Genomic DNA, 281538 nt, shown 5'->3' with positions numbered 1-281538 from the left:
AGGCTCAGCCCAGGGCAGCTCTGAGAAGGAGGCCTCATGGAGTCCACAGCTCTCTGCTCCTCTTCCTCCACGAATGGGCACTGCTCTTCAATCTGGGAGCTCCTGAGACCAGTCACGGAAGTGCCGTCTCCCAACACCTTGACTTAGAGGGACATTGGGGCTGCAGCCACCTCCAGGCCTGCTGCAGCAGGAAGGGTGTGGAGTGAATGATAAGACAGAGTGTGCGGCCCTGATCTCATTCGGTTTTAAAGAAAAGTTTTTTCCGGAGGAAATTAAAGCAACCAGGAATCTGTTTGTAAATCCCTTTCTCAGACACAGCATTAGCAACCTGCAAAAACACAACCACAGGAAGTCTGTGAGCTCAGGGCTCTCCAGTGATTCCAGAGTTCAAGAGAGCTGGGGTGTCTGCTAAATGGGCCCAGGAAGAACAGCTCCACCTGCAGGCTCTTCAAGTGGGTTACAGAGCAAGCACCTGGACTGCAGAGCTCAAGAACACAAAAATCACAGGATGGGGTGGTGCCTCCAGAAATCCCAGCACTCAGGAGGCTGAGCCAGGAGGATTACCTTGAATTTGAGGCCAACCTGGACTAAATAGCGAGACCCATGTCTCAAAAAACCAAAACAACAAAAAATACAAAAATCACAATGTCAAAACATAAAAGTTCACTAAGTTCCACTCACACTGAGAGGTTTCCGTGAAGAAAGGTTGAGGGAAGAGACGAGGATCTGGACCAGGAGCAGACTGAAAGGCTTTGCCCTGGCTGTCCTCCACCCCTGCCCTGCTGGGCCCTGGTGGCCTCTGTGGATCACAGGTCCAGGGTTGTGGCACCTGAGTTCCCTGCATTGCCTGTCTCCTGTCCTGGGCAAAGCTCAGGCCAGAAGGTCCCTCTGGAGCAAGGTGTGGTCCAGCAGCCCCTCCTGGTGCAGAACACAAGGCAGAGCAGGAGGGACCCACCTGCATTCCCTGGCAGCCAGGGGCTCTGATTAGCTGTTCATAGAGTGGGGCGGGGCCTCTCCCAGGAAGCGGGAGGATGCCCTAAAGGAGAGTTGGATGCTTCAGGGTCAACAGCAAAAGACAAAAGGTTCATGGGTGGGGCAGGGCACAGCTGGCCTCCAGGCACATTATGCTCTGACCTCTGAGCTGTCCCACCCCGGCACTGAGGACAGCCAGAAGGGGCATCCTAGAAGGCAGGGTAATGTGGCCCTTTGGAAAAAGGACAACTGTCACCACAGGTAGTCATGGGCCTCATTAAGAGAAGCCATACCCACCAACACAGGTGTGGTGCCTCATACCTGTAATCCCAGAACTCTGGGAGGCTGAGGCAGGGGGATCACAAGTTTAAGCCTAGCCTGAGCAATTGGGTGACTCAGCCAGACCTTACAAAGTAAAAAAGTGCAAAGGGGTTGGGGATATGGTTTAGTGTAAAGACCTAGGGTTCAGTCCCCAGCTTGCCAACTCTCACAGCCTCTCCATGGCTCCAGCACCAGACAAGGCCTGACAACATCATGCCTTGGGTGTCACCCCCTTTCTGCCCTGCAGAGGTCACACTGGGCCACCAGCAGCCCCACCCCTAGCCCAGGGAGGAAGGCGCCCTCACCCTGAGCAGCAGGTACTGCAGGTCTTCCGAGGGAGCCCAGCGCTCCAAGACGCCGTCCAGGGTCTCAATGTACCAGGAGCCGCGTGAGGTGTCCCTCCAGGAGACGAAACCTTTGGGAGGAGGAAGCCCCAAACTTTTGGGGAGCCACCCCCTTGTGGAACACGAGTGGTCCAGCCATCTCCAGACCATGACTCATTCACACAGGAGCAGCCAGGTCCCCGCAGCTGTGTACTACTCATGACCTTACTACACCCCGACTTCAGCTGGCTCCTGTCTTCCCAGCAGGGAAACCAAGGCCCCAAAAGTCACAGGACTCACTCGAGGGGGCAAAGACAGAAGCATGGTGCTCTTTCTGTCCTGTACCAGGTGCTGAGTCAGGCACCCACAACACCCGCTAAGGTACAACTACTTTCCCCATCTTACAGGTGAGACGACTGAGGCAGGGCTGGAGGGGGGAGGCACACAAACCCAAGGATGGAGACTCCTTAAACTGTGCCCCCAGTGCCGTGCCTCACCACCTGACCTGAGCTGGGGTCAGAGAGGTGAAGTCAATGCTCGGAGTCACCGGTGCCGTGGGACCCAATGGCTGGAGGACGAGCTCACCTGGGAAGGTGGAGTAGGACACGAGGATGTCACTGGGTGTGGGCAAACTCGACAGGGCGTCAGTCTGATCCCGGGGCCTCGGGCCTGCCTGGAATGGGACAGCATCTGACTCAGGGCTGCTGCCAGGGGCCTCGTCGTTGGGGGAAGTGCGGGCCACTTCAAACCCATGGTCTTTCTGTTCTGTGGGAAGCAGAAACCAGTGCCACTTGTCACTGAGACACACTCGTGCTTCTCTGACAAAGAAAAGCCCTTCTCAAACTTATAAAACCTCAGAGAAAGGAGCACTTCCATGCTTAGACTTCCAGAACTGTTAGTCAAATCAACCTCTTCTCTTTATAAAGCAACCAGCCTCAGCTATTTCATGATAGCAACAGAAAACTGATTAATGCATGGGGGATGCCATAAGGATGGTGGAAGGAGATGAGGATGAGCAGAGGCACTACGTGTAAAAAAGGCACAACAGAATGAGAGAGGGGTATGGGAAAGGGGCGTGGTGAGTCAGACAGGGACACCAGCTGCAGCTCCGTTCATGTCACCCTCCCTCTGTGCATCTGGTGTGAAGGCATAGCCTGGGGGTTCATGTTGTATGTGTGGCTTGGTCCTTAGAGAGCTTCATTAACTCCAAACTCCCTAGCAGGCAAAACAATCTCCCCCATAAGAATTCCCAGTGGGTGCAGCATGTTCCTTCAGCATGTAAAACACACAAGCCCTGCAGCACAGTGCTTTCTGCCTTCTTGGCATGATCTCTGAATTCTGAAGAGGGGTCACCCCCAGATTGACAACTTGGCCTGACGGCAGCAGCTGCTTGGCTTTGTCCAAGTGATCACACTGTCCAGCACCGTGTCTCACTGGCACTGCACCCCATGGTCCCCCATTTGGAGCCGCATTTTCCAGCCCTGGTCCTGCCTTATCTTGGTGAAGAGAAGGGATGATATACTGTAGGATTTGACAAATTGTTTCACCAGGACTGGTGGGGCACACCTGTAATCCTAGCTGCTCAGGAGGATGAGGCAGGAAGATTCCAAGTTCAAGGTCAGCCTGGGCAACTAAGTGATTTAACAAAGACTTGTCTGAAAATAAAATTTTAAAAACTGGGCTAGGGTGTAGCTCAGCGGCAGTGTTTGCCTAGCATGCGGGAGGCACCAGGATCCATCAGCGGTACTGCCAAGTAATTAATTATCTTTATATTATAATGGCAAATTTAAAAATAGCAATACAACAGTCACCAAAATCTAAGACAGGCAGTGACACTGCTGTACTTCCGTTCTTGGCTGATGTGGCAAAAGCCTTAAACACTGGTCACACAGCCTGATAGAGACAAAGCAGGACCTGGAGTTCCAGAGGGGGCATCTTAGTCCCAGCATCTTAGTCCATATTAATTACCTTAATTCAGCTTCGAAATCCTGCTGTTCCCAGTAGGTTTTGACTTATTTTGTTTCATGGCAGAAGTATACATTATTTCAAGTTTTGCTTAGCTTTATATGGTTCTATCCTAAATTCAAATAATGAGAGTCCATGTAAGATGCAACCAGAATGTGAGCTGTGTGCCGGGCCGGGGACCCATCTGTAGGCCCAAGCCTGACCGTGCCCTTGGAGCGCTACCTGAGTGGGGAGCAAGGCCATCCCAGGCCCAGGAGCAGGTGCCACAACAGGGGAAACACAGGGCTTCAGGGTACAAGGGCCTGCTATCCTCGACCTTGGGCAAGAAAGGGGATGTTTAGGGAAGACTTCCTGTAGGCAGTGATAATACTTGGTAGTAGGAACCAGGTCACCGGAGGCCTGTAGGAGTCTACAGAGTGACATCACAGATGTGCAGGTGACAAAGGTCCCCCTTGCTGCTGAGAATGGATGCGGGAGACACCAGCTGTCCCAGAAAGCTGGGATCCTCACTCAGCTTCATTCCTAGCTTACTTTGTGATTCCCAGGGGAAAAGAGGACCCCAGGCCTCCGAGTCAGAGCACCTCTGGATACAGAGAAAGGCGAAGTGAGAGCAGGGTTTCTACAACCCCAAGAGCGACAGCTTCCCCCTTCATGTTCCCACTCTTCTGAGGTAATAGCACTGGGACAGGAGGAAAGGGGCTCTAAGGTGGCCCTGGGTCCTTGCGGTGGGGTGTGTGGTCATTCAAAGCCAGGCCCCACACATGGTGACTGGCACATTTTCACAGCAACACCACCAGGTGGGACCCACTGTGAATCCCATTTGTGGGACACTAGAGATTAACCACCCGGGCCACTCAGTAGGGAGCCAGTCCAGGTCTTCTCCATCCTCAAAGCCAAATTATGGGCACGCCATGACAGTGACCTCTCATAGTTCATGTCAAAGAATAAACCCCAGGGGACAGAGACTGTCCCTTCCCTCTACCCTGGCACCTAGCAACCTAACAGGGCCTGGCAAACACAGCAGGTACTCAGTGAGCACCCACTGGGTGAATCACGTGGCCAGGGCCTGTTCCCCTAGAAAACTCCCAGTGCTGCATAACGCAGGACAAGGAGACACAGCACAGGTTCCATGTTACAGGCGCGGATGTGCATGGGCTCCTTGGGCAAGCTGAGCAGCTCTTGGTAAAATAATGCCCACCTCTCTGCCAGCTCAGGCTGTGGCACAAGCAGCAGACATGCCTTTCCAATGTCCCAGCCCCAGAGAGCCACAGTGAAGGGACCCCCTGGAACGGAACTTTTAGTGTTCCTTGCAATCACCACCATGATCCACAAGCCAGGAAACCAGGTAACGATGAAGTAGGGGTAAGATTAAAATCAGGGTGCTAGGTGGGCATGGTGACATAAGCCTATAGTTCCAGTTACTTGGGAGGCTGAGGCAGGAGGACTGCTTGAGTCCAGGAGTTTGGTTCAGCCTGGGCAACATAAAAGAGATCCTATCTCAAAAAAAACTAAAATAAGTCAATGATTAAATAAATAAAATCAGAGTACTGTGACTTAAATGTGTCCACAGAAGTTCATGTATTGGAAACTTAATCCCTAAATTCAGATTTTAGTGGTGTTCAGAGTGAGGATCTCAGGAAGTAATCGGAATTAGGTGAGATTGTAAGGGTGGGGTCCTCACGATGGCATTGGTGGCTTTACAAAGAGAAGGAAGCCTGGCATGGTGATGTGTAATGACATTCCGAGCTACTTAGGAGACTGATGTGGGAGGATGCCTTGAGTGCAGGAGTTTAAAGTCAGGCAAGTGAGACCCTGTGGAGCCAATGATGATGATGATGACCATGATGATGATGATGAAGGAGGAGGACAAGGAGAAAGGTCAAGAAGGAGAGGAGGGGAAAATGGAGGAGGAGAGGGAGGAAAAAAGAAGAAGGTGGGGGGAGAGGAAGCAGAAGAGGAAAATGACAACAAAAACAATGGCAGAAACCCAAGCTGGCATACTTCCTCTATCTCCCTATGATGCCTTCTGCCATGTTTAGGTACAGCAAAAGGCTCCCACCAGAGGCTGGCACCATGCTCCTGACTGCCCAGCCTTCAGGACTGTGAGCTAACTAAACCTCCATTCTTCATCCATCACCCAGTCTGTGGTACTTGATTATAGCAACAGAAAGTGGACTAAGATACAAGGCATAAAGCAAAACTGTAAATAATCCAAATAATGTTTAAAATTTTCCCCAATTCACAAAGACTTGGGCTCTTAGGAATTCCAATAATTAAATTCTTTAGTTTCCCCTTGCAGCTTGGCTGTGACCTCCCTTTCTCTAGGTCAGTGGAAAGAGATTCTATCCAGGCAGTGGAGGTTGGAGAATCATGATAATGAGGAAAATAAAAAGGTACCACCACTCTGTCCTCCACTTAATTTTTGCCCAAGCCTCTGAAGCTATAGTTGCCACAGTCACATGAGCCCGACACTGCTGCACCTGGAAATGAAAACTAGTCTCCTTGGAGCAGATGAGGCCTAGCCTACTCTAGCTGGTGCAGGTGTCACCCCATGGCGACAGTGACCTCTGACTGCCTGGAGCAATAGGTAGGGGGCTGGGTGGGGAAGGAAGCCACACTCAAAGGGACTGAGGAACTGCTTACCCCCACCACAGGCTTGGATGAAAAAGAGCTTGGGCTTCCCTCCTAGGGTGGGGCAGCTGGTCCCACTGAAGATGTTCACGATTTTCTCGACAGACACAGGACATCCATCTGTACCGTAGACAGCACCTGGGAACTGGAGGTGGCTGGCCTAGAGGACCAAGAACCCTGGTCACAAAACCAAGGCACAAGGGTAGGAATCAGGGCCTTCCCAGTGGCCTCATGGGGTCTAGGCTGACGGGGTCAGAGCAGGTTGGCTCTGGAAGGACCCTGGTCAGCATCTGCTGCAAGGGTCACAAACCCACACACCTGGAAGGTCCAGATGGCCTGACAGTGCCAGCCAACTGCTTCCACACCAGTGGGCCCAGAGGGTAGCCCCTGGATGAGCAACATCCACATCCGCCAGGTACTTGGAAGAAATGCAGATTCCAGAGCCACCTGGACCTCTGAAACCAACAATGTGGTCCTCTGGGCATCTCTGCGGAAGCTAAATGCTGAGAGTCGCTGCTCTAGCTCAAGCTTTTTGCTCAGGAGTCTCATGGGGCCTGGTCACAGTCCAGACTCTGAATGCAGAGCTCCGCAGTGGGGGCCTGAGGGCTGCATTTCTCACAGGCTCTCAGGAGATGCCCTGCACCGTGCTAGGAGGAGACGGATTGGAGGGCAGCCCCTGCCAGCGGCAGGCCAGAGTTGCACTGTAAGGATGCTGGGCCAGTCAGGCCAGACCTTGGGGTTTTTCATGAGAAGCTGAAAGAAATTTGCCAATTTTAAGAACACTGTGAAGCCAGGCATTGAGGCACACACCTGTAATCCCAGCTCTGTAGGAGGCTGGGGCAGCAGGATCAAGAGCTCAAGAGCCCAACCTGGGCAACTTAATGACTTAATGAGACCCGGTCCCAAAATAAAAAATAAAAAGAGAGCTGGGGATGTAGCTCAGTGTGAAGGTCCCAGGTTCAATCCCTAGTACTGAAAAAAATAAAATAAAAACACTGTCAAGCCCATAGAGGACCTCAGAGCCACCAGCTTGTGACTGCTAGTCTGTCCAACCCCCGAGGAAACCAAGGTCCAGGTAGGAGTAAGGGACTGGCCACCAATGCGCCAGCACATGAGTGGGTCCTGGGTCCTGAGTCCCACCCACAGCCAAGGGCCTTGAAGGACAGGGCAGAGCAGAGGCTGGGAACAAAACCCAGAGGTACAGTTTTGAGAACAGACCTTGTCCCCTCCCTCCCACTCCCAGATGGCTCCTCTCAGGACTCCGCCCCACCTAGGAAGGTGCTTCCAACTCCTCAGAGGACCAGGTGGCGCTGGGAAACACCAGGGGCTGGGCAAGGCCCCACAGCTCTTTCCCAGGAAGCCACGGGCCTTGCAGATGTAGGAAGGAACAGGGTGCCTGTGGAGGCTCTGGGGACAGCAGCTATCCTGTCCTGCCAAAGGAGCAAGGCTGGGAGGGGGAGGCTCCTACCTGACAGCCATGAGAGAGGACAACCACCACGCAGCAGTCCAGAGCGTGGTGGTCCCGTCGTGCCAGCTCCACCAAAGTCCAGACCATTTCCTACAGGAAGGGAAGGCTGCAGGTGAGCCGGAGGCTCAGGCAGGTCAGCTGTCCCCAAACCCTGACTCCTGTTTCCTGCTGAAGGCCAGGGCAGGGCACTGTCTCTGCGTCCAGGGACCAAGACTGAAATCACAATCACCATTCTCAGGGAAAAGGTGCTGTGCTTAGGGACTGTTCACTTAATCCCCAAAACAGCCCAATGCAGGGGATTATTCTTGCTTTCTAGACCAGGAAGCTGAGGCACAGGAGCGCACTATCAGGCAGCCGAGAGAGCCACTCTTCATACCCTCCATCCCTGAATCTGATGCTTGAGCTGTAACCATGGAGCCTCATGGCCTCCTGTGGTTCTAGAGATGTAAGGGCTCATCTGGGGAGTCAGCTGGCTTTCGGGGTCCCTCACAGGACACTGCCCCACTCACCCCCGTCTCCATCCCCAGACAGTGGCTGTACCTTGGCAGTCAGGTCACCCCTAACCTCCACCTGGAAATGCAGCCGGGAGAAGCGGTGCTGCATCTTCACACAGTCGATGTTGGAGCCAGTGCGAGAGCTGAGCCCCGACGCTGGGCAGAAGTTCACGTTGTTGATGATGAGGCAGTGGCCACAAGGGTCCGCGTTCAGGACATATGCCTGCCCAGGCACAGGGACCAGTATAAACCCAGGGTGACCCCTACTTCCTGCACACGTGGTGACAATATGGAGGGGTGGCACGAGACCTGGGCTCTGCCCTCCCTCTGCAGGAGCGGCAGGGTCCCCACCTAGCATGCCAGGGCAGAGAAGCTGGCTCCCAGCTCAGGCCTCAGGGAGGGGGGCAGAGGAGCCCCAGACACAAACACCTGCCCCAGAGGACCTCTTACACACAGGCTCTTGCCTGGGGCTTCTGTCAGCACCTCAGGCCCCTACAATTCCCACCCACAACAGCCCGTTCTTGTCACTCTACCTTTGTACATTCCTTTGCCTAACTTCTCTGTCCCTTGCCACATGGCTCCACAGGACTGTGTGGTCTTGAACAGCACGGAGCCCACAAGAGCCACACAGTAATCACAGCAACAGGGATTTAGTGCTGATTCCCACCCCTCGTGAGCTATGTCCCCCAAGCTTGACAGAAGAAGTGCAGGCTGGGACAATCTGTTTCAGCAAGTGCTGGGCCTGGGGCTGTGGAGGATGGGGACCAAAACCTCACTCTCCAGCTAGGCCAGGGGCCCCAGGCTCTGGGGGCAGGGAAGGGCCTGGGGATAGGAGAGGGGCAGGCCACACCCACTGGCCCCTCGTGACTGAGAACTCACCAAATGTGTATTTCCCTTCAGCCTCTCCTGAGCACCTGGAGAGACAGAGAAGGGAAATGTGAATGCCAGGGTCCACAAGGAAAAGGCCAAGGGACCGTGTGAGGATGGCCCCACAAAGCAGAGGAGAGCAGGGACTCAGGGACCTCAGGCTCTGCCGGTGGGAGAGACAACCAGCTCAGCCACCTGAGAACTGGCTACAAGTCTCTCACGAAACCAACACACCTACCCCATGACCTCTCCCAGGTTCAAATCCATGAGGAGGGAACAGGAACAGGTGTGGAACAGTCCTGGAGGCCTCATTCATAAAGCCGCACACTGGAATCAACCACCAGCAAGTTCATGGACACACAAAGTACATGACTCGGCCACAGGGAACACCATGAAGCCTAAGGGGGACCCAGGTACTGAGTGCGTGACACCACAGGTAGCAGCAGAAACATGACGCTGTGTAAAAGAAAGCCAGATGACGTGGAGTATGGACTGAGAAATGCCAGGTCAGAAAGGGCAGGGTGGCCCAGGCAGCAGAGATTCCCATCTGTGGGGTCCATGGGGCCTGGCACACAGTAGGCAACCCTGGAAATATTTGCGGAATGAGACTAAATGTGTAGATATTCATTTTCCTTCCATATCAAAATCGTTTTTGTTTCAGTTAGCAAGAATCAACCAACCACCAGCCAACAAGATTGGGAGATCCGTTTTTCCTTTCTAAACAAGGAGAACATGGCAGGGCACTGCCCAGAGCCGAGTGGACCTGGCCCCTGCTGGGAACTGGGCTCTTGCCAACTTCAAAGCCACACCAGAAAAGAAGTCACATCCTGATTTTTAAATTACAAATGGTTTTACTTCACCCAAAGACTCCTGCAAGTCTACAGACCCAGTTCTGAGCATATTTACTCATTTCCAAAATTCTACTGCATCCCAAAAATATAACCATTACCCACTACCAAGGAACTCGCTCATTGTCCAATCAGCACTAACAATCCACAAAGCAAAACGGGTGTTCTCGGGGGCCCACAGGCTGGAGGGAACAGATCTACACAGGGCCACCAACAGAAAGAGGCAGGGAAGGCACTGGCAGACGGCACGCATGCACACACTGGGGTATCACAGCTAAAAGTGAAAAGGTTAATTCCATTCTGAAGGAAGGGGCGTTCTCCCTCCAGTGTATAAAGACAAATACTCTCTCTGGTGGCCCCAGTGCCTTGCGCCCCCAAAGCGCTATGCTCAACTTCTTCATAGCCCTAACCACAGCTGTAATTAAAGACCAATTGGAAGCCAGCTGTGGTGGCACACACCTGTAATCCCAACACTCTAGGAGGCTAAGCCCAGGAGGACTGCCAAGTTTGAGCCGAGGCTGGGTAACTTAGTGACTCAGCAAGATCCTAGCTCAAAATAAAAAATAAAATACTAGGGATACAGGTCTAGGTAAAGACATAGGGTTCAATCCCCAATACCAAAACAACAAAAAAAGACCTAACTACATAGGCATGAACCAGATGTCTGCCCCTCTGTGTGAACGCAAGGACTATACGTCCCATGCCAATGCTGCATCCCCAGCAGGTACTTGGCAAATATTTGAGTGACTAAGGAGAAAATGACACAAATATAGAGACCAGAAAGAGAATGAGCCATTAGTTAAGGCAGTTGATGGAGTTAGTCTGGACCTTGGGGTTCCAGAGTTGAAATCCCAACTCCACTGCTGACCAGCTGTGCGACCTTGTGTAAATTGCTTAGACCCTCTGAGCTTCTGTTCTTCCCTTCTGTATCATGGAACAACAGGAGTAACTACCAATCTCACAGGGCTGTGGTGAGGGTTCAACTGACAATTACAAGCCAGGCATGGTGGCACACGCCTATAATCCCAGCGCTCAGGAGGCTGAGGCAGGGAGATCATCAGGAAGTTTGAGGCCAGCCTGAACTATTTAGCAAGATCTTGCCTCAAAAAGAAAAAAGATGATTACATGTTCCACCCACAAAACAGTACCTCACACATCAGTAAACCTGAGCATGGTCATTTCAGTTACTCAGGAGGGCCAGGGATTTAGTGGTTCCGACGCCTGCCTCGCAAGCACAAGGTCCCGAGTTTGATCCCCAGTACCAAAAAAAAAAAAGAAGAAGAAGCACTCAGTTACTCAGGGACACTCACCTGGACCCAGATCACTCTTTACTATGGACAGCAGGCCTCTGCTATATGAGCACTCAGCCACTGAGCCCTAAGGCTGTCCTGGGCATCACAGGATATTTAGTGTAGAAGCATCCCTGGGCTCTATCCACTAGATGCCAGCAGCAGCAAAACTATCCCCGGCTGAGATGCAATGGTCTATGGCACCTTTTCCTCTTTGAGCTTTGTAAAGTTTCTGCCAAGTCCTGTCGGCAGCCTGCTCCTTCTCACCCAGAGCTTGCCCCAGCTACACACCTACAGCAGTCTTCTGCATGGTCCCCATGAACCTGCCTTGGGAAATATTCCTGGATGGTATTCAGGGGCTTCAAGCCCAGCACCTAAAGGGACACCTGTCAGCAGCATTGGAGTCAGTCCATCTGTGAAGCCACGGGGAGGCCCTGGTCCCAGCTCTGCATGGAACTCCCTCCATGACTGTCACTGTCAGACCCCAGCTTCCTCCCTGGTAAGTGGGGGATAAAATAACAGAGAGGCTTTCCTGGCCACCACTTTACAGTGTGGTTTTGATGACCTGAAAATGCACTGAGTGCACCATAAAGGGATACTCCCATTCAAACTGATCCTATTCTTGCTATTATTATTATTTACACTTAGAATGAGGCTCCTACTGGGAATAAATATTTACAACAAACAGGAAATAAAATACCTTATAAAAGAACAGGACGGTTCAAGTCCAAACAGCTGGTCAAAAACCACTCAAATTCACAGAACAGATAAGAAGAGATGAACTTTGTATTCTGCCTCCTTTCCAGCAAAATAACAGTGCCTATGAACAATTCCACAACTGGTCTTCTCCCTTCTACCTCATGTCTTCATCATGTTTGTTTTTCTGTTTTTTGTTTTGTTTTGTTTTTTGTGTTTTTTGGTACCAGGGATCAAACTAGGGTCCTTGAGCTTGCGAGGCAGGCGACAGAACCACTGAGAATCCCTGGCCCTGTTTTTCTGTTTTAACAAGTTATCCAAAATCAGTTATTCAGGACAGATACCACTTTTTACATCATAGGAAAAAATATTGATATTCGTCATTGGCAAGAGTACGGGAAAACGATTGCCTCGCTCACAGCCACTGAGATGATAACACGTTTTTGAAATTCAAGTTGGAAGTATCTGTCAGAAGAGAACAAGTACCCCATTAACCCACAGTTCCATCTGGAGAAACATGTCCCCCAGTCAGAGAGAGATGCACATCAAAGCTCAAACAGAAACAGCACAAATATCCATCAGGGGGTGGATAAATGACTCAGTGCAAGGAACAGGTGGGGTGATACAGTGGAAGAGAGAACAAGGAAGGCCAGACCACAGTCCTGTCCACTTCTCACTCATTCTGTACTTGGGAAAATTCACTTTCCAGTCTGTGGCTTCCTCTGCTCCACAGAAAAATGGGAAAATTGAGAGTTGGGAAGATTAAATTAGATGCTTTATGCAAAAATTCTGAAGAGTGCTCACCAGATAGTAAGTACTTGGTAACTTTAGCCATTACTGTTCTATTAACATTGCTACAGTGCAAGAGTCTACCAGGAAAACAGGAAACAGGAAGCGCAGCACTAGATCTCCAAGCGCTGGGCAGAAACATAGCCCTAACTAAAATCAACCCATGCAGCAAAATGGTTAAATAAACTGTGGATTCTCTGGAACAGAAGCCACTACCACCTGGCAAAGAAAAAGAATGAACTCTTATATGCCCAACAATTATGACTGAATTCCACAGATGTAATAATGGGTGAAAGAAGCCAATACAGTTTATACCAATAACAACAGAGTTTATACCACAGGATTTCATTTATATTGAGATTCAAGGAGAACCAATAGGGATCATGGTGACAGAGACTGGAATGGTGATTATCTCAGCTGGAGAGTGGGACACACTTGGAAGAGAAGAGCTTCCTGCCTCTTGGAATGTTCTGTATGGTGATGATCTGGGTGATGGCTACCTGTGTGTATCTGTGGGTAAAAACCATCTGTACCCTAGGAATTCATTTACTTTTTATACTTTACTGGATGAACCCGATGGTTTTGGATAAATTATTTGACATCACTGACAAGGCTTGCTTGCGTTGTGGGGCTGCTGTGATGGAAAGAGATAAGGTATGTGCTGGAGGGAAAGAGGGAGAGGGGGAAGGAGAGAGAGAGAGAGAGAGAGAGAGAGGGAGAGAGAGAGAAAAGACTCCAAGCAAACAGAGGCCTCCCGGGCTGGGGATTTAGCTCAGTGGTGCCGTTGCCTGCCTCAAAAGCAGAAGGTCCCGAGTTCGATCCCCAATACCAAAAAAAAAACAAACTCCCTCCAGCTGCCAGCCATGGGCTAGTCCAAGCGACTCACCAGGGCCCTGAACCACAGTTCAATCTAGAAACACTGATCGGGAACTTGAGTACCCAAAACAGACTTCAGCATCTGCTTTTCAGAGGACAGGTTGCCAAAATTACATCCCATGAAGAGCTACAGGAACATTCCACCCATCTCTATGAATACTCTGTAAGACAACACCATAATTAAACTCTGCATCTCAGCCCACCCAGCTGTACCATGGTCACTTCCAGTGACCACTCGCCACCCACCAAGCACTCTTGCAATACTCACGGACATCACTGAATCCTCCAGAGCCAATGTCCACTGGTCTGGGTGCTTCTGGTCTGAGAACCTCTGGCCTGAGCTGAGCTGGTGCAAGCTCCTCCGGCCCCAGCACCACTGGAGTGACATTTCCTGGGGCCAGGTTTGAAGGATCCGGCTTCATCACTTGCAGCTTCTCTGGTTTGAGCCCCATTGGTCCCACCACCATAGGCTCAAGGTCCAGGGGTCTGATGGCCTCTGGATCCCTCTTTGTTGCTTGCCAACTTGTGCGCAAGAATGAAGCCAGTGTGTCCTGGCCTGTGTCCTCTAAACAGGAGATGAACAAAGGAAGGGCCTGCCTCCCTCGGGTCTCAAGATCTGTGATCAGCTGCCTGGCCTGGTCCCGCCGAGATCCAGAGCCTGCCCGCTGTTGGGACACAAAGACCAGACACTCTTTAGCCAGGTACTTTCATATGGCCCTCATCTTGTCCCCAACTCCCCATGTAACATAAATCTGATCAGCCAAGCACATGGGCAGAAACTGAGCCTGCAGGTGCACTGGGCGTGTGCCCCTCTATGGCCTTTGCATAGCTACTTGTGTGGTGTTTCAGAGGCATCTCCTGTGCCTGGCACTGTGCTAAGTGCTGAAAACACAGCAGTACACAGGGCTGTCCTTGGGTGTAAATGTCCAGTGGGAGTGCAGACAGACAAGCCAGCAAGGACACAGAAAGGAGACAAATGCAGTTGGGAGAGCCCATGGGGTTGGCAGGGCACAGGAACCCCCAACTCAGCCCTGTGGGTCAGGAAAGGATAGCTTAGGGGAGACAAGGAAGTCAATCATGAATTCAAGCATGTAAGAGGAAGAAGCAGGTAGAGGTAAGGGTCAGGCCTTTGCTTGGCCAGGCCACGAAATTCATCCTGAGATCTACAAGGAGCCACTGAAGAGTTCAAGGGAGAAAGACAGGGTGCGATCTGCCTTTTAGAAAAACTATTCTGGGGACAGGGTGAACAGTGGGAAAGGGTGAGCCACCAGCAGGCCAGGAAGTGGCACACAGTGCAGCTGAACTGGAAGCAGAGAGGACAGAAGGGAGATGTGCAGGACGTGGGTCCTGACCGTGAAAATGGAGGAAAGGCAAGGACAACAGACAGGTGTCAAGATGATGGGGCTGCTCACTAAAGGGGCAGGAGTTTGAGCCTCATTCTCTGCTGCCCATCCTTAGACTCAGCACCAGATAAGTTCCTCAGGATCCAAAGGCCACCGTGGGGGGGGGGGGGGGATGACACATACCAGTAATCTCAGTTACTCAGTAGGCTGAGGTCGGAGGATAAGCAAGTTCAAGTCCAACACAGATAACGTGGCAAGATCCTGTCTCAAAATGGAAAATAAAACAGACTGGGGATGTAGCTTAGTGGGAGGTCCCAACACACCGGGCTTGCCTGACATTTTAAGTCCAGGAATTTGACAAGGAAGTCAAGATCTCCAGTCTTTCTTTAAAAGTGAGAAAGACGCAGGGAGAATGGGCCAGTGCACTGGTGTGACTACACTTCAGCCGGGGAATGGGGTAGGGCAGAAGCTGCCCCCTATAGTGTCCACCCGTGGGGACTCCAGGGCCTTGGGCTTGCGATCCCTGGGAATACGGCCTCAAACCTCTTCCACTACCACAGCGGCCATACAGTGGGTGCTCCTAGACATCCATTATCTCACTTACCCCTTAAAACAGGATTATTGTTGACCATTTCACAGTCCAGGAAACTGAGACTCAAAAAGAGTAAATGTCTTGGCCAAGGACCCAGTGCCAAGCAGTGCCCAGGTGAGTGCCTTAAGCCTCTACACTAGAAAATAAAAACACACACGCCTACTTCCTCTTAAGAAACACAGGTACTAACAGGGCTCGCTGATAGTGCAGGACGCGAAATCGCTGTAACAAACACTCAACAAAGAGGTATATGAGATTCTTTGGTTCCCCTGGAGGCTTGGGGGTCTCGATACAGGAAGGGAAAACGGGATTCCCACACCGTGGTTCTCCAAAGGGGGTGGATACCGGATGATGCAGCGAGAAGAGGCGGGAGGGGACCAGGCCATGAAGTCACGCTGCGACTTCAGCAACCCTCCTGGCGCAGCCCCGACGTCCCCACCAGCGACCTGGAAGCCCGCGCGCTGCCGAGAAGCGGGAATGCAGGCTGAGAGGGGTCAGGGGCACACCTGGATGTCCTCGATCATGTCGGGGGTGAAGAGCTCGCGATTCAGCAGAGCGTCCCACAGCGAGGCCACCTGCAGGTCACCCACCAGGCGCACGCGGCAACGCCGCAGGAGCTGCCGATGCTCTTCGTCCATAGTGGGAAGCCTGCTGGCCCTGGGTTCCGGCCGCTTCCGGGCCTCGGGGTCGTGCCCCGCCCCCTACCAGGCCCGCCCCTCCCCGCCCACCGAGCTCCGGCCGCCCACATCTCCGCCTACTCGACCCCGCCCCCGGCCCCGTGCCCCGCCCCCAAGACCGCCCCGCGTCGCTGCCCAGTCCCCGCTCTGCTCGTCCCGCCCTCTCCCGCCACCAGGATCCACCCCAGAGTCGCTTCCCTGCTCTGGCCTTCGTGTTTCATCCCCTCTCCGGCGTGTCCGTGCCGCCTACCGATTGTGACGCTTTTCTTCAATCTGTGAAGGGACCCTTGGCAGAACTCACGAGTTTGCACAAACTACAGTACTGGCTAGAGGAAAAGCCACCCCTAAAGCCACAGTCTGTCCGCCCCTTTCAGCCCCCTCGCGATATGGCTTCGCTTTCGTCCCCTCCCCACAGACTATAAAATTTTAAGTCTTCCTCCCCTTCCCTGAGCTCATACCTTGCCGCCTACTGTTCCATACCCAAGCTTGCTTTTCACAGTCTCTCATCGTCCTCTCCCTCCCACCCTCACACCTCCCACTAAGTAAAAACGCAGTTTAGTCCTCTGACTCTCATGGTTTTGTTTCACTCATTTCCACATTTCAGAATAATTGCTCCTATTGAGCGTTTCCTAAGTCGTTGTACGAGTGTCTTATATCCTTTAAAAGTCATGCCTGACTCCGCCCTGCCAGGGAAGTTATCTTCCCGGTGTGTTACAGAGGTGGTGTGTTACAGAGGTTGTCGTGGGCTGGAGGAAGTGAAGTCAAGGTCACACAGGAGGACAGGCAGGATGCAAACTGAACCTGACTACACACTCTTTACCTTATATTATGTCAGAAGACTTAAGTTACAACAAAATTATAGATCTCATTTTGCTTTGTGGCTCTAGAATTAGGAACTTTATTCCATAACATAGAATGAGCTTTTTCATGAGTTGAACACAGGGAGCTCATTTTATGGACAGAAAAGGGCTGAGGAAAGCAGAAACAGGAAACAAACCGGTTGGTTGTCTCAAAGTCACTTTCCCTGTAAAAGTTAGAGGAGACTTGCTCATCCTGTTGGCTAAAACTGTCCTGTTTTGAAATTTGATTATTCACTCTCCCCGATTTCTCAGAAGTTCAGATGAACAACCTAGTTTCAGCTCTGTGACAGAAATTTTAGCATGAGTGACTCCATTTTGGTCTGTTAGGTCCCAGTATATAAATTGATATACAGTCTGAGAAGAATTGGATCCTCACAGATGTCAGCACGAAAAAGTAGAGATATAGGGGCCGGAGATTTAGCTCAGTGGTTCCACCTGCCTCACAAGCAGAAGGACCCAAGTTCGATCCCGGGTAGCAAAAAAAAAAAGTAGAGATATCAGAATTGCGGCTGGAGGCAAATCTGAACAGAATCAGGCCTCAGGATGAAGAAGCAATAGCAAGTCCTGCAACCTCCCTAGAGATAAACAGAAATTTAAAATTATACTGTAATTAGCACTACCTGGTCCAGGAGGCCCAGATAGGCATCAGGCTCTTAGGTGGCTGACCAGAACATCTGGATCCATACTCCTCTCCCTTCCATAAAATACTTCTGTTCTTCCCATTGCTATGTGACTCATTTTCCTATTGGATCAATATTAGCTAAGTGGCTATACTTATAATCCTATAGGCTGATTGTTGTCTGACCCACATAGCACCCACTTTGCAGCATAAAATTACCCCTGACAGGGGCTGGGGATTTAGCTCAGTGGCACCACACCTACCTCGAAAGCACAAGGTCCTAAGTTTGATCCCCAGTACAAAAATAAATTATCCCTGACAAAGGGCCTCAGTGGCAATCTCTTTTGGGACCCCTCCTGTCTCGAAGGAGCTTTATCTTAATAAACCTTTCCTGCTCTTAATCTTAACCTCCTTTGTCCCTTGGAATTCATTCTTCAATATTTGGAGGACACAAGCTTGACACATTTGACATCTAGTAGGTTGGGAGTTTTATTTTTCCTATATCCCTAGTATAGGAGCTCAATCCAAAATAATGACTTCCTCTGGTTTTGGTTTAACAAATATAATCACTTGAGCAGCAAAACCTTAGCGTCAGGGCTGGGATATACCTCAGTACTAGAGTACTTGCCCTCAGTTCAGTCTCCAGTAGGGGGCCAGGGAGACACCTTATCTCCATTCTTTCGTTTATTTCACATTTACTAGAAGCCTGTACTTGTGAAGATCAAGGCAGACATGGGAAATATAGAGATGAACAATAGAAGTTAAAACCCTTGTCCTTTCCTGGTGTGGTGGAGCACGCCTGTAATCCCAGCACTCAGGAGGCTGAGGCAGGAAGATCGCTGCAAGTGCAAGGCCAGCCTGGGCTACATGGTGAGTTCAAAGCCAGCGTGAATTACATAGCGAGACCCTGTCTCAAAAAAACAAGAACAAACAAACAAAAAAAACCTGCCTTCAGGAGCTCACGGTCCAGTGGGAAGAGACAAGTGATAAACAATATAAATAAAGACTACGATAGTAATAAATACAAAAGAGAAAAAAACCTAAAAACACAGCAGGGAGTAATGAAATTGCTTTCCTTATATCCTCAAAGGATCTATCTCATTGGCTGAAAGAAAGTTTATTTCATTCACCTGTGTCTCCTTCTCTCCTCCTACCACTTCCCTTTCCTGCGCTTAAATCCAGGCTTGGCACATTCCGGGATGAAACTTCTTATTGATAAACAAGATCAGGCATCCTGGATTTTAGGCCTTGGGCAAGTCCCTGCTCCTCTCTGGGCCTCAGCATATGGAGAAAGTGGCCTAGAAAAGATCCCTAAGGTCTCTTCCATCTCTGACGCTCTAGGATTCTATGAATAGGGTTAAAGAGAACCGGGACTAGCGATTGCTTCCCCATCCTAGCAACCGTTGCTACAAGAGGGCCACCTCCTGGTAGGAGTGGCAACCCCTCCCTAGATCAGGAGGTCTTACTGGCATCCCGTGATGCATAGCGACATTGCCTCCCTAGGAAGCACGTTTTGGCCTCTTTGGTCACGATTTGGCTTTTGGAACCAGCCAAAGAACGCGCCTTGTTTCTGTAGCAACCGCTCCAGGTCCACGCGCTGACGGCAAGTGGCAAGGGTCAAGACAGATTCGCAAACTAAAAGCCCAAGACCTGTTCAGTTGTACCTTCGTTGTCAGGCCCTTTAAATGTCACGTGACTTCCCTAGGCTTGGTCCCCGCCTCTTTCCCCCTCCCAAATCCAGGCTAACGCTGGTGAGAACGGGAAGCTCCCGACCTGGCGGACTAACTGGAGCACCGACGCTGCAGCCGGTTGGGCCAGTGCCCTTTCCCGGTAATTCTTTCCCGGCGTGACGCGCGGAGCCGCGAACGCGGCGGGCCCGGGAAAGCTCAGGGATCTTCCGTCAGTTCCTTCTCGTTCCCAGTCCCCGATGGGCCCGGGGGGAACCGGGAGCCGACAGGGCCCAGCCCAGGTCTTTCAGGGGCGGCGGGGGAGGGAGTCGCCTCCTGGAACGTGGCGATCTACAGTGGGCGCTCGCGGCGGGCTCACACTCGGAGCGCGTCCCCGAGAGCCTCTGCCCGAGCCTGGGGGTGCTGCCTGAAGGCGGCAGCCTACCTGTTAGGCAGGTTGTCACCTGGCCTGAGGCCGGCACCGTGGAACTGGAAACTGTCAGCAAAAGAACTTCACACCCACCACCATCACCGCTAACTAGAAGGGACTACCACAGTATACGCACTGCATGGGAGAATACGACCACTGTTGACGGTGGACTCCCTGCTAGTAAATCTGTTACGTGCATTTAATCCCCCCTGACGACCCTTCAAGGTGGCTGTATTACTCATTCCCGTTTTATGACTAAGGACACAGACTTAGTACCTTTATTTTACCCAAGGTCTTAGAATTGTGGAGAATGGATTCCAATCCTAGCCTGATTCCAAAGTCCATGTGCTTGACCAGTAGCTACATAGCCTTCACTTTTTTGCACGACAGGGCAGTTGTCTTAAGGAAGAAACTGCTTTGCTTTAGGATTTTTTCAGTACATGTGCAGTTTTAACATTGGTCACCAGATCAGTCAGTTTTGTAAGGACACTGGCCAGCATTAGTCCTCCACCTGTCAAAATCCAGCGCTGTTGCAGCTTTGCCCCTCTTAAAGTGTCACATTACACACTTAACACTTTATTAATTTGTGAAAAGTCAAGATAATAGGTATGAAAAAGCGTATGGTATTACAAAGGTCATAATCCTGGAGTGTAAATATCTACAATAGCAGGACTGCCCACTACCTTGTTCATTAACCAGCCAGAATTCTTTCCCAAACCAGATAGAGCTTAAAACATTTTAAGGCCATACCAATTTTCAGCCTGAATAGTGAATTCTTCTTTACATGGAAAACTAAATTTTTTCTCACCACTTTTTCTCATCTAAAATTTCAATTTATAGTGACCATATTGCTAATGATTGGATTAAAGAGTGGCTTCTCATTTTCTTGTTTGAATGGATGTGGTGAGGAAGAATGTAATTGAAGCATATTAAGTCTTAGCTGTTTTTTTTAAAGTTCATATTTAAACTTATTTAATGCCAAAGAACTCCACAATGATCTCATTCTGTAGTTTAGCACATGATAAGTCTTATGATTTCATGAACTTATTTAACATGTATGCACTGCAGTGTTCTTAAACCATTTAAGTTGTCAAGGTACATGAAATTTGTTTTCACATATTCACTTACTATTTCTTCATCTCACTCATTTTGAGTCATAAGCTTTTCTAATCCAAGGGTCTTGGAGAGTTGCTATTAATTCTTATTACTCATCTTTTCGTCTGTAGTACTTCTTAATTTTGATATTCAACAGTAGTAGCAAGATGATTGACTTTAAAAGATGATCACAGAGCTTGACACATTTCCTGCAAAATATCTTTTTATTTGTTTTGTTTTTCATCTATATATCTTACACTTTCATCTAAGACAAGACTGTCCAGGTTTCTGCCACTAAAACTTACTGCCTCTTCAATCATTTCAGCTCTGGAAAGGAAGAGAAATGGAAGTGAAAAAGTTGACCCTTTCCTGGCAGTTCTTGATAGTTCTGGTTCTGATCCTGCAAATTCTGACTGCGTTGGATTTTGACCCATACAGAGTCCTAGGGGTCAGCCGAACAGCCAGTCAGGCTGATATTAAAAAGGCTTATAAGAAGCTCGCCCGGGAATGGTAGGTGAAATAAAGAAATGGAAATTTAATACAAGCTAAGCAGTCTAACCAGGAGAATGAAGCCTAAATTATAATTAGCTTATAATTATAATTTGTCTTTTCTCTCTGTTTCTATGTTCAATATATATATGTATGTCTAGACTATGTAGAACTTATGTTCATGTTCTATAATTTTGGAGGATAAGTTCCAAAGTATGTTTACTGTGAAACTTCCTTTTAGGAATACTGTGGCTTCAAGGATTGCTATAGATACTGTTAACATATTTAGTGTTAAACTGAAGTAAGAAACAGCTTTCATTTTTTTAAAACCATGTAACCAACAATGGATATGCTCCCCTTCCCAGGACATATTATTCACAAAGTCACAATGGATACGCTCCCCTTCCCAGGACACATTATTCACAGAATTCTTTATGAGTTTAATTGCTAAGGGGGACACTATTCAATCTTATTCTGAGTGGGTGAATGTGTGATGTGATGTGATGTATAAAGCCAAGCCCCTTTGTGCAAGCTAGGAAAGTGCCATACCACTGAGCTATATCCCAGTTCTAAATTACTGATTTTTAATTTTTAAGCTTTAAAAAACCTTGTTTAACCCCAGCACTCGGGTGACTGAGGCAGGAGGATTGCCACAAGTTTAAGGCCACCCTGGGCTACATAGCAAAACCATGTCTGAAAAAAAGCAAAAACAGTTTAAGCCAGGCATGGTGGCACACACTCATAATCCTGGCTACTCTAGAGCCTGAAGCAGTAGGATCACAGATTCAAAACCAGCCTGGGCAATTTAGCAGGACCGTATCCCAAAATACAAAGGGGTGGTAGTATACCTCAGTGGTAGAGCCTTTGCCTAGCATGAGGGAGGCCCTATGTTCTACCTCTTGTATGGCAAAGAAAAGAAGAAATTTAAAAAGAGAGCTTTTTGCCCTCAATTAAAAAAGAATACTCGGGGCCAGGATGAGCCCGGTGGCGCCGTGCCTGCCTGACAAGCCCAAAGTCCTGAGTTGGATTCCCGGTATGGGGAGGGGGAATACTCAGGAACCAAGTATATTATTTTTTAAGGAAATCTTGAAGTAAAATCATAATTTTATCTGTTAGTTGTTAGGATAGCAATTAGCAAGAAAGCAATAAATCTAGAACTTATTTTGGATACATGTCATTGGTTTCTCCCACCAAAGTTTTGGCCATGCCAAAGAAGCAGAAGTGTTAGATTATATAGCTGAGTGGGGTAGCAAGAGGAAAGAAGGGCTGTTGGCTAGCTTGCAGAACCACCCATAGGTAATGAAAGAAAGCTTGTGCTAGGTCCCATCGCTGAGCACCTACTGGATGCCAGCCTTCGAGTTCTGTGTGTGATCCCACTGAAACCTTGTCATTAGCCTATGAAAGGAGATTGCTGAAACTGTTCTACAGATGAGAAAGTTGAGACTCAGAGATGGTAAATCCACATTACCTCTGGGTTCCACAGTTTGACCTTCTGTATCAACGCTTCATTTTTTGTTTGGTTTTTAATTATTTGCCCATCTGGACAAGAGTAAAGGTGGTGGGCTAGCATTTGGGTGGGAGGGGGCTGAATGAGAGCAGGAAACAGCCACATGCAGATAATGTCATGGGCTATGGATGACTCTTCCTGGCCCCTTTCTTCTTCAGTAAGCAGATATATTTTAGGATTAAACTAATTGCAGTCCAGGCCAGGGATTTAGCTCAGTGGTTCCGCTGCCTGGCTCGCAAGGGCAAGGTCCCGAGTTTGATCCCCAGTACCAAAAAAAACACCTAATTGCGGTCAAGGTAAATAGTAGCTTAAAATATAATATTTTGAATAGATATTTTAGACCATATTCATATCACGAGAAATCTAGAATTGAAAGAAACAACAGCCTGGGCAAGTGTAAAAAGACAACCCCTGATTACGTGTGTCCTCTTTCCAGGGACTGTATGCCAAACTTGCTTTCAATAACATTTCAAACTCCTGCCTCTTTATGTTAGAAGTAAAAAAAAAAAAATCTGTAGTTAATCCATAAACAACAACATTCCTTTTTTTGAGACAAGGTCTCACTGTGTGTTTCAGACTGGACTTGAACTCCTGGGCGATCCTCCTGCCTCAGCCTCCCAAGTGCTGGAATTACAGGCGTGTGCCACCACAGCCAGGAAAAAACAGCATTCTTTTAGAGAGGAGATAGCCTTTGACAGTAGTTTCAGAGCAGAAATGATAGCTTGAGGTCATGGATTTGTTAAAATGTACTGCTTTGACTTTTCTGTCTTCCTGAGCTGAAAAGGGTGTTATTGATATTAATTAAATGAGTCATTCTCTTCCTTAATTAGATCCTCTCTACGAGTAATTCACCACCATAGAAATATAGAGTATCATCTAGCGAAAGTCTAAACTATTATTTTACCTTTATATTTCTGCGGTATTCTTGTTTTTGGGCGGGGTGGGTTGTGCATGTTCTTTGTTACTGGGGATGGAACTCGGGACCTTGTGCGGCAGGCAGCAGAACCACTGAGCTAAATCCCCGGCCCAGTACTATTGTTGGCTGTTGTTTTGGCCATGGAAATGTTTTATCATCTGGACTGGTTTCAGTTTCGTTTTGTGATGGTTTCATGTACATTGAAAAATAACCATTGTTTCCCATCTTGACTTTTCAGAATGAGCTGTAGCAGGGAGAAGTGGTTAATTGTTGGATTGTATTTTACTAAGGGTTTTACTAAGTGTTTCTTAGACTTCACAAGAATTTTCCCTTGCGTGGTGAAACCACTTGAAATTACTTTTTTCTCTTAGAAAAACTGTTTCTCTCCCTATAATTAAGTTTTATCATAAACACTTTTCATTTGTCATCCTTATTAGCAAAATAACTCCTACCCCAAGAAAAGCAAATTGATATTACATGGTTCAGTCAACCAAACAGTTAAGTTGTCATATTCTTTGCTATATTTCTTTTTCTGTCTTGTTTTTATTCCTTTAGAGGTCACCAGCAGCTAGTAGATACCATACACAATGTTTTCTTCACTCTGAAATGTAAAGGTTGCTGTTTGTGAAATAATTTCATAGTCACTGAGAATGCCATTTGGCGATACATTCCTAGGGCTGAACACACCCTGTTCTAAGTGTCTTCCGCCTTGCGATCTTCCCACGGCTAGGAGAGTGTTCCTAGAAGTCAAACCATCTTGTGCAATCCTTTGTTCTTGAGCCTTGGCCACCCCTGTTGCAGGACCCCTGTTTCCTACCCAGCTGCCTACAAGGTTCTTTCTACTCCAGTGTCCTAAAGAGCCCCTTCCCGTCCTTCTCTTCCACAGAGTTAGTTCTTTGTGTTAAATCATTTGTGCAGTTGTATCATTTTAGCCATTCAGCCATTAATCTAAGTTCAAATATTGAAGGCACCTTTTTTTCTTTCATTTTGTCATCCAGAAACATGCTTTGGAATCATCTTATTTCCTCAAATCATACTGTTTTCGTTACGCCTAGCCAGTATTTTTCCCCACTAATTATTCATAGCAAGGATTAAATGGTTAAGGAAACAATGTCCAAATTCAATAGTGAACCGTTTGAAGTTTCCTTGGTTTTAGAGCAATTGAAATATGTAGTGTAATTCATTCAAACATATTCCTGCTAGAATAAGTCAAATTGTAGATTTTTTTTTTCCTGTTCCAGTGTACTTGATGTGCTTTTAATGGTCATTTGCTTCCCTGAGAGTTGTTTTTCTTTCCAGAACCTGTGCTAGAGGAACTTGAGTAGACATAAGCAAAACCGATTACATGAAGAATAAACCCTGGGCTGGGATTTAGCTCGGTGGTGCTGTGCCTGCCTAGCAAGGGCAAGGTCCTGAGTTCAATCCCCATATACCAAAAGAATAAACCCTGTCACAGAGTCTTTTAACAAAGTGAATGTTGAAAAAAATCAGTCTATACAAAACACTTAGACCTTGAAACACTGCAAAGAAGTAAACTGAGTCCTTTCTCAGACTTTAAAATCCCCAAAACTGAAATAAGTATAAACACCAAAAATTACAAAATAATATGTGACCTCAAGACAGTTAATTGCCCGCTATAGATAATAGCCATTGTTGAAGATTAGTTCTACTGTTAAATAAATTAACTTTGCATAAACTTTTTTTTTTAACATCTTAAATATGTGGCCTTGAAGCCAGATGTGGTGGTACACTCCTGTAATCCCAGCATTCGGGAGGCTGAGGCAGCAGGAGTTTGAGGCCAGCCTGAACTAGTATCAAGACCCTGTTTCAAAAAAGCAAAACGAAACAAATGTGGCCTTGAAACCATTATCCATTTAGAGCTAAAAGGCACCATAGGTGGAGAAGTAATGAATACTGAAGTGTTTTGATTTGTTTTTTTGTTTCTTTTTTCTGGTACCTGGGATCGAACTCAAGACCTTGCACTTGCCAGGCAGGTGCAGCACCACTGAGCTACAGCCCTGGCCCAGGTTTACTCTAATATGGGGAGGATACACTGGTGTCTGAGAAAAGCCTTCATTGTGCACCTAAGGGACTGACTGAACAGAGCCCCTTTGCACAGCTGGGGAGTAGCGTAAAGATGGGTGAAATGCTCTCACATTGCACTCTGGTGCTTTGAAAATGTACCCAGCTGGAGTGTTCCAAGAGGAAAATGCCTATCGCAGAGTTTCATTTACTGTAGCCGGTGAAGCCATCAATCGCTTCTACTGTTTATGTTAGGCAGCTGTCCTAACACAATGGCCCATTTACCTCGGAAGTCATAAGCTGTGTGTATGACGATGTTACATGACCGTGTGTGGAAAATGAAATCCTCACTGGCTGCGCATCTGTTTCAGGCATCCTGACAAAAACAGAAATCCTGGGGCCGCAGACAAGTTCATCCAGATCAGCAAGGCTTACGAGGTATCGGGGCAAACCCTGGGGCGCGTCCCTTAGCTCTTAATAAAACTATACCTGTGGTGATCAGCTCTGTAAAGCCTGCTCAGGAAACGCATGTTCCCAGGCCCTGACCTGCTTTCCAAATGATGGTAGAAAGAATATATCTGGTCACATCAGTGTTGAAACAAGTGCCTGAACACTTGAACTTTTGAAAAATCTGGCCTTTTTTTTTTTTTGGTACCAGGCGTTGAACTCAGGACCTTGCGCTTGTGAGGCAGGTATAGTGCCACTGATCTCAATCCCCAGCCTGAAAATATGGCCTTTTTCTCCCCCAGTGCTGGGGATTAAATCCAGGGCTGCACTATCACTGAGCTACATCCCCAGCCCATTTTTTTCCCCAGCCCTTTTTGTTTTTGATTTTGAGACAAATCCTCACTAAGTTACCAAATGGGCCTTAAATTTGGAAGCCTCCTGCCTCACCTCCTGAGTAGCTGGGATTACAGTTGTGTGCCACACCTGGCTGGACTATCTCAAAGGCTTTAATTAGAATTGTAAGATTACTTGGAATAAGTTCTGTATTACCTTTTTAGAAACTTTTATTAAAGACTCACATGCCAGGGATTTAGCCAAGTGGCACTGTGCTTGCCTTGCAAGCACAAGGTCGTGAGTTCGATCCCCGGTAAACCCCCCCCCCCCAAAAAAAGACTCACATGCCAATTTGCCTATATTTATTAAAATGCCACAAAGTTACAAGTCCACTGAAACACAACTTTTTGATAATTTGCAGTATGTCAGCTTAAGTCGCTTGGTCTGGAATATGCATAACAGAGAAGTTGCTGGCTTCCTGATTTGTTAGGGGATGCTCTTCACCAAACAGTGCTTAGATAGTATTAACTCATCCTAATGGATTCTTGAACCTTGTACCTCAAAGTTATTTTTAAGTAAAGTAAAGTCAGCTAACGCACAAGGGACTGGACTCAAATCTGTGGCTGCTTTTTGGAATTCATATATTTCCAGTCCTTGGTCTGAATGATTCCAACTCATAAGGTATGACTAATTCAGCTTTCTTGTAATTGAGCCCATCAACAATGGGCCAGGGATTTAGCTCAGTGGTTCCACCACTTTCCTTGCAAGTGCAAGGACCCGAATTCAATCCCCGATACCAAAAAAAAATCAAAACAAAACCAGAATAGATCCTATGACTTATAAACTAGCAATCTAATGTATACAGTTATTTCTACACTGTAATCAACAATGTGTGGTATTTTATTTAATTTACTGAAGTGCCTACTGAGATAGTTTCAAATCTTTAATGCCAAGATGAATGGGTCTAGCTAAAGAACTGAAGTATTTTGATCCTGAGTTTTCTTTAATGTTTTTGATTAATGTTTTCTATTAAGAGTTTCCCAGTATCCTGAGCCACTGCATTTAGAATACCTAATCACAGCTGGGGATATTGGCACATGCTTGTAATCCCCACACTCTGGGAGGCTGAGGCAGGAGGATTGCACGTTCAAGCCCAGCCTGGGAAATTTAATGACTTAGCAAGATCCTTTCTCAAAATAGAAAATAGGGCCAGGGATTTAGCTCGACTGCCTCGAGTGTAAGGTCCCGAGTTCTTTTTATTTTTGGTACCGGGGATTGAACTCGGGACCTTGCGCTTGTACAGCAGGCAGCGAAACCACTGAGCTACATCTCCGGCCCAAAAATTAAAAAATTTTAAAACAGAAAATTAAAAAAAGGACTGGGGATGTAGCTCAGTGCAAAGGCCCTGAGTTCAATCCCTAGCACCACCAAAAAAAAAAAAGAAAAAAGAGTATCTAATCACATCACAATCTTTACATTTATTTTCTTTGTGTCTTTCAAGTTGCTGCCAGAAAATTCCTTTGCATGAAACTTTTCCTGTTTTTTAGATTTCTTATCCTTTTTCCTCCTAGATTCTTTCCAATGAAGAAAAGAGATCAAATTATGATCACTATGGCGATGCTGGTGAGAACCAGCGGCACCAGCAGCAGCAGCGAGAGTATCGCTTCCACCATTTCCACGAAAATTTCTATTTCGATGAATCTTTTTTTCACTTTCCTTTCAATTCGGAGCGGCGGGACTCAATTGATGAAAAGTACTTACTGCACTTTTCACACTACGTGAATGAAGTGGTTCCAGACAGCTTCAAGAAGCCCTACCTCATTAAGATCACCTCAGACTGGTGCTTCAGCTGCATCCACATCGAGCCCATTTGGAAAGAAGTGGTTCAAGAACTGGAAGGATTGGGTAAGATTGCTTTATTCTTTTGGAGACTGTTGACCTTCTGTTGCTGGGACAAGCTACCTGACATAGATGCTTGAAGGAGAAAAGGTTTACTTTTGGCTCACAGTTTCAGAGGTTTCAGTCCAAGGCCAGCTGGCTCCATTGCTTTAGGGCTGTAGAGAGGCAGAAACATCATGGCGGAAGGCCATGGTGGAGGAAAGCTGCTCACCTCACAGAAGTCAGGAAGCCGAGAGGAAGGAAGGGGCAAGGACAGGATATATCCTGCTAGGCAGCCCCCCATGACCTCCTTCCTCCAGCTGGGCCCCACCTCCTAAGAGCCTGTTCAGCTCTGAACTCATCCACAGATTTATCCCCTCACAAGTCAGTGCCCTCATGATCCAGTCACCTCTCCAGCCCCACCCTGAATGGTGCTGCACTGGGGATCAAGCTCTCAGTACCCAAGTCTTTGAGGACATTTCATTTTTAAGCTGTAAGAGATAATTTGTATAGGAGAGGGTGATTTTTCTCATTCTTGAATTTATGGAATATTGGGAGAAAAACGGCAGGTATTGTGATTTTTCTTCATGGATTCCTGGTGGTTGATGTTTTCCAGATATGTGTTTTTTTGGTTTTGTTTTTTGGTTATATTGGTTTTTGTTTTTTGGTTTTGGAACCAGGAATTGAACTCTGGCCCTTGCATGTACCAGGCAGGTGCTACACCACTGAGACATGAGACCCTGAGACGTGGTTTTAGGGAGGGAAAACATATAAGTCACTTTCATTTTGCATTACTGGCTTGAAGTTTTAACTACATCATAAATAGCAAAATACCTAGTTGGGGGCCTTCTTGCTGTTCTGGAGGCTACAAGTCTCAGAATGTGGTGTCATAGGTTCGCTGTCTTTTAAGGTCTCCCTCATGGCCTGCAGGTGGCGCTTCTCACTGTGTGGTCATGTGGTTGTCTCTGCATGTGCATCTCTGGTGTCTTCTATATCCTTGCCTCTTACAAGGACACCAGTCCTGTTGGGTGAGACCCCATCTTAACAACCCCATTTTAACTGCATTTCTTCCTTTCTTAGCGCAGGTTGCCATAATGAAATACCGTAGTTAAGGTGGCTTAAACATTGGAGGCTGAAGTCCGAGGCCAGGATGCAGCATGGTTGGGTTCTCAGGAACTCCATCTTCCTGGCTTGTGGGGGGCCACCTTGCTTTGTCCTTGTATGTCTTGTGTGTCTTCTTACAAGGTCACCAGTCACATCGTGAGATTCACTCTGGTAACCTAATTATCCCAAAGACCCTTGTACTATCATGTTGAGGGCAAGGGCTTCAGCATATGAATCTGGGGGACATGAACATCCAGCCCTGTAATGGCCATGGGGTTCCAGTCTGAATCACAGATCAGCCTTTCTTTCAGCCATATTTACCACTTCATCCCAGGAAATTTTTAGTGACCAAGGGTGAATATTTAACTTACTGACTCTTGAAAGTTGGAAGAGGTGAGTTCAGTTCCTATGTGTGTGTTTTCTAGGCCTTAGCAGACCTATTCTTGAGTAACTAGATGGGGAAAATCTCAACCCTAGGGGCTGAGGAGCCTGAATTTCTCTGGAGAGTGCAGATTCCTGGAAACCACTGGTTCATTTATTCTAAAGAGCTTTTGTCTTGTTATTCAGAAATGCTTAGGTACCCCAGTTTGGCAGAATGCTTTCCTGAGAGTGAATATCTGCTCAGGAAGAAGCTGAGGAAAGAAGTGTAGCAGCATCTCCCATGTGGCAGGCAATAGGTGTGTGATGAGTGAAGGAGAGCTGAGGTCAGGTGGAGGCCACTGAGTGGGTTGGCTTCTTGGTCACAAAGTGTCACTGCATCCCACACTGTGTCTAGGAGCTAACATTGGCCCATTAGGAGAGCCACAGCACTGCGTGTTCAGGTTGGGAATGTATTTACTCCATGTTCAGCACAGGGCCCGAATGACATGTTGAACACGGCAGGCAAACATACATGATGTGAGGCCACTCAGAACAGCGTCTGTGACCAAGCACTGTGGGGTCAGGTAGATAAACATTCAAACTCTGTCTTTGTGTCCTTTGAACAGATTACTTATCCTAAGTTTCTTCACATCCAAAATAGCCAGGCATGGTGACGCATGCCTAGAATCCCAACACTCAACACTCAGGAGGCTGAGGCAGGAGGATCGCCTTGAGTTCCAGGCCAGCCCAGCCTACATAGTTCTAGACCAGCATGAACTACATGGCAAGACCCTGTCTTAGGGGGAAAAACAATGGACAGTAATGTCAAGTCAACAGTATCATTATGAAGAATAAATGAGAAAATTTTAAGCTAAGGACCTAATATATATTATGCACTTAATTGAACCTTAGAGAATTTCTGATAAACTGGTTTTCCTAGTTTACCAAAGTAGTTTTTATTTTTTTCCCAGTACTGAGAATTGAACCCAAGGCTTTTTAAATTTGAGGCAGAGCCTCCCTAAATTGCTCAGGCTAGGCTTGAGCTTGTGATCTTCCTGTCTCAGCCTCCCAGAGTGCTAGCATCATAGGCATGTGCCACCACAACTGGCTCTGAAGTAAATGTTTTTTCAGTGGCTATTTTTTCTATGCAGTTCAGGCTGCCATTGAACTCACTATGTAGCCCAATCTGGCTTTGAACTTGCCACACTCTTCCTATCTCAGCTTCTCAAGCACTGGGATTACAGGCATGAGTCACCACGCTTGGCTAAGGACCTATTTAATAAACCCCTTTTGAAAATCTTTCCTAAACGTATCAGTCCATTTTCTTCAATTCACTGGCCACAATGTACTGCTTCAGGCTCATTTTGAGCAGAGCCTCTTCAAGACCTGGGCAGAGGTGAGAAGCAACACTGCAGGCTGAAGGGAGCAAGGTAGACAGAGAAGCAAGTGCCCACAGGTGGAGCTGCTGTGGGGCCAGGCAAGGCTGTGTGGTGACAGAGGAAGCAGGCAGAGCATGCGGGAGCCAGGAGAAAGGAGCTGCTATATGATGTTTAGGAAGGTGGTATGTAGGAGAGTGACCTGGCAGCCCTCCACTGCTGCCCAGTCGTGCTGAGGCCTGGGGGACCAGGTTCCCAAGCCCCTTTGAACGTGAGACATGAGAAAAGAGTCATAAGCTGACAGGGGAATAGTGATTTGAAAGAGCTACCTCAGCTCGACACTCAGTGTGAAGTGATGCATAATAGCTGAGAGTTATTGAGGGTTCGCCATGTGCCAAATGCCACTGCAGGTACCACGGGTTTTTTTTTGGTTTTTTTTGGTACCAGGGATTGAACTCAGGACCTTGCACTTGTGAGGCAAGCAGCGCCACCACTGAGCTACATCCCTGGCCCCCTGCAGATACCACTCTTATTAAGCAACAACCTTGGGGCCAAGTGCTACTGGTAGCCTCATGTAGATACTTAGCTCATTTTTGGTACCTTGTCCAGGGTCACATCTGGTATTTGGCAGTCCTGGGATCCAAACAGTCCCAGGACTGGGTAGAACCACAGTGCCATACTGCCTTCGGGTGGCCTTAAATCCTTGATGATTGAAAGATCTCACCATACTTTTAGGTTGTCATGCTATAGAATTCTAGTAAGTCAGGACTAAGCATGTGAAAAGCTGGAATTAGTGGCACATACCTATAATCCCAGCACTGGGGAGGCTGAGGCAGGAGGACACTGTGAGTTCAAGGTCATCCTGGGCTACATAGTGAGTTTCTAAACTATATAGTGAGACCTTGTCTCAAAAAAAAAAAAAATCCAGAGTTAGCATCCATAGAACTAACATTTACTGAATATCTTGTCAGTTCTCTGCTGTGCTCCACCAAATCCTATGGAAGGCAGGTTGTGACTGCACAGATTGGATTAATTTGGTTTGTAGACCATTTTTCCCTTTGCAGCATTCAGATTGCTTGAAGATTCTTGACAGCTGGTTCCCTTGGTTATAGTTGGTGACACTGAGATGAGATCAGGACAGGCGCCCTGGCTGTTCTCTGTCTAGTTCAGGTATCGCCACACTTTACACAATCACCAGAAATAAAGTTTCTATTTTGTGTTGACAGGAGGAATAGAGAGTCTCAGAGCTGAGCTAGGGAAGCTTGGATGTCATCTCAGAATGACATAAAATGCCTGAATTGCAGGATGTGGTAGAAGTAGGACAGTTATTTAGGTGGAACCAACAGTCGTGCAGTGTGGAAATAACTAGCATGTAAAGCATCTAGGGTGGACAGGCAGCCATGCTAGGGCCTAGGAACAGACAGCGCTGCCCCTGCCCTTGAGGAGCTCCCCGTTCAGCAGCAGAGAAGATCCATAGGTGGCGAATAACACCAGCCTAGCAGATGCAGACTGCTCAGTGCTGGAGAAGCAGAAGGTAACAAGGAAGTCATCCTATCCCACGTTTGCATTTAAAATTTTTACTTTCATGTGCCAATTTACCACATTAGACACTAAAGGACATAAAATAATTTTTATTGAGCATTTCACTTGCCTTTTGTTGTGCTAAGTGCCCTGTATGGGTCATCTTTTTTTTTTTTTTTGGTCAGCATAAATTTCCTTTATTTTTGCATTTATGGTAGGATTTTGTTTTGAGGTTTTCCTTATCAAGTAAGTATAAAGTTTTCAAGTCATTTAAGATGAAAATAGATATTTAGAAATTAACTTAAAATTAATTTTCTTCTTCTGTAAAGTCTACCTCTTCATCTTCATCATCTTCTGCATGTTGATCCTTTCTTAATCGACCAGTAGATACCTGTCCTGTTCAAGATACACCCTTAGCTGACAGTGATCTCTGAAGAGGTGATTTTGAATTTGCTTTTACAATATCTAAATGAGATGGATAATCTAGTGGATACAGAGAATTTCGGAAAACCTCCAAATCTTCATCCTCATCAATCTTTTGCATATTTTGGTAGGCAGCAGTGTAGACCTCTAAAGCTTTGCCATGAAATAACATTTCGATTGTGATAAATTCTGAAAATATATCCTTGATATCCTTATTTTCTGCTTTTCGAAATTGTCAATAGTTTCCTCCAGATGATGAGTTGTTCAGGTAACATCTGTTGAAGCTATGTGTAATTCACCTTCTGCCTGTGAAATTACATGTCGATCAGATGGGTTTCCTGGCCGGGTTCTTTCTAACTGAGTTAACTGCTTAGCTTCTCTATTCCTTGCTGTTAACACTGCTTTGAGATCATCCTGTTTCAGTTTTACAATTGCTCCATAAGCTTTCAAAGGTTCAACCACTTTGGCTTCAAGTCTTTCAACCTCTGCTTGTCGATAATCCTGAAGTTTGACAAACTCATCAGCAAAATTTTTTCAGGCCTTGCTTTAAATTTGGGGTCTCTGTGGAGGCATACATGTTAATTTCATTCACCAGGAGGTCTGCTTTGTCTCACAGTCTGACAGTTTTCCGCACATAAGCAGCAAAGATTTGGTACAGCTCCCCAGAATGCTTCTCCACATTTGTGACAGCATCTTGCAGTTGTCTGGTTTGAGCGTCCTGGCTTTCCAGGGTGCGCCTTAACATCTTGCCTTGCAAATGGCCAGGAGCCAGGGGTTGGAGCCCAGCAACTGGGGCTCCCAGACGGCTGACGTGCACTGGGCGCGAGGCACACACACACCCCTGTATGGGTCATCTTTATGCACCGAGCAATCCAGTCAGAGAGAGGCTATTGTCCCTATTTTACAGATGAGGAAACTGAGGCATAGCAAGGTGAAGGAATTAATCCAAAGTCGCACTTTCCCTGGGCAGCAGTGTTGGGGTCTGGACCTACAAGTGTCACCCTCTTCAGGGCTTCACTGCACTGCTTCAGAAGTAAATCAGTCCTGGCCATTGTAAGACCGAGGGCCTTACTAAACACTCCGAGGAGCTGACTGTAGCGAAGAACACCCGGAAAGGAACACACCGGACAAGTTGAAAAATAAAACAGACCTTTATTAGTCTGGCCAGACGGCAATCCCAAAGCAAAATAGCTTAGAGAGGCAACTGGCTCAGAGTCCAAGGCTGTTCTTATAGGGGGTTGAGGGGGAAGTTAACATATAGAATTAAAGAAAAGGGACAAAGGTTAGTGGTCGACTGTCACATATTGATGGTCAGCAGACATTTGTAGCTTGTTCTATAGATTGTGGTGTCCAGAACATCAGTTCTGGGCAAACAAGGAGTTGAGTAGTTTACTTTGAGACTTTAGGTCTGTTACAGATTTTTATCTAGTGTCCCAAAACTAACAAGCGTCTTTATCTATTAACTCACATTTAATCACAATGGGGCTGGAGAAAAGGAACAAAGGTTATGCAGTCCCACATTCCCCACTGATTTTTGGAACTTAAGTAATCTTACGCACAAATGTAGGCATCCATTGTATACAACAACATGACAATAATAAGCATGTACACACAACTATGATGACAAGAAAAAGTTGTTTTAACCATTGTAGGTTGGGCAACCACGAAGTTAACCATTTGAACAAGTCCCCGCCATCCTCATCATGTACTCTTTGAGCCAGATCTTCTAATTGTTTTACCTTTTTTTTTAATCTTTGGACCATTATCAGTAAGATTGAAACAACACATATTTTTTATTCTTTCACAGCCTTGGTGGTGGAGGAGCAACAAATAGTCTATTGTTGTTCTATTATTTAAGATTGCCTGTCTCTGTTCCTGTAACTCTTGGTTAATTAATGCCAAGGCTGATGAGGTAGCATTTAACCCTTTGACCACCTTGCAAGCTAATTTTTGTACTGTCTTTTCAGCATGGACTCCTGTAGAAGGCAGGGCAACAAAAGATGCTATCATGGTTATTACTTTAGCATCTGTTAACAGACCTACGTCATCATCGCATCCTGGTGCAGTGTAAGGTGACCAACGTTTAGTTCTGTTAGGCACAATCAAATCAGTTCTGTCTGGCAACACTACAGCTAGATGACTCAAACAGCAATGGGTCTTGGTTAAATTTGTTGGAATATAATTAAAGGTTATTCTTTCACAGGTATAAAACCATCTGATGGGCAGGGAGATATGGCAATTGTTATACACAATTTTTTTTGTTTTATATGGCAGGACATCCCTTTTGACCATTTTATCCTCAGACATTTGGTTGTGCAGTTTTTATACAAAGCACATTTAGTTTTGTTTGACATAATTACCTTGGGTGTATATAATTCGACAGCATTTTTAGGTTTACGGCAGGTGTCATGTCCCCAATTATAACTATCCATGTAAGTAAGATTTTTTCCTGGGATGTCCTTAAATAGGGTATAGGGTCATATTAATTTTAAAGAGGTGTATACCAGAATAAGACAGCTTTTCAGCACATAATGGAAATTTACATCAACATTTAAGCAGAATTTAGACAAGCGAGTTTGTCAATTGAATCCATACATTTTTTGTGTGATCTAGTCCTCTTGGGGGCAATACTGCTAGTGTCCCAGAGAATATTATCATTAAGGTGAAACATTTTTAACCCGTTCCAGTCTTAGCTTTTGGTCGCCTGGTTGGCTGATAACCTTCCATTTGTCCTTTTTGACGTCCGTGGGGGGTCCTGCTTTTAGATGGTTGCAATGTATCCAGGCAGAATGTCCAGCCACCTTCACCACCAAGGGAGTTGACAGGACAACAGGAACCGGTCCCTTTTAACGAGGTTCCAGGGTCTTGGAATCAAAGCTGTGACTAAAAACCAAATCTCCCAGCTTATAGGGTAAAGGTTGTAAAGGTTTTTTATTTGGACTAGTCATTTTTTTTTTTTCGTAATGTCTCATGTAGCTCTGACTGAAGCTGATGAACTGCTTTTAAGGATTTAAGGAGTCGAAGGTGGGAAAAATTTTTTTTTAATTCTACATCTATTAACGGAATGATTGGGGGAGATCGCCCATAAACAATCTGGAAGGGGGACAGATTGAGGGGAGGCTTGGGAGTGCACCTCGTTCGGAGGAGGGCAAAAGGGAGAAGCTCTACCCAACCTAGTTCAGTCTCCAAGCATAATTTAGTCAGAATCTCCTTTAAAGTTCAATTTGTTTTTTTTATCTGTCCTGAACTTTGAGGCCTATAGGCACAGTGTAGATTTCACTTTATTTTAAGGATATTACTAATTAATTTAGATATCTTAGCCGTAAAGGCTGGACCATTGTCAGACCCCAGAGCTAAAGGCAAACCAAAACGGGGAACTATTTCTGTCAGGAGTTTTTTAACTGTTACTTTTGCTGTCTCCCTCTTAGTGGGGTATGTTTTTACCCATCCTGAAAATGTATCCACAAAACTAGCAGGTATTTGTACCCATACATGCCAGGCTTTATTTCAGTAAAGTCCAACTCCCAGTGTTCTCCTGGAGTTAGTCCTCTGTGTTGGACCCCAGGGGGCCTGGTTACCCGATTAGCATTTACCTTGAGGCAGGTGGGGCATCATCTCACCATGTCCTGGGGCTTTTGGGCTAATCCCTCACTGACGAAATGGGGTTGTAAGGCAGCCATCATCTTTTTTTTACCGAGGTGGGTGGACTCATGTAGTTCTCGCAGGAACGTGTCTGCTGCAGCGGCTGGGAGCACCACCTTTCCCTCCTTAGTCATCCACCACCCATGTCTTTCTCGAGTCCAGCGTCTCCTGTTCATTTCCGTTATCTCCTTGTCTGTATATTCAGGTTTTTCTGGGAGTACCGGTGTGGGAAGCAGAACCATTTGCTTCCCCACTGATTTTTGGGTGGCTTGTCTTGCAGCCTGATCAGCAGCATTATTACCAGTCACCTTGGGGCTTGACCCCTTTTGGTGCCCATGGCAATGGATGATGGCAACCTCTTGGGGCAACCACATGGCTTGTAGCAGTGGCAATATCTCAGTCTTATTTTTAATTTTTTTTTTTCAGAGGTTAGCAGCCCTCTGTTCCGATAAATCTCCCCATGTACATGGGCGGTGGCAAAAGCATAATGGCTATCAGTGAATATATTTATCCTTTTTTCTTTTTTCAATTCCAGAGTCTTAGTTAAAGCAATCAGCTCAGCCCTCTGTACCGATGTCCCTTGAGGTAGCCCCTGCTCCCATTCCACCTGTTGGTCCTGGTTGACCACTGCCGCTCCAGCATACTGCACACCATCACGAACGAAACTGCACCCATCAGTATAGAACGTTATCTCTGCGCAGGGGAGGGCCTGGTCTGTCAAGTCCAGATGTCCTCCCCTCGAGTTTTCAAGAGTCTCGAGGCAATCATGGATGGGCATTTGTTTATCAGATTCTGGGAGTAGAGTAGCCGGATTGAGGCCAGCAGTGGTGGCAAACTTAATGCGTGGCTGTTCTAATAAAAGTCCTTGATATTGTAACAGTCTGGCATTAGACAGCCATTTGCTAGGTGAGCTATTCAATAAGGGCTCAATGGCATGGGGAGTGGTGAAAGTTAAATCCTATCCAAAGGTCAATTTATCAGCCTCTCGGGTTAAAGCAGCTGCCGCTGCTATTGTCCTCAAACAAGTAGGCCACCCTCAGGCCACTGGGTCGAGCTTCTTTGAGAGGTATGCCACAGGCCGCTTCCATGGCCCCAAAAGCTGAGTAATCACTCCCTTAGCTACCCCATTTTTCTCTGCCACATACAGGGTAAAGGGCTTGTTTAAGTCTGGCAATGCCAGGGCTGGTGCCGATGCAAGTGCAGTCTTAAGCAATTGAAATGCCTGCTGGCGAGCCTCAGTCCACTCAAGGGGTGTATTTCCTCCCGCAGTGGCCTTATGCAGGGGTTTGGCAATCTCAGCAAAGCCAGGAATCCAAATCCTGCAATAGCCAACCGCCCCTAGGAACTCTCGCACCTGTTTCTTTGAGCCTGGCTTCGGAATCTGGAGAATTGTGGATACTCTCGATTCTGTCAGCCTCCTCTTTCCCTTTTTAAGAATATAGCCCAAGTAGGTTACCTTGGTCCGGCAGAGTTGAGCTTTCTTCCAGGACACCCAATATCCCAGTTCCTGGAGGGCTTTCAGGAGGCCCTCGGTGGCTGCAATGCATTTTTTATCGGTTGAAGTCGCCACCGGGAGGTCATCGACATACTGAAGAATAGTCGCCTGGGGAAACACTTTTTTTACCTCTTGCAGATCTTTGCTGAGAGCTTCCCTGAACAGAGTGGGGGAGTTTTTGACTCCCTGCGGCAGCCGGGTCCATGTCAGCTGTCTGGTTGTTCCGGTGTCTGGGTCAGTCCATTCAAAGGCAAAGAGGGGCTGGCTCACAGGTGCTAGAGGCAGGCTGAAAAATGCATCTTTAAGGTCTAATACTGAGTACCACACATGACCGGGAGGGATGAGACTCAACAGAGTATAGGGATTTGGTACTGTTGGGTGAACGGTCTCGACCCGGCTGTTTACTTCCCGCAAATCCTGTACTGGTCTGAAGTCCGAGGTGCCGGGCTTCCTTACAGGAAGCAGGGGTGTATTCCAGGCGGACTGGCAAGGGACCAAGATGCCGGCTTCCTGGAGTTGGTGGATGTGTTTGGAGATCCCCACCTTGGCCTCATCAATCTCTCTCATCTACAAAGAGAACTCCATCTCCTTTTTTTAAAGTCTCTTTTTCTCTCTTTCTTTTTAACTTTTTACAATCCCTCTTGTAATGGCCCTTTTCTTTGTAATATCTACATTGATCCTTTTTTAACAAGGGCCATACTTTACTTTTATACTCTTTTTTATTTTTTCTGTATTTCTTTTGGATAAAACCTACATCTGTCAAGGCTGCAATGTTTGTCTTTTTTATCTTTTTAGACATTTTATCCTCAAAAGGATCTCTATTGTTAAACACCTTTATCGCCACATTTATCAACTTTTTAAAATTTTTTTCCTCAAATCCCTTCATCCGCTGCAATTTCTTTCTAATATCTGGAGCCAACTGAGTAACAAAAGCCAAATTAATTGTCTGTCGATTTGCAGGGGCATCTGGGTCAATTGGAGTATATGTACGGTATGCTTTCAACAGACACTCCAGAAAGGCAGAAGGGGATTCCTCAGGTCCTTGAAGGACCTCGCTTACCTTGCTCAAATTGGTAGGCTTTCGAGCCAGCTCCCCTCAAGCCGGCTAGGAGATGCTGACAGTAGTTTTGGAGAGCTTCTCTCCCACCCGAGGAATTAGCTTGCTACGGGGGATGGGTGGACGGAAGTTGTGCCTCAGTACGGGCCCGCTGTTGTTCATCGAGGGGCCCCTCTGTTTCCCCTAACACTGACTTTATGGCTTGCCCTCGGATCCTTTCTCTTTCCTCAGAGGTAAAAAGAGCTTGGAGAAGTTGTTGACAATCATCCCAGGTTGGGTCATGGGTATGAAAAAGATTCTAGGAGGGAGATCAAAGCCTGGGGCTTTTCTGAAAAGGGGGGATTTTGATGTTTCCAATTATACAAATCACTGGTAGAAAAAGGGATATAGACATAATGACCCTGTTCTATTTCCCTAAGAGACAGAAGAGGAACTGAACTAGTCCCTTCAGTGGGAGCCCCACTGGGACCATAAGCAGCCCCGTTCGCATGTGGGAGGGGGAGGTTACAGAATCCGGAAATTTTTCTTCTTCAGGAAAAGGAGGGTAGAAAGGGTTTCGAGATCTGGGGCCGGTTTTATCAGAGGAGGAGGATGGCTCCACACAGGGTGGAGGTCTTACAAAGGGGTCTAAGGGATCAGGATCTTGTGAGAGCACCGGCTTGGGAGCCCGGGCTTTGACCTCTCGGGGTTCCCTTGGGGCCATAACCAAAATGCGAGAGTTTATTCACAAGGAACAATGCTGCAACCAAGCCAGAGGCTCTTGACAAGGCTGAACCCAGATATTTATATATGGAAACTGATCAGGATGGCTAGGGTACCCGCTTATCCTTTTCCATACCACCCGGCAGAGGCTCGGCTCAAAGGAGCCCTCGGCTGGCCATCCAATCTCCAAAGGCCAGCCATTCCAGTTGACACAGGGAGCAAAGTTTTCCGTGAGAAAATTTAACCCCATATTCGTCCTCCTGCTCAGGGGGGAAAAAGCCAATTTAAAATTAGCGAGGAAACAGTCCAATGGAGTAGTCTTGGAGCAGGATCCTCCCATCTCTGTCCTTGATGGTTTGGAAAGAAATTCAAAATTAAACACACAACGGATGGAAAGAAATTCAACATTAAACACAAAATAGGTAGGACACTAATGTATAAATGACAAGACGAACAGGTGCCACAACAAAAGCAAAACTAAATCTTCCCTTGTTCCTCGTCAGGAACCTTGGGGTCAGGGGAGGCTTACCGGCCAGTCAGCCACCTCACTCCTGACAACAAATGGTTGCAACCGGCCAAAAACTTACCTCCAGAGGTTTTCTGAGGTCTGTGCCTGAGAGTCTTCTGCTGGATCCCGCCACAGAGTCTCGGCTGAACTGGGGTTCCTTACCTGGGGATCTCACTGGGACCTCCAAAATGTAAGACCGAGGGCCTTACCAAATGCTCCGAGGAACTGACTGCAGCGAAGAACACCCGGAAAGGAACACACTGGACAAGTTGAAAAATAAAACAAACCTTTATTAGTCTGGCCAGACGGCAATCCCAAAGCAAAATAGCTTAGAGAGGCAACTGGCTCAGAGTCCAAGGCTGTTCTTATAGGGAGTTGAGGGGGAAGTTAACATATAGAATTAAAGAAAAGGGACAAAGGTTAGTGGTCGACTGTCACGAATTGATGGTCAGCAGACATTTGTAGCTTGTTCTATAGATTGTGGCGTCCAGAACATCAGTTCTGGGCAAACAAGGAGTTGAGTAGTTTTACTTTGAGACTTTAGGTCTGTTACAGATTTTTATCTAGTGTCCCAAAACTAACAAGCGTCTTTATCTATTAATTCACATTTAATCACAATGGGGCTGGAGAAAAGGAACAAAGGTTATGCAATCCCACAGCCATCACACCCAGGAAACTGAAATGAGAGACCCTGAATCCTCCTGGCACTCGCAGTGCTTGCAGGAGATGCACATAGATGAAATGATATTTGATTCCAGGCACAAGCATCTTGAAATCAAGTCTTAGCTCAGGGAATCCCAATTTCAGTGACCAGGCAGTGATTATTCACTATGACTTCCTGTTTAAAAAGAAGGAATTGCCCCATTCACTGGGCATGGTGGCGTGTGTCTATGGTCTCAGCTACTGGGGAGGCTGAAGTGTTCTGGAAATCTCGGAAAGAAGTACATAGAGACACAGAATTCGGGTAAAATAATAAAAGTTCTGGTTGGTATCCGAGTGCCCCTTTGTTCAGCTGTTCCTTTTTTTTGGTACCAGGGATTGAACTGGGGTCATTGTGCTTGGGCGAAACCACTGAGCTAAATCCCCAGCCCCAGTGGTTCCTTTTTATATCCTTTTTAGCCATTATCTCATCCCTAGTGGTCTTTGATGTGTTAATACAATTCCAGTTCCTATTTACAGGTCACAGACACAAAATAAGCACATATACATTGTAAATTCACCTAGGCATTGCAACTTTGTTAGGTTAATGAAGTCACTGGTTAAAGAGTCAGATAACCTTCACCTTAAACAACAAGAGTTATGGGAAAAGCAAATCTTAAAGGAACACATTACTTATTTGGCTTCTACAACTACCTTAATATTCAATCTACTAAGTTCTCTAAAACTTTTCCCTATCAGAAGCAGGAGGATTGTTTGAGGACAGGAGCTTGGGCAACATGGCAAGACCTTCTCTCTTAAAAATAAAAAGTAAAATAAAATAATAATTCTTTTCTTTCCAGTATTTGCCAAATATGTAGCAATCTCATACAATCTAGAAGGGTTTTCCTATGTATTGGTAAAATACCTTTTTTTCCTGCTTCAGTTTTGGTCTCTTGGTTTTGTTTTATTTCAAATCATTTTTGCTTCTTTATTACCAGGTTGTTTTGAGCTAGATTTGATGGTGCAGTCTTCCACTTGGTGCTGGGCCAACACTTAAGGCATATTCAGAGGTGGAGGGGAAATAAATGTGTGTATGAGTGTACCAAAGGGGGCCAAGAAAGGATTTCCCTGGAAGATGCCCTGCATGTTTAGGATTGCACAATAATAATAAGTGTACTTCAGCACCTAAAAATACAGGCTTGACAGCAATGTTTAGAACTGCATGGAAAGAAGACCTCTTAGAGCCCCCAAAGAGGAGAAAATACAGTATTTTTAATTCCCCAGGGTTGATTCATTTAACAAGTAGCTTCTAAAAGAAGTCATATGCCTTTCTTTTAAAGGTGCTATTCAAGGGCTGGGGATGTGGCTCAGTGGCTGAGCTCTTGTCTGACATGCACAAGGTCCTGGGTTCAGCCATTAGCATGGCAGAAATAAAACATTGCTATTCAAGTTCATTTGGATCCTGGACACATCCATCTGTCATCCAGCCAGATCCTGCTGAATCAGGGTCCAAATTTGTGCATGGCTTCACCTGCTGTAGGCCGAGCAGGCAGGCTTTAAGAATCCTGCACTTGCCAGGAATTTAGCTTAGTGGTGCCACCGCCTGCACTTGCCAGGAATTTAGCTTAGTGGTGCCACCGCCTGCCTCGAAAGCGCAAGGTCCTGAATTCAATCCCCAGTACCCAAAAAAAAAAAAAAAAAGAATCCTGCACTTCGGAATGTGGAGAAAGAGCCAGTGGCAGGTGTGTTGTTTCCATGGCTTGGGGACCCTCAGTCACTACCAGTCATCATGGCCAACTCACCTGTTTTCCAGAGAAAACGGTGCAGCCGCTTTCAGAATCTGCATCTTTCCTCACTCATAAACAGTACTTCCTTCAGGGTGGCTATATTAAAAGGAAGGGTGTAGAGCTGGGGGATTTAGCTCAGTGGTTCTGCCACCTGCCTCATGAGCGCATGGTCCCAAGTTTGATCCCCGGTACCAAAAAAAAAGGAAGTGTGAATATAAACTTCCAGGTTGATCCCTAACTCAGAAGGGCTCGGAAGTGCTAATTCTACCCATCGGCCTTTGCCTTGTGGCCATGTGACTGCCCTTGGTGACTCTCTTCTGTCTTTCCATAATAAGCCTTGGTGTCTCACCACATGTGCTTATTCTATTCTTGTCCTGTCTTCTGCTCCAATGATTCCCCATCCACTTTCCATCCATTGTTCCATCATTATGTTTTTTGCCTGCAGTGTGATAAAATAGGGTATAAAACGTGACATACAACATCCACTTTGGATTCCTGTCCTGCTGTTTCATCAGCTCTGCAACCCTGGAACGGGCCACTAACCTCTCCAACTGGCTGCCTCTGTGTGTAAAGTGAAGATTTCTCCGGTCCCAAGCTGGGGACATCCAGGGGTCACAAATGCTTGCAGAGAGGTTTGCTCAGGCTTTCCAGCGATTTGAGAACATTCAACCTGGGATCCCTGCCATTTACTCAGCCATTCCATTCTAGGAATTTACTAATTTGGGAATAGTCACAGAAATGCACAAAGATGCGCCAAGGTGCCCATCAGAACCTGCCTTTTAATAGTGAAGGCTGAAACCGTGGGGAAGGGGCAGAACTGGGGACTGAACCCTCGGCCTTCACAATAAGCCACATCCCCAGCCCTTTTATTATAGTTTTTTTGTTGTTTTGTTTTTTGTTGTTTTGAGGTAGGGTCTCACTAAGGTGCCCAGGCTGGGCTTGAACTTGCAATTCTCCTGCGTTAGCCTCCCAGAATGCTGGGATTACAGGTGTGCACCACCATGCCCAGTTCAAAGGTGACTTTTATTATCATGATTCATAATAAATATATGTACATTTTGTTGTTCATTCCCAGTTCCTAGCACAGAGCTCCTAAGAGATCTTTTTGTTCTAACATTTGGTCTTTGACCCTGATTGCTGACATAGCTCCTAGCTTGGGATTTCCTGAGTGATGGGTACATCTTTGGTTCTAACGAGGCAGCTCTTGACAGCTTCTTGGGTAGGGAGTGGTCTCCAGGAAGACCACACCTTGATTAGAGGGTGAAAGTTTCAGCCCCACCTCCATCCTCCAGGAAGGGGAGAGAGGCTGGGGTTCTTTGTGTTGCATGAAAAGGCCTTCATGAAAACCCTGAACTCCTGGGCTCGAGAGTCGTGGGTTGCAGAACACAGAATGCTTGGAGGATGCCGTGCCCAGAGAGGGTCAGGGGTGTCAGAGGGAAAGGAGGGGAGACACGCAGTCAGTGCCCCCAGGGAACATCTTGGTGTCTGAGGGAAGCCCCTGCATACCTGGTGTCAGAAGTGAAGGGCTATGTTGAATGTGTGCATAGGAAAACCAGTTTGTTGTTCTCTTTCTCCACAATTTCAGTGTATAACAATAAAGAATTGGTTATTGCACACCAATGGGTCACTGACCAAAGCTATCTGCCTTCGGGAGGCTCCTTTCTAGGGGAGAAGATAGGCAATGACCAGTCAGGGAAAGAGGCAGTGTGTGGTGAGCAGGGTCTGGATCAGAGCACATGCTTAACATGCGAAAGGCCCTGGGTTCATCCCCAGCACCACAGAAGACAGGAAGCACTGTGGCAAGAGGCAAGTGAGCACTCTGGGAGGGACCCTGCCTGTGTTGAGGACAGCACTAAATACAGGGCAGGTCAGCCTCATGGAGAAGGACTCAAAGTTGGTGAAGGAGTCGGCTACACATACACCTGAGAGGTGCACACTTCAGGCAGGAGGGGCTGCCAGTGCCAGGGCCCTGGGGCAGGAGCACCCCAGTGTGTCCAGAGAATCACAAGGATGCTGGGGACTGAGCCAGCTGAGTGCAGGGACACCACATCCGGTGTGGGTCATGAGTTTTATTCGAAGAGAAATGATCAAGTTTTGCAGGGCTTTGGTAGAGAATCATTAAGATTCATTTTCACGTTTTAGAAGGAACCATCTGGCCCTTGTGTTAAGAATAAGCTGTCTGGCACATGCCTGAGAGGCAGAGACAGGATTGCAAATTCAAGGCCAGACTGGGCAACTGAGCAAGACCCTGTCTCAAAACAAAACAGGCTACGGGCCGGGGATTTAGCTCAGTGGTTTCGCTGCCTGCTGCGCAAGCGCGAGGACCCGAGTTCGATCCTCAGTACAAAAAAAAAACAAAACGAAACAAAACAGGCTAGGGATGTAGCTCGGTGATAGAACTGCACTGGGTTTGACTGCCCAGTGCTGCAAAAAAAAAAAAAAAAAAAAAGGAGGAGGAGGAGGGGGAGGAAGAACAGGCTGTCCTGGACCAAGGGGAAACAGGAAGAGCACTTGGGAAGTTACTGTGGCAGCCCAGGCAGGAGCAGTGGGGTGATTTAGGAGAGCAGCACAGGAAATGGCGAGAAGCCACTGAATTCCAGGTGTGTGGCAAAGGGAAACTGCAGCACCTACCGGCAGGTTGGATGTGGGGTGTGAGAGACAGAAGAGTCCGAGATGACTCCTCAGCTGTTTGGCCTGTGGACTGGGAAGGATGGAGCCACTGTCAACTGACCTGGCTTGGGCAGGGTAGAGCCAGCTGTGGGACTGGATCGGAACTTCAGTTTGGAAGCTCGAGCAGTCCCCTAGACATACCAAAGAAAATGGGCATTTATTAGCGGGTGGTCCCTCAGGTGTCTCCCAAAGTTAGCAGGGAAACCAACTCTCTGAATAAATTGGCCGAATGTGAACAAGAGAAGTTATTTAGGAGTGAAGTTGGTATCAGGTGACCTCACCTCGCCTTAGCTATCTATATGTGTGTGCACACCCAGAACAGGAAGTTAATGGTGGTCATGTGGGGTATGAGACTTCGAGGGATCTTCATTTCCGTCACTTTTTAAGAATATTTATTTTCTCATATCTCAATAATTTGTATTAAAGGAGGCATGTTCCCAAGAGAGAGGACTGTGACTTTCTTCTGTCCTATTAATTAATAAATCCTAGAGTTTTTATTTCTAACTATTGCTAGGGGGCCGGAGATTTAGCCCACTGGTTCTGTTGCCTGCCTCGCAAGCGCAAGGACCGGAGTTTGATCCCCGGTACCAAAAAACAAACAAACAAACAAAAAACTATTGCTAGGTTGCTGAACCCGTGGGTTGTTCATTCTTTTTTATTCTTTATGAGTAGGGACAGGATGCACCAAGTGTTCTTTTTTTCTTTTTCTTTTTTGGTACCAGGGATCAAACTCAGGTCCTTGCACTTGTGAGGCAGGGGGCAGAACCACTGAGCTAAATCCCCAGCCCAAGTGTTCTTTTTTCATTGAAGTATTTCCTCATCATGATCTACTCCCAAAATTAGAAATAAGAGGCTAAATGAGCAGCGTGGGACACCCCTATAATGCCAGCACTAGGGAGACTGAGGCAGGAGGATCGATGCAAGTTCAAGGCCAGCCTGAACTACATAGTGAGACCCTGTCCAGATAGATAGATAGATAGATAGACAGACATAAAGATTTGTAACTTTTCTTTTATTTTTAATCTGTACTGGGGATTGAACCCAGGGCTATGTCCCCAGCCATTTGGTTTCTGTTGTTGTTGGTTTTTTTGTTTTTGAGGCTGAGTCTTGCTAAGTTGCTCAGGCTGGGCTTGAACTTGTGATCTTCCTACCTCAGCCTCCTAGAGTGTTAGGATTACAGGCCTGTGCCACCACACCTGGCCTGTAACTCTTCTTAAATATTGCCAGATTGCTCCACAAAAAAACTGACCAAACTTGAATTCCAGCAAGTGAAAGAAGGCTATAGTCTATAGAAAGATACTCCCTCCTGTTAAGTCCATTTTAATTTCACACTAACATCAAAAAAGTACTTCCCAGCAATTCTTCCAGCTGCCATGGGGCACCACAGGGCTTCATGTGAATCTCGGATGCCTTTCAGGTGTGGGCATCGGCGTGGTCCACGCGGGGTACGAGCGGCGCCTGGCCCACCACCTGGGGGCACACAGCACGCCCTCCATCCTGGGCATCATAAACGGCAAGATCTCTTTCTTCCACAACGCTGTAGTCCAGGAGAATCTTCGGCAGTTTGTGGAAAGCCTGCTGCCAGGGAGCTTGGTGGAGAAGGTAAGTGAGTGTGCGCCTGGGATGACATGGCTCAGAAGTGCTTGGGAGGAGCCTGGACCCCAGGACTGTCTGTGCCCTCGGGCCTGAGACTCATATTTTTTTTTTTTGGTACTGGGGATCCAACTCGGGACCTTGCACTTTTGAGGCAGGCGGCAGAACCATTGAGCTAAATCCCCAGCCCCTCACAGGCATAAATTAATCACTTGCCAGGTCATTTAATTGAAGTCTGTAGAAGATTGAGCATTGAGACAGGTACAGTACAGAGACTGGAAGAGTTCATTCTTGTTAATAATCATCCCTTGGATTTTACCCTGTTCTAGGAATCTGAGCCCAAAGATACACTGAGCCTTTTTAAACAACAAAAGTTAGACCATATTGTAAGATAAGAGATTTATTCCATCTCATTAATTTGCTTATGTAAAGATTTTTATCTTATGAATTTGAAAATATTCAAATTAAATTACATTTGGGCCAGGGATTTAGCTCAGTGGTTTTACCGCCTGCTGCTCAAGCACAAGGACCCGAGTTCGATCCCCAGTACCAAAAAAAAAAACTGGAGGACAAATTAAATTACATTTATATGTTTAATGATCATCTCTGTAGAAAACACTATTATATCCTATGAAATCAAATATTATTTTTGGAACTTTAAAAATTTACAGTGATGGGACAATATGGATACATTTTACAAAGAAAAGCTTTAATAAAAGAAGCCAAATACAGTTTTTTAAATTTTTTAAAGCACTTTTTTTTCAAGTTTCTTAGGACAGGTATCAAAGTTACTAGGAATGGGTTCTTATTTTGCTTTAAATTCATCCTTTTAATATTACCAAAGAGAGAACTGGAAGAGCCAGGATTTAGCTCAGTGGTTTCGCCGCCTGCTATGCAGGCACAAGGACCCGAGTTCGATCCCCAGTACCAAAAAAAAAAAGAGAGAACTGGATATAGTGGTACACACTTCTAATCCCAACACTGGGGAGGCTGAGGCAGGAAGATTGCCAGTTCAAGGCCAGCCTGAACTACTTAGCAAGACCCTGTCTCACAAAGCAAAACAACCAAAAGAGTGAACATACAAAATTTTCCATCATATTTATACATGCACTATTCATAGACTAGCCTGCCAAGATCATTATTCATGTAAAAAATGTTGGAGCTAACTTAAAAGGTCAGAGAATACCATGTGCTCCTAAAATGCTAATAGTTGTGATGGGTCCTCCAACATTTGTAAAACACCTGTCATGTGCCAGGCACAGAATACCTACGTGTTGAGGACTCTTCAAGTAGCTTCTGGGGTTGTGGGTACTTCCATCCAGTGCCTTGGAGCCCTTGGAAAGGTGTCTTGGCAGAAATGACCCTGATATTGCTTTGCCAGTGAGGAGAGAAAAAGAAGGCAAGTCCTGCAGGCTGGCAGTGGTCCTGCTTATGTGCAGAAGTCGCTGGTGGTAGGACAGGGTGAGTTTAAATTCCTGCTGGTAGGGCCTCAGAGCACCGTGGCCTGCTGGTGACAGCACTGTTGTGGGAATTTGAGCAGAGGAGTGAAGCAGACTTGGATTTTTTATAGATTGATGCAGTGTAGAGGGAAACTGGTAAACTACTATGAAAAGTTTGTAACTGCATGCTTTTAATTTGTTCTCTCAAGAATATTTTTAAGAAATAAAAAAGTAGCAGCTTGGGGCCGGGGATTTAGCTCAGTGGTTTCACCGCCTGCACAGGCACCAAGGACCTGAGTTCAATTGGTACCAAAAAAAAATACAAACAAAACAAACAAACAAAAGTAGCAGCTTAGATAATAATGAATGAAAGCGTATAATGTACAGGCGGGATAGGCCACCTTATTCTACTTCGCACCACTTAAAAATGGCTGGTCATTCGGTCATTCCAGAGATGCACATGAAAACAACACTGAGATTCCACCTCACCCCAGAAAGAATGGCTGCTATCAAGAAATCAACCAATAACAAATGCTGGCAGGGGTGTGGAGAGAAAGGAACCCTTCTCCATTGTTGGTGGGAGTGCAGACTGATGCAACCACTGTGGAAATAAATATGGAGATACCTCAAAGAACTAGGACTAGAGGTCCCATTTGACCCAGCTATTCCCCTACTGGGTATCTTCCCCAAAGAATTAAAAGAATCATACCACAGCGATAGCGGCACAGTTTGTAATAGCTAAAGCTTGGAAACAGCCCAAGTGCCCATCAACTGGAAACTGGATAAAGAAGATGTGGTTTTTTTATAAAATGGAGTACTACTCAGCCATAAAGAATGAGAAACTTGGGCCAGGGATTTAGCTCAGTGGTTCTGGTGCCTGCCTTGCAAGCGCAAGGTCCCGAGTTCCATTCCCAGTACCAAAAAAAAAAAAAAAAGAACGAGAAACTAGAGTCATTTATAGCTAAATGGATGCATATTATGGCCATCCTCTTAAGTGAAATAAATAGGACTCACGTGTAAATACCGAATAGTTTCTCTAGTATGAGAAACTGAAAGTGTAAATAAGGATGAAAATGATTAAAACAAATAATTGATAATTTGAAATAGGAAAAGGTCCAAAGGGGTAGGGGTGGTGGGAGGGGAAGAGGAAAGGAAAGAAGGGAAAGGAAAAATTATGAGAAAAGAAAAAAATGGAATCAAAGTCTGTGTAAATAGGGAAGAGTGGAGGGGGTGAAGGGCACATAGGTAATGGGGGAAAAAATAAGAACCAAGATACATCATGTTCAGGTACAAGCACCCAATGATAAATGTAAATGTATTGTATACCTAAAATGTACCAATTAATATATAAATAACAAAAAAATGGCCAGTGTCAGTGGCACGGTGCCTGCCTCACAAGCACAAGATCCTGAGTTCGATCCCCGAGAACCCCCCAAAAAAATGGCCAGTGTCGGCTGGCGGCATGGCTCACAGGCAGAGTGGTTTCATGTCAAGAGCCAGGTTCAGTCCCCAGCATTACACACAGGGAGAAAGAGAAGTGCTGGGCTACCTGCCGTGGGTTAGCAGATGAGGACGTGTGCTCTGTGGTGTGGTGGTAGAGTGCACACATGCATGCACACACACGCACAAACACATGAGGTGTAGTCTATAATCAGCATCCGCCAACTTCAGAAGCTCACCTTTTATAATAGGGCAACAGTTGTTTAAGCAGAATTATTATTTCAGTCTGTAAGAGTTGAAGCAGATGGAAACATCAAATCTCCATTTCTTTTCAGTTTTTGTTAGTAGAGAATGATAACGTTCATCATGGAGAGTGTACATGTATGTAACACACCTAAATTCTTTTTGTTTGTTTGTTTGTTTGTTTGGTACTGGGGATCAAACTCGGGTCCCTGCTGCACTTGCAGCAGGCTGCGGAAACCACTGAGCTAAATCCCGGGCCCACACACCTAAATTCTTTTTATTCCCCTCCCCTTCCATCCTTTTCCCCCATCTCTTGGTCCCCTTCCCATCTGTGAAAGATCCAGCTCCAGGTTTCCTAGTATCTGTCTTTTTATTTTGCTCTTTATTTATACTTTTAATAGCTTCCATCAAACACATTAGTTGTCTTTTTCATTTTTTGTTTTGTTTTTGTTTTTTGGAACAGAGTCTCCCTTTGTAGTTCAGGCTGGCCTTGAACTTACTATGCAGCCCAGGCTGGCCTCTAATTTGAGGCAATCCTCCTGCCTCAGCCTCCCAAGTGCTGGGATTACAGGCGTGCACCACCACACCCAATGTTTTTTTTGTTTTTTTGTTTGTTTGGTTGGTTTTTTTGGTACCGATTGAACTCAGGACCTTTCACTTGTGAGGCAGGCTGTGGAACCACTGAGCTAAATCCCTGGCCCCCCCAATTTATATTTTTTAATTTTTTGCAAATAATCTTTTCCACATATTTATCTCCTGACTGGAGTATAATAAAGTTGTAAAGAATTTACTGTTGATTCTAACATTCTGTTTTCAATTTAAGGTTACAAGTAAAAACTATGTCCGATTCCTCTCTGGCTGGCAGAAAGAGAATAAGCCACACGTCCTTCTGTTTGACCAGGGGCCCTCTGTGCCGCTGCTGTATAAGGTAACCATCTGCCGGCAGGGTGCGTGCAGCTTTTAGGTGGAAAGTAATCTCTGGGCTGCAAATAGTAGCTTGTTGGTCTTTACTGAAAGTACAGGTAGAGCATCCCTGATCTGTCCATCTGAAATCTGAAATGTTCCAAAGTCTAAAATGTTTTGAGTACCATCATGAAAGAGAGAGAGAGAAATTCCACATCAGACCTAATGTGATGAGTCACAGGGAAAGTGCAGGCACTGATATAAAATTACCATCAGGCTATGTTTGAAGTGTATATGAAGCAATGAGTTTTGTGTTTAGAATTGCTCACATCCTCAGGATCTCTCACTGTGTCTCTCCTGCGCTAATGCTCCAGAACTGGAAGAAAATCTAGACCACTTCCAGTCCCAAGCATTTAGGGTAAAGGGTGCTCAGCCTGTAATTGTTGCTTGCATGAGAAATGTTTGGAGACCAGAAATTGTTCTTAGCCACCTCACCTTGAGCACTCACTGCTGCTGGTTACTGTGCCAATGCTGTCCACATACACAGCGTAGTTTAGTCCTCAGAAGATCCTAGTGACAGGGATGTCACCCATATTTCATAGACTGAGATACAGAGGCATATGAGCTCACATAGCCCACCAAGGGCTCACACAGCACAGTGGTTGTGCGGTGCCCCTGAAGCCCATGTGCCTCGGCACCTGCCTGCCTGTACTGTGGGCCCCGCATACCTCGCACTGTGACTGTCACGTGACATGGGAGGGAGGAGGTGCCAAACGTTGGCACAGTGAAACCACCTGGCATAATTTGGGTACAAGTAATTCCCAAACAGTCCATGCCTCACACCTAGGACAGATCTCAACAAGGTGATTATTTTATCTTTGAAAAAAAGAATTAATTGTGTTTGCCTTTTTGGTAGTTTTTGTGTGGGCACCACCGTAGAATTCCCAAAAGTGTAGCAATGACAGAAGACCAAGCGGGGCTGTCTAAGCTGAGGGAGGCAGGTCTCCTGGATCAGTTGTTCAGCTGCTGAGCTGTCCACTTCACTCTCTCTCTGTTCAACCCTCACAGCTGACTGCATTTGCGTACAAAGATTATCTGTCATTTGGCTACGTGTCCTTCGGGAGGAGAGGGGCGGAAGAGATGACAAGGCAGTACAACATCAATGTGTATGCAGCTGCCATCCTGGTCTTCAAGGAGCACATCACCAAGCCAGCTGACATGATCCAGGTACGTGAGAAGGACCACACTGCCTTCATGTAAACGGGCAGCGAGATCGACCAGAGCAGGTACAAGGGAGGAGAAACTAATTTTCCATTTCTTCTGCTAATGTACAAAATTTAAAAATAAGGGTTTTGTTAAATCTGACTTGTTGGTGCTTTGCTTAAAAAATATTTTATTCTTGGGGCCAGGGATTTAGCTCAGTGGTTCTGCCACCTGCCTCAAAAGTGCAAGGTCTCGAATTCAGTCCCCAGTACCAAAAAAAAAAATTTTATTCTTAAGTTCTCCTATTGGAAAATTAGTAATCTAAACTGGGTGCAGTATCACATGCCTGTGGTCTCATGACTTGGGAAGCTGAAGCAGGAGGATCATTTGTGTTCAGGAGTTTAGAGCCAGCCAGCCTGGACAACATAGCAAGATCCCATCAAAAAGAGGGAAGGGCCAGGGATGTAGCTCAGCAGCATAGCGCCTGCCTGGCACGCACAAGGTCTTGAGTTTGATTCCCAGTACCGAAAAAAAAAAGAGGGAAGGGGAGGAAAAAAAGAGAGAAAGAAAGAAAGAGACAAAAAGGAAGGGAGAAAAAGAAAAGAAAGAAAATTATCTTTTTCCAAAATGAATTACAAGAATGCATTGAAAAATTAAGTGTAAAACAATGAAAAAGAATGAAGAAGCCTCAAACTAACTGAAAGAACAGTATTGATCTTAAGGTGGGGAAGGACTAAAAGTGCCTACAGGGCAATCTTAATAATTTGACTGTGCAGTTTACATTTACGTAAATGATGTTAGCTCACCATCACTGTGACCAGTGCCTGAGAAAGTCAGCTGGGAGAAGGAGAGGTTATCTTGGCTCACAGTTTCCAAGGTTTAGGTCCATGGTCAGCTGGGTCCATTGCTTTAGGCCCGGGAGTAGAGCACTGAGGGCTGCTCAACTCATGGCCATCAGGAAGCAGACAGAGCAGGAAAGAGACCCCAAGGAAAGATAGACCCTTCCATGCACCCTCCACAGTGACCTCTGCTCCTCTCTCTCTCTCTCTCTCTCCCTCCCTCCCTCTCTCCCTCCCTCTCTCCCTCCCTCTCTCCCTCTCCCCCTCTCCCCCTCTCCCCCTCTCCCCCTCCCTCCCAGAGTACTAGGATTACAGGTATATGCCACCACACCCACCTCTTGGCAAATCTTATTCCAATCAAGTTGACAGTCAAGATTATCCCTCACATAAATATTTTAAATTTTAAAATCAGCTGATGAAGCATTTTTAACAAATATAAGCACATTGGTACCTATAATTTCTAAAGAGTTCCTTCTAACCAAGATCAACACAAAAATCTGAGAAGAGATTCAAATGACTTAATGAACATTTTTTTTTTTTGGTACCGGAGATCGAACTCAGGACCTTGCGCTTTCAAGGCAGGTGCTGGAACCGCTGAGCTAAATCCCCAGCCCAACAAAAATTTTAAAAAATTAAATCTCATTAGTACTCAGAGAAATGAAAATTTAACATTTTTTTCACCCATCAAATTGTCAAGATTTTCTCACTTAAAATAACCAGTGGGGCCGGGGATTTAGCTCAGTGGTTTCGCCGCCTGCTGCGCAAGCGCAAGGACCCAAGTTCGATCCCCAGGACCAAAAAATAACCAGTGATATTGAGGAGCTGAAGAAACAAGGCCCCTTTCTGCCTTGCTGGGGGCCCAGGCTCTCCAAGAGGTAGTCCTGGAGCGCTGCACTCAATGCCTAGAGGCAGCGTAACCCCAAGTACCTGTTACAACCCTGTTCTGGGTGCTGGAACTAAGGGGACAGCAGTGACCCAAGAAATGGGTTCCTCTGCCTTGTGTCCTACTGAGGAAGCAAAATGTAGAGTGGTGTGTCATATAGAGATGATCACCATGAGTTTCCAGGCCACACACTGAGTTCAAGTTCTGCCTGAACTACATAGTAAGAGCCTGTCTCAAAAATAAAAATACTAACAGAGGTCCCAGGTAAAATATGAGACTCCACCTACCTTCATCATGAAACAGGACATTAAAGAAATGTGTACACCTTCCTACATCTCTGTTCTACGTCATTAAATAATTTTAAAAGTGGATTCTTTAAAAACAGTGCAGCCCTGGGGCCGGGAATTTAGCTCAGTGGTTTCTCCGCCTGCCTCGCAAGCTCAAGGTCCTGAGTTTGATCCCCGTACCAAAAAAAAAAAACAGTGCAGCTGGGCATGGTGGTGCACACATGTATTCCCAGCACTCAGGAGGCTGAGCAGGAGAATGGCCATGAGTTCAAGGCCAGCCTAGGCTACATAGTGAGACCTTATCTCTAAGTAAATAGATGCATGCATACATACATACATGCATACATACATACATACATACATACTATGTTAGGCATGTGCTTTACCACTGAGCTCCATCCCAGCCCAATATTTTTCTTTCTTTAAATTTTTTTAGTTTTCTTTAAAAATATGTCATTTATGTTAACATGTACAGTTTTTGTTTTTCAATTTCTAAGACAGCTAATAAATATCAGTAATACAACTCACATGGGAACTGGGCACAGTGGTTCCTGCTGTCCCACCTACTCAGGAGGCAGAGGCAGAGGCAGGAGAATTGCTTGAGCCCAGGTATTCGGGGCCAGCCTGGGCAACATGGCAAAACCTGCATCTCTAAATGAATGAGTGAAATAATTCATCCAGCATAAACAAGAACTTTGGGATCCTCAGTATTTCTAGGAGTGTAGAAATGTCCTGAGATAAAGCAGTTTGAGAACTGCTCCTATGGGTACTCCTAGGGAAACTGCTGGTTCCTCAGATATGAATTTCCCACTCTGCTAGGTAGTGGGTTTTCCAGAGCCGCAGTAGCTGTTACATTTGCACAGTAGTGTGTGAGCTCCACCGCTCTGCAGCTCACCACACCAATCCAAGCTACTTTTTCTCAGCTGAATGACATGTAAGGGCATCACGTTGTGATTCTGCTCTGCTTCGTCCTTAATTCTAAGGAGCCGAGGTGTTTTCTCACTTATATGTGAGCCTTTAGGGCTTCCTCTTGGTGTCACGCCTGCCTGTTACATTTCTGACTCATTTTTTTCTCTACTGCATATTCATGAATCTTTGTTCTTGATTTGCAGTAGTTATGTATATCTTCTAATCTTTGGGTTTTTTTTTTCTCTAGTCTTTTGCTTTTATGTGTGGCAAATAGCTTCACCAATTCTGTGAGTTGTCTTTGTAGTATTTTTAGAGTATTCACTTTTTTAATTATTTTTAAGGGCTTACATAGAATACACTTGTAAAAACATGTACATATCAGGTCAATGAATTATCGCAAAATGAATACACCTGTGTTGGCATCACTTGGTCAGGAAACAAAATATTGTCATCATCCCTGTCTCCTCTTCTGCCCTCCCAGCCACTCCTTTCCTTCCCAGAGGAGAACAGATCCTGCTCTCTAACTCCATGTTTTGCCCATTTGAATGTCATACAAAAGTTCCCACATTGTGTACATCTGTGTCTGGATTCTCTCAACTTAAGTTGTTGGGATTCATACATGTTCTTAGGTGTAGCTTAATATTGAAATTGCAAGGGCTGGCTATTTAACTCAGTGACACCGCACCTGCCTTGAAAGTGCAAGGTCCCGAGTTCGATCCCCAGTACCAGGAAAAAAAAAAAAAAAGAAATTGCATAGAGTCCAGTGTATTTGTCTGTTCTATTGTCAGCATTCATTCGATTTTTCAATTTCTGGCTATTTGAATAACAATGCTGGGACTATATGGGGGCGGTATTCTGTTTTGTTTTATGGGCTGACACCCTGAGCTACATACCCAGCCCTTTTTTTTTGAGACAGGTTCTATGGAGTTCAGGCTGTCCTTGAACTCCCTCTGTAGCCCAGGTTAGCTTCAAACTCACAGATTCTCCTGCCTCACCCTCCTGAGTGCTAGGATTATAGATGTATGCCACCATGCCCAGCCCCAGTCCTTTTTATTTTTTTGTTTTGAGACAGGTTCTTTCTAAGTCACTAAGTTGCTCAGTCTGGGCTCCAACTTGTGATCCTCCTGCCTCAGCCTCCCAGAGTGCTGGGATCATAGTTGTGTACCTCCATACCCAGCATGACTATATCCTTGTATTTGGTATCTTTTAATAAATATAACTACTTGCTTTTAATAGAGTCAGTTGTATCAATACTTGTCTTTTTTTTATTGTTTCTATTTAAGGCATATGTCCCCTACATCAAGGTCATGAAAATATTCTCATAAAGCCTCCAAACATTTTATAGCTTTGCCTTTTTTTTTGGTACTGGGGATCAAACTCTAGTCCTTGCACTTGTGAGGCAGGCGACGTAACCACTGAGCTAAATCCCCAGCCCAACTTTGCCTTTTATATTTGTATGTTTAAATCATTTGGAAATAGTCTTGATATCTGATAGTCAGACCTCCTCATTTTGTTTTGGGGGAATGTTTTTGGTTTTGTTTTTTGTCTTCTTTGTTAACCTCAAAAGCATCTTGGCTATTTTTTTTTTTTTTTGCTATTTTTGATCCTTTGTATGTTTTGTATATATTTTGAATACTGTCAAATTACATCAAAACAAAGGAAAAACCTATGTTATTTGAATGGATTTGTAATGGTTCTTACATTCAGCTTGGGGAATTTGTACTGATTGTTTCATTCAATAGATGTCTTTACAAAAGTTCAGCCTTCCAGCCTATGAACATGATGGATCTGTTTCATTGGCTAGGTCTTTATAAAGTGTTATAATTTTTTCTTTAAAGATCATACTTTTTCCTCAGCTTGTTATGTACCTCATTTTTTTGTGCTGTTGAAAGGATGTCTTTTTTATTACAGTTTTTGCTTGCAGGTAAAAGTAATACAACTGATGTTTGAACACTATCTTCATAGCATCCAACAATCTTACCAGACTCTCTTACGGTTTAAATAATTTACTGTACCATTTTTGGATTTGCTAAGTGCACAATCCTGTCATCTGAGAATAATGACAATTTAGCTGCTTCTTCTCCCAACCCTTGTTTTATTTCATTTTTATGCCCTCTGCCGAGATCTGGGGTGCAATGGCAAGAAAGTGATGGGTCACCCTTGTGTCTGATCTCAGAGATAGGAAAGGCTTTCAGTGTTTCCACCAGATACTCTGTCAGGTTAAAGAAGTTGCTTCTATTCCTTGTTCTATTTTTGTTTTTATGTTTATTTTCCCCCAGTACTGGAGATTGAACCCAGGGCCTTCACACTAAGCTGCATCCCCAGCCCTTTTATTGTTTTAAGATGTGGCCTCCTCGGGGCTGGGGATTTAGCTCAGTGGTTCCGGTGCCTGCCTCGAAAGCGCAAGGTCATGAGTTCAATCCCTGGTACCCCCCCCCCAAAAAAAAAAGATGTGGCCTCCTAAGTTGCCCAGGTTGGAGTTGGAATTGAACTTGTGATCCTCTGCCCTCCATCTCCCAGAGTGCTGGGATTATAGGTGTGCCCCACACTCTCCACCAATTCCTTCAATCCCTTGTTGACTAAGAGTCTTTAACCATGAATGGTATAGATAGCAGGGCTTGCACCCTGAACTTCCCAAATGCTAAGAAAGTGTTCAAACACTACCACTAGCTGCATTCCCCAGCTATTTTTATTTTTGGCTTGGTTTGGTTTGGTTTTTGAGACTGGGTCCCTGGCCTTGGCCTTGAACTCGTGGCCCCAAGTGATCTTCCTGCCTCAGTTTCCCAAGTAGCTGGGACTGCAGGTGTGCACAGTGCACCCAGTTCAACATTACAGGTTTCAAGTTTACCCTCCAAGGGTGTACTACTTTGTTTCCCAAAATTTTGATAAATAGTATTTTCATTGATCATTTAAATTCGAAGTATTTTCTAATATGGATAGACTTTCTTCCTAGAACAGTTGCTTATTCAGGGTGTATTTTTTAATTTCTAAACATTGCATTTCAGGTTTATAGTTTACATTAAGTTGTAGAGGAAATACAGTGTGGTCAGAGAACCTGGTATCTGTATTCTATAAGGTAACAGCAAAGCAAATTTCATACAGTGTTACAGTCTGCCTTTTATACTTAGTAATACTGTTCCTTTGGAGTTTGTTTTTCATTGTCAAGTTGGCTATAGACCCTAAGTGAAAATGTGTTTGCTTAAAATTCGCAACAATTGACTTTTTCGATCTGTCTGTGGGACACAGCATCCAGAAGTCCCTCAGTGGAAAGAACCCTGCCTTCTTCCTCCTCTGACCTAAAATAGTTCTATCTTTATCACTGTGTGTTCGTTTGCTCAATCAGGCCTGCCTGACCTGGCTAAGGTATTGGAACCAGGGCCACCACATTTTTATTGGCTTGTAAATAAAGCCCATCTGCAGTGAGGAAACTGAGTCACAAGCCTCCACTTCTCGGTTTGTGTGCAGGCTCAAAGTCTGAAGAAGCAGGTGATGGATGACTTCATCACCCAGAACAAGTACCTGCTGGCGGCCAGGCTCACCAGCCAGAAGCTGTTCCACGAGCTCTGCCCCGTGAAGCGGTCTCACCGCCAGAGGAAGTAAGGACGGGAGGCTCGCCTCTGCTTGCCTTTGCCCACAGGGGGTAAACATCTCCTCTGGGACAGAGCTGGGCCTTACTTACTGATGTAGGGCCGGGGGACTGGGGCGGGGGGGGGGGGGGGGGGCATTAGTCCTGAGCACCTGGGGACCAGCCTGCCCTAATATGTGGCATTTCCGGAGTGGGAGAGAGAGTTGCTGTCCCTGCTGGAGCATTGCAGAGGGCCCAGGACAGTGATTACGCGGGCAGGCAGCAGCATGCCCAGATGTTAAGGGATTAGCTGGTGACTTGCTGAAGTAAGTGAAGAGTTACTATGCCATTTTTTAAAAGTTTGGAAATTCAGGGAAATCATTCATTATGCCTTTTTCAGATTACTAATCAGTAGCTTTCAATTTATTTTTATTGTTTTGTTTTTTTGGTACCAGGGATTGAACTCGGGACCTTGCGCTTACAAAGCAGGTGGCGGAATCACTGAGCTAAATCCCTGGCCCAATAGCTTTAAATTTATCACTATTTTATCTGTAAAAGATAATCTGGGTGGTTCTGCCACCTGCCTTGCAAGCACAAGGTCCCAAGTTCAATCCCCAGTACAAAAAAAAAAAAGATAATCTGGATTGGGAAGGAAAATAGATTTATATTACTTGAAAATACAGTTACGCATGTTTGAAATAACTTCCCTGGGGGCAAAGATTTAGCTCAGTGGTTCTGCCGCCTGCCTCGCAAGCATAAGTTCCTGAGATCGATCCCTGATACCCAGAAAAAAAAAGAAGAGAAATAACTTCCCTGTTTCCACACTTTTCCAGTTGCTTTTTACAGTCCAAGAAAGAACAAAGACAGACTTTCAGCTGGGCATGGTGGTGCACTCCTGTGATCCCAGCATTTGGGAGGCTGAGACAGGAGGATTCCTGCAAGTTCCAGGCCAGCCTGGGCTACACAGTGAGTTCAAGGCCAGCCTGAACTACATAGCAAGACCCTGTCTCAAAAGAACAGAAAAGAGGGCCAGGCATTTAGCTCAGTGGTACTGCCACCTGCCTCGAAAGCACAAGGTCCTGAGTTCATCCCCAATACCAGAAAGAAAAGGAAGGAAGAAAGGAAGGAAGGAAGAAAGGAAGGAATAAACCAAGGAACCAAGGAACCAGACTTTTGGGCCGGAGATTTAGCTCAGTGGTTTTGCCACCTGCTGCAAGTTCGATCCCCAGTACCAAAAGAAAGAAAGAAACCAGACTTTCATTGGATTAAAAAGAATATCCTAAAAAGAAAAAAAAAGAATATCCTAAATAAGGACTGAAATGTATAATGGATGTTGGGAAATGAAAAGAAAGTGTTTAAATGAAGGGGAACAAGGGAGGAGGGAGGGAGAAAGGAAGGAAGGGACAGGAAAAAAAGTGAAAATAGAAGGAAAAATGGAAACAAAGCTTTTGTACATAGGGAAGGGAGAGGGCTTGAGGGGGAAAAAGGATAAAATAAAATAAAATTTATTTTTAAAAATTGAACAATAGGGCTGGGGATTTAGCTCAGTGGTTTCGCCGCCTGCTGTGCAAGCACAAGGACCTGAGTTCAATCCCCGGTACCAAAAAAAAAAAAAAAATTGAACAAAGCCGGGGATTTAGCTCAGTGGTTCTGCTGCCTGCCTCGCAAGCACAAGGTCCCAAGTTCAATCCCTAGTACCAAAAAAAAAAAAAATTGAAGAAAAATACTACTGCCATCAACAACAACAACAAAAAGAATATCCTAGCTAGGCATGGTGGTGCACACCTGCAATTCTAACACTCAGCAAGCTGAGCCAGGAAGATTGGCATGAGTTCAGGGCCAGCCTAGGCTACATGATGAGTTTAAGGCCAGCCTGAACTACATAGTGAAACCCTGTCTCAAAAAATTAAAAAAAAATAGTCCTGGACTATAGGAACTTTTGTTTACACAGATACTATACTATACCTCAAAAACATTCAAATCTACCCATTTCTCACTTTTTTACCACTGCCACCTTAGACCAGGCCACCGTTGTCCCCCAGGGAGACACCAGGGCAGCCTTCTGCTAGTCTTTCCCCCCGCTGCCTTTCCACTCCTGTGCTGCCCAGTCCGCTGTGCCGGCACAGCCAGTGACCTTTAGCGTCCCAGCAGGCCAAGTTGCTCTCATCCTGGTCTTCACATTTGTGCTCTGACCCCACTTCCTCTCATAGCGCAGCTCACTCAGGTCTCTGCGCTGCTGTCACCCTCTCAGGTGACAGTTCCCTGACCAGCTTGTCGGTGGCTTGTGACTTCCACCCCACACTAGCCTGTCTGACCCTTTCTTGTCTTTTGTTCACAGCACTTGCTGTTACCTGTTACACTGTAGCTTCCTTATTTCTTATCTGTCTTCCCCATGGGAGCATAAGCTCCTGGAGGGCCAGAATGTTGCCTTTCTTCCCACACATTCAGTTAGTGTTCAGGGAATGGGCAGGAGAACAAGTGAATGAGCGAGGAAGCCACTTCAAAATGGGGCTCAGTGGCCTCTGGCCTGAGATAGATCCAGCTGGTCCCTGCTGTGGCAGAAGAGCTAGGACAGAGATGTCTGGGAGGCCCAATGACCACTGGCTTACAAGTAGCTGGCATATGTAATGGAGAAGTTGCTTGAGGAAAACTGGAAAGGGAGAGGGCACTGATTAATGACTTGGAAGTCTCCTCTCCTTGGAGACAGCAGCTTTCATCATCCAGACATGTGCAGCCCTATAAGTCAGGGACACCCTCCTCTTCCCTTTGCTGGCCATGGCAGGTTCTAGGCCCACCTAGGTAGGTCACAGAATCTCCTCTTGCTCTTGTGCAGGTACTGCGTGGTCTTACTGACCCCTGAGGCCACCAAGTTGAGCAAACCCTTTGAGGCTTTCCTGTCCTTTGCCCTGGCCAACACGAGGGACACGGTGAGGTTCGTGCACGTCTACAGCAGCCGGCAGCAGGAGTTCGCCAGCACCCTGCTACCACACAGTGAGGCATTTCAAGGGAAATCAGCGGTGAGCTCCAGGTTCTCTCCTGACCTTCCTTGGGGCTGGGGATGCAGCTCAGTGTAGAGCCCTTGCCTAGCATGGTGAGGCCCTAGGTTCCACCCCCGGGATGGGAAAAGTAATAAAGCTCAGCTTTTTTTTTTATAAAGCTCAGCTTTGATTTTGTCATCATCTTGGTAATGGAAAATCCCTCTAAAAACCAAAGCTTTGTTATTATAATTTTAAGTCAGAGGTTATAGAACAAAGTTTATTTTAATAAATAAATAAATAAATTTAACTTTTTCAAGAGCTTTGCAAAATCACCATAAAAACGATTTCTTTTGAGCCAGGTGTGGTGCTGCACACTTGTAATCCCAGGACTTGGGAGGCAGAAGCAGGAAGATCACTGCATGTCTGAGGCCAGCCTAGGCTACATAGGAGTTGAAGGCCAGGCTGGACTACATAGCAAGACCCTGTCTCCAAAAAAAATTCCTTTTGCCAGGGATTTAGCTCAGTGGCACCGCACCTGCCTCAAAAGCACAAGGTCCTGAGCTCAATCCCCAGTACAAAAAAAAAATTCTTTTTAGAAGGCTGAGCCAGGAGGATTGCTTGAACCTGGGAGATAAAGGCCAGCTTAGGCATCATAATGAGACCCTGTCTCATGAGTGGATGAATGAATGAACAAACGCATGCCAGAAGCAGTGGTACATACTTGTAACCCTAGTAACTCATGGGGCCGAAGCAGGAGAATCCCAAGTTCAAGGCAGCCTGGGAAACTTAGTGAGACCCTGTCTCAGAATAAAAATAAAAAAGACTGGGGATGTAGCTCAGTGTTTGAGCACTTGCGTAGCTTGTATAAGGCCCTGGGTTCCACCCCCAGTACTGCAAAATGATTTTGTCAGGAGGATTTCAATCTCTTCCAAGTACTTTAGACTCTTCAGATATTTGTGTTGGAGCTTATTACTGACTTCATGAGACCCTTTTGTCCATCCTCCCTGGAGAAAAAACAACTTCTGATGGCTCTCCCCCCTCCCCCAGGTGTCCGTCTTAGAAAGGCGCAACACAGCAGGAAGGGTGGTGTACAGAACCCTGGAGGAGCCTTGGACTGGCAGCGAGAGCAATAAGTTCATCCTCCTGGGCTTCCTCGACCAGCTTCGGAAGGACCCAGGCCTCCTGGCGTCTGAGGCCGTGCTCCCTGACCTGACGGATGAGCTTGCCCCTGTGAGCATTGGCCGGAAGCCTGGGCAGCTGGTGGAGCCCTCAGGCTCGCAGGGCTGGTGACAGTTCTGCTAAGAACCGAGGTTCCCAGCAGCTCTGTGTTGGGGGCAGAGAACCCTCCCTCCAAGTGTGGCTCTGACCACCCTCCATTTTCGGTCTCCACAGGTCTTTCTCCTCCGATGGCTCTACTCCGCCTCCGACTACCTCGCTGACTGCTGGGACATCATGTTTCACAGTAACTGGTAGGAACACACTGGGAGCTCGCTCGGGGGCTCTTTCTCCGTGAATACTGCGTCACTGTGTGTCTCTTGGAAAGAGCCCATTCTCCTCTTGTGCATGCCTTGTAGAGCTTTCCAACGACTGCTCCCCCTTCCTCCTTTCAAGGATTTTTTTTAAAGGGGCTTTTTTTTTTGGTCTTTTTTTTTTCATTTTTGGTACCAAGAATCAAACTCAGGGCCTTGTGCTGGCCAGGCAGGTGCTGCACCACTGAGCTACATCCCCGGCCCTCTTCCTCCTTTTAGTACCCAACTATTTTTCTGTTTGCCAACCGCCACTTCCCACTGGCTAGGAAGGGATTGCCCTGGCCTCCCATCCGCACAGCAGAGCTGGGCCTGCCAACCACTTCATCAGGGCCCTCAGTGCTCCACACAGGACCCACACACAGGGAGGCCTGTGTGCAGACGCACGGAGGAATCAGTGAATCAAGCAAAGGGAATACTTCCCACCCCATGCCCCAGTGAGAACATCTCCCCCTCAAATTCGTGCTGTGACTCCAGCACCCAGCACAGTGCCGGGAATCTGGCAGGCCCTGGACGGGTGTCAGTGGCTGAGCAAAGTCTTAGAGCACCAGTCCTGAAACAAGTCTTGAAAGCTCGATTTTCTCTCCTGCTCCACTCCTCTGGACCTCATCTGGATTATTCTGGCCCCTCCCAAAAAAATTAATAAAACTGAGATCATTCCACAGACATTTTAGTTGCTGATACTTCAACATCAGAAAATTGTCTCATGTTTACAGCTTTAAGCCCTTTATTATCCTTGTTATCAACTCAGTGCCTTCTATAGAATTTATTCAGCTTAGCCTGTTACATGCCAAGATAGAAAACCAGCCTTTGGAGTAAGCTACCTGAGAATTAGGCACCAAATAAACAAACTCACTCTCGCCCTCGCCCACACCAGCCCATTTGTACTGCAGTGTCTGTTGGGGTGAAAGCATCCTCGCCAGGGGTGGGTGTGTTGTTTCTCCTTTGCATCGGAGAGAAACCAGCAGTAGCTGGAGCTAACACAGCTGCACACTTGGTTCCAGGCGGGAAATGATGCCCTTCCTGTCCCTGATCTTCTCCGCCCTTTTCATCCTCTTCGGCACCGTCATCATCCAGGCTTTCAGGTGGGTGCCCAGGCTGCTCACAGGGAGCCCCAAATCACCATGGTCATTTATTTGTGCTCTTTTGAGGGGATGGCCGTGGTGGCACACACCTGTCATCCCCACTACTTGGGAGGCTGAAGCAGAAGGATGACTTGAGCCCAGGATTTCAAAGGCAACCTGGGCAGTAACCCTGTCTCAAAACCAGTCTTTTTTTTTTTTTTTTTTTTGGTAAAACTCTTTTTTTCATTCTTCAGTGACTCCAGCGATGAGCGAGAGTCACACCCTCCAGATAAAGAGGAGATTCCTGAGAAGGCTGGGAAGACTGAGCCGAGCTTCACCAAAGAAAGCAGCAGGTTTCTGTGACCCACTCCACACTCATTCATCCTCTGCACCCGCCCCGAGCAATCATGCAGCCTGCAGGGCAGCAAGGGATGAGTAGCAAGGAGAGGTTGAAGGGCTACACCTCACCTCCCTCATGCAGGACAAGAGCAAGGGTTAAGCATCCCTAACTTGAAAAGTGAAATGTCAGATGCTCCAGAATCTGAAACTTCGCACAAGCATAACCCACAAGTTGAGAGTTTCACACCTGACCTGATAGAACAGGTCATGCCAAAATGCAGGTGCACTAAAACTTCTCTATGAAATTATCTTCAGGCTAGCCCAGCGCACACCTGTAACTCAGCACAGGAGGCTGAGGCAAGGGGATTGTCAAAGTTCAAGGCCAACCTGAACTACATAGGGAGACCTGTCCAAAAAAAAGGAAAAGAAATTATCTTCAGGCCATGTGCATAGGTGTACATGAACCATAAATGAGCTTCATGTATAGACTTGGGTCCAATCCTCTAAGGTATCATTATGTATATGAAACACAGTAAAATGGTGGTTGTGAGCATGATTCATTCCAGAAACATGCTCATAATTCAAAGCACTTATATATCAAAGCAAATTTCTTCATAAATAATGGAAACTCATTTGACAACCCAAAAATATTCATATAAAAATGATGACGGGGGGCTGGGGATTTAGCTTAGTGGTTCCACCACCTGCCTTGCAAGCATAAGGACCCGAGTTCAATCCCCGGTACCAAAAAAAAAAAATGATTACAATATTAGCCAGGTGTAGTGACTCACTCCTATAATCCCAGCATTCAGGACGCTGAGACAGGTGGATTGTGTGAGTTCAAGGCCAACCTGCGCTCCATAGTGAGTTCAAGGTAAGCTTGAACTACATAGTAAGACCTTGTCTCAAGAAAAAAAAAAAAAAGATGAGCCAGAGATTTAGCTCAGTGATTCCACCGCCGCCTGCCTCGCAAGAACAAGGTCCCAAGTTCGATCCCTGGTACCAAAAAAAAAAAAAGATTACAATATTATAATACAAAAAAAAAATGTCTGCCCAGACCCTGTAGATGTTTAGACGGTCTGGTCATCATCCACCTGTGGCTTCAGTTTCTCAGTCTCAGATGAGGTAACGGAGGCAGGCAGCCCAGAAGCATCTCAGTGTCACCACCACTCATAAGTTTGCCCATGACTGATCAGAGCCAGGATCTCAGAGACAAGGGAAACAGATGGAGTGGCCACTGGCACCTTCATTCTGTCCTAAGGCAGCTTTCACAACAGCCAAAAAGCAGCAACAGAGGGCTGTTGTAGCCAGGGTTACCTGTGAGTTGGGGTGGCTCCGTTTCTCCAGAGTGGGAGTAGTAAACATCCTCATGGTCTGTTAAGAGCCCAGCGTGTGCTCCACCAGTGCCTTCCTAAAGTAGTGGCATCCACCTCTCCTGATGCCATCCTAAATCCTCCATATTTCCCCACAGCAAGATTCCTAAAAAAGGTTTTGTGGAGGTCACCGAGCTCACAGATGTGACGTACACCAGCAACTTGGTCCGCCTGAGGCCAGGCCACATGAACGTGGTCCTCATCCTGTCCAACTCCACCAGGTCCGTCCTGCTGCAGAAATTTGCTTTTGAGGTTTACACGTTCACTGGGTAAGTGTGTGTGTGTGTGTGTGTGTGTGTGTGTGTGTAAGAAAGGGAGAGAAGACATGCACTCTTGGGTCCCTTTGGGTGAGGGACCGTTGCACCCTTTCCTCCATGGCCATTCAGGGCTTTATCCATGCAGCCATCTAATTTTGGCTGTGTCCTTCCCAACCCCGACATCTGAGCCATCACAGGGACCTCTTTGCCCACGTTATTTTCATGTCCTGTTGGTTTGTGGACAGAAGAGCTTGACCTCAGTGTTACTCCCTAAGCCATGTCAGAACACTGCCTTTTCCAAACTCAGGCGTTCTCTTGAACCCAGACACCAAGGGTGACCAAGTCCTGCTGGCGAGAGGAGGCAAGTGGATGAGTAGAGTGATATGGCTGTCACAGAGGTCACCTGGCTCCCCTAGAAAGCCAGTGTGTTCAGCCTCCACCTGATGCAAAACCCTTTCCCGTCATCTTGTATCCGACTGGAGTATTTTTGTCCCCTATGGGTAATATGTCACAGCACTGAGTCCTGACTGTCCTGCACAGGAGCAGCTGCCTGCACTTCTCCTTCCTGAGCCTGGACAAGCACCGGGAGTGGCTGGAATACCTCCTCGAGTTTGCTCAGGATGCAGCCCTGATCCCAAACCAGTATGACAAGCATTTCATGGAGCGGGACTACACTGGCTACGTACTGGCTCTGAACGGCCACAAGAAGTACTTCTGCCTCTTCAAACCCCAAAAAACAGTGGAAGAGGAAGAGGCCATGGGATCCTGCGGTGATCTTGACTCCTCACTGCACCTGGGCGAAGCTCGGGGGAAGCCTTCTGGTGGCCCTGGCCCCAGGCCCATCAAAGGGAAGCTGAGCAAGCTGTCCCTGTGGATGGAGCGCCTGCTGGAAGGGTCCTTACAGAGGTTCTATATCCCGTCATGGCCGGAGCTGGACTGAGGATTTCCAAAGAGCTGTGAACTCTTCAGGTTTTTAACTGGTCCTCAGAACAGGTATTTTCAGGACTCAACTATCACCATGAACAGAGTATAGATTTTAGATCACTCTTCCAGCACAGTAGCAGGAAGAATCTCTCCTTTGTCCTGGGAGTGAACCACACCACAGGCTTGATGTCCTAGATCAAAATAATTTCTTTTCCCTGTGGAGTTTTTTGTCCTCATTTGAATGCTTCACTATTTAAATAGACCTCTCCATTCCCTCCTCTTTGTTACCTCTGTCATGTGCTCACACCTCCCTCCCAACCTGTCCATTATGTTGGAGAAGCTGTGCGGGATGGACCCCTGGGAGCCTGTCGCCAACATCACTTAACCCTTCCCTGCCTCCCACCCTCAGCCTTGCTGCACATGCTCCACACAGAACAGCCAGCGTTTCTCGAGAGCCTTTGCTCCAAGTAGTCTTCCTGGAATGGTCATTCTGGAAGTAAGCAGTGAGAAATGTATTTTGGGGGTATCCCCCATGACAGTTTGCCAGCGACAGTCTTGAAAGGGGAGAAGGGCACATATGAGTTTGGTTTTCCTCCCAAGCAAAGGGAAGGGAAACCTGGAGCCATGCAGCCCCAGGAAGCATTGGCCCTGCAAGAAGCACCATCGTGACTTTGAGCCATTGACCTGTACGTTTTCAGATGCCTTTCTGCCCCTATCAATTTAGGGTACAGATATTAGGAGCCATAACTTGTAACCTTGTTCTCTGAACGTAGATAAGCTGCTTTGGAGCCAGTAGAGGTTAAACTGAGGACTGGTGATTCCTGCCTGCCAGGGGTCAGGTGGAGGAACCTCTTATCCTATGGTATCTCGAGTCAAATACCAGACAACGTCTTTGTATCGAGGAATGTAAACTTTCTCAGCAGCCCCAAAAATGCTGTATCTTCAGGTCATCTTTTGTGACAAGTAAGCTGAGACTTGTCCTAGACTCCCATTTGCAGTGGCTTCCTTTCCACTTCTGGCCTCAATCCCAGTGTCTCAGCTTCATGGTTGCTCCCTTCCCATGGCACCTGTGCTCCCAGGCCCAGGGTCACACCAGTCACCAGTGCTTCGTGTGCCTGGGGCCGGGCCGGTCATGCCAGCCATGAGCAGGCATTCTCTTTGTTCTTAGGCCCAAATCACCAGTGAGGTCGGGACAGCTTCCAAGAGTGATCTGTTCTGCTGTCCAGGCAAATGCCCTTTTGTAAGGAAGGGTGAAAATCAGGGATGGAATGTGTACTAAGTTAGTATTTCTCTAACCAAAATTGCTTTTAACTAAGCCACTTGGATCATTGATCATTTCAACATTGAGCTATGGTGGTACATAATGAATTACTTGAGCCCAGGGATTCCTGTGGCTTTTCATGGAGTCTTACAGCTTTATTAAAAAATAAAGAACTCACTGCCAGCCATGGTTCTTCCACATGACCCTTCAGACTTGATGCTGGCTGTGGGCACTTTGTCTACAGCACCTGCCCAGTTAGAATTCACTTTACTGGCTCCTTGATATACTGGCTTCAGAATTATTTTCTAGGTTTCTTTGTGAGGTTTTTTTGAGTTGTTTTTTTTTGGTACCAGGGATCAAACTTGGGACCTTGTGCTTGCAAGGCAGCCAGCGGAACCACTCAGCTAAATCCCCGCCTATGTTTTTGTTTTTAATGGCCAAGTTGATCATAGGAGTAGTGTTTTGATTCAGTAGTAGGTTTTTATTTTTAATTTGTGATAATAATGAAATTCTTGGCTTTAATTTCTAAAAACCAAAAATTGCCCAGATGTGTTTTTTTTTCATTTATGTCATTAGGGCCGGGGATTTAGCTCAGTGGCACCGCACCTCCCTCAAAAGCACAAGATCCTTAGTTCAATCTCCAGTACAAAAAAAAATTTATCATTAAAAGCACCTACAGACAGCTGTACCTTCTGCTTGTAACAGGAAAGAAAATGGTGATGGAATTGACAAATACCCCTGGCAAATGATTGAGTCCAAAAATTCTCCTACGGGTCTGCCTAGGGGTTGGTGCCCACGCACCCCAAGAGGAGACTGTGGCTTTTATTTTCTATTGAACTTTACCCTTGACCGTTACAAGCCTTTCCTCCCTTACGAATGTTGTGTCCAAGAATTTGTTTACTTTTGTGTCAAACACATGAGCCCCTGTCCTGCTCAGCCAATGCTGCCATTTCTCATTGTGATATTTGTGGTCCTATAGGATCTGATTTGGGTCTTGACACCTGCGTCTTCAAATAGCAACATTGATGTTTTAAGAGGCGAGTGTCTCCAGTTGATACTGACATGCATTGTGTTTGGTAGATGAGCGAAAACTAGCCTAAAACAAGTGTTTGTGGGCTACAAAACCGTCTCAGAACTGCTTCTTTTCATTGCTCAGGTACTGGTCCCAGTTTGTCTGACACCTAATCAGCCCCCACTGAGCAACACTGCAGTGAGCAGGCCTGGCCTCCTTTCCAGAAAGCACCCTGGGGTCACAGCTGCTAGGTCATAGTTTTCTGAGGTTGATCTCTTTCTCATTCACACTCTTCATACTATAGACTTTTATTTATTATCATAATAATCAATTTGCAGCTGCCATCTGGACATAAGTGTTTTCTTGATGTAAAAAAAATGGGGCTGGGTGTGGGCCTGTAATCTCAGCACTCAGGAGGCTGAGGCAGAATGTTGGCTACAAGTTCAAGGCCAGCATGGGCTATGTAGCAAGACTGTCTCAAAAAGAACAAAATATAGAATCTGACTATGCTTTAAATGATTTGCTTTGTTTGGAAGTAGGAATTGGAAGCAAACGCTCAGCTTTTTTCTTTATAGTAGAATTCCTTAAAAGCCGGGGCCTGGCTCAAGGTGTAGCTCTGTGGTAAAGCACTTGCCTTGCATGTGCCAGGCACTGGATTTGATCTCCACCATCACCAAAACAAAAACAAACTGATGCAAAACATCTTTGCAGATGAAATTTAGTTCATGTCAAATATCTGACATCTTCCCAAGAAAACAAATGCAATGTGGCAGCTGCTAAATCTGTTCAAGAAAGATAATTATACTTGAGAAACCCATCAGAGAAGGTGAATATTTTGCACTTTTGATACTCTTTAGAACAAATAACTTATGTGGCAAGTTGTATCTTTTTTATGTTTTGGGATTTTTTTGTTTGTTTTCAGGGGAGTTTTTGGTTTTTTTGCTTTTTTGAGGTTTTTGGGTTTTGTTTTTTTGTTTTCTTGTATTGTGAACAGGCACTGAAGCTGATGTTATTTGTTTTAAGAATATTACAGACTGGAATCAAATAAACTATTTTAATGTGTGACTACTGTTGGGTAGCTCTTGCATTCTGAGATAAAGATTTGATCACAGATACATTATGAACAAAATCAAATTTACATGTAATTCACATGCTTGCTGTCAGCATAGTTTAATAGTTTAACTGCAGATTTCAGGAACTGTTGTCCTAGAGAGTGCCTCAGCTTAAAAAACAGATAATGTGCTAGTAATTATCCAGGAATCCCAGTACTGTGGGAGGCTGAGGCAAAAGGGTCACAAGTTCAAGCCCAAAACCAATCTGGGCAATTTAACGATTTATCAAGACCTTGTCTTAAAAAAGCGGGGGGGGGGGGGGGGGGGGGCAGGCCAGGGATATAGCTCAGAGGCACTGGGTACAATCACCAGTACCACAAAAAGAAAAGTAGCTCATGCAAACCTGAATCTTATAGGGAATGGGTTAGAGGTTTCATCGAGGGCTCAGCTGTGTGGTCCAGAGTAGAAGACGTTTTGGGCCCTTCCCAGGTACCTCCTAGGACTTGCATGCGTTTTCTTTCTAACTTTTCATTTATATTTACAGTGGTCCTGAAACCAAGATATAGCCCCTAAGCTCCTGGAGAAGGAGCTGTATTTTTTTTTTTTTTGGTACCAGGGATCGAACTCCGGTCCTTATGCTTGCAAGGCAGGCAGCAGAACCACTGAGCTAAATCCCCGGCCCAAGGAGCTGTATTTTAAAAGAAGATTCTGTAGAAATATGGAAAATCTACACAGCATTATTCCATAAGTTTGTTGTTGTGTTTTGTTTTGTTTTGGTTTTTGGTACCAGAGATCTAACTCGGGTCCTTGTGCTTGCTAGGCAAGCAGCGGGAACCACTGAGCTAAATCCCCGGCCCTATTCCATAAGTTTTTTTAATTTCAGTGCTTCAAGTTTTAGATAACCTTGAATGAATTCTCCATCCCCTCCCTGTGTCCTCCATCCTCATTCATCAAAAGAAAAACTCAAAAGCAGTATCAGAGCTTAACTTCCTAAGTCCACTCAAACTCCTCAGAAACGGTGGCTGTTTGGGTTAGAGTTCTGAATGTCTTTATTTTATAGCCACAGTGACACTTCCAGCAGACAGCTCTACTGGCATAAACTCTCATACTCAAGATTGTGGCTCATAAATTCCGGAGATTGTCCAGCAAGGCAGTCTCTAGAAAGCTCAGGCAGTTGTCACTTTGGGTAGTGTACACAGCATCTCGAACAGCAGGTTCGCTGCCAGGAGGGCTGTATTTCCTGGGAGGAGAACCCCAGCCCGAGTGAATGAGTACCACATACCCACCACCCTCCCCACCTGGAAGCTGAGTGTTAGGACCCCCAGCCTCTGCCCTCTGACCCCAACTCTGTGCCCTCCATGGGCTGCCCATCCAACCGTGAGCATGTGACCTGCTATTCCCCCTCTCTCATCTGGAAACAGTATGAGAATTCACAGGAGTCTTTGCTTCCACTTAAGACTCCCCCCACCACAAGAAACCCTCTAATAGGGCCAGGGATTTAGCTCAGTGGCACTGAGTCTGCCTCAAAAATGCAAGGTCCTGAGTTCGATCCCCAGTACCAAAAAACAAAACCTCTAATAATGCTGTGTACCGTATTTATTACCTGCCTCTGAAGCCAAAAGCCCTAACTCTGTAAGCATTTTTAAATTAAAATTTCCAGGACAACCTGGGCATACTGCATCCCAGCACTCTGGGAGGCTGAAGCAGGAGAATTGCAAGTTCAAGCCCAATCTGGGCAACTTAGTGACTTAGTGAGACCCTGTCTAAAATTTTTAAAAGGCTGGGGATGTAGCTCAGTGTGAAGGCCCTGGGTTCAATACCCAGTACAAAAAAAAAAAATCCAGATGGCAACTGCTTTTAAGATTTTTTTTTTTTTTTGGTACCAGGGATCAAACTCCACGCTTTTGAGGCAGGGGCAGGCTAAGCTAAGCTAAATCCCCAGCCCTCTTAAGATTTTTTTGTTGTTGTTTTCCTGCAGCACTGAGGATTGAACCCAGGGGGATTCCCACTGAGCTGCACCCGCACACTTTGTTGAGACAGGGTTTCACTTTGTAGCCCAGGCTGCCCTTGAATTTCTTCAGCCTCCAGATTACTGACATTACCACCATGCACCACCACACCCAGCTAAATATTCACTTTTCACTCAGATACCAAAGGAGGATGGAATTGCTCCACCTTGTCACTAAACCTCAAGCTGCTTTCTTTCTCTTCTGCTGACAGATTAATAATACCTGGCTAATCCCAGGGGTTTTGTTAAGGTTAATTAGCTACTGTTTGTAAGGGGTGCAGTAATAGGTTGATTTTCTTCACTGTTGGACATACCCAGCAGGGTTCCAAGGTTTTTAAGGGAACCTATCCATGTTCAATTTAGTAACTAGGTTAATAACAGTTTGAACTAGCAGCTGCTCAGGAATCACAGCTGTCTTCCTTACCAGAAACATCATACTGCGGAGAAACTTCCACGAGGTCACCACCCACCACATTCAGGCCTTGACAGCCGCGGATGATCTCGAGAGCCTGTCCAAGATGAAAACCAGGTTGTCCACAGAGTCAAGGGCTGCTCCGGACACACACCCACCCGTGGACCAGGAACCGTAAACCGCAGCCATGAGGGTGGGCCTCCTGGAGACACAAGCAGAGAGTACACACTGCCTGCCCCAGAAGTGCACTCTGCCAGGGTGTGACAGAGAAGAGCAAACCGATGGGTTCAGGGCCATTGATGAAGGGCGCCAGGCATGACATCCTGGAGAGGTGGAGGAGGCTTCTCCAGGGTGGGAAAGTTTCAAAGGAACAGCCAAGCTGAGGAAGAGAGTTCCAGGGAGACAAGAAGACAGGCAAGGGCACCATGATGGGAGAAGTCAGAGGTGGCCCAAGGTCAGGATGGGGAAGGGGGAGGAGGACATCGCCCAGTCTGTAAGGGTTTCCATCCTGCAGGCGAGCAGCAGAGGGCTGTTCCTGTTTCTGAATCTGACTGAGGGGGACAGGGGACTTAGGAGCACCCCCCTTTCACTTCTCACTACACCTTGCAGTATCCATGGCTCCTGTGCCAGACACTGTCTGGCTCCAGGAAGCGGGGGAGGGGGGTGAACCTCCAAAACCCCACCCCCCAGCTTACTTCTAGCCATTGCCACAGCCAACTGTGCACCCTGTGCCTACTCAGCACACCTTCTGGAAGCTTAATTCAGTGTAAACCTGGGGAGTCACCTTGGTAGGGAGGTAATCCCATTGTGTGTGCTTTTTAAGTTAACCCTAAACGGGTACATTTAATGTTTTCATTGGTTTCATTTGGGTGCTGGGGATTGAACACAGGGCCTGCACATCCAAAGCCTGTGCTTGACCACTGAACTACACCTCCACCCCCAAGGTTTAATGTTCATAGGACGGGCAGGGCCACTACAGCACTGTCCCTGAGCTGGCTACAGAGGGGCCAGAAGCAGGTGGACCACTCAAAGGACTCTGGTATCCCAGAGAAGACATGAGAGCCCTGCCAGTATCAGTGCCCCCTCCTTCAGTATTCCACCCCAAGGACAGCCCAAGAGCAGTTAAAACCTGGATGCTGAGCCCGGGATTTAGCTCAATGGTTCTGCTACCTACCTCGAAAGCGCAAGGTACAGAGTTCGATCCCTGGTACCAAAAAAAAAAACAAAACCTGAGTGCTCTGCTGATAAAATCATATCCTGGCTGGGCATGGTGGTGAACTTGGGATCCCAACACTTGAGAGCTGAGACAGGAGGATCACTGCAAGTTTGAGGCCAGCCTAGGCTACATAGTTCAAGGCCAGCCTGAACTGCATAGCAAAACCTTGTCTCAAAAAGCAAGCAAACAAGGGCCGGGGATTTAGCTGGGTGGTTCCACCGCCTGCCTTGCAAGTGCAAGGAACCAAGTTCAATCCCCCGTACCAAAAAAAAAAAAAAGCAAACAAAAACTAAAACAAAAAAAAATTCCTATTTCGATTCTTAAAGACTCACTACAAGTACTAAGAAAGCGAGGTGCTAGGTATCTCCACCCCAGGAATCCACTAGGGGAGCCTCCTTACCTGACTCGGGGTGAGACCAGCAATTTCAGGTGTCCCTGTCCCCGGTGCGTAGGCGGGGTCCAAGGCATCGATGTCAAAGCTGATGTACAGGGGCTTGCCTCCCATCTGCTGCCGGACTTCCGCCATCAGTGGCACCAGTGACTTCAACCAGCAGTCTTCAGCCAGGACCACCCGGAAGCCCTGGGTGGGAGGAATTGAAGAGCTGGAGGTCAAGGCCAATTCCACACAAGCTCTTCCACCGCTGACCCTCAGTCTCCCTGGGGAGGAACTGCTGCCCCTATTTTACAGGCAAGGTAGGGAAGTAGGGCCAAAGCTACTCTGTGAGCTAGGATCAGGGAGAAGCTTCGCTAAAGACAGGGAGAAACTGCGAGAGCCGGTTGGTTCTTCCCAGCGCAGCAACAGCCTCCTCTGTGACAAACTCGGCTTCCTGTCCCCACTTTCTGAACTTGGTTAGTAAAGTTCCGGTCTACCCCATCATGGCCACAGGTAGGCAATGCCGAGGAAGGCGCTCTGGGGACAGGCGCTCAGTGTGTCACCTGGCTCCGGTTGTAGCGGTAGGGATCTAAGGTGGCAGCAGAGCCCCGGATGCCGATCTGCACCACCCGCTCGCAGTCCAGGAGTCCCTCGTCCACGCAGCGGCGGAAGGGCGTCCCATGATAGAGCTTCTCCCCCAGGGCCTTGTCGGTCGTGTCCGTGTGGGCATCCACGTGCAGCAGCCCCACGGGGCCATGCCTGGTGACAACGAGGCAGCTCAGAGGCCAAGCGACCCCGTGGGCAGGAACACAGCCACCCTGGCCTCACCAAATCTGACAATGGTTCATAGCCACAGCGGGAGGCCTGGCCTCAACCACCTGCCTCACAAATCACTTCACTCTCAGAGGAGCCAGAAGAAAACAGAAGCTCCTTTAGCTGCCACCCTGAACTGCTTCACTTAGAGACAGGGCAGGGGGGACGTCAATGACAGTGAGGTGGTGGCTCAAAGATGAGGTTGGCCAAGGCTGCACCAATCAGCCATCCCTTCCCCAACTGTGGCACCAATAGGAAGGTTTTTTTTCCTCTTACAGTAGGGAACTGAACCCAGGGCCTTCACACTGAGTTATGTCCCCAACCTTCTTTTCTTTTTTGAGATAAGATCTTGCTAACTTGCCCAGGCTGAACTCTAACTTAGATCCTCTTGCCTCAGCCTCCCGGAGTCCTGGGATTGGAAGCATGTGTCACCACCCTTGGTTCCAGCAGCAAGCTTGGGGCGGGGGCGTTGTTTGTTTGGTTGGTTGGTTTTTTGAGACAGGGTCTCACTGTGTAGTTGAGGCTGGCCTTGAACTCACTATGTATCCCAGGTTAGCCTCAAACTCACAATGATCCTCCTCCCTCAGCTTCCCAAGTGCTAGGATTACAAATGTGTGCCACCACACCTGGCTTCCAACAGCAAGATTTGACCCAGCTCCTCTCCATCACCTCCATCAACCCCTGCCTGCCACCCTGGTACACAGTCAAACATATGGTCCCCATCAGTGGGAGGCAAGCACAGCTTGGAGATAAGACCTCTATCAGCCAGAAGACACATCCAGCCTGAATGCTACCCACATGCCCTTCCCAAAAATGAAATGTGGATCTGCCACCCCTGGCCTCAACCCTACTGTCTTTCTCTATGTAAGTTAGCCAAAGATGGTTATTGCCTGCTGGACTCTACTACTGAAAAAATCAGTCTTCCCATGGTCTGGGGAAGGGGTCCCATCGAGAAAACAGGATTTCTCCAGCTGAGTGTGGTGGTGCATGCCTGTGAACACAGCACTTGGGAGCCTGTGAGGCAGGAAGGTTGCAAGCTTGAGCCCAGCCTGGGCTACATAGTCAGACACCATCTCAAAAAAACAACAAAAACACATGCCGCCTGTGCCCTGCCTGTCAGTAATTTGTACTTAGCTTTTGAAGCCAAACAGAAACTGCAGCTAACCAGAAGGGGTTCTGAGTTTCACTAGGGCTTCCAGACAGCTTGAAAACACTGAGCACACGGACTAGCAGAGATCTGGGCAGCGGAAGCAGGGCTGATCACAATGGTTTTGGCTTCCAGCTGGTGACTGACAAACACCTGGAGCTCGGCCTTAATTTTGATCTGCAGAAGCGACTTCATTGGGAATTTCCTATCATCCCTGAATAACCAGGGAGGCGCAGCTGCCACCCAAAGCAGCCTAGCAACAGATAAAGTGTCCTGAGCTCCAGAATTCTGAAACCTCGCTTGGCCAAGCCATTTGAGACTTACTTTTCTGCCATGGCTTGCAATATGGGATATGTGATTGTGTGATCTCCACCTGCAAAGGTAAAAAGGAAAAAACATCTGAGATGTGGATAAGATTATCACATAGCAGCCAGGTGCAGTAGTGCATGTCTGTAGTCCCCGCTATTCAGGAGGCTGAGGCAGGAAGATCACTTCAGCCTAGGAGTTTGAGACCAACCTGGGTAACATAGTGAGCCACTGTTTCAACAAAAAAGAAAAGAAAAAAAAAAAAGGAAATTCAACAAATGAAAGCTTAACCATAAGTGCCCTGAACAGCTCTGTCCAACAGAACCTTCTGTGATGATGGAAATGTTCTATAGGAGCCAATATTGTGGCTGAGGAATTCACTTTTTTTTTTTAATTTTTTTTTTTTTTTTGGTACCAGGGATCCAACTTGGGACCTTGCACTTTCGAGGCAGGGAGCAGAACCACTGAGCTAAATCCCCACCCCCAACTATTTTATTTTGATTAATTTTAATTTAACATGCGGCTAGTGGCTATCCTGTTCAAAAGAGCAAGCCTAGAAAAGTATTACTATTGATATTTATTAATACCAATAGCTAGGGGCTGGGGCTTTAGCTCAGTGGTTCTGCTGCCTGCCTCGAAAGTGCAGGGACCCGAGTTCGATCCCCAGTACCAAAAAAAAAAAAAAAAAAACCAACAGCTAACATTTGTTGGAGTTTAAAATATACCAACCACAATTCTGGGCACTTCATATGCACATTATTTGGTTTATTTGTTTGTTTTTTGAGACAAGGTCTGGCTATGTAGCCCAGACTGGCCTCAGACTGGCCTCAGACTTGCTACAGTCCTCCTGCCTCAGCCTCCCAAGTGCTGCACTACCAAGCCTGGTTTGAATTTTCAATCCTCTTGCTTTAGCCTCCCTCAGTGCTGGGATTCCAGAAGTGCCCAAGGTGCCTGAAGACCCCTTACTTTTTGCACTAGGTAGATGCCTTTCTCCCTTACCCTAGTCCACCAGCCCTAACAGCGCTATCCCTGGGATTGAAGTGAATGAACTAGAACCTTCCCTTTACTACTTCTGCCTCTTCACGGTGGCCTGCCCTGAGGAAGCAGCTGCCTGCCTGACAAACCCATAGCTCGCCTCTTCGCCCTTTAAAACTCGGGTTACCCAAGGTCAGAGGAACACAGCCCGAGGCCACAATCTTCTGGTAGGCCTCTCGGATCCGCCCACAGCTGTCCTGAAGGTTGTAAAGATTGACGTTCACATCGCCAAGGTCGGCCACGGCAAGAGACTGGAAGGGGAGGGCACCCATGCTAGGGTTGGCCGCGCGTAGCATTGCTGATTCCTCCCGGATGCGGCGGGGTCCGAACCTGGGGAGCAGGAGGATGGTGCCGGCAGCCTGTCGCCTTCAGAGGGCAAAGGCGCTCTGCACCCAGGCTCCCTTTTCCAGACCTCGACTCCACAGGGGCATTTGGAGGACAGAGGCTTCCTGCCAAGGGCTCGCCTTCTGGGTGTTCAGCAGCACCCCTGGCCTGGACCTGCCAGCTGTGGGCAGTGCCTCCTCCCCAAAGCTGGGACAACCAAATACATCCCCAGTCCTTGCCAGATATCCCGATCCCCTGGGGTGCAGAGTCACCCCCTTGAGAACCATTGATCTTAACTATTTTTTTCTCAGTGCTGGCATGGAACCTGGGGCTTCCCCATGCTTCCCAAGTGCCCTGCCAAGTCCAAGGCTGTTATTGAGGAGCCTGAGATTTAGCTCAGTGGTTCCGCCACCTGCCCCACAAGCGCAAGGACCCGAGTTCAATCCCTGGTACCAAAAAAATAAAAAAATCCAAGGCAATTATTGAAAAGATCAGGGGTGAAGATTCAGGAGCCCATTCATCACCAATTAATTAATGGCATTACATAATCTCTTAATGTCCTTGAGTCTCAGTTTCCTAATCTGTAAAATATTAGTAACTTCACAGTGCTGTAATGAAATCAGGTAATTTATGCAAAGTGATGTGCATTTAGTGAATGATTCAGACCAGTACAGACAGATATGATAAGTTGAATCAGAAATTGCTAGTGCTCAGTAATTAGGAAAACAGATGTAACTTCCTCTGACTTGATCTCAGGAAAGGTTCCTTAATTTGAGCATGGCAGGGGCGCCTGGAACTCCCTGCAATCCTCCTGCCTCAGCCTCCGGAGTACTGGGATTAATTACTGGTGCGGCCGCCAGGCCTGAGCAGTTTGAGCATTTTCGGTCAGGTGATAGAAGTTTTGGGAAGGGGCACTGCCAGCGTCTGCTCTCAGATGCAATGTCCCATGCCGCCGTAAGACAGGGCGGGGAGTAGAGGACCCACAGATACCATCTGGGCAAAGCCCATGAGTTACACAAACCCCTCCGGACCCACAAGACCGGGGAAGAGGTGCGGCCCTCTAAATCCAGGCAGAGCCCCTGCAGCTGAAGGACCTTCCCCGCTGCAGGCAGTCACGGCCTTACCTCGCCCCCGGCCGGTTGGAGGTGCCGATGTCCAGGGGCACCCCGACGAAGGCGGCGTCCAGCCCCTCGGGGGAGGCCTGCACCGGCAGGCGCATCATGGAGCAGAGGCCCACCGGCCGGGCCACCCAATCGGGGCTGGGAGGCTGGTTCCGGGGAGCGTCCGAAGCCTGCCGGCAGGAGTGGCAGAGCCCCGAGCGCACGGGCCCCGCGCCCCAGGTCGCCAGCAGCCGCAGCATTGCGGCTCGCGTCCTGTCCCCTAGCCGGCAAGCTAGTGAGAGTCTTCAAAGTGCAGGGGCGCCTCGATGAAAGGCGCCGACGGCCTGAGGCCTGCACCTCTCCCCGCCCTCGGACTTCAGCCTCTGGCTCCTTGGGTAAACAGAGCCCAGAGGGGGCTCCGGCCCACGCCCACCAGCCCGGTCCCAGCTGCGACTTGGCCCTGTGTCCCCTAAACCTGGACTTTGGGGCCGGGGATTTAGCTCAGTGGCGCAGAGCCTGCCTCGAAAGAGCAAGGTCCTCAGTTCGATCCCCGGTACCAAAAAAAAAAAAGAAAAAAAAAACCCTAACAAACCTGGACTTTGGCAGCCCTCTCTCCTATTCAGAGTAACATTTTTGTTTTTGTAAAGGAAATAAGAAAAGTTTATTCTGAGCCGAATATGAGTGACCATGGCTGGGGAACACGGATTCATGTTACCCTGAATGACATATTCCCCCAAAGCTTAAAAGATTTGAAGGGAAGAGACCTTCCTCTAACCCAAAGGAATAGAATATCCTTTGGGGGGGGGGGGTACTGGGGATCAAACTCGGAACCTTGCGCTTGCGAGGCAGGTGGCGGAACCACTGAGCTAAATCCCTGGCCCAGAATATGCATTTTTTATTTATTTTATTTTATTTTTTTTGGTGCCTGGGATCAAACTTGTGACCTTGTGCTTTCGAGGCAGGCACCAGAACCACTGAGCTAGATCCCCAGCCCCAAGAATATGCATTTTTTAAAAATGATATATTAAGAAATTTCTGGCTGGATTTTTGTGGCACATGCCTGTAATCCTAGCACTCGGGAGACTCAGACAGGAGGGTCCCCATGAGTACCAGGCCAGCGTGAACTAGTGACAACCTGCCCCCCAACAAAAAAGAAAAGAAAAAGAAAAGAAATTTCTGGACCTGGCTTGGTGGTGAATACCTAGAGTCCCAGCTGCCCAGGAGGCTGAGGTAGGTGGATAACCAAGTTCCAGGTAAGCCTGGGCAACTTAGTGAGACCTTGGCTGAACATCAAAAATAAAAAAGGCTGGGGATGTAGCCAAGCCTGAGGCCCTAGGCTCAACCCCAACCCCCAGAAAAAGAAGGGAAAGGGAAGGGAAGAGGAGGAATGGGAAGGGAGGTGGGTGAAAAGATAACAGTGGGGAAGGAAAGAGATGATTCATCATGGAATTATGTGAGTTATTTGGTGGCATTGTTTTTACTCTCTGGCAGCTGAGTGGGAATGGAGAAGATCCATTGAATCATAATCTCTATCCAAAGAGACTAACACATTGCACTCCAGCACCCAGCCTCTGCTCACAGGGCAGGGCAAAGGTCTCCAGTGCTCCACACACACTGAGCATACTGAGCACTTGTGGTTGGAAGAGACTACTCAGTGAGTCCCAGCCTTTTTGCAGAACAATGCAACCATCTCAGCTTTTCTCAACACCCAGATTCTACTGTTTCTCACGTCGCTTGTCCTTGAAGATATTGTTTTCTTGTTCCTGCTTTTGTTGGGATTGTAGTTGTTGAGACAGGGTCTCACTGTGTAGTTCAGGCTGTCCTGAAACTCACTGTGTAACCCAGGATATCCTCGAACTCACTGTAATCCTCCTCCCTCAGCCTCCTGAGTGCTCGGATGACAGGTGTGCACCACCCTGCCTGGCTTCTTACTCCTGATTTTGCTTTTCTTCAATTCACTTCACAAGTATTTATTGAAAGCTGACTATGTGCCACGACTCCATTCTCTTTCCATCATCTCTACCCAGGACACACTGTCCCCAAAGCATTTCTCACGCGGCCCCCTGACTGGGGAGGGACTCCTCCATCCCTGTCTACCTTTCTGATGGCTCTTCCTCCAAAAGGAATCTCCTTTCATATGGAGGTGACAGTTTTCTTCTGCAGGCCGTTAATTCCCAGCAGGGAGCATCTGATGTCCTGCCCTAGGTCCCCACAAGGAGGAGCTAAAATCAGCAATTTAGCTGCTTGCCACATGTTACCATCTGATGTCACCCTGGAGGCCAGCTGCAGAGTGCACGATCATCCCTCATGGACAAGGGCCCAGGCCAAGGTGTTGGGTTCCAGGGATGCAAGGAGGTGAGCAGCAAGCCCAGGTGTGACTGGTGAGGGTGGGAGGACTGGGAGAGGGCTGGGCTTCCAGCCAGAGCGGCCCAGGCAGCTGACCCAGGACTGTCTTCAGTGATAGTATTGCAGATAGGTAAATTAATTAGATATCTTGCAGGCAGTTAGACTGGGCCAGCCCGGCAGAAGCCAACACGGAGGACAGTCAAGACACACTCACTGAAGGCCAGTATTGTAAAAGGAGAGAAACCACCACACCCATGTAGGATGAATAGCAGTGATTGGTATTCTAAATAGGTATCAATCACCTGGGTGGGGGACAAAGATCTTCCAAGAAAGATCCCTGACCCACCCCTTTCCACCAAAAATTCTTGCTCATTCCTTTTACCCTTGCTGTGTGACCTGCTTCCCCATTGAATCCCCATTGAATCAATATTACCTAGACTATATTTATCATAGTCTTATTGGTTGTTCATAGTGGGGTTTTTTTGCTTTGTAAACAATAGAGCTTTATACAAATATAAAGTTCTGCACTTTCCAAGTTACTACTCCAATAAACACTTATTCAATTTAAGAAAACATCTAAAATATTTTGACAATGTATTTTAATAATACAGTCACAACATAATCTGCCCCCATTAAAACTCCAATGAAGTTTATAGCACCTACAACAGAACTTACAGATGCCTACAGTTTGTAGATCAGTTCAGTTTAGTTACATATATTGCTTTAAGAAATATCATTAATACAAATGTATGATTTACAATATCCTCATTATAGCAGAAAAAAATAGATTCATAAAACAAAATGTCTTTTAGGCATTTATTATGCCAGGTATTCAAAAGATTATTCTCATTACCATAAGAATAATATTCTTTTAGTGGTAAAAGTAAGATTTATTAGTCAGTCCAAAGACCACTGAAAGGCTTCCAGGGATTTCCAAAGTAAAATCTCACTATCCTTTCCCTAAAATAAATAAAACAACAGCAATCCCTAGGTATACCTTAAACATAAACTATGAACATTCTGTTTATATATTATTGGCCTCAGGATAAAAATAGAGTTTTAGAAACTAGTCAACACTACTGACCTGAATTTTGTTTTTACCTACTTGTATTTCTTTTCTTTTTTTTGGTACCAGGGATCGAACTCGAGTCCTTGCACTTGTGCAGCAGGCAGCGAAACCACTGAGCTAAATCCCCGGCCCCAAATTTTTTGTGTGTGATTTTTTTTTTTTTTTTTTTTTTTTTTTTTTGGTACCAGGGATCGAACTCAGGTCTTTGCTCTTGTGAGGCAAGCAGCAGAACCACTAAGCCAAATCCCTGGGCCTACCTACTTGTATTTCTTAGATAAGAAATTTCACCATAAAGTACATATTAAAAATGAACAATTATTTCTAACTTTTCTAACTCATATATAAGCCAAAGTGCTCACTTTTACAAAGAATCAAAACTTACTTCTGGGCCAGGGAAGTAGCTCAGCAGCACAGCACCTGCCTGGCAAGTGTGAGGTCCTGAGTTCAATCCCCAGTGCTGTCCTCCCACCCCCCAAAAAAAGCCTTACTTCTGAAAATAATCTATAGAAATAATATGTAAACACACAGAACTATGAAACACACTAAGAACATGGTCTTATGTGCTATGGATCAAAATGTAAAGATCTGTTACATATGTAAATGAACACATTAACTTGGGATATACTGCTATTACATGGCTGTGCATACACATGTATACCATAAAACAAATTCTGACAATGTTTCTGATGATACTATACTCTCTAGCCCCAACCACTAGAAAGAAAATAAAAATAATATGAAATCTGTTTCCTTTTTTTAATAAAGTTTTTAAGCAGAAAAACAAACCCAACACTCTTCTTTGTAAAATGAATGGAGCTCTAAACACTTCAGAGTCAAGAATCTCTTCAGTTATTCCCCAAGGTAACAGAACACATAGCTTTCTCTCTACTCAGGAAGTCTGGTCATCTCCAGTGTTTTGTCTTAAAAACTGCTTCTCAAGATACGAGGTAGCCATGCTGGTTAAATTCTTCCTGCTACCCACCTTACACCTGATGTAACCATACAGGTTGGCACCTTGTAGCACCACACCCATGAAAACCACAGCCAACCACTTTACTCTGAAGGAGAAGAGAGCACTAAAGGCAAATATCACCCACAACACTGGACAGACAATAAGTCCTAACCAAAATTTTCTTGATTCGGCCTCTGAAACACTATTATTCTCTTGAGAAGTTGCCTTCCTGGACTCAAACACCCAGTGGCTCTTCCCATCCTCATCAAAATGATTCCACCAACATAGGCCAACCATTAATCTACCTGTGACATTCTTCACTGCCCAAAAGTCACATGACAACAACAAGATAATGGTCACCATATAGGCAATAAAGCTGCTGCTGAGCAATTCACACAAAGATAGACTATAATTGCACTGACTGACTTTGGATCTTTTTGGTCTACTAACTGTTTCTTCTTCTGCATCAAACAGTGAAACATCTTCAGCATCATCATTACTGTCCTAGTAAGGAAGTTAAATATCTGCGGCAACATGGCAGCCCTGCACCAGCCCCCTGGTTGTTCATAGTTTTGCCCACCTTGTGATTCCTCATTGGATCGTATTACCTAAGTGACTGTATTTGTAATCTTATTAGTTGGCTACAGCTTTGTCACACCTTGAACTTGCCTCACCTCTTGGCTTTGACCCATAAAACACCTTCGTGAGAAGCTGGGTGAGTGGGCAACCCACTTTCCCGTCCCCCTCCTCTCTCTCTTAGACAGAAGCTTTCTTTCTCTTAGATAAATTTTTCCTACTCTTAACCTCCATTGTTCCTAGAATCCATTTTTCTATTTTAGAAAACCCGAATTCAAGTTTCTGATACCTAGCAGGTTTGGAAGTTACATCTCTTCCCCTATATCAATAGCAGATGCTGTTTCCATCTCTGGCTGGAGAACCACTAGAGCAAAATCCAGCGAAGTGCAGGGTGAAAGCTTTTTTGTTGTTGTTTTTTTGGTACCGGGGATGGAACTCAGATCCTTGCGCTTGCAAGTCAGGCGGTGGAACCACTGAGCTAAATCCCCGGCAGAGTGAAGGCTTTAACAATGCCCATAGGCAGGGTGATATTTGGCACAGAGATGGACAGAGCAGAACAGATGTCAGCTACCTATGACTGAATATCAGTGCCTACCATGTGGCTGACAAACTTGGTTTTTGTTTTGTTTTGTTTTTTCAGTTCTGGGGATTTTTATGGGGTTTTTTTCAGATGTCATTTTTTTTTCCATTAAGTTTATTGGTACATTTTAGGTATAAAATACAATTACATTCATCATTGGGATCTTGTACCATTACATGAGTATCTTGGTTCTTATTTTTCCCCTTCTCCGGCCCTCCCTTAACCCCCTCCACCCTTCCTATTTGCAAAGACTTTGTTCCCATTTTTTTCCTTTTCTCATATTTTTTTCTTTTCCCGTCTTTCCTTTCCCCTACCCCTCCCACTTCCCCTGTTCCTTTAGACCTTTTCTTCCTATCACACAATATCAATTATATGTTGTTTTAATTGCATTATCAAAATTTAGAGGACATTACCACAGATTTTACAGAATTTAAAAGGATATTGAAAGCATATTACAAAAATCTTTTTTGAAATAAATTTGAGAACTTCTAAGAAGTACCTTGGAAGACAAATTAATGAAACTGACTCTGGAGGAAATATAAAATTTGAATAGCACCTATTAAAGAAAGTATATTCCTAGCTTGAAAACCTACCTATATGACAACAATAGGCTCATATACATTTTAACTGATGAATTATATCAAATATTTAAAGCAGAAAAAAGAAGGAACACTTCTCCCCTCATTTTAGGAAATCAACATTATGCTAATACTGGATAAAGATAATAGAAGAAAAAAGTATGAATACAAATAAAAATTTGTTTAACAAAACAAACTATTAGAAGTCAGATCTGGCAGTATGTAGAAAGTGGTTTTATTATAGAGATGGCAGTGTTTGTTCAGCATTGGAAGATCCACCCCCGAAAGTCATCATTTTAACAGAGGAAAGGCAAAAGCCATATGACCCTGTCACTAGTTGGAGAAAAAGTATTGGACTAAATTCTACAGCTGTTCATGGTAAAAGCTATCAGGAGACTAGAAGTACAACAGAACCTTCTCAACAGATAAGACATGTACTCTATACTTCCAGCAAAAACGCCTTATATGAATGGAAAAGATACAATGCTTTCTTCCTAAGGTGGGGAACAAGGGCAGATATGCCTACTCTTCATCTTTCCATTAAACTTTGAAACATAGGCCCAAACCAAAATAGTCTGGCAATAAAAAGAAACAATTAGCACAGGAATGGCAAGGTAGAAGTAAAATCTTTATATGTAGATGAAATGATCATCTACAGAGAAAATACTAAGAAATCTCTAGGAGCCCCTAGAACTTGTATCTGAATTTAGCAGGATTAGAAAACACAAGGTCTATATAAAAATTCAGGTCTGTGTATACTTGCTATAAATGAGGAATTGGATATTGAAATTTGAAAGTTATGTAGGAGTATAAAGGACCTAGAAGAGTAAAAAGAAAAAAAAACAGTGTTGGAAGACATTTATTACCTAATTTTAAGACTTCCTCTAAAGCTACAGTAATAAAGGCAGTGTTGGCATAAGGAAAGACATATAGATCATTGGAATAAAATAGAGAATCTAGAAATAGAACCACACATATATGGTCTACTGAGTTTTGAAAGATTTAACATTAACATTTTATAGAACATAAACTCAACTCAAGAGCACAGGAAAAGATAGTGTTTTCAGCAAATGGCACTAGAACACCTGTTATCCGTATGTAAAAAATTAACCTCAACCCTTTATTTCCATACATAAAAATAACTTGAAAAGATCTATGAACCTAACTATGAAAGACTAAAACTATTAAACTTTAAGAAGAAATTATAAGGGAAAATGTTCATGAATTTAGGGTAGGCAAGAATTTCCTAGGATACAAAAAACATGATGCATAAAAGAAAAAAATTGATAAATGAGATTCCATCAAAATTTAGAAATTTAGCCGAGGGTTTGGCTCATTAGTTCCTCTGCCTGCCTTGCAAGCTCAGGGTCCTGAGTTCGATCCCCGATACCAAAACAAACAAACAAAATTTAGAAATTTAAATGACATCATTAAGAAAATGAAAAGTAGTCCTTAAAGAGACCATATTTATAATACATATAACCTATGACCAAAATATATAAAGAACACTTACAGCTCATTAATAGACAACCCAATTAAAAAGTAGACACAAGAAGATGATAAATAGCCAGTATAACACAAGCAAAGGTGTACAACACTAGAATCAGAAAAATACTAATCAGTACAATAACAGGATCGTATCATATACTCATTAGGGAGATGAAGTTAAAAGTTTTAAAAAAACAAATGTCAGCTTAGGTGTGAACCAGTTAGAACTTTCTAATACTGCTAATGTGAATGTAAAATTTTGGAAAACAATATAGAAATTTCTTGTATTACTGCTAAGAACCAACAGTTCTGTTCTTGTACACTTTTTTTTTTTTTTGGTACTGGGGATCGAACTTGGGTCCTTGCACTTGCGAGGCAGGAGACGAAACCACTGAGCTAAACCCCTGGCCCTCTGTTCTTAAGTTTTTACTTAAGAGGAATGAAAACACACGTTCACAATAGATTTGTACATAGAAGTTGACTATCCCTTATCTGAAATTCTTGGGACCAGAAGTGTTTCAGATTTTGGTTTGAAATCCACTTGCTCTGCAAAGAGGATAGCTACTCCTGCTTTTTTTCGGGTTCCTGTCACGTGGAGTATTGTTTTCCACCCTTTAACTTTCAGTCTATGAGTTTCTTTTTGAATTAAGTGTGTTTCTTGTATGCAGCATATTGTTGGATCTTGCTTCTTAACCCATTCTGCCAGTCTATTTCTTTTGATTGGTGAAATGAGACCATTAATATTGATGGTTATAACTGATACGTATTGACTTATCATTGTCAAGACTTTCTTTTTGTTGGATTCTCCCTCTTTGCATTTAATTTCTTGTTGCGCCCAACAGATTCATTCTGCTGGGCTTCCTGGGGTTGTGATCCTCATTGTCTTTTCCTAGGATATTGTCTAAAATTTTTTTGGAGTGCTGGTTTGGTATTCATGAAGTTCCTAAGGTGCTCTTTGTCATGAAAGTATCTTATTTCTCCATCAATTTTGAAAGATAGTTTTGCAGGGTACATCAATCTGAGTTGGACGCTGTTTTCCTTTGGGGCTTGAGGGTTTGTGTTGAGAAGTCTGCTGTGATTATAATGGCCTTTCCTTTGTATGTGATTTGTTTCTTTTCTCTAACTGCTTGTAGAATTTTGTTCTTCTGTTGGGTTTCTGGACTCTTAACTATTATATGCCTATGCGTAGATTTTTTTTGATCAAGGTTAGTTGCAGTCCTATATGCTTCACTTATTCATATGTCAAGTTCTTTTCCCCTGCTTGGGAAGTTTTCTGCCATCATTTCTGTGAACAGTTTTTTTATGTCATCTGCACTCTCTCCTGTTTTTTCATTGACTCCGATCAGTTTTACATTATTCTTCTTTGCATCATCTAGCAGCTGCTGGATTGATTTCTCATGGTCTCTTACAATTTTAAAGCAATTTTTCTTTTCCTGGTCACTAATTGCAGTCTTATCTTCTATGTCTGAAATGCTGTCCTCACATTTGCTCATTCTGCTGCATAAGCTTTCAATGGAGTTTTTAATCTCCTGGAAATCTGTTTGAATGTGTTTTATGGATTCCATTTGTTTCCTATGTTGGGATTCCATCATGTTCCTCAGTTCCTCTATTTTTTATCTGTGTCCTCTCTAGATTTATTAATCATGTCTTGCACTATGGGCACAATCTCTGCTGTTATCTGAGATATTATTTCTGATTTCATTTTTTCCAGATCCTCTTTTGTTGCCAGTTCAGGGAGTCCAGGTAGTTGAGCATCAGAGTGTTCCATCTCATTTCCCTTTGGGGTTGCTTTAGGTGATCTGGAAGTCTGGTTTTGAGACTTGTTTACATGTCTTCTCATTTTGACGGGGGCAGGCGGGAGGGTGTTGCTGCACCCACGCGCCTCACCTCCTCTGCTCTGAGGGGGATGGTAAAATGGCCCAGAAGCCTCCTCCTGGGTGCTGGGAGCAGCTCACCTCCTCTGCACTCTAATTCGGACTTTAAACCAAAACCCAATCCCCAGCAGCCACAAGAAACAGCACCATGGGCTCCAGAGTCTTTGTGCTCCATGGCTGGATGCTTCCAGGTCAGACCCTGGTGACCACACAAAACTCCTGAAAGGAAAATTCCTTATCCTTGTCCTTTAATCAGATTAAACGTAGCAGAGTGTATGTGACCAAAGACAACCAAAGCAAGATATGACGCGCACCTCAGGCAGCTTTGAGGGGCAGAGCAGGTTCTCAGATAGCCTTGTTTTGGTTTTTTTGAGACAGGTTCTTGCTTTGTAGTTCGGGCTGGCCTTCAACTCCCTATATTACCCAGGCTGGTCTCGAACTTGTGGCAATCCTCCCGCCTCAGCCTCCCCTAAGTGCTGGCATTACAGGCATGTGACACCATGTCAAGTGTCAGTTCTGGGATTGGATACAGGGTCTCACACAGGCTAGGCAATTGCTCTACCATTGAACTACAGCCCCAACCCTATTTATTTATTTATTTATTTATTTATTTTGGTACCAGGGATCGAACTCTGGACCTTGTGCTTTTGAGGCAGGCAGTGGAACCACTGACCTAAATCCCCAGCCCAACCCTTTTTATTTTTGATTTTGAGATAGGGTCTCAGTAAGGTGCCCGGACTGGCCATGAACTTGAGATCCACCTGTCTCAACTCCTGGAGTAGCTGGGAACTAGGATGATAGAGGTGCACTACCACACCTGGCAAGACATCAACCTTGGAGGACCAACTCTTCAAATAGCGCTCCATCACCATTTTGAAATGTTTGACATGAAAAAATTTGAATAGATTCAAAATCCATTAATGTTCTGAGCCATTTCAGTTGTACATTTGTTAAAGAAAAATTTTTGTACTTTGTGTATGTACGGTACTAAAAATTGGACCCAGGAGCACTCTCACATTAAGCTACATTCACAGCTCTTTTTATTCATTCATTCATTCATTCTTGTTTTTTAGAAACAGGGCCTCACTATGCAGTTCAAGTTGGCCTTGAACTTACTATGTAGCCCAGGCTGGCCTCAAACTTGCACCAATCCTGCTGCCTCAGCCTCCTCAGTGCTGGGACTACAGGTGTGTGCCACCATCCCCGTCAATCCTGGTCATTTTTGCATGTAGCCATTTCAAGCATAAAACCTTATATTGAACAGTTAATTCCCAGAATCTAAAATGTTGAAAATAGTTTATTTGAAAATTCTGTGTCAACTTAATACTTAATGCTTTCCCTAATACTTTGATTTTCTCAACTCAGTATAGAATATGCAGAAAACGTCATTAACTTTTCACCAGGTCCCATAGGAATCCTCTGACTTCAGGGGAATGTACTAATTGTATCTTTCCCCTTTGGTGCTGGGGACAAAACCCAGGGTGTGGTGCAGCTAGGCCAGCACTAGATCCCTGGCCCTGTGTCCTTCCCTTCTCCCTCTGTCCAGGACAAAGCAAAGGTCCCACGGGTCCAGTGAACTTGACTTGCCTTTCTGAGCGCCTGTAACCAACAAGGGCCAGGGCTGGGGCTGTCCACTCACCTTGGTGTGCAGAGTCCTGTGCTTGATCCCCAGCACTGCACAAAAGAAAAAAGTAATCAATCGATGCTTGGTGAGAGAGCACAGGATGGAACATGGGAGCGGGCTGGGTGATGCCTGCTTCCACTAGAAAGATCGCGGCAGAAACACGCGCTCCCTGCAGAGGCCCGTGTGGGCTCCTGCTGACCTGGGGGTGGCACAAAGAGCCACAGAGGAGGCGATGCTACGCACTTGTCTGTGCCTGCAGAATCTCAGAAACCACTGTGCGGCAGCTCTGGCTGGCTGCCTGGCGGGGCCTGTGACACTGTGCTCTCCTTGTTAGAGCACTAACACTCATCTTTTTTTTTTTTTTTTCTTTTTTTCCCCCCATTTTTAAAAATTAATTTTATTGGTACGTTTTAGGTATATAATATAATGACATTCATCATTGGAAATTTGTACCTTTACATAATCTCTCTTCATTCTTATTTTTCCCCATTAACACTCATCTTTACCGTCTTTGTCCCCAGCCCTAAATATAGATAAAATACAGATATTTTTTATCATGTTCAGTGTAGTAGTTCATTTTCTATTGCTATTAACAAAATACCTAAAGCTGGTTGCTTATAAAGAAGTTTTTTAGGGGCCAGGGATTTAGCTCAGTGGTTCCGTCACCTGCCTCGAAAGCTCAAGGACCCGAGTTTGATCCCTGTTACCAAAAAAAAAAAAAAGTTTTTTATTTATTGATCAGTTGTTTTATTTTTCTTTTGAGATAGAATCTTGCTGGTCTTGAACTCACTGAGTAGCCCAAGCTGGCCTTGAACTTGAGGAGATCCTCCCGCCTCAGCCTCCCAAGTTCTGGATTTACAGATGTGCACCACCACAGTCAGCTAAGAAGTTTATTTAGCTCATGGTTTTAGAGGCTGAAAGCCCAAGAGTGGGCAGTCCCACTGGTTAGGCTCCTGCTGAGAGTTCAGTGGCAGATGGCATCTCAGCAGTAGGAGGGTAAGGGAGAAGGATCATATAGTAAGACAGGAAGTCAGAGAAGCTTTTTTTTTTTGAGACAGGGTCCTGATCCTCCTGCTTCAGCCTCCTAGCACTAGGATTACAGGGCTGTGTCACCACACCTGGCCCTGGTCTGCTCTTTTTATAACAACCTACATTAATCCTTTGAGAATTACATTAATCCCTAGTAACCTGATTACCTCCCATCAGGCTCTGGCCTCTCACATGGCCGAGGTGGTGGAGGGACCTTCGAGGGCCAAACCACACCCAGACCAGGGCAAGCAACTGAAAAGACATCCAACTAGCTGCACTTGTTAAGGCAAGAAGAAAGACTTCACCCAGGACCATGATGGCAGGGACAGGGACCACAGCAGTGGCAGGGAGAGACTGGCCTAAGTCACTACTGTAGGGCAGTGGGAATCTATAACCAAGGAATAGGGTGCAGAAATGGCCAAGAGGAACATAGAGGGGAAAGGTGTCCCAGCCACATGGGCCTCTCAGGATCCTTGCTGAAGACAGGCCAGGTGATCAGACTCGATGGCCAGGGGCGGAGGGTGAGGAAGGGGTCAGACATCTGAGGTGATCACAAATTTGGGGTGGGGAGCGCTTGCTCAACTGACTTAGCAGGCTCTCTGCTAACATTTGATTTTAGGGACACACATGCACCTAGAAAAAACTCAGAAGCCTGACTGAAGTTTGGCCAACCAAGACCCTGGGTTTGATCCCCAGCACTGGAAAAAAAAAGTGGTTTATTTTGCCTGTAAAGCAACATGCTCAAAAATGTCTGGTGGAATACTTCCTCACACACATGGAGTTACTTCCATGTAATACCATCATTTTTTTTGCCTGGAGAACCATATGTGTTACTTGAACATGAGATTGGTTATTTAGTCTTTCTATTCAGCTTGTTGAACAGACAGCTGGAATCTGATTATTCAACCTCTTTTATCCAGATTCCAAGTAATTGGCCTTCTCCATCTCTGGCTGGTCTAAAATGAGCCTCCTAGGGCAAGAGAAAGGGAGAGGAGAGCAAGAATATATCTAAAGGAAAGTCACATTCTCAGTGAAGAGGGTCACTACAGTGCAGTTTCAGAGTTAGGCCGGGAGAGGGCGCAGAAAACAGTGTAAACTCAGGCCCTGGACAGAGCTCTCCTTCAGTCAGGTGACAGCTTATATCTGCCCCTTTCTTTTTCTTTTCTTTTCTTTATTTTTTCTTTTCTCTCTTTCTTCTTTTTAGTTTTTTGAGACAGGGTCTTATCATGTAGTCTAGGCTGGCCCTGAACTCACTATGTAGTCCAGGCTAGACTTGAACTCATGGGAATAGTCCTGCCTCAACCTTAGAATTTGCTAATGAGGTGACTTTTGGAAAGCCTCTCAGGATGAAGGAGCGGGCTGGATGCCTTCCAAATCATCCAGAAGGCAGTTGAGTCAGTTTGATTTCATACTGAGACCTCAACAGTGTGATTTCTTGAATATGCTATCTTAATACAATCTTTGCACTATTTAATTTTTTCTTGAAAAAATTTGAGATTTGTTTTCAATCCCCAGCCAGTCTCCTGTGCATCTGCTTCCAGTAGCATTTCTCTTTGCCACCGTAAGGACACCTGCTGCTTCTCAATAGCTCCTCTTCCTCAAAGTGGGGACTGTAACCTTTTTACCTTTCAGGTGATGATACATCATTGCCATGAGCCTGGGCCTTAGAGAAAGAAGCAGTAGGCGGATGCAAAGACTGAGTATTAATTGTAAACTATAGAGCTGGTTAAGTAGATCTGACTCAACTGGGCATGCAATAGCTAATGACTAAGAGGGCTAAACCAAAGTTCCAAAGCAGCACAAAACTCAGGGGCACATAGGGAAACACTGCTAAGACAAATCTGTGTGCTAAATCATGCTGGCCAAGTAATTAAAACCTGGAAATGCCAGGATCTGTGTTCAGAGGGTGAGAGTGCCTGAAAGACAGAGAGAGCTCTCAGACAAATACAGGACAGATCATAAAATGCGGCACAAAAAATCAATGGGATGAGAAAGTATTTGTTCTCTTTTATGACTTACTTTCACATCCCAGTTTCTTCCTGAATTCAACCCTTGGCATTTTCTATCTCATTTGTGCTTCCAATCAGCCTATAAAATGTTTTATCTGTATTTGATAAGCAACTGAAGTGCCAAACCAACAATGTCATTGCACAGGGACAGTGACAGCTCCCTCCCCAGGACCCAGACTTTAGAAATGGTCTCACTGTTTGGCTCAGGTCAGAGTGACTTTGGGGATGACTTTCATTCATTGAATGCTAAGAGGATAAAGGAGCCAGGGCTACTATCAACATAGTTTTGAAGCCAGGCATGACAATAATCCTAGCACTGGGGAGGCCGAGGCAGGAGGATCACCACAAATTGGAGGCCAGCCTGGGCTACATAGTGAGTTCAAGGCCCCCTTGAACTACATAGTGAGACCCTGTCTAAAAAAAAAATTGTTGGGCCAGGGATTTAGCTCAGTGGTTTTGCCACCTGATGCGCAAGCGCAAGGACCCAAGTTCAATCCCCGGTAGCAAAAAAAAAAAAAAAAAAAATTAAAAAAAAATTGTTTTGGAGCCCTATGTCTTGTGTTTTGTTTTTGTTTTAAAGGCCAGTGTCACTATGTCACCTAGGCTGGCCTTGACTCAAGTGATCCTGTTGCCTCAGCCCCTGCAACCCCTTTCTCTTTTCCAGCAGCTGTCATAAGCACACCAGCAGCACATCTGGTTAACGTTAAGGGATTTCTGTGGGGGGGGGGGTTGCTAGGGATCAAACTCAGGGCTTTGCACATGGTAGGCAAACACTCAACCACTGAGCTATACCCATAGCCCTTAAAGGATGCTTTTTTGTGGATAATTACAACCATGAATGACAAGTCTCAGAAATTTCCATTTTGCCTGGCCTCCATTTGCTGCTGGCAGGCAAAAAGAAAATTGCAAAAGCCCATCAATAGATGTTGGAAGAAAACACCATAAGCTGATCGACAGCTGTTTGCTCAAAATAGTTTATTCATCTACTCTAGTTTTCACCGAGTGTCAGCCAAGTGCCAGGAGCTGGTTAAATCCATCTGGGATGCAAGGTGGGATGATAGCTGTTTTCCTCTGGAAGTCATTGGTTGTAAGCTCATGAGTATATAACCTAATTTAAAAGAGTTGGGCACCTAATGATTTAGAGGTAAAAGTGTTCCAGATGGGTGTCATATTTGGACTTCCACTTGCAGGCATCAAAATAGAGAAACAGGGACTTGATTTACTTTTCTGCCTATAACAACCGAAATATGGATACCACCCCCTCCCCAAAGAAAAAGTTCTCAAGACACTGAATTTCAGGCCACAAAGGAGAGTAGTCCTTGGGAAATGGACAACAGGTAAGATGAGCCTTATTATGGCCCCAGCTCACTGCCTTGAGTTTCCAGGCCACAGTCCAGAGAAGGAAAATGGAGACTGAGCTCAGTGGAATTCCTGAGTGGAGCAGATACAGGGCAGCCAGGGCAAAAGGGACAAAGAAGAATAGAGGAAGAGAGAACCCCAGACATTGGTAAAAGATCCCCTTCTAGTACTCAGAAGACTCCTGCTCAGCACCTGTGTGTAAGGAAGCTATTCCTGCCAGGCATGATATGTGACTGAGATGGGAGGATCGCTTGAGCCCAGGAGTTCTAGGCTTACCCTAGCAGCTTAGTGTCTGAGAATGAAAGGGAAGGGGTGGGATGGGGGGAGGAAGCTACCTGAGGCTCAAGAAAGAACCATGTGATGGGCTAGAGGTGTAGCTCAGTCCTGGGACCAATCCCCAGTAAGGAAGGGAGGGAGGGAAAAAAAAAAAAAGAGGCCATGGATTTAGCTCAGTGGTTCTGGCACCTGCCTTGCAAGTGGAAGGTGCCGAGTTCAATCCCCGGTACCAAATAAAGTAAAATAAAATGCTTTTTTAAAACGAATACTTCCTTAAATACATTTTAAAAATAAATAAATAAATAATTTTTTTAAAAAAAGAACCATGTGAAAGGATTACAGAGAAAGGTGCTGGTAAATAGGCCTATCTCTACCAGCCAGACCAGAAAAATTCATAATTTATGGGGCATTGGGACACATAATCATGAGATTTTTGTCTTAGGAAAACAAATCTTTAGAGTTCGCATTTCTCCAGTCCTAATAAATCTTAACAAAGACTCAAAAAAAACAAACTGTTTCCAAGTAACTTAGTTGCACCCTAAAATAAGGTTCAAGATCATCTACAGGAATACAAAAATCCCCAAGATCAAATAAGACACAATTCGCAATATGTGGTATCCAATAAAAAATGACCAGATACACAGAGGGGTAGGAAAATATGACCCATGATGAGGAGAAAACACAAAATGGACCCAGAACCCAGACCAGCTATTCCGGAGGCAGGAAGATTGAAGTTCAAGGCCCACCTGGGCAGCTGAGTGAGACTGTCTCAAAAAATTTTTTTGTAATTAATGAGTGACAAAAGAAAGGACAAAAAAGAAGAAAGCATCATTGAGCACTGAGCTCTGGGTCAAATCAAGTGTCCTAAAATGTTGCATTTGGAGAGAGAGAGAAGCATATGGAGACGCAATTGCCCCAGGTTTTCTAAACTTCAAGACACAGGTCATTCAATGAACCCCAAGCACGAAAAATATTAAGAAAACCTAAGTACCATATCTGAGTCAAAGAGCTCACTTGAGACATTCACACCATTTATAAATGACAATATAGTGATTTTCATAAACTTTCATGTAAGTGAGATCCTTTCAAGTCTATAAATCATTCCTGGATAGCCAACTTTTCTCATGCAATTCGAAATTTCTTCTCTTATAAATAGAGCAAAACTTGGCTAGTGTTCACTGCTCAGTCTCTGCATTTAGAAATGTAGCTAGGCAGGCCGGGGATTTAGCTCAGTGGTTCTGCTGCCTACTTTGCAAGCGCAAGGTCCCAAGTTCGATCCCTGGTACCAATAATAATAATAATAAATAAAATAAAAACTGAACAGCAAAAATATTATTAGATATCTCAAAGACAGGCGTTGTTTACAACTACAAATTACATAAATTTTTTAAAAGTATTTGAGTATTTTAACTTCTAGATTTTTTTTTCCGGTGCTGGGGATGAACCCAGGGCCCGTGCATGCTAGGCAAGTGCTTTACCACTAAACTACCCCCGCAACCCCTTTTCTTCTTTTCAGTTTAAATACGTTATTCTTCGGTCAACAACTATTCAAGACAAAACCAATTGTATGGAGTCCCCATTGCTCATTTCCTCTCTGGCCAAAGCACAAGCCTTGACTTAAATCGCAAGGAAGCTGCAGAAGCCACGCCTAAGATCACCACAGGCACTAATTTCTCGGCCCTCCACTGCCACCATCACTTCCCTGCCCGACGTAGAGCCTGACCCATTCTCTGAGCTGAGATGACCAAGGCAACGAGGCCCTGAACGGATCCTGCCTCCAGGTCCTGCAGCACGCCGGCTGCCGGTTCAGTCCCTGAGGATGCAGAGCCCTCCTGACCTCGGTTGCCAGGACCTCTGAGTTTAAGTCTCAAAGGGAGCCGCCACCCGGGACTTTGCCAGAAGCGAAAGAAGGTGCCATAAAAAGCCTTCACAGGCACGAAAACGTCCAAGCAAGCGACGTTCCGATCACTACTTCCCTAGCCACTAAAGCTCCGCGGCGACTATGGTCGCCTAGCAACTAGGAGCCAAGCTCGCAGACTCTAATCATTGGTCCGAGCGGGTCAAGTAAGCGGGAGCCACTGCCCATTGGGAGAGTGCACTGCGGTCACGTGGGAGGCGTAGGCGCGTTTCCGCAAAGTGCTGGGCGCAGAGCGTTGGGGTACCCGCTGGAGCCACGGTTTCCTGGGGTTTCAGGTCACGGTATCCCCTGGTGTGACCAAAGAGGGGCGAAACGTTTATTCGCCGTCCATGCTGAAGCAGAAAACGGTGCTGAATTACTCGTGAAGGGGCATTTCCTAAGAATAAGACTGACGTCAGAACTCAAATTTGCCTCCGGTGGGAACAAGAAAGTTATCATCGGGGCCTGGGGATTTAGCCTCAGTGGTTCTGCCGCTTGTCTCGCAAGAGCAAGGTCCTGAGTTCGATCCCTGGTACCAGGGGAGAAAAAAGTTGTTACCGAAAGTCCGACGCCAGCAAATGTTAGGCTGGGAAAGAGTTTTGTGTCAAGGGATCAAAATGAAAGATACTGAATTGGCCGTGTTTATTTAGCGCTAACTAGGAGGGAGACTTCCAGGGGCAAGTTTCATTGGACCAGGAGGAGCGACCTGATGAAGCAGGTGGTGGAAAAATAAATTCCCGTGTGGATTTTAGAGAACAGCTTTCTGGTTCATGGTCCAGCCTCGTCCACGTGTTAGTCATGAACTCTAGACGCTAATAACCTGTAGACCAGGAAGTGAGGGGCCTCCACCACCGGGCTGTGAGGTGTGGCCCCTCAGCCTGTCAGTGTAAAGGGGATTTGAGAAGGTACTTGGGATGGTGCAACCCTTTAAAAAATTGTTGATGCTGCTATCCTTATAAATAAATCTCACCCAAGCAGAGGCCTGGAATACTGGCTCATACCTTGTATAACCCTTGATTCACTTTCTTTCACATCCCATATCCAGGACATTAGGAAATGGACGCCTTCAAAATGCGTTCAGAGGGCTGGGGATTTAGCTCAGTGGTTCCGCCGCCTGCTGCGCAAGAGCAAGGACCGGAGTTCGATCCCCGGTACCAAAAAAAAAAAAAAATGCGTTCAGAATCTGACCACTTCATTACCTTCTCAGCTGCTGTCCTGGTCAGCTCTTTGAGCTGACTTACTGTAATAACTTGACTAGTGCATTCTGCCTGGCTCCTCCAGTCAAAGTGATCTTCTGCATGTGGGTGTGCGTGTGCTCGGGCGCTAGGGGCCTGTCCTCTACCACTGAGGAACACCCCTGCTCTAAAGTGATCTAGCTTTTAATGTACCACAGCATGTCTCTTCTCTGCTCAAAACTCCAGTAAGGGCTAGAGGTGTGGCTCAGTGGTAGAGAGTGCTTCGCATGGAGCATTGGGTTTGATCCCAGCACCACAAAAATAAAACAAACAGGTCCAGGGATTTAGCTCAATGATTCTGCCACCTGCCTTGCAAGCACAAGGACCTGAGTTTGGTCCCCGGTACTAAATAAATAAATAAATAAATAAATAAATAAATAAATAAAACCCAGAACCTTTCAGTGGCTTCCTATTTCAGTCAGTACAATCACTGTATAATAGGTCCCACTGACACCTATCCATTCTCTTAACTCACATCCAGAAAAGTTGCCCTTCATGCTTTTTCTCTCTCTCTTTCTCTCACTGGGGATTGAACCCAGGGCATTCACGCTGAGCTACATCTCCAGCCCTTTTTATTTATTTTTTAAATTTTGAGGCAGGTTCTCACTAAGTTGCTAAATTTCCCAGGCTTGGCTCAAACTTGGCCTCAGCCTTCACAGTGTTGGGATTATAGTGGTGTGCTTGACTTCATTTTGTTTCTCATTCCAGACAAGCATGCTTTCACATTTAGGTCTCTGCACTCCCTGTTGCCTGTCTGAATATCATCCCTGACCTCTGATTTATTCCTTCACTTCATCTACTTCAACACTGTCTTATAAGGGAGCCTTTCCCTAACCACCCTGCACAAAGTAGCAAACCACTCCATGCCTCAATCCCTCAACCCATACTCCTTTTCTATTCCTTGCTACCCCTACACACACACACACACACACACACACACACTATATGGCACTTAGCAGCACCTGACATGTTTTATATGTTCTTTGTCCACCACCTGCTACTAAAATTTAAATGCCACTAGTACCTAGAACAATGTCTGGTATGCAGTAGGTGTTAATAATTGTTGACATGAATAAATGTTCTATGCCCAACATAGTTCTATTACTTATTATGGTGAGTGGACCAAAGTTGTCCCACATGGCTAAGAGATTTTACCAATAATATTGGCAGTGCTCACTCAGAATGCTTCATACCCATTTTTAATCTTCAAAGCTGGCTCTTTATACTCTTTGCCTTGAAATTCATCCTCAACTATGATGTGGTATTCCAAGGACACCCAGATTTTGGGGGAAAGAACCAAGTGTTTCTTAAAGAGAAAGAACAATTTAACTATGTACCAATGTGTGTCAAGGCTGGATCAACAAAGCCCTGCTCAGCTGGCAACAGTAAATGAAGTATGCTTGTTGGTATGGCTTGTATCTAGATGTCCCCACAAAAACTCATGCAGTCACAGGTGGGTTTTTCAGAGGTGGCTGAATCTAGGGTGTGTGATGCTGGGATCAAGGATGTGATGCTAAGATAAAGGGTGTGATGCTACTTGCCCTAAGGATGGGTAGCCAGGATTAGATATAAGGGACAGAAAGAGGGCCATTATTTGTGGCTTGCTTCCTGCTGCCTTCTGCCTGCCCTGCTTTGCCATGGACTGTTTCTCCTCTGGGATGCCCCTCTGCCATGCCACCCTGCCTTAGAGCCAGCCAACTATAAACTGAATCCTCTACAAACTGTGAGCTAAATAAACCTTTCCTCCTCTAACTTTGGGTGTCAGGTATTTTGTCTCGGCAATGACAAAAGTAACTAAGACACTTGTGATAGTCTAGAAGGTTCTTGGCAAAGTTTACCTTCCCCAGGTTCCCGGAAGCCTAGAAATCAGCAGCCCATGATTGATACTTTTATCTCCTAATGAAATGGAAATAACTAGGTTAAATCATCTTTTCAGCAGTCATTTGTTGGGAGCCACCTCGATCCGGAGGCATCTTGCGGGGCTCCTGTACTTCATGACTTCCCTCTCTTTGTGCCCCAGTTTACCCTGCCAAAATAGATAGCCTGGAGTGCAAGGAAATGTTCCTTGTACTCTGTTTATTGTAGTCCTAGTTGACACCGTCCTAGGAACAGCAAGCTTGCAGGTCCCTATTCCCACCAGCCTTATCAGTCAGCTAGTCTCAGAATGTATTAGAACAAATTACCAAGGACACCCTGCCCCATCTCCTTGTTTGTACTTCTCCCCTCCTCAGGCCTTAAATAAAGTGACAGGTAGGCTGTGGTGTTCTCTGCTCAGCAGGCGGGGAGGCCCCACCCACCCCACTTTAATTCTTTTTTGTTTTCTGCATATTTCGTTGCCCTACTCAGGCCCCAGACCCTTGCCTCCAAGGCCGTGGCAGTCATTAATGCCTCAATGTTAGTTCAGATCCCTTTCTGAGAGCAGGTTTGGAAAAGGAAAGTGTAGAAAGTAGAAGCACCTTGGAACTAAGGGGTGAAGACAAAGTCAAGGAGCATGGGATAAAATTAAATTAAATTAAAAATTTTTTAAAAAGTTAAGGAGCAGAGACAGATCACAAAGTTGAGCTTGCCAAAGACAAACTTTGGCCTATTTCATAGTTTTGTCCAGGGCTAATTCTGATGATCAAAGTACATATTGATAGCTAGCCTGAACTTGTGAGTCAGCAAACTAAGGTACTTGAAATCAGAGGTGAGGAAAGTTCACAATTACCTGAAAAAAAGTGTGTGTGAGGGGGTGTGCTGGAGACTGACCCCAGGCCCTTAGCACATTCCAGGTAAGCGTTCCATCCCTATACCCCTTTTTAAATTTTATTTTGATCCAGGTGTGGTGGCACATGCCTAGAAACCCACTACTCAGAATCCACTACTTGCCTCTGAGGCAAGAGGATCACCATGAGTTCCAGCCTGGAAGTGAGTTCAAGGCCAGGCTGCACTACACAGTGAGACCCAGTCTCAAAAAAAAAAAAAATTATTTTGAGGCAGGGTCTTGCTAACTTTGCCCATCTGACTCAAACTCCCTAGCACCTGAAACATTTTGATAACCCAATGAGTATAGTTACATTGCCAAGGAGGAGTTCATTCAGAATACAGTGGGACTGAACTAGTATAAGACCTTAGGAAAGTTAAGCAGAAAAGGGACAAGGTGTTGCATTACACATAGACACATGATCCTGGTCAAAGAAATACACAGGTTTTGTGCCAAGCTAAAACCTTAAAATATAAATGGAATCACTGTCTGCTATCAATTGACATGCTACAATAATAAGGTGGAGAGAGGCTTCTTTGAATAACTAACGTGGAAGGATGACAAGTAGAAAAGAAGGTTTTTTGAGACGAGGTCTCATTATTCAGTTCAGGCTAGCCTTGAACTCATTGTTAGCCCAGGCTGGCCTCGAATTTACAGGATCCTCCTGCCTCAGCCTCCCAAATGCTGGGATTATGGGTGTGCACCACCATGCCCAGCTCAGCAATCTTACTATATCTTGCCTAAAGAAAAAAAGAACAAAAAGCAAAAAAAAAAAATTTAAGTAATAGTTTACAAATCTCAAACATGTACAGAATTGGAGTGACTTTGCTCCTCCTGCAGGCATACATCAACTAGGGTAAACGCCTTTGCTGGCTTGTTCTTTCAAGTAGAGAAGAATTAGACAAAAACCCAGGTGACAGAGCTTTGCTTGCGGTAACCACATGGTAAGGAAAGGGTTTAGCACATGGCAAAGTGGCTCCACACATAAGGTGTAGGCAGAGAATTTGTGCTCTCATTAAAGGTTAAAAATAGATGTTCAGGGGCTGGGGATTTAGCTCAGTGGTTCTCAGTGGTTCTTTCAAGGTCCCGAGTTTGATCCCCGGTACCAAAAAAAAAAAAGATGTTCAGATTCTTAAAGCTTTTCCAGTTTCGAGAGTTTGCCACTCACTAGATGTGTGAACTTGAGCAAGTTCATTAAAGTCCCCAGGCCTCAGTTTCTTTATCCATGAAATGGGAATGATGCTTTGTGAGGACAGTTAGAATTACCTGAGACCCTGTGGGGAGCTGTGTAACACAGCGGTTAAAAAAGACTGTGGTCTCGAGTCAGAGCGCCTGGTTTGAACCCTGGAGCTGCCATCTATTACTTGAGTCTCCTTGAGCAGGAGACTGTCCCCTCTCTCTGCCTCAGTTTCAGAGAAAGTTGGCATTCATTAGCAAGATGCTGGACATGGCCGATGAGCAATTCATGAGTGCCATTCTTGGCAGCTCTGCCGGTTGAGAGCAGGATTCTGGGTTCTGAGACTCCCTCCTGTCAACCTCACCTACCCCATCCTGATTTAGAATTGAGTCCTGGAAGTGTCTCAAGCCATTTGCAGTCACAGGTAATGGAGGTGCAAAGTCTGGCTCTCGGGGTGAAGAGAGAGCAGTCCACACCCTGAGCCAGACCCCAGAGACAACTGACTAGAGTCCAGAGGGGTAGGTCTGGGAGGAAGGAGCCTCGGGTACGCCCTGCTCCACAGTGGCTCTCAGGAGTCAGAGGGAATTCAGAGCTGTCAGACCAGGGAGCAGGGCTCTGGGCAGAGGCTCTTGCATGCAGTGTGAAGGGTCTAGGGTAAAGGATTGTACAATATCCACCTCCCCAGACTGGGACCCTGAGTCTGAATCCTGTTTAATACAGGCAGAGTGCAGCTCAGTTACTGGGATGTGCTGCCTATTTCGCAGGTTTCCTTTCTCTTACTTCAGGAGTTGTTCCTTGTCCTCATCCTTCAAGTCCAATCCATTAGCAATACCTGTTGACTTTGCAAAACCTTTCACCAATCCAGTTGCTCCTTTCTGCCTCAACTGCCAAGTTTGTGTCCCATCATTTCTGTCACCTAGACTCCTGCCAGACCCCTGGAAATGTTTTCCATTTTCCCCTTTTGTTTCTGTACAACCCATTCTCCATTCAGCAGCTAGTGTGAACTTTTAAAAAATTTTAATGGTTTTATTGAGATATAAATCACATATAAATCACCTGCTTAAACAATAATTTTTAGTGCAGTGTTGTATAACCATCAGCACAATTTTAGAACATTTTCATCCTCCCCAAAAGAAAATCTGTGCTCATTTGCAGTCACTCACCATGTACTGCCACTGCCTCATTCCCACCAGCCAGGGGAAACTGCCTGTTCTGAGGACCTGCCTTTCCTGGACATTTCATACAATTACAATCTTGTAATATGTGTCTTTTGTGACTGGCTCCTTTCACTTAGCATAATGCTTCAAAGGTTCATCTATGATGTAGCAGATAGCAATACTTCTTTTTATTGCCAAATAATATTCCATTGGATAGATATACCACACTTCATTCATTCATCAGACAGATGGATGCTTCCTTTGTTTCTACTATTATGAATGTTTGTGTGTAAGTTTTTGTGTGGATGTATATTTTCATTTCTCTTGAGTATATTCCTAGAAGTGAAATTGCAGGATCATATAATAACTAAACTTTTTTTATTTTTCATTGCGAGGATGGAACTCAGGGCCTCCCACATACTAGGCAAGCCCTCTACCACTGAACTACTCTAGTCCCCATGTCTAACTTTTTGTTGTGGTTTTTGTTTTTTTACGGTACCAGTGATGGAAGTGAGGGTCTTCATACTGAGGTACATCCCCAGTCCTGTTTTCTTTTTTCTGTACTTGAATTTACTTTATGTTTTTTTTGGTACTGGGGATGGAACTCGGGTCCTTGTGCTTGCGAGGCAGGTGGCAGAAACACTGAGCTAAACTCCCAGGCCCTTAAAAAACTTTTTATTGGTACATGTTTGCAGGACATAATGTTACATTCATCTTAGGGAGTAGGTACATGAACTTAACATATCTTAATTCTTTTTATCCCACCCCACTAGCCCTTTTAAAAATTGTTTATTTTGAGACAGATCCTCCTTAAATTTCCCAGGCTGGAACAGGGAGGGAGAAAGGGAAGAAGAGACAAGAAAAAAGTGAAAATAGAAGGGAAAAATGGAAACAAAGCTTTTGTACATAGGGAGGAGAGGGGGCTTGAGGAAGGGAATGGGATAAAACAAAATTTATTTTTAAAAATAAATTGAAAATAAAATTTCCCAGGCTGGGCTTGACCTTGTGGTCCTCCTGCCTCAGCCTCCTAGAGTGCTGGGATTACTCCCAGCTTCATTTCTCTTTTTTTTATTATAGCCACCCTAGTGAGTGTGAATGGTATCTCACTGTGGTTTTACATTTCCATTTTATTACACTCACAGACTTTGTGGGTCAGAAGTTCAAAGAGAGTACAGTAGAGGCGGCTCCATGATGTCTGGAGTCTCAAATGGAAAGACTTAAAAGCCGGAGATGACACAACAGCTGGCTTTTTGGGAAATGGGCTTTGTCCTCAGTAGAGCTGAGCCTGGAATATCCACACATACTCTCTCCATGGTGGTCTCTCTGAGTGGGGGAATGGGGACTTCCTCACAGCACAGCCACTGTGTGCCAAGAGAGCCAGGCAGAAGCTGGATTACCATTTATGTCTTCACCTCAAAGCCACACGATGTCACTCTGCCAGAGTCAGTCTGCCATGATTCAAGTGGAGGGACACAGACCCTGCTTCTGAACGTTACCACAGTGTAGGAAGAACATGCCGGATGGGAAACACTGTGGCCATCTTTGGAAAATAAATTCTACCAGAGCTAGGAATCTGATTACTACTAGAAAAAATATAACAGAATAATGAATTTCTCACGACACTAGCCTCGTTAGTGGGGTACTGAGGTGCTGTGCTCTTCCCAGAGACCCTCACCAAGCTCTTGTCCTAAACAAAGAATTGGACAGGAAATGAGATAGCTTTTAGATTTATTAAGAGTATTAAAGGTAAGAAAATAAGGGGGCAGTGCTTTGAAAAGAAGTGCTCTGCAAGTGAGTGTGGGTCTATTAAAGGAGGACAAGAACTATGCTCTACATGCAGAGTGAGCCAGTGAGATAGAAAGAAGGCAGTGGTCACAAGGCCAATGGCCACTGTCATTTATACCCCTTCTGCTGTCAGATCTGGGCCATCCTATCAAAAACGTGCTAGATCTTGTGCCAGAAGAATCAAAGATAGCACTTCTTTGATTGGTATCAGGCGCAGGGCTCCCAAGCTGTACTGCGCATGTCCCGAATCTCCTAGATGGACAGCACACCCACTCGCCCAAACACTTTGCCATGCCCTAATCTCCTGCCTCAACCTCAGCTGATTCCCTGACACCTCCTAGAAATCCTGCATCATTTCTCTGCTCAATGCACTTGAACTTGCACTGGTTATTTCAAACCTTCTCTCAGTAAAAGGTACCCACTATGTATGATTTGCCTAATCTCCATTCTCAATCTCTTTTCCCTCTATTATGTCCATTAAGGAAGTTGAGGAAACTGAACGGTCATTTTCTTGGCCTCTCTTGCTTGTATGTAACACATTCTGTCCAGTGAAAGGTAAGCAGAAATCCACCGAGGGACTTCTGGGTAGGCTCCTGTCTTGCACAAGAAAGTGCTGGATGAAGTAGAGGCAGCCAGCCATCCTGTAGTCCTCAGAGGAAGGCCAGAGAATTACAGAAAGTATTGGCCCTGATGTCACTGACCCACTGAACCAATGCAGCTGTTATCCTGAGGCTCCTATCTGATGAGAAGATAGACCCTTATTTGTGTAAGCCAGTGATTGTGTTGATTTATCCAAACTCAAAAACTGCAAAAGTAAAGGGCTTTGTGTGTAGTCTTAGGAATTGTCACTCAAGAGACACTGCTGTGAATCAGTTTTCCAAATAAAAGAAGGCAGGGAAACTGGAAGCTTACATGGGAAAGTAATACAAATCAGTAACAGTTCTTTTTTAGAAAAATTCTATTGAGATTTGAGAACAGATGCTGTGTGACAGGGGCCATATGACCAATAGAAGATATAAGATTCAGGAGGCTGAAGCAGGAGGATCATGAGTTTGAGGCCCTCTGTGCAAGGCCACACCTCAAAATGAAAAGAGGCTGTCAGTGCTGTATTCCTTGGGTCCTCCCGCCTCAGCCTCCTGAATAGTGGGGATTATAGATGTGTGCCACTGAGCCCAACCTATAACCTCTTTTTATTTTTGGTACCAGGGAGCGAACTCAGGGCCTTGCGCTTGTGAGGCAGGCCCCAGAACCACTGAGCTAAATCCCTGGCCTAACCTCTTTTTATTTTTAATATTTATTTATTTATTTTTAGCCAATAACCTCTTTTTTGTGTGTGTGTGGTACTCGGGATCGAACTTGGGACCTTGCGCTTGCGAGGCAGGCAGTGGAATCACTGAGCTAAATCCCCAGCCCCAAACCTATTAACCTCTTGATGCACCTTCAGTCTTCGGGCACAATGTGTCATTTGTTTTAGATGCCTGCAGTCAAAGGGTGAAGGTGACCAGAGTTCACATCCCTAGGAAGAAGCCAAGTTGAGTCTAAGTCCTTCTGCCATGATGGTTTCCTAACTCCACTTTGTTTTGGGGGGGTTTTTTTGACAAGGCCTTGCTTGCTATGCAGTTCAAGCTGGCCTTGAACTCACTATGGAGCTCAAGCTGGCCTCGAACTTTAGGCAATCCTCCAGCCTGTCTCCCAAATGCTGGGATAACAGGTGTTCACCACCACAGTCACTACATCTGGCTCCTGGCTCCACTTTGAAAAGCTCTTTCAGTTTGTTTTCATGTTAATTTTCCTTTTCACAACAGTCAGGCTGTTCCTTGTTGCTGATACAACTACTCTTCTCACTGTCCCACTTCTTCACTTTCTGTCTTTTTTTTTTTTTTGGTACCCTGGATTGAACTTCGGACCTTGTGCTTGCAAGGCAGGCTCTGAAACCACTGAGCTAAATCCCCAGCCCACTTTCTGTCTTTGTTAAGTCTTCAGCTGGAAATTCTTTTCTACCACCAGACCTACCTACTTCACCTGCACCTACAGGCACCTTTCCCTCCAGGTACACTAGAAGAGGGGGTCCATGGAGGGGGGAGTGGGAGCAAATGGGAGATGTTAATCCCGTCTCCATTTTCCATTTGCCTTTCAGTTTGCTTTTACTTATTCATCTTCCTGTCTGGGCCTCTACCACTCATCAGCTATGTGACCTTAAACAGGGTATTAAAATAGCAAATACTTGAGTAGATCTTAAGCTGTGGCCATTAGAGGCACTGTGTTGAGGCTGGGGGTTGCCAGGGCTGGGAAACAACCAACTGAGTAGAGAGAATGGCATTGACAAGGCAGGAGGATGGAATCTGGAAGGAGCTGAGTGAGCAAGGTGGGTGGGAGGACGGAGATGCAGAACTCAGACAGTGGGGCTGGAGAGGCAGGGGCAGAAGCTGGAGCCAGCTGGGTTTGGCAGTCGAGGCAGGGTAATGATGATATAGAAGCAATGTAACTCTCAACCTGCTACATGTCTGATGTGCCGAGATTGTGTCCCCTGAATATTGAAGAATGAATTCCAAGGAAGGTTAAGAGTAGGAAAGATTTATTGAGAGATAGCTCCTGAGAAACAAGAGGGCTCTCAAATGTGGGTTGCTGCTGAGGCCCTTTGCTAGGGATAATTTATACAGCAAAGTCCCAGCATTGGTACAAAGTGGGTCCAAGTGCAATTAACCTATAGGATTACAAGTATAGCTGCTTAGCTAATATTGATCCTGCAGGGAAATGAGCCACATAGGGTATATGGAAAGAACAAAGGCATTTTAGAGATGGATCCAGATACTCTGGGCACCCACCTGAGTAACTGATGCCTATCTGGACTGACTGGACCAGGTGGTGATAATTTCTGTACAATATAATCTCAAGTTATTGTTTATCCTGTGAGGAGGCACTTAGGCCGGGCCATTGCATCTTTATCTTAAGGGCCTGGCATGAGATGTGCCTCAAGGAGTCACAATTCTGTCTTTATTCTGTGCTCACTTCTTGGAGAGCCCAGTCCTGCTCTGACTGTACAGTATATTAATTTCTGTCTAACTTAGCTGTCTATAATAATGATTTTGGTTTTCATTCTAAATCACCATGACAGGAACTGAATCAATCTCTCTCAGCCTCAGCTTCTACCTAAAAAAAAAAAAAATGTCTTAGAACTAGATATTTGGTTACCAGTCTCTCCTAGACAGGGCTGAGGTCAAGGGCTTGCATTTTTTTTTTAGGGCCAGGGATTTAGCTCAGTGGTTCTGCTGCCTGTCTTGCTTTTTTAAAAAAATTCTTTTATTGGTACATTTCAGGGATACAATACATTTACATTTATCATTGGGTGCTTGTACCTGTGCATGATGTATCTTAGTTCTTATTTTTTTCCCCATTACCTGTGCACCCTTCATCCCCTCCACCCTTCCCTATTTACATAGATTTCATTTCCATTTTTTTTTCTTTCACATAATTTTTCCTTTCCCTTCTTCCCTTTCCCCTTCCCCTTCCACCACCCCTACATCTTTGGACCTTTTCCTATTTCAAATTATCAATTATTCATTTTAATCATTTTAATCCTTATTTACACTTTCAGTTTCTCAAACTAGAGAAACTATTCGGTATTTACACGTGTGTCCTATTTATTTCACTTAAGAGTATGGCTTCAATATGCATCCATTTAGCTATAAATGTCTCTAGTTTCTCATTCTTTATGGCTGAGTAGTACTCCATTTTATAGACAAACCACATCTCTTTATCCAGTTTCCAGTTGATGGGCACTTGGGGTGTTTCCAAGCTTTAGCTATTACAAACTGTGCTGCTATAAACATGGGTGCACATGTATCGCTGTGATATGACTCTTTTAATTCTTTGGGGAAGATCCCCAGCAGGGGAATACTGGGTCAAATGGGACCTCTAGTCCTAGTTCTCTGAGGTATCTCCATACTGATTTCCACAGTGGTTGCACCAGTCTGCACTTCCACCAACAATGGAGAAGGGTCCTTTCTCTCCACACCCCGCCAGCATTTGTTATTGATTGATTTCTTGGTAGCAGCCATTCTTTCTGGGGTGAGGTGGAATCTCAGTGTTGTTTTCATCTGCATCTCTTGAATGATTAGTGATGTTGAACATTTTTTCATATATTTATTTATTTATTTTTTGGTACTGGGGATCGAACTCCGGTCCTTCTGCTTACCATTTTTTCATATATTTATTTGCTGCTTTTACTTCTTTGTCTGAGAAATATCTGTTCATTTCAGATGCCCATTTTTGAATTGGGTCTTTGAATTTGGGAGGTCTGATTTTTTTCAGTTCTTTATATATTCTAGATAGTAGACCTTTGTCTGAGGTACAGCTGCTAAAATTTTTTTCCCAGATTGTAGGTTGTCTTTTAGCTCTGTTGGTGGTTTCTCTTACAGTGCAGAAGCTTTTTAATAAGATGAGATCCCAGTTGTTGATTCTTTGTGCTAGTTCCCGTGCCACTGAGGTTTTGTTCACAAAGTCTTTTCCTATGCCAATGTCTTCAAGAGTTCTACCTAACTTATCTTCCAGCAAGTTTAATGTTTCTCTTTTACTATTCAGATCTTTAATCCACTTTGATCTTAGTTTACTGCATGGTGATAGATATGGGTCTAGTTTTAATCTTTGGCAGGTTGAAATCCAGTTTTTCCAACACCATTTATTAAATAGACTATCTTTCCTCCAATGAGGGTGGTTGGCTCCTTTGTCAAAGATGAAGTGGCTGAGTATGTCTGGAGTTGTTTCTGCATCTTCTAATCTATTCCACTGATCCTTGGGTCTGTTTATTTGCCAGTACCATGCTGTTTTTGTCACAGTAACTTTGTAGTATAGTTGCAGGTTGGGGATTGTGATACCCCCTGCCATGTCTCTGTTGCTTAGAATTGCTTTAGCTATTCTAGGTCTCTTCTGGTTCCAAATGAATTTTTGGATTGTTTTCTCTAGTTCTGTGAAGTATATTGCTGCAATTTCAATCAGCATTGCATTAAAATCTATATAGTAGTTTTGGAAGTATGTCCATTTTCACTATATTGGTTCTTCCTACCCAGGAACAAGGGGTGTCTTTCCATTTTCTTATATCCTCCTCGATCTCCTTTTTCAAAGTGCTGTAGTTTTCAGTGTAGAGGTCTTTTGCTTCCTTTGTTAGGTTGATTCCTAGATATTTCATTTTATTGGATGCTACTGTAAAAGGAATTGTTTCCCAAATTTCTCTCTCAATGAGTCTGCTATTTGTGTATAAGAAGGCTATTGTTTCTTGAGTGTTGACCTTAAATCCAGCTACTCTTCTGAATCTGTCAATTAGGTCTAGAAGACTTTTGACTGAGCTTTTTGGATCTTCTATGTAAAGTATCATATCATCAGCAAATAATGACTGCTTCACTTCTTCCTTTCCTATCTTTATTCCTTTTATTTCTTTCTCTTTTCTAATTGCTATGGCTAATGTTTCCAGAACAATATTGAACAGAAGTGGTGATAGTGGGCATCCTTGTCTTGTTCCTGATTTTAGTGTGAAAGTTTTCAGTTTTTGACCATTTAGTATGATGTTGGCTGATGTTTTTTCATAGATAGCCTTAATCAGTTTGAGATAAAGACCTTCTATTTCAAATTTCTGTAGCGTTTTTATCATGAATGGGTGTTGGATTTTGTCAAATGCCTTTTCTGCATCTATTGAGATGATCATATGGTTTTTGTCCTTGACTGTTAATATAGTGTATTACATTTATTGATTTTCGAATGTTGAACCATCCTTGCATCCCTGGGATAAATCCAACTTGGTCAGGGTGTATGATCTTCTCGATGACCCTCTGTATTCTGTTTGCCAGTATCTCTTTGAGGATTTTTGCATGTATGTTTATTAGGGAGAGTGGTCTGTAGTTCTCTTTTTCGGTTGGGTCTTTCTTTGGTTTTGGAATGAAAGCAACACTTGCTTCCAGGAATGAATTTGGGAGCCTTGCTTCCCTTTCAATTTCCTTGATGAGTTTAAAGAGTAATGGCGATAGTTCTTCTTTAAATGTCTTGTAGAATTCAGCAGTGAAGAAGGGCTTGCATTTTTATTCACTTGGGTCTGCAGCATATGGTAGGCGCTTGATAAATGCCTGTTGAGAGTGTGGAGCACTCCACAGAATTCAATTACTTATTGATCACTACAGCAGAATCCCCTCTTTCCGCACGCCTCCTTTACCTACCCTCTTCCTACCCCACTCGCTCCAATCCACTCCCGGCTTCCCGCCTCCCCTCCCCAACCTCGCCTCCCTCCGCGTCGCGAAGGCGGGGAAAGCGAAGCGGGCTTTACGGCAGCCGTTGCGGCGGGGCGGGGCGCCGGGTGTCGGCGCGCTTGGCGGCAGTTGTGGGAGGCAGGCCGGCCGGCAGACGGACTCGCGGGCGGGTAGTGGTGGCCAGGCTCGCTAGTGAGGGCGGGAGGGAGTGAGTCAACTGAGTGTGTGTGAGGGAAGGAAGGAGAGAGCGGGCACCCGCGCCGTCCGCCCACAGCACCCGCCAGGCCCCGCGCCTCCCCGCCGCCCCGCGCCGGGCCGAGCCGGGTCGGGTCCGGGCCATGCTGCTCACCGTGTACTGTGTGCGGAGGGACCTCTCCGAGGTGACCTTTTCCCTTCAGGTTGACGCCGACTTCGAGCTGCACAACTTCCGCGCGCTATGTGAGCTCGAGTCGGGCATCCCCGCAGCCGAGAGCCAGGTACGCCGGGCAGCGAGCAGGGCCTCCCCGGAGCCGTCCCGCCCTGGGCTTCTGGAGAAGACCTGGGGAGCGGGGAGCAGGGTGGCGGGGCCCAGTCTCCTCCGCAGCTGCGAGGGCGCCGGAGTCGGGAGCTGCCCCCACATCCCGGCCGGGGCGGGGGACTGGACGGGGAGCGGAGCGGAGCGCCTGCCCGCGGTCGCGCCCACTGCAGCGCGAGGGGCACGTGGGCTTCCCGGCAGCTCTCCACGCCTTCTGGTTCGTTGGCCCCTTTTCTCCTACTAGTCTGGAGTTTGGGGTGTCGCCGTGAACCCAGGCAGCAGCTTTGGGTTGCAGGCAGGGTTCAGACACGCTGCTTCCCCAACCAGAAATACCAGTTTGGAACACTGGTAGGTAGATGTTCATCTGCAGTTTGGAGCTGGTTCAGGCTTAGATATACGCAGTTTACCTTTAAACGTATAGACTTGCACTTTAGATGAGGGGGAAAATTCGCTTTACCTCTTTCTGACGTCTTTGGAAAAATTCTTTTCCCCCTTTCGCATGCCTATCTGGTTAAATTCTTTTAAAAAGTAACACTTGGTTCAACTCAAGCTGTTTGTTTCTCAGGATTCTTTCCTGGTAGTAAGCCAAAGTCCCTCCTTGTTTTGTTTTTTGAGGCAAGGTTTGTGTAGTCCAGGGTGGCCTTGAACTCACTATGTACCCCAGGCTTGCCTCGAATTCTCAGTCAACCTGCTTCACTCTGCCTCAGTATCTCATGTGCTGGGACTAGGGACGACAAACGTGTGCCACCATCCCTAGCAGAAAGCCCTCTTTTCTTTCAGGTCACGATTCGGTTTGGGTTAATTCAAAGCTCAGGGCTTTATAAGGATATAAGCTTGAAAATGGCCTACAGTGGTATCTTCTTAGTGGGACTCTTTCATTTCCCTACCCTACTTACTGTAAAGGAGTTCAGCCTGGCACATTTTAAATAAGCAAAGTAATTTATTCTCAAGGTGCTTTGGGGCTTCAGTTGTTTATCAAACAGAATAGATGACAACAGCTCCGAAGCCTTTACCCTAAAGCACTTTCTGCCTTGATAAAGAGGGATTTGGAGGCCATAAGGCTAAACACTAGAAAAATTATAGAAATCCTCCAAGGTCCCAGAATGTAAATCTTGATTTCCTACTGCAGTTATGAAATAGTTCCAGAAACTATTGCCCAACTACAGCTTGTTATGCCCTGTCTTATGATAAACAAAAGTGTCAATATTTTGTTCAGAAGGCTGGTTCCCTTACACAATGTGAACTTTAAAATCTTGGCATAAACCTATTAGAAAAATTTTTTTCAGGACACGAAGTGTCACTTAAATACTGGACTCCCACCCCGGAGCTCCCAAAAAAGTTAATCCATTAAAACTAAGGAACCAATTCCTGACAGTGAATCTGTCACGTGGAGAACTAGGAAAGGTAATTTTAAGGAGAAAAATTGGCTTTTCCAATGTTCCTTTCCTTTTGGCTGTTAATACTACCCTGATTGTAATCACCAGCTGGAAAGAGAAATAAAAAAATTAAATGTAAATTGACTTAAGTGGGATCTGGGAAAGGACAGGGGTTGAGATTGTTAGATTGTTTCTCTTCCTAGACTCTGTGTTTGTGTTTGTTTGTGTGCATGTGTGTGTCTGTGTGTGTCTGTGTGTGAAACAGCCACGTGATGCTAGGGATGGAACCCAGGACTTGAGCATGCAGGCAAGTGCTCTACCTCTGAGCTACATACCCTCCTACACTTTTTCAGATTGGTTGTAACAAATTTTTTTTTCTGGTAGGGGGATTCTCCCACCCTCTAACAAAAAAATTGAGTACATTAAAGGGGAGTGTCAAATGGAAAGACAACTGCACTGTATAAACCAGTTAGATTACATGCCTGTAATCCCAGCTACTCAGGAGGCTAAGGCAGGAAGATCACAAGTTTGAAGCTAGTCTGTACAATTTGGTGAGATTTTTTGTCCAAAAAAAAGTAAAAGGGCTGGGGATGTAGTGGAGTACTCCTTGGGTTCAGCCCTCTGTACTTAAGAAAAAAATTTGTATAGTCAAGACAGACACTGTCCTCTGCCAATTAGGAAATTTAGGAATACTGTACATAGTTAAACAATTAGGCTGACTCCAAATTCTTCCTTGTTCATTATGTCAATATTTTAGCATTTGCTTTCTTCTGAAGCCAAATTAGCATATACAAATCGTGGCTATGACTAGAGTTAAGGCAGTATTAGCTGTAAACAGCAGCCTGTTTTTCAAGTTCTGTTGGCTCCATTGTAACTTGACAACATAGTATCTATTTTAAGATGTCTGGTGGTCGGTTGTCTTTCACTGGCTTGCCCATCAGGCAGGAACCTATCCACCCAGACACTTGAGTCGTTTCCTTTCATCAGATCGTAAAAGTAAACAGTAGTTTTTACCCACAAATAATTGTTTTCCCTTCTATGCCCCCCACCAGCTTACCTCTCAGGACTCTCCCCTTCTTTTGAGTTCTAGTCTGTTTACTGGACTCAGGTTGACCACCTTCTTTCTCTTTACCTTCCATTTCTTGCGGGGGGGGGGGGCCGGGGAGGGGTACTGGGGATCAAACTCTGGACCTTGCACTTTCGAGGAAGGCTGGGAACCACTGAGGTAAATCCCCGTTCCTACCTTCCATGTCTGATTCCATTTCTTGAAGGTTTTGTTTTCTTTTGTTTTGTTTTTTATAATGTCCTGGCTAAATTTTCCTATCCCCAAGTGTTCAGAGCACTGACTTCAACATATTCATGTATCTCTTATCAGTTCCAGAACATGCTTCTTGCACTATACATGTAGTAGATAACATGTATATTGTAGAACATGTATACATTGCATATGTACATTATGACCACAAACTACAGCTCAAAGGATGAATTAAGATAAATGAAAATTCTAGAATTTTCTGTTTTCTCCTTATATCGTTAAAAGAGTTGTCTTGCATTCCTCTCCTTCATTGGGGATCACTAGTTTATAATTCAGCCTTTATATCAATGTTTAATGTGCATATGCCGACACTTCAAAAGGTGTTAGGGTTTTTCTTTTGGAACCGTGGATCAAACTCAGGACCTTGTGCTTGCAAGGCAGGCAAGGTGCCACTGAGCTAAATCCCTGGCCCAGGTGTTAGTTTTTTTAACAACTAGACATCATGATAGTAGTTATTCTATTTTAGCAGTAATAGATAGTAGTAATTCTATTGTAGTTGGTTTGGGCATGGTTATTTTTTCAGGCAGCTTCCTTTCTTTTTTTTTTTTTTTTTTTTGATACCGGGGATTGAACTAAGGACCTTGCACTTGCCCTGAGCTAAATATCTGGGTAACTTTCATATTTTAAAAAAACAAATAGTACAAAAACCTAAAAGTAGGGGCACATGTCTATAATCCCAGCACTCTAGAGGTTGAAATTTGATGATTGAAAATCAGAGCCCAGCCTGGGCAATTTAGCCAGACCCTGTCTCAAAATTAAAAGAAAAAAAAATTTGTAACACATAGGAAAGGATTAAATATACAATCACTTATTACCGCATAACAGAGATAGCTACAATTCACTTTTTAGTGGGGTTTTTTTTTCTAGGCTTTGTTCCTTTATATGTTTGATGTGTCTTTTAAAGTAATGGATCCTGAACAGTATAAATAATTTGTTACTTCAGTAACAACTGGTACATTGTCAGCATTTTCGTATAACTTTTGAATTCCTTAAAATTTGGTCTTATCAGCTGCATAATAATATTTAGGTTTAATATAATTCATTTAACAGTTTCCCTGTCGCTGGGCGTTTGAAAGCAGTTATGAGTAACATTGCAGTAGACAGTAGACATCCGTTTAAGGCTGTGTCCCTCATTTCTGATGATGTTCTCAGGATAAATTCAGAAATGCCAGGTCAAAGGCATAAACTTTTTTCTTTTTTTTTTGAGACAGGGTCTTGCTGTATATATGTAACCCAGGCTGGCTTTGAACTTGTAGTGATCCTCCTGCCTCAGCCTCCTGAATGCTGAGATTACAGGTGTGGGCCTCCATGCCTGGCCCTAAAGGCATAAATTTTTAGAAGGATATTTAGTAACTGTTTTGAGATTGCTTTGTAGAAGGAAAGTAAAAGCCAAGTGGGGTTATTAGAGGGGATAGTGGATGTGGATAACCTGACCTGTAGCTGGGACTCAGTATTATGAAGCCATTTAGATGTGATTCTAAGGGCTTGGGGCCAGTTTATGGTCCTCAATGCTAGAAATGGGTCACTAAGATTGCTGGGTAATTGAAGGCTCTCATGCAGAGACCAGAAAACATTTGACCTCATGCTTAAAGGTTTTGGAGTTCTGTTAATTAGTCTGTTGTTAATTGTTGATTAACTTTAGGATCCAGCCTCCAGGGTGCCTTCTCTGGCCTCCGTGCCAGCAGTTGTGCCAGTTCTGCAGATTTAGACCTGCTGCTGTGTAAAGTCCCTGTTGTGTGTGCGTGTGACAAGCACACCTCAGTTTGGAGTGCTGCAGCTTTGGAGCTGGGTAAAACCATGGTAGGAAGCATTGCCTGCTGGCACCATCACCAGTATTCATTTTGCTTTGACTGATGCCAGCAGAAGAAGACATGGCCAATAGGCACTCAGGTTAATTGGGAAGATAACACAGATTAGCTTAAGGGCTGCAAAATAATTTTCTTGGTCTTTTTTTCTCCCCCAGTATTGGTGATTGAACTTGGTGCCTTGTATATGCTAGGCAAGTGCTCTCTCACTGGGCTATATTCCCAGCCCTTTCCTGGATGCTTTTGTGTGTGTGTGTGTGTGTGTGTGTGTGTGTGTGCGCGCGCCAGGGATCAAACTCAGGACCTTGCGCTTGTGAGGCAGTTGCCAGAACCACTGAGCTAAATCTCTGGCCCCTAGGTTCTTTTTTTTTTTGGAGACAGGGTCTCAACTCATTATGTATATGTAGTTCAGGCTGGCCTTGGACTCATTACATAACCCAGACTGGCCTTGAACTTGCCACAATCCTGCCTCAGCCTCCCGAGTGCTGGGATTACAGGTGTGCCACCACCACGCCTGGCTGTCATCCAGGTTATTTATTATCTGGTGGTTTCAGGAAACCAGGACAGAAAGCAGTATTCTGTAGTTCATACACATACTTGATGTTAGTGACTGCTGTATCTGGATGTTACACTTTCATTGTTAGATGATAGTGCTGTTGAGGAAATGTGGCACCTAAACAGTGACGGAGTAATGTGTGATAGTGTAACTGGAGTCCAGCGAGCCAGTGCTCTACCGCTGAGTCACATCCCCCTGCCCCAGGGCTTCTTCCTGTTCAGAGCAAGGACAGCATTTCGGTCTTCCTCCTGGGTGTAGGTCCCTAGTAGTAATGAATGACTTAGTAGCTGTTGTTCAGGTCACAGGCTGAGTCACCTGGCCACTAGGGGTTAAGTTTGGGGAATTTGTTTGTGGTACTAGAGAAGAGTATGGGCTTCAGTGTCATGCAGATGTGGTTTCAGTCTCAGTTCTCTCTTTTTTTGGGGGGGGGTGGTAGTAGAGATTGAACCCAGCACCTGGGCACTAAACTACATCCCCAACCCTATTTATTTATTTATTTAGAGGCAGATCCTCCACAAATTTGCCCGGGCTGGGTTTGAACTTCCAGTCCTCCTTCCTCAACATCCCAGAGTGCTGAAATCACAGGTGCGCACCACCATCTCTGGTTTTTGTTCTCTTCTTCATAGCCGTAACCTTTGTACATATCTGTGCCCAGTTCATAAAGTGGGACAAATAATGCCTGAAGTGATTTTGAGACTTTAATGGCAGGATATGAGAGTTAAGTGGAGACTGAGAACTCAGCTTGATGCCAGGGACGTAGCTCAGTGGTTTTGCCACCTGCTGCACAAGCGCAAGGACCCGAGTTCAATCCACGGTAGCCGCCCCCCCCCCCCCAAAAAAGGAGAACCCAGCTTGATACTAGTGTGGTAGAAGCTCACTCAGTGGTAGGTGACTGCCTTTTTTTTTTGGTACCAGAGATCGAACTCAGGACCTTGCACTTGCGAGGCAGCGGAACCACTGAGCTAATTCCCCGGCCCCGCTGACTGCCATTTTAATCTGGCTTTCCATATATGTCCACCCGAAAAGCATTCAGTCAGTGGTCTTGCAGATAAGCCCTTTCTTGGCTTTTTGTTTTGTTCCAGTTGTGGTAGTGCTGGGGTTGGAACCCAGGGCCTCCTTGCATGCTAGGCAAGTGCTCTACCACTGAGCTGCATACATTCTCAGCTCCTACAATCATTCTGATTCTCCTGAGTTTGACTCGTTGTAAGTAATCTTTTTTCTCATGCATACACTTACGTGGCATGTCTCCGCCCCTGGAACTGATTTTTCTGTAAGTGTGCTGATGCATTTCTGAACTGGGAAGTTACAGGTGAGGGGAATTGATTTTGGTGGCTTTCACAGTGTTGCTGGTGTCTTGTACAGCCTGTTTCCCGGGCATTTCTCTAGGCATGCCTCTCCCTGCTCGGTGTACACTGCATCCCGTGACTTTTGCCACTTGTGATTTATGACTGTTTTTCCCTGCATTCCCACAGGTTCTAATACGACTCTTAGTTATATTGCCAAAAATCTGTGTTAGTGCGGGTGTATTTTTACCCTGAGATATGTGCTTACATAAGAGTGTGAATGGGATGCTCGAGTGATGATGGGAGGCTGTTGATGTCTTAACTCTGCAAGTTGAAGGTGAGAACTTAGAATACTTTTTCTAGTCTTGTGTAAAACTTGTGAAGTATAATTGGACCTGCAGGTTCTACAAATCAATTTTCTGCTCATCCCCAGAATGATTCTGTTTTTGAAGGTTGGTCCTTTTGCTCATGTCAACACAAATTCTGCAAGCAGGTATGACAGAATCCCTTGTCTTTCCAGTTTGGATGCTGTATTTTGTTTTGGTGTCAGGTAACCTTACTCAGGGAGCTCTGAGGACAGGTCAGGGAACATCGTGGCGTAATAGCTGCCATGATTATGTAGCCCCCACTGCTTGCCTGACAAACAAGAACTGTGAGGCCTGACCCAGCTGAGTGGCAGCCCCACTCCATTAATTATTGGCAGGGTTGGGACAGGGCTCCCATTCCTCAGTTTGCATGTGGCCCAGTGTCAAGCAAATCTTTAGGAGGAAAACCTTTCATAGGCCTTTCAGTGCCTCAGTGGAGTAAATGGTAATTAGGGCAAGTTTTATCTTCATTTATGGTAAAATTGTATGCTTGTGTGTGTTGTATTCTTGCCCTTTCACAACACATTGTTATTTTTGTGCTCACAGGTTTGCTTCAGTGTTTGGCCACACATTATAAAAATATTTATTAGTAGTATATCCCTGAACTTTTTTTTCCATTTATGCTTAATTGTTCTTTTCTGAATTTCTTTCACTTATTTTCCCCTCATAAACATAAGAGATAAAACGTTGGGATTAGTGAAAGAGAATGAGAAGGTGGGAAAGTTGGTATTTGGAAACCATTTAAACCTGCCAATGTACAAGCTCACTTAAAAGTGAACATGTTATTTAATAGTAGTTAGTGTACTCAGAATAACTTGCCTCCTAGCTCAGAATTAAATCTAAAATTATATCTACTATTTCTGTAAAATTTTTATATATATCCTTTTATTGCCACATTTTAGGTGTACAATATAATGACATTTATCATTGGAGATATGCACCTATTTCTGTAAATTCCTTCACCCTTTTGGGGGGTTTTTGTGTGTTTGTTTGTTTTAGTTTTTTTTTTTTTTTTGGTACCCAGGGATCGAACTCAGGTCCTTGCGCTTGCACAGCAGGCGGCACCACTGAGCTAAATCTCCAGCCCTTTGTTTTTATTTTTTTGAGGCAGGGTCTTGCTCTATAGTGCAGGCTGTTCTTGAACTTAGCAATATCCCTTCTTTAGCCTCCTGAGTGGCTGGAATTACAGGTGTACACCACCACATCTACCCCATTCATCCTTGACTCAAGTATGTGAGCATCAATATTTAACAGGCCCTGTCCTAAGCATTTGTGTTATGGTAAATGAAAGAAGGTCATTGTTCCCAAGTAGCTTCCATGTTAGTAGAATAGAAAGACAATAAACAAGCAAATATAGTGTGTATTAAGTGAGGGTACTTGTTTTCTTCTTTTTTGAGATTGGGTCTTGCTAGGTAGCCCAAGCTGTCCTCGAACTCCTGGCAGTTTTCCTGCCCTAGCCCCCCCAAATGCTGGAATTACAGGCAAGCACCACCACACCCTGCTCTGCATTTATTTTTTGCAGTGCTAAGGGTCAAACTTAGAGCCTCAGACATTCTAGTTAAGTGCTCTACCATGAGCTATATCCCCAGCCCATGGTGAGGGTAAATTTTTTTTTTTGGTACTGGGGATCGAACTCAGGTCCTTGGCTTGCAAGGCAGGCAGTGGAACCACTGAGCTAAATCCCTGGCCCTAGGATAAATTTTAAATAGGCTATGAGGTAAAGGTTCTGAAGAGATCTAAAGAGACCTAAAAAAAAAAAGAGAGAGATAGGAGACAGGATATTACTCAGATAAAAGTAACAAGTGAAAGAGTCCTGAGGGGAGTTGATTTCTTCTTTATTGAGGAACAGCTATCATGGCAAGACAAGAGGTCATAGGGAGCCAGGGGTCAAATTGCTTGGGCCTGGTAGGGCATAAGAAGGAGTTGGCATTCCCTTCTAGTATGATGGGGGTCTAGTGGAGTGTGAAGAATAAGTGGCATTATCTGATGAGGTGGGAAACTGTCATCCTACTTTGTATCATGTTACTCTCAGTGCTTTATGCTATTACATCTTTTCTTGTTGTAGCTTGTCTATGCTGAAAGACCTCTCACAGACAACCACAGATCACTGGCTTCTTATGGCTTGAAAGATGGGGACGTGGTGATCTTACGACAGAAGGAGAATGCAGACCCTCGACCTGCAGTGCAGTTTCCAAGTAAGACATAACCTAACGTTTAGCAGCCCCAGCACAAACCCCATAGGTAGCAGAGTGTATGGTTCTGAGTTTTAGATTGGTTTGGGGTTCAGAGCACCAGGACACAGAACCTGCCTCAGCCTCTGCCTGCTGTGGAACCTTTGGCAAGTTATTTGACTTCTCTAAATCTTTTCCTCTTCCATAAGATAGGTGTCAGATCCTAGAGCTGAAGTGGAAATAATAGACGTGAAACTTCCAGTACATAGCTGCCCTCAGTAAATGATAGCCTTTGTTGTTATCAGTGATGATTATATAATCTTTATCCCAGGGAAGGACTCGAGACTGCATAAGCCTGTGATTTCTATCAGCAGCCTGCCATTGGGGAGCATTGTTAGTAAGCCAGACACTTGTACCCACATTTCACGTGATTTGATAACTTGGTTGTGGGGGAAGAGATCCCACCTTACAGTTATTTTTTCATTAACAGATGAAGTTCAGATTTTAAATGATCGTCAGAGTTACACAGCTGTAGTCCCAGCACTTGAGAAGCTGAGGCAGGAGGATCATGAGTTCAAGGCCACCCTGGACTACACTGTTCGATTCTGTCTTTAAAAAGAAAAGAAAAAGTTACACAGCTAGTAAGTGAAGGCACAAGAATTAGAATTTGATCCATTTTTCATTACAACAAACTAAATCTTAAGCAGCTGGACCAACTAGGTCTGGTTCTTCCCTACCAGCTGTTAATTGTGTAAAATGAATCTTACTTAACTTGGATGCTCCATCCAGAGTAGGTGTTTATAGTCAGGAGTCTGCATTTGGATTTAAGAGGTTTCTGTGTTCCTGAAGTAATTTGTAGAATGGTGTGGATGTGTAAGTGCATTTGATGGTGAGAGGATCCATAGCTTTCTTTAGGTGCTCAGATTCACAGGCTACAAAAAGTTTATGAGATCTTGATGTGGAAAAACTTGATGAAATGTATTAGTTTTTACTGCTGCATCCCATATTCTGGTAGAATTATAGTTATTTTCTTTTGTAGTACTAGGGGTTGAACCCAGGGCCTCATGCATGTTATATAAGCACTCTGCCATTGAGCACATCTCTGCCCTTTAAAAAAATTTTTTTTTAAATTTTGAGACAAGATTTTGCTAAGCTTCCCAGACTGACCTCAAGGTTGCAACCCTCCTGCCTCAGCCTCCAGACTAGCTGTGTACCACAGTGCTCAGCCTGTAGTCTTCTCTCTAGGTCATCTGTTTTAAAGTTTATGGTAACAAATGATAGGTGTCTGGGGTGATAACCAACTTAAGCTTGAAGCACAGTGCTTCCATTGAGTCTGAAACTGGAGCAATATAAGACATCAGGCCCTGGCTCCCTCAGATCTGGATTGCATTGGTCCCTGAGGCAACTGCTGAATTTCAGGAAGAGCAATGGTTCAAATATGCCAGTCAGTAAAAAGCAAGTCTTCCTTTGGTTAGTTTGGTGACGTTGTTAGTACTAGAAAGTCGTTGCTTTTTTCCTGTGCTGTCCCTATGTGGACAAGGCAACCTATCAGTTGTCAGGAAGGTTCTGGTTTATAAAGTAAAAACGTGTTCAAAATTATTCTGAAGTGAGTGGACTCTGAAGATGCTGTGTCTTGGCGTGGAGATTAGATTTGACTTGCAGGGAAGGCGCCACCCATGTGTGTTTGGTAGCTGATAGATGAAGGACCTTGTGGAGGGTGCCGTCACCTCACCCTCTTGCCATCTGGGTGCTGTCTAGTCCGTCCCCCCCCCCTCTGCAGGTACACACTGGCTGCCAGCTGCAGTCGGCATAAACACATGGCTGGTTGAGCCCACGCTGTAAGTTGTAAGGCCGAAACCTTGCAGCTGAGTTTGAGCATTCCCTTTTTGTATCTGAGGTCCAAAGGCCTCTGAATGGTCCCAGACTTGGGACAGGTTTGATTATTAATTATATTTTGGGGGGTTGGAAAAATGTGTAATTTACTCAGATGTGTCCCCTTACCGTGGCTCTACTTGTTTATTTTTCTTTCTGTAACAGCTTTATTTTTTCTAACAGCTTTATTGAGGTATAATTCACATACCATACTACTTACCATTTTAAGGGTGTAATTCAGTGGTTTTTAGTATATTCAGAGTTGTCCAACCATCATCACGATTAATTTTAGTTCATTTTCATTACCATTGCTCATTAGCACTCCTTCCCTGTTACCCTCTAAGTTCAAGTCTGCGCTCTCTCTGTGTATTTTCCTGTGTGGGCATCCCACAAAGATGGAGCCATGCAGTGTGTTAGTCCTTGAAAGGGGGATTAGTACTCCCATACTTTGCTTTCTGTGTTTAATAAGGTCGGCTCAGCCTAGAATGTAGAACCTGGCTGGGAGTTATTGACTCTAAATCTGTGATGGCTGCTGGTGCACTCAAGACAGAGCCTGTGCCAGTCCTTTTTCTTGGTTTTTCTCTCCTGTAAAATAGTTATACCTCCTAACTCCCTGGGCCTTAAAAAAAATTAGCCTCTGGTACATGGCTAAAAGTATAAATTCAAAGAGCTATTAAGAACTCCCCAGGGCGTGGCGGCACACACCTGTAATCCCAGCATTCAGGAGGCTGAGGCAGGAGAACTGCCTCGAGTTCACAGCCAGCATGGACTACAGAGTGAGTTCAAGGCCAACTGAACTACATAGCAAGACCCTGTCTAAAACAAAACCAAGAAAACCCTCCCCAAACTGATGTGTGTAGCACAGACTTGCAGGATTTAACACCCAGTGTTTGTGTTCACTTGATATGGGTAGTACTCTTTACCCCAAGAGTCAACGCTCTTTGAAGCATATATCAAATCAGACTAGGATTTTGGGGGGTTTTTTGGGTACTGGGGATCAAACTCAGGTCCTTGCACTTGCACGGCAGGCGGTGAAACCACTGAGCTAAATCCCCGGCCCAAGACTAGGATTTTTCCAAGAGCACCATCCATAATTATGTGATTTCGTGTGTTAAAAATGCCTTTAATATCTGCTCTGGGTTATTCTATAAGCCCAGATGTCTTAGTCACTTTCCTGTCACTGAGACGAATACCAACACCCACAACTTACAGGAGAGGTTTATTTTGACTCACAGTCACAGTGCAGCGCAGAAGCAGCAGGTGGAAGGGCTGGCAGAGCAAAGCTGCTCCTGGCGGCGGGCAAACAGAGAGAGAAGAGGAGCCTGGTTGGGGGGAGATACACGTTTCCAGGCCATGCCCCTAGTCACCTGCCTCTCCCAGCCAGGCCCCACTTGCTAAGGGAAATCAGTTGTAGCACCCCATGTCCAGTCCTCTTAAGCCCTGCCTGTGAGCCTGTGAGTGCTTGAGGCCTTTGAGGAACGTGCTTGATAAAAACCGTAGCACATAAAATTTGGGGTTCTATAATTGCCTGTCACATCTTTCTTTCCTATCTGTGACCTCACAGATTGCCATCTTTCTATTCAAAGTCTTCCTGAGGGGAAAGGCATTGGGTGTTCTAAGGTTGCCATTTGCTACTGTTACATACCATCTATGAGCAAGTGTTCTGTTTCTTCAGCACCTGTTTTCATGGAGTCATCTAAGTAAACTTGATTGATACCCCCACACAGACTTACCCCGGATAGACTTCAGCAGCATAGCTGTGCCTGGCACGTCCAGTCCCTGCCAGCGCCAGGCAGCAGGCGCACAGCAGCCCCACTCATCTCCTGGAGAAATAGCATCCTCTCCTCAGGGCTTGGACAACCCAGCCCTGCTCCGAGACATGCTGCTGGCCAACCCACATGAGCTGTCCTTGCTGAAGGAGCGCAACCCACCCCTGGCAGAAGCCCTGCTCAGTGGAGATCTTGGTAAGCTTATACATTTGGGAGGCTGTCAGGCACTCTGGGGTGAAGTGGCTGTGTCACACCGAATACAGACACTCCAGCTTGTGGCACATTCAGAACACTGTCTCGTGATTTGTCGAACACATCTGTTATGTGTCTGTGAGAGGTAATCAGCGTACACGTCAAAGGCTGGGGTAACTGGCAACAGTGATAGGATTCTAGAACTCAAACCTATCTAGACAGGCCCCTTTTGTTTACTTTTTTTCTCATTATTTTTAGCAGCATATGAGCCAGGTTTTGATATTTTGACCTGTTCACTTAGATCAGTAATGGCAAACCCTATGGCACATGTGCCACAGTAGGCTGTTATCCTTGAAAGCTCTAAAAGATTTGCCATTACTGACGTAGATCCTCATTTAAAGCCCACTAGCATGCCTGCTGATCCCAGGTGGTTCCAGAGTACATCTGCAGCGCCATCAGCCTGTGTGGCCAACTGGAAGCCCATGTGGGTAGAAGTACCCTAAGTTTAGGTGGCAACAAGGTTGCTGGCAGCAGTTTGTTTGGAGCTGTATTGGAATCTGTTTGTCTGTCTGTCTCTCTCTGTCTCTTTGTCTGTCTCTCTCATTAGCAGGGATTGAACTTGGGACCTTATGCTTTCCAACAGGTGTGGTGCCACTGAGCTACATCTCTGGCCCCCTACAGTCATTCTTTTATTAAAAAGATTGTTTACTTTTAGCTTTCTGTAGTTAAAAGGCTTTCTGTACATTTCTTCCATTTCGCTCTTGGCATTATGAAGCTGTGCAGCTTAATTTTTTTTTTTTTTTTTTGTACCAGGGATCGAACTGAAGTCCTTAAGCTTGCAGGGCAGGTGGTGGAACCACTGAGCTAAATCCCCGGCCCATGTGCAGCTTAAATTTTTAAACCATACAGACACTTAACTCTTTCTCCAGTTGACTTTTTCCCACCTCTGGCACTAGGAATGGAACCCAGGGCCTTATACCTGCCAGGCAGCCATTCTTCCACTGAGTTGCATTCCAAGCCCTTTTTTATTTTCTTTTATTTTCATTTTTAAGACAAGGTCTCACTAAATTCCCCAGGCCACCCTTGAACTTGGCAGTCTTTCTGCCTCAGCCTTCCAAATAACAATGATTATAGGCATGTGCCGCCATGCCCAGCATTTGACTGTTGTTCCCTATACTTACAGAGAAGTACACAGATTTTAAGTATTCAATTCATTGAGTTTTGACAAACTCTTGTAACCCCAATCAAGATGTAGATCATGTTTTCTCATCCCAGAAGGTCCCCTTGTGTTTTCTTCCACTCCGTCTCCTGCCGCATAGGCTGCCGCTGTTCTGATGATCAGTGTAGATTGGTTTTGCGTGTTTTTTAACTTGAAGTATGGAATCATAGAGTCTGTATTCTTTGGTCAGGCTGTTTTCACTCCATTTTTAGGTCTACGCATTTACTTGTTATCTTGGGTTGAAATGACTTTTATCTTGCTTTATTTTCTTATGTCAGCATATGTAATGGCCACAGAGCATGGTGGCGGCATCTTTAAGTTTATGCATTTAAATGTGCCACCATTTAAGGAAAGTAGACTTTTTGGCATATACATCATAGACTATTTTCTCTTTGCTAATTTTCCTATTTTCCACCAGAACACACGAAGTATTATTAGATTAACAATGATTTACACTTACTTCATCTGGTTTAAGGCAGAGAGTGTTATAAAAGAAACGAAGCTACAATAAAAAGAGGATTACATAGTACTGTTTTGTTCCTAGCTAATAAGATAATGGGGACAGTGGGGAGGGGGGAAGTGGAGACCTTTATCTGGCCCACAAATAGATGTTCCTCGCTGATTTAAACTGGAATGTTGTTATCTGAGTGGAAATAATACAATGGGCAACTTCTTATAAGAATAAAAGAGTTTTACGAATAAAGTTTCTTTGTACTGAACTTAAATCAAGAAATAGTATTGCCTTTCAATACTATTGAAATGGGAATGGGATATAAGTATTTGTTTTAAACAATTTTTAAGCTTTCTTGCCTCATCTTTTATGGCTATATTTGGGAAATTCTTGGTGTGGAACAGAACTGAGAGTGAAAATACCTAGGCATGGTGAGGCATGCACATAATCGCAGCACTTAGGAGGCTGAGGCAGGATCACTGCAAGTTGAAGACCAGCCTGAATCACATAGTGGGACTGTGTATCAAAAGAAAGAAAGAAAAAGAAAATAGAGTGGAGTTGAAGATTTTCCTCCCTTATTTTATAGAGAGATTTTCCAGAGTCCTGGTAGAGCAGCAGCAGGACCGAGCCCGGAGAGAGCAAGAAAGGATCCGTCTCTTTTCTGCTGACCCCTTTGATCTTGAAGCTCAGGCAAAGATAGAAGAGGATATCAGGTAATGATCCATTCACCTAAAGATCAAGCCTGAGAACATCCAGGTTTCCCAAAGTGCAGGTCATGTGGCATTAGATAGACACCTGTGTGTAGGTGTTGTCCCTGTTTCAGAGTTGAGGTAATAACCTCAGTCTTTAGCTAATTCTCTTGTCTTCCATTTTCCACACATTTTGACCCAGCGTGCAAGGGTACAGATGCCTGGCTTAATGAATTTCTTTTCTTGTAAAACTTTCTGAAGATTCCCAACTAGCAGAGCATCATTAAAGCAGCTCCAAGTAGAGGACCCTGGGACTGAGCCGAAGCCCCATCTGGTGAGATGCTAGGCTGGTTATCTTTTTGGACTTGTTGTAGGAGTCTTGGTTAAATCCAGGGCTTGATGATGATTGGATTACAGAGACAGCTGCACAGTTAGAGCCTTGTAGGCCCAAGCCTGTCTTCCTCCTTCTGTTCTGTAATGTAGTGGTCCTTAACTGCCACTGCTTTGAAGCTATGAGAAGCTTTTTAAATTGCAGACACTTGGGCCCTGCACCCAATCTGGTGAATCAGAATCTTCACCTAAGCAAGGATAACAGTGTTACTGCCTGCCATGGCCCAGTCAGTCACAAACCAGATGCTGTTCAAATAAAAGGACAGTTACTCCCCTCTCTCCTGTTTAGTTTTTGTTGCTAATTGTGAACGTCTTAGTTTAAGAAAAAGGTGTCTGGGCATGGTGGTGCATGCCTATAATCCCAGCAGTTGGGAGGCTGAGGCAGGAGGATCACTGAGAGTTCAAGGCCAGCCTGGGTTACATAGTGAGTTCAAGACCTCAAGGTCAGCCTGAACTACATAGTGAGACCCTAGCAAGACCCTATCTCCAAAAAAAAGAACAAAGACAATACTCCCTTTAAAGTGAATTAAGATAAGGGCTTTTAGGGGCTTGTCATCATCTTTGGTTACTTAACTGAAGCCTGACTCGGTCATACTACACTATTACCTTGGAAGTTAAATAGTTGTTTTTTCTTAATTCTCAGGCTACATTTGAAATCAAAGAAATGTAAATTGTGTGCCAGAATAAGTCAACAACCCTCATTTTCTTGTTGATTAAGTGGTCCCATTAATGGTATCAGATATTGATGAGTATCTGAGAAACATCTCACTAGTTAGATCTACACAGAGAAATAGGAAAATATTTGTGTTCTTCCTGCTAGACCGTGTTGCAGCTTGAAGGGAGAACTGACCTAAGTTTCAAGAGTAATTGTTTTCAGAGCCAGGCATAGTGGCGCCTGCCTATAATCCTAACACGGGAAGCTGAGGCAGAAAGACCAGTCTTTACGACATAGTATGAGACCCTGTCTACAAACAAACAAGTTGTGCTCAACCCAGGCAGCAGTAGAGGTGGGAAGGTCTCATAACAGATTGTAACACTGAGCTGCTGGAAAACTAGAATCAAAATGGAGCGCATCCAGGTGACTCCTGTTTCTTCTTGGGAGGTGGGGTGAAGGAAACTTAGTAATACGTGCTTTTTTCCTGTTCTGAGGATGGAGCCAGTCTCTCATGCATACCAGGCAAGCTCTCTCTCTTTTTTCTTTTTTGTTTTTTTTTCCAGTAACGGGGATTGAACTCAGGACCTTGTGCTTGCAGGGCAGGTGTGGGTCCACTGAGCTAAATCCCCAGTCCCAGGCAAGCTCTCTTCCACTGAGCAGCACTCCAGCCCATGCTTATAAAGGAGAAAGTTTAGCCAGACGTTGTGGCACACACCCACAGTCCCAACGCGCGGGATTACAGGGATGAGGCTGAGGCAGGGTTACAAATTAAGTCCCACCTGCACAGTTTAGTAAGACCCTGTCTCAAAATAGAAATATAAGGTAGAGGAGAAACTTTATGTCTCTGAAGAGATACACAGCCCAGAATAGCCAAAGTAACTGATGTTATCTGAGAGGAATTTTTTTTTTTCTTTTTGAGTTGCAAAATTTGGGTTGCAGTCAATGCCAGATTAGGGTACACAATTAATTTTAGAATATATCTCAGTTTAATAATGTGCAGTGGAATAAAAGATGTGTAACTATCAGTTGCCTATTGAGGTTTTATGTGGCATGGCACACCAGCGATTATGCAGGACGTGTGTACACTGAAGTATAACAGTTTTCCTGTTTGCCCAACTAAATTAAACAAGGGTGCCTTTTACCTTTTGGAAAGTTTAATATTTTATTACAGAACAGCTGATTAAGCCATCAGTTCAATTGAGCTTGAGTATTACAAAAAGGACAGGCATATAGTTTAGAGCAAGGATCAGTGGACATTTTAAAGGGCCAGAGAGTAAATATTTCAGGCTTCGTAAGCCACACGAGCTCTGTTGCTCGCCTTCACCTCTGCCACTGCCATGTGAAAGCCGCCGTATACAGTTGGCTGGTGTGAGTGCATGGTGTTGCTATGTTCCCATAATATCCATTTATACAAACAGATGTTGGGCTCCCTGGTTCACACTGTGGTTTGCCTCACATCTTGGACCCTGTTCTGTTACCGTCTCATTTGTCAGGTAAGTTGTCCAGCCACTGACCTGGTTTTCATGAAGATGGCAGCACTTGGCAATATTTTTACAAGGCCATTTGGAATGAAGATGTGAAATGGTGGAGTAAGCTACAGCTGTTTGCTATGCTAGTTTACTCATGTGAGAGTTACATTACATTTTTAAAGAAAGGATTTGATGGGTCCAGTGCACTATGACTCATGTGTGCTTTTAAATGTCAGAGATGCACATTTTTGGCAGCCTGAGGGATGGAACCCAGGGCTTCATGCATGTAGGCAAGCTCTCTGCCCCTGAGCTACATCCAGACCCTTTTATTTTTTTGTTTCGAGATGAGATTTCACTAACTTGCCCAGACTGGCTTTAAACTTGTGGCCCCTTCCTTTCTTTCCCCAGGAGCTGGGATGATAGACCTGTGCCCAGCTGGTGCATTTTTGGAGCCTCTTCTCTTATGTTGCCTTGCATGCTGTGTACCTTCTAGCACCCTCTGCTGGGAGTGTATTACCCTATTTTACACATTGGAAAACCTGTTCATGAAGAGGAAGCAGATGGTGCAGTGGCAGCATGAAAATACCTATATATCTTCTTTCCAGAGTTTTTAATGGACTGGGCATAGGAAATGTTTTTCAATACCCAGTAAATCCTCAGTTAAAATTGAAGCATTCATGAAACTCTTAACATTCTACAGGATAAAAACAGCTATGATCATGCACTGTAGTTTATTTTCCTATTTCTGAGTTTATGAAGGGACTTTAATTGTCTTAAATGAGGATAATTCTTAGGCCTTTAGATTTTTCTATTAACTGTGATCTCACCACTTCCTACTAAGTCACCTGTTGGCGGGACAGAACACTTAATTTCCATCCCATGACTCAGTTGCTCTAGTTAGGGCAAAAGATGTACAAATCTGTTTTTAATATTGTGAGATCACAACAGATTGGTCTTCCTGGAAATAGTGCTTTTAGTGCACCTGGTTTTGTTTTGTTACAGGCAACAAAACATTGAGGAAAACATGACAATAGCTATGGAAGAGGCTCCTGAAAGCTTTGGCCAAGTGGTGATGCTTTATATTAACTGCAAAGTGAATGGACATCCTGTGAAAGCCTTTGTTGACTCAGGTGATGTTTCCATCTTTTGTGTTACTTCCCCCTTCTTGACATTCTGCTCTGCCACAAGAAAAGAGACACAATACCTAACACCCAAAACTTAAAGGGGGAAAGATTTATTTTGGCTCATGTTTGTAGAGGTTTCAGTCCATAGTCATCTGGCTCCAAGGCAGGGTGGCATGGCAGAGGAGAAAGAGCTCATGGCATGGTGTGGACAGCAGAGTGACCAAGAGAGGGAAATAATAGGGCTGGGTCTTCAGCTCAGTGGCATCGCGCCTGCCTTGCAGGCGCAAGGTCCTAAGTTTAATCCCTGGTACAAAAAAAAAAAAAGGGAAATAACACCTTTCCAGGCCATGCCTCCATGACCCGCCTCCAATGACCCACCTCCAACCAAGCTTCACCTCCCAACACATTAAACTCATCCGTGGACTAATCCATAGTATCATGCCCCTGTGATCCAGTCACTCCCTAGAGCCCCAGTTATGAGTTTAGGAGACTTTGAGGGGACATTTAGATATACAGACTGTAACAGGGTCACTCTGGATGTGTGTAGTCCTTTGAAGTGCTAGTAACAAGTCTGGGAGTTACTGTTCACTTGTCAGTCTTCTTGCTGGTAATACATTTATCTTACATCATATCTTTAGCAATTCCGCATTTGGCAGTGTCTCTTTTGTCTTCCTAAGGTTTTCCCTTATTTATTACCCTGAATTTCTGAGGTGCTTCTGTAAGAAATTGGCACCAATAGATATAGAATAAGGAGCTTAGGAAGGAGCTATGTAGGCTGTAGGTCAAACATTTCAGGCTGGTCTGTGGGCCAGCAGTTTGCTGTTAGGAGTGTAAGAATGAATGGAGCACCGTTCCTGCACTTAAAATTAACAGCCAGGTAAGAAGACAGGGAGAGTCCCACTTCACTTGCAGGCTCAATGTACTAACTGGCACCCTTTCTCTTAGTAAGAACTCTGCTTTTTAGTAAGAGCACTGTGAACACCTCATGGCTATGTGGCTGAGTGGCCTTGTGCATCTTAATTTTGTGTATCTCACTTGGCTGTAAGATGGGTGACTTCCTGGAGTAGAAAATTTAGCTCAAATGTCTTCATGAGTTATCCACAGCTACTTGAGCATGTGCTCAGTTTCAACTTTTTTTTTTTTTTTTGCTTTTTGAGACAAGGTCTTGCTATGTAGTTCAGGCAGGTCTCAAACTTACTATGTAGGCCGGGCCGGCTTTGAACTAAATGGGCGACCCTCCTGTCTCTCAGCCTCCTGAGTGCTGGGATCACAGGTTTCAACACTTGTTAGGAGTTTGTATCTTCAGATGCAGATATGTTCTTAGGAGAAGTAAATCTTTTTCTGGTGCCGGGGAAGGAACTCAGGACCGTATGTTTGCCAGGCAGGTGCTGTACCACTGAGCTGCATCCCCGGCCCAGGAAAAGTAAATCTTGTTAATTGAGTTTCAAAGATGTCTGTTGAATGCTGTTTGCAGTGCCTTGTGCTGAGTTTGGTGGTAAGACTTACTAGCTGCAGTTCAGAGTACACTGAGAGAGACAGATACCTGAGGCCGTAACCTATCCCTCAACCCCAACTGTGTGCTGAGTCGTCTTAGTCCATTTTATTTCATCCTGTGAGCTGTGTTCTACTGATCCTATTTTGCAGACAAGTAAACTTACTAAATGTAGGGAGGTGAAGTCCCTCTCCCAGGTACAGAGTGTGAGTGGTGCTTGGTCCCAGAACTCTTCACCGCTGTGTAAGACTCTTGAGTGTCGGGAGGACACAGAGACCCCATTCTCACTCTGGCTGGTGTGCACAGGAGCAGATTCCCAAAGAATGCCCCTTTGGTTTGAGCTGGAGCTAAGGTTTAACAAGAGAAAGCGGCCCCTTTCATCCTGGCTCTCTCTAGTTACACAAGTAACTGGCTTTGTGAAATGAGGTGGGGAGACAGGGAGGAATGAGATCGCTTTCCCAAATTGCCTGTTCTTCAATTATTTCTGGTCCCTCTTGAATTTCACTTACTTAGCTCAAATGCCAGGAGCTTTCAGCCCCATAATGTCTAGGGTACCCAAGGTGTAAGATGAACAGGGTTTACTGGAGTTGCTGGAGGGAAGCTCACTGAGGGAGGTTGTCTTGAGCTGGGCTGAAGCACAGGTGAAATTCAGAGAGAACAGTGCAGGGGGCCTCTTTGTAGGCCAGGGTGTGTAAAGGCAGAGGAGCCGAGCGCCTGCCCTTGCAGACAGGCTAGAGTGGGGACGGGACGGTAAGGTCAGAAATCAGCAGCAAGGGCAAGAGGAGCAGGACCTAAGCCTGTGGCTATGTGGCTTGAGAGACACAGAGGGGAAACCAACGAGGACTGTGGAGCAGATGATATGCTCAGTTAAGAGAAAGTTGTGAGGACAGCTGAAGGCAGAGACCCCTGGAGAACTGTGTACCCCTGAGGTAACTATGTCCTTGCTGTAAATCACACATCCAGAGTGGTTTGGAAGCCGGAGATGTTGTCCACTTGCAAGTGGAGAGGGTGTGAGGGAGGAGGATAGCTATGGTTAGAAGAGGGAAGGTCAGAAATTGCACAGAACTTATTTATAGGATCAGGGCGGCATTTGAGAGCAGAGAGAGGGAGGAGGCATCAACAGCAAACCATGCCAGGTTTTAGGACTGCAAGAAAGTAATTCCAGTGCAAAGATCGAGAAATCCAAAGTGAGAACTATGCGGGTGGGGAGGGTTATACCTTTTGGTTCTGGGTGGAAATGTCTGGCACACCAGGAGCACGAAGCTAGTGTTAAGAGAGAGGTTTGGGTTGCAGGTAAAGATTAGTGACCTGTCTGTCTTCCATTTGTGCTGACTTAGCTGAGGATGTGGACCTTAGGGTGGGAGGGACACCTTAAATGCCTTCAATCCTAAAGGCAGAAGGCCTGGTTGTTGCTGGCACAGAGTAAGGAGTGCATGTCGAATTTCTCAGGACACTACAGGATCTTTGGACAGGAGGAATTGTGTTGGGATTGAACCCAGAGCCTTGCTCGATGCTAGCTAAGAGCTGTACCACTGAACTATACCCCTGGCCCAAGAATTTTATTTATTTATTTTTTTGTACCGGGGATCAAACTGGGGTCCTTGTGCTTGCAAGGCAAGCAGCGGAACCACTGAGCTAAATCCCTGACCCCCAAGAATGTATTTTTTTTTCTTTTTTTTTTTTTTTTTTTTTTGGTACCAGGGATCAAACTGGGGTCCTTGCACTTGCGCAGCAGGCGGCGAAACCACTGAGCTAAATCCCCGGCCCAAAGAATGTATTTTTCAACTGGTGAACTATGGTGTCCCAAAGTTCGAAATGAAAATAACTTGAGAAAATGCTTAGAGATATTCGGTGTGAACTTCTCTGACTGTAAAGTGCTGCTAAATTTAGCATTGTCATCTGTAGACATAGTGGTCATCATTTGAACTTGTAGGAGGGCCATTCCAGGTAGTTCTGTTTTCTGTTGATAAAAGTTTTTTTCTTTTGTGGGGGAGGTGGTGAGACAGGGTCTTGCTATGCATTTCAGGCTGGTTTTGAACTCATTTTGATCCTCCTGCCTCAGCCTCCTGAGTGCTAGGATTAAGCATGCTCCACTACCTAGATATTATTGCTAAAATTATAAAATACTATTTAATAGCCAGGCATGGTGGCACATGCCTGTAATTCCAGGAGGCTGAGGTAGGAGGATCATGAGTTTGAGACCAGCCTGGGCTACATATCAAGAACCCTTTCTCAAAAAAAAAAAAATTACATTGCAACAAAATGTTTGTTCCCTCAAAGGCAGATTTCCACATTATGTTTCATCTTCCAATGTAAAACTGAAGTTAAGGGGAGCAGGGTACCTGCTAGGTAAGAATGATGTTAGAAATAAAATCCTAGGGCTGGGGATTTAGCTCAGTGGTTTTGCCGCCTGCTGCGCAAGCAAGCGCAAGGACCCGAGTTTGATCCCCGGTACCAAAAAGAAAAAAGAAAGAAAGAAAAAAAGAAAATCCTGATCCAGGCATGGTGGTGCATGCCTGTAATCCCAATGCTCAGAAGGCTGAGACAGGAGGATTGCTTCAAATTCAAAGTCAGCCTGCATTGCATAATGAGACCCTGCCACATAAAGTAAATAAATAAAATAAGAACCTGGGGGTATACTTGTTTTCTCCCTTATTCTTAATTTTGAGTCTTACTACACATATGGATTTTGTTTTTATTATACGATGTTTCTCTCCCAGGTGCCCAGATGACTATCATGAGCCAGTCCTGTGCAGAAAGGTGTAATATAATGAGACTGGTGGACCGTCGGTGGGCAGGAATTGCCAAAGGAGTAGGCACCCAGAAGATTATTGGAAGGGTACACCTAGGTGAGTGGAAGGCAGTGCGAGTTGTAGAGTATTTGTAGGATGTTAGGTTTTAGAAGTTTTGAGGGTTTGTCCCTGTTTTTTGGCTTGTATTTAGCTGATTCAGCAAGCTTTTTTTGGAATACTGGGGATTGAACTCTGGACCTTGTGCTTGCAAGGCAGGCACTGGAACCACTGAGCTAAATCCCCGGCCCTGATTCAGCAAGTTTTAATCCTCAGAAATTTTAAATCCTCTGTTTCACTAAGTCTATACGTGGTATATGTTGTTACCAAAAAAGCTACCCACTTCTATTTCCTGCTCCTCAGAGATAATCCCTTCTTGTTATTTTTATTTCATTCAGTTACATATTTCAAAGTAACATTTATTTTGCTGTTTACTGATATGACTCCATAAATGCTTTTTGTTTGTTTGTTTGTTTGGGTTTTTTTGTTTGTGTTTGATATTGGGATTGAACTCAGGACCTTGTTGCTTGTGAGGCAGGAGTGGCACCACTGAGCTAAATCCCCGGCCCTCCATGATTGCTTTTGAGAGCTGAGCTGAGTACGATTGCTTTTGGGGGAGTCATTTTATTTGTTTTGTGCCTTTCAGGCTCACACACTTTGTCAGTTGTATAAACCTCCTTTAAATAGTCCAGGGCCTGTATGGTCTTCTCTACATTGCATCCTGTACTGGGCACTTCTTCTGAGCCTGGACTCGTGCTCCATGGCAGTTCACTTCCTCCTCTGTCCTATGTAATGTTACGTGAATCTCTATGTCTCATCCCTCCACTCACCACCGTCGTCTCCTTTTCTTTGGGGGGATGGGGGTCTTGCACCTTGGTGTGTTGGAAGAGTGGATCTTCTAGAAAATTCCTGAGAAAAGGTGTGAGGGGAGAAATGGAGGCCTTAGTATCAGAACATGCCTTTCCCTCCATTCTCTACTAGCCTGGCTGTGTTGGAAATCATTTTCTTCCACAACTGTGAGGCATTGCACCTTAGCCTTTCCAGTGTCAGTGTCTCAGAGAAGGTGGATGCAGCTTTCATTCTTCGTCCCTTTCTCTTTACAACTTGTAGATCTTCCCCTTGACCTGGGTGCAGTTTTTTGGTTATTTTGTTTTGACCTGGGTGTATTGATGTGCTTGGGTATGACTCTTCATCTCCTGTACTGGGTACTCAGTAGCGGTACTCAGCCTTAGAAACTCATGTCCTTCAGTTCTGGAGCTGTTCCTTGAGGTTTTTATTATTCATTTGTTAATTTATAATAAGGGATGGAACCTAGGGCCTTACAAATGCTAAGTACTATACCACTGAGCTACCTCCTCAGCTCCCCCCAGGCCCACATCCCCTGTTTTTTTCCTTTTGGTGCAGTGCTGGGAATTAAATCCAGGGCCTTCACACTGGACTACATCCCCAGTCCTTTTTTTTTTTTTGCCATTTTAAAAATATAACATTGCTTAGATGATTTGATACAGAACAGCTTTCTTTAATGTGTAGCATTTTATGCTCAGCCTTAAGAAAGAATAATAGGGCCAGGGATTTAGCTCAGTGGTTTCGCTGCCTGCTGCGCAAGCGCAAGGACCCAAGTTCAATCCCCGGTACCAAAAAAAAGAATAATATTCCTAACATTTTCCCCAGTGTCAGTGTACATTTCATATGCATCATTTAAGTAAGTGTTATATGGATTAAAGCAAAATTTGGGGATATGTTTTCCCCTTAATAATCGTGTCATTTTAATATTGCAATGGGTTTTTGTATGATTTTGGGGGGCACATTTTGATTTTTCCCCCTTAGTCAAAATTCCTTTAAGTGAAACTAGCAAGTCAAAGTTGTGTGACTGTCTTAACCTTGATGTATTGCTAACCTGCACCTGTCTGCTTTATCTGGCACTAAATGAACATTGATCTTAATGTCCCATCGTATTAAATAATACTAATTTTTTCCTTTAAATTTGTAGACAAAACTTTATTATTGTTGTAAGTTTTTAACTTTCATTGCAAGTAATTGTTTTTCTACCCATTTGTCTCTCCTCACCCACCCTACCCCCCCCCCCCCAGTGGTAGGGATTGAATCCAGGGGACTCCATCACTGAGCCTTTTTTTGGCGTGGGTTTGTTTGTTTGGTTGGTTGGTTGGTTTTTTGCATTTGCAAGGCAGGCCGTGGAACCACTGAGCTAAATCCCTGACCCCTTTTTTTGGTGTTTTGAGACAGGGTCTCACCATGTAATTCAGACAAGCTTAAACTCACTGTGTAGTCCAGACTGACCTCCAATTTGCAATGATCCTACTGCCCCTGCTTCCTGAGTGCTGGGATTACAGACGTGCATCACCACCCCCTGCTATCACTGGGCCTTTTTTTCATTTTTTGGGTTTTTTTTTGGTTTTTTGGTACCGGGGATTGAACGCAGGACCTTGCGCTTGCAAGGCAGTTGCAGTGCCACTGAACTAAATCCCTGGCCCCATTTTTTGTTTTTGAGACAAGATCTTGCAAAGTTACCCAGGTGGAACTCAAACTTGTGTCCTCCTGCCTCAGCTTCCCTAAGTGCTGGGACACATGACATATATGCGCCACCACTCTGTTCCTTCCTGTTCCTTTTCCTTTCTTTTGAAATACATTACTCAGTTTAATGGGGTCTGTGTTTTCTTTTATTGATTTGGATAGCATGAGAATAGTTTAAATGCCCCATTCTCTCATTTTCCTAAGCACAGTAGAACTGACAGTTGGGCAATAATACTACACGTTGGTTGTTCAGAGGCTGAGCTCTCAGGTTTTTCATAGTTTTTGTTTTTGTTTGTGTTTTTTTTTATTCTTTTTTTTTTTTTCCCTTTTGGTACCAAGGATCGAACTCAGGACCTTGGGCTTTCGAGGCAGGCGCTGGAAGCACTGAGCTGTTTTTTTGTTCGTTTTTGTGGTACCGGGGATTGAACTCGGGACCTTGTGCTTTCAAGGCAGACAGCAGAACCACTGAGCTAAATCCCTGGACCCGTTTTTGTTTTTGAGACAGGGTCTTCCTATATATATAATTCAAGCTGGCTTTGAATTCACTGTGTAGCGCAAGCTGGCCTTGAACTCTTGGTGATCCTCCTGCCTTAGCCCTCCATCTGCTGGGATGACAGGCGTGTGGCACCACGCTTGGCAGGAAGACATTTTAAAAAGGAGCAAGGAGCAAACACAAACTGAGAAAGAACTTTAGTAACACCTAAAACTAATAAAAGATTCATATTCAAAATACATGGACAATGGCCGGGGATTTAGCTCAGTGGTTTTGCCGCCTGCTGTGCAAGCACAAGGGGCCGGGGATTTAGCTCAGTGGTTCTGGTGTCTGCCTCGCAAGCACAAGGTCCTGAGTTTGATCCCCGGTACCAAAGAAAACCAAAATACGTGGACGTGTGTGTGTTCTCCAACTCAGAAATATGAGATAAAAATTTATAGCAATACTTGGGCCAGGGATGTAGCTCAGCAAAAGGCCCTGTGTTCAATTACCGATACATGGAAAGAAAAAGAAAGTTACAGCAATACTTGAACAGGAAATCCAACCTAACTCTTTCTACTTGAAATCCAAGTGCGTGATAAACATACGAAAATTTTCCTTGCCTCATTAATTGGGCAAATAAAATCACTGCTAGATTACCAAAGACTTAGTATCTACTAATATACTATTGCTAAGAAGAGCAGTGGAAAACTGAGATAGTGCTGGGAACATTTTAGAAAATAATTCAGCATCACCTGAAGAGTTGAGGATAATTCCCCTAGAGCCCTGTGATACCACTTCCTAGAATGACCTTAGAGAAACTGGTACACACAGGAGAATGCACATGGATATTCATGGTCCCATTGCTTGTGTCAGCAGAAACTGGTTGCCACCTGAGGAGTGCATTAACAGTGAATAAGTGACTTGTGGTGCATCAGGTGTGTAGTGCTGAAGGGGTGGCTTAAAGTGAGAGAAATGTCATTAGTCATGTCCATCTCTTGGGATATATCTCCGAAAGACATATTGAGTGAAAGGCAATTCAGTTCAGAATCACAAAGTAAACAGCATATTGCTTATATCTATGTACAGAACTGAAAAAAACTAAGAAAAAGCTGAGAATGATTAACACAGAATCCAGAGTAGTTGGGAGAGTTGGGGGAATCAGTAAGTTGGGATGAGGATGAATGAGACAGAGAGGGACCTCCCCCGCCCCTGCCCCGCCGCCGCCCCCAGTACTTGGGAATGAGTGTGGGGCCTTTGCACTGAGTTACATCTCCTAGCTCTTTGTAATTTTTTTTATTTTGAGACAGGGTCTTTCTGAGTCACTGAGTTGCCCAGGCTGGGATCAAACTTGTAATCCTCTTGCCTCAGCCTCCAGAGTGCTGGAATTATAGGCATGGATCACTGTGCCTAGCTCTGTTAGTTTTCTGTTTCTTTTTAATTTTATTTTTGTTTTTGTTTTTTGGTACCTGGGATTGAACTCAGGACCTTGCACTTGCGAGGTAGGTGTCGGAACCACTGAGCTAAATCCCCAGCCCATTGTTTTTGTTTTTTGAGACAGGCTCTTGCTGTATAGTTCAGGCTAGTCTTTTTTTTCTTTTTCTTTTTTTTGGTACCAGGGATCAAACATGGGACCTTTCACCAGGCTAGTCTTGAACTCACTGTGTAGCCTAGGCTGGTCTCAAACTCTCAGTGATCCTTCTGCCTCAGCCTCCTGAGTCCTGGGATTACAGGCATGCACCACCATGCCCAGTAGTTTTCTGTTTCTGAACCTGGGTGTTTATTTTGCTGTGCTTTTGTACATGAATCTCATGCACTCTTCTGCTTGCTGTCTAATAACAACAAAATACATTTTGTTTAACCTGAATATCTGATAAAAGAGGCAAGGCAAGAGGCTCTAAGCAAAGACAGACCTTGATTTTGCTTCTGGTTTAGCAAATAGAATCTTGATTATAACAGGCAATAATAAACCGATTTGTTTTGTTTCTTGTTTTTTGAGACAGGGTCTTGCTCTGTAGTTGAGGCTGGCCTTGAATTCACTATGTAGTACAGGATGGCAGTGAATTCACAGTGATTCTCCTGTCTTAGCCTCCTGAGTGCTGAGCTTACAGACTTGCACTACCACACCCAGCGATAAAACTAATTTTTAATATAAGTTGGTTGGTTTGTTTGTTTTGGTACCAGGGATGGAACTCGTGACCTTGGCGCTTGCAAGGCAGGCAGTGGAACCACTGAGCTAAATCCCCAGCCCAATATAGGTTAATTTAAAAGGATTAAAATCTACAGATTGTAATTCCCTTTTTAAAAACGTTTTGTAAAGGTATAGGATATAGTCAGTGTTGAAGAAATTGGCTTTATTTACTTTTAATCCTTGAATGCCTCCTTTTCTCTAGCTGTGCACATTACCTACTGGCATCACATGGCAAGCCAAGGTTTCTGGATGGTAATTCTGCCAGACCCACTTTGTGATCATGGTCCTTCATTGGTTTTCAGTCTGGTTCATGACTACTAGATTTTCTTCGTTAAATCACTGCTTTACATGCTGTGCTGTCGTTGTAATTGGTTGCAGGAAGTCAGGGCTTCTGAGGCAGATGTCAGTAACCTCTTCTCTTCATGTGCTTTAGCTCAGGTTCAGATTGAAGGAGACTTCCTGGCATGTTCCTTCTCTATTCTTGAGGAGCAGCCCATGGACATGCTTCTGGGACTGGACATGCTTAAACGGCACCAGGTAATTAAGAACTTAACTTTTTTTTTTTTTTTTTTTGCATATTACATGGTTATCACATCATTTCTGTTGGTCATATATACTAAAAAAAATGCATGATTTTTCAAACCTAGAATTTCCTTAGCTGATTATATTGCCACAGGATGGTTGAAGTGATGTGACATTAGAAATAGAACCTTTGTGAAGTGTCTGTGAATCTCCTAAATCTGGCCAGGCATTTAACTCAGTGGTTTTGCCGCCTGCTGCGCAAGTGCAAGGACCCGAGTTCGATCTCCGGTACCAAAAAAAAACCAGCTAAAAAAATCTCCTAAATCTTGGTGTCTGCTTTGACATAACTGGCAGTTTGGTTCCCTTGTGTAATTTTAATAGTTTTGTTTGTTTGTTTGTTTGTTGATGGTTTATTATGAGTGTTAAGTTCAGTAAGTCTTTAGTAATTCTTTTGGTTTTTTAAGACAGCATCTTGCTGTATACTTCAGGCTGGGCTTAATCTCACTGTATAGCCCAGGGTGGCCTCGAGCTCACTCCTGCCCGAGCCTCCTCAATGCTGGGGTTACAGTTGTGTGCCATCGAGCCTAGCTTTCTTCATATATATTCATATATATTCATATATGTTCATATATATGGTGTAGAGAGTTAGTGGGGTTTTTTGTAACGGAAGAATAATTTGAAAATATATTACCTTGTAGTCCTTTTTTATTATTATTTATTTATTTATTTTAGGGGGGGTACCGGGAATCACAGGTACAGTGCCACTGGCTAAATCGCCAGCCCTGTAGTCCTATTTTTATTTCTATTCTAATGCCTAAAAATTCCAGACTTTTATAACACTTTCATTGAAAAGGTAGTATCCATTAGGAAATAAAAATCTTGGAATAATACTGAGTTCAAGGCCACCCTGAACTACATAGTGAGACTCTATCTCAAAAAGAAAAATGTGGGCTGGGGATTTAGCGGCTTTGCCGCCTGCTGCGCAACTGCAAGGACCCAAGTTCGATCCCTGGTACCAAAAAAAAAAAAAAATTAAAACATTGCAATAGATTTTTATATGTAGTCATTATTCTTATATCACTATTATTTTTGTTTTAAAATATTAAATTCCTGGGCCAGGGATTTAGCTCAGTGGTTCTGGCGCCTGCCTCGCAAGCACAAGGTCCCGAGTTTTAGCCCCAGTACCTCAAAAAAAAAAAAAAATTAAATTCCAGCTGAAATGTGGTGAAATGCTTAACTAGCTTGCAATCCAGAGGGGTCTACCACTGAGCTATATCCTCAACCTTTCTTATTTTTTATTTTGAAGCAGTGTCTCACTAAATTACTCAGGCTGCCTCTAACCTGAGCTCCTTCTGTCCCGGCCTCCTGAGTAACTTGGATTACAATCGTGCACCCCCATGCCCAAGTTTGTTCTATACTAAGTAGATATAAAAATCCCAGAGAAGAATAGCATATATATGAAACAGAGGATACTTTTGTAGAGGTTGCCTTGCACATTCTCACTTTCGTGACTATTGGTAGAGTCTAAGCTGTTCTTCATAAAAGAAGCAAATGCAAGACCATATAAATAGTATGGTTTTAACTTTATGAGAAAAAAATCACTTGTATGTTTCTTAAAAATGGGGCTGCTAATTATGCCTGGTACCTTTCCAAGTTTTATATAATGAATATCTATAGTCAGAAATGATTGATTATTGCCGTAAAGACAAATATAAACTATCCTATAAAGGTTTTTCTGATATAAACTTTGAATATTAAAAAAGAATTCTAAGCAAGGCATGGTGGTCTATGCCAGTTCCAGCACACAGGAAGCTGAGGCAAGAGGATCACTGCAAGTTCAAGGCCAGCCTGAATTATACATAGCACGACCCTGTCTCATGAATGAATGAATGAATTCTAAACTGGTGCAGTAGTGTACACATTTAGCCCCAGCTGTTTAGGATAATGGCACAGGAAGATCACTTGAGCCCAGAAGTTCAAGGTCAGCCTTGGCAGTATACTAGTAACAACTCATCTCAAAACTTGAAGAAGAAAAAAAACATAAAATAACTGGTAATATCACCCAAGTTAAATTTAAATGCTTTTAGATAAAGTAGTTTGTTTTGTTGTTTTGTTTATTCATCTCTGTGTTGGTCCTTGTAAATTGAGTTTTTAATTTGGGCTCATAATTTTTCTGCATGGCATTTTATCTGCTTTTTTTTTTTTTTGGTTTCTTCCTCTTAAGTGTTCCATTGATCTCAAGAAAAATGTACTGGTGATCGGCACCACAGGCTCACAGACAACCTTCCTTCCCGAGGGAGAGCTACCAGAGTGTGCCCGCTTGGCATATGGCACCGGGCGAGAGGATATCCGGCCAGAGGAAATTGCAGACCAAGAGTTAGCAGAAGCCATTCAGAAATCAGCAGAGGATGCAGGTATTGGAATGGTTGAGCCCTTGGATAATGCTTTCAGAGAGGGTAAGACCTTTCCAGTTTGTGATCGGTCTGATCATCCAGCAGTAGGCATGCTCATTGTCTCCTTTCCTCCCCTCCCATCTCTTAATACAGTAAAGAACAGCTTGGTTTCAGCAGATTGAGAAACAATCCATTGCTGTATACAAAATAGATTGGGAAAGTATTTGCTTATGTACCTCTGGGTGATCTTCCTAAAACTTAATCTTGGATTTTTTTCTTTGCTAAAGGAAATTGTAGCAGTAAGCTGATACTTAGTTTTGATTTCAGCAGTATTTCCCTGAAATTTTTTTTTTCCTTTCTTAGGCCCATTTAGTTTGAAGGACAGCATTGTCGCTGTGACTAAAGTAGCACTTTAAAAATATTTTTGGGGAGGGCTGGGGATTTAGCTCAGTGGTTTCGCCGCCTGCTGCGCAAGCACAAGGACCTGAGTTCGATCCCTGGTACCAAAAAATATATATATATATATTTTGAAAGTATGGCCAGCAAACAAGAAGAACCAGCAGTTAGAATCATAATTGAACAGTAATCAAAATAAGATGTTTACGCTCTTATTGAGATCATTGTAGTGTCATCATGCTGTACAACACAATGAAAACTATTAAAGTCAAGGGACTTAATATTTTTTTCTAAGTCCCAAGTGTTATGACCTATTTAAATATAAAGATGGAGCCAATTTTCTGGGTAAAATGGAGCAGCACAGTTTAACTCATATCCCCCATCTGTTACAGAAAAATGACTGTAGGATGCATTTTGTAGAAGCTTGTACCTTTTTTTTTTTTTAAGAATTACCTTTTAGGGGCTGGGGATTTAGCTCGGTGGTTTTGCCGCCTGCTGCGCAAGCACAAGGACCTGAGTTCAATCCCCAGTACCAAAAAAAAAAAAGAATTACCTTTTAAGTTTGAGTTATTTTAAAGTCTTGAACAGCAATTATTCATCATTATGATTAATGTCACACATTGCTTTTTCTAGTACAGTAAAATGTGTCAAGAGTTAGATGTTCAGGGAATAGCTTTCTTCTGATGACAAAAGAGATAAAAAGCAGCCAGGTTTGACACTTGTTTTTTCCCCAGTACTAAGGGTAGAACCCAGAACCTTCACACTGAGCTATAACCCCAGTCCTTTTTATTTTTAACTTTAAGGCAGGGTTTCCACAGAGTCACTAAGATGTCCACGTTGGACTCAGACTTCTGATCCTCCTGCCTCAGCCTCCCAGAATGCTGGGATTACAGGAATTTGCTACCGTGTTTGGTTATTGCCACGTGTTACTCGAGAACATTCCAGCATCCAGCCCTGAGTTTAAAATGGGCTTGGGTAGCAGATGCAGTTGTCCAAGCTGGCCATGTTCATAATATAAATGTCTATCACTATTTAGCCCAGTGTTGCATGTAAAATGCAGTTTTGGGCTGGAGATGTTGCTCAGAGGCAGAGCACTTGCCTGGTGTGCACGTGGCCCTGGGTTCAAAACACTCCCCCCGCCAAAAAAAAGTGGAGTCTTGGTTGCAACTTATGTAATTTGAAGGAAAGGGAAAATTTTAATCTTCCCAGTGAGGTAAGCATGAACAAATTTGACCTACCTACTTAATTTTGGGTAATTTGTCAGCTTAGTCATACTACATGTTAATAAGAAATAGAAAATTTTCTTTCCCTTTATTAGAGGAACATTAGCTGATGACAGCCATGTTTTCTAACCCACTAGTAGCAGTTACCCTCTTGGGTGACCACTTTATCTTTTTGTTTGTTTGTTTGTTTACTTGTTCGTACAGGGATCAAATTTGGGACTTTGTGCTTTCAAGGCAGGCAGCCAAGCCACTGAACTAAATCCCTGGCCCTGACCACTTTATTTTAATAGAAACTTTAGGAGATTGAAATATATACCACAGATGTTTTCAGGGGTTGTTTTTTGGTTTTGGGGGGATTTTTTTAAGGTACTGGGGATCAAACTCCGGTCCTTGCACTTGCAGGACAGGCGGTAGAACCACTGAGCACAATTCCCAGCCCATTCAGTACCGGTTTTAAAAGATAAAAAGAAAGTGGCTTTTTATCCATGTAACCTTTTGTTACTAATACATATGGCTTATACTGATTTTTATAAACTTTAAATAGTGAAACTAATTTTGCAAAATTAGGTCCTATTTGTTTGGAAAACCCACCTTCCCAAATCCAAACTCTGGACATGATAGGTGAAGCTATTTTGTGAAAAGCTGTTGCTTTGGTAGATACTTTCCTTTTTTTTTTTCTTGCTTACCTTGGACCCTCGCCCTCTTCTCACCAGCTTATGCTGCTGCCAGCAGATCAGACCCTCAGTTTCTCAGCTGCCACCACCAGTGTCTGGTAGATACTTTCTATCAAAGTGTATTTATATTTCTTATCAGTTGAAAAATAATTTACCCAAGAGTGGTGGCACATCCCTGCAATCCCAGTAGTCTGGGAGGCTGAAACAGGAAGATCACAAGTTTGAGCCCAGGGCAGGTAACTTAGCAACCTAGGGAGATCCTGAGTCACAAAGGATTAGGGATATAGCTCAGTGCAAAGGCTCTGAGTTCAATCCCCTATACTATGAGAAGAATTTAAAAGTGGAACTATATTTGATATATTAAAACTGACTAAAAGTAAAGCAGTTAAGTCAGGATAAAATTTAATAATATTTCTTTTCTTCTAAAAGTGAATCTTAACTGAGAAATTTGCAAAGTGATAGTTATGTGTTCACTCAACCTTTATGCCATATGATTTCATCATCTAACTTTATCTGATGGATCTTCTTTTTTCACCTGACATATTTGCACATAAATTCTGAGTGTAGATGTATAAAATTAATTTTTTAAATTCAGTTAAAAATCTATTGAGTGCTGGGCGTGCTGGTGCATGCCTATAATCCTAGCACTCGGGAGGCCGAGGCAGGATCATTGCACAAGTTCAAAGCCAGCCTGGGCTACATAGCGAGGCCCTGTCAAAAAGCACACGCGTGCGCCCCCCCCATCATCTGTTGAAGTTGACATATTGCTTTCTGAACGTGGGAGAATTGAAGCAACCAGCAAATCTTTTGGATGTCCAAACTGTAGAAATATTCCCTGACTTTGAGCCTACTAGTTCCTGATTTTAAAGATGCCAAAGGAGTGGAGAATGTTACCCCCTGCATGCTGTGTGGTTTGCATTGTTAACCCAGGTTTGCTTGTCTGTTTCCTAATCCAAACAGAGCGTCAGAAGCCATGATGCATGTAGTGTGTGTGTACTGCAGCTGGAGTGGGCCCCAGACCAGGTATTTATAGACACCACGTTAAGCCTTCCATGCAGTTGTCGTCTGTGCTCTCAAAGCCTCTGTATCTATAGCGGTTTTGGAAGTTAACTTCTGCCGTTGACCATTTCACCATGTTTAATCGTGGTTACAACTACCTTGTAGTATTTACATTTGTGTGTATGTTGGCACACACATACATGTAAATATAAATTTCTGTTTAAAATTTTATCAATTATTATGACATTTCAAAGGAGGGAGAAAAACTTAGTAAAAAGTGCCCATCATAGCTACCGTGACTACTAGCTATTGTGAATATCAACTTAAGAATTTGATGTCACAGCACTTTGTAATTGGAGATACCCCTGTGCATTTATGATTCTCCTAAGTCCCTCTCCTCTGAAAACCTGAAACCTCTTTTTCTCTGATACCGCACATGACCACCTGGAGTTACAGGAGAGCAGAAATTTTCATTCTGTTCAAGAAGAAATGGAAGCTTGTCAGGTGACTTGTCTAGAGTCACAAGAGTTGGTAAGATAGGCAGGTCTTATATTTCATTATCCCCGAAACAAGAACTGAGACTTTGCCTTTCCCTCTGCCCTGGCTTCTTAACAGATTATCCATTCTGCTTCCATTTCCCTGTGATACACACAAGATCTTTGTCAGCCTGAGTATATTGGGTGATACAGCAAGACAGGAAAGGTTTTCTTTCACAAAATAAGGACTTTGTAGGGATTATCTGGCTGGTTGTAATTGAATTCATAGCATTTAATCCCCCCACCCCACCCTCAAAACCTCTACCTACCTACCCCTCCCTTCTTTTCTCTCCTCCTCCTCCCCCTGTTCTTCTCCCTCTCTCTTTCTTCTCTCTCTTTTTTCCCCTTATAAGGACAGGTTTAAAATAGGCATAGTTTAATTATTCTTAATCTCTATTATTCTCATCCTCTTCTTCTAAGTATCCTGTAATACTGACCTAGTCTTACACTATAGTTAGGACTTAGGCTAATGAAAGTGACCATATCAGGTACAGAGACCTATATGCTGCTCTCTTAGTGGGTACAGTATCACTTGAGAATGTTTTGACCTTCACCTTATATCATAAGTTATAACTTGTATACCAGTGCTTGTTGCTAATAGGGATTACAGTACAGTTTTATATTAGCATTAGATCAGAGTTGAATGTCTTTCAGAATCAGCCTTGTTGATTAGATTGATAAAACCAGTGACTGTGTTTCTAGATTCTGATGGATATAATTTAAATAAGACACGCTGTTTTCCTGTTTATTGCTAACCTATAAGTAAGGTAAGATTATTTTGTAAGAAGTCAACAACTTCGTGACACAATGCTTTATTGTCTTGTGTTGTTAACCAGTGTTTGATTTGAATGACTTAAAGCTGTTGGAATTGTAACTGCATTTCTTCATGACTTAAGTCAAGATCGAGTCCCGTGTTGGATGTTAACCTTCAGCCCAAATCATTTGAGTTGCATCTAACCAGACAGTGTATTGTGACCAGTCTTTTAGCCATTAGTTATAGTAAGTGCTTTTGGTCAGTTTTTAACTTGTTCAGTGTCAAAAGGAGAATTGGAACTGGTGTTTAATGATATCATTATGTTATCTGCACTGAGCTAGTGTTAAGTCTGCCATCATGTTTGAGGTTCATTAATTGCAGTGACTCTTAAGTTTAGTCATTGCTGCCAGGCATGGTGGCACATACCTGTAATCCCAGCACAGAGGCTGAGGGCAGAGGATTACCATGAGTTCAAGGCCAGCCTCAACTACATAGCAAGGCCCTGTCTCAAAAATAAAATCATTAGTTCGACCCTCGGTGCCATAAATAAATAAATAAAATCATTGCCTTTTGAAAAACTTGTGATCTCCCTCCACTGTTCACTTCCCTATTCTTCTCTTCTTAAAGTGCTTAAATGTTCTTAATTGTACTCTATTAATGTGATAACTGATAATCCTTTAAAGTTGCAATATTTGGTAGGGTGATAATTGGGATTTAATTTCTTTGATCTTTAGCTTTACTTCTATTTTCCTGGAGTTCTGCAAGTATGCAAATTCTTATTTCTCCCATAATTCCTACTGTGTCCCAAGTATACTTGCTTTTATACTTCTCCTTTCTAAGTTCAGTGTTTACATCTAAAACATGAAAAATGCATTGGCATGGGAATTACCATGTTGCAAGGGTTCTCAAGATTTGTGATGTGCTTAAGAGTCCCCCGGGGAACTCATTCCAAGTGCAAGCTCCTCGGTTTCACTCCAAGGATGGCACCCTAGAGCCTGCATATTTAAAGCATCCCAGGCAGTTGTAGGACAAATGGTGGAAAAATATACTTGAAGAAACTATTCTAGAGCTTTTGACTCAATGGGAATGAAGTGTAAGTGTGTTACAGCCTGAGCCCTGGCCCAGCTGTTAGGTAAATATATATCAAACTACAGTAAACTTGTGCTCTCAAGAACATTCCTGCCTCTTATTCTGCTTCTGTGACATTAAATTGCCTAACGGGTTGAGAAAAATTCTTGTGTTTTTAAAATCATGTCTATATGTCTTAAGAGAGACCAGAAGTAAAGGACTTAACTTTTATTCTATACTGTTTAGATTTGTATCCTCTGATAATTTATTGGCCTTTGTTACCTGCCAGTTAATCTTTTTGCTTTCCCTTTTGCGACAGAGAAAAGCGGTAAAGAATCTACCTCACTGGGAATGTCATCATTACCAACTTCAGATGGATTTACCCCTCCAGCCCATTCTTCAGGACCAAGTCCTGAGATTGGTAATCCTACGAGTCTTGCTCACTCTGCCTCTGCTTCAGTCTGCCCTATTGAGCCCAGTGACCCAGATAGCATTCAGCCTAAAGCTGTAAAGGCTTTGAAGGCTTCAGTTGAATTCCAGATGAACTCAAAAAAGAAAGAACTTCTTCCTCTACAGGATCCTTCTGATCATGCTTCCTCAGCAGACCAGAGTCCAGCTATGCCTTTGCATAATTCATCTGAAGAAGCAGTCATTAGAGATAATCTGGAGAAATCTGCTGAAAGAAGCAGCCAGGGCCTCAAACTTTATCTCCATACAAGACAGGAAGCTAGTTTATCTGTCACAACTGCTAGGATGCATGAACCACTGATGCTTGTAGACAAAAAAGGTTGGCACCCAGAAAATCAGAACCTGCGTCAACTCAATGGCCTTCACCAACACACAGAACCAGGGAACAAACAGCATGAGGTACAGCAGAATGCTCCTCATGACCAAGGACATCTTTGTGACCTGGGGGACATTCAGCTTCCTGAAGAAAAGCAACAGGATCAACAGAAAATTGTTGGTTTGAAAGCTTCGATGAAGGAAGAGGGGCTACAGCAGAACTCGGATCTACCCAGCCCAGAGAAAAGCTTTCTACCTTCAGGATGCTTTGGCTCCTCAAATTCAGAAATGCTTATGGAAATAGAGGTGGTTGAACAGTCCGTAGTTGCTGTGCTTAAGTCAACAGGCAGTCAGAATGCCAATGTCGAGAACATTGGTGTATCTAGTCTCACTTCAGATAATCCCTTGATGGAAGTAGAAACATCAAAATGTAATCCTTCGTCTGCAAGTGTGAATAATTCCATTTCCACTCAGGATTTACAGCCCCCAGAAAGTAACATTGAAATGTCTGGAACCAATAATGAATATGGCAACAGCCTACCTTCTCTCAATCTCTGTGGCAGTTGTCAGCCCTCTGTGGAGTCAACAGAAGAATCTTGTTCATCTGTAACAGCAGCCTTGAAAGAACTTCATGAACTTTTGGTCAGTAGTAGTAAGCCAGCTCCAGAAAATACATCTAAAGTTATCTGTCAGTCAGAAACGATACCTGAGGGCCAAACAGGTGTTAAAGACTTTTCAGAAAGATGGACTCAGAATGATCACCTGGCCCACAGAGAACCGTGTCCACAAGTCTTCTGTCATCAGGCCAGTTCTGTATCAGTGAAGTCAGAAAGCTTAGGCGCTGTGTCTGGCACTGGAACAGAAGACACAGAAGATTCTAGCTCCCAGGGTCAAAGTGATGGTCTGTCAGCTGACAAGAAAGGTGTCCCCAGATTTAGAGAGTCAGTGAGTGAGAGCAATTCTGTCACTATAACCTCAGCTGAATCATCTAATCAGTTACATTGCACCTTAGGTGTAGAAATTTCACCCAGTCTCACAGCCAGTGAGGATGCCCTCAGTCAGACTTCTGAGCAAACTGAGTCTTTGCCATCTAGTTTTATACTGGTTAAAGATCTGGGTCGTGGCATACAGAGTCTGGTAACAGACAGGCTCGAAACCAGAGAAAATGCCTGTCCTGACACTGCGAGGCCATTTCTTGAATTGGATCCACTTACCAGTCATCCATCAAGTCCTTCCCTTCTTTCACCCTTAATTTTTCCTGCCACAGATATTGACCGGATTCTCCGGGCTGGCTTTACTTTGCAGGAAGCTCTTGGGGCATTGCATCGAGTTGGAGGAAATGCAGACCTTGCACTTCTTGTTTTGCTAGCAAAGAACATTGTAGTTCCTACATAACTATGGGAAAGTGGGCTAGACCATACTCCATTCCCTTTAAAAAAAAAAAAAAAAACGCTCTATATATACACACATATATACACTCTCGACATACACAGTATATTTAGAAACCTGCAAGCAGAATGTTGAGCCAGATTTTTTTTTTTAAAGATTTTTTTCGGCCAAAGTAATTTATGATCTTTTGTCTGATTAATTTGTCTATTCTACTTGTTAAATTCTGGGCCTTTTAAAATGTATTGGCAGTATGTGCATACAAAGCTTTTTATTCTCATTAAGGTGATGTATTCTGGAATAAAATGGATGGTTTTGTTTATAGCATAACATTTTAGAATGAGAGTGAATGCTTTAAAAAGCAGAGGCCATGAGAAACCCACCGCCCATGCAATTACAAACAGATGAGCTTCTCACTATGGCTTTGTCTCTGCTACAGGCAGGGTATGGCTTACTGACTCAGTCATCAATTTAGAAACTTTTGACCATACAGCTTGGTGTTTGGAATTTTACACAGTGTCTGTGTATTATGATTCACCGATTATAACAGGAAATTGAAGAATAATTTAATATATCCTAGAGTGGTATGCTTTTATTTGTGTGCTCAGAACTTTGACATTTTAAGAGTGATGGGGGGAGTTAAAATTTGGGCTACTTTGTGAATCGCAAGCTGCAGTATACCTGGGTTGATTGCCAAATATCTTTGTTACATTGGGTGGGATATCTTAGAACTAACATTAGATTGAAACATGGTGCTACCCAGAATTTAAAAGGGAAGGGATAAAAGGCCCCAACGTTATTCCGTTTGCAAATGTCAAGGACTTTGCAAGAAAAATGGCCTAAACACTGGAATTTACTAAAGATTGGGTTTGCTAGCATCTCCCCGATAGCACCTCAACCCTTAACGACTAATGATGAACGCAAGCTTAGCTACATGGGTTGATTGCCAGCAGCTTATTTCCTTTCCAAACTCACCTTCTACTAGGAAGTTCTTCCAGAACATTTGGTTGCTATCTGAGTGAGACATTGAAGTGTGATAATCTTGTCACTGGTTCATCTTGGTGCTTAGAATGGTCAATTTGGTGTCATTCATGGCAGTGAAAATAGTAGTTTCTGACTTAAGTGGCCTTGGTAAAGTTTTCCATCCCTTTCTTTCCTCAGGAGTTTCTTTTTAAAGCAAGATTCATGTTTGTGTTTACTGTGTCAAATTAGAGTGGGGCAAAATATATAGAAGTATTGTGGCCTTTTTTTTAATATAAGGACTAGCCCTTGGAAGTCATTGTCCTGTGGGCCCCACTGTGCAATAATCCTACTGGATAGGTTTTCGACAATTCTTTCCTAGAAAATGAACTGTTCTTTTAGGTACCTAGCAGGAATCTGAAATCTTGTTTTGTTTTTTAAGAATTTTGAAAGCCAGGTGTGGTGGTACATACCTGTAATCCCAGCCCTCTGAAGGCTGAGGCAGAGGACTACAAGTTTGAGATCAGCCTGAGCTACATAATGAGACCCTGTCTGAAGAAAAAAACAGTGAGCCTGGGGATGTAGCTCAGTATCACTGCGCCTGCCTGGCAAGTGCAAGTTTCTAAGTTCAATTCCCAGTACCCCCCAAAAAGAAAAAATAATAAAAATTTTAGAAAGTTAATTTGAGAATGATTATTCCTGATTCCAGATTATAGTTTGCAACATGTCTGAAACACAAGCTTTTGAAAGAATGATTGCTAAACTGAAGAGTTAAATGATTTTTTTTTTTCTGGTCTCTGAAAGCTTGTTCTTTCCATCAAAATTGAATCACTGAGCACAATCAAAACAGACTCATCTCAGGAGTTTTTGAAACTTTAATTAGGGACACTTGGAGGCAACTCCCAGTTTCTTTTTCTTTGCTGTGTTGTTTGTATGTGTGCTCGGAGACTTCAGTGACCTGATGTAGGTCACACGTAGATGCATCATGATCCTTTCTGAAGTTAGGAAACTCTTGACAAAAGGAGCGGTAGTCTTCTATTGTCCAGTGGGTGCTGAGAACAACAGGTGAACCTGGCTGTCTTTAAACTTACAGGCACCCACATGTCGTAGACTCTTGCTTGCCCTACACCAAAGATGTAAGATGCACTAGGAAGCTGTTATAGGATTTGTCAACCGACTCAGAGCTGTGATTGTAGTTAAATGGTTGGTGCTATGACTGAGGCAAAATCCAGCAGCAGTGCAGGGGGGCCCTGTATTTGCTTTATGGGTGGTGGTTTGAGAGTGTATTTTAGAGTTGGTTTGGTTTGGTTTGGTTTTGTACCGGGGATCAAACTCGGGTCCTTGCGCTTGCCAGCAGGTAGCAAAACCACTGAGCTAAATCCCCAGCCCTAGGGTCTTAAATCAGGGCACAGGGTGGGGTGGGTAAGGGAACTTCTCAGCGACAACTCTGCCAAAAGGCCTGTGTAAAGGTGGCCACAGGGCTTTTTGTGTGAGACTCCAGTGCCCTGCTCAGCAGCTGGCCACTGACTTTTTTTTTTTTTTTTTGGTACTGGGAATCGAACTCATCCTTCTGCTTGCAGGGCAGTCGGTGGAACCACTGAGCTAAATCCCCTGCCTGGCCCTGGCCACTGACTTTATAATGTTGAGGTTTGGGAAACTGTCCCAGGTGGAGTACATAATGTCAGTCTGGAAAAGATTTCATTATAGTAATTTTGATGTATGTATCTGTATATTTATTTTTAGGAAAATTGAACAGGCTTATAGTTGTACAGGTATTCTTTTTAAAAATACTTTCAATGAGCTTAACCCACTTGCCAAATCCCTTTTGATCTTTTTTTTTTAACATACACTTGCTTTTGATTTTTAAAATATCACTGTCTATCACATCATTTATATAAAAATAAAATTGTTGACATTGTTAGGATTTTTAATTTTTATGTTATTGGTTTTTTTGGTACCAGGTATTGAACTCGGGTACTTGCACTTGCGCAGCAGGCGGTGAAACCACTGAGCTAAATCCCTGGCCCATTGTTAGGATTTTGAATGATTTTTTTTAATTTAACAGTTCTAGACCATAAAGGGGATTAGGAATATTACACTATTGAAGCTGTAGTGTCAGTTTTCATTCAGTGTTTTAACACTTAAGAACTTCAGAAATATGGGCCGGGAATTTATCTCAGTGGTTCTGCTGCCTGCCTTGCAAGCACAAGATCCCAAGTTTGATCCCCAATACCAAAAAAAAAAACTTCAGAAGTGCAGAAATTATATATCAACTTCTAAAAATAAGATCAAGCCATGGTAAACCCCTCTGATAAATCCCGTACCTTCTCAGGCCAGTCCTGTGTCAGCACTTACATCTAGGGCAGTCTCTGCTTATTCACCAAAGAGAAGAGGGTTTCCTCCTGTAAGACTTGTTTCATTCCCTTCAGTCAGTGCCTGTGTAAAAGGGTGCACTTGGCAACCAGACTGCTATACCTAGGCTGTAGATTTTGCTTTTTGGCACTTAAAAGAGTTATCTCCAGTTCTGCCTCTTTAGGCCTCTAGACAGCCAGGAACCTTACTGCCACAGTTTGGGCCTTAACTGTTAATGGATAGAGATCAAAGGAAGCTGGGTAGATTGTGTGTGTGTGTGTGTGTGTGTGTGTGAGAGAGAGAGAGAGAGAGAATCCTGTCTTGTGGCCTACACTTCCCAGAGCTCCTTGACTCCATACTGAGTCACTCATACTCAGCATTGAAGGGAGACGCAGCCCCGTGTGTTTGTTCCCCAAAGCATTTCTTTAGCAAGAGGCCACCTAGGAATGAAATACAAGACTTTGTGTCACTCATTTTGTGATCCCCAATTGATGTGGAATCTGCCTGTTCTTCCCTATCACAGCTATCTCTAATGAAAGCCATAAAAATTGTTGGTGTGACTTTTCAGCTCATGTCTATAAATACATGTGTGAGCTATTACATATGGTGATTGACAAATGTCTTAGAGTTAATTTTGCATAGATTAAAAAGCAATTTTTATATCTATAGATGTAGTCTTTATTTACGGTGGCTTTTATCCCACCATGTATATAATAAACTGCCTTGCAAATAACTAGCCTGGAGAGTCACCTTGCATTCAAATTGTCTTTCCCTACTGTTGGTCACCTGTGTTGAGGGTGCAAAGGAAGGTTGAACTCTGCACATTTCAAACTTACTGTCCCTGGCAATGCATCCTAGAGAAGCTAACCAGGGCCTGGGGTGAGCTCAGTGGTATAGCACGTGCTTAGCATGTGAGGCCCTGACTTTGATCCCCAGCACCAAAAAAAATCCATATATAATAAATACAAGACACTAAGTTGTGTTCTCTCTCGAGCACTCTCACCCAGAAGCCTGTTTTCTCATTTGAATTTGGTGACAGTGTAGTCTGGCTGAAGACACAGTTATATAAGTTTCCCTTCCTAGAAAATGAATGTTATTTGTAGTATTAGGAGTTCCATAAAATAAAAATAGCCTTTTCTCCCCAGAGAATTCATGCTGATTCCTCTTACGCAGTAAAGTTGATTGAGAGCCTGTCCTTTGAACTGGAATGTGAAGTCATGGTACAAGTTTTATACTTAGTGGAGCCTCGGGATGGGAGGGTTGCTATATGGGATTTTGCATCTGGTAAATCAAAAGTGGCTCTCTAGTATAGTTTATTATGTTCTTCATTATACTATCAGTGTTAGGATGGATAAGAGAGAAAAAACTTGAGAAATTCTGTTACATATTTAAAAGGAAGTTACTACCTTCCAGCCTATGCAACATGAGTTTTGAGATAGGGCCTTGCTATGTAGCACAAGCAGGCCTTAGGATGATCCTCATGCCTCAGCCTCCCACGTACTGGGATTACAGGCATGTACCACTATGCTTTGTTTTCTTTTTTTGTGTCTGAAACAGTGTCACTCTGTAGTTAAGGCTGTCTTAAACTCACTATGTAGCCGCACCCCCCCCCCCAACTCACAGGACTTCTGCCTCAGCCTCCTGAGTGCTGGGATTACAGAAGGGCACCCGAATCCCTGGCTTGCAGGATGAATGTTTGAGGCTTCTGTTACTTTTTCATCTACTTATCAAATACTGAATGCCCACATGCCAGGCACTGATGGACACTGGGGATTGAGGAGTGACTTTTTTTTTTATTGAGGGGTGACTATTAACAGGTTAGACCCTCCCATTGTGAGGCTTTCAGAATAATAGCAAGACATGAAACATTTTTATTTGAAATCTAATATGTATTTTTGCTTATAAGCCTTTTTTTCCTCTCTCCCAGGACAGGGTCCTGTGTTCTCCAGGCTGGTCTCAAGTGGGATTCTCCAGCCTCAGGCCTTCACATAACTGAGACTACAGGCATGTGCCACTGCACCCAGTTAGCATGCTTAATTTTTTTTTTTGGTACCGGGGATCGAACTCGGGACCTTGTGCTTACGAGGCAGGCGGCAGCATCACTGAGCTAAATCCCCAGCCCACACATCCTTAATTTTTGAAGTCATTAGAGTTACTTGGTTCCAGTTGAGAGCCAGTTGGGAAGAATCAAGCCCACAATGGAATCACATGCTGGAAACCTGTTAACTTTTCCCCCAGTAGTGAATATTAAGCCCAGGGCCTTGTGCATGTTAGGCAAGTACTGTGTCACAGATACATCCTCGGTCCTAGAATTACTCTTAAATTTTATTATTTTTTAATACCAGGTATGGCAGTGTCCATCTGGAATCCCAGTACTCAGGAGGCTGAGGCAGGAGGATCAACTTTGAGGCCAGCTCCAGCTACATAGTGAGACCCAATCTCAATTTTTTTTGAAGCAGAGAAACCAACAAAATTGTAACATTTGATAGAAATACTTAAAGAAATCAGATGCTGAGAAATCAATTCATAATGCTGCTAGGAGGAAAGGGACGGGCAGGATAGGAGTCGAAGTTAATGGCACCAGTGACAGGCAGCCTTCCATCAGGACCTTCTGTGCAGGATGGAGCTGGGAGGGTGCACACGCCACCCACACCCCTCAGCAGACAAGCACTGCTGCTTGGGAATACTGGCCATCTGGGCTGGCAGGACTTCACTAGGATTCTGCAGGACGTGCTATTTTAAAGCAGCTGAGTGCAGCATATGAAAACGAATCTAGAGCAGGAAAAGTAGCAAGCCACCGTTCTGGGACTGGGTAGTAGGCAGGATTGATTGACAAAAGAAGTGGAGGCTCTAAATCTCAGGAGGCCTCCACCCAAGGGATGTTCTTTAACCCATTAAAACTGTTAGAGCCTATGTTGTGATCTGAAGCAAGAAGGCAGAATTTGAGTCTATGAGTGTTGAGGTTCACAGGAAACTGATGTGTCTGGCTGGTCACTAGAGCATTGGGGCTGTAAACCCGAGGGCTCAGCCAAGGGTGTAGGACACCACCATAAGGAATGAAGCTGGCCAAGTGGCACAAGGGCATAGGGGTTAGAGGATATTTCTTTACTAAAATATTAAACTACAGATGATCAGGAAATGGAGAGAGAGGACACAAAATTGGGGTGACTTACAGAACTACATTTCTCTGTACCATAAGATTTTCATTGTCTGATTTGGGGAAGGATCAGGTTGAGGCATTTTTTTCTTAGGAAATTTCACCTGATGGGAAATGATTTTGTTTAATTTGCAACCTTGAGTGAATGGGTCTGTGGCCTAAAGAAGGGTAGATGTGTGTTTCCTGCCAGAGCCAGTCAGGTCAGTTTAGTTTCCAGATTTCTTGACCAGGCTACGTTTGAACTCCTTAAAAGTCCACAAGACTTTGGAGTGTTATGCCACCCACCCAAAAGCTTTCTATCTGAATGCTTAGATTTCTGTTCACTCCTGATCACCCTTTTGAAATAGTTCTGGTGATAGAACATTTCTACACACTGGTTAAATTTGCTTTTTTCACCATGTACCTACAATAAAAATTGGCTTACGTGTTTTTATTCCAAATCCAAATGTTGATGGCAAGTTGGGCTAATGGCCTTTGCACTCAAGATTTGTTTACCAGTTTTATAGCCATATTTGGCAAACTACTAATAGAAACCCCTCTTTTCTTTCCCTTTTTTCTTTGTATTGCAAGATTTTCTTTAACCTTTAAGACTACTGCATCTTACAAGAAGAACTAGACTGACTGGCAAAATAGTCTTGCTAGTAGCTCAGTTGCTCCCAAATGCTTTGGTTTTGAGAGTTGGGAAAACTCTGAGAACTTAAGGGAACCAAACTCAGGAACCCCAAAGTTGGTTGCATTGTGCCATTTAGTTTAGGGGCTGAACGTAGGACCTGTCTACAGCTGAGTGAACTCAATGCCTTTGAGTTTGAATTTGTGTCATACTGAAAATGTAAGTCAGCCCTAAGTAATCAAACACTTTATTTTATTTTTCTTTTTTAATAGGAACTTTCTGAAGAAAAAATGATGTGTAAAACATTTGATATTTAAGACAATAAAGTTTTTACCATAAGAATTTTGTTTGATCAATTTCTTTTGAAATCGAGATGGTTACTTCACTTTGTCCTTGTCCTTTTCACTTGTGTCTCTGTCTCCCTGCCCTTTAAGTTGCACACACACAAGTGTCATGACTTAGAGTTGTCTCTATGCCTGAGTCCAGAAGAAGGGACATCTAAGAGCCATGAAACTAACTTCCAGATTGCAAGAGGACAGATGGGCATTTTATAACTACCTGTGCAATTGGTGCCTGGTAAGCTGTGGAATACACTGGTTGAGACTAGTTAGTGTTCTCTAGAGCCAGGTTGCTTGGCTATGAATCCCCTTTGCCACTTACTAGTTTATGTGACTGGTAAGTTACTAACCTCATGCCACCGTTTCCTCTTCTGTAACATGGGAAATACTGGGGGGAATTGTAGGGATTAAACAAGTTCACACATGTGTCTGGCACACAGCGTGCTCATTACATGTGAACAGGTATCGTTCAGAGTGGAGAACGCTGTGGACTTTCCAGAAGTTAGGAGATTCAGCCAGGCCTGATGATGCACACCTGTAACCCCAGCACCCTGAGAGGCTGAGGCAGAAGGATCCAAGTTTGAACCCAGCTGGACAACTTAGCCACTGAGTAAGACTATCAAAAAATTTAAAAGGGCTTGGGGATGTAGCTCAATGCAAAGGCCCTGGGTTCAGTCCTCAGTACTGCAAAACAAACTCAAACACATATTGGGTACCTTCTCTCAGAGTCTGATGTGGGAGGAAGGACTCGACCTGGTGCAGTCATTCAGCATCCGGGGCTACCAGGATCTGCCCTCTTCAGCATGTGGCTTCCAAGATTTCTTGGACCTCAACACCAGCTGGCTTGCCAGGGAAAGAGTGAGGATGGGCACTTTTCCATCATTGCACTGGCTGGAGCCATCACCTGGCCATGCCAAACTCAGGAGGTGAGGATTATAATCTACCTCTCTGCCCTGGAAGACCAGGAATAGTTTGGTGGTCAGCTAGCAGGGCTTTATTGTCACCTTGGAGATCACACATGCCCTTTCTCCAAAGGAAGTGACTCGTCCTATTAAGGCATCTATTGGCCTCCAAGCCCAGAATCACCCCTGCTACCTGGTCCTCTACTTCAGGTGTTGCTGTGGCTCCTTAGGTCTTGTAAACTCAAATCTGGGATCACTTACCTGCTCTCACACCACATACAGTGAGGGGACAGGGACAGAATAGCTGAGGTATCAAGTCCTATTTGGGAAAGGGACCATCAGGAAATGCAGCTGTCACTAGCCCCCAAATTAGAAAACTGCTAGAATTCATTGTGAAGAAGTTTATTTAAGGACCCAGTTCTCTTTGGAAGGAACTCCCTAGTCTATGGCCCCAAAGAGTTGGTGGCTTTTCAAATCTGGGTTGGTGGTTCCTTTGGTAAAACAAGTTACTTAGCACGTAATAGGCTTCTGGGTCTTCAGTCACTCTGAAGGCTGGTAACCATATTTGCAGTGCCTTCCTATGTGATCTGTGAGCCTGACTCACTGCTTTCTCAATAGAAGTATATTATTGGAATGGGAAAACCTTAGTGTGATTTTCGATGCAGGGCTGAGTCTTTCTGGGCTTGGTATTCAAAGGCTCTTTCAAACTTAGCTGGGATCTAAAAGGAGGAAATTGATTTTTTACAGCCCTTCAAAGCCCCATGTGTTTGGTTGGCTCTATTCCTTTTCATTTCTGCTTAGAACCAGCCAGTTCTTTCCTACACTCTTATCTTTCTTGTGATGTTTGTAACAGAGTTGACACATTGCCATGACTTTTCAGCTCTTACTCCTAGGCTAGAGAGAATGCAGTCAATCTACCCATGTTGCTACAGGAGACATGTTTTCTAGAAGTTTTGTCCTCTCAATAAAGAACACAGGTCTCAGGCTGGGGATGTAGCTCAGTGGTAGAGCCCTTGCCTGGCATGTGCATGACCCTGGGTTCAGTCCTCATTGCTGGGGGAAAATGGGGAGCTCCATTTTTTGGCTTCCCTTATCAATTTCCTTCAAACCTACCAAACTACTGTCATATTTTAGATTTTAAATTGTATGTCAGTAACAATTTCTATATTAAGGTGGGAGAACTGCTGCAACAAACCAACTCCAAATATCAGTTGCTTAACATAAAAGAACCAGGTCAGTCCTCCTTCACTAACCGTCCACTGTGGGTCCAGGCAGGTAGATGGGAAGGGGAAGAGGGCTCTTCTCCATGCTTCCATTTGGGAACCTGGCTTCCAGCACTGCTGGTCATTTTCCTGTGGCCCCACAGTTGCCCTGGCCTTCATTCAATTGAAGATGCGAGGGAGGGGAGAAACACATTTGAGAGGTTTTCATGGGACAGAGCTGGAAGTGGTTGCATTCATCACCTTTCCTGTTGCTAGGAGAAAATACATAAGCAACTTAAAGGAAAAAAGGTTTATTTTGTCTCGTGATTTCAGAGACATGGCTCCAAGGCAGGAACATCATGGCGGAGGGGCATAGTGGAAGAAAACTTCTCATTCACCACAGCCAGGAAGCACCATGGACAGGAAAAGCCAGAAAAATATGCCATGGAAAGCACCCTGCAGGGACCTGCTTTTGCAAGTGGCCCACAGCCTACCAGCCCATTCAGCTATCCTTATTGATGTACTGGGCCACTGATGAGGTCAGTGCCTTTATGAACCAGTTGCCTTCCAAAAGCACTTTGAAACGCATGACATATGGAAGATATTTTAGGTATAAACCATAACAGTGTATTATTACGGTATTACTACCTACTCCCACAAAATGAGTAGACCTGTGATCCCAGCACTTGGGAGGCAGAGGTAGGAGGATCACTGCAAGTTTAAGGCCAGCCTGAACTACATAGTGAGACCCTGTCTCAAAAAAAAAAAAAAAAAAAAAAGAATGACAAGAGCAAAAGCTATTTCTAGCCTGAGGTAGGAAGTAGTCTTTTTTAGACAGTCTCATTATTTATTTCAGGCTGGCCTTGAACTCACTATGTAGCTCAGGCTGTCCTGGAACTCAAGATCCTCCTGCCTCGGCCTCTTGAGTTCTGGGATTATAGGCGTGCACCACCATACTCAATTCAGATCCCAATCTTGATATTTAATTTCTAGTACTCAGTAGAAGGGCCAGGGATTTAGCTCAATGGTTCCACCGCCTGCCTCGCACAAGGACCAGAGTTCCATCCCCAGAACCAAAAAAAACAAAAACAAAAACAAACCAAGACTAATGTTACTCAGTGGGGGCCTAGAGATTCATTCTAGGCTCTTGCCTTGAAAAAGGAATTGGTCGAGACAAGTGCAAAAGATAGGGGGATTTTACATCTATTAAAGGTAGACTGGGGCCAGGGATTTAGCTCAGTGGTTCCAGCACCTGCCTCCCAAGCGCAAGGTCCCGAGTTCGATCCCCGGTACCAAAAAAAAAAAGGTAGACTATGGTCCAGAGACCTTCTCTATGAGGGACAGGCCTCTCCCTGACATCTCTGTGCACATTGCAATTTAAGGAAGCATCCTCACTGGGGGGTTATAAAATGGGATATCTGCATCAAATGTATGCATTTGTTTTTAAATTTCACTTTAATAAAGTCCTGTGCAGCCATTAAAAAAAAAATAGGACAAGAAGTATGTGCTGTAGAGTGAATCAGGCTAATTAAAATAGGCAAAGAAGAACTAGGGATGTAGCTCAGTGGCACCATACCTGCCTGGCAAGCAAAAGGTCCTGAGTTCAATTTCCAGTACCGGAGAAAAAAAAAAAAGGAAAAACGAAAAAAAAATAGGCAAAGAAGTATGCTCTGCAGGGTGAGATCAGGCCACCACAGAGGGAGAACAGTGGCCGTGAGGTTTATGGCTGCCATCTTTTGTATCCTCCATTCTGAGTCAGATCTGGGCCGTCCTATCAAAAGCCTGTTTGATCTTGGGCCAGAAGAATTGAAGATAGAATTTTCTGATTGTTCCCAGGTGCAGGGCTTGGGCACGCGTCCTGGATCTCTGTGACTATCAGGTCACACCAACTTGCCCAGCCGCTTTGCCATGTCCTAATCTCCTGCTTCCCTAGGACTGGGGCTGCAGCTCAGGAGTAGAGTGCATGCGTGGCATCCACGAGGCCCCGGGTTTGATCTTTGACACAGCAAACAATAAAGACTGAAAGAATGGGGGTGTAGGGCCCGGGGATTTAGCTCAGTGGTTTCGCCGCCTGCTACACAAGCGCAAGTACCCAAGTTCAATCCCCAGTACCAAAAAAAAACAAAACTAAACTAAAGAATGGGGGTGTAAGTGTATTAGGTAGTTAAGTGTACGGGGCGGCGGGGGGTGCTTATGCCAGAAATCCATACAGCTTGGTGGGAGGTTCAAGAACTAAGATACCATAGTTCTAAATCCCAGAATATGTAGGGAGCAGAGCATAAAGCATTGGCATCTTACAAAGACAGATACTGCCTGCTTGTTCAGCGCTATTGATGTGCTAATGGGATTAATCAGCTACCATTCCTTATCTATGGAGTTTATCCCTACAAAAGAGCTACTGTGGCTTGGTTCCTCCTATAAAGTTATTAAAAGCCTATCTTTTCCCTATTCAACCCCAGAGACATGAAACTGAATTGCCTGAGCTACAGGTAGCCCAGCCTGCTCCTTCCAGCCTGCCTGAGAAGTAAATGGCAATTTTACCCTTCAGTTGTTCAAGCTAAAACTCTGACTCCTTTCCTTCACAACCTATATCCACTCCACCCTAAACCCTGTTGGCTCTACGTCAAAGTATATCAGAGGACTGGTCATTTCTAGAAGCCTGGTCCCAGCTGCCATTCCCTTCCACCTCAATTATATGTGTAACCAGTCCCTCTATTCCTGCCCTTGCCTGAGCACAACAGCTGGGACAAATTAAATTGGACTTCCTCAAAACCTCCAGTGGGGGGGCTGGGGATTTAGCTCAGTGGTTTCGCCACCTGCTGCTCAAGCACAATGACCTGAGTTCTATCCCCGAAACAAAACAAAACAAAAAAAAACCCTCCAGTGGGAGCTAGCATGGTGATGCATGCCTGTAATCCCAGCACTGGGGAGGCTGAGGCAGGAGGTTACAAGTTCAAGGCCAGCCTGGAATACATAGCAAAACCTTGTCTGAAAGAAGAAGAAAACCTTCTGTGAGCCCCGACCTCACTCAAAGTACAAGCCAGATTCTCTCTAATGCCTGCAAGACCCTAAGAGCCTCTGTCCCCACCGCCTGCTGCTCTCCCCTCCCCAGCCCTACACTGCCCTGGCCTGCTCCTGAGCACAGCACCATGCCTCCTCCGACCTCCAGTCCTTGTCACCGGCTGCTCCTCAGCTTGGAGTGCTCTTTCCCCAGACACCAGCAAGTCTTTCTCTTTCACTTCTTTCGGATACTTTATTCAGACGTTACCCTAGTGAGGGCTTTCTCTGGGTATTTCACCTAAAATTGTAGCCACTTCCCTGTCCTATTCACTGACGCCCTTCCTCAGCACCGAGCCCTCACCTCACAAACTCTGCATTTCACTTATTTTCTGTCCATTAGAATGTGTGCTCCACCAGAGGAGGGCGCTGCATCCGTGCTGCTCTCCACTGTGTCCTCTGCCTGCAACAGTGGCCACTCAGCTGTGCTTTGAATGAATACATTCATAGATACCTTTGTACTACTTTAGTTCCTTATTTCTTTTTTTTTTTTGGTACCGGGTATTGAACTCAGGACCTTGCACTTGCAAGGCAGGTAGCGGAACCACTGAGCTAAATCCCTGGCCCCTTTGTTTCTTTTTTTAAATAATCTTTTATTTTTATTAGTACACGTTTGCAAGTACATAATGATTACATTCTCTGTGGGGAATTGATACATCTCCGTTCCTCATTTCAAAGGGCCTCATGGGTTATGCCATAAGCCGGGTGGTATAGCTTGCAGCAGAACTATACCTGGGATCCAGCCCAGTCAGTGGGGTTAGTTTGCAGGTTTAGAGATTCTGGCCCTGGAAAACTGCCAACTTTGAGTTTAGTAAATTGGAAAGGATAACACTCAAAAGGTTGACAAGTGTGAAATGGTGCTATATATTATATACCCACAGGCAAGACTAACTTAGGACCTTGGCAGACAACACCTCTCTGCTAATGGATGTATGGACCGTAGTTCTTCATCTATTGTTTTCCTAGAATGAAAAAATCCAAATCAGGCCTAGGCAGAAGCAACCTTACATTTGTTCTTCATCCTCTTTCTGACCTTTTACTTTCATGGCCAACAAAAATGTTTCTGGATCCAAATTGAATTAAAACCGTATCAAAGACAGGTAGTGCACAATACAATAACAGCATTCTGGGAGGCTGAGGTAGAAGGACTGGAAATTTGAGTCCAGCCTGGACAATCATGTGACTTATCTAGATCTAAAGAGCTAGACGTGGGGCATACCCCTGTAATCTCACTACTTGGGAGGCTGAGGCAGGAAAATCATCATAAGTTCGAGGCCAGCTTGGGTTACATAGTGAGACCCTGTCTCAAAAAAACCCAAATAAGGGCTGGGGATTTAGCTCAGTGGTTCTGCCGCCTATTCCACAAGGGCAAGGACCCAAGTTTGATCCCCAGTACCAAAAAAAGCCACAAAACACCCAAATAAATAAATAGATAAAAATTAAAAAATGAAAGGGGCTGGGGATGTAGCTCAGTGCCAAGGCTCTGGGTTCACTCTCCAATACCATAAACAACAGCAAAAATCAGAAGCCAGGTGTGATGGCACATGCCTATAATCCCAGCACTTAAGAGGCTGAAGCAGGAAAATTGAAAATTTGAGCCTAGTCTATGTGTTATATAGCCAGATTGTATCTAAAAACAAACAACTGGGCCGGGAATTTAGCTCAGTGGTTTTGCCGCCTGCTGCGCAAACGCAAGGACCCGAGTTCAATCCCCGGCACCAAAAATAAATAAATAAATAAAAATAAAAATAAAAAAATAAAAACAAATGACAGCGAAATACAAAATCAAAAACCAACAACAACAGAACCTTATCAGAGGGGATGAGTATGTAACTCAGTGGTAAAGTGTGTGCTTAGCATGAAGGAGGCCCTGAATTCAAACCTTCAGCACTAAAACCAAAAACCAAAAACCTCACCAGAAAAAAGTTAATCAGAAGATACTCATTTCATAAGCATTCAGTAAAGAAGCATGTGCCAGACACACACTTGTGGTCAGCTCACAGCACGGACAGAGCTGACCACAAGTGTATGTTCCCACAGCACTGATGTCACAGCAGTCTCTGGAAAGGGAGGCCAAGGGAAAAAAATCCAGGTACTGATAACTGTACAACTCTAAAGTGAAAATTTGTTAGATTGACGTGCTGGGAGAGACTTGAGCTTCTTAATGGAAAGTAATGGAGGAGAAAGGTCTTCTTTGGAGATTACATTTAAATTGAGACCTGATTGACAAGAAGCCTCCTTCCAGGGGAGGATTTGGGATGTATTAGGTTAGACCAGGCTGAAGAAATAAAGAGGCTCTGGAATTATTTGTAACTTCTTACAACAAAAGTTTGTACCTTGCCTACATTAGAGTCCAAGGCATGTGTTCCTGTGGATGGGCAGCTCTCCTTCATGCAGTGATTTGGGGATCTGGGCTCTTTCCGTCTGGCATCATCCTACCAGATGGAATAGTAACTCCAAGGAAGAGGGACCCCCCACTTGCTCACCCTGCGAATGCTCAGGCCAGGAGTGGAGAGCTTCATTGCTGAACACATTCCATTGGAGAGGAGTTGGTCACATGGCCACACCTGCCACAAAGGAATCTGGGAAATGTAGTCCAGGACTGCACCTGGCTAGCACCACAGAAAGAGACCTCAGCCACTGGAAAGGAGCACTCCCAGCAAAGGCCCACTGGTGTGAACACTGATTTGTTTGAGAAATGGGTGGCTGGGGCTGCACACACCAGCAGAGATTAGGAGATGATTTAGGGAGAGAGGCTGGATCAGACTGGGGCCCCTAGAGGCCAAAGAGTAGGGGTTCTATTCCAAATGCTATGATGGGACTGTTGGAAGCTTTTAAACTAGGAGGTTGAACGACATCCAGATTCTGCCAACCTATCTGGCTGGCTAGACAGTGATGAGGAAGGAAGCAGGCATTTGCCACTAAATGGGCTTGGGCTGACCCACTCCCAGAGCCGGAGACTATGTCTGCACTTCTGCACGCTGGAAGGAGGTGTGGGAACTCTGGCTGTTGCAGTTATGTACAACCAGCCCCTCCTATGTCCGTCCCCCTCTCCGTTGGGGACGAGTGACTACACGAGCCTGTTGGCCAAGGAAATATTTACTCTCCTTTCTGAACACACACAGCCCATCTCTTTTTTCTGAAGAACTGGGCTGGAACCCACAGATGTCAGTTCAGGCAAGTGCTCTACCAGTGGGCTACACACCTGGTACACCACCACCCCTTTTAGAAGGGGTCTTGCTATGTTTTTGTTTTCTTTTTGGTACTGGGGATCAAACGCCGGTCCTTGTGCTTGTGAGGCAGGCAGCGGAACCACTGAGCTAAATCCCCGGCCCAAGGGGGGAGGTTGCTATGTTACTCGGGCTGTCCTTGAACTCCTGGGTTCAAGTAATCCTCCCTCTTAGCCTCCCAAGTAGTAGGGACTACAGGGACATGCCACTTATCCTGCCCACCTTTATACAATCCTGCTCCATGACTCTTTAGAGGTTCAATGGGATGAGCTTCTTGAATTTTTTCTTACCTTTTTCCTCACTGAGGCTGTGCACATCTTTGGAAAGAAGAAAGGACTCTTGGTGCCCCTTTCTAGGGTCTTGCCTTCCTGCCCAAATTCTCCCTTTTGGTGATGGCACTTAAGGATAAGAGACTTAAGGGAGAACAATATTCCAAAAATAAAACAAACACCAAAATGATTTAGAACTAAGGCAGAATGACTTGCCTGAGGCCCTGGCATGAATCAGCCAAGGCTTTTCATTCTTGATGTCTTTTGATTCAGAGTCCCATGCACTTCACATGTGATCGGCGTAGTCTTGTGCAATAAATGACTAAGTTTCAGGCTGGGCATGGTGATGCATGCCTATAATCCTAGCACTCAGGAGGCTGAGGCAGGAGGATCACTGTGAGTTCCAGGCCACCCTGGGCTACATAGTGAGTTCAAGACCAGTCTGAACTACATAGTGAGACCCTGTCTCAAAAAAACAAAAAACAAGAATGAGTTTCAATCTTGAGCTTAAATGCCTACCAACAACAGGACTGATAGGTGTTCTGTGCTTTTTCAGAGTCACCCCGGGTTTTGTTTGTGCTGTTTTTTTATTTTTGAGACAGGGTCTCACTCTACAGTCCAGGCTGGCCTTGAACTCACCAATATAGCCCAGGTTAGCCTCAAGCTTGCAGCGATCCTCCTGCCTCAGTCTCCTGAGTGCTGGGATCACAGGCATGTACCATCATGCCTGACTAGAGTCGTTTTGTTTTGTATTTCAGTACCCAGGATTGAACTCAGGACCTTGTGCTTACCAGGCAGGCGTGGTGCCACTGAGCTACATCCCTGGCCCCTGTTTTGTTTTAAGACAAGGTCTCACTATGTAGTTCACACTGGCCTTGAACTCACTATGTAACCCAGGCTGGCCTCAAACACATAGCAATCCACCTGGGTCAGCCTCCTGAGTGTTGGGCTTACAGGCGGGCACCACCATTCCCAGCTTCATTCTGCTTTTGACAGACAAGATGGATGCCACATTTGAACTCTGGTCATGCAACAATTACCTGCACATGACCACACACCTGGCCTCTTCTTCCCTGAAAGAAATCTTCTCAGGCTAAATAGTGCCTCTTTTCTCCACCCACTCACATACCTGATCAGACCTTCTGGATCTGGTACGTAGTGAGACAGTATGTTCTCTGAATACTGAAAAACATGAAATGGAGCTGGGCGTGGTGGCACACACCTGTAATCCTAACACTTGGGAGGTTGAGGCAGGAGGATTGCTGCAAGTCAAGACCAGCCTGGGCTACATAGTGAATTCAAGCCCAGCCTGAACAGAATAACAGGACCCTGTCTCCAAAAAAAAGTGGAATGGGGGCCAGGGATTTAGCTCAGTGGTTCTGGCACCTGCCTCGTAAGTGCAAGGACCCGAGTTCTATCCCAGGTACCAAAAAAAAAAAAATGTGGAATGGGACCATTCCGAAAGGTATGCAGAGAAAAACAATATGGCAGAAAAGGCACTGCCTTCCTACTTCACAGACCCCCAGGTGGACACTGCAGGTATACAGCCAAGAAGTAAATCCACCTGTGGAGTTTGACATGTGCCCAACCCATGAAAAGCCCTCTGGAGAAGATGGTGCCCAGCAGAAGATAGCTTGCTGCTCAACAGCAGGGAAGGAGTGAAAAGCTTATTGGTTGGATTTTGGGGTGGGTGGATTGTCTGGAGCCAGCGCTGCATCTGACAGGTCGGGCCTGTAGGCTCCCTAGCAGAATGTCATGGGAAGGGAGTGCATGAGTAAACTAGTCTTTCCTCAGTCTTTCCTCTACCTATCCAGCAATTACAGCCTACATCCCCACCTGTCCTTATTCTCCCCTTTGTCCAGAGCAACAGAGGCAATCTCTTAATTTCCTGAATTGAGGATGAATGGGAAAATCCCTTCCCTTTAGTCACTTCTTTCCCCAGGGGTTAGACCAGGCCCCTAGGGGTCGCCTCCTAGAATCCTCCGCAAAGATGTAAAGGGGTCCTTGGGCCAGAAAGGCATGCACATGGTGTCTGGAGCCAGATTCCTGGATTGGTATCTGAGCTCCATCTCCATCACTCTCAATGTGATTTGAGACAAATTACTCAGCCCCCATCCCTCTATTTCTTCATCTATACATGAATGGTAATGTGAGCCTACAGGAGGCAAATGTATGAAGCGCTTGGCTTAGCACATGGCTCAGAGTTAATACTCAGCACTTGTCATCCGTACCATCATTAGAGTTAGAACTCCAGCCCTAGACCTGGAAGTGGTAAGGAATGCAATCCCAGCTTCTCAAATAATAGCTCTTTTTCCTTTTCTTGAGTTTATTTTGTCTCTTATCCAGTCCCATAAAACAAAACAAACAACCACCATTTGAGTCTCTCCCTGGGAAGCTGAAGGATGGGGAGCGACCTTTTGGAAGTGTGTGGGGTGGGGTCTCTCTTGGATGAATTGTACCACAGGCCTTGCAGCTGCAATTATAGGATGACCTGGGAGATGAGGTAGCCTGAGCAGAGACAAGGGAAGGTTGGGAGGAGTCAGAGGTGAGAACCGGGGTGTATAAGAGTTAAAAGAAGCAACTAAGGGATGTATGAGGATATAGTTATTTGGGGACCAAATGAGAGAAGAGAACCAGGTAGGATGCTGAGAAGTCTAAATGTGGAGTTGGTGAATTTGGGGAGGATGTGTATAGGAAAAAGGGGAATGAGTATTACATGTCTGAGGGGCTGAAGGAATTGAGGCCTTCAGGATATGTCACAGGGGACTGAAGAAACCAAACAGCATTAGGTTGGAAGGTAAAATGAAATGAGTGTGTTTTGGAGATGAGGAGGGACACCAGGGACCAGCAGGGGCCTGAAGTTTAGGGCTGGGCATTGAGCATGAGGAACTGGGGAGTGGCCAATGGGGTAAGGGTGGAGTTGGAGGACCTGAGGGCTGGGCTCTGAAGCAGGACCACATTGCACTACTGGTGCCTCTAGGCTGCCTAAGCTTGGGACCTGAGTCTGCATTGAGGAGCCCAGAGAGGAACAGGAGGGCTGAGAGAGGTTTCTGGCTGGTGGGGACAGGGCCCCAAGGTCCTGGGGATCTGTCCAGGGTCCACAGCCAGTGGGGTTGGAGGTGCAGGGGTCCGGGTCAGCGCTGGTCCCTGGGGTCTACAATGAGGCCAGGACTGGGTCTGTGGGTCCCTGGGGTGTCTGAGTTTTCTCAAAGCAGAGATGGAGAACCTAAAACCCACCTCACCTGAGGAGTAAGTCCCGGGTTCACTGAGTCCCATCACAGAAAAATAATCTTCAGGACTAGTTAGTAAGGGTCATAAAGGGATTTATTAGATAGAATTTTTAAAGTACACATGCAAAGAGGTGTGTGCCCTCAAGAGAGGCACCTTATTTCCTCTAACTGGAAACATTTAGGTTTCTCTTGAGAAGGGGCAAAACTATGGATTTGTAAGTCTTCGGGAAATTCTGTTTGGGGTTTGGGAAAAAGGATGGCCCACTTTACAAGTGGCAAGAGTCTCACCCAAAAAAAAAAAAATGTTTTTAAAGGATAATCAAAGCATTCTTTGAATTCTCTCAGTCTGTTCCTTTATAGTAAGATCAGGTTCCCGCTCTTTACTTTCTCAACTAAGCTAATTTATAACTGGGGTCCCCGAGGTATCGGAGGAGGGCGGAACCCCGAGTTCCTGGGGCGTCTGAGAAGGCCGAAGCCGGGGTTGGCGTGGGACGCGGTGTAGCTGTCTCAGCCCGCGTCCCGGCGCCGCCCCCTGACATCAGTTCCTGTCGCCGCCGCCCGCCGCGCAGCCCCGGCCTCCTCCCCGCCCCGCGCTCTGGAGTCGGCGGGCCGCGGCGGAGCGAGGCGAGGGCCGGGCGGGGGACGCCGGGCCCCGCGGCCGGCACGACGGAGCCCCCGCACGGCCGGCGGCAGCGGTTGGCGGCGGCCCCGGGGCCCCGGCGCGGGAAGCGGCGACGGGGCGGCGGCGGTGGCAGCGCCATGGAGCCTCGGGAGGTGAAGGACCGGATCCTGGAGAACATCTCATTGTCGGTAAAGAAGGTGAGGCAGCTGCTCCCTGCCGGGCCCTGCCTCCCCCTCCCGGGGTCCCTCCAGTGGCCGGGGCGCGGGACACCGCCCTTCCCTCCACGACCCGGCCGCCGCATCCCCGGGGCCGCGCATCCTCGGCGGGGTGGAGACCGAGGGACGCGCGACTTGCGTTTTCCTGAACCCTGTCCCGGCGACGGCGACTCTACCTCTGGAACTGGGAAGTCCCCTGGTCGTCCTGCTCAAGGATGGCAGTTTCCAGGAGGTTAAGGTTAAGAATCTTAAGTGCCTAGAGCCTGCGATTTGGATGGCCCTCTTCCCCACCTCCAGAGCACACTCGCTCCACTTTACTTTCTGACCTAATGCCCTTCCCATTCCTCGAGTTCCTTGTGACATCCTGATGGAATCCGTGATACCACCGAGGCCAGCTGTGGGGCTTGCTGGGGTAGGCTGAGGGCTGGACTCTAGCTGGGGATGCGTACTGTCAAGGGCGTGTGTGTGATGAAGTCAGCTCAACTGAACCAGGGTCCTGTGCTAGAAGGTAGAATTCACACTCATGGAAAACCTCAGTGGCCAACTGGAATGTTTATTTTCCCTATTTGAAATGCCTGGCTCAGCCGATCATCTCAGAAACTGAGAGGGAAATGATTTGGAAAGGAGAAAAGGCTCACTAGCTTGTTTTGAATACTTTAACAAGCCAAAATAAGCACTCTATATATTTATATTTTTAATATTTTATTTACTGATTTGATTTTTGTTTTTGAGATAAGGTCTCACTATGTAATTAGTCTGGCCTTAAATTCACTGTGAAGCCCAGGCTGGCCCTGAACTTGCAATGATCCCCCTACCTCAGCCTCCCAAGTGCTGGGATGACAGGCATAGGCCGCCATGCCTAGCTCAACCTAGGGTATTAATTTAATCACCATATATGTAAATAACAGGGCTTTTTCCCACTTAAATTTCTGAAAAATAACATAGGTAAGCATTTTTACCTTTCATAAAAATAAGTAAAGAGAAGTAGACCCAAATTTTTACTAGAATGTTCCTCTAAAAGTGCAAGTAAAAGTAACATGCAGAGGTCCGTTGAGTTTTGTTTCATTTTTCTGAGTGGAACTAATAAAATGGGGTATAGTTTTTTGCTTACTCAAGGAGCATAGGATGAGCAAGTACTTTGTTAAAAAGCAATGCATCTTTCGAAATGGAAGAGAAAAGAAAACTGCTGACATTTCATTCTAATCCGGGCTGACTATGGCTCCAGGTAGGGCAAGGGTGTTGCCTTCCATTGTCTTTTGTTTTTGGATTTCAAACAAATCAATGGGAAAGTGCCCTGCAGAGAGGTGGAAGACATGGGCACCTTTCACAGGTGTAAGCATGGGTCATGTGAAGGCAGAGAGCTGCTCTGAATCAGGCTGTCACTTATGAAAGAGGCGGATGTGCTTGTCAGGATGCTTATAAATTATGTGTTTGGACCAGCACATTTTTTAAGCTATAATGTACCTTAGAAAATCTAAGTTGCAGACTAGAAACTGGGCACATCCCACCTAAGGTGTGACTAGAATCATGGTTGTGAATATGGGTTCTGAAGTCCAGCTGCCTAGGCTGAAGCCTTACCTTGCCCATAAATAACCATGGGCAGGTTCCTTAACATATCTATCCCTCACTTTCCTCATCTGTAAAGCAGTAATAAAATTGGCGTCATTGGGAAGTTGGTTATTGTTTTTTGAGACAGGGTCTTACTATGTAGCCTGGGCTGACCTTGAATTTACTGTGTAACCCAGGCTGCTTTCAAACTTGTAATACTCCTGCCTCAGCATCCTAAATGCTGGGGTTACAGGTATGCATCACCTTGCCCTGGTGTTTTGAAGATGTAATGAAGTTATGTAGAATGCTGAGCATGGTGCCTGACCCAGTGGTAGCTTAATAAGTGGTAGCTTTTTTTGTTTGTGGAGTGGTACAGCCAGCTCCTTGCTCTTACAGGATCTGAAGCCTGAGTGTCGCACCCAGAGTTGTGAGACTCTGTTTGTACTCCTTAGCCACTTCCTTTGTGTGCTTGTTTCAGGCACTGCCTTACGACTTTTGCATCATAAAGTGTGTTTAGTTTTTTGAATCAGAGCATCTGCTTCCAATAGGAGTCAGTTCTGTTAGAGCAGCAGACACTGTGGGCCAGCATTCTCGGGGTCAGATTTGTTCGAATGCCAGTCTCACCTAAATTTGTTATACAACACCTGCAGAGTTCTTTGACTTTTTCTGTCCTCCTACCACCCATAAAACGGTCTTACTGCTTCTTTTTTAAGGATGTTGCATGAAAAAAATGAGATGTATATTTCTGCAAAGAAAGATTTGTGGAACCAAGCATGGTGGTGCCACACCTGTAATGTCAGCACTACGGAGTCTGAGGCAGGAGGATGAGTTTGAGGCCAGCTGGGTTACATAATGAGACTCTGTCTCAAAAAAAAAAAAAGGAGAAAAGATGTGTAAATGTGCAAAGATCCTAAGGATACAGCTTAATGAGTTCCACAAAGTGAACACAACCACATATCCAGCACCCAGTGAAAAAGCAGAACATGACCATCATCCACCAAATCTCCCTTGGTTTTTCCCAGAAACCTACATCAATGGTGGTGAACCTATGGCATGTGTGCCACAGCTGTTTGTTATTGAAAGCTCTAAAAGGTTCGTCATCACTCACCTACAAGGGTAGGGTACCCACTGTCCCCAAGCAGTACTGGTGGGGAGTTCAGGTTGGTCTTGAACTCACTATGTAGCCCAGGCTGGCCTCAAACTTGCAGTGATCCTCCTGGTTCAGCCTCCAGAGTGCTGGGACTACAGGTGTGTGCCATCATGCCAGGCTCACTAAGCAGTACTGTTGAGCTCAGCTACTTTTACACTGTATTTTTTCACCTAAATGGTGAAATAGGTGTTATCCTACTTGAATCTAAGGGAACCTGTGTTCTAATATGGAATTCTTGGAGGCTAGAGAGAACTGGAGAGTTTGATAGTGCAGTTGAATAAAAATGGTAACAATAGAGCAGGCCATGGTGACAAACAGTTACAATCTCAGCACTTGGGAAGCTGAGGCTGGAGAATCACCTTGAATTTGAAGCCAGTGAGATTTGAAGTGAGATCCTGTCTCAAAAAACAAAAACGGGCCTGGGATTTAGCTCAGTGGTTTCGCCGCCTGTTGCACAAGTGCAAGGACCCCAGTTCGATCCCTGGTACCAAAAAAAAACAAACCAGGGTTGGGGATTTAGCTCAGTGGTACCGTGCCTGCCTCACCAGCACAAGGTCCTGAGTTCGATCCAGCACAAAAAAACAAAAAACCAACAACAACAAAAGATAACAATAAAAAAAATTCTCTACCATCCTGACCCTTAGTTTAAAAAAAAGAAGTTCTCTATATTCTGGAAAGGAATCGATAGCTGAAACATCCCATGTGCTGCTAGTATAGCCTGTGGCTGTCAAGTTGTTAATAGTAAAAGAGAAATGTCCAAGGGAAGAACAGTGTTGGCATATGGGATTGGCATGTGGTTCAACTGAATAACATCATCCCCAGGGGAGGGAAGGTAGTGGTTGAGAGTTTTTTGTTTTGTTTTGTCGAGACAGGTTCTTACGGCCAGCTGGGGATTTAGCTCAGTGGTTCCATCACCTGCTTCGAAACAGGTTCTTACTATGTAGTCCAAGCTGGGTTGAAACTCATCATGTAGCCCCAGGCTGGCCTTGAAACTATGGTGATCCTCCTGCCTCAGCCTCCCAAGTTTTGGGATTACAGATGTGCGTGCACCACCACAAGCAGCTGTTTGTTTTTTTTTTCTGGTACAGGGGATTGAACTCAGGACCTTGTGCTTTCGAGGCAGGTGCAGCACCACTGAGAGGTGTTTTGTTTTTGAAGCACAAGTCTGTAGTATCTGGGTACAGTCTGAGAAAAGGCTCAGCTTTGGCCATGCAATGGTTTGTGTGTTGGTTAGGGGAAGAATGAAAAGAAAATAGGGCAAGGAGAAGCCCTCAGAGATAGCTTACCCAAGTCTTGACAGATTCAGAGAAGAAGCAGCAGAGGTTCAGCTAGAAGGAATGTCCTATGGAAGGGGACCCTCAAGTCGTCTGGGGGGACAGTGAGGAGACAAACTGATTCCCTCAGGGCTCCTCGGCACCCACTTTCTGCTGGATGACTGAGAGTTCTTTGGGGAGAAGCCACACAGCCTGGTGATGCAGATGCAGGATCCAAAGGGTCACAGGCCAAGGCCCGGGTCTGAATTCTGAGTTTGTCACTCGTTGGCCGTGATGGTCCAGGTAAATTACTGGGTGTCTGTCAGCCTCGGAGGCGGGACTGCTCAAAGCGTTATGATGGGAGCTCCGTTCCAGCGGGTGGTACTGTTCCCTCAGTACAGTTAGGCCCACAACAGCATTAGCTACCTTTAACACTTGGGGGCAGCGTCCAGTGGAAGTCTTATACCACACTGCTCTGTAAACTTTGTTTCTTTTTGTTAAAGAGAACACTCTTATTCGCAGAATCCTGGCCATAAAAACATGGAATGCTTCACTAATTTGCATGTTATTCTTGCACAGGGGCTGTGCTAATCCTGTCTGTAACATTCCAATTTTAGTATATGTGCTTCCAAAGCCAGCACTTTTTCTTAAAAGACCAGATGACAAATATTTTCAGGACCTATGATCTTTGCTGAAACTACTCAGTTCTGCTGTTGTAACTCAAGAGCAACCACACATGTACGGGTGTGGCTGTGATCCAGTAAACCTTTGTTTAGAAAAACAGGAGCAGGCTGGATAAGCTATATATGTACCTGCATGAACACTCAAAAAAATCCTTGCCAAGAGCAGCTGGGGACTCTTTCAGAGAAATGTGTGTGACCAGGCCTCTGGTGAACCAAATCTCTGTGGTAGTGGTGTTTTGCATATTTTGTCAGGCTTTTAGGGTAAACATGGACACTGAATTCCAGCACATGCCCATGTATTCAGTTGTTTGTTTTATTGTACTGGGTACCACTGAGCTGCATCCTCAGCCTTTTTTTTGTTCTTATATTTTGAGAAAGGGTCTTGCTAAGTTGTTAAATTGTGCAGGCTGGGCTCAAACTTGCCACCCTCCTGCCTCAGCCTCCCTGAGTGCTGCAATTACAGCATGTGCCACCACACCCAGCCTTGTATTCAGTTATTTAAAATGTTACTGAGCATCTTCACTAGGTCTTCAGTATTCTAGGCCCTGGGAGGTTGCTGTGAACAAGGCAGATAAGGCCTCTGATATTATGGAGGTGATGTCCTAATAGGAGAAGATGAGGAATAAATCAACCTTTGATGATTTCAGTTTGTGGTCAGTGCTGCTCAGACTTTAGGCAGAACATGTGATAAAGATTTGGCAGGGAAGTTGGCTTTGGAGAAGGGGAAGTCTTCTCCAAAATAGGGACATTGCGCCCAGCAAGGATTGTTGACTAAAAGAAAATTTTTTCTAAGAAAACAAGTAGTTGTTTTAAAAAAAACAAATAGCTCAGAAGTATATATAGAATGAAAGTATATATAGAATGAAACCCTCCCCTAAAGCAGAGAAATGTATTGTAATAAAGGACTGTGGCTCTGTGACTACTGCTAGGTAAGCAATGATGCTCTTCCCTGGCCTGGGTCACACACCCTGTTTCGGCTCTTGAGACAGGTTCTGTTTCCGGCTGGCCCCACTTTGAGCAGGAGGCCCTCTGTCCAGTTGGGATCCAAGGACCTGGTGACTGGGCTGCAGCTGTTGTCAACCCACCCCTCAGTGCTGCAGAAGAGGCTGCCCTGGGGGTGGGCTTTCTCCTATTTTTCTACTCCTTCGGGTAGGTCAGATCTGCCAGGACATTAAAAATGAGTGAGTATAGCACATTCCTGGAGAGGCCTTGGTTTAGATCAATAATTTTTTTGTTTGTTTTTGGTTCTTTGTGGGTGTTTTGTTTTGTTTTGAGACAGGGTCTAGCTTTGTAGTTCAGGCTGGCCTAGAACACACTATATAGCACAGGCCAGACTTGAACTCACAGCAATCCTCCTAACTCAGTTTCCTGAGTGCTGGGATTATATGTGTGCACCACCACACCTGGCTTAGATCAATAGTTTTGTTCTCTGTGAATTCAGGGAGAAATATTTTGAAAATCTCCAAGGACCCAGGTCACTAGGGCAAAGATCTAAATAAAATATCCACACACTTTTCTCCATCCTTCCTCTTCCCCGGGGTCCTGACATTGTCTATGGCTGTCTCTCTGTTCTTTTTGTCACAGAAAAGAGACTGGGAGGGACTCAAAGACCCTCAGCCCAGTCCAACTCCATAGGTAACCCTTGCAGGGCCAGGAATATATGCTAGTCAAGTGATGATGACTGCTTTTTCTGAGCCCTGCCCATTCAGCTTAGACATGAAATGTTCTCTAGAATCAGATTTCTGTGAAGCTGTGACACTGTGGTCTTCCTGCCCCTCACAGAATACACTGGGCTCTGTCTCGCTGTGGCTTGGCTTTGGCAGAGCCCCATCCCCATCAAAAGGTCCTATGTGATGGCCTCTGAGGGGAGAGAAACAGGTCACCTGGCAGCAGAGGCCTCTCTGCTCTCATTGGTGGGGCAAGGCCAACTCCCTGTGGTCATTGGTAGTCACAGTTCACGCTCTGAGGTGTCAGGTGCAGCAGTCACAATTCCTGTGGGTCTTCCCAAAACTCATCCATCTGGAGCCCAGTATGAAAAGAAACATTAAATATCTGCTGCCAGTTGGCAAAAATGTTAGGTCTGTAAAGCTAATGTGTTGAATATAAGGGGTGGGATAGCCTAGATGTGTTTGAATGGAAAGAAAGAAGAGAGCTAGAGTCCAGAGTGTGACTGTTGCTCTCCTGGGTGGGTCATGATTCCCTCTGAGTCTGCAGCACTCATCTCAGTATTCAGCACCATGGGAAGGGCTGTTGCTGCCCACGTTGGCAATGGCCCTACACCCAGGGGAGGCACTGGGCTCTTCTGTCTCATGCTGGAAAGCTCTTCCTGTGGCCTCGCTGCCAGTGAGGCAGGCTTCATAGCATGGCATTGGTGGCTGCCCTGCAGTGAGCGGCTCCAGGTCCCGGCTCTCCTCTGGGACCATCTAACCTGGGCAGTAGAGTGGTTGGCTGGGGAGATCTCCTCTTTCCAGACTCCACTTAAGACACGAACATCCCACAACTTCCATTTGAGGGGGAAGACAAGGATGGTTTCTGGAGAGTCCCTTGGCTCGGGCTGAAAGTTCAGGTCACTAATCTGTTGTTAATGTAACCCCTAGGGTCCTGAGAGTGGCTCCTCCTTCTCCCATCCAGGCAGCTGGCCCTGCTGCAGACACAGCTTTCCCCCATTTGTGTATCTGTAATACACGCAAGGGCACGCACACACACACACATATACTCATGAGCAGTGCAGAAATCTAAAAGGAAGACAGGGACAGTTTCCTATACCCCCATAACCATATTTCGTAGTTGGAAGCACAGAGTCTTAAGAAGTCCAGTGGTAAGTGAGAACCAGGAAGGGCCTGGTACACACTTGAAATCCACAGAACCCCCCAGTTTAATTTCCGTAGTCAGCACTCACTGTTCAGGTTTATGCCCCAAGTTCATTTTGGTATTCACAGACTGCTGAGGCGTGAAGCATCCACACACTGACAAGAGAGGGAGTATAATACCACAGGAGTCTGTCCCCTGTTTATTAGTCCATGCTTGCAGAACAGGATGATTATTTTCATCACGGGGAGTTGGAGCATGTACATAATACATCTTCACTTTTAAAAAATCCACTTCTTTCCTCCATTCCCACTCCCTCCATCTTTTCATCCCCTTCCCTTTTCTTTCTTTTTTTTTTGGTACCGGGGATTGAACTCAGGACCTTGCACTTTCGAGGCAGATGCCAGAACCATTGAGCTAAATCCCCGGCCCTCCCCTTCCCTTTTCCAAAAGATCTATCTCCCTGTTTCCTGTGACCTTTTATTTTATTTTGAGTTTCTCATATAAGAGAAACCATGCAATATTTAAGTTTGCATGTCTGATTTATTTCATTTAACATCATGGTCTCAAGGTACATCCATTTCCTACAAATGACTAAAGTGTATTCTTCTGTATGGCACAGTAGTGCTCCATTGTGTATACAATTCTTTCTACATTCATCTGGGATGGACATATAGGCCACTTCTAAGATCTAGCTATTATGAGTTGTGCTGCTATAAACATGAGTATGCAGTGTGTATTAGTGTAATATGATATCCTTTTGGACTTGAGTACAGTTTTTTTTTTGGTACTGAGGATTGAACTCGGGATCTTGTACTTGCGAGGCAGGTGTTGGAATCAATGAGCTAAATCCCCAGCCCTAGGCTGACTTTGAACTCATTATGTAGCCCAGGCTGGCCTTGAACTCATGGTAATCCTCCTGACTCTGCCTCCAGAGTGCTGGGATTATGGGCCTGTGCCACCACACTTCACTAATACGATGACTTTAATTCTTTTGGGAAGATACTTACAAGAGAAATAACTGGGTTGAATGGAATTTCTAGTTTTAGGTTGTTTTTTTTTTTGGTACTGGAGATTGAACCAGGGACCTTGCAGCGCAGGCAGCGGAACCACTGAGCTAAATCCCCGGCTATTAGTTTTAGTTTTTTGAGGCCTCTCCACACTGATCTCCATAGTGATTATACTAGTTTATATCCTCATCTTTTTCTCTGTGGACTTGCCAGCAATTTTTTTTTTTTTTTTTTTTTCTTTTGAGATAGGGTCTCACTATGTAGTTCAGGCAGTCCTTGAACTCACTATGTAGCTCAGGCTGGCCTTGAACTTGCAGCAATCCTCCTGACTCTGCCTCCCAGGTGCTGGGACTACAGGCATGTGCCACCACACCCAGCAGCATTTGCTATTATTTGATTTCTTGATGATGGCCATTCTCTCTGGAGAAAGATGGAAGCTCAGTGTTGTAAGTCCCAGGGCTTACATTCTAGAAGAGGACACAGGGCCGGGGATTTAGCTCAGTGGTTTCGCCGCCTGCTGCACAAGCGCAAGGACCTGAGTTTGATCCCCAGTACCAAAACAAAAGAGGACACAGATGTCACATTCATTGCAGTGAAAAAGGACTGTCAAGGCCTCCCTGGTGCCCTGTAGTAACTGTGGATTTATAATCTCCCAAGTTCCCATTATGCTTCCTCCTCCTGGACTTGCATTTCCAATCTGTAAATTATCTGATGAGGGCATGGGCCTTGGGTGGAGGCCAGGGTCCCTGCGTATCCTTCATAATAATGCTGTGATTTAGACAGTGACTTGGTGACCATTTCCTTTAGCAACTCACCAGTTGGTTGGGAGATGCACTCATGTTGTAAACACGGTAGACGCAGAAGGGAAGTGAAAGATGAACACAGAGCCAGGGAAGGCGCCCACGCTTTGAAAGACTAGTTCCAATGAGGATGGAAAAACTCCCCTCTGTTCTGCCAGCGTCGTACACCACACTGAGTGTGTGTGCTTGGAAAACATGGCAGGGTTTCTGCCGGCTCCTGCCTCTGGCCTGCCGTGGGAGAATGGAGAGAATCGTGTGCACTGTGTGCTTTGCAGGCCTCCGACTGGCACTAGGCCTCTGGTGCTGGCCATTTCTCTCCCCACACTGAAAGGCATGCTTGTGGCCTGGGCACAGGCTCTCCCTGGGCAAGGGATCTGGCTGCACCATGGGGACATCAGTGGAAACACAGTGGTTTTTTTTGTTTTTTGTTTTTTTAAAAACCAAATATTAAATTTTAATCTGCTGGAAGATAAAGTAAGTTAGGTTTGTACTAGTTTATATTCCCATCGTCAAAGAAGAAGGGTTACTTTTTCTCCCGCAGCCTTGCCAGCATTTGTTGCTATCTGATTTCTTGATGGCCAGTCTTTCTGCAGTAAGATGGAATCTCAGTGTTGTTTTTATTTGTGTTTCTCTAATGGCCAGAGATGTTGAACACTTTTTCATGTATTTATTGACCATCTGTACTTCTGAGAAGTGTCTGTTCATTTCAGTTGCCCATTTTTTAGACTGGATCTTTTATTTTGGGGGGGTCTTGTGTTTTTGAGTTCTTTATATATTCTAGATATTAGTCCTCTGTGCAAGAAATAGCTGGCAAAAAATTTTCCCATTTTGTAGGTTGTTTCTTCACTCTGTTGGTTGTTTCTTTTACTATGCAGAAGCTTTTTCATTTGATGTGATCCCATTTGTTGATTCTTGGTATTATGTCTTATGCCACAGAGGTTCTCTCCAGAAAGTCCTTGCCTAGGCCTATGTCTTCAAGAGCTGTACTTCTAAAGAAAACTTCAGGAATATGTGGTTTACTAGAGGGATCTACAAAGCATTTTGTGAGAGCCAACCTGACTCCATTTGTATAAAGTAGAGTAATTCCAGGTGGTCACCTTCCCCTTCCCCCTTGGGAGTCCCCTCAGTTAATGCAACACAGTGTTTTTTTTGTGTGTTTCGTTTTTCCAGTGCTGGGGGTCAAACCCAGAGCCTCACACATGCTAGTGCTTTTCATGTCCGTTAAGTGGTGGGGCTGGTCATTTTGGGATTTCAGGACCTCTGGTTCTCATGCAGGGTGATTTTTGAGCTCTCTGGCCCCATTGTCCACTGTAATTAGTTGTCATTGAAAATGAGTATCTTCCAGGCCAAGGTAAGGTGGGATCTCAGGTTCGCTCTTTTAAGATTAGGAGAGTAAGTTAGAAGCATTGTGGGTGGGTACTTGGGCTTGGGGGAGCTACAGACACCCAGCAGCTGAACCCTCTGCTGACACCCTCGTGCTGTCAAGGAAGGAAGCAACGAGGACTTTCCTGGCACTGTCCCCTAATCCCCACTCCTACATAGGCCATGATGGAAGCCCTGGGATGGCCCAAGACCCCTGCTATTGAGCCATCCTAGGGAAGACTGGGATGTGCACTTCCCAGATGGTCACTGCAGCCTCTCTCCCAACTGTGCTTCATCCCAAGGGGGTGGAAGCAGAAGGAGCTCAAGAATCAGCCACATCCATGGTGTCTGAGTGCACCCGGCTGAGCTGCAGTAAAGTAGGACCACTGGACAAAGCCAGTAGGTGCAGGAAGCGTCTCTGTCCCCTGTGCCTGTAAAATGAGGGTTCTGGGCAGGTGATTACTTTTCTGATTTTCCAGCATACTAGGTAGTCAGAGTTTTATCTGCTGATAACCCTCCTGTCCCCATCTCTCCTTCCTTTTGTGCGCCCTCCTATATAGGGCATTCTTACTGAGGCCTCAGGAAACTGCTTCACAACCAAATGGTTCTGCAGTCCTTCAGCCCTGGCCTTCATCCAGCCTTGTCTTAGACCCCAGCACAGATTCTCTGCAGAATTGCTATGGTGGTGCTGTTCCATTCCTTGGATTGTGTAACACAGACATTATTGTTCTAAAGAAGCTTTGCTAAAACTGAAAGGCCAAGGCCTGCCTGGCTGCCTTGTTTGTGTATTTATTATTTATTTGTTTTCTTGTTTATCTTGAAGGGGATGGATGGTGAGCACTGGCCTTGCCCTTCCAGTCTGCTGCCATCTGTGTCTGAAGTTGGTGCAGATTGCCAATGTGAGATCAGGGTGGGCATGGTGTTACGGTGACCGCCCTGAAAGCCCTAACATGAAACAAACTACACCAGGCTTTCTCCAGGGTTCCCTCTCTGAGGAGTCCAGCCATTGAAGTTGGGGACATCCCCACTCCCAAGGTAATAATAGTATCACATGGCTGAGCTTGGAAAGAGCATAACAACCAGAGCGGCAGTTTGCCTGGTCTATGGTGGGCTGTGCGCCCTCACTGCCCAGGAGGCTTGCCCCTTGCCTGGCATACCGCAGCGCCATCCAGTGAGAGGCAGTCTTACAGCGCTCACAGGCAGCCAGTTGAGCTCACTGAATCATGGTTATCATTGATTTAATATTCTTTGAATTTTGATTGATATTTTATTATAGCTGTTAACACATATTAATCGTACAAGTTAGAAGGTCTCGCTGTGACATCACCATGCCTGCATGATAGTTCTTTGTCATGTTTAAAGGGGTGACTTGAAGGAAGCAGCAGCAGCTCACCCTTCCTTCAGTTGAGGTCTTTCCACCCCTGGCCCTAGACTGCTGAGGCTGTCCTCACAGTTTGTCATCTAAACACACTGGGTCTCCATGGAGCAGTAGGGAGGTTGCTGTTACCTGGTGACCTCCTCCCTGGGCAGCAGAAGAGGGCCATACCCGAGGGTGCCAGCTCTTTCTCCTTCATCCACAGGCCTGTGTCCTCCATGAATGAGCTGGGATGGGCAGCAGCTGCGGTGGCTTCCTATAGTGGCCAGCCATGTGTTCGGCCCTGTGTCCGTCCAACCTGGCGGACTCCTGTGAGCTGGTTGGGCAGGTATTTGTCCTGCTCCATACATAAATATACAAGTGCACCCTTGCCTCCCACAGGACTGCCTGTGAGTCAGAGTCAGGCTTGGAATCCAGATCTCCCATCTGTCCATCTGGCTGTGCAGGATCACAGCCTCTTTTGGTCCTGACTGACCAGGGAGAAAGAAAGGAGGTCACCTGTAGCCATCTTTCTATGTGGCCATTTATAATCTCTCCCAACTGGATTTGAATTACCTATCTGGGACCAAACTGGAAGGATTTTTGGATACCAACCATTGTACTAGTGTTTTTTTGTTTTGGTTTGGTTTTTGGTTTTTTTGGTACCAGCGATCAAACTCGGGTCCTTGAAACCACTGTGCTAAATCCCCGGCCCTGTTTTTGTTTTTGTACCAGGGATCGAACTCAGGACCTTGTACTTTCCAGGCAGGTGGCAGAACCACTGAGCTAAATCCCTGGCCCAGTACTAGATAGTGTTTTGAGGTTCTGTGTCCCTCAGAGAGAGACAAAACAGGGCCAGCTGTGGCCCAGAGCAGAGAGTGGGACTAACCCTAATTCAAGTGCTCTGCCTCGGGCAGTCCTTGGCTGTCAGGCATGTGCTATCCACATTTACCGGAAGCCATGGGGTCTGGTGCAGTATGACCATGACCAGTCCTCCCAGAGTACTCTGGGAGCACTGCCTGGCTCTCCCCAGCCCAGGTGCCTAAGGACACCCCAAAAACAAGGCCTGAGATCTCCTGAGCTGCTGCAGGGTGTGGTCTGGAACATGCCTTGAGACGGCCTCAGCGTTCAAGGCCAGCAGGGGGGAAGCTATGGCTTTTTAAAATTACTTAATCCTCGGGCTGGTGATTTAGCTCAGTGGTTGCGCTGCCTGCTACACAAGCACAAGGACCCGAGTGTGATTCCCGGTACAAAAAAAAAAAACAATTTAAAAAAATTACGTAATCCTCTTCTTCATTCTTAGCTGATCTTGACTGTTTTTTTTTTTTTTCTTCTCATCAGAACTTTTTCTTCCTCCCAGACTAAAGCATCCCAGCCCGCCTTTGTCAGCTGCCCTCTGTGGCCACCCTTCCCCCACAGTGGAGTCTACCTCTCTTTCCTGTTCTACTTCTCCTCTCACTCCACCCATTTTTCCCATTGCCCTTTTGGCAAAACTGGCCAAAGGCATTTTCTGTATTTGTTTTCTCTTGTTTCATTCTTTCATTTTTTTTCCCCTCCCTTCTTCCTTCCTTCCTTTTTTTTTTTTTTTTTTCTTTTGGTACCAGGGATCGAACTCAGATCCTTGGGGCTTGCGCAGTAGGTGGCGAAACCGCTGAGCTAAATCCCCGGCCTCTTCCTTCCTTCTTTCTGTCCTTTCTTGAACTTGGCAGTGATCCTCTTGCCTCAGCCTCCCAAGTCCTTGGCTTACAGGGGTGCTCCACCACGCCCATCCTCCCTTCTTTCTGGCCTTCCTCCCTCTTTTTCTCCTTTCCCCCTTCCTTCTTTCTTTTCTTTTTCCTGTCCTTTCCTTCTCTCTTCTTCCTTCTTCCCTCTCTGTCCTCCAGCAAAGAGTAGATACAGTCCCCAGTGACCTCCTCTTCCAGCCAGGCCCCACCTTCTACCACCTCCCAGTGGTGCCAGCCGGCTGGAACCAGGCCTTCAGCACATGAGTCTTGGAGGACATTCCAGCTCCAATCTGTGACACCCACATCCATCAATAAGCTCCTGCCACTTTGCATCTCTTCTGCCACCACAGCCAGCCCTGTTTGTTCCATTGTTTCTGTACCCTCTGCACTAGTGGGAACCTCCTAACCGATGTCTTTCCCTCCCTCGCTCCCTGTCCCCTCTTTATCTCTTTCTGTCCCTTCCTATGTTTTGTGCAGTGCTGGGGATCAAACCTAGGGTCATACACATGCTAGTCAACCATTCTACCACTGAGCTATGTCCACAGCCTTGTTTTTATTTTATTTTGAAACAGGTTCTTACTAAGTTTTCTAGGCTGCCCTCAAATTTGTGATCTTCCTATCCTCCTGCCTCAGCCTCTGGAATAGCTAGGATTATAGGCTGCACCGCTGCACCTGGCTCCCAACTAGTCTTTTTCTGCTTCTGTGTGGCCTTTCGCAGTCTGTACACACCACACAGCCATAGCAGCCTTGGACCAGGCATCCGGTCAAGTTACTCCCCTGTTTTCAACCCTTTAGCAGCTTCCTCTCATGCTGGTGATGAAGTACCAAGTCCTGAGGGCCCCAATGGCTGTGCATGGCCTGGCCCTCACTGCCTGCTTGGCTTCATCTATGCCACTCACACCCTGGTCCCTGAGCTCCAATTTTATCAGCCTCCTTGTTGCTCCTGCCTCAGGACCTCTGCATCTGCTATTCCTCTAAGTGGAATACCCTTCCCCCAGAAACCTTAGTAGATCTTCTCTGGCCCAGTATTTATAACAGGCCCCATACCCTGCTTTGCTTTTTGTTTTTTTATAGCCCTTATCACTCCCTGATGCATTATTATATATTTGCACATACTTTATCTGCACTACCTGAATGAGTTTCACAAGGGCAAGGACTTGGTAGACTTCTGTATAAGAACAGTGTACTTCAGTATACGCAGTAGGTGCTCAGTAATGTTTGTTGCACTGTGTCTTCAAGGCTTGAGCCACCCCTTCTGGGCACTGCTGAGCTGAGCTTCAAGCAAGCGACAGCTCACCAGCCCAACCTGTCACAAGTATGCATTGTTTGCCACCTCTGCGCAGCGTTCTAGACCAAGGTTCAACAAGTTTTCTGTAAAGAGGTGGATAGTACCCAGGTTTGGTGGCACACCCTAATCCCACCACTCGGAAGGCTGAGACAAGAGGACTGCTGTGAGTTTGAGGCCAGCCTGAGCTACATAGTTTGACCTTGTCTCAAAAAACAAGAGCCATATAGTATTTAGTTTCTGTAGACTGTATACCATAGTCTCTGCTGCAACCACTGAATTTTGCTGTTGTAGCACGAAAACAGCTACAAATGATACCTACACAAATGGGTGTGCTCCAATAAAAGTTGTTTTGTTTTTGTTTTTGTTTTGGTACCGGGGATTGAAGGGGATCAAACTCTGGACCTTGAGCTTGCAAGGCAGGCGGCGGAACCACTGAGCTAAATCTCCACCCCCTGCCCCCCCACCCCGGTTTGTTTATTATTTTTTATTTTTTGGTACCGGGGATCGAACTCAGGTTCCTTTGCTTGCACAGCAGGCGGCAAAACCACTGAGCTAAATCCCCAGCCAGTTTGTTTATTGTTGTAAGGCAGGGTGTTACTATGTGTGAGGTACAGTGGAGGGATGTGACCACTCGAGCAGGCTAGTGGAAGGTAATGAGGCACAGACTTTATTCACCTGGGTGCAGCTCAACTGAGGGCATCAATCGCCTGTCAGTGTTGAACAGACCAAAGGCAGGGGTTTTTACAGGGAATTGGGAGGGGGCTGGTGCAAACGTGTAGTCGGAGTCCATGCAGTGGTCAAAGCAGGTAAGATGTCGTTCTGTACTTGATGGCTTTATGGTCTTCTCTCCTCCCCGTGACATTCCGTCCTGTGTTTATCTGCTTGAAGACAGCATGGCCTGTGTCAGGAGAAGCCAGCACCACCTGCATCTGCTGCATGTTCTGCTGAGAGCTGCAGTTTTAGCTGTAGCTTGGAATTAAGCAGCATATTCATTAACCGTTTCATGTCCAGATCAAGCCTGACGCTATGTAGCCCAAGCTGGCCTCAAACTCACAGTGATCTTCCTGCCTCAGCCTCCTAAGTGCTGGGATTACAAGGTGTGTGCCAGGACACTTGGCCAGTAAGACTCCTATTTGTAAAATAGGTGGGCCTGCTGCCATAGCTTGCTAACCCTTGCTTCAGATTCCTGCTAATTCTGAAACTTTTTGCCTCTTCCCGAGACCTGCAGGAACAGAAAGGAAAGCAGACAAAAAAAACAACAACAACATTGGGGGCCAGGATTTAACTCAGTGGTGCTGTTGCCTGCCTCGCAACCACAAGGTCCCAAGTTCAATCCCCAGTACCAAAAAAAAGAAAAAAGAAAAGAAAGGAAAGCAGAACTGGTTGGCAGTCTGAGCAGCAGGGTGGAGTCATCAGGAGTGGGGAGCTCCTCCAGGGCAGCTAGGCCTGTTTTAGCTAAACAAGACGCCCCCTCAGTCCTGGGGGTAGTCAGCACAGGCCACAGGGAGCAGGGGTCACAGGCTGGCTTTCTTGGAAGCCACCTGGCTGCTCTCCTTGGTCTGTCTTCCAGGAAGCAGAGCTGTGGCAGATGCAGAGCTCACTTCTACCATGGGCTTTGTGGTTCTGATGTAAGAGCAGGCACTGTGTTTTTATTTCTTGGGTTCTCCTGAAATACATCAGAAAGGATGTGTCAGAGTCTAGCATTTTCTGTACATTATTCATTCAGTAATCTTGAAGTCAGGTTTGATAAACGGGCTTAGCCACATTCTAGCCCTGTGACCTACTTTCTGGGGTTGCTGTGGCAATTAAATTAAGTAGTATTTCTGACTGCTTTGTCATCCGCATCATCAGCATCATCGTAGCTGCTAACACTTACTGTTTATAGGTTGTCGTGCACTTTATCAATATGCTGTGACTATTATCTGAACCCTTATGACAGGAGGCTCCCAAGGGACAGTACTGTTACCAAGCCCATTTTCCAAATAAAGAAACTGATTTAGAGAGGTTACTGCCTTGTCCACAGCCACACAGTGAATTCAAACATGTTGTAGGACCTCAGAGTCCACTTTTTTTTTTAACATTTTTATATACATTTGTTTCTCAGCTTCTGCATGATCTAAATCAAAAGCCCAGTTATTTTACCAGAATTTTGAGTTTCAGTGTAGTGTTTAACTTTAACATACTGCATTTGTTTTGCCATTAATAACATTCCAAAGTTGATTAAAATTATATTCTATATACATATTGTCACATTCACTAGCTAAACAAATGTTACTTTCATTGCAAGACATACTTTTGTACCTCAAAAGCTTACAGCCCCAACTTGCAACAGGAAGAAACATCAATGTTAAATCATCTATTTTCTGTTATGCAATTATGAGCAAAGTAATGTTGAAAACAAGCACTCCACTTAAATACAATGTCCTACTTTTGTGCAGTGCCCAAAATTTTGTCAGTGTTTGGTAATTGTAGTGTAATACAATATTTTTAAAGACATCACTGGGCTGAGGATGTAGTTCAGTGGTTCTGTCGCCTGCCTCACAAGCGCAGGGTCCCGAGTTTGATCCCCCGTACCAAAAAAAAAAAAAAAAGACAGCACTGATTTTTTTTTTTTACCATGAACCTGAATTTTTTCACTGAAAAAAGAAAAAAAGATTTTTGAAAGTATAAAAGTCACACTGTATTTTAAAAAAGAATTAAAATTCTAGACTTCTAATCCAGAGTTCACTCTTAACTGCTTTGCCACCTTCCTAGTGCACATAATAAGCACTCAATAAATGATGCTTCTGATGAGAGCTAGTGTTGAACACAGCTGGAGAGTGACTTGGGCTTCCTGCCTGAGCTGTGTTGGTACTACTCCTGTCCACCCGCGTTTGGGGTCCCCATTATGCGATGTTTGCTCTCCTCTGCTGCTCTGCCTTCAGTACCTGCTGTTCTTGCTGCAGGAAGTGGCTGCAGCCTCTCTGTAGCTCAGGGAAGGTGCCTCCACTGTCTGTTCACCTTTGTGCCATGTTTTGCTGAACAGCTCTCAAAGTATGAGCTCCTGCTGTTGACGGAGCTCCTCAAGCTCTTGCTTCACCGACTCATAGACATTCTTTGTCTTCTTCCTGCTCCTTTCAAGATCCATGCTGGTGGCAGCATCTATCCAGGATCTTCTTGTCCCCTTAGGTGATGGGCAATGGTTACCAACCAGCTTGCTGTAAAGCCCAGAAAGAGTAGGCTTTGGAACCACCTGCTAGCAAACAGAGTATTAGTTACTGAGAGCAAAATGTGTTGTATCTTTGCACCTGAGTTTATGTTTAGCCAATTGCTGTGTTATCAGTTTGACCAAGAAGGGGTTCGTTGTTATTCATCTCTGTTAATGTCTACTGAGCACTTGCTGGTTACCAGATCTGTGCTCACCTTTTTGTGCTTTTTATCACTCAATGCCCTAAAGCAGCATCATCCAGTTGAACTTGCTGCAGTAATGGAAATGCTCTGTATCTGCACTAATACAGTAGCCACCCTCCAATGTGGCTATTGAACATTTGAAATGTGGCTAGTACAACTACAGCTGAATTGTTAACTTGATTTTGTCTTAAATTTAAATGGAATTTTTTTTTTTTTTTTTGGTACCAGGGATCAAACTCGGGACTTCCCGCTTGCAAGGCAGGTGGCGGAACCACTGAGCTAAAAGTCCTTTTAACTTGAGTTATAGATGAGAGGAGATGAGACTTAGAGGGTTTGGTAATTTGCTCAGTCACAGTGTTTCTGAGCTGCGTTGGGACCCAGGCTTCCTGCCTCCTGAACCTTCTCCTCACTGTCATGGCTGTACTCTTTTTTTTGTTTTGTTTTGTTTTTTGGTACAAGGGATCAAACTTGGGACCTCGCGCTTTCAAGGCAGGCTGCAGCACCACTGAGCTAAATCCCCAGCCCACAGCTGTACTCTTTTTATTGTGCTGTTTGCAGAAATTGCTTTATGTTTGCAGATTGCTCCCTGACTCACAAACACCATGTGTAGATATGCAACCCATCTTAAAATTAATGTGCAAGATATATATAAAAAGGGGAAGCCAAGGATTTAACTCAGTGGCACCACGCCTGCCTTGCAAGCTCAAGGTTCTGAGTTCGATCCCCAGTACCGCAAAAAAAAAAAAAAAAAAAAAAAGCAGTTCTATATCTTAAAAAAGCTGTGAAACTTACCAAAGGATATAAAAGAAGTCCTGAATAAATGAAGGGGGACCCGTGTTATGTAGGAAGACTCAGTAACGGAAAGATATCATTTCACCCCACAAAAATCTCTGGACTCAGCATGAGCCCATGACAAATCCAAAAGGGAATTGTAATGAAATTCAATTCTAGAAGAATAGATTAGAATGATTGAAACAGTTTTGAAAAAGAATAGTTGGGTGTGGGGGACAGGGGAAATGGATTTGTTCTGCTCATATATAAGTGCTGAGTAAGGTGAATTAAAAATGAGGCACTGGGGCCGGGGATTTAGCTCAGTGGTTCCGCCGCCTGCCTGCCTTGCAAGCACAAGGTCATGAGTTAGATTCCCCATAACAACAACAACAAAAATGAGGCACTGGAACGGGAACAGACAATAGAACAACAACACGAAATAGTCCAGAAAGAGGCAAATTAAACCATATATCAGTAGGAGTGAGGCTGAGCCATTATTAGTAGATAAAAGAAACAGATTATCCATCCAGAACGAAATAAAGCTGCTTCCTTACTTCATGTCAGTATAAACATCTACACATAAAACCACTGGCTGGGGTGTAGTTGAGTGGTAGAAGCCTGCCTGCGACATGCAAGACCCCAGGCTCAATCTCCCACCACACGCACACACACACTTATACATGTGTGTATATGTTTATGTGTGTGTATATGTATGTATATCTTAGAATCAAAAGAATAAAGGTAGTTTTATAATAGAATGGGAAATGTAGGAAATCATAAAGATTGACAGTCTTGACTGCAAAAACTTAAACATTTCTCAGTAGGGAAAAATCAACATATTCAAGATATAAAGGTCATTGGCACTGGGGAGGTAATTATACAATGCAGTAAACTGGGTTTATTTTAAACAAGGAGCTGTAATAATTCAATAAGAAAAAGGGAAGCTTCTATGGACAAAAGTTATTAATAAGCAGCTCACAGAAAAAAATAAAAATGGTTAATGGGTATGTTTACCTATAATTTTAACCAGAGAAATACAATTTATTTATTTATTTATTATATTTATTTATTTTTTGATACCAGGGATTGAACTCGGGACCTTGTGCTTGCAGGGCAGGCAGCGGAACCACTGAGCTAAATCCCTGGCCCCAGAGAAATACAATTTAAAACAATTAGGTATTTCGGTGCCTGCCTCACATTCCTGGTACAAAAAAAAGTACTTTAAAAAAATACTGGGTGCTATTTTTCACCAGTTGGGCTGGGAAAAAATTAGACTAATTATATCCAGTGTTGGCCAGTGAGGGGGGAGTATAAATTTATCCATCATTCTAGAAAGGGAAATGATAGGACCCAGGCAGATTGTAAATATGTACGTCCCTTAGCTCAGCAGCTCCACTTGTTTGTTTTATTTTGAGACAGGGTCTCATTATATAGTCTAGGCTGGCCTTGAACTTGTGATCCTTCTGCCTCAGCCTCCTGAGGTCAGGGATTATAGAAGTATACTACTGCCCTCAGATGTAGCTCAGTTGCGGTTCGCTTAAGAAGTGCACTACTTTAAAAAAAAAAAAGGGCCGGGGATTTAGCTCAGTGGTTTCCCCGCCTGCTGCGCAAGTGCAAGGACCCGAGTTCCATCCCTGGTACCAAAAAAAAAAAAGTGCACTAGTGCCTGACTCCAGGAGCTCCACTTTTTTTTTTTTTTCTGGTACCAGGGATTGAACTCAGGACCTTGTGCTTGCAAGCCAGGCAAGCAAATCCCCAATCCCCTCTTTTCTTTTCTTTTTGCTGGGGAATTGAACTTAGGGCTTTCATACTGAGCTACATCCCCAGCCCTTTTTTTTTTTTTTGGTACCGGGATCGAACTCGGGACCTTGCATTTGCGAGGCAGGCGGTGGAACCACTGAGCTAAATCCCTGGCCCTCTCCAGCCCTTTTTAAATTTTTTGTTTTGAGACAGGGTCTCACTAAGTTACCCAGGGTAGGCTTGAATTTGCCATCCTCCTGCCTCAGCCTCCTAAGTGCTGGGGTGACAGCAGTGTGCCACTGTGCCTGGCTGCAGCGGCTCACCATGCAGTAGCATCTACACAGGACAGTGCAGAGTTCACTGCAGGTGTTTTGGTACATGACATCAGAGAACTGGAGACCATAGACATGTTTAACAATAGTTGGAGGGCCGGAGATTTAGCTCAGTGGTTCCGCTGCCTGCCTTCCAAGCACAAGGTCCTGAGTTCAATCCCTGGTACCAAAAAAAAATTGTTGGGCTGGGGATAGGGCTCAGTAGTAGAGCATTTGGCTAGGGTAAGGAGGTCCTGGATTCAATCCCCAGCAATACAAAAAACCCAAAATAATCATTAAAGTATGGTACATCACATTGTTTAATACAATGCGACTATGAAAAATAAATATAATGATCTGTGTATAATGATACGGAAATATATGTGTGATGTATCTTTAGGGCAAAAGCAGTATTCAGAAAAATAAATATAGGGGCTGGGGATGTAGCTCAGTGGTTCTGCCGCCCACCGCCTGCCTCACAAGTGCAAGGACCCGAGTTTGATCCCCGGAACCAAAAAAAAAAAAAAAAAGAAAGAAAAAAATTTAATTCTGGGCTGGGGATTTAGCTCAGTGGTTCTGGTGCCTGCCTCACAAGCACAAGTTCCTGAGTTCGATCCCCAGTACCAAAAAAAAAAAAAAGAAAAGAAAAAGAAGTATATCCTGATCTTACTTTACTTTTTTTTTTGGTACTGGGGATCAAACTCAGGACTTTGTGCTTGGAAGGCAGGCAGTGGAACCACTGAGCTAAATCCCCAGCCCTTGTTTTGCTTTTTAAATGAGGAAGTTGCACTCTATCTCTAAGGAAACTTTCAGCTTTACTATCTATTCTAAGATGCTCTGATCTCTGATCTTGAAATTTTTTTAAAAAACATTTTTTTTCTTTGCAGTAGTAGGGATTAAACTGAGGGGCTTTGTGTGTGCTGGGCAAGTGCTCTACCATTGAGCTACAGTCTCAGCCCCTTTTCAATTTTGTTCTGTCCCAGCCTGCAGGGCTGCTGGGCTTGGACAGGGCCAGAGAAGAGGGCTCTTTCTGTTGTGGGGGTAGATGGCTGGCCTCCCCCGAGAGCACATGCTTATTGGTATGGTTACCACATCTTGCCTGCTGCAGCCATCTGTCTGGCACTGCTTCTAGAAAGGACTTGAGAGCACATTTGTCCCGAGAGCTTAAACCCAGATTCAGGAATCTGTACTCTTTTCTTATGTTCTTTCCCCTTTCAGCCACTGGGAAGGCAAATCAAACAGGATATGCTAAAAAGAACTGGCCAGACTTTTCCTCCAGAGCTTTGCTTGGCTGCAGAAGCTCAGTCCCAGTTCCCTAGCTATGCAATAAACTGTTCTCACCTGGTGGGCCTGCTCCATGCTGGGGGTCATCTCACCTGTTGTCCAAATCTCTGTGGAGCAGTCCAGACTAGGAAGTGTCCTTGGTGCAGGGTTCAACAGGAGCCTGGCACCCAGAATCACACCTAGCCTTGCCAGTTTCCTCAGGCACATCTAGTGCCCCTGTCAGCCTCTGCCAAGAAGCCCATCGGAGCAGGCCCATCAGCCCTTACTGTGTGCAGAGGGCAGCCCCACGCGGGGCCAGCATGTTGTATAGCTCTGTGCATGTGATTTAAATAGATGGCACTATCTGTGGTGACCCTGGAGTTGTGCAGATGTGGCCCTGGCTCAAAGCCTAGGACCATCTGACACCTGTCCAGGGGCTGCACATCCCTCCACAGCATCAAGTTGCATCATGCAAAGTGCCCCTGAGGGCCTTTTGGGGATGTAGCTGGGGGAGATGGCCTTTGGCCTCTGGAACCTCAGGGCAGGTATCATGGGTGCATCATTCACTGATGGTTTTCTCAGCTCCCTTAAATCCAGACATCTGTAGCCTTCCTCTTTATCCCTTTATTTTTCTCTTTCAGCTGCAGAGCTACTTTGCTGCATGTGAGGATGAGACCCCTGCCATCCGGAACCACGACAAGGTTCTGCAGCGCCTGTGCGAGCACCTGGACCATGCACTGCTCTACGGGTAAGTGAGGGAGTTCCGAGTTAGCCCAGTAACCTTCCTGGCAGGACGGAGTGGCTGGGGCGGGATGGGGTGAGGGCACATGGGGTACCTGGGGGACCTGTTATCTGCAGCTTGCTGGGGTGGCCCTACCCAGGGCCCAGCACTGTTGTCCTGTCCCCCCAGGTTACAAGACCTCTCCTCTGGCTACTGGGTACTGGTGGTGCATTTCACCCGCAGAGAAGCCATCAAGCAGATTGAGGTGTTGCAGCATGTGGCCACCAACCTGGGGCGCAGTAAGTTCTGCCCTCCCTCCAGGAGGCTAATTGCCTTGTGGGGTCCAGTGCCAGTGGGGTTAAAGGGCCAGCACCCTGCTTGAGGCCTCTTTTCTCCTGTGTGTGACAGTTTGTGGATGCATTAGTGATGGGGTGAAGGGAAGCATTACATGGAGGAGGACAGGACTCCACACACCCCAGGGAAGCACACAAGGAGGAGACTGGTTTCTCTCCAGATTAGGGCCCAGGTTAGCCCACAGAATCAGGGCAGTGTGCTTGCCTGTCTTAGCCTATGTGAAGTGTGCCACCTGCCCTCTTCATCTGTCCCAGCTGGCCACAGGGTGGGGCCTAAAAGCTTCTGGAGTGCTGGTCCCTCATCTGGTCTTTCTTTCCTTTCTGCCCTTGCTTGGCAAAAAACAAAAGTCACGCCCTGACAGACCTTCCTTTGAGTTACTCCTGCCTCCGTTGCAGGCCGGGCCTGGCTGTACCTGGCCCTCAATGAGAACTCCTTGGAGAGCTACCTGAGGCTGTTCCAGGAGAATCTGGGGCTGCTGCAGAAGTACTACGTCAGGTGAGTGTCTGCAGTGCTATGTCACCTGGCCTGTGGCTTCCCAGGCAGACTTACAGCGTGCCATAGAGGCCTAGCCTGGCATCCCATAGGAGGATGTGGCAGTGATGGCCAGAGAGCTGTGGGAAGCTTGCTGGCAGTGTGGTGGCTTGCTCTGGGATTGCTGAGGTCCCGCCTGGGCTGCTGTGTACAGTCTCGGACTCTAACCTCCGCCTGATCCTATGCCCAGGCCTCAGACTGACTGAATGTTCTACCTTGGCCTTAGCCTTTGCCAGGGTTGCTGCAGGGACAGAGTATTTATAGCAGCCTCTGAGAGCCTGCTGTGCCTCATGCTACAGGCCCATCTCTGGAGCCCCTGGCAGGCAAGAGCAGTGTGGAGAATGCTGGAAGGAAAGATGTGGGGATAGCTGTGTCACACTGGGTGCCATCCAGGTGCTGGGGCTGTTATGTGTCCAGTTTCAACACACTTGGCTCCCTGTTAAGTTTGGGCCCAGGTGGTAACCAGACCCAGAAGTACCATCGTTGTTTCTTATGTCTTGCAGGAATGCCCTGGTCTGCAGCCATGATCACCTGACTCTCTTCCTGACCTTGGTGTCTGGGCTGGAGTTCATTCGCTTTGACCTGGAGCTGGTGAGATTCCCTTCCTCTGTTAGGGACAGGGAAGGGGGCAGTGGGGACAGGAGCTTCATTTTTCCAATCCTTCAGGGGAGATTGATGGGCATGGGGAGCTTGAACAATGCCTATTTTTCAAGTGAGGGAAAGGCTTCTGGGTCGGTGGAAAGGAGTGCTTCACTCTCCTGGCCTACTGATGGCAAGGGGTCCTGGTTCAGGTAATCCTTTCTATCTCTTTCCAACATGGAGAAAAGCCACACTGCCTGGAGTATCTTATCCCAGAAGGATTTGCCTTCATGTTTGGGACGTGAATGTGTGAGAGGAGCAATGTGAATTTATCCATGTTTCCTAGAATTCTGGCAACTGGCATTGGCCCCATGCTTCCCACCCAGTGTACTCCCTGCTATTCTCTTCGGATTCCCTACCTGCCTTCATTTCATGGACTGTGCAGTCCTGCTGTCTTATCCATAGGGCACATGTTCTGAGCCCCCATGACTGTCTAAAATCTCAGAGAATGCAAAACACTCTACACACCATGTTTTTTCTTGTCTACATACACCTATTATAAAGTTAATTCAGAAATCAGGCACAGTAGGAAATAATAATCATAGCCAATAGTAAAATAGAATATTATAACCATATAAGTTACTTAAAACTTACACATGTTTTTGTTGTTATGAATTATTTATTTCTGGAAGTTGTCACTTAATATTTTTGGACTGTGGGTAACTGAAACCAAGGACAAAGGGAGACTACTGCACAAGTGGAGTGCTGGCCCTTGGGGCTCCAAAGCACTTCCTGAGCTCAAGCTCATTAAGATGAACATGCTACCTCCCCCCTGTGTTTTTGTACCAGGGATCGAACTCAGGATCTTATGCTTGCAAGGCAGGTGCAGTGCCACTGAGCTAAATTCCTGGCCCAACCCCATCTTGGTCACACTACCTTCCCTGGTCCCGGTCTCAAAGCACATTCTGAAAAAGAACCTTGGCAGTAGTAGAATGTGAAGAAAATGAGCAATTTTAATAGTAAAAAGGATCAAGGCAGTCTCAGAGAGCATTTGTGGGGTTTGAGAGCACTTTCCTCTTATGTGCATGGGGTTGGGGCTTGGAATCCAGGGCCCTGCACATGTTAGGCAGCACCGTACCACTGACTGCCCTTTTATCTCTGTCAGCCCAAGTGCACAGTTGTGCAAGCTGGAACGATTCATCATACTCTCTTCAACAGCCTGTCTCTGAATTTACTACATTAACCCATTGACTTTCCCAAAGACAAAGAGCAGGGGAGAACATGACAGATCTGATTCTGCTGTCCATGGAAGGTCACATTCTGTGGCCCACCTGAGGCCCCCTCCAAAGGTCCCTCTCTCACTCTTTATCCAGGATGCCCCTTATTTGGACCTGGCCCCCTACATGCCTGACTACTATAAACCTCAGAACCTGCTGGACTTTGAAGACCGCCTCCCCAGCTCAGTCCATGGCTCAGACAGCCTGTCCCTTAACTCCTTCAACTCTGTCACCTCCACCAACCTGGAATGGGATGACAGTGCAATCGCTCCATCTAGTGAGGGTAAGTGGCCCCTGGTGGAAAGGAGCCATACTTCTGCCCTGACGCAGACTTTGGAGCTCCCTCAGCCTGGCTGGTGGTGTCTCCCCTAACCTGGTGGTTAGACTGCAGTTGAATAGTGGTGGCTGTTTCTCTGGTCTAGATTTCCACAGAGTCCCTGTGGTGGCTAAAGAAATGGATTCCAGGCACAAAAAGCCAAAATAAGATTTTGTGAAGTTTAGGCACTTTCCCTGAAAGTTCTAGTCATACACCCAGGGACAGTTTTCTGAGCAAAGAAGGATCAGCAGCAGTGCCTTGGAAACTCGCCTGGCATTGCAGGCTGAGTGTTGCCTGCTTTGAGAAGGTTGCCTGACCTGAGGCTCCAGGCAGGAAGTGGCTGAGCAACCCATGAAGAGACAGAGAGCCGGGAGGGTTTAAAGTGTAGGGCACGCTCATGGTGGTCTGTTGTGTGTCCCTTACACACTTGCTGCTGTGTAGGGATGGTTGCACCGTTGCTTCAGAGACTGAGGGAGAATCTGTAGGTCATGTCTTGGTCCTGCAGCTTATTAGAACAGCCTGGTTAGTCTCAAACCATAGGCTTTGGTGTTCATTTATAAAACAAAAAACTGGCCATTTCTCCCACTTCATCCTCACTGGGTGCTGATCCCTTCATTGAAGGGAAGGGGATCCAAGGACAGGTTCAGCCCCTAGGCTGCTGCCTCAACATCAAGACCTTGACCTTCCTCTTTCTTTATTTCCACTTGTGCCGTGAGTCATATGTCCCAGGAGGGGTCACTTTCCCATTTGCTGTCACCAAAACTTCAGGGTTCGCCCAAGCAGAAGATGGCAGCTTGGTCTCCTTGGGTCGGCCCCATGGTCTGTCTTAGAAAAGTCAGAGGGATGGGCCTTGAAGAAGCAGCCAGATGGCTCATGGTTTGTCTCTGGCTCCTTAAGCCCCCTCATCTTAGCAGTTTAGATCATGCATCTGGAGATGTGAGGTAGGACCTCATTATCCTGGGGCTCAGCAGGAAGAGAGCTAAGGGGTTGAAAAAGAGGTTACGTCCGAGGAAACCTACCCAAGTGGTTCTCCGCCACAGGCAGGTTCTCAGTTTGGACTTGAATGGCCCCCAGAGCTTTCCTGAGGTCAGCGACCCTGGGGCCAGTGCCTGAGCTGAGCAGCCAGGCTCCTAGGAGGTTCCCTGAGATTGTTAGAAGAAATGCAGAAAGTTCACGTTTTCTTGTTCTCTCCCCATATCAACCACCCATTGCCCCTACCCTCTTCCTTCCACTGCCTGTGTCTCTAATCTTCAGTTTTGTCCCTCATTTTTATAGATTATGATTTTGGAGATGTGTTTCCAGCAGTGCCGTCTGTACCCAGCACAGACTGGGAAGGTGGGACAGAGTCCTCTGGGACCCTCTTTTCCTGTTTTGCAATGTTTCCATGCCAAGCTTGCTGCATGTCTTGAAACCAGCTCCTTATGATTTATAATAATGTCAATGATCATAATAAGCCAGTCTGGCACTCTAACAGATGGAATTCTGCAGCAGGAGAACTTGGCCTTTAGCCCTAGGTCACTTCCTTCTCTTAGTGCAGGTGCCTGAGGTGTCCCTAAGTGTCTACATTTGGGGATACCAGGTCACCCTCCCTGACTCTCATGCCAATTGACACTCCCAGTGCAGGAGCACCTGCACATTTGTGGGGTGTCAGTGGCCTGACCGAGTGACTAGAGACTTGTTCTGAAAAGCAGTGCCCTTAAACATTGGTTGCAAGATAGCACCCAGCAGAAAGAGGGCTTGATTCTTTCACTGTAGCAGTCCACTCTTAATGGTTCCTTCTCCATTTTTTGTATTGTTTTGGTTTTGTTTTCTGAGCGAGGTTCTTTCTGTGTTGCCCAGGCTGGGTTTGGACTCACAATTTTCCTGTCTCAGCTTCCTGAACACCTGGGATAACAGGCATAATCCCACTGTGCTCAGCCCTCTCGGGTATTTTTTAAAAGAGATTGAGGTCTAAGTGAGGCATAGCTGAATCTTCATATAGGGAGATTCTCTAAGAGGGTTTTTTTTTTTGTACCGGGGATCGAACTTGGGTCCTTGCACTTCCGCAGCCTGTGGAGAAACCACTGAGCTAAATCCCCGGCCCTCTAAGAGGTTTTAAGGCAGATTAAAATAAAATCTGTCAGCCTTCTTCCCTGTCCTCTGGGCAGTACAGGGTTTCAGCATTGTTCTGCTATAACCCAGTGCTGGACTTGTATAAATTCATCAAGTGATTCCCCAGGTTGCCGTGATTATTCAAAGCAGACGTATTTCTGACCAGGCAAATGCTTTCTCTTTAAATATGAGGCCGTTCCAGATACCCCTTCTTAAAGAGCCTTCTGCTTGGGGGCCACTTCCAGCCTGGAGGGGTGACCCCATCCTGAGTACTAAGAGACGCGATCTCTGAGTAGTGGGTGACAGATGCTCTTTCCCATGTAAGCGAGTCTGAAACAAGATCCAGCCCTGGGAAACCTAGATTATGTCACTTGGCCAAGAGAGTAGCATTGCAGTCTCATAGTTTTATTTACATTAGCCTGGAGCCCAGAATTCCATCGTAACACCGTTGGCCCTCAGCCTCTCTTTTGGCACATGTGCTGGACGTTTGGGTTTTCCCTCTGATGCTAACAACTAACCCCCTTCCTGATGTGCCTGTTGCAGTCACTTGACAAAAGGGGCCTGACCTTCCTTTGCAGCCCTTCAGAGCCCCCCGTGGCCTGAGCACTAGCAGCCAGTTGTGTGCTTGCTTAGGCCAGGCTGGGGCCCAGGGCAGGGTGAGATTTCTCTCAACCCTGACCTGCTTTCCTAAGTTCCTTGGGCACTGAAGCATTCCCTGGCATGCCCTTGGCAGCTCACTTGGGGAGACTCTGGAGAAAGCAGCAAGCACTTGGGGAGGGGATGGCTGCTCCATGATCTTTGGTTTTGTTCCAGAGCTGGTGGGCATCCCAGTCTTGATGCCCACCATACCTGAAGTCTGCCTTCTGGCCTCTCGGGACCCCTCCCTAAGCAGCTGCAGGAGCTGAGGAGGAGCAGAAGGTTGGGAACAGCTCAGGCTTTGAGGGACTCATTTGGAGTCACAAGACATGGTTTTGTGCCTCAGAGAACAAAGAAATCTGAAGTATCACAGGTCACTCTTGCCAGAGCTGGCAGTTAGGCCTCCCTTGTCCTTACATCAAAAGGCAGTATGGGGCTGGGGATTTAGCTCAGTGGTTTTGCCGCCTGCTGCGCAAGCGCAAGGACCCGAGTTCAGTCCCTGGTACCAAAAAAAAAAAAAAGGCAATATGCTTTTAAACACTAGATGATGGCTGTGTCAGCAGGCAGCTGTCCAATGGTTTGCTAGTGGGGTGGCCCCCGCTAGGGGGCTGTGAGATAATGGCCAGCAAGATGTTCATACCCTGGCAGATGGGGCAGGAACAACCTGTATCCATGCTGTTAATCCTCACCCAGGCGGGGGGCCTCACTTCTCTGCTTGGACAGCTCCTGTCTGCTACTGACACGTGGCCCATGTGCTTGTCACACTAGTGCCCCTACCTGTTCCAGGCTCTTGGGATGGGGGGGGGCTGGTTGGACCAGCTTTCCCCTGGAGAGGTAGCATCATTGCTCTCCCCTCCCCCAAGGCCAGGCCATAGGTGACAGGCAGGTTTGCATGAAATAGAGCTCTCACCCCACCCCCAAGGGGCATCTGGTCCTGACCCCCAGGCGTGCATACTGGGGAAGAGCCGCATCCTCCAAGGGGTGCAAGGCTCCTCCAAGGGGTGCAAGGCGTCTGGGGCACCCCCTCCCACACTGCCCTTCTGCATCTCATTCTTGTCACCCTTGTCCTGTTGTTTCACTCTCTATTCTGTCTCTGGCTCCTCTATCTGTCCTTCCTGCAGGCCCTCCCCCTCTGGTACCCGTCCTACCCTGTCAGCCTCTGCCCCCTCATTTTCTCTGGTCTCTTCCTCTATTCTTTATTTTTTTGTTGTTGTTACCTATGATCGAACTCGGGACCTTGTGCTTGCAAGGCAGGCACCGGAACCACTGAGCTAAATCCCCAGCCCCTCTTCCTCTATTCTTGTTTCCTTTCTGTTGCCTTTTGTCTGCAAGGGATCCTTCAGAGGACTTGGGGTATTGCTAAGCCCTACTTGTGGGAACAGTGCTGAAGGAGCTGCTTGGCACCCCCATCCTCTGACAGGAGGGCTCCAAGGCTCACCATTAACCTAGAAGCTGTGTGCCTGTCTCCTCTTCATAGCTCCCAGCCTCACCAGAGGTGTCAGAGTCACATGCCTAAGGACCTGACCTTAGGCTGTTGTTTCCCATGGGGCTCTTACCATTAACCTGGCCAAATTGTGTACTCGGGTAGGCTTGGGTGGGCTCCCAGTGGGGGTGGAGGTGGAGGCTCCCCCAGGTTTCTCCTAAAGCACAAATATCTGTCCTGTCAGGTTGGGGTTTCTGCATTTAAAACAGGGTCACTCTGGTCAGACTTCCCTGGGGGAGGACTCACTGTCCCCCAACATAAGGCACACTGTAGAGCTGACCCTGACAGGCTGCCTCCCGCCTCCTTGCCCCAGCAGATGGAGACCTCACAGACACTGTCAGTGGCCCTCGCTCCACTGCCTCGGACCTGACCAGCAGTAAGGCGTCCACCAAGAGCCCCACCCAGCGCCACAACCCCTTCAACGAGGAACAGACTGAGATGGTGTCCTCCTCCGACACCACCCCGGTGCACACCACCTCCCAGAATGGGGAGTCCCAGGTCCTAGAGCCGCCGGATGCCTGCACAGAGCTTGAGGTCATCAGGTCAGCAGGGAGGGCCAGGGAGAAGTTGGCCAGTGTCCTGTGTCCGTGTGTCCATTGCTGGCCTCACTGTTTAGTCCAGGGGTGGCCTCGAGGACAGTGGGGCATCTTCCGGAGACTAAGAAGTAGGCTCTCCCCACCCTCAGGCCGTTTGCATTTGGAGTTTTGTTGGAGGATGAGGATTGAACCCAGGGCCTTTGCATTGAGCTACGTCCCCAGCCCTTTTTAAACATTTTTAAAATTTTGAGAGTCTTGTTAAGTTGCCCAGGCTGGTTTTGTCTCCTAGGTAGGTGCAGCTAGCTCAGTTTTATCTGCTGGAAATCATAAGACCTGCTTGATGGTGCCCTTGGCCACTGCCATTTGTACATCCCTTGTGCTGTCCCCCATGCATACCCTTATCACCCTGCCTCTGCTAGCACCAGGGACCTCTCAGAGCCTGGCCTCTCCCTCACACTGTCCAGGACAGTGGAATTTCTGGCAGTGCCCTCAGAGAGCATATGCCCAGGGTCACTCCGCCCAGCCTGGTTCTCTCGGGATGGCCCTCAGCTGCTCACTGTCTCCCCATCCTGCTCCTACAGGGTCACCAAGAAGAAGAAGACCGGCAAGAGGAAGAAGATCAGACCAGATGAGGAAGCAAGTCCACTCCACCCCATCTCCAGCCAGCAGGCGAGTGTCAGGCAAGGGGATGGTGACAGCCTGGTCAGCAGCCTGGGGCTTGGGCAGGACTCGCTGGACACCACCTCGGCCTCCCTGCCTGAGGAGTTCGAGGGGCCCACCAGTGCTCCCGAGACCAGTGAGCAGTCCGAGCTTGGCCAGGTGGGCCTGCTGATCCCTGAGATGAAGGATACCTCTATGGAGCGCCTGGGACAGCCCCTGAGAAAGGTCATTGACCAGCTCCATGGGCAGCTGGACCCCAGCACCTGGAGCTCCCATGTCGAGCCCCCAGACCAGTCCTTTCGGACCAGCTCTCCCGGGGAGGCCCCGGAGAAACCACCATTTTGCGACTTTAGTGAGGGGCTTCCAGCCCCCATGGACTTCTACCGCTTTACCGTCGAGAGTCCAAGCACTGTTACATCAGGTGGCAGCAACCATGACCTTGCAGGGTTTGGCCAACCGCTGCATGTTCCTGGTGGCCCTGCGGCTGCTAGCCAAGAAGAAGAGGGAGGAGGAGGAGAGGGACAGACATCTGGGCTCCTAGAGGATGTGCCAGGGGTGGCTCAGGAGCTGGAGACCCAGGAAGAGGACTCCCAGCCACCCCTGGTCCTCGAGGGGCCTGGGTCCAAGCCCGAACTACAGACCCAGGAGACTTCCTGCCCACTCAAGCAGGACCAGCCCAGCCCATGTCTGAGTAGCGCTGAGGACTCCGGGGTGGACGAGGGCCAGGGGAGCCCTTCTGAAATGACACACTCCTCGGAGTTCCGGTGAGCAGACATCCACGCTTGCACAAGAAGCTGCCATCCCTGGCGCAGGGGACAAGGGCCTCTGACCTCCCAGGAAAACTAAGCATAGCTCCCTGAAGACTGAGTCTGGGGTGGAAGGGGCCTGATCTCCATGTCCCGAATGACTCCTGTCTTCCCACACTGCCCCTCTCACAGGGTAGACAACAATCACCTCCTCCTGCTGATGATCCACGTGTTCCGGGAAAACGAGGAGCAGCTGTTCAAAGTAAGTTCCAGGAACCTGGGAATCATGGGAGACCCAGTGAGGACAGGGCAGGGTGGGAGGCAGGCCTGAGCGCTGTGTGCTTGCCCCTCAGATGATCCGTATGAGCACCGGCCACATGGAGGGCAACCTGCAGCTGCTCTACGTGCTGCTCACGGATTGCTACGTCTACCTGCTCCGCAAAGGTGCCTGCCGCCCCCCCACCAAGAGCAGGTTGGGGTTCTGACCCCCTTTCCCCAGGCTTCTCTCCTCTGAGTGGTGTGTAGTGGTGAAAACAGACCCCCAGGAAGGTATGGCTAGCTGAGCCTGGGGTTCTGCCCCCCTTGTATGCCCCATGATTGTCTCTACTCTGTCATTCCGATGGTAGGCAAGGAGGGTCCTCCCTGTGAGGGAACAGGTCCTAGGAACGGGGTCTGAGAAGGCAAAGGCCAAGGGGTAATAGGCATTGGGGTCTCCTCTCTCAGGGGCCACAGAGAAGCCATACCTGGTGGAAGAGGCCGTTTCTTACAATGAACTTGACTATGTGTCGGTGAGTGCAGGCTCCGCAGTGGGTTACAGGGCTCCCGGGCCACCCACCCTCTGAGCTGCAGAGCAAGCTGTGTCCCAGGGTTGGGCACAGCTGAACTCTCAGTACCCTGGCTGTGTGCTGGGGACAGGGGCCCACAGTGAAAACATCTCTTCCTGGGCTTTGTGGCTGACCACCTTCCCTAAGTCCTGCTGGCCCAGGCCTCGGGAGCCAAGTGACCCCAGGGTGTGCTTGCTTCTTCCCTCCGGGTTCTACCTCTTCTGCCTGGCAGCAGCCGAGCTCCATGTGGTATCTTCTGGCAGGTTGGCCTCGACCAGCAGACAGTGAAGCTGGTGTGCACCAACCGCAGGAAGCAGTTTCTGCTGGACACCGCAGATGTGGCCCTGGCTGAGTGAGTGTCAGTCCCACCCCTCAACAGGACTGGAGGACAGGACTGACATATGCCCCTGTGTGGTATGGCTGGGGGTGGAGGGTGGGACATGGAAGCCACATGGACTGTTGCCAACAGACTGATCCCCGTGACCTTCAGAAGGGGTGGAACTAGCCTGAATTATCCAAGCACAAGGAAGGCAGAGAGCCTGCTGCTGGACGGGAGGTGCCCTTGAACACTTACACACTTACAGCCCTACATGTGATGAAGCCAGGTCTACCGAGCATCACCTTATCCCATTTCCTTCACTTCAAGATCCAGGTCCTCTGGGCCATTAAGGAACAGGCAAAAAAAAAAAAAAAAAAGGAACAGGCAGCCCTCTTCTGGTCACCATTTGCTGGCCAGAGGCTCCTACTGCATAACTGCTTCCAGCCAGGCCCCTCTGTCACATTGCTGTGGCCTCTCCAGGCAGGAGCTCTCAGGACAAAGCTCTGTCTCCAGGCCTCTAACAGCAAACCTCACTCCCTGTGCAGGTTCTTCTTGGCCTCTCTGAAGTCAGCCATGATCAAAGGCTGTCGGGAACCACCCTACCCCAGCATCCTGACTGATGCCACCATGGAGAAGCTGGCACTGGCCAAATTTGTGGCCCAGGAATCCAAATGTGAGGTCAGCAGCTGAGGAAAAAGTGGGGTATGATCCAGGCAGTCTCAGGGGTGGGTAGCCCATGGTGTTGGGGTTAAGGGATACAGACAATGCCTTCAGTCACCACCCTGGGAGGGTGGGCCTCCTGGCCACAGGATTTGTAAAGCACTTTGTTCTCTGAGCACCTGCTTCTGCTGCTAGCCCAGCCACCTGCCTGGTCCAGGCCTTACCACTCTGTCCACCATCCCCAACTCAGGCATCCACTGTGACTGTGCACTTCTATGGGCTCGTGCATTGGGAGGACCCTATGGACGAGGTCTTGGACCCTGTGCCCTGCCACTGCTCGCCCCTCGAGGGTGCCATCACCAAAGAAGGTGTGCTGCACTACAAGGCGGGCACCTCTTACCTGGGCAAAGAGCACTGGAAGACCTGCTTTGTGGTGCTCAGGTAGGCATCCAGCAGCTCTGTGCCCAGGCTCAGCTGGCCCAGAGCTGGGGGAGGCCCCTTCCTCCTTCACCACCTTTGGGGTGAAGCCAGCCCCCCTGCTGTCCCCTTCAATTCCTTCTTCAGCCTCCCTTCCATAGAAAACAGGGCCCCAGGGCCAGGGATTTAGCTTAGTGGTTCTGCCGCCTGTCTCGAAAGCATAAGGTCCCGAGTTCGAGCCCCTGTACCAAAAAAAAGAAAAGAAAAGAAAACAGGGCCCCAGCTTCCTCTGCCTCTGGGGTTCATGGCCACAGTCTGGGGGTCCCTGGGGTCTGGACTCCACCTGGTCCCGTTCCCAGGCCAAGCCTCACCTACTGCATTGTACCCTGCAGCAATGGGATCCTATACCAGTATCCTGACCGCACCGATGTCATCCCCCTGCTCTCAGTGAACATGGGGTGAGTGTCCAGGAGATGGGGTGCTGGGCAGTTGTCGGGGCCAGGCACTGCTGCCCCAGAGCGTCCGTGCTCCCTGGCCCTCCCATCAGTTCTGTCTGTCCCTTATCCCCACCCTCCCCATCTAGCAGTGGTGACTGGGGCCCTGGGTTTGCTGAGTTGAGGCTGTGAGGAGCCTGGGGAGGGAGGATGGAGGAAGGAGGTACTGCCTGGGGAGCATGGCTGGGGAGGGTCCTGTCTGAAGGGGGAGCCAGCCCCTTCCAGCAGCTCCCATGGGAGGAGGCGTGGATGAGTGGGCGCCAGTTCTGAGCAGCCAAGCTGAGCTGATCTCACCCCTTGCCTGGCCAGGGGTCCCAAGGGACCCTGCAATGCTGGAGACCAAATGAGTTACACAGAAAGGGTGGGGCCTCGAGGGTCCACAGCCTCCTGGGGTCCAGTCCGCTGTCTGTGGCCCTCCATGCCTGCATTCCGCCAGCCCGCCCCTGGGGCTCCCACTCCCCCCACCCCTGCCTCCTTGCTCCTGTTTCACCCCTCCTCCTCTGGCCCAGGGGGGAGCAATGCGGTGGCTGCCGGAGATCCAACACCACAGATCGGCCCCACGCCTTCCAGGTCATTCTGGCCGACCGGCCCTGCCTGGAGCTGAGCGCTGAGAGTGAAGCTGAGATGGCCGACTGGATGCAGCACCTCTGCCAGGCAGTGTCCAAAGGGGTAAGCACCTCCTGTCCCAGTGTTCACCTGCCAGAGCCCCTCCAGAACCCCCGGTTCATCCCAAACCCACACCAGTCACAGAGCAGCCTGCAAGGACCTAGACGGGGGACCCTGGAGCCCAGGACCAGCCCGCCTTCCCTTCTCCCCACTCCCACTCCTGAGCGGGCAGAGCCCACTGGGCCCCTGACTGGGTTCTGGTGCAGACCACCCTGGAGAACTTCCCTGCCGTGCCTCAGGTCATCCCCCAGGGGGTCACTCCCAGCCCCTGCATCCCTTGCTGCCTGGTGATCACTTCGGACCACCTCTTCACGTGCCATGAGGACTGCCAGACCAGCTTCTTCCGCTCACTGGGCACAGCCAGACTGGCCGACATCAGCGCCATCTCCATGGAGCCGGGCAAGGAGTACTGCATCTTGGTAAGCTAGGGCAGGCTGGGGGTGGCATAGGCCTTGTGGGGGGGGGCACCTGCTCACCTCGGGCCTGTCTCCCTAGGAATTCTCCCAGGACAGCCCTCAGCTCCCCACTCCCTGGGTCATCTACCTGAGCTGCACTTCTGAACTGGACCGATTCCTGTCTGCACTGAACTCTGGGTGGAAAGCCATCTACCAGGTACCCAACTGCCTGAGAGCCCCAGCTGCTCCAAGGACCTGGCCTGGCCTCAAGGGTCCTGGGGACAGCAATGTGCCAGCAGCTTTGGGACAGATGTAGAAACTTAGGGCCCTAGGGTTAAAGCACTGCCTCAGACTGTGGCAAAAACTGAAAATAGAGCTAGGAGATGCAATTCCTGACCTCAGCTCCAATTGAAGAGCATGAGGAGGTGCTTATGTGGGCCTGGAGCTGAGCTGCAGGACCCCCCTGCTCTGGAGCTTAACCCAGAGTGGGTGGCCTCACTGGCCCTGGAGAAAGGGATTTGGAGCTGCTGCTACACTGCAGCCTGGGGAAGCCCGGGGAGGAGGCGGGCTCTTGCCATGGAATCTGCTCCCAGGGGATCTGTGGAGGGACTGGAGACCCAAGGCAAAGCCTAGGATTGGCCCCTTGGAAGTAGAGAGCCTGCAGCCTTCCCATGCCACTGCCTGGCTCCATACAGGTGGACCTGCCCCAAAAGGCAATCCATGAAGCCTCCACCAGGCAGAAGTTTGAGGACGCCCTGAGCCTCATCCACAGCGCCTGGCAGCGGAGTGACAGCCTCTGCCGAGGCAGAGCCTCCCGGGACCCCTGGTGCTGAGGTGGAGATGGGTGGTATCCCAGGTGGGCGGGAAAGGGAGGCAGGCTGACTGGAAGGCACACGCCTGTGTCATGCTGCCTGGGAGCCAGGCCCCACATGCTATTGCCCCAGGCAACAGAACCAGAAGTGCGGCTTGAGACAGGGCCTCCTGGCTCCCAGGGATCCGGAGTGGTGCCCAGCACCCCAGGCATCCTGCCTGATGGGTAGTGGCTTGAGGTGGCCGGGGCAAAGAGCCTGAGCCCTGTGGGCTCTGTAGATGACACTTCCTTCCCGGGCCACCACCATCTGTCCAAGATGGTGATGATAATCCATCTAAGGAGGGATCAAAAGATGCAGGAAGGTGGGATCCCCTTTACGCCTGCTGGGTTGGGGCCTGGGCAGAGGCTCAGGGCCTGCTGGGGTCCTGAGTGCCCAGCCACCTTGTTCGTTTTGGAACACTCTTCTGGCTGTGCAGGAGCTGGAGGACTAGTGTCTGTGCATGCCTCTTCCCTGCTGATCCATCCACGCACAGCTGCCTACCAAGGGCCCTGCATGCCCATAGTCTGCCCTGCCTTCTCCCAACCCAGCAGAGCCGGCAAGAACAGGGATCAGCTGGCTTCTCATGCCAGGATTAAATGGGAGCGGGAGGACCTGGCAGAGGAGTGGAGCCCAGCAGCCTGGGGTCCACCTTGACATCTCCTGACTATCCCCTGCCGCCTGGAGCCAGGCCCTCCCTGAGTGCTTTGTCAGAGCCCTCGGGGGAAGGGATCAGTGGTTTGGGTTTTGTTTTTTAAAATAAAACAGATATGTTACATTGCCAAGACTTGTCACTGGCTTTTTGAGCAGGGTGAGGTGGGAGGGTGATAGACCCTCCTCCCATTCTGCAAACATGTCACCATCGTCTGTCATCTGTACTACCTGCTGCCTGGACACATGGAACCGAGTCAGCCTTGGCCTGGAGGAGCACAGGCCCTAGGAAGCTCTTAGCTTGACCTTCCCCTCCCCACTGTGTTCTGCAGCTGCCCTGGGCAAGGGGCGGCCGAGTCCTTGTGGCCAAGTGGCCAGGTCTCACCTTATACAGTGGGCCTTCTGTTTCCAACACCATTCCCCTAGGGCCCTGACGTTTTGGGGGGAGCAGGGATGGGGTGGCAGGAGCCAGAGGCAGGGCACATGCAGCCCCTTTTATTGTGTGGGCCATGGTGTCGGCACACCCTCCACCCCAGTCTCCAAGGCCCTTCTGAAGGAGGTGTCCCTGCCACAGCTGTTACAGGACCCCGCTGGGGCAAGAAAAAAAAAGGAAAATTCCAGGAAAAAATTCTTCAGGTTTCACTTGCACACCATTCTGAGTACTGTAATGACATCTCCTGTCCTAGACTCGAGTTGTCCCTCTGTCCAGCTTACCCATGCTTACGCCTGCCCTTCTGTCAGGAGAACTGTGGTGCTGTCACAGTGCTTGTGTCCAGATAACACTTATTTCAACTAATAAGGCCCCCCAAATCAAGACTGGTGCTCTTTTCCTTTCTCCTTTCCCTCTCTGACCCCACCGCCCTTGCTAGGGATGAAATGGAACCCAGGGTCTCACACACACTAAGCAAGTGCTCTATCATCCCCTTTCCTGAGTGCCATAGTCCACACCTGTGATTCCAGCGCTGAGGGAGACAGAGTAAAGAAGATCGCAAGTTGAAGTCCCACCTACATAACTTAGGCTCTGTCTCCAAATTTTAAAAAATTAAAAGGGCTGGGGATGTAGCTCAGTGCAAAGGCCCTGGGTTCAACCCCCAGTACTAGAATGAATGAAATGATGACAGCTGGGATATAGCTCAATGGTAGAGCACTTGCGTAGTATGCCTGGGTTTGATCCCCAGTACTGAAAAAAAAAGTGAAATTTCCCTCATAAGGAAAGGAAAACAACCCTGAGGTGGGGTTGTTAACACTGTGATAAGAACACACACGAGTTCGGTGTTATCTGCAGTTTCAGGCATCTACTGGGGTCCTGGAAGGGATCCCCTGCAGTCAGCGGAGTCGCTGTGTCCCCATTGTACAAGTGAGTGGGACCAAGGCTCGGCGATGAAGTGATTTCCCAGAGTCACACAACAGCTCCCGGAATTCGCAATGCAGCCTATACCTCAGGAGAGGGTGCTGGCCTAGCATGCATGAGGCTGTGGATTTCATTTTTAAAAAAAGCTCTGCAGGGCTCCAGGGTCCTTCTCTACTTTTGCTGAAAGTGGGACCACAGACTGTGGGAGTCAGGTCAGAAGAGTGAGGCCCAGAGAGTGGAGTCAGCTTGGAGGAGCAGAGATGAGACTGCCCATCTGGCCCATGCCGGGGGCCTTCCAGGACATTTGTCCCTTGTCTAGGGTCCTAGCCAGAGCAGGACAAGGCTAAGGAAGGACAGAAAGATGCAGATGCAGGAGGAGGAGGTGCCTCTGCCACCACCACCTTGTCCCTGCCCCCACACTCCTTCTAGTCCCAAGTGACCTTTCCCCCAGATCCCAGAGTCCAGGCTGGGGGCCAGAGGGTGCAGGGATTGGTCAGGGCGGGAGGAGGCGGGTCCAGCCTCCACTGACCCATCTGCTGAGCAGAGCAGGTGGATTTCCAAGGTACAGGAGGGCAGCAGGGCAGCTGCTGCCTTCAGCTAGAACCTCTGTCTTCTAGACATGGCCCCAGGGTCCCTTGTTCTCCAGCCCTGTGGCCCTGCAGGAGCGCAGACAGCCTAAACACTGCCAGTTTATGGCTGTGCTATGCCCCTGATCCAGGCACAGTTGGCCCCTGGCATGGAGGCCGTGGAGCCGGTCCCCCCAGAGTTGGACCTGGTGCTGGGTGCCTCAGCCTGCTGCTTGGCCTGTGTGCTCACCAACCCCCTGGAGGTGGTGAAGACTCGGCTGCAGCTTCAGGGAGAGCTTCAGGCCCAGGGTACCTACCCTCGGCTCTACCGCGGCTTGGTGGGCTCGATGGCCGCTGTGGCCCGTGCAGACGGCCTTTGGGGCCTGCAGAAGGGGCTGACCGCTGGCCTCCTCTACCAGGGTCTCATGAACAGCGTCCGATTCTACTGCTACAGCCTAGCATGCCAAGCTGGCCTCAGCCAGCAGCCAGGGGGCACTGTGGTTGCAGGTGCTGTGGCTGGGGCACTGGGAGCATTCGTGGGGAGCCCTGCTTATCTGGTGAGTATGCTACCTCCATCCTCCACCACCCCTGAGCCAGCTTTTCGAGGGCTCTGCAGCCATCAGGGCACCAGCTTCAGGTGGGTGGGGCAGGCCAGGTGGGGCAGCCCAGGGGAACATCCGAGCCAGACCAGAATCTGCCCTTGGCCTGGGCACCAGGGCCTTGCCCTAACCCTCGCCGCTCTGAGGTCCTTGCCTCACCAGTCCTGAGCCAGGGGAGAGGGCGGAGGGTGGCAGCAGTTGTGTGGCACCAATCCTGGTTTGGTCATGTTTCTTCCTGGGGCCTGATGTAAGTTGGGGGTCAAAGCTGCCTCCCAGAAAGGGGTCCTGCATCCTCAGTCTGGGCCATGTGCAGCCAGTCAGTCCACTCAGTCCTCGAGGGGTGATAGAACTGAGGCCAGGGAAGGACAAGGGACATTGGCCAAGTTCCACCACCATGCCATACCCCAGGGCTCAGGGCACTGTGCCCTTAGCACACCCGTCTCATCCCCCAGGCTCCATCCTTTCTGCTCTCACAGGTCAAGACGCAGCTGCAGGCCCAGACGGTGGCCACCATGGCTGTGGGCCACCAGCATCAGCACCAGGTGAGTAGCTCCTGCCCAAAGCGCCTGGGCTAGCAAGGGCATCCCATGATCCATGGTTTCTCTCCACAGAGCGTCCTCGGTGCCTTGGAGACCATCTGGCGGCAGCAGGGCCTGCTGGGGCTGTGGCGGGGTGTGGGAGGGGCGGTGCCCAGGGTCATGGTGGGCTCAGCTGCACAGCTGGCTACCTTCACCTCCGCCAAGGTCTGGGTACAGGAGCAACAGGTGAGGGGCTGGAGGGCCATCTGCCTCCTACATAGGAAGTCCAGGGACATATGTCATATGGGGCCCCTTAGAAAGCTGGAGAGCTGGCTCTGTTATCAGAATGGTGACCTGGCCCTTAGGCCCAGCAGGAGGTGGGGGTCAGCAGCAAATTTTAAAGCTGTGAAGGAATACAGGTTGTTAGGGGGTAAGGAATGGCTGGAGGACCCTAGTCTGCTCCCTGACTCCATCCCTTCCAGCCCCCCGGTGCTAGGGGTTGTGGAGGTCACCCCAGGGGTGGGAAGAGGGCAGCTACAGGGTCAGCACCCTATGGCATCCCCACAGTGGCTTCCAGAGGACAGCTGGCTGGTGGCCCTGGCAGGGGGCATGATCAGCAGTGTAGCTGTTGCTGTCGTGATGACCCCCTTTGACGTGGTCAGCACACGGCTGTACAATCAGCCTGTGGATGGAGCTGGCAGGGTGAGTAGGGGACAGGGTGGGGGGGGACTGGGGAGCTGGGAGGGCCCCCAACACACACACACACGCAAGCACACGCACACACAAAGCTGGAACTCACACCAACACGCAGACACATTGACTGGGCTTGTGATGAATGCGTGAGTTCCAGGCATGTCCTAAGTACTTTGGCACCTGGATTTTATTCTTTTTCCTGATGAAGAAACTGAGGCTCAGAGAGATCATATGACTTGTCTGAGGTTACCTAGTGGTTACCCAGTGGGGGCACTGCCAGCTTCAGATATGCCCCTGACAAAGGTGCCTATGTCCACTAGCCAAGCTGAGCCCCCTAACAGAGGCTGTGCCTGCCTGAAGGACTGTCTTTCTAGTGTCACATCCCATAGAGCCGCCTGTTTAGAAGGACATATGCCTTTTCTGACAGTCAAGCACCCACCTGAACACACAGATACATGTACCTGGTCATGCCAGCCGGGGCCTCATACCCCTTGCAGTGATGCCCACGGCATGTCTGTCCCAGGGCCAGTTGTATGGGGGCCTCGCTGACTGCTTGGTGAAGACCTGCCACCAGGAGGGGCCCTCGGCACTCTTCAAGGGGCTGGGCCCTGCCTACCTGCGCCTGGGCCCACACACCATCCTCAGCATGCTCCTCTGGGACGAGCTTCGGAAGCTGGCCAGGCGGGCACAGCAGCAGGACATCTAACCCTCGTCCCTCACCCCATCCTGACTATCCTGCCCTTGGCCAGAGTGATGGCCTGAGACCTCTGGCCTGGGCCTGCACAGGTCCGGGAGAATGCAGCCCACTTTGCTTGATCCAGCCCCAAGGGCCAGAGCATCCGCTCTGAATCACCATCCCTCCATCCCTGTCCCTCTCCATCCTGGGCCACCACGCCCAAGCACTGGCTCATTCTCAGAGCAGCTTATGGTGTCAGTATTGCCACGAGCTGAGCCACTCACCTGCTTGGGCTTGCTGGGCTCTCCAATGACAGTGTGACAGGGAAGCTTCCACCCCAGGGAAGCTGAGGCCAGGAGAGATGACTCGGCCCTGGCCAAAGCCACACAGCCTGAGGTGGCACAGCCAGGACTGGAACTCAGCTCTGCCAGCCCGGACCTGTGCTTTTGACAAGAGCACTACCATACCAGGACTGTGGGGCTGGAGCACCCCTGAGGGGTCCCTGTCCAGGTGAGGAGACCCTGGTGTCCTCCCATCTTGTTTCTAGGGGTGCTCTAACGGTGCTGCACAGTCCCTGACTTAAACACTAGAAATTTATTTTCTCACATCTGCAGGCTGCAAGCTGAAGACTAAGGTGCTGGTAGGGCTCTCTCTCTCTCTCTCTCTTTCTCTGTCTCTCTCTCTCTGTCTCTCTCTCTTTCTCTTCCTGATGCTGAGCATAAGAACCCAGCGGTCATGCTGGGCATATCCTCTACCACTGAGCTACTCCTAGCCCAGAGCTACTTTCCCCTGAGGCTTCTGTCCTTGGCTTGTCAAGGCCACCTTCTCCTTGTGTCCACCCATGGTGTCCTGTGTGTCCTGTGTCTGTGCCCTAATCTCCTCTTAGAAGGACACCAGTCATGTTGGAGTCACCTGGGGTAGAATCTGGGGACACTGTCTGAAGGCTTTTACTGAGGGCCTCCTGACAATTCTGAAAGGGAGCTTGGAAGCACCCACTATTTAGACAAGGGACAGCCTTCCTGGAGAGTGGCGGGGCACAGCCAGAGTAGGGCAAGGAGCAGAGCCCAGCCTTTTCTCCAAAGGCAGCCACACCCACCTTGAGCGTGTCTGCCTTGCCTGCACAGACCTTTGTACTACAAGGTGGGCACAGCGCCCTGACAAGGCGGACAGCCCAGGGACACAGCTGATGACCTTCGCTGCCACACCCTGCCACAACATGTGCCCCACCACACGCTCCAAACCAATAAAGTTTTGTATTTTCGTTACTTTGGTGACTCCCCTCCCTGAAGCATCTGTCCCCACCTCCACTCTCACTCTGTTCTTTCCATCTGGGGAGGGAGGACAGCAGATTCCTGTGGGCCAGGCCCAAGCCACCTGCCACCTAGTGGACCCAGAAGGGATGGCATGGGACAGACTCAGGCACAGGCAGAGCAGCCCAGGCTGGACCCATGTCCAGGCCAGAGCCAAAGCCTAGGGAGGGTGGACAATCAGACATCATGAGGAAAGCCAGAGCCTGACCTCCCCTTCGAGAAAATACCCAGACCTTGGGTGGCTGGGAGAGACCTCAGACCTCAGGCTGTGGGGAGAGACTCCCCACTTCCAGACCTTAGGCTCAGAGGACTGAGTCCACACTTATGGCTGAGAGGGTTAGGGCCCTGCCCTGAGGCTGGCAGGACAGAAGAACTGGGCTTCCAATAGGTGATGTGGGATTCCAGCCCTTTGGGAGAGTAAGACAAGTAGATGGCAGACTTCAACAAGAACGGAGGGCAGAGACCCTCTGCCGCCCACAGGGGAGCAGGAACAGCAGCCAGCCCTGGTGGCCCCTGGCCCCTGGAGCTGGGCCTGCCTCCCTGCAGCCTGGAAGGGTTAAGCCCGGCCTCTCCCCTCCTCTTCTAGGCCTTTGACCCCTCCCAGCTCCTCCCCTGCCTTCCACTGACACCTCTGCCCAGTGATGTCATCAGTCTGCCTGTGCAGACCTGGCCCGAGGCTGGGCCAGATCAGGCTGCCATGTTCTCCCTGCTGTCCCTCCCCTCATGGCTCCCCGGCCTCCCCTCCCTGGAGTGGGGCTGCAGCCTCCTTGATGGCCTCCTGCAAGGTGAGCACCTCCTTCCTTTCCTGCTGGGCCTCGCCCTCCCCAGGTATGAGGCGGGCCCCACCCACTTGGGCCTGGCCACCTGGCCGCCCCCAGCTGGGCCTCCCGCACCACTGTCCCAATGCCTGCCTGCCCGGCCTCGGCCTCCTCCCTTTCCCCTCCGTCCTCACAGGCCTCGTCGGGGCCTGCGGCGTCTCCATTCTGAACAACCTCCTGAAGGTTTACTTCTTCGTGGGCTGTGCCAGGTGAGTGCCCCTGCCCCTGCCCCATGCCTGCCTTCACCTCTGTGCAGCAGCTGAGGCTGGTGGCCCTGCTCCTCTGCCCTGACAGTGACCCCGGGCGGCGGGCAGAGACAGAGCGGCTGCGGGCTCAGTGGGCCCTGCTGGAGACGGTGCAGCTGGCTGGCTTGGCCTTGTTCCTGACCATCGTGGGGGCCCGGGTGGCCGCCCTGGTGGTGCTGGAGTTCTCCCTGCGGGCCGTGTCCATGCTGCTGTCCCTGCGCAAGGTGAGACTGTGGGCAGGTGGGTCATGCCCCACCCTGGCCCCTGGCATGGGGAAGCTGGGCGCCATCATCTTGGGCCCCTCTTCCCTCGGTTGAGAATAAGGTTCCCATCTAACTGCCAAAGTTGCTCTCCACTCACACCCGATACAACCCCGGTCCCAAGAAAACAACACGGGCTCTGTGTGGAGCCTTCCAGAGCCAGGCCCTGTGAGGGCTATTTTAAGGCCGTCATCTCATTTCACCCACACAGCCGGAAGAGATTTGCTTCCATCCCCACTTCACAGACAGGGAAACTGAGGCTCAGAGGGAGCACACAGCTTGTTCGTGGTCACCAGCCTGCAAGAGCAGTCAGATGTGAAGCCAGGTCTTTGAGGCTCTGGGCCACCTCCCTGCAGCTCTCAGATGGGCAGAGGGATGGTGCAGGGTCCCTTCAGGCTCCAGGCTCCTGCAATGGCACAGCACAGCCACTGCCTGCCGCTTCCTGCAGGGCTCCCAGGGCCTCGAGACGCTGCAGCTCTACCTGCTGAGCCAGTATGCGCTGGGCTGCGGGCTGACCTGCGGCCTGAGCTTCCTGCAGGAGGGTGCCCTGCACCGCACCCTTAGCCTGCTGCTTAGCCTTCTGCTGGCTGCACTGCTCCATTCTGGTGCCCGCCACCTCTGCCACCACGTCTGCTGCCTCTACGAGCTGCACAGCAGCCAGCACTACTGTGGGGTCTGCCTGGGCCTGCTGGCCGGTGCTCACCGGATCCCTGGGCTGCTGGGCCGCGCCCTGGCCATGGCCTTCACTGTGGGCAACTTGGCAGCCGTGGCCCTCATCCACAAGGACTTCCTGAGCACCTCAGAGGCTGTGCGCTTTTGGATGCCACTCATCATCTGCTACACGCTGCTGGTCATCTACATGCAAGGTGAGGGCCTGGCGCTGGGTCCTTCCGCCAAGCGCGGAGGAGAGACCACGAGCTGGAAGTTCAGGGCGGGCTCAGCAGAAGCACTGGGATCCCTGAGGAGCTGATGCCAGGCTCAGTCCTGGGATGACAGCAGGGAAGGGAACAGTGGGTGGAGAGAGCCACAGGTGCCAAAGCCCAGAGTGAGTGTGTGGGACCTTCACTCACAGAGTCCAGGGCATCTGTGCTGCTGACGGTATGGGAAGACACAAGGCTGGCCAGGTTCTTCCCAGGGTCCTGATGAGCAACCTCACCAACTGGGCTGGGCCGCCTGCTGGGAGACCATGCAGGTTTCTAAGTGGGAAGAGGGATCCAGTCAGATCTGGCCTCTAGGAAGAGCTATCTGGCTGCAGAGTGGAGAGACGGGAGCAGAGGGCCAGGAAGGGTGGTCCACACCTTGAGAGCAGAAAGTGCAAAGGCCCTGAGGTGGGAATAAGCAAAAAGCAAGCTGGGCTGGCTGTTGGTGGTAAGCAAGGGGGAGCAAGTCAGAGACTGAAGCTAGGGTGGACTTGGGCCAACTCTAAGCCAGCCAATGAGGCAAGATCTCTTTTTCTCCAAATGAAGTAGGAAGACTCAGAGGGCTATAAACAGAGGGATGACCTCATCTAGTTGACATGATTGCAAGGTCACTTTAGCTGGTCAGCAGACGCTAGATTGCAGGGTCAACAACCAAAGCTGGAAACCCGGTGTGGTGGCACATGCCTCTAATCCCAGCATTTGGGAGGCTGAGGCAGGAGGATCACTGTGATTTGAGGCCAGTCTGGGCTACATAGTGAGTTCAAGGCCAGCCTAAACTACATGGTGAGACTCTGTCTCAAAAAAACAAAGCCAAAAAAAAAAAAGAACCAAATCTGGGAGCCCTGGGAAAAGACTGTTGGCAGGCAGGAGGCAGCTGGGATGGGGTGAGATTGGGGTGAGTTTGGTAGAAGGACAACCACAGTGTTTCTAGATGGAGCAAAGAGGGACGAGTAGGAAAGAGAAAACTTGGGGCGACCCCTGCCACTGTGAGGCTCTGCCCTGGACTGGTGGGGCCCCAGGCTGCAGGGTGGGCAGAGTATGTGGGGAGGCAGGCGTCGCCTGCACTTCCAGTGTGCACAGAGGACTTGGGGATGGAGGAGGTTGGCCAGGGGACCCCACAGGCCTGGGTGCGGCAGAGGGTGGGCAGTGACGGCCCCACGTCCCCAGAGGAGCAGTGGCAGCAGCGCTTCAGCATGCAGAGCCAGGTGCAGACGGTGCTGGTGCGCATGGGCGGCCTCTTGGTGCTGCTGCTGACTGTGGGCCGCTGGCTGGACCTGCTGGGCCTCCTCGTCTCCCTGCTGGCCGAGCTCTGGTGCCTGGCGGGCGTCCGCACCCTGCTGGACCTCTGTCAGATCCAGGTGGGCACCCCGCCCTGTGTAGCCTGACCCCGCTGCCCAAAGGGACCTGGGGGCCTGAGAGCTGGGGTGCCCTCTCTTGGGGTGTGGGGTCGGGGATCTGGACTGGGCTCCCCTCCCGCTCCCGAAGAAAGGTCCAGGCTGTCCTCAGTGCCCCTAGCAGCAGGGACACCTCACCCTGCCTTGGTGGGGGCTCCAAGTGGGGGGAAGGTCCCCAGTAACTGGGGGCCAGGATGGCCAGGGGTGGGAAGGGAGGAGTGGCTCCTGCACTCTCTCCTCCCCACCCCACAGGACTTTCTGGCCCAGCCTGTGGTGTCTGCTCCCAGCCGGCTCAAGCCCTCGGCCCCCACTGAGTGCCAGAAGATGGTGCCATCCTGATCCGCTGCCACAGGGGGACCCGACTCAGTCTTCTGCCCTCAGAGCCTGAGTTTCCTGGCCGTGACCTCTGGACGCTGCCCGGAGGCGGAGTGGCAGGGATGGCTCCACCTGGACCTCGGGACAGGCCTGAGGTGTCAGGAGAGGGCAGCTGGGGGCTGGGGCATCTGGAGGCCCCTGACGAACTCCAGGCGGGCAGTGGATGCAGCCCCCTCTGACCTGCCTTCTGGGGCAGGGGTGGAGAGTGGGGTGCCCAAGTCCTCAGATCAGCTTCTCCCTCTGCTGGCCTCCCTTCCCCTCTCCGTGAACAATAAAGATGACTTTTTCACCTTGTATTTAGTATTACAAAGTCATGGAGAGGGAAGGAAGCTTTTTAACCAGGGTAGGTGGCTCACACCTGTGATCCCAGCACTCTGGGAGGCTGAGGCAGGAGGATCACAAGTGGGAGCCCAGCCTGGGCATCTTAGTGAAACCCTGTCTCAAAACCAAAAATGTTTAAAGAAGGCTGAGGATGTAGCTCAGTGCAAAGGCCAGGGTTCAATCTGAAGCATCAGGAAAGAAAAGGACTTTTCGGGGAGGGGTGTTGAGATAGAGTCTTATAGTTAAGGCTGGCTTTGAACTCACTATCTAACTAGATAGGCTGGCCTTGAGTTTTCGACAATCCTCCTGCCTCAGCCTCCCAAGTGCTAGGATTACAGGCATACACCACAGCACCCAGGAGAAAGGACTTTCTGAGGCCACACAGCTCTTCTGGAGGGCTGCCTTGGGCCAGGTTCCCTGGGGACAGAGCACTCTCAGACAGAAAGGACTCTAGCATGGGCCGGGAGGTGAGGGCTAGGTGGGTGGACGCATGGCCTGTGCCCACCTCAGGCCTGAGTGCACAGAGCCTGTGTCTCCTCTCACCCCGGCTGAAGCAGCAGAAGCTTCAAAGGGCTTTGTGGAGCCTTTGGTTCCCTGGCTCCTGACCCTGCCCTGCCTGAGACCATGAGGATCCTCCCATCTTAGCCCGTTCAGGGCCAGGATCAGAGAGGCCAGTCGTTCCGGCCCTTGTCCCTCTGCCTGCCCTCCGTATGACCTGAGCAAGCTGCTGTCCCCGAGCCTGTGGGAAGGGCTCCTTCCATGTGTGTCTCCTGCTGTGTGCTGAATACCCTTATTATCCTAGTTCATTTTGATGTCAGCCCCAAGAGGTGGGCACTGTTATCCCTTTTTACAGATTCAGGGGCAGGGGATTTGGCTCAGTGGTTCCACTGCCTGCCTTGCAAGCACAAGGTCCAGAGTTCAATCCCTGGTACCAAAAAAAAAAAGGGCCAGGGATTTAGCTCAGTGGTTCTGCCTCCTGCCCCGCAAGCACAAGGACCTGAGTTCAATCCCCAGTACCAAAAAAAACCACCAAAAAAACCACAACCGAAAACGGAGGCTCAGAGCTGAGGTGACTTGCCCGAGGTCACACACGTAGTAAGTGGCAGGATCTGAGCTCAGATAGCCTGATCCCAGGGCTCATCCACTCAGCATGTTCCCTGTTCCCCTCTTCAGGTTGACGATTCGGGGCCCAGAAGCCGACAGGCCTGGGCACAAGTTACATGGCAGGTCTGTCCCTGGCAGCTCTAGGATGTGCCTCTGGCCACGTCTGTCAAGGCAGCCTGAGGCTCCCCAGCAAGCCCAGGCCTCTGGGCCACAGGGATGGAGGGCCCCAACCCAGCAGAGACCCATGGGGCAGGGGAGGCTCCTTGCCAATGGCCCTCCTCGGGCTGGAGTCACGTTTGTCTGAGACTGGCAAGGAGTGTCAAGTGTCACTACTAGTGGGGTCTGAGGAGGTTCCCCTAAGGAGGAACCAGGCAGGTTCTGTTTTTTGTTTTGTTTGTTTGTTTGTTTCAGACAGGGTCTAGCTATGTAGTTCGGGCTGGCCTTGAACTGTCTATATACCCCAGGCTGGCCCAGAACTCGAAAGGATCCTCCTGCCTCAGCCTCCCAGAATTCTGGGATTATAGGTGAACACCACATATTATCACAGAAAAGTATTTCAGGACCATTGGTAAGAATCCTGAGCTGACTGAGGAGGCAGAGTTAGAAAGCAAGAGAAAACAGGGAGGGGACTTGAGTTTGAGGAGCTGAAGGAGGCACAGCTCTGACAAAGAGGTTCAGACCAACTCCTCAACAAAGGACAGAAACCACTCTTTATGGCTTTTCCAGGGTGGGTTAGGCACTTGATCTTTATCTCAGGCCTGGCCTTGCAAGCTAGCCCTGAAGAGAAGTCCTTATGGCTTGAGTTGCAGTCTGTTCCCAATCACAGGGTCCTGAGTTCGATCCCTGATAGAAAAAAAAAATCTCCTTGAGTTGCAGTCTGTCTCCCCAAGATGATGACTCTGCCTGGGGCCATCTCAGTCCGCCCCCCGAAGGCTCTGCCGAAGCCAAGGTAACCACAGAGTGAGGGCAATGACTGGAGATTTCGGGGCACCCTGGGAGGTCGGCTGTCCCTGTCCTCAGTGTTGAAGGGGATGGAGTAGGTCGTGTAAATGCAGGGCTAACCTACCTTGAACCACCAGCCTCTGGACTGGAAACAAGGAGCCAGCCCCTGTACAGGGCTGGGGGATCTGACCCAGGGTTTCCAGGGAAATAAAGAAGACAAATACAGAATGAAGGTCTGGCTCTGCTCGGCCTTTAGTTACTTGCTGGGTATTTGCAGGCCAGAGTGAAAAGTCACTGTTTTCAGCTAAAGTAGCTTGTGGGTTGCCTCAGGAGAAATCCCAAATCATGTTTTCAGCGGGGGACAGGTTAAGGGCCAAGAGTGAGGGTATCCTCTGTCCCCACAGTGACCCCTGACTGTCTCCAAAGGGAGTGAGCCCCGATGAAGGTAGTTTCAGGGTTCCAGGCTCTAATGGGTTCTTTACTCCCTGCACAGGACACCATGGTCACCCAAAGGCCACCGGGAGCAGGCAGGGCCTGGCCTCTGAACCTCCATGGAGCAGGCTGGACCCAAGGCTGGGTGGGTGCTTTCAGCTCCATCCCCAGGAATGGGGTGTCATTCCAGGGTGTGGCTGCAGGGGACAGCACCCAGGGAAGCCCCCTTCCCCAGTATAGGACCCGGTTTTCCTGCCAGGGCACGGGAGCCGTCCCTCAGGACAGGAAAGGGCTGAGCCTGGAGGAAGTGGCTCGGCACAGTGGGCCCAGGGCCAGCCCTGGCAGACCAGGCAGGGCTCGGGGTTCCAACCAGGGCTCTGTGTTTTTGCTGGAAGTGGCCCCAGCCTCTCAGTCCCTAGCATGGCCTGGGACCCATTGGGGACAGGCCCGGGTGGGGACTGGATCAGAAGCCTTTTCCTTTTTATGGGCACAAGGACCATTTTCCAAACAAAATCTGGGATATGTGGGCTAAAATAAGATTCTTTTCTTATCAAATTGTTTTTGTGAAAATTATTTTGTGTTTGACAAGGGCATAAAAATTAGATCCCTCCCAGTGAGGCGTTTAGCAGATCTCCGTGCCAATTGTGGAAAAGCCAGTCTTGGTCCAGAGTGGAGGACAGCTGCAGCTGCATAGTCTGAGCCATGGTGCTCTTCTAATGAAGTGGGGCACGGGCCGAGCCCTCACCCAGCATGCAAAGGCCTGGCTCCTATCCCTAGCAATGCAAAAAGAAAAAAGAAAAGAAAGAAGGAAGGGAGGGAGACAGAAAGAGAAAGAGATAGGAGGATTGCTGAGAGTTTGAGGGCACCCTGGGCTACACAGTGAGTTCAAGGCCAGCCTAAACTACATAGTGAGACCCTGTCTCAAAAAACAACAACAACGAAATATAGCCTGGGTAATTTAGTGAGACCCTGTCCCCAAATTTAAAATAAAGAAATAATGAAAAGGGCTGGGGATATAGCTCAGTGAGAAGGCCCTGGTTCTGTCTCAGTATTGAAAAAAAAGAGAGCTGGGAGACCAGGGTCTTCAGTCCCTGTTTGGAGCAGCTGGTGGCCCCTGGGACCATATGACAGGCCTCCCTGCCCGAGACCCCTCTCTGGCCTCCTGAGCTGGCAGTGCCTAGTCCTGGCAGGTAATGCTGAGTTTCTGCACGGAGCCTGGGGACATGGAGATGAGTGAAGCACGTGGCCCGGCCTCTGAGGACAGGGCCAAACCAAGGAGTGACTAGTGCTACTGAGAAAAATACAGCTGGGTTAGAGCCAGAGGATGTGGGGGAGAGGCTGGAAGCTCTATTTGTGGCTGCACCCCCCTCAAATGTAGCAACTTAAAACTATAGGGATTTAGCCCCACTTTTTTAGGGGTCAGGAACCTGGGTGCACCTCCACTGGGTCCTGGACTCCGGGTTCTCCCAGGCTGTGGTCCAGGGTCAGCAAGGCTGGGGTGCAGGCAAAGGCTGGGGCTCTCCCCAGACAGCTCCAGAATTGTCAAAAAAACCAAAAAAATAAAACCCCCCCAGCATCGAGAGGAATCCTTCAGAAGTGTACATCAGTTTCTGTCACATGCTAGTATAAAAACCTGCACTACAGGGAACAAAGTCCTGGTGACCTGGGCCCTGCCTTCCTGCCACCCCGTCCTTGGGAGGTGCCTGCAGCCTCCCCAGTTCTGCATCCACGTCAGGGCCTTTGCATTCTGTTCCTGGCCTGGGCTCCACCTGCCCCGACTTCCCTGCTCCAAGGTCCCCTCTCTCCCACAAGCCCCCTCTGTAGACAGCAGCTTCCGGGCGTCCCAAGGACCCTGTCTCCTGGGATAACCTTCTCCAGTGCAAGGGACCTAGGGATTTGCTTGGGATGGAAGGGAGCTCACTGTTCACGCAAGGCTGCCAGAGGAGCCTTCACCTGGCCTTCTCTTGCTCTCTTGCTCTCTTGGAAAGGCTCTGACATGAACGAAGAACAACTCGGGAGGCTGCAGGCCTGATGTACACTTCTGAAGAATTCCTCTCGATGCTGGTTTTTTTTTTATTTTTGGGGGTTTTTTGAGACAGGGTCTCACTATGTAGTCCAGGCTGGCCTTGAACTCATGGAGACCCTCCTGCCTCAGCCTCCCAAGTCCTGGGATTACGGCATGCACCACGAAGAACATGGAATTCTTATGAAAGGGAATATTTATTTGGGATAAGAAAGGGGAACACAATTAACTCTTGGAGACTGAGAGATCTGGATCCCTTCTTCTGACACATCCCCAGGCAGGTTCCCAGGAATGGTTACTATAAATGCTTCTCAAGCTTTATCTGGCCTTCCTCCCTGCCTACAGCACTCTGGAACTCCCAGTAACTTCCATCCCTCACTGGTACAAGTGCAGACTGAACATGAGTTTTGTGAAGACCTGAGCGTGGGTTTCATTAACACCTCAGTAAACTCCGCTTGTACTGAGACAGCTGGGAGTCAGCAGGGCTCCAGGGTCCAGGCCACGGTGCACTCGGTGCCCAGGAAGGAGAGGCATCGAGGACCAGCATGCTGGACAGAGCTGTCAGGCAGGCACACGGGGCCAGGCAAGGAGGCTCCCATGGGATGGGCTTTGAGAGGGCAGGAGCTCAGCCTGGGCAGGTGGCAGAGGACTCGGGGCAGCCCAGGACCCTCTGAGCACCCATGCCAGCACTGCCTCCCACTGTCTGTCCCCAGAGGGCCCCTTCTCTGCCCATCCTGACTGCCAAGCCTCAGGGCCTTCGATTCACTGATCAAACGCCAGGCGTGGGAACCAGCAGGCCTGGCAGGAGCCAGCTCAGTCCCAGACTGGGAGGAGATTAACGATCAGACACTGTTGGCACAGCCAGGTCACCGGAAGCCCAGCCCCACCTGGGCTAGGTAGGTGGACATGGGTGTGGTCTCGGCCCTGGGGTAGGGGCTGTGGTTCAGGGAGCCCAGGAAGAACGTGGTGGGAGGGCCTTAGGGAGAGGGGGTCACCTCTGACCTGCCCTCTGTTCAGTTTGTCCCATTCTTGGATGTGGCTGGGGAGGATGTGGGCCTTGTGAGCAGGACAGACAGGGGATAGAGAGGCCGGAGTGGCCAGCAACACTGTTCTAGGGTCCCAACCGTGCATGGCCAGGCTGTGCCCCCTCGACGCCTGTATCCTCTGGATTTCTCCAAAGGCAAGCCAGGTCCCTGAGGCAGCACACAGCCTTGTCCAGGTCACAGCCAGCACCAGAAAGCTGGGAGCTCAGCCTAAGTCTGCTTCCAAAGCCGCATATCCCCAGCTCCCCTGCCTCTTGGCCTGTCACCTCCAGGCAGAGAACACCCTAGACCCCCCTTTTCTGTCTGTCTCTGGTTCCCTCCTTCACAGCACACTTCCCACCCCCAGTGATCGTCACACTGATTTGCTTCCTGCCTCTGTGTCCCCTGCTCCCCTGTGCACGGGGGGGGGGGGGGCATGAGGACCGATGGTGACCTGACCCCATCTGGCTCCCTGACTGGTGCCTGGCACATGGTTGATGCCACTGAGAATCTGTGCAGTCCAAGCCTCTTGCCCACTGGGCATCTGAGGTGGGAGAAGGTAGGCCTGAGCCTGGCAGCAGGGAGGCGGGAGCAGGGCCTGGGAGCGGCAGACAAAGGGCGTGTGTTCTTGTCCAGGCACTTCCTGGGTTTCCATTGCAGGAAGTTCAGCACCTGCCTGTGGTGACACCAACCCCAGGGCTGGTGAGGGAGGCTGTTGGCCTAGGCAGGCCCTCTGGAGCGGCCCAGAGGTTGGGACAGGAGGCTGGGGGGGTGGCACTGGACAGCTGGTGAGTGGCGCAGCTAGGCCCCCACCCTCCCCTCAGACTGTCCCAGAGCAGGTACAGGAAGCCTGTATCCTAAATCCAGTCACTGTGACCTTGGGCCAGGCTGCAAGCCAGCCCTTGGGTGCTCTGCAGTCCCCTCTGGAGAGACAGTGGAGTGGCTTAGGGAACACCGTGGTGCTGCTCGGGGCCCAGGGTGTTCCTTTTTGACTGAGTTAAATAAGCTCCTGGGTCACCAAGCACTTGAAAAGGGTCCTACAGCCCTCCGGCAGTCCTTCCCACCTCTGCGTCCAGGGGCCTCTCCTCCCTGCAGCCAAGGCCAGAATGGGGCGGGGCGGGGGGCCCCTTCTCCTAAGGTGCAAAAGCCCACAGTGCCAGGCTGGGGTGAGCCCCTCCAGGCACAGGCATCCATGGGCCACAGGCAGCCCCAGTTCCCCCATCTGTGGGGGTGGCACTGATTCCTGTCCCTGTGACTGGCAGAGCAGTTTCCCTGGGGGCACCTGGTTTGAAGCCAGCTCTGCCCCTCAGCCCTTTAGAAACCCTGGGGCTCTCGGACTGACAAGCCAGGTCCATAGGATCGGATAAGCTGTCTGCAGGTGGACACATGGGAGGTCCCCATGAATGCAGCCACTGTAGTCCCTGCCTTTGTTACTGCAGGGGAGCTGTGGGGACAGAATGGAGGAAAGGATGACAGAAGCCACAGGAAGGGCAACCACCAGCAGGTGAGGGGACTCGGGAAGAGGAGGATGGGACAGAGCGCCAGGCACCCCCCCAGGACCCCCGTGAATGTGAGCCCCTAGGGTGGGGGTGACAGCTGCCAGGCTGCAGGACAGGGCCAGATCCCTCCTGGCCGCCCCCCAGATGGTGCTGGGTCCAGTGCTCCCCTGGCCTGCACCGTTGTGGCTTTAATCAAAAGAACAATCTGTTTGCTTCTGAATCAGACCCAGATTCCTTTTCCCAGCAAAGTTCCTGAGGCCTCCAGGGACCCAGAGGCCCATCCCTGCCCCAGTCAGGGCCCCAGAGTCCAGAGCCCGGCTCTGCTCCCCTCCCACCAAGTTCCAGCTACTCAAGCTTGGAGGAGGGCATGCTGGAGGGGAGAGGGGGCAAACCAAGCCCTTTGCTTGCCAGCTGGGCCCGCCCCACCGGGGACACTGGGACCCACCTGCAGGGGACAGCAAATCAATGCTCCCCTGGGGGGGGTCTGAGCCTCCCCACCCAGGGCATTCCCCGGAGAAGCCCTAAACTCAGCATCCGAGCCAAGCTGGAGAGGTAGGCAGCGACACCTTCACTTTCCAGATGAAGACACCTAGGCTCAGAGTGTTGGAGTGACTGCCCCAGGGCACAGGTTTAGCTAGAGGCAGGAGAACCTAGGTCTGACTTTTAAGATTCTGGCGGATCCCAGGGGCAGACCCGGGGCAAGCACCTCCCACTCCAGCCCTGATCGGGGAAGTGGGGCCGTCAACCCGGGTGACCTGGGGTGGGAGAGGAAAGGACCACTCGCGGGGTGGGCGGCGGAGGACGCCACCTCCAGGCGGAGAGGGGCGGGAGGAGCGGTCCGGAAACAAAGGGAGGGGGCGGGGGCGGGAGGCCGGCAGGTGGGGGGGCAGGTGGGGGCTCCGGGCGGCGGGCCGGCCCCCTCCCCCACGTCACCTTTTATGGTAGCGGCGCCGGCCGCGCGAGGGCGGGGGCGGGGAGGCGCTGGCGGAGCGGGGCCGGCTGTGCGCTGGGTCCGGACGGCCGGCCGGGGCGCTCGCAGGTAAGGGGGTGCGGGGGTCGCCGGCCAGGCGTTTCTGCCTCAGCCACACCCAAGTGACAGCGCTGCGCCCCCGGGCGGAACCCACCCCGTTCCGGGAGGACCCCAGCCCGGCGCTACTGGGGGTGGGTGGGCTGGGCGGTGCCGTCCCTCTGTCCTCGCGCCCCAGTCCCCGGGGTCGGGGGGCTCAGAGTTGGGTGGCGGGGGCCAGGTTCCTGCCCAGAGCGGGGCACAGGGCCGGGGCGCACGGGGCGGAAGCTCCCGCACAAAGAACCGCGTCCCGCACATGGATCGAATTAGCGTCCCCCCGGCGCCCCGCGGTGACCCGGCCGGCGCCCGGGTTGGCTGCCCGCGGTAGGGCCCCGGGCTTCCGGAGCTCCGGGGTCGCGAGGGGACGAGGGGCCCCAGGTGCACTTCGGGCCGAGGGGCGTGGGGCTGGGCGATCCCCGAGGTGGATGCCTGGGGCGATCTGGGGACCGGGACGGAGGTCGAGCAGCACCCGGATTCCGGCTCCTAGTAATGGTGAACAGCGTCCGGGTGGGGGAGGGGCTCCTCCTCGCCCTCGGGGGCTGAGTGACCCACGCACCCCTCTGCGCACCCGTCAGTACCGAGATCTGGAGCGCCCTCTCTCCTGTCCTCCTGTCACTCAGCATGGACTCCTATTCTCAACTTTATGAACCAGACCAGGCCCAGAGAGGTTGGATGACCTGCTCCGGGGTTACCCAGCTGGACAGCGGTGGGGCGCAGCTGGAGCCCAGCTCTGTGCCTCTTCCTGTCCCTGAGATAGGGAAGAGGAGGACGGACCCTTCTCCAAGGCTTCGAGGTCCTTTGAGGGAACAGCATTGTGGTGCACACACTCTCCCTCCCCCCAGGAAAGTTTAACCCTGGGCCCAAACCCAGACTGCTTTATGGAGGCCTTGAGGAAGGAAGTTGAGAGCTGGTTCCAGAGGTGTTTCTGGGTGGGGACCAGGACTGGGACGGGGCAGCCCTCTCCCCGACAGCCCTGCCCCTGCCCCAGCCCCTGCCCCAGCCACTGCCTGAAACCTACTGGTGGCTGGCTCATCCCAGCCTCCTTCCTTCCTCTTGGCAGGAAATGACTTTCTTTCCCTTTGTTCCCACTTTCTCCGCTTACCCAACTGGATCTCTGACTCGCTTTCCAGGGGAGGAAAAATGGGGGCGGAGGGTCCCCTGGGTGCCACAGGCGGGGAGCTGCCTGGCAAGGAACTTGCTCACATACCCGCTGGGTGACCCGTCCAGGGTGACCCATGAGGCTCTGGGACCAAAGGAAAGCACAGCCCCTTCCTGATGAGCCTCACTGGCTTTGAAAACCCTCAGCCTTGTCCCTGAGGTCCCTGCCCTCACCCCTTGGGTGGGGCCTGGGGGTGTTGGCCAGCTGTGAGCATCTGGCTGGACACCTTCTGAGAAAGCAGGCCGATTGGCTCCCCGGAGGAGTAGGAGGAGTGGGTCGGGGTCAGAGTCAGAGCAGGCCAGGAAGCGGTAGAGGGGAGTCCTGAAGGTCTGCAGCTGCTCTGGGACCTGCCCTGCAGTGCTGAACACAAGGAACCAGTCTGGGCCTTGCCACTCTGGGGTGAGAACAGCCTGGGAACTTGGAGGTGGAGTACATCTGCCAGGGAAGAAAAGCACCAGGTGTGGTGTCACATGCCTGTGATCCCAGCACTCGGGAGGCTGAGGCAGGAGGATTGCTGTGAGTTCAAGGCCAACCTGAACTACATAGTGAGACCCGTCTCCAGAAAATTATCAAAAAAAGGCCTGTGGTGTGGCATCCCAGGATGCCCTGGAATTCTGGTTTGAGTGCCTTGGACTTCCTGTTAGAATCCCAAGTCTGCCCATGGAGGGCCTGAGAAATTCACTTAAAGTCTTGGGGCCTCAGGTTTATGAATTAGGGACATAGAGGACCTTCCCTACAGCTGGCATAAGAATTCTGTGAGTTTTGAGGAACATAGAGCTCTGGGTACAGGGTCTGGCACACAGTAAGTACTATTGTGATTTCATCTTTAAATCTCAGATGCACTCTGAAAATCGTATACGAAAATAAATTCTTATACTCCTAACAGTACTTCCAAAGATCACTTGGAAAGTACTTGTAAAGAATTTGTAAGCCGGGCTTGGTAGTGAGTACCTGGGAAGCTGAGGCGGGAGGATTGCAAATTCAAGCCCAGGCTAGGTAATTTAGCCATTTAGCATGACCCTGTCTCAAAATAAAAAATATGTGGGGTTTTTTTGTTTTTTGGTTTTTTTTGGTACAGGGGATCGAACTTGGGTCTTTGCACTTGCAGGCCAGGCGGTGGAACCACTGAGCTAAACCCCGGCCCTCAAAATAAAAAATAATAAAAGGGATGGCATTATAGCTCAGTGTGAAGACCTCGGGTTCAATCCCTGATACTGGGGGTAAAAAAGAACTTGGAAAGCTGTTTCGTTATAAGACTGGCTATATGCATTTTTAACCAAATGTCTAAACTGAATTCAGAGGAATTTGGGAGTACACTGTTGTTTTTGTTGCTGTTACTCTCCATTCCTCACCCAGAGAGCCCAGGGCCCGATGGGCTTGGAGATGGGTGGGCCAGAAGCTCTGTGTGCGACCACTCAGACTCTCCGTGGCCTCCGAGTCTACCATCTGGGCCCTGGCATCCTGCTGGGCCCGTAGCCCAGTCCTCTCCACCCTCTAAGTCCAAGGCTGCAGGATCACAGCAGGGTGCTCTAGCCAAAAAGAGGGAGGGGCACAAAGCACACATTTTTAGCCCTGGGCAAAGTCGATGGGTTCCCAGCTGAATTCCAGAGCTGAGTGTGGCCACCCCACCCCACTGTGTCCCCCGAACTGCCTCTCTCCCAGAGGGCACCGTCTGCAGGAGCCCCCAAGGTGGAAAGGGCCCTTTCCTGGTCACCCGCACTGTGAGCCATACTGGCACACAGAGAAACCAGGTGGGAGACTGTGGGCGGGGGTCGGCCCAGCATGTCCCGTGGTGGCTGGCATCATCCAGACCACTGCTGAGGGGCCAGGCCCAGGCGTCCAGGAGGCCACCTGGAGGAAATGACACTGGAGCTAGGGTTCGGGAAAGCTAAAGTTCACACTGCTAGGCGTGAAGGGGAAGCGATGGTGGGGCTGCTGTGCTCAGGTGAGGAGAAAGACAGGGAAGGGAGCGCCATGGGTGGTCAGAAGAGGGGGCCTATTCAGTGGAGGTACAGCTCAGTAGGGTGCTGCTTACCATTCAGTATCTAGAGCACTTGCCTGGGTACACAAGCCTTGGGTTCCACCCGAGTACCAAAGAATAACAGGCTGAGGCCACTGGAGTGGAGAGGTTGTCCTCAGGCAGTAGGGTGCCTTGGATGTGATTGGCTGGTGAGCTACAAAGATTGATGCTGCAGATTAGGGGTTGGGGTCCAACTACCGGCCCCACTGGTACCCAGGCCTGAGCTAGGACCGAGGTTTTGGAGATGGGGCCGAAGGAGAGATGCTGGCAACAGAAGGCCAAGAGGAGGCTTTGGGTTCCACATGCCCGGGCCAGGAGGGAAGAGCTGAATGGAGGGGCTGAGTGCAGAGGCACAGGGTTCAGAGGCCAGCTCCCTGCTGTGACCTCTGAGAGTGTTTCCTCACCTGTGGCCTGGTGGGGATGCCTGAGGCAGTGAGCCGGTGAGCATCAGGGGGCCCGGCTGGGCTGGGCTGGGCTGGGCTGGGCTGGGCTGGGCTGGGCTGGGCTGGGCCGGGCCTGGCTGGGCAGGGCAGACAACTAGGGCTCTGACATTCGCTTCTCTTCCCTTCCACGGCAGGCTGCCCTGGGACCTGCAGGACTTCAGCTCCTCCAGGATTCGGGATCCCAGGTGAGGGAGGGGGCCTGGGGGTGGCCCTGGCCATGGGGACTCGCCTTCCTCGGGTTCTGAGGCCAAGAGAGTCATCCCTCTGCAGGGAGGGCAGGGAAGTGTGGGGGCCCAGCCCTGTGGGCCATTGTCACCTGGCGGGCACTGCACTCCTGTTTGGGAACCCTGTCCCCTGGCTGGACGGGGTGCCGGGCAGGGTCACCAGCTCATGAGTGGGGGTGCCGCCCTGGCCTGTTGGAGAAGGATGCCCCGAGCCCTCAGCCTCTGGTTCCTGATGGGCTGTGCCCCATTCCTGCAGGACCCAGAGCGATGGCCTCGAAACCTGAGAAGAGAGTCGCCTCGTCCGTGTTCATCACCCTGGCACCCCCTCGTCGCGACGTGGCCGTGGCCAAAGAAGTGCAGCAGGTGGCTGGGGAGGCCTGGCATGGCCGTCCCTGGGAGCCCTCTGTCCCTGTGAAGGCCCCTGGGGCTGGCGTGGCTGGGAGACCCTGGACCCTTCCTGGCAGGGCTGTAGCCACAGTCCCCGCTGCACCCCCACAGCCCTCCAATGGAGGTAAGAGGGGAACATCGTGGAGGGCCAGAAGGGGAGCTGGAGCCATTCATTCATTCATCTGTCAGGTGCCTCTTGGGCGCCAGGCAGGCTGTGCAACCCACCTGCCCAAGTCTGAATCCTTGCTCCTCCATTTCTCAGCTGGTGACATTGGCTGGCCGCTTAACCTCTCTGTGCCTTAGTTTCCCAATCTGTAAAATAGGAATAAAGAGAGCACCTTCCTGAGAGGGTAGCTATGAGGATGGAATGAATTAACACATGTGTAAAGTAGGTACCTTCACATCTGCCAAGCAGAAGGCACTACATTTTTAGTTTTACCTGCTGTAATTATTCTGGGGGATGAAAAGGTAGCCGGGCCTGTAGCTGGGAGTGGTGGCTCATGCCTATCATCCCAGCACTTGGGAGGCTGAGGCAGGAAGATTCAGGAGTTCAAGCTCAGCCTGAACTACAGAACTAGACCCTGTCTCAAAAATAGAAAAAAAAAAAAAAGACAAGGTTTTCAGCCTCCATAAAGCTTACATCCTAGTGGGAGAAGCAGAGATGAAAAAAATACAATATAAAATACCAGATAGATGCATGTGTTATAATGGATATAACATGCGCTAGGGTGAGGAGGCTGGTCAGGATGGCTTCTCTGAGGAGGTGACATTCAGCTGAGCCCTGCATGGCAGGATGGTGCTGGCCAGGGGGAGGTGGAGCTCAAGGCAGCAGAAACAGCAAGTACAAAGGCCCTGGGGCAGCAATGGATTTAGCAAATTGAAGGATCTGGGAGTGGTTGTTTTCTTGGCTCTGCTTCCTACGCTGTTTTCCTCAATTTCCACCTCAGCCTCCTTTTCTGGAAATGGAAATTAGGTTAAAAGTTAGGTTGCATATGTGACCGATTGGTTACAAATGGATACTTCCTAAATGACTGCTCTTTATCTGTGTGTGATCCAAGCTGACCTGTTGCCATGGTGACGGGGAGCCTTCTGACCTCTTTTCCTGTGACTCCCCAGTGCTCACTGTCAGGTTGGGCGGTATGAAGGAAGGGTGACAGCCAGGGGCTGGCAGTGGCTCTGGACAGGCCACCAGCTGGAACAGTGAGAACAGAGAGGCCAAGGGTAACAGCCCATCCAGGCTGGCAGCTGAGCCCTGGGGTCCCCCAGTGCTAGTCAGGTGTCCTGCTGTCCCAGAGCAAGGCCAGGGCAGAACTGTCTGTCCATCACCATGGAAACCAGCCAGAGAGCCAGTAGGCGGTGCCAGTCATAGGACCCCAGCCAGGCAGGAGAAGGCACTACACGAATGCCAGGGTGGGGGTATGTGGACATTCGTGCAACGGCCTCCTTCATTGCGATGGAAGCTGTCTGTCCATCTTTCCTCCCTTACCCCCCAGCCCGGGACACACAAGCCTGCCCCAGCTGCATCTTCCTAGAGGGGACCCAGACTGTGGTGACCAGAATTCGCTCAGCATCGGGTGCCTGTCAGTTTGGAGCCCTCAGCAGAGCCAGGGATCTCGAGTCCCACTTTGCTGGGCTGACATAGGTTCCAGGCGAGTGTCTCCGTCAAGTCTGCTGTGACCACAGCACACAGGGTGGCTGGCCACTCTGCAAGGACCCTGGGGACTCCCCCGCTTTAGGCCATCTCCATGGTGACTGCCATCTGTCTGCTCAGCCCCGGCTGGTCCTCGAGCACCCACGGCATTTCTGTAGCTTCTCATCTGGGAGGAAATGCCCGCCCCACCCTGCCCTGCTAGGTACCCGTCTACACAGGCCCACTGCCACCTACTTGGTCCTCAGTCAGTTTTTCTCAGCTTTTTTTTCTTTTTCTTGAGACAGGGTCTCACTACATAGTCCAGGCTGCCCTTGAACTCACTGTGTAGCCCAGGCTGGCCTGGAATTTGGGCAGTCCTCCTGCCTCAGCCTCCCGAATGCTGGGATTATAAGCATGCACCCCCATGCCCGGCTCTCAGCTTCTTTAAAGAAGCTGCTGTCCCTCTTCGGGGACCCCTGAGCAGATTCATCTGCTCAGCTGGGTGGGGGGCTGCCCATGCCACATGGCCCACTGCCCTGAAACATGAGGCTGGTGTGGGAGAGACCTCTGCCCTCTGCTGCCCCGAGCTCGGAGCCTGACTCAGGCTAGCTGGAGCCGATCCCACCCTGTGTCCACCCAGACCTCAGCGACACCGTCACCAGGCTTGTTCCAACACAGCCCCACCTGCCTGGGACTTCTGACACGGGGAAATTTGCATTTCTTACACCTATTCCAGGTAATGCTGCTGCCCCAGTCTGGAGATCACACACCGTGAACTCTGTGTGTGTGTGTGGTATTAGGGACTGAACCCTAAGCAAGCACTGTACCACTGAGCTACACCCCCAGTCCTTTTCACATTTCGTTTTCTTTTCATATGTATTTTGATACTGGGTCTCTAAGTTGCCCGGGCTGGCCTCAGCCTCCCAGGTAGCTGGAATTATAGGTACATGTCACTATGCCACTATGCTATAAAAAATAATTTAAGCCCCAGGGGCCTGAGGGTGTGGCTCAGTGCTTGGCATGTGTTAGGCCCTGGGTTTGATCCCCAGCATCACACAAAAAAATTTTTTTTTTAGACTGTCTCATTGTGTAGTTCAGGCTGGCCTCGAAATCACAGTGAGCCTCCTGCCTCAGCCTCCAGAGTGCTGGGATTACAGGTGTGTGTCACCATGCCTGGCTACAAAAAAATTTTTTTCAAAAAATTTTTAATTGACAGTAATTGTACATATTTATGGGCACAGTGTGATAATTTAAAATGTGTACTCAGCATGTAGTGACCAGGTAGGGTAATGGACTTATCCATTGCCCCAAATGCTTATATCACTTCTGTGTTGGGAGGATTCACAATCCTCTCTGCTAGTGACAGTGAGATATCCGACAGATTCCCGAGGACCATGGTGACTCTGCCATACAGTAGAAGTTTCCCTCCTACCCAGCTTCACCGTGTACATTAGCCCTGGTGTCCTTGGACAGACAGGTAGACAGACAGAGAACTATGGTTCTAGTCCAAATGTGTCAGCCAGATGAAACTCTGGCTAGAACAGTGTCTGTCACAGTGTGACCATCAGACCAGCCAGGGGGCTCAGGAAACGTCTCAGAAAGGCAGATCCTCAGAGGCTGCCTGCCCCTGTGCCTGGGTTTGAGCACCAGGGCCTGAGATTCTGTTGGGGCCCCCAGTACTCCCCTGTCCCTTCCTCTCTGGGCCACTGGGCAGCACCACCCGGAGTCTGGCTGTGGACGGAAGATTATTCATAGGCCCGTCCAGCCTCTCCCTGAGGCTTCCCTTCTGACCCCTGTCGCCCGCTTCTGGGGAGCTGGGCCCCTTGTTGGTGGAAGTTATGTGGGGGTGGCACCGGGAGAGGAAGAAGAGGGGGCTGCCCAGTGCCTGTCTGCACCCACTGACCAGCCCTGAGGGTCTGGGCGACTGCACCCCACCCTGTCCCCTCCTCTGCCAACATTGGCTCCTTAGGCAGCAGCAGATAAGCTGTGTGTGCTGATGGTGGAGATGAGAAGGTGCATTCGGGCAGGTTTATTGTGTGTCTCTGTGTTTGTTGTCTGATGAAACTTTCAAACAGGTGTGAGAAGGATGTGCCCGGGACCCTGAGTACCCACACCCAGCTTCATTCAGCAGCTGTCGGAGACTGACAGTGTCCCTTTAATAATCCTCCTCCTCTTCTCCTCCTCCTCCTTTTTTATTGAGGGGGTGCAGGGGCTTAAGACAGGGTCTCACTTTGTAGCCCAGGCTGGTCTTGAATTTGTGGCAATCCCCCTGCCTCAGCCTCCTGAGTGCTGAGATTACAGGTGTGTGCCACCAAGCCTGGCTTCTTCATTCTTCTTTCTTCCTCTTCCTCTTTTTCTTCTTCTTCCATTACTCTTTCTCCTCCTTCATTCTGTTTTACTTTGTTTCTTTTTCTCCATTGCCAAGCCTGCCCCTGTGGGGTATTTTGAAGGGCACCCCAGCAATCATGGCATTTCAGCCGCACACTTGTCAGGATGTATTTCTCCTCTAACCACAATGCCAACAAAATTAGCTAGATACCTTATGATTATGTCATACCTTGTCTGTAATTGAATTCCCTTGATTGGCATAAAAATGCCTTTTCAAAAAAAAAAGCCTTTTCACTGTAGTGGAACAAATGGTTTATACATCTGGTCTTTTGGGGTTTTTGTTTTTGTTTTTGTTTGAGACAGGGTCTCGCTATGTAGCCCAGGCTGGCCTTGGGTGATCCTCCTGCCTCAGCCTCTCAAGTGCTAGAATTACAGGCATGCACCACCACACCCAGGATTTTCTTTCTTTCTTTTTTTCCCCCAGCATTTTCTTTTGAACTATATAATTCAGTGAACTATTTAGGTTTTTCTCATCTAGGAGATGAGAAGAATTGAGTGAGATGATTAGTTCTCTGATTCAGGAACTACATAAAGTCTAGCAGTGCTGATCAATAAAAATAGAAATCAAGTCACAGATGACAGCTATGTGTGTAATCTGAAATGTTCTAATACACTGAAAAAAGTTAAAAGATATAAATGGTATTCATTTTAATATATATTATGCAATTCAGTATACTAAAAATATTTCAGCATGTAATCATAAAAATTACTAATGAGATATTGAACTCAGGGCTCGTAAGCATTTTACCGTGGAGCTGTACTCCCAGCACTTTTTATTTTTTATTTTGGGACAGGGTCTCCCTAAGTTGCCCAGGCTGGCCTGGAACTTGCAGTCCCCCTGCCTCAGCCTCCCAAATAGTAGCTGGGATTACAGACGTGTGCTACCGTACCTGGCCTACATTCTCTTGTCACCCAAACCCTTGTGGCACATCTCAGCAGGGACCACCCGAGTTTCAAGTGCTCCGTACCCACAGGAGTCTGGCAGCTGCTGACAGTCATTGTTTGCAGTGTCTCCTAATCCCAGAAGTCCCCACTTCCCTCCAGCCATTGATTGCTGCAGAAAGGGGACCATTTCTCTATAGGGTCCCATCTCACATGCTGAATTTGTCCCTCTACTTCCTGTGGTCTCATTCAACTGTTCCTCTGTCTCCCAAATTTATTGTAAATGGAAATAAGTTTGATGTACTGTTTGTTTAGTTGTGCTTTGTTGTTGTTTTGAGACAGAGTCTTGCCAGGTGTAATGACACACACCTGTGATCCCAGCACTTGGGAGGCTAAGGCAGGAGGATTGCTGCAAGTTCAAGTTCAAAGCCTGCCTGGGCTACATAGTGAGTTCAAATCAAGGCCAGTATGAACTACATAATGAGACAGCGAGACTTTGAGAGAGAGAGAGAGAGATTGGGAAAGCTTCATTTTGTAGCCTGGGGTGTCCTTGAACCCAGGCAATCCTCCTGCCTCAGCCTTCCAAGTGCTGGGATCACAGGCATGCAACGCCATGTCCATCTTTGATATATTGTTTGTTTGGGTTATTTTTGGTAAGAACATTTCCTCAGCGGTGCCCATAGCTTCCTCCAGTGCCAATTGAGTCCCTACAACCCTGGCGTCTCCCAAGGTTACTCAGGCTCAGATGGAGACTGCCCAGCCCCTCCTTGGAAGCTCTCCTCAGCCCTTCCCCTGAATGCTGTCAGGACCTGGTCCTCATGGAGACCTGTTCTGGGAGAGGGGGGAGCTGTTCCCACGCTTGCCTGAATGAGGGTCACCTGAGGGCTTAAGTGTCTGTTGGGGGCTCCACCCCCAGAGCAGGGAGTCTGAGGTCTGGACGGCCTGGGAAGCTGCGTTTCTAGCTGGCTCCTGGGTGACAGCCACGCTCGGGGTCCAGAGCTCAGGCTTGGGTGTCACGCTGGGTCCCACAGGCAGGTCTTCTGGCAGCTCAGCCGAGCAGGCCACCTGGCTGCATCCAGGGCTGCTGTTCTCCAGGACCTGGTCCCCTGCCACTCCCTGCCCATCATGTCATATAATCCTCCACGGAGTTGATGCCCGTTTTCCACTGAGCATTTTAAGACTCGGAGAAATTCAGTCTTTTCCGGAGCACCCACAGCCATCCATGCAGTTAGATGGAGCCAGTCCAGGTGGCGCTGTCCCTGAGCCTCCCGCCCTCGCCTCGGCCTCCTGTCCACCCTCTCTCCCCTCCGCTTACAGGGTGCCCGCCGCCCTCTCCAGCCCTGGTCGACCCGGACCTCCTCCCGCCGCCGCCTCCACCAACCCCTGCGGCCTTCCTGCCCCGGCACCCGGAGCCTGCCGGCCCGCTGGGGGCATCTCTCGCCTCGGACCTGGAGCAGCTGCACCTGCCCCCGCCGCCGCCGCCCCAGGTACCGCACCCAGCCCTGGCCCGGGGACCGGACGGGCCCTCTGCGGCCTGAAGACCCGGCCAGGCTTTTCAGGTCCCCGAAGAGGGGGTTCCAGGACCTTTCCCCAGGGCCCCCTTCCTCGTCCCCTGGGCCGCGCGCCTGCCGCTGACTCCTCGCTCTATGCCCGCAGACCCTGGCGGAGCCCCGGCCCGCTCACCTCAGGCCCTCGGAGGAGGAGCTGCCGCCTCCCCCAGAAGACCCTGCGGGCGTCCCCGAGCCAGAGGTGACCACAGGTATGGGACACTGCTCCCCGGGCCCCGCGTGGGGTCAGCCTGGGCTGCCAGGGGTACGTGGACCCCACCCCTGCCCACCGGGCTCACACTGCACGGTGATGGGCTGGACTGCAGTGCTGCAACTGTTTATTCCTGCTTTATTTTGTTTTATTTTATTTTTTGGTGCTGGAGGCTGAACACGGGACCTTCTCACTGACCAACATCTTCAAGCCTTTTTATTTTGCAGCAAGGTCTTACTAAGTTGGTCAGGCTGGGCTTGAACATTTAAATCCACCTGCCTCAGCCCCCAGAGTGCACAGATTATAGGTGTGCACCACCAGATTTAGCCTGCTCTTTATATATAGCTGAAATTGCTTAAATATTGATTCACACACCTTTTGCTGTGATAGTAAAAAATGCCTTGAATTTTTTCTCACTGTTTACCTTTCAATTTTGTTTTTGTCTTTGGTGCTGGGAATTGAACCCAGAGCCTTCATATTAAACTACATCTCCAGTCCCTTTTTTTTGGTACCAGGGTTTGAACTCAGGACCTTGTGCTTTCGAGGCAGGCGGCATCTAGTCCTTTAAAAAAGTTTTTTTTTTTAAATTTTGAGACTGGGTCTTTTTAAATTGCTAAGTTGCTCAGGCTGAGCTCAAACTTGGGATCTTCCTGACTCAGCCTCCCATAGTGCTGGAATTACAGGCATGTGCCACCACACACCGCTCCCTTCTGGCCTCACATACTGCAAAATCAAAGAACTAAAAGGGTCTCCAGGGTGAATGCCCCCTCACAGCCTCCCCCAGTGTCTCCCCGTTCTCTTCCGGGTATGGGCAGTCTTTTTAAATATCTTGCCCATCAGGCAAGAGCTGTCCTGTGAACACAAAGCAAGTACCGCCCAATTCCCCACAGATACATGCCAAGAGCATTCTTTATCCGAAGTGCTTGAGACAAGGAGTGTTTTGGTTTTTTAATTTTTACGGATTTTGCGGTATCTCGGGGAGGAGCCCCAGGTCTACATATGAAACTCACTTGTCTCTGGCACACTGCAAACACTGCCAGCATGGTAGTGCACTTGTATTTCCACTGCGGCCCGCCGCGTGCAGTCTGGTGTGGGATTTCCTGCTTGTGTGGCCTTGTTGGTGCACAAAACATTTTGGGTTTTGGAGTGTTTCAGATTTTGGGTTTTTGGACTCAGGATGCTCCATCATAGCAATAAATGGGCTGTCCCATTTGCTTTGTTTGCTTTTGTTGTCCTGGAGCAGATCCCCCTGAGTCAGAGCCAACAGGGCTCCTTGCTGTGTCTGAGGGCTGTGTAGGACTCCTCCTGGGGACAGGACAGAGGTGTGGCTGGATTCTAGGGTGCTTCCTCACTGTGACACACACAGCTGAGCCAAGCCGCCTTGCCTGCAGGCCATTGTGAGCCTCTGCCGGGCTTTCTGAGGTAAATCCCCAGGGGGAGGAAGTAGCACTGTGCTCAAAGCTCAGGTGCCCGAAGTCCTGTTGCTCTGGCCGGTTCTCCCGAGTCCTCCCCACCAGCACTTCCTGCAGTCCCCAGGGCACCACGTCACTCCTTAGGACAGCTGTGACACAGCTGCCCAGTAGTGAGTAATATGGGGGGCAGGAGTCCTGGGGATCAAACCCAGGGCCTTCACACTGAGCTCTATCCCCAGCCTTTTTTTTTTGATGTTGAGACAGGGTCTCACTAAGTAGCCCAGTAGGAACTAGAATTTATGATCCTCCTGCCTCAGCCTACCAGAGTGCTAGGAGTACAGATATTTGCTATCACACTAGGGCCAGGGACTTAGCTCAGTGGTGCTGAGGCTGCTTCTCAAGCATAAGGTCCCAAGTTCAGTCCTCAGTACAAAAAAAAAAAAGATAATGCTATCACACTAGGCAAATAAATCTGAATTTTACATAGTCAGATATACCAGTGCTTCCTTTTCTGGCTTCTGGATATGAAGTCACAGTTAAAAAGGACTTCTGTAAGGTTATAAATAGCCAGGTGTAGTGATGCAGGCCTATAATCCAGTATTCAAGAGGCTGAAGCAGGAAGATCACCTGAATTCAAGGCCAGCTTTTTGTTTTTGTTTTTTTAAGCAGTGGCTAAGTTTAATCAAGAAAGTAAAAGTGAAGAGTGAGGGAGAAACTCTGCAGAGAGAGCTTAGGCCAAGTAAAAGGAGAAAAAGCAATAAAAAACACTCTGGAGAAAGCAGGGCAGGCTATCGTGAGGAATGTCACAATAGCTACATAGTGAATTTAAAGCCAGCTGAATTACAGAGTGAGACCCTGTCTCAAAAAAAAAAATGTATCTATATAGTGATAAATAATTGTAGGGCTGGGGATTTAGCTCAGTGGTTCCAGCGCCTGCCTTGCAAGCGAAAGGTCCTGAGTTCAATCCCCGGTACCAAAAAAAAAATTCTCTAGTTTCTTCTAGTATTCTTATGGGCTCCATTTTTCTCATTTACATCTTTGATTAATCCAGAATTATCTGGGTTTAAGGTATTGCTATGGCACCCGCTCTATTTTTGCAGATAACAACCCAATTATCCTACTACTGCAGTTTTTTGTTTTTGTGTGGGGTTTGTTTTGTTTGGTTTGGTACCAGGGATCGAACTTGTGCTTACAAGGCAGGTGGCAGAACCACCGAGCCAAATCCCCAGCCCCTGTTTTGTTTTTTGAGACAGCTTCTTGCTATGTAATTCAGGCTGGCTTTAAACTCAGTATGTAGCCAGGTTGGCCTTGAACTCATGGCGATCCTCCTGCCTCAGCCTTCTGAGTGGTGGGATTACAGATGTGCACAACAACACCCAGCTTTTTTTTTTTGTACCGGGGATTGAACTCAGGACCTTGTGCTTGTGGGACAGGCGCAGCACCACTAAGCTAAATCCCCGGCCTATTATTATTATTATTATTATTTGGTATCGGGGTTCAAACTCAGGACCTTGCACTTGCCAAGCAGGCAGTGGCACCACTGAGCTACATCCCTGGCCCTTGTGTTGTTTTTTGAGACAAGGTCTCACTGTGTAGTCTAGGCTTATCTAGAACTCATGATCCTCCTGCCTCAGCCTCCTGAGTGCTGGGATCACAGGTGTGCAACACCACACCTGGCTCATATTCCTTTGTAATGCTCCTTGGGACCCTCAGTATTTGTCAGATAAAGAATTCCTGGGGCAATGGGGGTCCCAAGGCCACACCCTCAACAGATTTGGGGCTCATTCTGGGTGGGATTGGGTCCAGTCCTCCAGGCTGGGCTGGTGATGGGCTGTGTCCCCTCTGCCCAGACGTCTGTGCCTTCTGCCACAAGACCGTGTGCCCCCGGGAGCTGGCCGTGGAGGCCATGAGGAAGCAGTACCATGCCCAGTGCTTCACGTGCCGCACCTGCCACCGCCAGCTGGCCGGGCAGAGCTTCTACCAGAAGGACGGGCGTCCCCTCTGTGAGCCCTGCTACCAGGTACCTGTGGCAGGGCCGAGCTGGGCACTTTGGAGCATCGGGTTACTCCATTCCCCACAGTGCTTCTGGAAGGAAGCTGAATCAGAAAGGAAAGTGCTTGGCTGAGAGATTTAGCCAAGCTTGAGGTGCATGCCTGAAATCCCAACAGTCTGGGAGGCTGAGGCAGAAGGATCGCCTCTATTTTGAGTCCAGCCTGGGCTACAAAGTGAGTTTAAAGCCAGCTGGAAATATACCATGAGACCCTGTCTCAAAATCCAAAAGTGAATAAGAAAAAAATACGTAGATAAGGGAACTGATTGTGTGCCTTTGCCTGCCCTGCCGGCAGCAGGGACTGGGTGGGGGTTGCTCGGGGTGGCTCTCAGGCCGTGCCCTCTGCCCAGGACACCCTGGAGAAGTGCGGCAGGTGTGGCGAGGTGGTCCGGGACAACATCATTCGGGCCCTGGGCCAGGCCTTCCACCCAGCCTGCTTCACCTGCGTGACCTGCGCCCGGCGCATTGGCGCAGAGAGCTTCGCCCTGGATGGCCAGGACCAGGTGTACTGCCTGGATGACTTCTACAGGTACGGCTTGGCCCACCCACACCCCAGAAGTGCCCAGGCCCCATTAAGGGATCCATTTTATTAAACATGGAAACTGAGGCACACAGCAACCAAGGACCCCAAATCCCCCTGCTAGTGAGCATTAATGCTTCAGTTCCAAGCTGGGCCTGGAAGCACTTCTCCATCCACACACCCATCCCACCTCCCTCTGACTCTGCCCCAGGCGCCCTGGGCAGTGCCCTGATCACACAGCCCTCTCCCGTGCACCGCTGCAGGGGACAGGGACACCTGCAGTGGCGGCGGCAGTGTTGGTGCAGTCACAGCGACACGGGAGGGGAGACCCAGTCCTCAGCTGATTTCTGCGGTTCCCTTCCCTGCAGGAAGTTCGCCCCTATGTGCAGCATCTGTGAGAATCCCATCATTCCCCGGGATGGGAAGGATGCCTTCAAAATCGAGTGCATGGGGAGAAACTTCCATGAGAACTGCTACCGATGCGAGGTGAGTGATCTGCGCCTGTGTCTGGCTCAGCCCTCCCGGCCTGGGACCCAGGGATGCGGCAGGCTGGGGGTCTCTTCTCAGAGCTGAGGAAGGGAACGATTACCATCAGCCTGTCCATCAGAAGTGCGTTCCTGATAGCCTTGTGGGTGGCTGAGGCAGGAGGGCTGCAGCTCGAGCCCTTCTGTGCCTGGGCACAGGAAGCCGGGTTTATGTTCTCCTGCCTTGGAAGCCCGGGGACAGAGTGAGACCCATGCAGGAAGCCACCAGCCCAGCAGGCCTCTGACTGCATGGGGGGGGGGGGCTGGGTGGTGAGCAGGCAGAACCCAGGGGACAGATGGGGTCGCTGTCACCACAGAGGGGAGAGGGGTACCCTCCAGGTGCTGGGAAAGAGTGAAGTAAATGGGCTTCTGCGAAGAAGGCAGGGCTGGGCGGTAGCAGGGAAGACCATGCTTGTCCTGGGTCCCATGGGATGAGCGGTTCCCAGACAGTCAGGGAGGGCGAGCACTTCCACAGAGGAAGAAGGGCCTCTCCGACCCCTGTGAAGAGCCAGCGTGCAAGTGCCGGAAGGCCTGTGTGCAGCCAGGGAGGCCACACTAGGCTGCAGGGGGCCAGGCTGAGCCTGGGAGGCTGCTCAGGCTGCAGAGAAGCGCTGGGAGTCAGCACAAGCTGGGTCAGAAGTTTCACGGTGACTTTAAAGCCCTTTTACGACCATCTTTATTTGTTTGTTTGTCTCATCATGTAGCCCAGGCTGGCCTCACTCAGGGCAATCCTCTCGCCTCAGCTTCCTGAGTGCTGGGATTACAGGTGTGTGCCACCACACCTGGCTGTCCCTGACTTTTTGTCTTCTCTGCTGATGGCAGTGGCCCTGGGTGTCCCCTAACAGGAAGTCCCAGCAGCTCTCAGCCCATGAGTCATTTTAAACACTGCTGTGTCTGTGTGGACTGATTGGGGCCCGAGGCTGTTCACAGGCTGTCAGGGACCCAGAAAGATGAGGAACTGCCTGATACCCCGCTGTCCTGCAGGGCGGAGCTCAGGGTCTGGCTGATAGTGTGTCTTGAGAGACAGTGGGGGAGCCCAGGGCTGTCATCCCCACCATGCGCCAGGAAGTCCTGGACGTGACTGGTGTTCTGAGCTGGCCAGGGTGCCAGCAAGTCCCTACCTGTCCTTCGGGACCTGCTCGAGGCTGCCGAAGAACCCAGAGTTTGGACTGGCAGTGCTGCTTCAGAAGTCCAGACTGGAAACTGGGCGTGGTAGTGCACACCTGTAATCCCAGCACCCAGGAGGCTGAGGCAGGAGGATCTCTGAGAATCCAGGGAGTTCAAGGCTAGCCTGGGCTACATAGTCTTCAAAAAAAAATGACAAGTGGTTCTAAGCCACATTTGTCTGGACCATGTCTGGCAGCTCCTTCGCAGACTCTGAGACCTGCCTGTGGTTGATGTGTCCTTCCCACCTGATTCTAACTCAGGAGAGGTCAAGCAGGTGACTGTTGTGAATGAGACACTGATGGCTGTTTTCTGGGAGACTCAGGTTGGAGTTGCAGAGAGCGGCCACATGAGGGCGCCCTGCAAGCCGGCCACAGAGGAGCATGATCAGTTCCTGCTCCCCACTAGGTAGGGTGGCCACCTGTGACCTGAGAGTTGCCTCTGTGGGGACCGGGCCCTTTGATGGGGTGCCTGGTAGCTGTGCACTGACCAGGTCCTCGGACACGAATCGCTCCCACTGTTATCCAGCGTGTGCCCACGTGATGCCCAGTTAAGGTGCGCAAAGTAGTGAAGTCAGGGTGCCAGTTCCTCTCCTAATTCTGAAATCCTTGGGTGATTTGAAAAACTGGAAATAATAATGTCGAAGCGGTGCAGACAGGGGAGCAACAAACAGCCCCCAAGCTGGGCATGGTGGTGCACGCCTGTAATCCTGGGCCTCTGGAAGGCTGAGGCAGGAGGATCACAATTTTGAGGCCAGCCTGCACAATTTAGCCAGATCTTGTCTCAAAAAAGGGCTGTGGATGTAGCCCAGTGTGAAGGCCCTTGGTTTAATCCTCAATAACACAAAGCCAAACCACCCTCAGCTCAGCCTGGAAACAGCCCTGCCCCAGGCCCGGAACCAGCCATGAGGCCGGACCTCAGTTTCACCACCTGCAAAGTGGGAGCGTGGATTAGACTCAGCCAGCAGGTGTCTGTGGAGGGCTGGGTGTGCTGGACTGGTTGCGGCTGGGACTGGTGGCACGTGGGCTCCTGCCCGCATGCTTGTGCTCAGTGCAGGCTTTGGGGTTGCGCAGGCCACGTGACCGACCTGTGATCCCTTCAGATCCGTCTCAGAGTGACCCCGCTTCTCCCTCAGGGACTCTCCATCACCACTGCTGCCCCCTGAAGACGAAGCCTGGGTCTGGCCGTGGTTCAGAGACCCTGGGGGATGTGGGGAGGACTGGGAGGGGAGGGGCAGCGCCAGTCTGCAGCAGGGCTGAGTCCCTTCCGGTTGTGCCCCTTCCGTTGTGCCTGGCCCAGGACACCCATGTGGACCTTTGTCCCCCCAGGACTGCAGTGTCCTCCTGTCTGTGGAGCCCACCGACCAGGGCTGCTACCCGCTGAATGACCACCTCTTCTGCAAGCCGTGCCATGTGAAGCGCAGTGCTGCGGGCTGCTGCTGAGACCCCACCAGCCCTGCCGGGCCCTCGCTGACTCAGTTTCCCTCCCAGACCTGCTCCTGCACTTTCCTTCCACACCTCACCAGTGTGCTGGGGCCCAGCCTCCTCCCAGAGCAGAGGTAGTGCAGGTCCCCAGGATCCCCCAACTTTTAGCTCCTTTTCCGCATGGGCACCAACCCATTTCTGGGTGCAGGTCTCCCATTTCCCAAGGGTGCTGGGCCAGCTGTGCATGCAGGGCTGAACTATCAGAAAACTCCAAGGTCACTGAAAAAGTGCTTTTTGTAGCCAGGCATGGGATACAGACCTGTAATCCCAGCGCTGGGAGGCTGAGGCAGGATGGCAAGTTCAATCCCAGCCTGGGCAACTTAGCAACTTAGCAAGACCCTGTCTCAAAAAATGACGCTGGCCATGGTGGTGCATACCTGTAATCAAATCACTCGGGAGGCTGAGGCAGGAGGATCACTAGGAGTTCAAGGCCAGCCTGGGCTACATAGTGAGACCCTGTCTCAAAAAACCAATAAATTGTTGGGGATTTAGCTCAGTGGTTCCGACACCTGCCTTGCAACCGCAAGGACCCGAGTTCGATCCCTGGTACCAAAAAACCCCCCAAAAAACCCCAATAAATAAATAAATGCTTGGGGACATAGCTCAGTATAAAGGCCCTGGGTTCAATCCCTGGTACCAAAAGAAAAACGGTTTTGAAACTTTTGAGGTTTACCTGATGGGAAACAACCTTCTTGGATTTGGTGGAGAGCTTTTCTCCTTAGTGTTCTTTCTGGGGGTCTTGGTAGCAGACGTCTCCCCTGGCCTCACAAATGTACGAGAATGTGACCTGGTGCCTGGGTTGCAGCTGGACCTGGGCAGGGTACAGGGTCCAAAGACAGCCACGTGGCCTTGCTGCATCCTCCACTGCAGCAAGCCCTGCCTAGGCAGACCCCGGGACGGCCTGGGGCCCCTGCTGCTCCCTTGACTGGGGCTGTGCACCCCCAACACAGTCCTCCAGGCTGCTCCAGGGCCTGTGTCCCCGAGCACCACTCAGGCCCTCAGCCCAGGCTGTCCCTTTACTACCACTGCCAAAGGCCACATCCAGAAGCCCTCCCCACTTTTTTCTTTTTTTTTGCAACACTAGGAATTGAACTCAGGCCTTAGCACTGAGCTCCATCCCCAGCCCTTTAAAAACATTTAAAAAAATTTTGAAACAGGGCCTCCCTGAGTTGCCCAGGCTGGGAGGGATCCTCCTGCCTCAGCCTCCCTCTGTGCTGGGAGTACAGGCCTGTGCCACCTGCCCAGCTTACCTTTTAAGGAATAATCCCTTTGTTGCTTCATAACTTCTTTTTTTTTTTTTTGGTACTGGGGATCGAACTCGGGACCTTGCATTTGCAAGGCAGGCGCCGAAACCACTGAGCTAAATCCCCGGCCCTGCTTCATAACTTCTGAGACCTTGTGCAGAACAAATCGAGCAACACGTGTCCCCAGGGGCTTCCCTTTGGGGAGCCACACGCTCCTGCCCAAGCCTGGGTCCCTGGCCCCGAACCTTTCAGAGTCCTCAGCGCCTGGACCGCAGCACCCCCCACCCCCACCCCCGCTGAGAGCGTCTTCGCGCCTGCCCCACCTTCCCTGTCCCGCACCAAGGGCCAGGCCGGTTCGCTGCTTCCCCCGACTGTGGCCTCCTTCTGTCCCGTCGGGCCTCGCGCTGAGCTAGACCCTCGAGCGATGTTTTCTTTCTTACACTGCAAATAAATTCGTACCGACCCGAAGCCCCTCCATGCCATCTGTGACCTCCCACAGGCGATGCCAGTCGTCCCAGTCCTGCAGGATATGCGGTGTGGAGCCGTGCGTGGTGGCGCACACCTGTGATCCCAGCACTGGGGAGGCTGAGGCAGGAGGATCGCTGTGAGTTCGAGAACAGCCTGGAACACACAGCGAGACCCTGTCTCTAGAAAACAGAACAAAGAAAAGTGTGCTGTGCATCTCAGAGTGTCCCAGGGTGCCCACACCTCCCAAAGCTGGGGCTCAGCTTGGCCACTTCCCGAGTGCGCTGGACACGGGCCGACAGCAGGGGGCGCTCGGGGCCGCCGACGCCCACCTTCCGGGTGAGCCGGCTCCGTGGAACCAGCCAGGCGGGGCAGGAAGGGCCTGTGGCCGTCCCCGCTGCTCGGGCTCAGAGCCTCTGTGCCCCTCTGTGACTGGAGCGGCGCTCGTCCTGACCAGGGGGTCGCTGTGACGGAAAGGGGCTGGCGGGCGGGCGGCGTTTCTGCTTGGCTCCTGTGTCCGCAGTCCTGGGGGTCACGGTGGTGGTGGGCAGAGTCGGGGAAGGAACTCCCTCTTTCTGCAAAGCTGGGTTTATTCCGCCTGCTGCAGCAAGGGAAGCCTCACAGCGCCCGACCCCGGGGCGTCCGGGGCAGAGCTCGAAGGGCTCCGGGGAGGGCTTCAGGAAGGGATTGCTCTGGGCGCGCGTCACGGCCGGCGCAACCTGTGAGCGGAAGCTTCCCTCCCTGTGAGCGGAGCCTCCACAGCAGCGGCTCGGCGGGACGGCGGGGATTCCTGCGGCTGGCTGAGGCGTGGGGTTAGGACATCTTCGGAGTTGTGTTGCTTTGGACCTTGTCACAGATCCTACCGTCACAGAGCGACTGTCTGAAGTGGTGGTTGGGAGGACCAGGCCAGTTCCCTACTCTCAGTGGCCACTTGTCTCTTAGTCAGAGAGTTTGGTTTGGCTTGGCTTGGCTTTTCTCTAATAAAATGTAACTTCGGGTTGTGATTCCTCGTGTCCCAGCTCATTTCTCATTTTGGTCCAGACTGGCCTTGGACTCAGGCGATCCTCCTGCTTCAGCCTCCTGAGTGCTAGGATCACAGGCGTGCGCCACCACGCCCAGCTATTACTCAATCTGAACAGAAATTCAGACTCTCACTACCAGGAACGGAACCTTGGGGACAGTCCAAGGGAGAGCTTACCGAGGGGTCAAGTGCACGGGAACAGCGTGGTTGCCGGATGGTGGAGAGGGAGGAGGGGGCTCCCCCGGGGACAGAGCTTCGGTTGGGAAGATGATGAGGCTCAGGCGGCTGCTGCACCCCGGGAGAACGTCGGACGTGCGGAGCAGCTCTGTCATCTGTGTCTACATCCGCCTCGCCGCGGGCCCCGGCATCAAAACCCAGCTATTGGGCCGGGGATTTAGCTCAGTGGTTTCGCCGCCTGCCTCGCAAGCGCAAGGAGTTCGATCCCCGGTACCAAAAAACAAACAAACAAAACCCCCAGCTATTTACACACAGAGACGGAGGACGTGCTGAGAAGCGGCTGGGGCTTCTGGGGGCCACAGGACGCGTCCCCCTGCTGGGGTCCTGGAGCCCCGGGGCTGCAACCCCACTCTGGCCGCTAGAGGGCGGCGTGGGCCCGAGGACGGCGGCGCCGGAGTTCCCACGCTCCGCCCGCAGCACCTGCCGCAGCCAGGCGAGGGACACAGAGAAGTGAGGGGCACGGCGGCCGCTCTCCGCAACCCCAGCACTCTGGGAGGCTGAGGCAGGAGGATCACAAGTTCGAGCCCAGCCTGGGCGACTTGGTGACTTAATGAGACCCTGTCTTAAAATTAAAAAGGGCTGGGGAGGTAGCCCAGTATCGGGTCCTGGGTTCAGTCCCCGTGCCTTTAAAAAACGCTCTGCACTTAGACCGCAGGCTTCCTGCCTGCAAGTGAGCTGTAGTTGCCTGGCCTGCGTCCCAGAGAAGAGCAGCACCCCGGGGTACCCCTCACTGTCCTCAGGGGAGGCGCCTCCACCAACCACACAGCTCGCCCTTCTGCCCTTCCGGGCTGTCCTGGTCTGGCCTTTCCTTGACCGTGAGCTCTGTAGACTGGGGGGCTGGTAAATCCTGTCCTGTCTGTTATCTGATTCCCCTCACCCTCTGTGGAAAAACCGGTTTCACCACCTCTGCTCCTGGCCGCCCTTTGAGCTGGGTATAATGCCCACCTGGCTCCCTTGTTTTTAAATTTTGGCTTTTTTCAGATCAATACAATAGTTTATTGCATGATGTTTTTTATAATCTTTTTTTTTTGGTACCGGGGATCGAACTCAGGACCTTGCACTTGCGAGGCAGGTGGCTGAACCATTGAGCTAAATCCCCAGCCCTTATTGCATGATTTTTATTGTGTAGTTTTTTTCCAGACAGTGTCTCACTAGGTAGTTCAGGCTGGCCTTGAACTCATTATGTAGCCCAGGCTGGCCTTGAAGTCATAGTGATGCTCCTGCCTCAGCCTCCTGAGAGCTAGCATTACAATTGTGCACCGTCATACCCAGCTTTATTAGTGCACGTTCCTAATACGTAATAGTTAAGTTCTCACTGGGGGCTTGGTTGCACCCCCTTCCTCCTCTCCCACTCCCCTCCTGATCGATCTCTTTGTCCTGTAGGAAGTCATACTCTTACTTTTTTTTGTTTTTTCTGGGTTTTTTTGAAACAGGATCTCCATGTGTAGTTCAGGCTGGCCTTGAACTCACTATGCAGCCCAGGCTGGCCTCAAACTCACAGTGATTCTCCTGCCTCAGCCTCCTGAGTGCTGGGATCACAGCCATGCGCCACCACACCTGACTCAGAAAGGGTGTTTTCGCTGGGGCAACTGGCAGGGTGGGGTGGGCAATATGCCTAGCAGGAAGCTAGGGAGCGGCAGGTGGGGCAGCCTGCTGGGGACCAGGGCTCCTGGGTAAGGGTGACACCAGCAGTCCCAGTTGCAGCAGGGTGCTCAGGAGCCTGGGCACTGTCCATGGCCCCTCATTCCCAAGGGAGGGCCGCAGCCCCAAGGTGACAGCAGAGCAACTTCCAGGTCTGGATGGGGCAGGTTCTGTACTTTCACCCACCCCGTCCCTATCCCTAACCCTGACTTCTCCCCTGGAAGGACAGAATCACCACACCCATCACATTCAAAGCATCTTCGTCCACTCGATAAGGTTTCCAGCACTGGATCCTGGACAGATAAGGACATTGGTGGAAAAGCTGTGGAGATGCTGCCAAGCCCAGAGAGGGAGAGCTGCTCCCGGCCGATGTCCTTACGTGTGCAAACACTGATAGAGGGAACCCCATGAGCTGTGAGGACTCCATGTGGTCTCTGTAGTCTGTAATCCAAAGTTATTCCTGAATAATACATGTTTATTATTTAACAAAGCAATAGGATAAAGGGGAAACCTGGCTCACACAGGAGGCTGAGGCAGGAGGATCTTGAGTTTGAGATACGTAGTGAGACCCCATCTTCAAAAAAGGCGGGGCTGTGACCCTGAGCTGGGGACAGGAGGGCAGGAGAGGCCATCAGACAAGTCTGGAGCAGGGCAGGGGCTGAGGCAAGGCTGCTGCCCTCTGTGCGTGGACCCTGCTTGTTCCAGGCCTGGAGCTCAGCGAGGCAGCAGAAGATATGGACTTCAGGTTGGTGTCCCTGGGAGCCCAGGCATTGCCATGAGCAGCTGAGTCATCCTGGCAACAGAATCAAGTGACCTTCACTAGAGTGGGTGGTGGTTTTTCCTCATCCGCAAACATAGCAAAGATTCTTCTGGGTGAAACAATACAGCCCTGGAAGCTTTCTGCTTTTATTTTATTTTATTTTTTTTGGTACCAGGGATTGAACTCAGGTCCTTGCGCTTGTGCAGCAGGCAGCAAAACCACTGAGCTAAATCGCTGGCCCACTTCCTGCTTTTTTGAGACAGGATCTCACTATCTAGTCCAGGCTGGCCTCAAACTTGCATTGTTCCTCCTGCCTCAGCCTCCTTAGTGCTGGGGCTACAGGCCTAGGCCAGAATGTCCCGCAACCCAGGGATCTTGAACTAGTCCTTTAAGGCAGGTGGAATCTGTCAAACCTCTGGCCCAAAGAGAGGGACCGGCTGGAGCAGCACAGAGGCTGAGAAGGGTCACCCTGAGGGCCAGGCAGGGGACAGATGGGGTCAGGACAGCTGAAAACACCCTCCTGGGCCTGCGAGTCACGGGGCTGTGCAGCAGGGAGCTGGGCTGGAGCCTCCTCCCCAGGGTGGGTCACATCCCCAGAGTTTCTCCTCCGCCCACCCTTCCTCCTCACCTTCCTTCTCTTCTTCCTCTCTTCCTCCTCTTTTGCTCTCGTGGAATGGGGGAATCAAACCCACAGGCACTCTACCATGGAGCTATGTTCCCAATTCCTTTTACTTTTTATTTTGAGACAGGGTCTTACTAAGTGGCCCAGGTGGAACTTGAATTGAGATCCTCCTGCCTCAGCCTCCCAAAGTGCCACCACACCTGGCTCACTGACCCCTCCTTGATGCCCATCTCTGCCCTGAGCACAGAGCGCAGTCTAAGAGGGCAGAGTGAAGTGGAAACAGTCTACACTGGGGACACCCACTGGTGCATCAGAGAGGTGGAGACAGTGGTGTCCAAGCTGAGCCAGAGAGGGGTGTGAGTGAGGTGAGGGGTGGGTGTCCTGGGTGCTGGCTGTCTGAGCCATGTGCAGCTTAATGTTCCTGGGGCACAGGAGGTGGCAGGGAAACGTGGCCGCTTGGCAAACCCCGCCAAGGAGGACAGGGAGGTAAAAACCAGGTCAGGGTTCCCACAGGTGGCCGGGCAGGAAGCCAGATGGCGCTGTGTGCCCTGGGCCCAAGGCTGGCTTCCTGCCCTGCCCTGGGCCCCGGACTCCTGCACCCCTGTCCCAGGCCTGGGACATTTCCATTCAGCCCCAGGCCACCTGGGCTGGGCCTGTCCCAGTCATGGGCAGCAGGAAGCTGTGAACTGCTCAGCCACATTCCATGTCCCCTCCTCTCTCCAGGGGTGGTCAGATATGGCGGGGACCAGGTACCAAAAAAACACCAACAACAATGATATCCTATATTGGTTATATTTATATCTTACAAAACCGTCTTTTACAAAACTCCAAAACAATAAAATGACAGATTTTAAACTTTAAAGAAAAGCTGAGACCCCAAAAATTCCACCAAAAGACTTTTAGATTTGACAACCAAATTCAGTGGTGTAGCTGGATACAAAGTCAACCCTCAAAAGTCAAAAGCCTTCCTGTATACAAATAACAGACTCAATGAGAGAGAAATTAGAGAAACAACCCCTTCACAGTAGCATCCAAAAAAATGAAATACCTAGGAATCAATCTAATGAAGGAAGTAAAAGACCTCTACATTGAAAACTACAGTATTTTGAAAAAGGAGATTGAAAAGGATATCAGAAAATAGAAAGATATCCCTTGTTCTTGGATAGGAAGAACCATTATAGTGAAAATGGCCATACTTTCAAAATTGTTATATATATTCAATGCAATACCAATCAAAATCCCAACAGAATATCTCATAGAATTACAAAAAACAATCCTAAAATTCATTTGGAATCAAAAGAGATCTAGAATAGCAAAGGCAATTCTGGGCAATAAAGGCAAAACAGTGAGTATCACAATCCCTGACTTTATACTTCAAAGCTATGGTGATAAAAACAGTATGGTACTGGCAAAAAAAACAGACTGAGGATCAGTGGAACAGACCAGAGGATGCAGAAACAACTCCAGATACACTCAGCCACCTCATCTTTGACAAAGGAGCCAAACACCCTCACTGGAAGAAAGATAGTTTCTTTAATAAATAGTGCTGGAAAAACTGGCTTTCCACATGCTGAAGATTGAAACTAGACCCATATCTTTCACCATGGACTAAACTAAAATCAGTGGATCAAAGATATAAATATTATAACAGAGACACTAAATCTGCTGGAAGAGAAAATAGGTAGAATAGGCAAAGATTTCATAAACAAAACCCAGTCCACATGGGAAATATTACAAAGAACCAACAACTGGGACCTCCTCTTTTTTTTTTGGTACGGGGGATGGAGCTCAGGTCCTTGCGCTTGCACAGCAGGCAGCGAAACCACTGAGCTAAATCCCCAGCCTGTGGGACCTCCTCTTATTAACAAGCTTTTGCACAGCAAGAGAAACCACCAACAGAGTGAAGAGACAACCCAGAGTGGGAAAAATTTTTTTACCAGCTCTTCAGATAAAGGAAGATTGTCTAGAATATATAAAGAACTCAAAAAAAATAAAATCCCTGAAATTTGAAGATCCAATGCAAAAAAATGGACATCAGAAATAAAAAGACACTTCTCAGATTAAAAAAAATTAGAAATGGCCAAAAAAAAAAAAAGGGGGCCCAGGGAGTTAGCTCAATGGTTCCGCTGCCTGCCTCACAAGCGCAAGGACCCAAGTTTGATCCCCAGTACCAAAAAGAAAAAAAAAGAATTAGAAATGGCAAATAAATATATGAAAAAATGTTTAACATCACTGGTCATTCAAGAAATGCAAATTAAAACAACGCTGACAGTCCATCTCACTCCAGAAAGAATGGCTGCTATCAAGAAATTAACCAAGAGGGCCGGGGATTTAGCTCAGTGGCACCGCACCTGCCTCCCAAGAGCAAGGTCCTGAGTTCAATCCTCAGTACTGGGGGAAAAATAAAAAAGAAACAAACAAACAAATCAACCCATAACAAATGCTGGAGGGGCTGTGGGGAAAAAGGAACCCTTCTCCATTGTTGATGGGAGTGCAGACTGGTGCAACCACTGTGGAAATCAGTTTGGAGATACCTCAAAGAACTAGGACTAGAGGTCCCATTTGACCCAGGTATTCATCTTCTTGGTATCTTCTTGAAAGAATTAAAAGCATCAGGGATTTAGCTCAGTGGTGCTGCCGCCTGCTTCGAAAGCTCAAGGTCCTGAGTTCAGTCCCTGGTAAAAAAAAGAATTAAAAGCATCATACCACAGTGGTATATGCTCACCCATGTTTATAGCAGCATAGTTTGTAATAGCTAAAACTTGGAAACAGCCCAAATGCCCATCAACCGATGAGTGGTTAAAGAAGATGTGGTTTTTTAATACAATGGAGTACTACTCAGCCATAAAGAAGGATGAGCTTCAGACATTTATAGCTAAATGGCCGCACCTTGAGACCCTACTCTTAAGTGAAATAAATCAGACACACATGTTTAAATACCACATTGTTTCTCTGGTGTGAGAAACTGAATGTGGAAATAAGGACTGAAATGCATAATGGATGTTGGGAAATGGAAAGAAAATGTTCAAATGGGAAGGGGAACAAGGGAGGAGGGAGGGAGAAAGAAAGGAAGGGACAGGAAAAAAAAGAGAAAATAGAAGGAAAAATGGAAACAAAGCTTTTGTACATGGGAAGGGGAGGGGACTTGAGGGGGGGGGATGGGATAGAATAAAATGTATTAATAAATAAAGAGACACCAGGGCCTGGGATTTAGCTCAGTGGTTTCGCTGCCTGCTGCGCAAGCGAAACGACCCGAGTTTGATCCCCGGTACCAAAAATAAATAAATAAATAAATAAATAAATAAATAAATAAAACTAAAGAGAACCCGATTTTTTAAAAGAGCCGTACAATTGGTGGAACAGGAGACAAGGTGACTCCAGCCCGCAGGACATTTCAGGCTGCTCCCTCGGTCCCTAAGATCTCTCCCCAGAGCGCCCCGCTCCCCTGGGGTCTCAGTAACCACACATGCTGCTCACTCGGTCCAAAATGGGTCCAGAGTCTCTGGTTCTGCCGAGCTGCCAGGCATCAGGGCCCCTAGTTCCCAAATCGCAGCTCAAACAGCGAGGCGCCTCCCCTGGTCCCCACAGGGGTGAGGCGCAGGGCTGGGGCCTCTGTCCTCCTCCGTGTGCCGTCGGCCGGGACTGGATCCCCAGGGTCACAAAGGGAAAAATATATACGTAGTTTTGATTTTTTACAATGAACATATATTTGTATAATTGAGGAGAAAAAGAAAAAACTAAAGAGGAGGGGCTCGGCGTAGGCGGCTGCTGCCCCGGCCCCTTGGCCGCGCTGCCACCTCCTGGCTCTGGGGCCTCCGGAGCCGGATCTGTGGTAAGAGGCCCCGGCCCAGCCCCCGCGGACACGGAGAGACAGTCCGGGAAAGGAGTCCGAAGTCCCCATCTCGCGGTGCCTCTGTTTAGGACTCACGAAGAGGTGTCGTGCGGTCTGTGTGTGAGTCCCTCCTGACCCGTGTCCCTGGGGCGTGGGACAATGCCGGGGACTCCGGGGCCTTCAAGGAGCTGTTAGCAGGGTCTGAGTTGAGGTCTGAGACTACGACCTCTAGACCTCTAAGCGAGAGGACCAAGCGAGCCCCGGGATGCTGGCACTGGCTCTGGGACACTTAGCACATCACAGAGCAAAAACACTGCCTGTGATCCCAGCACTCGGGAGGCTGAGGCAGGAGGGTCACAAGTCAGAGGCCAGCCTGGGCAACTTAGTGACTTAGTGAGACCTTCCTCAAAATTAAATCAAGAAAAAGGGCTGGGGATGTGGTTCAATGTGAGGGCGCTGGGTTCAAAAGAAGAAAAGAAAAAGGGAAAAGGAACGGAAAGGGGGGGAAAAAATAACAGAAGAGAGAAGAGAAGAAAAGATAGTTGGGCCCAGTAAATCCAGCTACTCAGGAGGCTGAAACAGGAAGATCACAAGTTCAAGGCTTTCCAAGGCAATTTATCTCAAGACTCTGTCTGAAAATAAAAATAAAGGGCTGGGGATTTAGCTTAGTGGCACCACACCTGCCTCTCAAGCGCAAGGTCGTGAGTAGGATCCCCAGCACACACACACACAGACACACAGACACACAGACACACAGACACACACACACAATTAAAAATAAAGTAAAAATAAAAATAATAAAAAGGGGGCCGGGGATTTAGCTCAGTGGTTTCGCCTCCTGCCACGCAAGGGCAAGGACCCAAGTTCAATCCCCAGTACCAAAAAAATAAACAAAATAAAGTAAAATAATAAAAAGGCCTAGGGATATAGCTCAGTGGTACAAGCGCCTACCTACTATGTGTGAGGTCTTGGTTTCAATCCCCAGTAACATACAAAAGCTAAAATAGGTTTACAAAAATTACAGTACGTTTTGTTTACATCATCATCATCATCATCACCATCATCAGTGGCTCTTTTTTTTTTTGATACCAGGGATCGAACTTAGAACCTTACACTTGGGAGACAGGCGCAGTGGCACTGAGCTAAATCCCCAGCCCATCATTGGTTCTTTTGATAGGGCTTTAATTCAACTGGCCTTGAAATCATGTTGATCCTCCTGCCTCAGCCTCCTGAGTGCTGGAACTACAGGCTTACACCACCACGCCTGGCTACATGGCTCCATGTCTACAATGAAGAGGTAACCCCTTTCTTTTCTTTTTTCCTCTCTCTCTCTTTCTTCCTCTCTTTCCCTTTCTTTCTTTCCTTCCTTCCTTCCTTCCTTCCTCCCTCCCTTTCTTGTGCTTGGGATTGAACCTTAAGCCTCAAGCAGGCTAAGCACACACTACCACTGAGCCACACCCCACAGATTGCCAGATTAATGCTTTTCACACTCACGCATGCGCATGCGCACACACACACACACACACACACACACACACACACACACAGCACTTTGCAGTTATACTATGACTAAATGACAGGAACTGTAAACATTTTCCTGCACCCAGACCTCGGGCTGTGTGGCCTGGCCATGGACACAAGAGCGAGTTGTCGCCTGAGGTCTCCTTTGGCTGGTGCCCTCCATGTCACATCACACCTAGTTGTTTTCATCTCTACGCTTTATCAGAAATCATCTCATTTGTTTCCTCATCTGCTGAATTACCCTCTAAAATGTGTCGTGAGTGCAGGAAGCTTCTCCATCAGCTTTACCACCGCTTGGCACCCAGTAGCCATGCCATACATTTTGGATAAGCGAATTTTCTTTCTTTTTTTTTTTCAATACTGGGGATCAAACTCAGGACCTTGCACTTGCAGGGCAGGCACAGCGCCACCCTCCAGCCCTACACACTGAATTTTTTTTTCCTTTTGTACCGGGGATTAAACTCAGGACCTTGTGCTTGCGAGGCAAGCAGTGGAACCACTGAGCTAAATCCCTGGGCCTACACACTGAATTTTTGATGGTGTTGACTCTACAGGAGAGAGATTTGGGGGGAGATTTTATCTCTTGGCCCTTGGGGTTGTATAGTGTGGGCCTTTGGTCTGTACCTTCCTGCTTCCCTCCCAAGCCTCCTCTGCCAGTCTGCACCTAAGTGGGCCTCGTAGACGGAGTGAAAGTCCCTGCTCTGTCCAGGCACAAACACAGCCCCTTCCAGAAGGTGTACTGTTTTGAGATGCCTTTGCTATCAGTAGAAAAGAAACATAAGAAGTAGCCTCTTCTTGGTTAGTTAAGATGTGTTACATACTTTCCTTTTTATGTTTGTTTTTTGAGACAGGATCTCTATGCAATTTGGACTGGCCTTGATTTCACTATGTGGCCCAGGCTGGCCTCCAACTTGCAGTGATCCTCCTGCCTCAGCCTCCGAAGTGCTACAACTGTAGGTGTGCACCACCACACCTGGCCCATTTTCCTTTCTTAAGAGCGTACCATATATGCCACCACTTGTCTCGCAAGTGCAAGGTCCTAAGTTCGATCCCCAGTACCAAAAAAAAAACAGAGAGTGTACCAGATATAACTTTTTTGTTGTGCCTTGTATTTAGCTGATGTGCTAAAACAGTTAATTATGGGAATGTTCCCAGGAGGATTTGAAATGTACAGGCTTCATTTGTCCTGAAGCAGGCTGCCTCAGCCTCAGGATGATTATTTTTGGGGCCAGAGGAATAGGGATTGAACTCAAGTCTCAGGGGTGCTAGGCAAGCACGATACAACTGAGCCACACTGCTGGCTCCTGCAGTATGATTCTAGAGTCTATGGCACCCTTTTTTATTTTCTTTTTTGGTACCGGGGATAGAACTTGGGACCTTGCACTTGCGAGGCAGGCGCTGGAACCACTGAGCTAAATCCCCAGCCCTATGGCACCCTTTTGTTTTTTGGTACTGGGGATCGAACTCGGGACCTTGCACTTGCAAAGCAGGTGCCAGACCACTGAGCTAAATCCCCGGCCTATATGGCACCCTTTTGCACAAGCAGAACATACTGTGAACTTGCTGCTGGATTCAGGAATTAGAACATTCCTGAAAATGTGTCTTTCTGTACACCAGTGCCTACGTCCTCACCAGAGCAAAGCACTATTCTAAATGCTGTGTTTAGTGGTCCTTTCTTTTTGTTATTTTAAAAATAGTTTTATAGCCTGGTGCTGTGTGCCTCAATGACTCTAGTTCCAGCCACTCATTAGGGAGGCTGAGGCAGAAGTATCCCTGAGCCTGGAAGATTCAGAATGGCCTGGGCAACATAGCAAAACCCTGCTTGAAAAATAAAAAAAGGCAGGGCATGGGCACACCTGTAATCCCAGCACTCTGGGAGTCTGAAGCAGGAGGACTGCAAGTCTGAACCTAGCCTGGGCAATTTAGCAAGACACTGTTTTAAAATCAAAGCTAAAGGGCCAGGGATTTAGCTCAGTGGTTCTGCTGCCTGACTCACAAGCACAAGGACCCGAGTTATCCCCAGTACCAAAAAAAAAAAAAAAAAAAAATCAAAACTAAAAAGGGCTGGGAATGTAGCTCAGTGCAAAGGCCCTGAGTTCAATCCCCAGTACCTTAAAAAGAAAGCAAGAACCCTTTCTTTACCTTCAGCCTGCATAACAATCATCTCCAATATGTTCCCGAAAGTTTTGTATGTTTGTTTTCCAGTACTAAAGATTGAACTCAGGGCCTGCTAAGCTCCATCCCCAGTCCTTTTTTATTTTTTTATTTTGAGACAGTGTCTCACTAAATTGCCCAGGCTGGGCTTGAACTTGCAATCCTCCTGCCTCAGCCTCCTACAGTGCTGGGATTACAGGTGTGCTCCACTACCACCGGCTTTCCAAAATGTTTTAAAGCTTTGCTTTCATATTTACCATCTAGATTGATGCTTTTAAATTTGGATGTAGCAAAATAAGCCCCCAGTTGGTTTCTTCCTGAAAATGTCAGCGATTTCCCCCCACGCCTCAGTCCCCGGCAATGGCGCCCACATCATGCCCTAGGTCTTCGTGGCTGTCTGCTTGGGGCTCCCCTGTCCCTTCTGCTTATTGTGCCTTTCTTAGTTATCTGTGGCACTTGGGTGGTGGGGACTGAGTGTCATTTCTACTGACACACACTGCTAAGCAGACTCCAAGGTCCACGTGTTAAATGAGGTTGCTCCCAGCCAGGTGTGATGGCACGCGCCTGTAATCCCAGCACTCAAGAGGCAGAGGCAGGAGGATCACTGTGAGTTCAAGGCCAGCCTGGGGTAATAGTGAAACCCTGTCTCAACCCTCCCCCCAAAAAAAGGTTGTTCCCAAGGCTGGTTGGTTTGTTTTCAACCCAGCAGGGCTCACATTTACAGCAAAGGAGAAGCAGGGCTGGCTGGCATGAGGGACGTCCTGAAGGACCTGAAGGTCCTCTCAGGCTGCACTGCCTGACAGGGCCAGATGGGTGCCAGGTGACCACGCAGCAGTGGGACAGGAGCAGTTTGAGGAATTCTTTTTTCTTTCTTTTCTTTGCGGTGCTGGAGATGGGCCTGGGACCCTGTGCAGCCAGGCAAGTGCTCCAACACTATGGCCTGGCCCTTTACTCCCTACGGCCAGAGAGGAGGGTGGAGAGAAAGGCAAGGAAGCCCTGTGGCCACCTCTCTCCTGGAGTTCCTGGCATCAGCCTGGCCTCCTCACCTCCCTGCTCCCCGGATTCCTCTCCCAGGGCCTCTGTAGCCTGTGCGCCAAAGACAGTTCCTGCTCGGGGCAGGTTCTTCTAGATGAGCAACTGCTGCGTGGAGACAGGCAGGGGAGTGGAGATGCTACAGCCCATCCGAGTGCTGGCTCTGAGCCCTAAGGACTTGGTCTGAGCCCCAGTTTCTGCCTTACACAAGGTGTGACAGGGCCACGTCCAGCACTATGGGGCTGGGGTGCCGCTCGGGGACAGGCTGCCCTGGCACGTGGGAGGCCTGCGTTCATCCCCAAGACCTGAAAAAGAAAGACAGGAAAGAAAAGAAAAGAAAGAAAAGAAGAGGAAAAATGTCTCACTGAGCCAGGGTGTCCACCAGGCCATGTGAAGCACGAGCCCCCGCCCAGTGCGGTCCCTCGGTGACCCCGTTGCCATCTGTGTCACCAGACCTTACTCTCCACAGTCTCTTCCCGGGGGAGGAAGAGACAGAGCTGAGATTAAGTTTTGTGATTCTCTTACTCTAAACAACAATGGGCAAGAGCTGAATCACAACGCACAAATTACAAGAACCTGCTGGAAAAACTCCCCGAACTCTTAGCTAGTGTGTTCCAGTCCATGTTCTCCCTCTGTTGTGGTCTACACCCGCCAAGGCCTGACTCCCTGTGAGGGAAACAGCACTGGGTCCCAGAGGGCAGGCTCCTCACAGGCCAGCAGCCAGAGCTTCCTGGGAAGACCCCACCTCCAAAGTCCTGGGTGAGAGTCTCAAGTGCTTCTTTAGCCAGGACCATGGAGCCCAGTGGGGCTGAACAGGGAGAGCTTTGGGGTAAACAGAGGCAGAGCTGGGGGCATGGGTGGGCTGGGAAGGTTACAGCGGGGACAGACAGTACTAGTCAAGGCTGGGGAATCACCTCAACAACATATGGAATAGCATGCATGAAGGCACATGCCTGTGATCCCAGCACTCAGGGAGGCAGATGCAAGTTCAAGGTCAGCCTGGACTACATAGTGAGACCCTGTCTCAAAAAGCAAAAAAAAAAAAAAAAATCCAGTGTGTATTTGACACTTATGGCCTAGCCCACATTCCAAATGCTCATAGGCACTGGCAGCTCATAGCTGTGTTAAACAGGGCAGCTCTAGAGAACAGTCACTAGTCTGTGAGAACAACCAGGGTGGAGTGGGCAGGCGTCTCACAACGTCCCCGTATCATACAAAATATGCATGTACTAGGTCCTCCCCACAAAAAATGAAAGGAGGGCTAGGGATGTTGCATGTGCAGGGCCTTAGGTTTGATCCCTGTCACTGAAGGAGAGAGGAAGGATCAAGGGCCAGGGATTTAGCTCAGTGGTGCCATCACCTGCCCCACAAGTGTAAGGTCCCGAGTTCTATCCCTGCCCCCCCCAAAAAAGAGAGAGGATCAAAAGGACTCTGAGATTTTCCAGTCCAGATGTCTGAACCTTTGTCCAAACTCAGCCACTGCTTGTTTTTTCCTAAAGCCTAGGCGCTAAGAACAGTTCCGATATTTTACTTTTTATTTGTTTATTATTATTTTTGTTTGTTTTCTGATAGTCTTTTTAATGGGAAATGTAAAACCCCCGTTAACTTTAATGTACAAAGCCATGTGTAACACTTCCACTTTAGCAAAAGCAGGCCAATGTTTAAAAAAATACATCATTAGTGCCTATCTGGCAAGCACAAGGTCCTGAGTTTAATATTCAGTACCAAAAAACAAAACAAAAATCATTCAATGTATATGGATATAGAAGCATATTAAGTTTAATATTTAGCTTTCAAATTTCACATAAATTTTACAAAATGAGATTATTTTTAATAAATTACACATTTTGAAAATGTTTAGTTGTACAATAGCTTCAACAAAATATTGAAGTCTGTATTTAGTATCTACTTTAATAGACTTAGTATTTTACAAATTTTATAATTATTTGGCAGTAATTTTCTGATTATGACACAACTGTTGTGTGATTCAGCAGTTTTCCAAACGCAGCCATAGCTGGTATTTGTGTCCTATTCTCACAGTAACTGTCTCAATGCAGTGAAAAATATCAGTTATTTTATTAAACTGTACAAGGGCACATTTACGCTCCATCAACAATGTAGCATAGAATTTTGTTTTCTTTTTTTTACCAAAAATAAACCCATTATTTATAATCTGACATTTTCACAAACATATACACTATAATACAAAAGCAGCTGTGTAGGGCTGGGGATTTAGCTCAGTAGTTTCACCACCTGCTGCACAAGCGCAAGGACCCAAGTTCGATCCCCAGTACCAAAAAAAAAAAAAAAAAAAAGCAGCTGTGTAGCACTGCTTTTAAATTGAGCTTGCTTTGTAACTAACAGAGAATCACACGAGCTGTGAGACTGCTATACTGATTCGGTGTCAGTAACAAGTCCCTGCTACATAGAGAATTTCTTGGCACTGATTTTTTGTTGTTGTTTTCAGAATCAGGGATTGAACTCAGGACCTTGCACTGGCCAGGAATACTGATGGTTTTTTTGAAGCTTAAGCAAGTGTGTATACATATTATCATTCATGGGGAGGTACTCCCAGTTTTACAGCTTAAAAGCATCAAAGCGGACCACACTTAATTTTCTTCTGTATCCTCTATTTCATCCTCATGTATCTTCATTTTTTTTTTTTGGTACTGGGGATGGAACTCAGGTCCTGGCACTTGTGCAGCAGGCGGTGAAACCACTGAGCTAAATCCCCGGTCCCCTTTGTGTTTGTTTTTGAGATAGGGTCTCATTATGTAGCCCAGGTTGGCCTCAAACTTGACAAGATCCTCCCACCTCAGCCCCCCAAGTGCTGGGATTATAGGCGTGTGCCACCACACCCGGCTTTTAAATGGGTTAAAAAATCAAAAGAATAATGTATCATGTGAAAATTATATAAAATTCAAAACTTAGTGTTCATAAAAATAAAGTTTTACCGGGCCAGAGATGTGGCTCGGTGGTGCTGTGCCTTCCTGGCAGTGCAAGCTCAATGAGTTCGATCTCTGGGACCAAAAAAAAAAAAAGCTTTCCACTCAGACCTCCTCCACCCTCAGCGTTCCTGCTCCAATCTGGGATTGAACCCAGGGTCTAGCACATGGCAGGCAAGTGCTCTACCACTGAGCTATACCCCCTTTCACTGAAGTAAGGTCTCACTGTGTTGCCCAGGCTGGTGTTGAACTCCTGAGCTCAAGTGATCCTCCTGCCTCTGCTTCACAAGTAGCCAAGACTACAGATAGTGATGCAGAAGTCCTGAGCTTCAAGGAACTACAAATTTCTTGGAAAAAAGGCAAATTCATTAAACAGATACAAAACAACATAGAATAATGAAGTAGAGTACTAAGGTAGTGGGGGCGCCAAAATTCCCATAAATCTACTTACTACTTTTATCTTCCAAAGAAAGATGAATAAACACCAAAGAACTCCAGAGACCAGCAGCCAACAAAGACCAGCAGCAGAGACACACCATCTGGTAGAATTGACCTACAGTGTCCAGCACAAGCAGGCATCAGACTGTGACAGCTTGCAGTGGCAGTGACCAGCAGCTGGCTGTGTTGTCTTCCCATCCAGCATTACCTGATGACATCAAGACTGCTAGCAGAGCTGCACTTTGCCGATTCTTGACTCCAGCAAAAGAGCCCTAGGTTGATTGGCAACACTTCCACACTTGGATCTACCGTCCAGTCTTAGATTGCAAGTAACTTGGTCTGTGGAATGTCACATGATCACAACTGGTCTGTCTGTCTCTTTCCTTTGATATACAAGTGCTTTGGATTATAAGCAGAATGAATTATTCTTACAAACCAAGGTTTTACTGTATTTAGAAAGTTTGACTCTAATGTAAAAAAGATAAACATCGAGGGAGGAAAACCTAAGAAAAATGTTTACCTGCTAGGGGAAAGAGGGCCCAGATGAAAGAGATAAGGATAGATGGAAGTGAAGCTTCTCTGAATGTACATTTTTTAATGTAATTTTGACATTGGGTATCATGCCAATGCCTCAAAAAAAATTTAAATATGGAACAAAAGCAAAAGCAGTTCCTAAAAATTAAAAACAAACTGAATCATTTATAAATGAGTCTAACTGTATATCAAGTTCATGATATGACCACAAAGAGAAAAGAATTATTCCAGCCAAACTCAAGAGGCAATATTTTGACTGTGCACCCTCAGTGGAATACAGTCTAAGGACAAAAAGATGGAAGGAAATCTTAAAATTATAGTAATCTCATTTGCAGTATTAAAATTTGCTATTATTCTGAAACCATTACATACATATTATAAGTTAAATTAATATTATAAGGAACCAAAATTTTCCAAGTATTATAAATATAAATGAACAAATTTTAAATGAAAAGTCATACATTAGTGGTAAAAAAAAAAGTTTTATTGGCACACCTCCATAGTCATTTGTTTACATATTTCTGTGGCTAGCTTCTGTACTACACTGGCAGAACTGAGTGGCTGCCACAAATAGAGATGACAGGGCCCTCTCTGCCCTTAAAAGAAAAAAAAAGTCCTTTTGTCTTTTTTTTTTGTTTTGATACTGGGGATCGAACTCAGGACCTTATGCTTTTGAGGCAAGCAGCAGAATTGCTGAACTAAATCCCTGGCCTATTTTCTTTTGTCAAAAAGAGAGGATTGCTATTTAGATCAGGCTGGGCTGGCCTCAAATTCACAGCCATCCTCCTGCCTCAGCCTCCCAAGTGGTGAGATTACAGGTGTGCACCAACACACCCGTATGTGTTTTGATTTTCTGAGACAGGGCCTGGCTATGTAGCCCAGGCCAGCCTCAACTCAAGGTCCTCCTGCCTCAGCTTCCTGAGTGTGGGGATTACAGGTGTGCACCTCATCTGGCCCAGCTCAGGAAGTGTTTATTATTGGGCCCTTGAGAGCAGGTTTGTGAATCAGAATCCTGAGACTGGCCCAGTGGCTGGTTCCGTGGCTGGGGAACTTCGCACACAGAGAGAATGGCTGGTGAGATCACGGCGAGCCCAGCACAGAAGGAAGAGCTGGCGCTCCTGTTCCTCATTACCACCTTGTCAGGGCAGTGGCCACTTTGGGTCCTTTTCTGCCTTATCCTGCTCCTCTTGGTGCTCGTCTGTGCAGGTTGTGGTCGGGAAAGTGGAATCTGTAGCCTTGAGAGGGAAGGCAGCGGTGGTCAGGGCGACTCTCATCTATGGCCCCATAGAATCAACAAAAAAGGAAAAACACTGGTCAGGAAGGGCTGAGTTGCTTTTGCTGATGATATCTGCATTTATGAAAGAATAAATGCAGGAAGCTAGCGAGCTTGCTTTCTCTTTCTTTATTTCGTTAAGAAATTGCCAAAGGTGAAGTGAAGCCCAGGATGGATCTGCACATTCAGCTGGATGGCAGGTTTCGCAGGCGCTCGGTAATGTTTCCTGAGAACTGCAGGACTCGGAGGGGCGACAGCGGTTCTCACAGAGCCCAGGGGACAGTGCTAAGTAAGTGACCAAGCTGGGCTTCTGACCCAGATCTGTCCCCGTTCCGAACAGGGGAACGTCCAGCTCTTTAATTTTGGGATGCCTAGTGGAGTTCACAGCCTGGTATCTACAAGGCATTTACAAAGTCTAATTAATGTTTGCAAAGGACTTCGAAATCCCTCAGATTAAAAAGTGCCCCGTACAAGATAAAAGCCAGACACATCACTTACAGGGCAGATGCATTTGATGGGTGTGACCATTGTTGTTGTTTACAGAGGCATGGGGCAAAGTAGGTTACAGTCACGAGGCCCCACCTTCCTACCTGAGCCAGAACTGGGCCACAGGAGCCTGCACAGCAGACTGTCCTATCAGATGGTGGTGAAATTTCACTGAGTGAGCAGAAATCCCCAGAGGCAAAATGGTTGGCTTCACAATCATGCCTACAAAAATCTGCTGGGGCTAATTAGAAAACCACAGATGGCACTTCCAACTTCACAAGGAAAGGGACGGAGCAGCATTACTCAGCAACTATCTTTCCTAGGCCTGGAGTTGGCTTCCGAGGTTTGCTGAGAACTGAGCATTTTTTCTAATTAATCCTGAAAGGCCTGGTGCTGGGTTACAGAAAAAACGGGCTGGTGGCCTAATTAAGAACCCCAGTGTTGCAATGCTTAAAACATGGGAATCCCAATGAGTTTGCAGTGTCTCATTCCTAAATTTAATGCTGAGCTGTTCCACTCAATTCTCTCATATGACTTTGGTTAATTATATAACGTCTTAACCTCTAATGACAATGATGAAAAATGTGAACATGAGGCCAGGAGTTGATTCAATGCAGAGTCAAAGGTAAGGGCTTCTCTGAGGAGTACAATCTCAGCAGAGAGGAAATTGCCTTCCAGTTGAGCAGTCAAGTATATTACTTTATCCTTGCAGTGCATGGGAATGCTCTGAATTTCTTTCCTTGTTATTTTCATCAGCCAGAATGTTGGTCCAGGTCAGTCCTTTAGTATTTGAGAAGACCATATAGATTTCATTATGTAAATAAATAGTGCAGTATGCTTGGGCTATGCCTGGTTGGAAGGAATTAAAGAACCCTAATGTCTAAAAGTTTATTCTGTTGGGTATTGTGGCACATGCCTGTAGTCCCAGCATTCGGGAGGCTAAGCCAGGAGGATCACCTCGATTTTGAGGCCAACCCTGGCTACACAGAGGTTGAGGCTGGCCTGATCTACAAAGCAAGACCCTGTCTCAAAAAATAAATGAACAGGGCCAGGGATTTAGCTCAGTGGTTCCGCTGCCTGCCTTGCAAGCCCAAGATCCAGAGTTCGATCCCCAGTACAAAAATAAATAAATAAATGAGCAAATAAGTAAAACTTTATTTTGAGCTAGACCTGGTGGCACATGCCTGTAATCCTACCTACTTGGGACATTGAAGCAGAAGGATCACAAATTCAAGTCCAACCTTGGTTATTTAGTGAGCCCTTCTCTCAAAACAAAAAAATAAAAGGGCCGGGGAGATAGCATAGTGGTATAGCTCAGGGATACAGTACTTGTCTAGCATGTGGGAGGCCTTGGCTTCAATCCTCAGTACTGCAAAAAAATAAAATAAATAAATAAACAAACAAACCAAACTTTGTCCTGTTACAGTAAAAAGCTAGTGCACAGCTCCAATGCTGTATTTGTTTTGTAAATTATAATTTATTTTTCTTTTCTTTTTTTTTTTGGTACTGGGGATCAAACTCAGGTCCTTGCGCTTGTACAGAAGGCGGTGAAACCACTGAGCTGAATCCCCAGCCCTAATTTATTTTTCAAAAAACAAAGAAATAGTTCATGTAACACCCATGTGCCCAGCATCTAGCATTGTAAATACAGTTGGGGGTTTAATTTATGACATTCAAATAAAGCTAACTGCCTTATGTGGTTTTCTGTTCATTGCGTATTTTCATCTACTCTGCAGCACTATGCTGTTCACAGGGCCAAACAATTTGGTGAAGCACTGCGCTCCATCAAGTTTCAAAGCAACCGACAGATTTGGAGAGGGTACTGCGGATTGAACCCAGGGCCTTCACACTAAGCTACATCTCCAGCTCTTTTTTATTTTTATTTTATTATTATTATTATTATTGGTTTTTTGATACAGGGTCTCAAACTATATAGATCAGGCTGGCCTTGAACTCACCGCAATCCTCCTGCCTCAGCTTCCTAAGTGGTGGGATTACAGGCATGCACCACCACACCTGGTTTCTTTTTAAAAGGGTCTTGCTAAATTGCCCAGGCTGGACTCAAACTTGTGATCCTCCTGCCTCAGAAGCTTCCCAGAGTATTGGGTTTACAGGCTTGGGGTGCCACATACGGCCCAATGGACATATCTTTAAGTTTTGGTGTGTCCTCCTATGAGTAAAGGAAGAAAAAAATTGTAGAAGTCAGGAACTCAGTGGACTTTATCCTCACTATAACAGTTAGATTTAAGAGCCACATATCATAGCACACACCTGCAACACCAGCATTCCAAAGGCTGAGGCAGGACTGTGAGTTTGAGGCCAGCATAGCTACATAGCAAGACACTCTCAAAAACATTCAAGTTTAGATTTCAATAGCATTTCTTAGATTATAGAGCACTTTTATATCCATTATCTCATTTGGATTTTCTTTAAAAACAATATGGGGGGTTAGTTATAGCAATTCATTCCATGAATATTTATTGAGCAACTACTGTTTGCCAGGATGATGATCATTCAGTAGGAAATAAAACACACCAAGACCGGCCAAAAACATTATGTAACTTGACAGGGAATACAGAATGTGAATCCAAATTTTTTTTGACTGGTATATTGGTTTTTTTATTGCTATTTTAAATTAGAAAAATTAAGCATAGATAATTATCTTGACTCTGTCTCTTAGTAAATTAGTGGCATTTTTTGCATGGACTTGTTCAGCCATAGATGCTAGCCAGCATCTGTCTCCACATATTGTCTTCCAGTCCTTTATTGGGGGAACTATTTGTACTCCTATCTAAAGTCAATTCCTTCACTTCTGCAGTTCCTTGTAGGACAAGTGACTCTAGCTAACTGCTCCATTCTCTCCACTCACATAATTCCCTTCTCCATCAGGAGCATTACAGAATGCCCTGGAATTCCTTTTACTGTGACAGCAGTTGGGAGTAGTGTCCCACACCTGTAATCCCAGCACTGTGGGAGCCTAGGACAACAGAGTCACGATTCCAGCCCAGCCTGAGGCAACCTAGTAACACATCCAGACCCTGCCAAAAAAAAAAAAAAGACTGCTTCCTGCTACCATGCCAGGAGCTGTTTCCTCTCTGCCATGCCACCTTGCCTTGGAGCTAGCTGACTATGGGCTGAAACTTCTACAAACTGTGAGGCAAAATACACCTCTCCTCCTTTAAAAAAAGGGGGAGGGGGGTTGTGGGTTTGTAGCTCAGTGAAGGCTCTGGTTCAATCCTCAGTACTGTGGAAAAGAAAGACAGGGGCAGGGGTAAGGAGGGAAGGAAGGAGGGAGGGGGTAAGGAAAAAAAGGAGAGGGAAGAAGAAAGGAGGGAAGGAAGGCAGAAAGGAAGGAACAAGTTCCTGTTATCCCAGTTAGCTACCGGAAAGGTTGAGGTGGGAGGATCACTTGAGCCCACAAGATCCAGGTCAGCCTGGGCAACATAGTGAAACCTTGCCTCAAAATAGCAACAAAAACTAAAACCAAAAAAAGCAAACAAAGGGCCAGGGATTTAGCTCAGTGGTTCTGGTGCCTGCCTCGAAAGCGCAAGGTCACAAGTTCGATCCCCGCTACCCAAAAAAAAAAAAAAAAAGCAAACAAACTTCTCTATAATTCAGTTCCCCAGCTGTGTGGTCCTTACCAGCTTCCACTCTTGTTTTGTTTGGTGCTAGTGACTGAATCCAGGGTCTCACACATGCTAGGCAAGCACCCCACCATTGAGCTACACCCCCAGTCCTACCCTACTATTCCTTTGTATGCTGTGTGTGTTTGTGTGTGTGTGGCATGTATTTCTGGTCAGGGCAGGCAAGTACTCTACAACTGAGCTACACCCCCCACCCTTTTCTTTGAGACAGGGTCTCCGTAAATTGCCTAGGCTACTGTTGAAGCTGAAATCCTTTGGCCTTCCCTCCCAGGTAGCTGGGATGATATGTGTGCACCACCATATGCAGCTCTACCTTTCCATTTTTTGTGTTCTCCTTTTATAGCAAACTCCTCCCATCAAAGTATTTATTGCAGAAAGACTGAACCAGGAATGTTTAGCATAGAGATAAATAAATTCAGAGAACCTATCACAAAAAACAAAAAGACAAAAAAAGTTCGTTTTGGAGGGTGAGAGAGAAGGCCACATTCCAGGTTGAGACTCTGAAAATAAACCATTCCTGCCTCCATTGCTAGCCTTGGACTGTGCAGTGGAGAATTCTCAGTTGTGATTTTTCAAAATCTGGGTTTGGATTCTTGGAGCAGCTGAATTGCTATTGCTCAGCACTCTATTTTCCAGCACTGGAGATTTGAAGGCTTCTGATCTTCAACGAGTTCTTGCTGTCCTCATGGCTTCCAGTCAAAGGAGTCAATCCTGTGAGGGTTCAAGCTCCTCTCAGGACATGAGCTTCTCTCACATCCTGCAAGATGTGCTCCTAAATGCCAAGTTATGTAAGTTGGTGTCATTTCTGCTCTACAAGTATCAAAAGAAGGAGCAGGTCACCATGAAAGAAATGCTGCATGTTCTGCCCCATGATTACCGTCACAACTTCCCTCTGAACTTTGGGGAACTCTGTGAGTCCATGTATCTGGGCTTTGCCATTAAAATCAGAAAAGTGAGTCACTTTGGCAACACATATGAGCTAGTCCTCATTTTGGGTCTTACATGCAGTGGGATACTAGATGGCGATGATGAAAGAATCATTCTCAAAATCAACATCATTATATTCATCCTGTCTCTAATCTTCATAGAGGGCAACCATATCACTGAGGAGGACCTAACTGAAAAAATGAAAAGATGGGACATGTTAGCTCACTCTGAGCATATTTATTTTGAGGAAGCCTGGAAATTCATCACTGAGGATTTAGTACGGGAAGAGTACCTGATGTACCGGCAGATTCCTAACAGTGATCCTGCTCGCTATGAGTTCCTGTGGGGTCCAAGGACCCATGCTGAAACCAGCAAGATGAAACTCCAAGGTTCATATGGCCCATCTTAATGGAACAGATCCCAAGTTTTACCCAGAACTATATGAAGACACTTTGGAAGCAGAACTAGGTATAGAGCCAGGGTTTCTGAGAAACGGGATATTGAACAAGGGTGTCAGTGAATTTGTTCTCTTCCAGAAGAAATGAAGCCCATTTTCAGTCTCTGTGGAGAGCAGGCAGTTTTCTAAGTAGTGAAGGGCCAGGGGAGGGGTAAAATAGCATGCATAGCATCTTGCTGTCTCTTCTACTTGGGTTAGTTGGAAATGGACAGGGGTTTTCTTTATGGTTTTTGAAGTATTGGTCCTTTTGTGGGGAGACTGAAATAGCTTGCATATTTATTGAATGGTATTGATCTCTTGTGTATTTTTAGTTTTGTGATGTTGATGTTTATGTATTCTGGTGGGAATATGATTTTGTGTGACATTGATCACAAATGGAGTGCCTTTTTCATTCCAAATGTAAGTCTTTCCTGTTTTATCATACAAACAGAAAAACTATTCAATTTATTTATGATAAAATGGGAGTGGAATAGGAATTTCCTTGGAAATTGTAAGTTTACATCAAGTTAGAGGGACCCTAGATAAAGTGATAAGGATGAAAATCAAATATTGGCTGCTTCTTATTTCTTTTCCCCTATTGATCTATACTATTAAACATATTTATTGCATACCTGGAAAAAAAAGTTGGTTTTGTTTCTTCAAACGGCAAATCTATAACCAATGGTTAGAAAAAACAAATCCAGTGTATTTGCACAAATGGTTTCAATTTTCCCAGTATAATAGATAGTATACTACTTTTTCATCTTTTGAAAGGAGACATAAATCTTTTAAAAGTTTTAATATTTCTCTTGGACCTCTCAAAAAAGTCAAATTTTTGTGACATAGCCTCTGACCAGCAACTGATACACTCAAACCATTAAATCAACTAACTGGTTTATTAAAGAAACGGTCTTTTGTTCCTCAGCTATATTTCAAGTTCTACCTCAGGATTCCCAGGAGGTAGGCAAAGTCCTGCAAAGTAGATATATTAGAATCCCCTGGGTTTTTAAAAAATATTTTTCTCTTTGTTTTTCCCCTGGAATTCTCATATTCCATTCTTAGGGAGACAGTCTTCCTGAGCCATGAATGAATCAGTGTAAATGACAGAAGTATAATGTGTACTGAAACAAGGGAACCACAGATGAAGACTTTATTCTACAGCTAGGCTTTATATAAATTGATATTACAAAATTAAAAATTCAGGGGCTGGGGATTTAGCCCAGTGGCACTGCACCTGCCTGGCAAGCACAAGATCCTGAGTATGATTCCCGGCACCAGGAAAAATAAATAAATAAATTGAAAAAAATAAAAAATTCAGGCTGGAGGGTAGAGCATTTTGAGACCCTGGGTTCAAAAGCCAGCACCGAAACAAACATAAAAGCCCTTTAATATATTATGTTTCAGGATAAAAAATACATAATACTGAACAGTGGTGCCTTGGTTCAAGAACTCTTTTGTTTATGAACAATTTGATTCAAAAACAAGCATTTGGCAAATTTTGGTTTTGTTTGCAACCTCTATACTGGGTAACACAGCCATTTTTCCTGCACAAAAGCAAATGTGGCCATCTTCTCCAAAATCGTGGAACAAATTAAGTGCATGAGCTGAGGTATCACTGTACTTTATCAGATGTTCCAATAAGGAATGATAAAGTTAGGGGATGGGGTGTGAATCAGTGCCAATCGAGAGACCTTGCGTTCAATCTCTAGCACTGTAAAAAACAAACAATGGGGCCAGGGATTTAGCTCAGTGGTTCTGCCACCTGCTTCATAAGCGCAAGGACCCGAGTTTGATCCCCGGTACCAAAACAAACAAACAAACAATGATATTGAGAATACACTGAAAATAAAAGTCTTAGCTGGGTGAGTAGTGCACACTTGTGATCCCATCTCTCCAGACTTCCTCCATTGCAACTCTTTTTGTTTTTTTGGTACTGGGGATTGAACTTGGGTCCTTGTACTTGCTCAGGAGGTGGCAAAACCACTGAGCTAAATCCCTGGCCCGCCATTGTAACTCTTACTGCTCAGGTCAAAAACTTAGGGGTTGTGGTGGACTAATGGTCAACTTGTAACACCCAGCTAAACTGAATCAGCATGGTCTGAGCATGGAAGATCCACCTGAGGATTGTTACCAATAGCCATAAAAAGAGAACTGGAGAGGAAAGTTGGGGGCTGTTGATTTTCTAGGAGAAGCTTGCTGCAGATGGTCTCCCTGATGCAAATTTGGCTGTTCTCGTCAGAGGAGGAGCTCGGGGCCTCACTGTTGCTGGGAATGCTGCTGTTCTTGGCAGGGGAGCTCTGATCTTTACGGTGAGCATAACTTCCTGGCTCCAGTGACACAAATCCTTCATCCCACCGTTGTAGGTTTTCTGGCTTCCATCACTGGCCTTTGGGCCTTCCAGGTATAGATCCTCAATGTGGACAACCATGAGACACTGCCATGGGCTCTAGGCCACTGGCTGGACTCCTGGAGGAATTGCCTTGGACTCTAAGCCTTTAGCTGGACTTGTGTGGGACATTGTTGTGGGATCCAGGCCCTTGAATGGATTCTTTGGGCCTCTTCTGTGCGGTTAATCTCTTGCCCTCTTTTGTATTTTTTTTGGGTAAATATAAAATAATCCTATAAACTATGTGTCCTGTACTAAATCTATTTCCCTTGTAAACTCTGACTACAACAGGGCTCATCTTTGATTCCTTTTTTTTATTCCCTTTTTTATAAATCATGTGTTCGTCAGAAAGTCTTGGACTTACCTTCAAAAGACATCCAGGACCCTTTGCTATTAGACCTGACCTTTCCCATCTGGACTGCCGAAAAGCCTGTTCACTGGATTCCTGCTTCTTCCTTTGGCTTATTCCCAATACATCAAGAAATCCTTCTAAAACCTACATCCTACCGTACACTGCCTCTGTGCTAATTCATGCCAATTTACACCAAAGTCCTCCTGCTATGACTTAGCAGCATCTACAATCTTCCTCTCACATCTGTCACATCCTATCCTTCCCAGCTCATTCTCTCCGCTCTCTGTTCTCCCGCTGTCTCCTCGCTCTACTGCTCATGGGCCAGTCCTGATCCTACCTGGGGTTCTGCCTGGAACCTCTACCCAGGCTTATCCTTTTTCTGTATTTTCATCCTAGTACTTAACATTCCAACTTCTCAATCTCCTGATTATATTGCCCCCTCTACCCACTCTCCACAAGATCCGTTTTCATTCAGTGATGTATTCTAAGTATAAGTAGGATCTGGCACATGATTGAGCCTCAAAAATTGTTAAATATAGAGCCAGATGTGGTGACGCATGCCTGTAACCCTAGCACTTGGGAGGCTGAGGCAGGAGGATTGCTGCAAGTTTGAGGCCAGCCTGAACTACAAAGGGAGACCCTGCCTCAAAAAACAAAACAAAAATTGTTAAATATACAAATAAATTAAAATCCTTAAGCTTCCTTTCTTGCTTTTTTCATTAAGTTTATTGGTACATTTTAGGTATACAATAGTTTCATTCATCACTGGGACCTTGTACCTTGGTTCTTAATTTTCCCCATTCCTCTGCCCTCCCTTCAACCCTTTCCTCTTTACAAAGACTTTGTTTCCATTTTTTTTTTCTTTTCCCTTCTTTCCTTTCCCCTACCCCTTTAGACCTTTTCTTCCTATTTCACATTATCAATTATACATTTTGATCCTTATTTACATTTTGTTTCTCACACCATAGAAACAATTCGGTATTTAGCTTTCTTGCTTGTTTTGAGACAGTTTCTCCTGCTATGTGGTCCATGCTGGCCTTGAACTAAGTAACCCAGCCTTGCCTCAAATTCATGGCAATCCTCCTGCCTCAGCCTCTTGTGTGTGCTGGGATTACAGGCATGTGCTACCATACCTGGCAGAAGCCTTTGTGATATATTATGTAATAGACCATTTAAACTATGATGCCAAAACAATAAATCTACTTATTTCATATAATTTGCACAGTTGTCAAGATGGAATTTTGCTTCAGCAAAGACCATTTGTACTCTGGGAAGAAAAACAAATGTTAGGTGTCCCAGGAATATTTTTCACTTTTAAATGTTTGTTTTTCTAAGAAGAAAGCTGTTGGCTGCGAGGATTTTTTTCTTTGAACTTTAAGACTTCTGAAGTCCACAAAGTACCTCAATGTTTTGCCTCAAAGGGAAAAAAAAATATATATATATTATACTAGTGGGAGTGGTGTTGCCAAAAATATTGAGGGCCTTTCTGTACTACTAAAGTCCCTAAAAGAGAGCATTTATCTTTACCAGGCAAAGGTTTAGTGTTAAATTCTCTCCTACGTCAGAATTTACAAGAAAAGCTGTCCTTTACCGGAACAATGGACAAACTTAGTGTTTCTGTTGTTCAGAAAAGCACACAAATTTCACTAAATGGCAAAATATAAATCCAAAAGCATGAGCCAAAGGAGCCAACCACACACCTTTCCACCGTGTACTGGCAATCCTAGGGAACTGGGTGTAATCAAAGGTTTTGGTTAACACCCTCATTATTTTAGGAAACTCAAAAAAGGACTACAGGGCCGGGGATTTAGCTCAGTGGCACCTTGCCTGCCTGGCGAGCGCAAGGTCCCGAGTTTGATCCCCAGTAGTGGAAGAAAAAAAAAAGGGGTACAAATTAATCCAGACACCTCAGTTTTAGATGACAAAGAAAAACTAAAGGAACAACGAACTGGCTATTTTGGAATTCACTAGTCCTGCCTGGCGGGACAAACTCAAAGGAGATCTAGGACTGATACAAAGGCCTTTGCACCCCTCGGGCAGATCCTGAGATTCTGTCAATTCAAAAGCTATTTGATGGGCCCAGGATTTAGCTCAGTGGTTCCACTGCCTGCCTCACAAGGCCAAGGTCCTGAGTTTGATTCCAGGTACCAAGCCCCCCTCCAACAAAAAACCCAAATATACCAAGAATAGTGGTGTACACTTGTAATCCTACAGTGGTTGAGGCAGGAGGTTCAAAGTATGTGGCCAGCCTGGGGTACATAGTTCAAGGCCATCCTGAACTACACAGAGGAACCCTGTCTTAAAAAACAAAAATAGCTTCCCCTTCCCTTACTTCACTTATGAACCAACAAATCAAATGTCTGGGATTCCTTACCAATATCGTGCTATGGTCAGAGATCACTTACATTAACATATTGGAGGGCCGGGGATTTAGCTCAGTGGTTTCACCACCTGCTGCGGAAGCACAAGGACCTGAGTTCAATCCCTAGTACCAAGAAAAAAAAAAACATATTGGAAAAAGGTAAAAAGACAGTAATGGTCATGGGTCCAAAAAATCAGCAAGAAAGAAAAAGCTCAACTTCATGTGAAGCGAAAAACTTGGGGGCGCATCCAGAAGGGATAGTAAGAAAGATTACAGGATCACATCCATTTTATCCCTCCTGATTAACAATGGAAATTTAACTGTAAATTTGGGAGAGGCAGCCATACTAACCCTAGAACTGTGGCTCCTGAGAGCTGTCCTGCCTGTTGGAGAATGAGCTAATACCTATGGATATCATTTTTTACCCACTTTTATTTTTTATTTATTTTTTGGTACTGGGGATCGTACTCAGGTCCTTGTGCTTTTGAGGCAGGCGGCAGAACCACTGAGCTAAATCCCGGGCCCCTGAAATTCTTAAAAAAAAAAATAGGTAAATAAAATAAAATAAATTAGAACCTTTTTGAGGCAGCGTTTCCAAAGGCCCAGGCTGGCCCTGAACTCGCGATTCTCCTGCCTTAGCAAAGTGGTGTGGTAAATGTAATGGTTAAAGGTATAACACTAGCCTGGTGTGGTGGCGCACACCTGTGATCCCAGTATTCAGGAGGCTGAGGCAGGAGGATCACCTAAGTTCAAGGCTAGTCTGAGCTATATAGTCCAAGGCCAGCCTGAACTACACAAGGAGACTGTCTCAAAAAAACAAAAACAAGTTATGACATTGTATATATTTTATAAATAAAAACAAACTAGGAACTAGAATTAAGCTAACCCTCTAGTCTGTACAAAGATACAGTTAATATTCCCTGAATTTTAACTTCCTAAATTGGAGAATAATATTCCATCTACATTCTTAGGATATGTCCTATTTCCCTACAAAACTAACACTTTAATTCCACTTTGGATGTACAGACAAAAAACAGTACTAAAAACCGTATTTCCTAAGCACTCACTGCCCAAAGTACAGTAGTTCATTTAGTAAGATTTAGAATGTGAAGGCTAAGTATAAAAACTCAAAAGCTGTATGCAATACTCCTACTCACAATGGAACTAAAACAAAACCTGTAATCTAAAAACCTCTTGAGCTATTTCATCTGGAAGCCATAAAATCCTTGTCTGTTCCATCATTTTTTACCTTTCCATCTCATAAACTTCATCCATTAACGAAACTGATAATCAAATCTTGTATACTAACACAAACATACAAACATACACACACACACACACACACACAATGCGGTTGAGACATCAATAAACTCGATCCAGGAAAGGCTCCTTTATGAACTCAAGCTGTTGGGAAGAACAAACTTGAACCATTAAAAATAAAAACCTGCATACACGCAACGGTGGAAGACAAATTTAGCAGCATTACTCTTGAATTTCCTGGCTTTGTTAATTCAAGCCACGACGTTAACATTAAAAATACCAAGGCTAAAAAAAAAAAAAAAAAAAAAGTGGGGTCAGGGATTTAGCTCAGTGGTTCCTCCGCATGCCTTGCAAGTATGAGGTCCCGAGCTCAATCCCTGGTACCCAAAACCCCCCCAAAAACTAAGGCTCATATTTAAGCATTTCCCCTTAAATTAGATAAGCACAGCTCTTTTCAGGACTTGAAACGCGGTTGGAAGGCACATAATAGATTTTATTGAGTCTGTTGGTTAGTCACATACTCACAAGGGATTTGAAAAAGCAGTTAAACAGAAAATATTCTCAAGAAAAGCGAGAGACTTCACGACCCATTGTTCCTGCTGCTGATCAGATGTAAATAATGGGCCATACCCTCGTCCGAACGCAATTGCGCAGAGAGAGCGAGCGAGCCAGCCAATGAGACGTGAGCTCTGTTCTCCACCGCCTGGCAGCACTTCAGGCGCTACTTCGGGTGTTTTTCTTTTGTAAAGCGATCGGGTCTCCCGATTACGAGGGCTTTAACACCTTTATTAGGGCTCCCGCAGCTGCTTGCTCTGCCCTACTCTTTACAGAGCGCCACAAGGGCCCACGCTTTGCTCCTCCCTCAGGCCCGAGGTTCCAGAGAGCGGCTTTCCACGCTGCGTTAACCCTCCCCGGCAAGGCGTCTTTTTCCCACGGCGGCCGGGCCGTTATGTTGTCCACGAGCGAGGAGGGCGTGGGATCTTTGGTACAGGTTCCCAGGCCGCGGGGAAGCGCGCGCCCAGCCAGGCAGCGTCCCAAGAACAAAGGTGCCGCGCCTGCGCCCCGCCACCCGCGCGGCGCGAAATGGCGGCCGAGCCACAAAATGGCAGCCAGGCGCCGGCGCCCCCGCCCCACCGCGGCCACGTAGAGCGGCTTCTCCGCACTCGCTGCATTAGCTCCACGCCACCGAAGTGGAGGCGGGTGGAAGGGAAAACACAGAGCCACCAAAGAGAGGCTACGGAAAACGGGAGTCTGGCGCCCCTAAACCGCAGCTCGGCAGCCACGCCCACTGCAGGCGGGGCCCAGATCTCCGGGCCACTGGCGCCCGCTCCACCGCGCAAACGTCCCGGGCCGCTCCGGGTGTTCCCGGACACCCCTTCCCTTTCCCTGCCCCGGAGGCGAGGGTTCTAGTCACGGCCAGAGGAAGCAGCAGCTGTGCGGTCCTCATGCTTTTCCCCTGGATGTGAGGGTCTCGGGCTCTCCTTGGCCGTGGCTTGAGAGTTGGGAGGCAGAGCGATGGCCGTCTGCTTTGGATATTTCGCTTTCTTCTCTCAAATGCGGCTTCCCCGCTCTTCCCATCCCCCAGCTTCCTTTAGGCTTCGTCTTTCCAGAAACTTCTCAAGAGAAACTCAGAAAAAAGCCGCAAATTCGGCCGCAGCCGCCTCCTTCCCGGCGCACGCGCGATAGGGCGGGCGCAAAAGGCCGCGCGAGGGAGTTTGAGAGTGGTACGTGCGCGCACTCGCGCGCTCGCTCACCTGAGGGGGCGGTTCTCTCAACGCAGGGAACTGGCCCGCTCTCCCCTCCCCCGAACATTGTCGCGCAGGCGCAGTGGGGCAACTTCCCTGGCTTTTGAGGAAGGGGGGAGGGGCAGCTCCAAACTCTCAGGTCTTGGTTCCCCGCGCCTGCGCACCGCGTCCTCCCTACGGTACCCTTTTCCCCCCATTGCTTGTGCCAGACGCTTTGAAGTAAAGTTGCGTCTGAGCACCTGGCTTGTCCCCTGCCCCTCGTTTCCTCAGCTCCCCCTTGAGGGGTTCTTGTGTAGCACGGAAGTACGTGTGAGGACCCGTCTCTTTGTGTTGGGGGCGGTGGCCGTGGCTTCCCTCGCGCTTAAGCCTGCGCCACGTTCGGGAACGCACCCAATGATGCGGAGAGCAAAGGCCACTAGAGGAGTACCCCTTCCTTTAGGGTTTGCGTTGGTCGCCGCCTGGAGTCCTGGTTCACTAAGCCGAAAGGTGGCCATTAAGCGGGCCGGGCTCCTGGTCCCCGTGTGGACGCAGGCGGGGTCGCGGGCTGCTGCCCAGGCTCCCTCTGCAGAGTTGCGCAGCCGCAGGGACCCCGCTGTCCTTGAGCCTCCCCCCGCCCCCATTTTGGCAGTGTGGTGGGAATCATTGCCAGGGCAGTGGGTTCTTACAAAAAGAAAAAAGCCAACCAGCCAAGCAAAAAGAAAAACAAAACCCTCAGATCTTGTAATCCAATTCCATCCCGCCCCGCGTCAGAAGTGTAGCGAAGAGCGAAGGCGCCTCACTTGCTCTGCATGCGCCCAGCACCTTCCTCTCCTCGGTGAGGTGATGCCGCCGGAGATTATCGGCCTGTGACGAACCTTCAGATCCTCGTGCATTCAGACTTGAAAAAGAGGGGGGGGGTCCCTGTTTGCGAACAAAGCACACTGGCCGTTGCAATGTGGCATTGGAAGGTCGCCAGGCGCACTTTGTTCCCGCAGCTCGTGGGCGGGTGCAAGCTTGGCCCGCAGGTGTGTGCGCCAATGACCCGGGCTAGTCCAAGGTCAGGCCGGGATCGATCTGGGCGGAGTCTCTCCTTAGTGCAGGAGCAAAGGGAGAGGTGTATTCCCGGTGGGAACTGCGAAGTGCTACCCAGTTCCTAGTTGAGCATGGCGGTGCCTGCCTGTAATCTCAGCTCCTGGGGAGGCTGAAGCAGGAGGATCCCAAGTGGGAGGCCGGCATGGGTGATTAGGCAAGACTACGTCTCAAAATAAAAAGGGCTGCAGGTATAGCTCAGCGGTAGAGCAGCCCTAGGTTTGATCCTCACTACAAAATTAACCAAGAAAGGTTTAGAAAATATAGAAGAATAAAATCTGTGAAAATTTCAAATTTGACCACATAAGACATTAGCTATAACTAAAATTCGAATATTCTTCCAACTTCCCACAGATTTCACAAATACTAGTAAATTATGTTTATAATTCTGAAGGTACATTGGCAGTATTTTCTTATGGAGAGAAAAAAGTGAACAGCTTTTATGAGGTAAAGAATGGTAGAAACTTAAGCATTTTCTTTTTTAATTAGATTGTAGACAGGCGTGGTTGGCACATGCCTATAATCCCAGCTCTTGGGAGGCTGAGGCAGGAGGATTGCCATGGGTTCGAGGCCAACCTGGGCTACATACTATATAGTGAGTTCAAGGATGGTCTGAACTATATAGCGAGACCTTGTCTCAAAAAAATTAAATGGATTTATTTACGTTTTGTGCATAAACATATGAAAACACATTTACCAGATACCAGTTTTGTAAATTTGAATTTGAAAACCCCTTGACCACAGTTGCAATCTATTTAGCGATAATTATTATAAACTGGGCCTGGGGGTTTAACTCAGTGGTGCCGCTGCCTGCCTTGCAAGCACAAGGATCGGAGTACGAGCCCCGGTACCAAAACAAACAAACAAAAATTATTATAAAGTCAGATTTTATATTTCCATAGAACACATACAATAATATACATTTCAGTAAAAGTGTACATATTTTCTTCTATTATAAGTTCTCTACTGTTTTTATATGAATTTCCTTGTAAGCAAATACTGCATAAGCACTTAAAATTAAAGAAAAAGCTGGATTCCTTATAGTTGTTTTTCTATGAGACAACATTTTTTTCTTTTATCATCTCTTTCCAACTATAGCATTCAAAACATTATCATAATGTGGTGGAATTGATTTTCTTTTTAAAAAAAGTCAACTATTATGCTGGGTGTAGTCTTGGATGCCTGCAGTCCCAGCTGCTCTGGATGCTGAAGCAAGAGAATTGAGAGTTCAAGGACAACCTGGGGATTTTACTGAGAACCTGTCTCAAAAATATGAAAAGGGGGCCAGGGATTTACCTCAGCGGCACAGAGCCTGCCTGGTAAGTGCAAGGTCCTGAGTTCTTTTGATCCCTGGTACACACACAAAAAAGGAGCTGGGCCAGGGATTTAGCTCAGTGGTTTTGCTGCCTGCTGCGCAAGCGCAAGGACGGGAGTGCAATCCCTGCTACCAAAAAAAAAAAAAAAAAAGCTGGGGATGTAGCTCAGTGGCAGAGCAAGCTCCAGGCCCTTGGTTCAATCCCCAGTACTGTGGAAAAAGATACTTATCTTTCTTAGAGGCCTGAACAGTAAAGTAAATTATGAAGTATTAGCTTGCTGAAAGTGTAATCTAGAAGAGTAGGTAGCTATTATTATTATTCAATTTTTAAGATTTTTTTTTTTGTACCAGGGATCCAACTCATGACCTTGTGCTTGTGAGGCAGGGACATTGCCACTGAGCTAAATCCCCGGCCCCAATTTTTAGGAATTTTGATAATCTATGTAAAGATAATTTTCCCTGAGTACTCTTGCTATGTGGTAAGGCAGGTGGTAAGACTGGTCTCTTACCATTTGACCCTCAGAAATAGCAGGATGTCAGCTGGGTGTGGTGGTACATGTCTGTATTCCCACTACTCTGGGAGACTAGGGCAGGAGGATTATAAATTCAAGAGTTCTCATCCAGCCTGGGCAACTTTATGATTTAGCAAAGCTGTTTCTCCAAATAAAAATAAACATAAATAAAAAGCCAGAGCTGAAGCTCAGTGTATAGCTATGTACCTTTTACACAGAAAGAGACAGATACAAAGAGAAAGGAAGAAAGTGCATGATGTCAAACACTGATAAAAAACACAGTGGATTACAGCGATGCATGCCTATAATGCCAGCACTTGGGAGGCTGAGGCAAGATCACTGCCAGTTTGACGCTAGTTACATAGTTAAAGATCAGCCTGAACCACATAGCAAGACCCTGTTTCAAAACA

At 47.4% G+C, this 281538-nt stretch overlaps 8 protein-coding genes, 1 long non-coding RNA gene, 1 other non-coding gene and 2 pseudogenes across 49 annotated transcripts in view; 6 read left to right on the top strand and 6 right to left on the bottom strand.

Moving 5' to 3' along the window:
• Nucleotides 1-16180, bottom strand: part of Casp9 (caspase 9) — a 38286-nt gene extending 22106 nt beyond the window's left edge. For 4 of the 16 annotated variants that reach the window (XR_015452702.1, XR_015452703.1, XM_087215117.1 and 1 more), the window contains exons 1-8: nt 15981-16180; nt 13808-14204; nt 9054-9088; nt 8221-8397; nt 7681-7770; nt 6225-6372; nt 2202-2381; nt 1599-1731 (exon numbers count right to left, since the gene is read on the bottom strand). Coding sequence is in view for 14 of the 16 variants with exons in the window: in XM_087215117.1 (XP_087071243.1) it covers nt 1599-1731; nt 2202-2381; nt 6225-6372; nt 7681-7770; nt 8221-8397; nt 9054-9088; nt 13808-14204; nt 15981-16112 (1292 nt within the window). In the remaining 2 variants the exon portion in view is untranslated. The other 12 variants (XM_087215118.1, XM_021262841.2, XM_087215122.1 and 9 more) reach the window with 10 other exon arrangements.
• A 3088-nt stretch (nt 16181-19268) lies between these two features.
• On the top strand, nt 19269-70801 carry Dnajc16 (DnaJ heat shock protein family (Hsp40) member C16). 3 transcript variants are annotated; one of them, XM_004850336.3, is made up of 15 exons: nt 19269-19460; nt 21148-21332; nt 26128-26194; nt 28108-28441; nt 47116-47300; nt 51237-51341; nt 52385-52543; nt 58903-59033; nt 61836-62019; nt 63028-63210; nt 63373-63449; nt 64511-64591; nt 64825-64923; nt 66381-66551; nt 67080-70801. In XM_004850336.3, the coding sequence occupies exons 2-15, from the start codon at nt 21166-21168 to the stop codon at nt 67477-67479; spliced, it is 2343 nt and encodes a 780-aa protein (XP_004850393.2). In that variant the 5' UTR covers nt 19269-19460; nt 21148-21165; the 3' UTR covers nt 67480-70801. The 3 variants fall into 3 exon arrangements, with proteins under 3 accessions (XP_004850393.2, XP_021118507.2, XP_004850394.1); XM_021262848.2 differs by having other exon boundaries at nt 67054-67218; XM_004850337.3 differs by lacking the exon at nt 21148-21332 and having other exon boundaries at nt 19338-19460.
• LOC101706374 (CBY1-interacting BAR domain-containing protein 1 pseudogene) lies at nt 33068-34041 on the bottom strand (annotated as a pseudogene).
• On the bottom strand, nt 64216-79987 carry Agmat (agmatinase (putative)). 3 transcript variants are annotated; one of them, XM_087215124.1, is made up of 7 exons: nt 79547-79979; nt 78226-78428; nt 77082-77130; nt 75361-75556; nt 74825-75004; nt 73221-73305; nt 64216-68698 (listed from the first exon to the last, which is right to left on the bottom strand). In XM_087215124.1, exons 1-7 carry the CDS (start codon nt 79780-79782, stop codon nt 68628-68630), a joined length of 1020 nt encoding a protein of 339 aa, XP_087071250.1. In that variant the 5' UTR covers nt 79783-79979; the 3' UTR covers nt 64216-68627. The 3 variants fall into 3 exon arrangements, with proteins under 3 accessions (XP_087071250.1, XP_004850392.1, XP_004850391.1); XM_004850335.4 differs by having other exon boundaries at nt 64216-66513; XM_004850334.4 differs by lacking the exon at nt 64216-68698 and adding an exon at nt 71820-72028 and having other exon boundaries at nt 79547-79987.
• Nucleotides 79988-80139: 152 nt separating this feature from the next.
• On the bottom strand, nt 80140-90616 carry LOC147827287 (Golgi apparatus membrane protein TVP23 homolog B pseudogene; annotated as a pseudogene).
• A 12723-nt stretch (nt 90617-103339) lies between these two features.
• Nucleotides 103340-111999, bottom strand: LOC147827286 (uncharacterized). The gene is made up of 2 exons (XR_015452704.1): nt 111859-111999; nt 103340-111698 (listed from the first exon to the last, which is right to left on the bottom strand). It is a non-coding gene; the product is annotated as an uncharacterized LOC147827286 (long non-coding RNA).
• Ddi2 (DDI proteasomal shuttling factor 2) lies at nt 107203-158355 on the top strand. Of its 8 annotated transcripts, none has more exons than XM_021262846.2 (10): nt 111646-111985; nt 117577-117660; nt 120789-120918; nt 124494-124730; nt 126984-127110; nt 130603-130730; nt 134937-135065; nt 140634-140737; nt 142947-143136; nt 146369-146431. In XM_021262846.2, the coding sequence occupies exons 1-10, from the start codon at nt 111848-111850 to the stop codon at nt 146383-146385; spliced, it is 1284 nt and encodes a 427-aa protein (XP_021118505.1). In that variant the 5' UTR covers nt 111646-111847; the 3' UTR covers nt 146386-146431. The 8 variants fall into 8 exon arrangements, with proteins under 8 accessions (XP_004850388.1, XP_021118505.1, XP_012929706.2 ...); XM_013074252.3 differs by lacking the exon at nt 146369-146431 and adding an exon at nt 149085-158355 and having other exon boundaries at nt 111691-111985; XM_004850331.4 differs by lacking the exons at nt 111646-111985; nt 117577-117660; nt 146369-146431 and adding exons at nt 107203-107326; nt 149085-158355.
• A 12432-nt stretch (nt 158356-170787) lies between these two features.
• Plekhm2 (pleckstrin homology and RUN domain containing M2) lies at nt 170788-208871 on the top strand. 5 transcript variants are annotated; one of them, XM_004850338.3, is made up of 20 exons: nt 170788-171060; nt 194175-194281; nt 194444-194553; nt 195004-195103; nt 195643-195730; nt 197092-197278; nt 198587-198646; nt 201838-202063; nt 202639-203481; nt 203656-203725; nt 203817-203907; nt 204187-204251; nt 204551-204639; nt 205152-205284; nt 205517-205707; nt 206076-206141; nt 206687-206846; nt 207083-207262; nt 207339-207455; nt 207934-208871. In XM_004850338.3, exons 1-20 carry the CDS (start codon nt 171001-171003, stop codon nt 208069-208071), a joined length of 3081 nt encoding a protein of 1026 aa, XP_004850395.1. In that variant the 5' UTR covers nt 170788-171000; the 3' UTR covers nt 208072-208871. The 5 variants fall into 5 exon arrangements, 4 of the variants coding, with proteins under 4 accessions (XP_004850395.1, XP_087071865.1, XP_004850396.1 ...); XM_087215739.1 differs by having other exon boundaries at nt 170904-171060; nt 201835-202063; XR_015452826.1 differs by having other exon boundaries at nt 170905-171060; nt 201835-202063; nt 206748-206846.
• On the bottom strand, nt 175564-175670 carry LOC147827285 (U6 spliceosomal RNA). Its single transcript, XR_015452856.1, has one exon. It is a non-coding gene; the product is annotated as a U6 spliceosomal RNA (small nuclear RNA).
• Nucleotides 208872-210619: 1748 nt separating the features above from the next.
• Nucleotides 210620-214405, top strand: Slc25a34 (solute carrier family 25 member 34). Of its 6 annotated transcripts, none has more exons than XM_087215746.1 (5): nt 210620-211211; nt 211730-211795; nt 211865-212017; nt 212339-212473; nt 212962-213142. In XM_087215746.1, exons 1-5 carry the CDS (start codon nt 210792-210794, stop codon nt 212962-212964), a joined length of 777 nt encoding a protein of 258 aa, XP_087071872.1. In that variant the 5' UTR covers nt 210620-210791; the 3' UTR covers nt 212965-213142. The 6 variants fall into 6 exon arrangements, with proteins under 6 accessions (XP_087071872.1, XP_087071868.1, XP_087071866.1 ...); XM_087215744.1 differs by having other exon boundaries at nt 210622-211211; nt 212988-214405; XM_087215743.1 differs by having other exon boundaries at nt 210780-210963; nt 211074-211211; nt 211865-212473; nt 212988-214405.
• Nucleotides 213465-218756, top strand: Tmem82 (transmembrane protein 82). 3 transcript variants are annotated; one of them, XM_087215749.1, is made up of 7 exons: nt 213465-213650; nt 215037-215235; nt 215405-215477; nt 215563-215737; nt 216222-216639; nt 217861-218051; nt 218340-218756. In XM_087215749.1, exons 2-7 carry the CDS (start codon nt 215148-215150, stop codon nt 218424-218426), a joined length of 1032 nt encoding a protein of 343 aa, XP_087071875.1. In that variant the 5' UTR covers nt 213465-213650; nt 215037-215147; the 3' UTR covers nt 218427-218756. The 3 variants fall into 3 exon arrangements, with proteins under 3 accessions (XP_087071875.1, XP_087071873.1, XP_087071874.1); XM_087215747.1 differs by lacking the exon at nt 213465-213650 and having other exon boundaries at nt 215038-215477; XM_087215748.1 differs by lacking the exon at nt 213465-213650 and having other exon boundaries at nt 215038-215477; nt 217866-218051; nt 218340-218587.
• A 7481-nt stretch (nt 218757-226237) lies between these two features.
• Nucleotides 226238-246628, top strand: Fblim1 (filamin binding LIM protein 1). Of its 3 annotated transcripts, none has more exons than XM_087215750.1 (9): nt 226238-226357; nt 230628-230678; nt 230974-231228; nt 237322-237491; nt 237661-237763; nt 241025-241194; nt 241575-241753; nt 242113-242230; nt 244761-246628. In XM_087215750.1, the coding sequence occupies exons 3-9, from the start codon at nt 230985-230987 to the stop codon at nt 244872-244874; spliced, it is 1098 nt and encodes a 365-aa protein (XP_087071876.1). In that variant the 5' UTR covers nt 226238-226357; nt 230628-230678; nt 230974-230984; the 3' UTR covers nt 244875-246628. The 3 variants fall into 3 exon arrangements, with proteins under 3 accessions (XP_087071876.1, XP_004850403.1, XP_012929633.1); XM_004850346.4 differs by lacking the exon at nt 226238-226357 and adding an exon at nt 226767-226844; XM_013074179.3 differs by lacking the exon at nt 226238-226357 and adding an exon at nt 228319-228429.
• Nucleotides 246629-281538: the final 34910 nt, after the last annotated feature.

The sequence above is a fragment of the Heterocephalus glaber genome, unplaced genomic scaffold (assembly GCF_053883595.1).
Source record: "Heterocephalus glaber isolate CG9 unplaced genomic scaffold, H.glaber_assembly_v1.0 deba00001452, whole genome shotgun sequence".
NCBI lineage: Eukaryota > Metazoa > Chordata > Mammalia > Rodentia > Bathyergidae > Heterocephalus > Heterocephalus glaber.
The sequence above is the reverse complement of the archived record's forward strand: the minus strand, read 5'-3'. Positions and strand labels throughout refer to the sequence as shown.

Bases quoted from the DNA above. Each gene is read 5' to 3' on its own strand.
- Dnajc16 (XM_004850336.3), top strand. From the start codon at position 21,166: ATGGAAGTGAAAAAGTTGACCCTTTCCTGGCAGTTCTTGATAGTTCTG. The intron at 47,301-51,236 runs GTAAGTGAGTGT...TTTCAATTTAAG, and splicing joins CAGGGAGCTTGGTGGAGAAG to GTTACAAGTAAAAACTATGT. The intron at 52,544-58,902 runs GTACGTGAGAAG...GTTTGTGTGCAG, and splicing joins AGCCAGCTGACATGATCCAG to GCTCAAAGTCTGAAGAAGCA.
- Agmat (XM_004850334.4), bottom strand. From the start codon at position 79,782: ATGCTGCGGCTGCTGGCGACCTGGGGCGCGGGGCCCGTGCGCTCGGGG. The intron at 75,005-75,360 runs GTGACACACTGA...CCTCCCACCCAG, and splicing joins ACCGCTACAACCGGAGCCAG to GGCTTCCGGGTGGTCCTGGC. The intron at 72,029-73,220 runs GTAAGGAAGACA...TTCTCCTCCCAG, and splicing joins TCCGCAGTATGATGTTTCTG to GAAATACAGCCCTCCTGGCA.
- Ddi2 (XM_013074252.3), top strand. From the start codon at position 111,848: ATGCTGCTCACCGTGTACTGTGTGCGGAGGGACCTCTCCGAGGTGACC. The intron at 140,738-142,946 runs GTAATTAAGAAC...CTTCCTCTTAAG, and splicing joins ACATGCTTAAACGGCACCAG to TGTTCCATTGATCTCAAGAA. The intron at 143,137-149,084 runs GTATTGGAATGG...CTTTTGCGACAG, and splicing joins GAAATCAGCAGAGGATGCAG to AGAAAAGCGGTAAAGAATCT.
- Plekhm2 (XM_087215739.1), top strand. From the start codon at position 171,001: ATGGAGCCTCGGGAGGTGAAGGACCGGATCCTGGAGAACATCTCATTG. The intron at 207,263-207,338 runs GTAAGCTAGGGC...CTGTCTCCCTAG, and splicing joins GCAAGGAGTACTGCATCTTG to GAATTCTCCCAGGACAGCCC. The intron at 207,456-207,933 runs GTACCCAACTGC...GGCTCCATACAG, and splicing joins GGTGGAAAGCCATCTACCAG to GTGGACCTGCCCCAAAAGGC.
- Slc25a34 (XM_087215740.1), top strand. From the start codon at position 210,792: ATGCCCCTGATCCAGGCACAGTTGGCCCCTGGCATGGAGGCCGTGGAG. The intron at 211,796-211,864 runs GTGAGTAGCTCC...TTCTCTCCACAG, and splicing joins GCCACCAGCATCAGCACCAG to AGCGTCCTCGGTGCCTTGGA. The intron at 212,474-212,987 runs GTGAGTAGGGGA...TGTCTGTCCCAG, and splicing joins CTGTGGATGGAGCTGGCAGG to GGCCAGTTGTATGGGGGCCT.
- Tmem82 (XM_087215747.1), top strand. From the start codon at position 215,092: ATGTCATCAGTCTGCCTGTGCAGACCTGGCCCGAGGCTGGGCCAGATC. The intron at 215,738-216,221 runs GTGAGACTGTGG...CGCTTCCTGCAG, and splicing joins TGCTGCTGTCCCTGCGCAAG to GGCTCCCAGGGCCTCGAGAC. The intron at 216,640-217,860 runs GTGAGGGCCTGG...CCACGTCCCCAG, and splicing joins GCTGGTCATCTACATGCAAG to AGGAGCAGTGGCAGCAGCGC.
- Fblim1 (XM_087215750.1), top strand. From the start codon at position 230,985: ATGGCCTCGAAACCTGAGAAGAGAGTCGCCTCGTCCGTGTTCATCACC. The intron at 231,229-237,321 runs GTAAGAGGGGAA...CTCCGCTTACAG, and splicing joins CCCACAGCCCTCCAATGGAG to GGTGCCCGCCGCCCTCTCCA. The intron at 237,492-237,660 runs GTACCGCACCCA...CTATGCCCGCAG, and splicing joins CCCCGCCGCCGCCGCCCCAG to ACCCTGGCGGAGCCCCGGCC.